General features: G+C 42.4%; 1 protein-coding gene and 1 long non-coding RNA gene across 2 annotated transcripts; one reads left to right on the top strand and one right to left on the bottom strand.

The window, feature by feature from the left end:
* Positions 1 to 36,480: 36,480 nt before the first annotated feature.
* On the top strand, positions 36,481 to 39,598 carry LOC133386627 (uncharacterized). Its single transcript, XR_009763220.1, has 4 exons — positions 36,481 to 36,579; positions 36,900 to 37,086; positions 38,045 to 38,220; positions 38,967 to 39,598. It is a non-coding gene; the product is annotated as an uncharacterized LOC133386627 (long non-coding RNA).
* A 27,163-nt stretch (positions 39,599 to 66,761) lies between these two features.
* NECAB3 (N-terminal EF-hand calcium binding protein 3) lies at positions 66,762 to 218,770 on the bottom strand. The gene is made up of 13 exons (XM_061630329.1): positions 218,507 to 218,770; positions 172,470 to 172,494; positions 169,316 to 169,424; positions 138,487 to 138,512; positions 137,849 to 137,946; positions 85,848 to 85,984; positions 84,335 to 84,456; positions 82,104 to 82,183; positions 78,679 to 78,732; positions 74,674 to 74,786; positions 71,657 to 71,734; positions 68,777 to 68,868; positions 66,762 to 67,211 (listed from the first exon to the last, which is right to left on the bottom strand). Exons 1-13 carry the CDS (start codon positions 218,621 to 218,623, stop codon positions 67,183 to 67,185), a joined length of 1,080 nt encoding a protein of 359 aa, XP_061486313.1. The 5' UTR covers positions 218,624 to 218,770; the 3' UTR covers positions 66,762 to 67,182.
* Between the last annotated feature and the right edge of the window lie 24,468 nt (positions 218,771 to 243,238).

The following is a 243,238-nucleotide window of genomic DNA, read 5'->3' as shown; positions in this document are numbered from 1 at the left end:
CTCCCATGATCCCTTGAGCAGTGCTCTAGGCTTTTAACACACTGTGGAATGGAGTGGGTGGGCAATTATTTGTGACTTTCTCAAGCAGAACTGCATCAAGTGAAATAAGATATAAACAAGCTTGGTTGTTCTATTTCCATTCCTCCTATCTAAGGCTATTGATTGGGGGGTTTTCCTTTCCACTTTCTCCACTTCTCTCATTTTGGACACATGGGGAAAGGGGGAGGCACAAAGATGCTATTTTTGTTTGGTAAAGAGAGGATCTGAAACTACATCATATAATGACTCACTCGCCATCCCAGTTAACTCATGTTAATTCCTTACAGTTATGAAGCAAGCTGCTTATGAATCTGTCTATGGGCCACAATAGATTAAAATGTTTCATCCAAAGATTTTTGTAAAACCTCATGCTACTTTTTCCTCAGATCACATTGGTTGGTCTTCTTATCCTAAGGCGTTATATACACAAATATGCAAGTTGTTGGCTTTAAATGTTATCTGAGATTCAATGATGTATAAATCAACAGAGATACACTACATGTGGCTTTATTCCAACAGATCATTTGTAGCCTAGTACAGGGGGAGTCATCCTTTCTGGACCAATGGGCACATCTCATTTTGAGAGAGTGCTGAGGGCACTAGTCATAATGGCTGCCATGGTGGGCTTAGCATTATGCAAAATGGCTGCCATGGGGTCATGGCATAACATAAAATTAGAGAGTACAATAATTCTCTCCCCCCACCCGGCCAACTTCATGTTTACCATGGGCCTGCTCATGGTGGAGGTACAACTATTAAAGGCACTAGAACCCTGTTTTTTCTAAATACCAATCCTAACCCAAACTCTAGACTGCCGTCCTGTACCCACTTACCTGGGAGTAAGTCCCATTAAAAACAAAGACTTACTTCTGAAGTAGACATGTATACCATTGTACTGTAAGTTAACTATACAGTGAATTCTTAATTGAGTACCTGGATACAAGCTCCTATACAGCAGGAGACATGCCTAAGCCTCTTCACAAAGTTTCACATTTTGCATTTGTCATTTGGGGAGAGGATTCTTTATCATCCACCTGCACTTATTGCATACTAATATTTGCAGAAAATAACCTCTGGGAGTACCTGATCTCAGATGAAACCATCAGACGAAAGATTGGTTTCTAGGAAAAAGGGAAGGGCAAACTGGATATTCCAAGGACTACTAGAAAATAAGACAGAAGCTAAAGTGGAGGGAAAACAAGGGGTTGCCTGGTGTCCAAAGAACACACTTACCAATCACATTACATCACATTAATGACTTCATTAATTGGCTAACAACACTGACAGGCAGGAGCAGCCAGGCCGGTTCATTTCACAGAAATCACTCAGAAGGGTACCTGGGCAATTTGCTCCATAACTTTCTAGGAAGGATAAGAGATTGACTTTTTATAAAAATGGAAGCTCAGAGTCTTGGGCCCCTGCCTGAGTGTGCATTTGGCTAAGTTCCTATGAGTTGTGAGAACTACTAGTTGTATCTTTAGCAAATTGCTTCTGTTTGTTTCCTTTCAGCATTTTAATGCATGTCCCTGGGAGGACACTTGAGAAGAATTTAAATCCACTAAGAGCACAGTCTGAACCCAAGATCCGCTGGGATGGATGAGTTTGCAATAGGAGGATCTTGGGCTGTCCCAGCTGAACTAGCATAAGTCCCGCACCCCAGCTCAGCTGAGGATATGCTGGAGCTAGGACTATGGTGGTTCAGTTGGTGGAACTTGTGCTGGTGCAAGTCCCCAAAAAGGGGTGTGGTGGGGGCATGGCAAGGAGAGGCTTAGACCCATTCCAAACCTCTTTCAGCTCAATTACATGACCTGGCAGTCTGGTTGAATATATGCCAGCAAAACAGGTGGTGTAACAAGCCCTCTATTTTAAGGGCTTGTTTTCTCTCTGCCAAGCTTGTGTCAGCACAGCCAGCAATAGCCCGACTGCTGAACAGAGTTTGGAATAGAGGTAAATTATGCCACCATCCGTTCCATCCAGTTTCTTTACTTAGGATTGGTCTGTTAGTTGTGATGCTGCATAGCAAACCAGGGGTGTAGTCGTCCAGGGTCTTGGGGGACTTAGATCCCTTACTTTTTTGGGAGCAGGGTCCCTATGTCTCCAGCATCCTATGAGCCAATCAGCATGAAAGCAGAGTGTGTAGGCCACTGAGAAGAGTTTTCTAACATGCTTCCTTGTCCTTTCCTGCTGATTGGAACCAATCAGAGTGAAAGGAGGTGAGTCAGCCACTGAGAAGACTCTTCTCAGTAACTAACACTATCCCTTTTCATGCTGACTGGCTCCTGGGGATATATTTGTTGTGGGAGAAGGCATTAACAAGGATCTCATTCTCAAAAGGGAGGGCATGGCTGTGACTAACATGAAGGGACCCTTCACTACTGTAGCAAACATGCCACGCTAACCATTAATTACGTGGTTGGACATGAAGACTTACTAAGGTTAATAATTGCAGCCACCTGGAAAGCCACATGTCTGTAGCCTTATTATACAATTTCCTGAAGAGATTTGCATTGGGAAAAGGCTTAAACACACCTCCAAAATAAGCCACATTTTGTTTGGCCCTTAGAGGAGTGACTATGTAAGGGTTTTGTGTTTGAAATATTATTCTGGTATGGTTGCCATTGGATTAATTCAGATGTATACCACGTGAACTAACCCTGTGCTCTGACTTGCAGTCTCACTTGAGGCTTAGGGGCAAAACCATGCTTTGCCTCATTTGAATGTAAGAACAAGTTATGTTTGCTACTAAATCTGGTGTGTGTGAGGAAATTGAGAGTGCAAAAGAAGGAGCACAAAAGTGCAGGCCTTGTTCACATAGTGCCAAAATATGGTGGTGTACTCCACAGTGTCTCTCCTTTGACCCAACCCACCCCCTTGAGATTCCGTAAAATACCAGGCCACTCTTGCTTGGGAGTCGACCTGATGAGCCCTTTGTCCTCAGAATTCAGGAGCCCAGTTCATCACAGGACCCTTCTTATGGGCTTCTCCCCCTTTGGGCTAGGCTCCTCCTTGTACACAGGCAGTGCTGCTGTTGCTTCAGCACCCCAGTAACCTTCCCTTTGGCTCCTGCCGCACTCCTGCTTAGCCTGTTGGTGTTGCGTTGCATGAAGCTATCCACTTCCGTGCCTGTCCATACCTCACTGTTTTGCTGTTGTAAGCATCAAACATTGGGGCTTTTCCTGTAGCCTTACCGTCTGCTGTCCTCTTCCCCGCAAGCCTCCCTCTCAATGTTTATCTCATCTCTGTTTGCTGAGAGGATGTGTGTCCTTCAGCCTGTGCTTGGTTGCCAAGGCAACTTCCTGCTAATGCTTACAACTCATCAACTGGTGACAGGTGTCTCCTAACATATGGCTTAACATTATTTCTGAACTAACACATTGTAGTCAACTTTTCAGGTAATATTTGATCTTATAAAGTACTGCTTTGGAGCTGCTGTGATTTTGCTAATTCGCATGTGACGTGCCTCCCATGAGTTCACATATCCAGGCACCTAGCTGCCTGGGGGATGCAGGGGAAGCCAAAAATTCCACATGCAATCCATCACTTGGTGAAGGATTGCCAAAGAGGGAAATCTTAAATTTGTATCGATTAGGGAAGAAGATCAAGGTTTTAAAGCTATCTGTGTTCTGATTTTAATGGCCACCTCAGTTGGATGCAGAATTTCCCCTGCCAAATAGAAAAAAAAATTGAGTGTTAGAAGAAGCGACCCTGTTAATCACAAACTTTTCAGGCACTGAAAGAAACTACCAAGACTGGTCGCAATTTGGAATATTTGGTTTTGCAGAAAATATTGAGATAATTAAAGCTGCAGTGTTAAATTACTTATTGTCTTATAAATCCCATTTGCCACCTAATATTCTGAACAGGGATGTGTGTGAGAGAGAGAGGGCCAGAGAGGGCATTGTGAAATAGTGTGTAAATAGACAGTCTTCCATACCTTTTCATGCAACTACAATGGCTATGTATTAAGAGAGAAACACATTAACTCCAATGTACATAAATGAATACCAGTCATGATTTTAAAACAATTTTTGAAAATGGATGTGAAAGATATAAAATTCTACTATGGGAAGACCATTTGGATTATGTTTTCTATATATTTTTTGTCAATTGATTCTATACTAGGAATTTTTGTTACCTATTTCATGTGCATAACTTATTTAATGTACTGTATAAAGGAACCCAAACTGTTACAGATGTATTTCTACTCACTGTAGTCAATAAAGACTATATTCACCTTACAATCATTTGCTTTGTTGTATAGAATACAATTCTGTTTAAACAATGACAGCTAATTTATAGAATGCACAAAGGGTCCATAGGTGATTAGAATTCTAGGATGGTGAAACAATGTACCCATTTCAGAATTCAGTCACCATGACACATGTGATCTTACATCTAGAACATTCAAATGGAGCCAAGTGAATCCATGACATTAAACAACTGCACAGTTCAATACCAGGAACATAAAATTACCAGCCAGATTTGTAAGTTGTACCCATTCCACAGCAGTGCAAAAAAAGGCATGGAATATGGCACTTCTTACTTCTACTTTAACTTCTGGTTAGGTTATTATAACAATATTTTACTCTTGTGTTCTGCTGTGCATGTGACATTATTAGCTATTCTATGGTCTCTTTGGGAGGAAGGGTGGGTTAGAAGTATGAGGAAATAAATGTTGACCTCAGAGGAAAGCAGTGGGCAACTTGAGAAAATTTAAGCCAAGCATAGGGAACCTTTTTCAGCCTGAGAGTCCACCTTTGAGGGAAGGTGAGGTGGTTAATCCTCCCCAGTTGCGCTCTCCATAAAGATCCCTAGCCCTTCAAGCAGTGAGGCTTGAAAACAGTCTCTATTAGCACCTAACAGAAGTCTGTTTTTCAAGCCTAATTTTCACACAGGAAGTGATTCTTTTTTCAGCAAGGGAAGGTTGCAATATATGGGGAGGGTTAACCCTTCCCATCTGTGACACTTCCCGCCCCCCCCAAAAAACCCCAACCCTCCTCCCTGCACCAAAATCCATAAAATCAGAAAAGGTACACTGGCTCCAATATGAGACTTTTTCCCAAGCCTAATTGCTGTGCACAAGCCAGAGCAAGGAAAGGATGCTGCAATCCTCTTGAGGCACTCACAGGGGCTGCTGGTTCCCACCTCTGATTTTTAAGTGAAACAACATTTGCATATACTGTATCTTAATGACATACGCTATTTGTTCTACATTCATATGTAGAAAATTTTGAACAATCTATTAAAGTTTAAAATCTGCCTAGAGAAATGCTGTATGTGGTTTCCATTCATGAGTGCCATGCTTTACTTAAACGTCAATAAAATGTGTTACATTGCATATTTCCATTGGCTGTTTTTAAAGATCTAAAATAATTTATATACTGTAATACGTATTATATATTGGGCACAAATAGGAGAAGTAGCATGCTATTTGCTCAATTTATTAGATTTTTGCAGTTTGTGTTATCAGCAAGTTTTTGGAGATAGCACAGAAACACTGGTACATGGTAGTACATCCCATGATTACTTTGAGGGTGGGGGGGGGGGTTGCCTCAATGACTAAAGCAAGAATTGCAAAGGAATTAAACTCCAAAGCTTTCATGTTTGATAATCAATTTACTTCAAGAATGTAGCTGAAGTTCGCGGGTGAAGATGTGATGTAAGCTTACATTGAACTTGTTGCTCTCAGTGGTTAGAGAGGCTGCAGTTTGCCTGAAGCAGAGGAGTAGGTAAAAGTTCAGTTTGTAGGTCAGGATAAAAACCAGTGCTGTTGTACCAGAATTAACAGCATCATTAATTTCTACCCTAAGGCAAAGATGGGAAGGCAGAAAATGTCTCTCACATGTGAGGCTAAATAAACAAATGTCCTAAACTAAGGTTAGGAATCTGTTATGGGTGGTATTCAGCTAAGCCCTACTCAGAGTAGACCCATTGAAATTAATGAACCCAAGTTAGTCATGTCTAATTTAAATGGACCTACTCTGAGTAGGCTTTAATTGAATGCCACCGATAACACAAATTTTTGACCTTAGTGTACAATATTTGTTTGTTTAGAGCTCAGGTGTGTGTGCACGTGTGTGTGAGAGAGACATTTTCTACGCTTTGGAAAATCTTTGCCTTGGGGTAGAAGCTATCCCACCAGCTGCTAGCAAGTATATGGATTATTCCTCGCCCAGCTGCAGCTTGCTGACCTGCCCACTGCTACCCACTAATATTGCCATGGAGGGTCTGCTGTTATTTACCATTCTCACCATATTTTATTATATGCAAGATCCCTGCCGCATACATAATATACTAAAAGTACTTGCTTTTCCTAGTTTATCTTCCCACATTAAATATTCAAACAAATAATTTTTTGTACACCCTTTCTCCCATATAGTAGCTGGATATAGACATGGGCAGACTGACCAGGAAATTAAGGTTTGAAAGTCAAAACATTTATTAAAGCTAAAATTTAAAATGTTTATTTACTGCTCAATTATATAGCAATCCTTTCCTTATACGTATTACTGTTGCTGTTTAGATATTACATTTACATAAATGAAGATACATTTATTTTAATGCTGTTACTGTTTTAAAGAGGTACTTGTTTGAGTTCCTATCCCTACATGAAACGTGGCAAATTTCTTCAGCATCATTATCCTATCAACAGCCTCTTCGCAGACTGTCCCCGAACCCCAATCCAATGCATCTCTCTGGCTTCAGCTAGGAGTACAAGACCATCTTGCCTTCACACAGCTATTTATAATTTGAACAGTGTTTAAAACCGCTACATTTTTGCATTTAATTTTCTCCTCAGAAGTATACAGTTTCTCCACACTGCTAAGCGCTTTGAAGCTGTAGATGTATCAAATGAGGAGGAATGTCAGGTACTTTGCAGAACACAGCCAAATACCATTTTTATAGAAGTAACATCCGGGGGGGGAGGATGAGCACCTCTAGAAGAACACTTCTTTTCTGCAAATTATTTATTTGCAATTTGTTCTTGCTTAAGATTTGCTATTGCCTGGAACCTGTAGAGGAAGGAGTTAACACAGAACAGTGTTTCAATTTGTACCTTGTCAATGTTAACCAGTAACTAAGAAAACAATTTCTCCATTTTTAACTGAATACAATTGCATGCATAATTAGTAAATGGGCTCCTGGGTAAAAGAGCAGGATATAAATTCAATGAATAAATAATGTATATGCATGCAAATTTATAAATAAGTATTCTAATTTAAATAAACACAAATTCATCTTGCTATTACAGGAAATACTGTGAGCAGGCACCTGCTCAGTGTGCTGTCCAGGTGCTAACTGCTGGTGGGCAATTTCAAGGCCCCTCTGCTCTCCCTTCTTAAGGTCCTTTATCTTTAAAACAAACTTGGGCTGGACAGCTCTTCAAATAGAGGACACATGGCTACCCTACAACTGGCTTGTTTTGTTGTTTACGTGCCTTCAAGTCGATTACGACTTATGGCGACCATATGAATCGGTGACCTCCAAGAGCATCTGTCATGTACCACTCGGTTCAGATTTTGTAAATTCAGGTCTGTGGCTTCCTTTATGGAATCAATCCATGTCTTGTTTGGTCTTCCTCTTTTTCTACTCCCTTCTGTTTTTCCCAGCATTAGTATCTTTTCTAGTGAATCATGTCCTCTCATGGTATGTCCAAAGTATGATAACCTTAGTTTCATCATTTGAGCTTCTAATGATAGTTCTGGTTTAATTTGTTCTAACATCCAATTATTGGTCTTTTTCACAGGTATGCTCAAAGCTCTCCTCCAACACCACATTTCAAATGAGTTGATTTTTCTCTTATCCACTTTTTCCACTGTCCAACTTTCACATACATACCATGGTCTGAATACCATGGTCTGAATGATCCTGACTTTCGTGTTCAGTGATACTTCTTTGCATTTGAGGACCTTTTCTAGTTCTCTCATAGCTGCCCTTAGATGGCTTTACATTCATGTAGAATAGTCTATTAACTGATTTTCTCCAGTTAGTGTGTCTGCTTTAGCTAATTTTCCTTTGCAGGTTTCTATTTTCTGATACTTAAAGGATAATTTGTTTAACTGTTAGGTTTTACAATGTGAACATTTCTTTGTAGTTGATCTTTTTTGTGTATATTTTTATTTTGATGTTAAAAAGGATGCTTTGTTTAGTTGCGACTTAAAGAATATGGAAATTGTTTTTAGTTTAAAATAAATTTAATCTATGTTGTAAATAGCTTGGATATTTGTTTAAATGTAAGCAGTATATAAATTATCCAAATAAATAAACTGCTATAAGTGATAAGGTTAATGGTATCTATAGAGGCAGCATGTCTCTACGAGATGCTAGGAGAAAAATCAATGAAGAAAGCTTGTGAGCTTCCTGAAAGAATGTGGCTAGCCAGTGTTAAAAATGGGGTCCTAGGCTAGCTCTACCCTTCACCTGATGTGACTCGTGTGTTATTAAGAAACATAATCCTATGATCTTGGCAGACTACAGGGAAATGCCATATAGTTTCCCTATAACAGACACATGAGCTGAGGGAAAGATGTTGGGATTTTCAGCATCATCTGAATACAGTTTGCATTTATTACACAATAAAATTTAGAAAGACCCTGATTTTTAACTTGAACCACAATAAAACAGGAACCTTCTGCTGAACTATAGGACTTGTTTTCATTCCAGTTTATGTAAGCTATGGACTTTAAAATGGCTTGTGCCAGAGATAAATGCAAGAAAATACACAATTTTAAAGAACAGTTTTGTTCATCTGGAATTCACAAACATATACCCCAGTTCTACCACAGTGTGGCGCCTTTGGCCTGTCTTTGTAGAACCACAAGCCTTTGGCTAGGTTACATTAACTGCTGTAATCTCTAGATGATTCAGATTAAACTGAAAAATAAATTGAGGGTTCAGATAAGGCAATAACTGAGCAACTAGCAAAATTCCTGAACTTGGCCATCCAGATTAGACCCTGTATGATTGTTAACGGTAACTAAATAATTTGAGTTGTTTATATAACCCAGTTTGTTGTTCATTGTACCCCGTGTTACTATGTAGTCTTATTTTATAACTCCCAGTATTACGTTTTATATTTGTGGTCAGTTGACTGTAAATAAAGATGATGATGATGAAAAATAAATTTTGCAAGCAAAAGGACACACACTCTACAATCCTGCAAATTTCCAAATCTGAAGCTTGCTTTATGAGATGTACATTTCTATATGCAATAGACTGTGGTTATTTGACTGAAAATGGGTGTGTTCTCTGAATTATCCCAACACTAGGAAGAATTTGTCAGCTCTACACTGCATCAGCAGTGCCAGGGGGGGGGGCTGGAAATTCCTGGGTCTTTGGCAGGGAAGGAAAGTCCTTAGCCAGCAGTCGGGCTGTAAATCTGCCAGGCCTATCCGAAGCGTACTTGCCGAGTCAGAAGTCCAGAAGCGAGGTCAGTGGAGGTCCGGGATCAATTGCCAAGGAGGTCAGTCAAAGAGATGCTGCAGGGAAACTAGGTCTACACAAAGCCACGCCTGACATTGCAGTTAGCAACAAGCTGCAGCCAAGGTGTGCCTTATAAAGAGCAGGATGGACAGCAGGTGTGAGCCCTCAGCATTTGGGCCTTAAGGAGACAGGCCTGCCTCTTCTGCCTGACCTTCTGCTGTCTACGTTCTGCAGGTGAGGGGGGAGTATCCTGTTCACTGTCTGTGTCTGGCTGCAGGGCCTCCCTGGGGTGCTCTGCAGCTGAGGGGCAGAAGGAGCTGGATTCTCAAGAGGCTCCTCCGTGTCTCCTGCTGCTCCTGGGTCTGCTGCTGTTACTCCTGAGTCATCCTCATCTGAGGAGTCCTCTGACGGGGCCATGACAGAATTGCCCTTAAGACTGCACACTATTTAATTTTTTAAATTACTTTGCCCCTTAATATCACAGTGGTTAATAGAGCCCTTACTGCAGCCAATTAGATGAATGAAGGTGTGGCTTAAGTAATGGCCTGCATCAGATTCTAGTGAACAGACATTCAAAACAAGGATTTAGATTAGTTTAGCCCCCAGGGAATTGACGTTTTTGTTAGGGGAGTGGACAGTGGGTGGTAATTAGTTGGGGATTAAGATGAGAATGCATAAACAGGAATAAACTGAAATGAGCCTTGGGCTGGGACACCTTCTTACCTTCCTTTCCTTCTCCCACATGGGCAGAAGGAGGCGTTTTGAAGCTTCTGCATGTGAGAGCCAGTGTGGTGTAGTGGTTAAAGTGTTGGACTACGACCTGGAAGACCAGGGTTTGAATCCCCACATAGCCATGAAGCTCACTGGGTGACCTTGGGCCAGTCACTGCCTCTCAGCCTCATGAAAACCCTATTTATAGGGTCGCCATAAGTCAGAATAGATTTGAAGGCAGTGCATTTACATTTATTTCCGCATGCGCCTGCCCTGGGTTTTGCATACTGTGGACAAGAGATCCTCAGTGGACCCCCTCTTCCTCGCTTCACTTCCCACTGCCTATTCACTTGGTCCTCTCCCTCTGGGCCTAATCTGTACACCCATCTATCTCCTCACTGCTTGTATGATCAAGGAGAGCAGGCAAGGCAAACAGAGTGACAGTAAGGAGGAGGAACAGAGGCAGGAGGTTCCAGGCATTGATAGTGGGTCTTCTGCAGGGGTGTGGGCTTTGGCAATTGCCCAATGATATTTACTCCTGGTGCTGGCCCTGGTTTCCACTTTAAGTTAACCATAGGTTGTCATATTGCTTGGAGCAACAAACTGATTGTTTTGTTTTAAAACAAGCCAACTTCAAACCATGGTTTCAGAAGCTGCCTTATTTAAACTAACAATAGTTAATGTTGACCACAGTGCTGGGTTTGGATGCCACAGGAAGCTGTTCTTCAATGAAAGTAGAAGTGACAGCTTCCAGACTCCTTGTCTTGGCTGTGCAGGATGAGAAGTGGGGAGTAGGTGAGCCTGAGGCTCACTGCAAATCATTTTGGCTATGCACAGTGTGCTAAACCATGGCGTAGTGTAGGGATAGCCAATGTGGCATCCTCCAGATATTGTTGAACTCAAACTTCCATCAGCCCTAGTTAGCAAGGCCAATGGCACTCCTGGTGCAGTGTGACATCAGGCATGACCAATGTCTTAAATCAGCCTGCGTCTGTGATATATAGACATATGCAAGTTAGCCCCATTGAAACTGGGGTTGTGGAGGAGATGTATATGAATCTAGGCCTCTAAGAGCCGTGCATTTTGTTTGGTATTTATAAAACACATTCAGAAGGGGTTGAAATAGCAATAAAAAATTGGCTGGCTGGCTGTAGCAGTTTTCAGAGAGAAGCCCATTTATTTGGAGGCTAGCAGTAATAGGACTTTAGCCACCCCAGCCCTTCTTTACTGCACCTGATTCTGTTCCTACACCTGGAGACCTGCAGCCTGACAAGGAACCAGAAGATTGAGCCAGCTAGCCAGGCCTTGGAGAGCAACTGTAAGAACTTTGCCACAGCTGTAGCTGTTTTCAGGGAAAAGCGTGTTCTGTGGGCAAATGTTTTATAGATGGCAGTTGTATTGTGGTAAGAGCATAAATGCAATTCATGAATGTATAATGTGATTTATGGTGTGGCTGGGTATTTGCTATATTATCTTTTTATTGATGTATTGCACTTTTATATTTGAATTTACTGTAGTTTTTGGGGTTTTTCTTTTGTATTAATTTGTTCACCACTATGGGGGCCTTGGCCCAACAGGGGTACAGAAATAAACTTACGATGGTGGTATTTTCCAAAAACTAAAGCATCCAATCAGCATAAAATACTGCATTAAAAAAAAAACACCAGGCCTTTTTCCAAACAAAGCAGGCAGCCTAATTAAAGTACCAGGCAGGATGCAGTCTTTGATACCTGCATTATCATTTTTAAAAGCACTTATTGCAATCTGAGATTTTTCAGGAAATTTGCTTGATAATAAATACAGAGGATTAACAAATTGCACTAGCCTCATTTCTTCTATGCACAACACCATTAAGTATGTATTTGCTAGTTACTAAATATTCATTATTGAATTTCTGTAGAGCCTGGAGGCCACAGAAGAAATCAAGGCTCAACATAGGATTATAAATGCAATTTTAAAAAAAAGAGTGGGGGGGCTCCATCTTTGAATGAATCATGAGTCAACCTATCTTTATGACGGTCCCTTATTAAGTGCTTTAATAGGACAGTGCTTAAAAAACAACAGTTAAGGAGTGGTCCTTTATTGTTTTCTTCAAGGGATATTTGACATAGGAGATCGTGGAGGGGTTAATGATATCATGAGCTGGAGGGGTTAATGATACCATAGTATTATGTTTAAAAGATTAAGCTTCTGTCTTATCAAACCCATCCAGTAGCTCTTACAAAAGTAAGAAGATGGTACCAAACCTGCCCTATCAGTCACAGAGTGACTGGAGATCCTGGACCTTGATGTATCTGTTTAAAAAACTAATTTACTGTGGGAGACAGATGCTCCTGTTGTCAGTGATGGACCTGATGCTCAGTACCTAATGATGCACTGTTCATCCTAAATACATGTTGTATAAGAATATTAACTGTATTTGCAGAAATGTGCACATACAATACCATTTAATATTTTGTGCTCTAGTATTGAATGGTTATTCATGGAGTTTGCATTTATTATTTATTTATTTATTGAATGTATATCCCACCTTTCCTCCCGAAGGATCCCAGGGTGGCAAACATTAACAAAGCTATTTAACAAGAAAAAGAAAAATGTATTAAAACAATTAAAAACAATTCCAGAACACAATTGAATATATTCTAAAACACAGTTAAAATATTCTGAAACACAGTTAAAACATTATTTCCTCAGTGATTTCATTTCCCATGTTCTTATACCTCTGATGCATTAATGCAGAGATAGCCAATGTGGTACTCTGGATGTTGCTAGACTACAACTCCAGCTATCCCTGACCATTGGCTATGCTAGCTGGGGCTGATGGGAACTGTAGTCCAAACTGGAGGGCACCACATTGGCTCCCCCTGCATTAATACATGTGAACATCACAGCTTAATTTCAGGAGATTTTCACCTGGAAATCTTACTTTCCTTTATTCCCAGTATGGGGCTTCAACACCCAAGGGAGCGCTGCCAGTAAGTGAAGCTTAATTTGCCTCCTGCCATGCCTACCCAGCATTGCAGCAGCTCAGCTTACATGCTCAGTGGTAGAGCAGGTGCTTTGCATCCCAAGAGTCCTAAGTTCAGTCTCTGGCATCTCCAGTTAAATGAACTTGGATGGTAGACAACTATTGCTAGTCACAGCCAACCATAGAGCAAGTATGGGTAATCTCAGGCCTAGGAGTGAAATGTGGCCCTCCAGGCCTCTTGGTTTGGCCCTTGGGACTCTCCCCAGGCCACACCCCTCACTGGCCTTTCTTCACACGCTAGGTGCTTTTGCCTAGGTGGAATGTGTCCTTGAAGCCTGAAAATGCCTCTTGCTTGTCTGAATGGAGGACAGCGTGTGTGTGTGTGTAGAAATTAGCCTTCTGTACAGTTTACATTCATTGCTCCACCCGCCAACACTGTCATGTGGCCCTTGGAAGGCTGCCCAGAAGGGAATGTGGCCCCTGGGCTGAACAAGGTTCCCCACCCTTGGGCTAGATAGACTTACCTAGTATAGTCTGACCTAGTAAAAGACACCTTCATATGTTCTCTTGGAAAAATATAAAATAAAGGCTGTTTTAAATACTATATACAGGAAGCTTGCAGAATCCCTTTCTGAAGGTTGTGGTTTTGTGTTCACTATTGCCTGAAGACTCCACAGATGACAGGGCTTCTGTGGTTTTACTAGTCTACTAGTATAGAGAAGGTAAACCTTTGGTAAGTGCAACTTCTGTGGTAGCATTGAATTTGGTGGAAGAAGTTGGATATGTGGAAATTCTCTCATTTGTGTAACTGGTGAAGATACGGGAGCCTATGTGGAACCTGAAGATGTACTTAACAGATCCAGCAAGGGAGGGTGTGTCACTTATATTCTGCAGGACTGGAGCTGAACGCTTTTGGTGTGATATTGTAGCATCGATTGCTGCAAAACATTATAGGGTGAGCTTTAAAACTCCATCTGTCCAAGAGTGTTCGAACCACTTCTTTCTGGTCCTCATCATGTTTCACTTCATTAACTACTTCAAAATTCCATGGTAACCACCTCATCATAATTCAGCCCGTTCCTCCTGCCTGGCACTCTCTGTTTGCTGCACAACTGCCATTTCTTATACTACTGGTCAAACAGACTCGCTAAGCTGAAGTCACCTGCTTTCCTGTTTCCCCACTTCCCCCAGCACACATATAGTAGCAAATGAACGTTTTGCTCGCTAATAGAGCTGTAAACTCAAGCACCTTTTATTGGCACCCAGCTTTTGTGGGTCTGGGAAAACTTTTAAATGCTCCAACTATATGAGTGGGGGTCCTTCACTTTGGTCTTTCCCATGGAACTGGGCACTTCTTTGAGTAGGAAAGGCCCACATGATTGGGTTCATTGAAACAAACTCCTAATGGCAAATTTAAACATGCTCAGCAGCTGCTCACAGATTAGAGTGTGGATAAGTAGCTTCCACATAGCTAGCAGGGGTCAGAGTGGGCTGGGACCATCAAGGGACAAACTTTTCCACCGGCCTTGCCTCTCACCTTTGCTCTTTCTGATATCTTTCTGGGGATTGCCCTTTGCCAGGAAGATGAATGTATTTGGCTTTCTGTTATTGTTGCTTTTTAAAAAATATTAAGATGTCTTAAATTTTTGTAAATGGTATCGTTCTTTTCTTACTTGTATTTTGTATTTGTGTGTGTTCTTTGTAAGCCGCCTTGGGGGTCTTCTTGGGCCAAAAGGCAGCATAGAAAGAAATAAACCGTAACATGACATAAATGGCACCCGTGTCTACTCAGAAACTGAGGACAAACAATTCAGTCTTTGTGTCATTTAGAACCTACAAGCATACCATTTTTTTTTTTAAAAAAAAATGAAGATTAGCCAACAGCCCCCAGCATTGACAGTTCCTGATCCAAGCCTTCATTACAAAGAGTGGAGTATTTGTGGTGACTAGTACAATTAGCAGGATAGTAAACAACAATATATAAGACAGATAAAAAGATGCTATCTTACTTTATCCACCTATTTTGCCAATTTTGTCAGGCCCGAATGGCAATCGCTCACCGTGCTTTCTCAGTCCCAGTCCTTGTGACTGTCTAACTAGAGATGCCAGATGGATTAAATTTATTTGTGCTCTGCCACTGTGAGCTATGGCCTGATGTGTGTGGCTTTTCCCCCACATGACAATAATCAAAACAGAGGTGTTTGTTTTGATTAAATGCAATATTAAATATTTCAATAGGTAAAAGGTCACTCTAGGCCACTGATCATTTGTTACTTCGACAAAATTCTTCTTACTGTCTTACTATTTGCATTTGCCCCTTTCAAAGTGTGGGGTGAGACCCAAATAACTCATTGTCAAGTGGGTGTGCACTGCAAATCCGAAAACGTTCTGAGCATTGTACCTGGATGGGAGACCTCTTGGGACTCCATATGTACAGCATCTTGGGTTCCATGACAGAAGAAAGGTAGGATAGAACTGTGGGAAAACATACAAAAAATAAAATTAGGTTCCTAGTCTTGGTGAGTCACCACATAGGAAAGCAGTGCAAAAAACAATGAGTCCGTAGCTCTAGCCCAAGAGTAGAGAACCTCAGGCCCAGGGCCTGAATGTAGCCCTCAAGTTTTGTTTATCTGGCCCGTGGAACTCTTCCCAGGCCATACCTCTCACTGACCCTGCTTTGGCCTGTGTCTTTGAACTCTGATCATGCCTTTGGCTTGCCTGGTGGGAGGATGGAGAGGGGTGTGGCTAGAAACTATCTTACTATACGCAGGTAAAAATGTACACCTGTTGCTCCCCTCACTTTTGTCTCTGGCCAAACCAACCACTGGCATGTGGCCCTCAGAAAGTTGCCCTGAAAAGAATGCAGCCCTTGGGCTGAAAAGTATCTCTAAATAGGTAGGCACATTGTGCCTTTCCCTGCCCTGCATATCCTGCAGTCTTGGAGTAGGGTTGCCAGGTCTCTGGGTTTTACCTAGAGGTTCTTTTTTTTAGGGGGGGTACTCTCCAGGTCTCTGGGTCAGTCACATCTCTGGACTCCTAGCTTTCATTTAAAAAAATTAACTTCCTAGATGGTCTGGTTCAAGAGATATACACCAAAATGTCAGCACCCCCTGCATCTTCTGTTAAATCAGCTAATAGCCAGCTGCTTGAATCCCCACTCTTTCATGTTTTTAGCCAGTAAGTGAAGTCAAAGTTATCATTGATGAGGGTTTGTTGACCTTCAGGCAATAGCTAGAACCCATTGCCAGTCTGAAAACACCTTCCTTTTCTTGCTTATCTGCACACCATGAGTTGAATAAGTTTATAGTTTTCAGCAGCAGCAAAACTGCCTTTTTTCTGTATGCATATACTGCACAATAATTGAGTGGGAGTTCTAAAAGAAGTTCACAGCAGGATCTTGGTAGGCATGCATAGTAAACAATTTCAGTTATGATTATAATAAAAGTGTACATACTTTTTCAATTACTTGCAAAAATACCATATGCATTTTATCTTTCAAATAAGTTTTGAACAGAAATTTTAAAGAAGTGTACATGCATTTTATGATGCTATTACAAGGTGTTATACTTTTCTAATTAAGTCAAACAAGTTTACATTTTCCTGAGCTGTTGAAGAGAGTTTGTTGTTGTTGTTGTTATGAGCCTTAAGGTTGATTATGACTTATGGTGACCCTATGAATCAGTGACCTCCAAGAGCATCTGTCGTGAACCGCCCTGTTCAGATCTTGTAAGTTCAGGTCTGTGGCTTCCTTTATGGAATCAATCCATCTCTTGTTTGGCCTTCCTCTTTTTCTACTCCCTTCTGTTTTTCCCAGCATTATTGTCTTTTCTAGTGAATCATTGAAGAGAGTAGTTTATCTAATTCATAGCCTGTTTTGAAAACCATCCCAATATGAAGCTTTAATCCTATATTCAATTTTCTGGGAGTAAAGCTACAATGCTCATCCCACATACCTGGGATTAGCTCCATTCATCTTTCTCTTCCCTTCCAATCCTATTTTTCAAAGTACTTAGGCAGGGTTTGTTTAGGTGTCACTGCTTTTATTTGGTAGAAAACTAATACTGATTTTTTTAAAAACCAAAAAGTTCTGCAATGATCAACTGGTTTTAACAATAAACTATTAAATGGGGTGTATGTATTTTTACATCTTCAGTGTGTGTGTGTGCAGTCTTTACAACAATGCTGGGAGATAGGGTTGCCAACTGGAAACCAAGGCAGGACACAACAAGAAATAAATCCATTTAAAATCAAATAACCATAAAACAAGTATAAAACAGTTGCAAAACAGCTTAAAGTGCCATAGTTCTGAATTTTGGGTTGGTTAAGTGAAGTTTCAGTTGCAGTCCTATGCACACTTTGAGTAAGCCCTACTACATACATTGGGACTTGCTTCTGAGTAAACATACATAGGAATGTATTATAAATATCTTTACAGATTGTGTAAATAATAAACATCTTTGACAGTCATGCTTATATAAATATTTCTTCATACTATGTCTTGATAAGTATCTGATTTCACACTGTGGTTGTACATTATTATTTCCTCTACATTTTAAGTGTGCCCTTCTTACTTGGTGTGGTCATGGTCCTCCTCTGTTGTTTTTACCCTGAGGGAAAGATTACGCTGAGAGATGATGAGTAGCCCATGGTCACCCAGTAAACTTGGTAGCTGATTTCCATTTTTTAAAAAAACTCCCTTTTGCTACCAGGCCAAGTTCAAGGTTCTAGTTTTGGTGTACAAAGCCCTATACAGCTCGGGACCAGGATACCTGAAAGATCGTCTAACCCATTATATAACCAGCCGATCACTGCGCTCTGCAGGTGAGGGCCTCCTGCAGATACCATCTTATCAGGAGGTTCGTTCTGTACAATATAGGAAATGGACCTTTAGTGTGGTGGCACCTACCCTGTGGAATTCCCTCCCCTTAAATATTAGGCAGGCGCCATCTCTCCTATCTTTTCGGCGCCTTTTGAAGACTTTCCTCTTCCAACAAGCCTTTTGAGACCTATCCCAGTCTGCGTCTGTGTTAGAATTGCTTTTAATATGTCTTTTAATTTCTTTAACCCCTTTTTAAAAAGATGTTTTTAAAGGTTTTTTTTAAATGTTTTTAAAGTTGTTTTGTTTTAATGTATTTTAAGGTCTTTTTATGATGTTTTAAAGTGTTTTTAGTGTTTCTGTTTGCCGCCCTGGGCTCGTGCTGGAAGGAAGGGTGGGGTATAAATAAAATAAATAAATAAATAAAGTAAAATTATTTATATGCAGGCAAAGCTTATGAGGTATTGCAGATCCACACAATACATTTAAAGCATGTCCAACTCACATTTAAAGCACTTGACTTCCCACAAAGAATCCTGGGAAATGTTTCCCCCTCACAGTGGTGGGGTTCGGTGGTAGGATTCATGTGATTCAAATGTGTGTTGAATGTGCTTTAAATGTGTGGTGCGGATCTGCCCTTGGTATGCTGTGCATTCATTAGTGAACTGAGAAGAACAATTTTAAAATATACTTTTTAAACAGGGGAAGGGCTGTAGCTCAGTGGTGGGGCACATGTTTTTCATGCAAGGGTCCAAAATCCAATCTCTGGAAAAGACTATTGCCTGGAATCCTGGAGAGCCAATGCTAGTCCATGTCATCAGTGCTGACCTAGATGGTGCCAAATGGCCTGTGTCATATAAGGCAGATTCCTTTGTTCCTAAAAGAAGGAGGAGACCCAAGGGCCACAGTGACTCTGGAATTTATTTATTTACTTACAACATTTGTATACCGCTTTATTGTAAAAACAAAAAAAACCTCAAAGTGGTTTATAGATGGAATCAAAACAATAAAATTATTGGCAAAAACAGTTAAAGACAGATATTTAAAAACATTCAAAATAATAAAACGAGCAATGAGTTAAAAACAAATAAAAAGCATAATAGCTTCTGCATGCCTGGATTAGCTTGCCTACACAAAAATGTTTTTAGCAGGTGTTGAAAGGGTATAATTAAGGCGCCTGCCTAATGTCAATAGGCATGGAATTCCAAAGCATAGCTGCTGCCACAAGTAAAGGACTGATTTCTTACAAGAGCAGAACAAGTACTATGTGGCGCCTGTAACTATGTGGAAAGCATACCTTGATGTTGGCCTGGTAGCAAATCGACAACCAGTGCTGATTTCAGAGCAGAGTTATGATGTGCTGATAGGGTCTCACTCATGTCAGCAATCATGCAGCAGTATTCTGCACTAACTGCAGTCCGTGGGTCAGGTTGTGCTACATGAGGATTTCTGTGACCTTGGCTGACTGGCTGCCAGGTTTCTTTTAGTTTTGGCTTTGGCTTTGGTTAGGAACCCTGGCTGGTTGTGGGACACTCAGCTTTCTGCCTTACTCATAGGAATTTTGTTGGTAGTGCATTTTATGTACGTCGCCTAGAGTGGCCGTTAACTCGGCCAGATAGGCGACTCAAAAATAAAATTGTATTATTTATTTATTATCATTACTGTCTTTTCTTTTTCTAGTTGCATTTTTTCCCTCCGACTTCATTTCCTTACATCCATAGAAGCAATAACAGTGGTACTATGCGCTTACCTCAACCTGCTTAAACAAATTCACATATTGTGCAATGTTATTCCCACGCTACTGCCTCTGAAGGTGGGGCAAACCATGTGGTTTTTCTCTCTGTCCATTGTTACTCACTGGAATTGGGTTGGCTGTCAAAGTGAGTTTATAGCAGCCCACAGGATAGGCAGGAAAGGGTAGAGAATCTTCTTACTCATTTCTCCAAACTCTTTTTGCAGCAAAGGGTCAGTCTGTAAAGAAAATTGGAGCAGCCACATTAAAAGTCTGAGGCAGGACATTCCAGGCAAGGTGTTGCCAACCCTGTTTGGATATGAATATCTTTGCAGAGGATCCCTAGTCAAGCCTTACCAACAGCACAATTCTAACCATATCTACTCGGAAGTAAGTCCTATTGAGTTCTATGGGCTTAGTACCCTTTTTTTCCATTCTGATTCTTAAGGAAGAATGCATAAAGAAAATACCGCTAGTTAAAAAGAGAGAAAGAACTCAATGGATGACCGATCAAACTCTTAAAATGGTTAAAGACAGAAGGAAAGCAAAAGGAGAGAGAAACACAGTTAGAAACCTAAATGCAACAATACAGCGACTAGTACATAGGGGCAAAAAGAACTATTACAATAGTTATTGTATAGAAATAGGACAACAAATGGGGTAGAACAAGAGCGCTATTCCAAAAGATTAAAGGAATTAAAGGGAAATTTAAACCAAGAGTAGGGATGTTGAACACACACTGACTGACCGAGATGAAATAAAAGGAAGATGGAAGCAATACACTGAAGAAATCTATAAAAGAGATGCAAGGATGACAGATTCATTCATGGAGGAACCGTATGATGAAGAACCAGAAATTTTAGATGTGAGGTGAAAGCTACTCTTAAAATACTTGGAAGAAACAAATCAGCAGGAACAGATGGCATAACAATACAGTTGGTACAAGCTACTGGGACTGAATCTGTTCAAATTTTGACAAAAATTTATCAGCAAATATGGAAAATAAAACAATAGCCGACAGACTGGAAGCATTCAATATATATCCCAATTCCAAAGAAAGGGGATCCCAGGGAGTGCAGTAATTATTAAACTATTGCCTTAATTTCCCATGCAAGTAAAGTAATGTTCAAGATTCTACAACAAAGGCTCTTACCATATATGGAGCAAGAAATGCCAGATATCCAAGCTGGATTTAGAAAGGGAAGAGGCACCAGAGATCATATCGCAAACATATGTTGGATAATGGAACAGACCAAGGAATTTCAGACAAAAATCACCCTGTGCTTTATAGATTACAGCAAAGCCTTTGGTTGTGCAGATCCTGAAAAACTATGGAATGCTTTAAAAGAAATGGGGGTGCCACAGAATCTGATTGTCCTAATGTCCAACCTATACTCTGGACAAGAAGCTACTGTAAGGACAGAATATGGAGAAACCGATTGGTTCCCCATTGGAAAGAGTGTGAGACAGGTGTATTTTATCACCCTATTTATTTCATCTATATGCAGAACATATCATACGGAAAGCGGGATTGGACCAAGATGAAGTGTTAAAATTGGAAGGAGAAATATTAATAATTTAAGATATGCAGACGATACCATACTCTTAGCAGAAACCAGTCATGATTTGAAATGAATGCTGATGAAAGTTAAAGAGGAAAGCACAAAAGCAGGACTTCAGATGAACGTCAAGCAGACTAAAGTAATGACAACAGGTGGTTTGTGTAACTTTAAAGTTGACAATGAGGACATTGAACTTGTCAAGGATTATCAATAGCTTGGCACAGTCATTAACCAAAATTTATTTTATTTATTTATTTTATTAAATTTCTATACCGCCCCATAGCCGAAGCTCTCTGGGCGTTGCACAAACTAAAACTTCCATCTACAATTAAAACACATATTTAAACAATTTTAAAACTACATCCAAATTTCAAAATTGTAAACATTTTAAGACAGACGAAAGCACATATTAAAATACTAAGTACTAAAATACTAAAATGCTAAAATGCCTGGGAGAAGAGTAAAGTTTTAACCCGGCACCGAAAGGATAGTAATGTTGGCGCCAGGCGTGCCTCGTCAGGAAGATCATTCCACAATTCGGGGGCCACCACTGAGAAGGCCCTTTTTCTTGTTATCCTCTGAGCCTCCCTCTGAGGAGGCACCCGGAGGAGGGCCTTCGATGTTGAGCGCAGTGTACGGGTAGGTTCATATCGGGAGAGGCGTTCCATCAGGTAGTGTGGTCCCAAGCCGTGTAAGGCTTTATAGGTTAAAACCAGCACTTTGATGGAGACAATAGTCAAGAAATCAGAAGAAGCCTAGGACTGGGGAAGGCAGCTATAAGAGAGGTAGAAAAGGTCCTCAAATGCAAAGAAGTATCACTGAACAGCAAAGTCAGGATCATTCAGACCATGGTATTCCCGATCTCTATGTATGGATGTGAAAGTTGGACAGTGAAAAAAGCGGATAAGAGAAAAATCAACTCATTTGAAATGTGTTGGAGGAGAGCTTTGCGCATACCATGGACCATGAAAAAGACCAATAATTGGATGTTAGAACAAATTAAACCAGAACTATCCCTAGAAGCTAAAATGATGAAACTGAGGTTGTCATACTTTGGACACATCATGAGAAGACATGATTCACAGAAAAGACCATAATGCTTGGAAAAACAGAAGGAAGTAGAAAAAGAGGAAGGCCAAACAAGAGATGGATTGATTCCATAAAGGAAGCCACAGACCTGAACTTACAAGATCTGAACAGGGTGGTTCATGACAGATGCTATTGGAGGTCACTGACTCATAGGGCCGCCATAAGTCATAACCAACTTGAAGGCACATAACAACAACAGTACTTTAATAAGTATGTTTAGAATTGCAGCCTTCAGGAGCATCCATCTTTACTCCTGAGTTCTCCCATCTAACATCTCCACAACATTAGGCTCCTTTCTTCCTACAATAGCCTTGTGGTGACTGGCCAGGCCTGAGGGGACTTGAACCCTTCTTGCCAGAAGTAAGTAGGCTAGATTATATGTTCCAGGTTCCCTAAGCAGGTGAGTAGAATGATCCCACCACTTCAGCTGGACCTGGCAACACCCTGTTTTAGCTAAGTTTCTCTCTTAAGTTCCAATCAGAGAATTCTTTTTGTTTGAACGGTATGTTCCATGCAGCTGTGGTTGATGCTTAATGTACCATGCTTAGGGCCCGCCCCCTTGACATCACTAGGGCCCGCCCTGTGACATCACTAGGACCTGCAATGCTTCTGACCTGGCAACGCTATCTTGGATAATACTTTTCATATCATTTATGAGTCAGCCAGGCCTTGCGTTGCCTTTCACTATCTCTTTCAAGTATTTGCTATGGTTCTTCCTGTTGTGATAAAAATAATTTCTGATCATCCTTTAGTCAAGCCAGGGGATATTTCTTTTCAAAGACTAAAAATGAGAGGCAAAATCTCAATGACATATTTTTGCTTTGCCTAATCCCTTCTCTGCTCTTGATACCTTTGAAAATCTTCCCCCTAGAGCAATTCCTTTCCTGCTGCTTTGCTTCTATACCTTGTGAGCCTATGTGCTTACATGGAGAAAAATATGAAAAGTGTGTGAACAATATATATAATCTTTCTTTGAGTGAGACCATACCGATGTCTGGCAGACAGCAGTCTCATAAAATTATGAATCTTGATTTTCCACACAGACACACACACACCCCATATATTTTTCTCCTTGTTTCTTGCATGGTCTGATGCTTTAAGCGAATAGTGTCCCTCCCTAGCTGAGGTGCTTAGAGATGGTAACTCTCATAATAAGAGCCATTAATTATATAGCAGAAAGAGAAGGCAATAACCAAACTGGAACATCTCATTTTGAAATCCAGTATCAAGTGTTGGGACAAGCACGAGAAAACAATACAGAAATGCACAATGATTTTCAGTGAATGGAGCAAAAAGCATTAGTGGTGTGCATCTTGCATTTTCATTGTGAATGGAGCTCTAAGGAAAAGGCCTAACTCCTCCTCACCCCACCACTATGGTCCTGATCCAACCCACCTCCTCCCTGTTGTGGCTGCTTGTTGCTAAAGTTTAAAGAGACCAGCAATCCCATCCTTATGGATCTCCATTATACTATCTAGTTAGGCCTGTAGCATGGGATTAGATCTACTGGTGTTTCTGAGACCAAGAACTGGATCATGCCAGTGACATAATTATTGCTGTCTTTTAAATGGGTTGTTGTCTTTTAAGGCGGGGGCAAGATAAAAATGGACATATAGGGTCTCAGTCTGAAAATGTTGAAGGCCAGTGATCTAGAGACTAATCCCCATGGTGCTGACAACTGAGGAGCTTCAGACTGCACTGCTACCTGCTTGTCCACATGGCTGATGAGGAGGAGAACTGTATGTGAAGTCAGCATGGAGTCCACTGGATGCAGGGAACTGATTTGTAATGACAAAAGTTATATACTTTTTACCAGGACACTCCCTGAACTCCAGGTTCTATGCAGCAGGATCGTAGGCAGCCATTGGATGCAGGAAGTTCATAATAGCATTGTTGCAGTATCGATTCACAGGCTGATGGGAACGATACGTTTCAGAATGAGTGTTAAGGTAGGGAATTTTCTATTCAAGATCCATTCAAATTGCACAGAAATCTTGCACTGCAGAGAAAGCAGGTGGCAAAAACAATACATATTATTAATGTGGGGTTTTTTTGAAGCATACCCCAGAGAGTCAGTTCACATCATTTTCATTGCATTAGCTGTAGATCTGCATTTTCACTTCTGGCATAAGGGTTGCACTGAATCTGACAACACAGTACAAAAACTTTCTGATCTCAGCCACTGCTTTTAAATGCTACAGCGACACATGCCACAGAGTGAAGAGTTGAGGCAGTATTCAACTAGAAAGTGCTAGTGCTAGCACAACGGGATACCCCCTCCTTCCCCACCATGTCATCCCCAAATCCACTCTGTAGGGTTGGGGAATACCCCAGAACAGATTTAAGGGGTGTGCAGGAGGAGAAGAAGGGAAGGTTGTTCCGTTGCACTAACAATCTGCTTAGCGCTACATTGAACAACCCTTGATCTAATGCCCTATGCCAATTTTCACAGCTTTGTATTAAAACAGCAGACAGTTTCTGTCAGACAGAGGAAGCAAATTCTGCTATAGAAACGTAAGTGATGTGATAGCTTATTAGAGAAGAAGAATCGTAATAGTGACCTAAAGAGGAGCCACCAGATGATCAGACACGAGTAAAACATAACCGTGCCTATTGTGTGGCGGTGAGGGTGTCAAAGAAGGCTCCCTTCTCTGTCTCCATCGCATCATCAAGTAGCCGTCCAGTGGAGCTTTTTCATATTGTCAGGGGTCTGTTGACATCAGCTCCAGAAAATGGAGTTTTAGGCCCTTCGGAGGCCCACTGTGAATTGTTTGCAAGGCACTTTGAGGGTCAAGTTGCTCACCTCCATAGCAATCTTGATGCCCCATCCACATCTACTGTAGTCCCCAATGAGGTGTCCAGTGCAACATCTGCTGCATCTTCTGGGGATTGGTTTCAGTTGATGCAGCCGGAAGACATGGACAAGGTGCTTTTTGACGATGCGACCAGCAACAAGTTCTCTCGACCTTTGTCCTTCTTGGCTTATTAAAACTTGCCAAGGGGGTTTGACCGAGTGGTCCAGGGTACAGTCAATGCATCTTTGCAGGAGGAAATGATCCCAGCCACCTTGAAAGAGGCAGTGATCTGACCACTCCTGAAAAAGCTCACCCTGGATCCATTGGTTTCGGACAACTACAACCCAGTCGCAAATGCCTTCTTTTTATGGAAGGTGATTGAGAGGGTCGTGGTGCAGCAATTGCAAGTACTCAACAACAACAGATTTATTTACAGTCAAAGACCCATATTACAAGTAAAATACAAGGGAAAAATAAAATACATGGTTAAAAATTTAATACAGGATTCAAAGTAATTAAAAAGCTAAACAGGCTATAGCTTCTGGATTGGCCTTTGGAGAACAGAGTTTGCTCGCTTGGTTTGAGCTGCATATATGAATTTGGCCACTGATAACGTAAGGTTCCTATTTAATCCATTCAATAGCTGTTCCAACAGCCTCGCAGGAGGACTGTAGGGAAACCGTTTGGTAAAAGGATAAAGGAATTTAGCTCGTTCAGAAGAGTATATCGGACATGCGAATAGTACATGAGATAGTGATTCTATCACTCCCAAACTACAAGGGCATAACCTCTGAGCTTGCGGGGTACCTCGGTATCTTCCTTCCAGTACAGCTGAGTTTAGGCAATTAAATCTTGCCTTAGTGAAGGCATAACTGAATTTAGGTATATTTAGGAAGTCTAAGTATTGAGCGTGAGAATTTGTATCAAAAAATTGCAAGTACTCTTGGATGAAACAGATTATCTTGACCCATTCCAATCTAGGTTCAGGCCTGGTTATGGGACTGAATTGGACTTGGTCGCCCTTTATCAGGAGAAGGACAGGGAGCGTAACCTGGTTATTCTTACTTAATTTCTCAGTGGCTTTTGATGCTATTGACCATGGTATCCTTCCGAGCCGACTTAGTGAGATGGGTATCGGAGGCACTGTTTTGTCTTTCAGCCCCCTGGTTGTTGTGCTGTGGGGTGCTTCAGGGTACCATCTTGTCCCCAGTGCTGTTTAACATCTATATGAAGCCCTTGGGAGTGGTCATCAAGAGATTTTGAGCAAGGTATCAGCAGTACACAAATTATACCCAGCTCTATTTCTGTGTAACATCTGAATCGGGAGAGGCTGTGCAAGCCCTGAACCACTGCCTGGACTTGGTGGTGAGCTGGATGAGGGCCAATATACTGAGTCTGAATCCTAGTAAGATGGAGGTGCTGGGGGCTGGTAGTTCCTGAGTTTAGATAATTGGTCAACTGCCTGCTTTGGATAGGGTCATGCTCCCTCTGAAAGAGCAGGTTCCTAGTCTGGGGATGCTCTGGGATCCATCTTTGTTGCTAGAGGCCCAGGTGACCTCAGTGGCTAGAAGTGCCTTTTACCAGCTTCAGCTGGTAAGACAGCTGCGGCTGTTTCTGGAGTAGAATAGCACGGCCTTTGTTGTCCATGCACTGGTAACCTCCAGGTTGGATTACTGTAATGTGCTTTATGTGGGGCTGCCCTTGAGGTTGGTCCGGAAGCCAGAGCTGGTGCAAAATGAGGTGGCGAGACTGCTCACTGGGGCAAGGTATCGCCAACATGTCCCTCCCCCCGCTGAAAGAACTGCACTGGTTGCCCATTAGCTACCAGGCCAAGCCAAGTTCAAGGTTCTAAATTTGGTGTACAAAACCAAAGCCAAAGTTACAAAGTACATGGAAATACATATCATAATACACCACCCATCAGATGTCATGGATGGAATAGATGGATGATTCTCCTGCTTTCTTCAACCCCCCACTCCAGTAGAGCTGAGGGGTCTTGAGTACTATGAAACCTGGCTTTTTATACACTTTCTTATCAAAGAGGTGTGTTCCCATGGCTTTATCAATTGCTGCCTTCTCCTTGCCATCTCTTCCTGCCTTCTCCTAAAGACAGCAAGTATGACTAGTGTTAGCAACTAGTTGGCTTAACGTTACCATAAAAGGAACTTCCTCTTAAACAGCCAGAGTGCTGGCTGACTGCCTAGATGTCTTATCTTATGTTGTACATTAACATTCTAATGCAAAACACTACTTTGTTGAGAAGGGAGGGCGAAGCTTATTTTCAAAAAGTAACATTTTCCCTCTATGCCACTTATGCAGTACTAACCCATAAACTAAGCCATTTTAAACAAATATTCACTAATAGGCAAAAAACCTTGCAGTTTAAGAATGTACCTATAGCCAACCTATAGATATTTCTATCAAACTTTAAAAAGCAGTGAAATTGGGCAGCTCTAGTGAATGCACCAGGGGAGCAGAAGACCTGACCTCCTCTTTGAGATATTGTATTGCCCTACAAATTTGTAAAAATGCAAACACCATTTGGGTTGTTCTTTTAGAGTCCAATCCACTTCCTGTAAAGAATTTGGGGATTCGAACCCTGGTCTCCCAGGTCATAGTCCTAGGATAGGTAAAACTGACCATGGGGAGGAGGGGGGAGGGCAGAGGGGAGGGGAAGGGAAGAGGGAAGGAGGGGATTGGAAAGGGGAGGGGGAAGGAGGGGATTAGAAGGGGAAGGGAGGGGAAGGGAAGGGGAAAGGAGGGGATTGGAAAGGGGAGGGGGAAGGAGGGGATTAGAAGGGGAAGGGGGAGGAGGGGATTGGAAGGGGATGGGGAGCGGATAGGAGGGAGGAGGAGGAGGGGAGGGCAGGTTTGATCATTTACACATGCTTTTTCAGTTCAGTGGGATTTACTCCTGTACAATCATGCTTAGGATAGGTGAAACTGACCGGTGGGCAGGAAGGGGAGGAGGAGGGCAGGAAGGGAAAGGGGAGGGAGGAAGGGGGAGGTGGAGAGGAGGAGATTGGATGAATGGGCACTAGGCAGAGGGGAAGCCCCTTTCCTTTCCGAAAGGAAAACATTGTGAACAGTATTATTCTTTTTCAGGGGTTCCCCCACCTTTTTATTCTACAGCAGGCACATGTAGGCTCCCACACAAATTTAAACAAAAGCTGTCACTGGCCACATCCACACCCAACTATTATTTCATTTTAGGCAGTCATGGCTTCTCCCAAGGAATCCTGGGAAGTGTAGTTAGTGCAGGATGCTGAAAGTTGCTAGGAGATGCTCTGTTCCCCTCAGAGAGCTTCAATCAGAGTGGCTGACTGTTAAACCAGTCTGGCCACTGGAGCTCTGTCAGGGGAATAGGAGTCTCATTTCAGCACCCTACACAAATGACACTTCCTAGGATTCTTTGGGGGAAGCCATGACTGTCTAAAGTGAAATAAAGGTCTGGTGTGGGTGTGGCCCCTGATTTGCCAAGCCCAGAAGCTGTGAGTCTGTGAGGTCATGTCAGGTAAGAGGAACTAGGGAGAGATGCATAATATCTGTCCCCTGTTCCGGGCCTGTCCAGAGCCAACAGACAGCTGGGGGATGCTTGACTCCACACTCTGGCCTTCAACTGCTGCTGTGCAATGCCAGGTCTGTTGCCCAAAAAACAAGGTGAGACGGCTAGAGCGCCGGTGGCAGAAATCTCGCTCTGACGACGATCGGACACATGTTAGAGTGGCTGCGGCAGCCTATCATGTGGCAATAAGGGCAGCAAAAAAAGATTTTTATGCTGCCTCTATTGCATCTGCAGAGTGTTGTCCCAAGAGACTGTTCCAAGTGGTCCGGAGCCTAGTCGGTCCAGTTGCTCCGGAACCAATGGAACATGCTAAGGCCTCCTGTGACGAGTTTGCTAAACACTTTGCGGAGAAAATTGATCGTATTAAGAGTGCTATTCCGTGCGCTGTGGACACAGTGAGCGAGCCAGAGGTGACCAGTGGTGCTCTGGTGGTGTGGGATCGGTTCCAGCTTCTTCCATCTGATGAAGTGGACAAGGTGCTTTCAACCTTAAAGCCAACCACTTGCTTACTCGATCCTTGCCCATCGTGGCTCATTATGAGCTGCAAAGATAGACTGGGTGAGGGGATCAAGATGGTGGTAAATACATCTCTCGAAGAGGGAGTAATGCCATCATTGCTCAAGGAGGCAGTAATAAAACCAATCTTAAAGAAGCCCTCCTTGGATCCCCAAGATCTGAACAACTTTCACCCAGTCTCAAATTTGCCATTCTTAGGCAAGGCGATTGAGCGGGTGGTGGCTAAACAGTTGCAAGCGCACTTGGAGGAAGCGGATTATCTGGATCCATTTCAATCGGGCTTCAGGCCTGGACATGGGACTGAAACAGCCTTGGTCGCCTTGGTAGATGATATGAGGAGGGCGTGGGATAGGGGCGAATGCACCTTCCTTGTCCTCCTTGATCTCTCAGCAGCTTTCGATGCGGTTGACCACGTTATCCTCCTGGACCGCCTGAAGAGGTTAGGCATGGGGGGCACTGTATTGCAGTGGTTCCATTCCTTCCTCTCTGGTAGGTACCAAAGAGTGGCATTGGAGGATGAGGTTTCGGATCCTTGGCCTGTCACTTGTGGGGTGCCACAGGGTTCCATCCTCTCCCCGATGCTGTTCAGCATCTATATAAAGCCGCTGGGGGCAATCATCAGGAGATTTGGGCTGCAATGTCATCAGTATGCGGATGACACGCAGCTCTATCTCTCATTTAAATCTTCACCGAGGTTGGCTGTAGAAACCCTGTCCAAGTGCCTGGAGTCGGTGAGTGGCTGGATGGGAAGGAATAAGCTGAAGCTGAACCCTGACAAAACCGAGGTACTGTTTGTGGGAGACAAGGGAAGGCTGGGGGATGTGGACCTGGTGCTCAGTGGGGTACGTTTGCCCCTGAAAGACCAGGTCCGCAGCCTGGGGGTCATTCTTGACTCCCAGCTGACCATGGAGGCTCAAGTCTCGGCTGTGAGCCAGGCGGCGCTGTATCAACTCCATCTGATACGGAGGCTGCGCCCCTACCTTCCCAAGCATCTGCTCCCACCGGTGGTACATGCCCTGGTCACCTCTCGCCTAGACTACTGTAATGCGCTCTACGTGGGGTTACCCTTGAAAACGGTCCGGAAGCTGCAACTGGTACAGAATGCGGCGGCTCGTCTGATTAAAGGCAGCCACCGGCAAGATCACATCACTCCAGTGCTGAAGGAGTTGCACTGGCTACCGGTTGTTTACCGGGCCCAATTCAAGGTGTTGGTTTTGACCTTTAAAACCCTATACGGTTTTAGCCCAGTCTATCTGAAGGAGCGCCTCCAGCATCGTCAGGGATGCCGCTCAACAAGATCAGCCTCAGAAGACCTTCTCTCGATCCCACCGGTTAAAACAGCTAGACTGGTGAGGACTAGAGAGAGGGCTTTTTCAATAGTGGCCCCCACCCTGTGGAACTCTCTCCCAAATGATCTCTGCCATGCCCCTTCTATGATGAGCTTCCGCCGGGCCTTGAAGACCTGGCTCTTCAGGCAGGCTTTTGGGGTGGGTTAGGTTTCTTACTGTTATGGTTTTAAATTTTAATGTTTTAATGTATTGTTTTATCTTGTACGTCGCCCAGAGTGGCTGGACAACCAGCCAGATGGGCGACTAATAAATTAAATAAATAATAAATAATAATAATAAATTTTAGAACACTGACAGTTGGTTCTTATCATTGAGTTCAATGCTAAATTTCTTAAATTAATTAAAAATCAGCAAGGCATTTTTTAAAAACTTTTAAAATGCAGATGATGAAGGTCAGAGTATGGGACAAGGTCAGTAATAAGATTACAGGTACTCTGTGAACATGGCTAATTTGTAATGAATTTCAACAGATTATGAGAACTCTGACAGAAAAAAGTCCAACAGGGGTCTGGTTTTTCTCTCTTTACACTTTGAACTCCTGAGGGTTGTTAAGCAAGTGTTTCTGAGTTCAGGAGTATAAGTTTTGTTAGGTTTTGTTTTGAAATGAGGTTATGGGAAGGATCAGAACGTCATGGGGGGTATTTTAAATTTAATGTTGCAGAATGCAAAAAATCCATGCTGAGTATAGTATACAGCCACTCTTGTGGCTGTATAATAAATGATTTTAGCACATTTTATGCATATTTTAAGCCAATATGTGGACTGGCCCATTACAGGTGGAATATAAATGTTGTTGTTGTTGTTGTTGTTACTACTACTACTACTACTACTAATATTATTATTATTATTATTATTATTATTATTAACAACAACAATAACAATAAAAATAATGGGAGCTTTGAATAAAGATGTATACTCTCTTCTTTTTTTCTTCCTTATCCACTGCAGTGAAAACATCCTGTGGCAGAATAAAAACATAAGAAGAGCCCTGCTGGATCAGACTAATGGCTCAACTAGTCCAGCATTCTGTTCTTACAGTGGCCAGTCAGATGCCTATAGGAAGCCCAAAGGCAGGACCTGGGCTCAACTGCACTCTGCCCACTTGCGATTCTGGCTACTGGCATTCAGAGATGTACTGCCTCCAATAGTAGAAAGAGAATATGTGCATTACCAGCACATTATTATATGGCATTAAGTGTAAGGCAAGTGGGCATGGCTTTGGCAAAATGGCCTCACAGGCCAAATGGGGAGGCCTGGTGGGCCTAATGAGGCCCATGGGCTGGAGGTTGCCCACTGCTGAAATTTGTGGAATCTTCCAAATGGCTTTTGAAACAGAAAGTGTTCCCCCCTCCAAACTCTTTAATTTTTCATATGCTAAATTTGTATTAATATAAGAGAGAGAAAAAATCCCCTGTGGACATATTTAAAACCAAATAATGTGGATTAGTTATTGATAACACCTGCTGAATCAGCCAAGTCCACAGCCAATGCTCATGGTTCATGCTAGCTAAATCCAGCAAATCTCTCAAGCATTGGCTGTGTGGAGACTTACTGTCAGGCAGATATATTCGAAAACAACAGGAAGGGGACAGCCAAAGAATAACATTATTAAAAGAAATACTAATTAACCTTAAGGAGGCTTAAGACTAATTCCTTGTAAAAATGACAAATAAAAATAAAAGAAATATCTGACTCCAGAGAATGATGCAACAAAAAACCAGATTAATTCATATAGGTATAGCAATTCATTATAGGTGATTTCATTTTCTGAGTTCTTAAAGACAACACAGTACTTATTCCAGACAGAATTGGAAGCATACTCATGAGTAAACTAACAAGATACTGGAAAGAAGCCAACTAACAAAACAAAAGCAGAAGAATTTTATGTTCTCATTTTTTTTGTTAGTAGTGGCTGCTTCCTCAGTTTTTGCATCTTTTAATATCCATTGGTTTGGTTATAAACACCAGAGTTCAAAAGAACCGAGTAACTAAGTTGGCTCTAAGTCTATAGCCAAAAATGATACTTTCTGCTCACAGTCAGAATATTGTATTTTCCCCAGTTATTTACCTTGGAAGGTTAATAGGAGCATAGGTTTGCGTCCCACAAACAATTATCTTGGCGCATAACTCTTTCATTAAGTTATTGTGCAATCTATATATAACAGTGAGAGCAGGTGATAGAGTGACCCATACTAGGTAAAAGCTACCTGCCAAGTCATCTACTTCTGGTAAGAACAGGACAAGAGGTACATAATCATGGATCTGTCTTAGAAATGGACTACTTGGGGACTGGATATTTAGGAGCAGATTTCTTAAGAATGTGAAGTATACTATAGTTGGGTTTTCCATTTTCCATTGAGCAGAAAACAATGTGGAAATTGACAACTGTCCTTGAGAATATTGGTATTCAGCTGGTGAATCAGGACCCAATACTGGGTTGCAGCTTAACCTAAAGTGAGTTGCAACACCAATACAGTCACCATATAAATATATGATTAAAAAAATTAAGTGGGTCCCCAAATGCAGGCAGTGTTACATCCCACTTATACTAGAAAGCAGCAAGTGACACTAGACTAGAGCACAACTCTAGTCTACTTTCACAGGGTGCCTCCAGACTGTCAATATTTTTTGGGAGGGATTCAAGCATCCACAAGAACATTAGATCTGTGCATTTAAGGGGTTTGCTTTGATTAAAGTGTTCTGTTGCCCCAGTGCAACAAATCCACCTTTTTTTAAAAGGGTCTTTCTGTGATTTAGAAAGTGACAGAGAAATGCATTGGAAAGTGACATGGGATGAAGGAATGACTAATGGGAAGATGTGTAAGCATCCCACAAGCAAATCAGGATGAATGCTTATTGAAGACTGGGTATCATCTGACTTCTGCATAGGTTTTGTGCAAGCAAATCAGGTAATTTGGAGGTTCCTTAGACCGCTACTTCCTTATGGATCTGCCAGAACTTCACTTTTATGCCAGATTGTAACTTTTAGAATCTTCTGATACAAAAAAACAGCAGAAATACAAAACCTTCAGCACGCTCATAAGTAATTATGGCATTTGGTATACTGAGGGGGAGGTCCACTGGCCCAGAGTTCATTGGGTTTGACTAATTCTATGTCTGTTAATGGAGCAAATCACAGTCTTTCCATAAAGAGTAAACTGGACTTGGTAAGATGATGTAATATCTTCTTGCCAAGCACAGCTCCTCCTCCTTGCTGCCATTCTGCCTTAAGGCACCCTTCTAAACATTTTTTCTTACTGCTCACATGTTCTTTGCTTGCCACTTTGATGCATGATGCCTAAAGTGTGCTGGTTATGTCAGACTGGTTTTGTTAAGTGAAGGAATGGCTTCCCATTCGAATAGACTCTACCCACAATCTGTGAAGGCAGATCTTTTGTCTTTTTGTATTTATAATTATTGGATTTCTAAGGCACTGGAAACATTAGTAGTGGTAGCAGCAGCAGCAGCAGCATTTGGTCACTGTGTCTTTTTTTGCTTCCCTTTTTGCAAAGGTGTTCCCCACATGTCAGGACCAAGGATGCAAAGACTTTGGTATATGGTTCTGATCTTCTTTTACTGCAAAATCAGAGCCAGTATAATTGATCCAACTTGTGGGAAAGGAGGGGAAGAACATCTATTTGGAAATGCAAGCTGTTTACTAGATAGTCAAACAGTAAGATCCATCAGAGCTGTGAGAAGTCAGTTCATTTACAAACAGAGCAGAATATGCCTCTTTCACTGCAGGCATCAGTGACACCGCATTTAATGACTTTCAGTAAACCACATGGTATATTATCATTGTATGTACTACACTAACGACCAGAAATTAACTATCCCATCAGACAAAACTGAGTGAAAAAAGGAACAAGGCGTTGCTGGGGCAGTTATTGTTTCTGACATTTCCCTCCATCACATAACCCTCTATTTAAAGCAGGGGTGGGGAACCTCATGCTTGTGGACCCCATGCAGCCTTCCAGGCCTCTCTGTTTGACCTGCAGAATTCTCCCCAGGCCACAGCCCTCACTGGTCCTGCTCTTGCCCCAAAGTTTTTTGCCTGGCTGAAATGTGCCCTTGAGCTCTTGCTTGTCTGGATGAAGGATAGAGAGGGATGTGCAAGTATTGAATGTAGCCTACTGTACACAGGTAAAATTCACATTCGTTGCTCTGCCCACTTTTACCTATGGCTTCACCCACTGCTGGCATGTGGCCCTTAGAAGGTTGCCCAGAAGGGAATATGGCCTCTAACCTGAAAAAAGTTTCCCCATTTGTGATTTAAAGCTCCCGTTTGCCAAGTGTACATATATAATGATGGGAACATACAAATTGCCTTAGTGGATTGGACCAGGTACTCATTTAGCACAACATTATGCTATGAACAGTGGTCAGCCAAATGGACCTCTGGGTGCGCATAGACAGGGCATGAAGGAGATGGATCTGTCTCTGTTGTTTTCCTAAGCAACTGGTATTCAGAGGCATGCTGCTTTTGTACATGAAAGTTCCATTTAATAGTGTTGGTAGACCTACCTACTCTCCTGGATTCTGAATCGGGACACTGAGATAATTTATGTGAATATTTAAGTGAATACATTTTAAATACTTTGCTAAAGCACTATATAAAATGCTATTCATTATAATTATTGTTAGCCATGCCTGACAGCAGATTCAGTGACTAGACTAGATCATAACTACAGATTCTCCCAGATTTTTTTAAAGTCATCTAAGCTGGTATTGTGTGAAGAAGTACTACCCTTTATAACAAACACCAGCATATCTTAGCTGAAGACTTTGGGCTCTTTTAATCAAAGGCTTGGACCTTGTTACCACCACTCATCTGCTTGGTTATACATCTATCACCACATATCTGTTTGTTTATTCTGCAGGGATGTTCATGCTGAACACACGTAGAAGCTATCTCTACACATGTACATGTGTTGTAAACTGCCCAGAGAGCTTCAGCTATGGGGTGGTATACAAATGTAATTTAATAATAATAACAATAATAATAACAATAATAATAACAATAATAATAACAACAATAACAACAATAATAATAATGTACAGGTGTTTGTGTGAAAGAGAGTATATTTGTTCATGCTATTGTGTACAAAGGTATACAGACTGTGCACTCAAAGAACATTACATGTTAATCACAGTAATAGTGTGCTGCTCAACTGTTTTTGTACACAGATTGTACACTTGTTGCATGTAATGTGTGGACACCCCTTACATATTTTATTTTATTTTATTTTTAAAATATGTATATCCTACTTTCCCACCACTTAGGTCTTCAAAGCAGCTCTCAAGAATATTTGAACAAAGTTATTTTCAGTTCTCAACAAGGGCAAGTTTCCACATGTAAATATTTCACCATAGACTCCTCGTTCAAATCTGGGTGACTCCTTCCATTGGATAAAACAGACTTCTTCACTCTATGTCTGATGCCCATGCTGGGAGGCCAGTACAGAGGATTACAAAGCAAATTTGGGGTTGTATCCAAGCAAGCGTTAGCAGGATTCCATTGGCACAGTGACACTTCCATTTCCTCTACTCCACATGCCCACCACATCTTCTCCAGAGGTTCCCACAACCTACTGGAGCTGCTTTTGATAGCGCTCGGGAGATAGGTGGTGAAAGTTCCATTCTGCTGGAACAAGTCTCTTGTGCCAGCAGAACAGGAGCATTGGATACCACCCTTTGCTTCTTTTAATGAGATATTTCATAGCCCAAGAAATCCTGCAAAGAACAATAAATTGCTGCTGATGTATGCTTCCCTTGAGTGTGCTTTAAGGCTGCAATCCTGAACACTTATAGCAGGGATGACAGCAAGTCCCACTGAATGTGGTAGGATTGATTGCACTGTCTCTCTGTGTAGTTTCACTACAATTTTCCTCCTCCCAAGGCTGTCAGTGGCTGCTAGTCACGGTGGCTGTACTCTGCTTCCATGGTCGGAGGCAGTATGCTTCTGAACACCAGTTGCTGGAAACAACAGGAGGGAAGAGTGCTCTTCTGCACAGGTAAGAAAAAGTATCTGCCTTCTATTGCAATCTAAAAGTCTGTAGGTGAATCCAGCATTCACAGGCAGAAGAGAATGTCATGTACAAAAGCTCCTCCCCTCCCACTTTACCTCCCTGCTTTCCAAAGATTCTCAATTTAATATAAAGTAATAGAAGCCTTAAATCATGGTCAGGCATTTCTTTGGAAATCTGACAGATTATTAACGAACTGTGATGGACCATTGTGATACCCAAGCCCTTGGATGTAGTGATCTTCCATGTTCTCAGACTCCCTTAAGGTTGGTATGTGAAGAAGTCAGTGTACCATTTCCCATTTTCAGATATCCAAGGCTTACTGTCAGAAGTGATTAAGCAATTGTTGCCACTGGACACAAGAAAGACATTGCCTAAGACGATCAAAGATGGAAGTGATCTTTTAAAAGGCAGAGAAGATACAAAACTAATTGGAATCTTGAGTAACAAAACTGACAAAAGTGATATACTCAAAGTGATACAAAGTATGACACAGTAAGTATATCACTGTTATAATGAGGCAGCTCTCATGAATGGCATGCATCGCCCAGACTAGCATCAGTATCCCTACAGGTGCTGAATTAGGGACCATGCTTCACCACCAAACTTGTTTTTGTTCTGTTCTGGTGCCTTTACAAGGAGGGAGGGGGGAGGAACCTATGGCCTCCCAGATGTTGATGGTCTCCACTTCCCATCAGCCTCAACCAGCATGATCAGGCGTTATGGGAGCTGTAGTCCAGCAACATGTAGAGGACCACAGGTCCCCCAGTCCTGCTCTAGAACAACGTACCAATTGACTGTGTAGAATAATATTTGCTTGATGCAATGCCATCTAGCCTCACAAACAGATCAGAATGAATGTTCAATAAAAAGCCGATATTGATCTGATCTCCCCATAGACTAACTGGGATGAATGCTTGATAAGTGTGTCATCTGGAAGATGGCTATTTTTGTTTTATACAAGGAGCACCAAGGCACCTTCCCTCACAAGACTTGTGATTGCAAGAAAGCTAGTTACAGATGAAGGCAGCTGCTAGGCACAACAAAGGGGCATTGTTTGAGTTTCAATCTCTGAAGGAATCGAGTGATTCTTGCACTTCTCACCAGAAAATGAGAGAATCTGGCAGGGGTGTGTGTGTGTGTGCTTGCAATAAAATATCTGCTTGCCTCCCTGTTCTCACCACCTTTCCTGTTTTTGTCTGTTTGCTGACCCATTGTAAACATTCTCATACTTCCAACTTTGATGAAGTTTTCATCTAGCAACAAAATCCACCTTCCTCTCCCAATTGAAATTGGCATAACAGGTGAAAGGTAACTGTCCAAAGAGATTTGATTGAGAGCTAGTAAAGCACCAAGTACACTTTCACATTTCTAACAGTTGGCTTGAGCTGCAACACTCAGCCGTCAGAAGTTGGATCTGACGTCAGGTCTTTGGTACTACTAATCTCTACAGAGGTCCATTCCCAAAACTACACTGTGGCTGATGTTGAGAGAGCTCTTGCCTGAATCTTGAGAAGAGGAAGCCGAAGAGCTCCAGTGTAACTTGCTCCCAGTAACTCACTCCCTTCTCCATGTGAACTACTGTGTCCTGAGGCCAGTTAAAGCTTCTGAACAAAAATTCGCCTCAGGGTAAGTGCTTTGATTTCCAAAAGATTAATAGAATTATAGACCTGCAGGTGACTTTAGAGGTCATGTAGTCCATTGTGGAATAGTGGTTAGATTGTCAATCTAGGATTTAGGAAACCAAGTTTCAAATACCCACTCAGCCACAGAGCTCACTTGGGTGACTTTGGGTCAGTCGCAAGCTCTCAGCCTAACCTACCTCACAGGGTTGTTGTGTGAGGATAAAATGGGGAGGGGGAGAACTATGTATGTCACATTGAGTTCTTTGGGGAATAGGTGGAATATAAATATAATAAGCACAATGGTATAGCACAGTGGGGAGGAGAGCCTGGCTGGGAGTCCAGAGTCTGTGAGTTCAAATCCCGGCTCGTGTCTTCTGGTGTAAAGGGTCAGCTAAAGATCACCCCCATAGTGAGTGGCTCAGGGATTATGTGCCCTGCCACCTGTGCAGCCGTGGGCAAGCTGCATAGTCCCATGGAGCTCAGTTGCCCCCTAGCTGTCAGTTGCGGGCAAGGAAGGGGCTGGCTTCTGCAGCTGTGGCAAGCTGAGCAGGCCCTAGCCAGCTGGGGAGGACTAGCCTCAGAGGGAGGCAATGGTAAACCCCCTCTGAATACTGCTAAACCCTATTCATAGGGTCGCCATAAGTCGGGATCGACTTGAAGGCAGTCCATTTCCATTTTCAAATATAATAAATAATACAAAAATGCACAAATAAATAAAAATAGTCCAGCCTTCTGCTGTATGCATTGCAGGATACAAGTATAGCATTCCTGACAGAGTGAACTGCACCAGTGAAGAAGAGCTCAACACCTCCCAAGGACGTCACTTCCACTGTTGAACCGCTTTTACCATTGGGAATTTTCTCTCAATGCTTAGCCAAAATCTCCTTCCTTGCAATTTCCACCCATTGGGTCTAGTCCTGCCTTTGAAGCAGCAGTGAAATATTCCATTGTGACTTCACCTTATTAACAGTGCAAGCCTAAGTATATTTACTGAGATGTAAATCTTCCAGAGCTAAATGGGACTAACCTTTTGGTGAGGATTGTTTAGGATTGCAGCCTATGACGTAAGATTGGCCCATCCCTTTGAAATGGCTAGCTACCATTTGATAAATTATAGAGGGCTCGCAGATTGTCCATAGAAATGCTTGAGCAGTTTAATCTTTATGAATTCCTATTCGAAGTGTGATCAGCACCTGTTGAATGAATATATGAATTGGTACTTAACTGGCTTAGTTTTATGTTGATTTTGTGTGCTGCTGGAATTGTTTAAGTATGTTGCAAATTTTATGTTAATATTCCGATAGCATGTTGGGGTTTAATTTGAGGGTTGTTTTGTTTTTATTGTTTTATTATTGATTTGTTAGCTGCCTTGAGTCTCTTTGGACAATTAGGGAAGAGACAACTTTTTTTAAAAAAAACAAAGAAATAGCTGTCCAATAAATTTTGCACTGCTCCAAATGATGTGACATTGTTTCCTAGCAGTTAAAGCATATCAAAACACACATTTAAAGATGTATTTTTGTAAGAAAATAACCATTTGCATACATAATTTGAAAGAAAATGTACATTTCAATATGTATTTTGAGAGTATTTTTATTTCTTTAAAATAATACAGAAATGGAACAGAACTATGGTTAAAACATAAGGTGACAGACCAAGATATAAGGTTAGTTGATCCTTCATGTCCATAGACTTCGCTATGGCTCAAACCTGATTACACTGGGAATTGCAGTTAAATGAAATTCTAAGGAACAAGTATCATATTAATGCCATGATTAAATAGCTATGGTTTTCATATGAATGCAGATGTACTCATTAAAATATCATGTTCTGCCAACATCCAAAGCCCCTGCAAAAATAGTATAAAAATGCTTTCTTCTCATTCTTGGAGTTTAGCACCAAGAGTGGTGTCTTAAGTTCTGCAGTGAATGTTAAGACTGATGTAGCCAAGCTACTCTGGGATCCCTCCAAGAATCAGATATTCATCATTGAAGCTTCAAGAATCTTTGTCAATGATATTCAAGTCAAACAGCAAAACAGGTGAGCAGGGAAGAGCATTCATATTCTGTTGACAGAAGAAGGCCATGAGCAGAGACAGATCCACTCAGGGATATGTGCTGAGATCAGCATCCAGATGAGATGTTTACATGAGAGAATGAGAGTAGTGTTTGAAATATAGAGAAAGTGCAAGGGAGGGAAAGGACCCCTGCTTTTTGTTATGGGTATTCAGCTGCAGTTTTTAGAATGCTAAAGGGGAACACAGTTTGGCTAGATATGTCTTTATGTTTTAGTGGGATTGTTTTAATGTGTATTTATTTTAATTATGTTAATTTATTTTGCTCAGTATGGCTGGCCCAGCTGAGACCAACATGCAATCTGTGCTCTGGACAATTTTGATTGATGTGGTAAACTGGGCAACTATGTATATTGTTTTCACTAAGATATGTATTTTGTGCTCACTTTTCCCTAATATATTGCATTTTTGTATCCAATTGTTTTGCCTGAAGAGCTGCATCATAAAATTTGGAGATGTGTAAATTTCAAAGGATAACTGCATATTTCAGCTGGCACATTGGTTTGAGAAGTGTGAATTAGGTAGGTTCATGTGAACCACAAGAATTTCTCCCCTATCCCTAGGCCAGAATGTGCCGCTCACAGTGGGATATGTTATATTTTTCCCATTTGGGAACTAAAAGACTTCTTCTTTGCTTTGGATTTACTAATATAGGAGACCCAGAAGTTTCCATGTTGCAAATGCACAGAATGGTTCAAAACAACCTGTTTATTGAGTATTTATCTGGATTTGTTTGCAGGGAGATTAGATGACATTGGCTGTTTAATGAGCATTAATTCTGATTTGTTGCAGAAAGATTAAATGAAGTTTAATCTTGAAGACCTGACTCTTCAAACCGGCTTTTGGGGTGGGTTAGGTTTTATTATTATTGGTTGAGATTTTAATATTTTAATGTTACTATATGCTTTAATTTTGTACGTCGCCCAGAGTGGCTGGATTGCCAGCCAGATGGGTGACCAATAAATTTAATAAATAAATAGTTGCATCAAAGCAAGTGCTATCCCACACTCTCCATTGCATTTTGCCATCACTTTCCTTATCACAGAAAGTCCCATTTTGGGGGGAAGTGGATTTGTTAACCTCCCAATCAACTATAATTGTGCTACCTGAATTTGCTAGTATCTCATTTAATCCTACCCAAAAATAGCTATAATCTGGATGTGCCCACAGATATTCAGCACTGATCTGAGCAAAATTCAGAAGCTACTTTGATTTCATTCATACATACATACATTTGTTACACTTCTACCATGCCTTTCCTTAAGAAATTCCCAGGACAGCTAATTTATTTTGTAGCTTTTCACCAAAATTTGGTCCTGCTGGGAGGAAGGGCGGGATGTAAATCAAATAATAAATCAAATAAATAAATAAAATTTGCATTTAGATTATTTTTCCTTCCTGACTTTGTGTGTTTGATTCTTCATTGTGTGGTCTGTGTTCACTCTGTATTGCAGATCAATAAATGCATCCAACTGGTGGCCGACATCCTTAATGTGTCACTTCTAAGTACACTAGCTTGTAAATTGCTGATAACATCCTCTTAACCCAACAGCCTTTAGTTCTGCTTGGGAATCATTGTGAGACAGCCTAGCAGAGGCTAACAGATAACCTTGCCAGGAATGGAAGATAAGAAATCAGCTGGTAATGCCCCAAGTGTTCTATGCCCCAAATTAGGTATGGTTAGTTCACAGTGATTCTCCAAGGCTTTATTAAGGCAACCCGTCAATGGAAGTGGTCTGTATTAAGGATCATCTACTTGGTTCCAGGAATTACTGCCACTTAACTCTTTGAGGATCACTGACAGTAGTAACAAGCAACAATTTGCCGTTGTCTTACAGCATGTCATCTTTCTAAGGCTCAAGGCAAATGGTTGAACTTAATGTACCTTTCAAGTCCATACCAACCTGACACTTAAAGGGAGCAGTGTGAAAGCGGTGGTTAAAGTCCCATTAACCACATGCAGTTTCATGTGATTAATGTAATTCAGTAATCTTGTTGTATTTTTCTGCAGCTGCAGTTCCGCTTGGAACATTTGGGACCTTCCATTATGATCTCATAGGTTCCCCTAAAGTAATGGATAGGTATTTCCTGATTCCTTGCCAGGCAAGTATTATTCTTCGCTTTTGGGGAAGCACGTGACAAAGCTCCTTTGGGACAATATTGTTGCACACCTCCCCAAACTCCGAGTGTTGAGATTTCCAGGGGTCCCTGTGCTCGCCCAGGGTTTGGTTTCCTTGGGAAGAGGTCAGCAGAGACTATGGTGTCTTTATGAAATATGGCTTATATATTTACACACATTCCAACCTGAGTTTAGGATGGGGGGTTTCAAGGCATCAGCAGTCCAACATCCAGCTTTTCCATCAGGGTTACAGAGGCACCCCAAAGCCATGGTGCAGAGAGCCAGTCTCTCTGCCTGCCTCCAGTTCCCAGCCTTTCTCAGACACACCTAAAACACAAGTCTCCTCTGCCCCAGGAAGGGGGGGACGCTCTCCTGTAGAGTTTAAATGACAAAAGGATCTCCCTGGCCCATTCACCAGTTGATTCACCTGATAGACCCATTAACCGACCTGGCCACTCTGTTAGATTAACAAAAGAAACTCATCTGACCAGCAGAGCTGGTTTCTCACCCCCAGGCGCAAGTCTCCAAATCAGAGGCTAGAAGGGGACTCATAGAAATTATCCATCTCAACCCCAAACCCATAACAATATCATTTCAGAATGCAGGCAGGGGATTGCATGACTGAGTGACAGCCAATGTCATAAATTCCGAGCACACAGAAAATGAGCAGGCTGATGGCAAAAGGGAGACTAGAAGTAAGTGTGTGTATGTGTTTATGGGAGGATGGTCAGCTCAGTCCTAGCTGAAATCCTCCACCTGAGTCCCCAATCTTAAGTCCAATGACTTCAGCGGGACTAAAGAGCACAGAGCTTCACTGGGGGTTAGCGTATTTATTTATTTGATTGATTGATTGTTTGTTTGTTTAGAGTGTAACCTGCCCATCGTTACAAGGTTCTGGGAAGGGTTACAACAATAAAATATATAATTATAAAACAAAACAGTTACAACCATAAAACAAGGATAAAAATAATTCAAAACAGTACTATATATAAAACAATTTTTTAAAATTCCATATATAAAAACTTAAAAATAGTTCCAATACGGCTGTAGACTGGGACAAGATCTCCATTTAAAAGGCTTGTTGAAAGAGGAAGGTCTTCAGCAGGTGCTGAAAAGGAAACAGAGTTGGCACCTGTCTAATATGTAACAGGAGAGAATTCCAAAGGCTAGGTGCCACAGCCTTCAAGGGTCAATTCCCATAGTGTACAGAATGGACTTCCCGACGATAGTGAATTGATCAGTTGGGAATATAAGGTTTTTTTTGAAATGCAACATTCTCAAACCAGCCAACAGAGTTCCTGAAAAATGTTGGGAAGGGAAATAGTAGCCTTAAGTCTGACTTGCTGCCTTTAAAGGATTAATGAAGACTCCTACATTTTTCCTTGGATCTCCCATCAGGCTACATTTCAGGTTTCTCTGCCAGTAAGCCCACTCAGCATCACACTCTTCCAAGTAACTCCACAGTCTGGCAGCAACTTCCACTTGGCCCTGAGCAAGGATTTCATCAGCAATGGGGTCGCTGCTCTGACCGGAGGACACAGTGCCAACCTTACCAAAGGATCAGGGGTAAAATGACTAACACTTGGGTTTCTGTGCTTCCATATGACATAGACAGTCACAGGACTGGCATGATACATTCTGTGGTTGTAAATATTGCTAACTTGATATGCTCCTACACATACTGTACATGTGAACCGGCTGAGTCCTTGCAACTCTACCTGCCACCCTCAGATTTTAGGGACAGTGTGCCTTTAATACCAGTTGCTGGAAAGTACTAGTGGCATCTGGTTGGCCACTGTGGAAAAGATGGATCTTTGAACAGCAAGGCTGTTCCGTTATCATGCCTTTTTGTCCCCTTACCTCCATTATGGCCCCCAGTCCTTTTCTGGATCCACTGTCTTCCTCATGAAAGGAGTCCCTTTCCATACTAAAATCTGATCTTCACCTAGGATTGCCAGTTTTGTAACTGGCCTCTGTAACTGTACTTTTAACAGTATCTTCATATATATAAGTACCAGACAAAGCTTGTACCAGCCTAAAGATAAATATCAACAGCCAATTTGTACATTCCCTTGCCTAGGGCGGGGATGGGCAAATTTTGTTTTTTCTTAGCATTTCATTTTTCTCAGCAGCAATTCTGCAGTAATTTGCAATTTTTAAAAAGAAATAAATCCCCCTGAAAATTCACCAGCATTTTAGTGCTAAATTCTCCTGATAAACACATTTTTGTATGCAGTTTTTACAAATATACACATTTTTGCAAGCACTTTCATGTAATGCATTTTTGTACACTTTATTTTGTTGGGAAACTGCATTGCAAAATTTGGAGAAGTCATATTTCAAAAGGTAACTGTGTTTCAGTTCACATATTGGTTTGAGGAGTGTGAATTAGGTAGTTTCTCATTACAATGCCAACAAAACTGAATTTGTCCCCCATCAGATCCCTCACCTCCTCTAGTCTGTGGGTCCAGCAACTTTCTTTAAATCTGTCTTTTGAATCCCATTTTTGGGATTCCTCACATATTTTTATTAATTTCTTTTCTTTCTTTTTTACAAAAAGCAGCAACAACTCTCATTGTGGAAGGGGGAAGGGGAAATTAACCCCCCAGCTGCTTTTTGGCCCTGGAGCTACTAATAGCAGCTTGGGGGCAATTTTCAGCAGGGAATCACTTTGGTTGCAAAGGTGTTTCCAGCAAGTGCTTTGACTATTTACTTCCTTTGTCATTTAAAAGCCTAATGTGAAGCTCCTGGCTTAGTACTAAGAAAAGATGAAACTGTAGGCTGCAACTATCTTATCAATGAGACAGCACCTACATAATCTGTAGAACAGGAGTGGGAAACCTGTGGGCCTCCAGATATTGCTGGACTGTAACTCCCATCCCCTTGATGATTGCCCGTGCTGGCTGGGGCAGATGAGGGCTGGAGTCCAACAACTTCTGAAAGGCCACAGGTTCCCCATCCTTGCAATGGAGGATTGTTCCGAGATTATTCTTGTAGGACAGGATGAACGGACATTTCCTGTTTTCGAGGATTGTTTCTATTTCTAGAACATCACAGTCTCATAGAACATAAAAGGTCATCCTCAATCCAGCTGATGTATAATTGGGTGTGCATCTACCTCCTTCTATTGTGTCTTTACCAGATCATTTTCAAGTACCATTTTGCTAAAAATAGCATGATGAATGGAAGTGTCTTGCACCTCATTCCATGTCCTGTCACTGATTGTACCTAATTAGCTTTCTGATTCCTGGCTTCTCTTTGTGAAAGTCTCTATCTCATTAAGGAAGTAATATTGTTTCTGTGATCAGTTTGAATGCATGTCTTGCAATGCCCCTTATCACTACCCTAATCTTTCATTGTCAGAGGTGGCTGCTGCAGCATGTTTTAACAAAATTGCTTTTGCACACATTCACTACAGGCACCTTTTCTTTTGCCAACTTTATTTGGGAGAGAGGGAGTTAGGTTTTGAGACTGCAAAAGAGCCTGGCCAAGTTTCTTCTCCCCATGCTTTATGGATGAAAGTGGGATTTTTATTTTTATTTTTGTAAAATGCTACGAGGCTTTATTACCATCAAGCAGCATATCAACTTTGTTAAATACATAAAATAAAATAAAGTTTAGTGCCAGGCTATCAAGAAATGTATGAAGCAGGGAAATTCTGCTTCATGAGAGAAAGTCTGGATACAGACAAATCAATGAGAACAGTGGTGGCTGATGACCACTGGGAGTGGTTGGGCAAAGGACAGGTCAGAGGGTAGGGCAGCTAACAGCAGGTGGAGCTAGAATCAAAATAGGAAGGGCACAGCTGACTTTGGCTGCTTTCACACTGCACTTTATTCCATTATTCTGACTATTTCTGGTAATTTCTGCTTTATATTTTATCTTTCACATGATGTACAAGCTAGTTCTAGAATCCTAGCAGAATATAGTGCAAATTTAGTGCTAATTTTCATGATGAATAATATCAGAAATAAACCGCTTGCACGCTTGGGAACCCAGAAGATTGTGTGAGTTTTTCACTAGCTGCAGCCGCTCACATGACAGGCATCCCACCATGCAGTGCATTCCTGTCCTTTAGGTGCATGGGGTTTTTTGCCTGACGAAAATTGTACTGGTATTCCAGCATAAGTGCAGATAGCAGCAGTGTTTCCCACACACCCCTGTGTCTATACAACTAAAAAAAAAGTCAGATGCTAAAGGGAGAGTGGTTGCGTGGTGACAGGACGAGCTCTTAGACCTCTTACACAGTAGGGAACTACAGTGCGGATGTGTATAATGGATAAGGAATTAAAACAAGACACTCATTGCAGCCGTGTGAAATTCATTTGCGTGAAATGCAGGCATATTGGCTGAAAAAGCTACTGTTCCTTAACACAACAGGTACTGTAGTTTGAAAGGAGTTTTAGAAATCGTGACAGAAGTGCTACCATTTTAATCTGTTAAACTAACACAATAAGCTCCATGTCTAAAAGCAGCCACAGAGAGACACTTGAGACTGAGGGCTCATCTACACGGTGGTTTAGTGTGTGTTTGTTACTACTCACATCCCCTTTTAATTTGCATGGTTCACACGATGTTACTGGGAAACAGAAGCTATCACACAGTTTTCCCCCTGTATATCTGTACTAACCCAATCCTCTGATAATATGAAAAGGGAAGGAAAAAATTCCTTCACTCTAACTCTAGTGCTTGCAGATGCTGTGCTCCAATGCTTTTAGGTGGGTGTGTCAATCATTCTCCTCTCCATGCCCACTCCCTCCTCCCTTCTTTCATCTCATTTCCTGTGGACTGAAGAGCCACTGCCGGCTGCTCTCTCCCATTCTGCTGGCATTTTTATATTGCTGCAACAGTGTCTTTATTTTCTATTCCCCCTAACTTGTGTGCAAAAGCATAACACTGCTCAAACAAAGATTTGTATTTCAGCTGTATTGTACCAGTGAAAATACAAATAATCACACTTCCAGGTTGTTGTTGTTTAAATGAAACTAACTAGTAGAACAAACTGAGCATGCTCGGTTACCAGGTAACCATAGGGGGTGGAAATGTTAAATTAGAGGGTGTGGTCATTAGGAAACTGCATGATTGCTCCTTCCCCTCAGTGTGAATAGAAAACACTGTGTTTGCAAGTGGCATTGAGCCCTTACTATGGACGGCGCAAAGAGAAAACCGAGTAAAAACAGCATCTTTAGTACTAAGTAATGCTCTCATGTGGATAAACCCAGACAGACAGACTCAGGTTTAACTGGTGGTGATGTGGAGAAAAAGCAAGGCAAGGAGCACAGAGAGGCTAAGCAAGAATGTCCGCAAAAATATTTCTAGCGGGGGTGGGGCAAAGTCAGAGCATCGGCAACCCACTCCACCTACCACTACATTTAGAATTTGGAATGTGGGGGAAACACCTCTGCGGGGACACTCTGGAGGCTTAGTGGTCATGAGAGCTTTTCTGTGCTGCACTGCACGATATAAAGTTCTTTTCTCATAAGCCCAGGACAGGACAACAACAAAATGATCTTGTCATGGGCCCCATCTGCACTATACACTCAAAGCAGTATCATACCACTTTAAACAGCCCTGGCTTCCCCCAGAGTATCCTGGCAACTGTAGTTTAAGGGTGCTGAGAGCTGTTAGGAGACCCCTAGACACCCCACAGAGCTATTACTCCCAGAGTTCCCTGGGAAGAGAAACTGATTGTTAGACCACTCTTCAACCATTCTAGTCGAGCACCCTGTTCTCAAAGTCCCTATGGGAAGCACTCTAACCTTCTGTAGTTTTGCAGCAGCTGGTATTCAGAAGCACACTGCCTCTGACCATGGCCAGCAACCCTTGAATAATCCAGAAATTAATTAGAGATGTTCTAGACTGAATCACTTTGCTATTCCCTTTGTCAGCAGAATCAGCTCATGACAACTGACCTGGCAAGCGCAATTACAATTAGTATGTTTTTGTTTTATACTCTTCTTATAATACACTGTTTGTATCAAACATTTATTCTTCTCCTTGTAGATATACATCTTTTAAAGATATACTGTGAGTCAGAGCTTGGAAAAGTTACTTTTTTGAACTACAACTCCCAGCAGCCCCAGCCAGCATGGCCACTAGATTGGACTGATGGGAGTTGTAGTTCAAAAAAGTAACTTTTCCAAGCTCTGCTGTGAGTCATTAAGGCTTCAGTCTCATTGAACTCAATGAGGCTGGCTTCTGAGTAGACATGTATGGGACTGTGCTGTTATGAAGCAGAGCGACACCAAGCCCTGTGACCTGAGGTTTTCTTGCTTCAGAAAGAAGTGTCTCGTGCAAATTTGCATGAATAAAGCCAGCAGGCAATTACTGTTGTTGCATGCAAAGTCTAGCTAATTAGCTACCTAGATGCACTGATATATTTGCCTCGATATTAGTATGTTGTATGCCTGCAAATGTTTGTTAAACTTGGATTCTGCTGAATATAGATATGTGTTAATAACCCTTTTGATGGCAGAACCTGAATACTGTGTCTGCAGTCTAAAGCTCATTGTCTCATGAGAAAATCCTTTAGGATAATATCTCAAGAAACAGTGGCTTGTCCTAATGGGAATCCAGGTCTGTAAAAGTAGCAGCCATACACACAGCTTCCAGTAGACTGTGGCACCCTTGTTTTCTCTTGCAGATTTCTGAGCACTTCCCTGCTCCACAGCCTTTGGTGGCAGAGGTAAGAGGTTCAAATTTTCCAGTTTCCATGGATAGTCAGAGTGCTATGGTGAAACAGGCTCTTTTCACTGATCTGCTTGTACATGGCCAGTCTGTCCTGTGCTTGGAAGCTGTAAGTGAACCACCTTAGGGTGACCACTATTTTGTTTGTTAATTTATATCCTGCCCTTCTTTCCATCAAAAACAGGGATGGGGAACCTGTGGCCTACCAGATGCTGTTGGACTTCATCTCCTCTAATCTCTGTCCATTGGTAATTCTGGTAGAGCTGACGGGAGTTGGGAAGTACAGCAACAATTGGGGGACCACACGTTCTCCAATTCACACACAACTGATAAAATACAGTTTAAGAAATAAACATTACAAAATGCAAGACAAGAAGCTAAATCGCTCAACCACACTGGCCATGGAACTAATTACATTTTGCCAATGGTGAAGTACACCTTAAGTAATGCTCCTTTTCACATACAATATTATCATTATAATCATCATCATCATCATTTATTGTCCCCAAAGGTCCCAGGGCGCTTACAACAATTTTAAAATATAGCACTAAAAACAATTAAAAGCAACCTAAAATCACAAAATAGGGTGAGTCCTAAAAATATACGTCTCAGGTGTCAAAGACTAGGGTAAAGAGGGGTGTCTTCAGACTCTCGTCTGTGATGACACAATGCATTCCTGCCACAGGAACCTTTGTTGTTTTTACAGCTAAGACTGTAATTGAGACCTGACAGTCCAACCTTTTGCAATGACACATATATTTTTTGTTGCAGATCATCATCTTCAAAGCAAAGCTCTCAGCTTCTAGTGGCAAGCTATTAATCTTGTTGTCACAAAGGAGGTATTGGCATTTGTCCTACTGGTTGTGTTTTCAATTAGTATTAGGGACATCTGTTGGGGAGTAGTAAGAGATTATGAGCAGCTAGTAGTAATAAGGAATATAACCAGAATGTGATATTTACAATCCATCAGTGATTCAAGCATTCATTCATGTTACTTTGGAAATACTAAGAAAAAAGACTTTCTGTTTCATAACTATTCCCTCATCCCTGGTTCAGCAGCATGAGTTAGCTTAGAAGGTAGTGCACACTTGTCATGCAAGAGTGATTTTAACAACATTGGGTTGGAAAAGCAGGAGACAATTAAGTATTTGAATTTGTCAGAATAATAATCAGAGTTGAGGACAATTTGGTCTGCAGCAGCAGGGATATTTCTATTATATCTTGTATAACAGTCACTTAGCACAAAACAATTTCCCTTAACATGCCATTTCCACATGAGAAAAAAACATGTTCATACTGGTATAATATCACATGTGAATAATGCAAACATGGATGGTGATGGCAACGATTTTCTTTATATATGATAGTTGTTTATGCAATGAAGTCATATCAGAGGAGGAAAAATATGTGCCTCTAAGTTTACAAGGTTCTTGGGTTCTATACAGCTCATTCTTGACTCTACCTGCCATATATTCAATCAGGGGTAGGGCACCTCAGCCCTGGGGGCCAAATGTGTCCCCCCATTTGGCCGTCTTTATCTGGCCCTCTGTCAGTGGTGGCTCATGGCTCCAGGTCAGCGGGACAGTGGACTCTGCTCCAGGTTTTAGTCTGAGCATTCAAGGAGCTGTCCAAGGTGCTTCGGACTAACACACGGAGCAGATTCCACTGTCCCGCTGACGTGGAGCCACCAGCCACCACTGCCCCTCAGTCCTCTTCCTACACCGCACACCCTCCCCAGCCACACACCCTCGCCTCAGGCTATGGCCCTCCCCTGCTTCACACCCTCCTTGAGTGTTTCCAGCTGGCTGGAATGTGTCCTTAAACTCTGATAATGCTTTTTTCTTGCCTGGATAGAGAGGGGTGTGTGTATGAGTGTGTGTATGTGTGTTAGGGATGGGTGAGAATTTTGATACAGTTTGCATTTTAAGCAGAATTTATCAAATTCGCACTTTCTGAATCAGTATGAGAACCAAAACACAGCCATCCTTAGAAATTCACATTTATTAGAATTTTGTGATACAATTCACCAACTAAACAATGTTCACAAAAATGCATATATGAGGGGAAAGTGTGCACAAAAAGAATAGATGAGTGAAAATAACATGCAAAATGCACTAGATAAGATTAGATAGATTAGAGAAGTGGCTTGCAAAAAGTGGGTACCTTTGTTAAAATGGCTTACAAAAATGTGTTTATTAGGAGAAATTTGCACTAAAATGTTGGGAAATTTTCATGAGGATTTCTTTTAAAAATGCAAATTGATGCAGCAAAGGTGAGAACTGAATTTAAGATTGGAAAGGTAAGAAACTGAGAGAACTGAAATTGACAGATCTTTCCATCCCTGGTGGGTGGGTGGGTGTTTATGTGTAGAAACTAGTCTACTGTACAAAGGTAGAATTTGCGTGTTATCTCTGGCCTCACCCACCAGTGGAATGTTGCTCCTGGAAGGCAGTGCAGCCTCAGGGCTGAAAAGGTTTCTTCATCCCTGCAGGACATTTTAAGTAGAAAAGATTACCATTATAGAGTTGGCCACACTGTCCTGTTGTGAGACAGAACGGCGGGTTTGGGGATTTGTTCAACCTCCAACACTGCTCTCTCTCTCTCTCCTCCTCCCAATTCTTCTTTTTCAACGGAGTCATAGTTTGCATTTGTCCCCTAACCTGATTGGTTTCTTTCCCTGTAGCTTTGATGTTATTCAGGCATCTTCATCTGTTGGTTCTACCAGTGTAAGTTTTCTCTTGAAGTCCTGAAATATGCCATAGGCAAATCAATCTATTTTGCATGAAACCTTATCCATGACCCAATACAGTATGCTGCACAGCTAGATCCGTCAATGCACCATCTGATCTAAGAGGGCTGGGCACACTGACTGCAACTTTTCTGGTTAGATGGATACCCTAGAAGGAGAAGGGCATAAAGCTCTCCACTGCCCCTGAGTATGTGCCTTCTTACTCCATTCTGCACAAGCTTATTTACCTGTCTTAGGAACAGCTTTGTGATTTTGGATCTGAGAACTAAAGATACATACACCCTAGCCATCAGGCAAATGGCTGATGAAGCTGTTTGCACATAGATTTCAATAGGTCACCTGAATCCACTTTCTGTTGTAGACCTTAAAGGGAGCCCAGTCCTCAAAAAAAGAAGGTCCTATAACGCACATGGGATTGTATCCAAAATAGCACTAAGTCAGGCTCCTATCAGGACAAGGATATCTGCTTGCACAATGGGACACCTCCTCTCCCCCTATGCACACCTTAAATCTGTTCCAGCCTGGGGTTCCCCAAACTCTCTGGAGCAGATTTGGGGAGGGTGCTGGGCATGCATGGGGAGAGAAGAGTGGGAGAAAGTCTCATTGCACAAGCACAAATCCTTGCACTGATGGATACTGCCCATAGTGAATGAATATATTTATACACAAGCACACAAACACACACACACGGATTAAAAATGTGTGCTTCCCCCAAATGTGGGACTCAGGCCTGTCTCTGAAGCGCCATGAGTACGTCAATGGCATTCACGCAAACAGCTTCCTACCAACCATGAATGGTAAGGGCAGGTAGATGCCTCATAGAAAACTGGGGGCTTCAGCTATTACCGTAAATCCTGATGAAAGTCCAAAATTATTTCTGACTGCACAGTGCTTGGGAATGTAGTCATCTCTGTATGCCCAGCCTACACCTGCACCTCTGCCACCCGGAGGCGACGTCTCTGAGACTGAGGGTGTTTCCAGACTGTGTCAGTGGTTTCAGGTTGGGATTCAATTGCATACTGGCAAACAGAGGCTGTGCAATTAAAATGGATTTGGAGCTCTTGTGCAACAAACCTGCTCCCTCTTCCTATTGGACTTTTTGAGATAAGGAAAGTGATGGGGAAATGCACTATAAAATGTGGGATAACATTTGCTTGATGCAACATCATCTAACTTCCCTGCAAGCAAATCAAAACGAGTGCTCAATAAACATGTCCTTTGGAAGTGATCTAAGAGACTGTTCTTCAGTCTGTTCCAACTATGTTACATGGTTCAAGTTCTTAGGAAGGCAAAATAGACCAGGCAAAATATATGAATAGGCCAACTGTCTAGCCCACTGAGAAACAGAGAAAAGCCAGTGGACAGCAAGTGGAATAAAGAGCATTGTGGAAAAGAACAAATGTAAAGAAGGTGTACAGGTATGTATTCGACTTTGATTTTTGGGAAGTTTGGACTGAGAGCAGTGTGTTCATTCTCCAAGGCTCCTCACTGGGTGGGCACAAATGCATCCTGAGTAGCTAGTGATGGGTCTTTTTGATCAGGCCAACTATTTAGCATGTTTAGGGCTGCTCAGTAAGTAACTGATACAAAGACTGGACCATTCTGAGAAGTGGCTGTTCTCTGTTCTAGGCTTGCTCAGCAGAGGAATTACATTGCCTTCTGTGCTCAATGTCAACTGGAACAAAGTTAACACTGCCTTTTCCCAGGTACAGCAAGGTCACAGAAACTCATACTGATAGCTGCCATCTCCCAGCAATGGGAAGGTTGCCATCCTTCTAGCACTCTCTTGGTTTGCAGAAGGGGCACAATTAATTTCTAGGGGCTGAAAGTAGCTGGCTGAACACCCTACGCTATTCATTAAAGCCTAAGCACATGTGTCATGCTTAGCTCAGATTATTTGGTTTCCCATATATCCTGTTCCACTGGGACTTGGAGCTTATAAGGGAAGCGGAAGCAAGGAATGGGTTCAGGTCAAGATAGCCTAGTACAGGGGTGGGGAACATTTTGGTCCTCTAGATGTTGTTGAACTACAACTCCTATAATCCCTAGCCATCAGCATGTTTGCTAGGGCTGATGGGAGTTACAGTTCAGCAACATCTGGAGGGCCAAAGGTTCCCCACACCTGACCCAGCAGGTCAAGGCAGGTCTCTTTAGCAGCTCCCAGTGGTCCTGCTGGCTGAGTTTTGAAAGGTGTTGTGTTTGTAAACAGCTAGAACCATGTAAGGTCTTATATAGGCTAGCAAGGCCTATACTGCAGTTGGCCCTGCCTTTTTGAGGATCTGGCTGTGCTGACTTTCAGGGCTGTTATCTGATCCTGCAGGCATTGACTTCTACTCTGTGGAAATGTTACTGGACCCTCATCCTCTGAGTCTGAGGAAGGCAGAAGAGCAATGTCCTCAGGCTAGAAGGCCCAGGTAGAGGTACTGAGGGGGCTCCATTGAGTGGAGCAGCCTATTGTGTCTTCCTCAGAGTAGTGTGAGGGGTCACATACTTCATCTATTGGTATCCCAAAGGAATGATTTGAACACCTATAACTTCTTTCTCCTTAGGATGCCCTGGTGATTTCAATGTGATCAACCAAACCAGCAGCACCTTAAAGTGGCAGAACATTAAAAGAGGTCCTCAAAGTTTTGTTTAAACCAATCAGATTCTACCTCCTAATGCTCTGGGATTTGTCATCTTTCAAGTGCTAATCTTCAGAGTTATGGTTCTTAGTTCAGTTTGTTGTGGGCACCACATTTCCTGTATAACCTCTAATAAAGGACTAATATTTATTTATTTATTTATTATTTGATTGATGTCCCGCCCTTCCTCCCAGCAAGGAGCCCAGGGCGGCAAACAAAAGCACTAAAAACACTTTAAAACATCATAAAAACATACATTAAAATACATTAAAGCAAAACAACTTAAAAACATTTTTTAAAAAGCTTTGAAGATTTTTAATTTTTTTTAAAGGTTAAAAAACATATTGTTTATTTGATTTATATCTCCCAGTAGGAGCCCAGGGCAGCAAAAGCAGTAAAAACACTTTAAAACATCATAAAAACAGACTTTAACATATATTAAAACACAACAACCATTAAAAATGTACTAAAACAAAACATCTTTAAAAACATTTTTAAAAAGAAGGTAATATGACCCCTAAGTGCGCAAATGCTGAGAGCATCACCTTTTGGTACGAAAGACAACTTTAAGCATGAGATGGTTAGTTGCCCATCTCATATTGTGCCAGAGGCTTTTTATGGAACCTATTAAAAATCCAAGTAGGCAGTGTACAACCAACAGTTCATTAAACCACATTAATACCACCAGATGTAAATTGGTGTGCTATGAATCAGCCATACTCAGAATGCTCTTTGGACTCTGCTCATTAAAAGCAACACCAACAATAACAACTCCACAATAGCCAGGAAAGCTTCCATGTTGTGACAAATAGTTATTTCAATTGTTCACTGTGAATAGAAGCTCAAATTCTGCACATGAAGTGGGTGAGATGTTCTGCCCACCGTCCTCCTTTCTATCTATACAGATTGTGGGAATGATAAACCAAGGCTCATCCAGCCTCTTCCTGCAAGGTTTGTCACCATACTCACTACATCACCTGTACCTCTCTTTTCATTTCTGTGATTGCACCCATCCAAAGGCTGCATTTGTCCAGCAGTCAACAGCTCCTGCCTCAAAGTGTTGTTATACTTGACCATGAACACTGTGATCCTGTAGGGTCTTGCTGACCATCCCTCTGGCAAGTCATGTTGAGTTGCCCTGAGCACAGCAGCTTTCTTCCCTTATTAAGCATGCCAGACACCTTTCCCTACAGCTCCTGTGTTGGCATCTTGCCCTTTATGCTCACAGATGGAGGGAGGGGGAAGAAGAGAGGCTTCTTGTTGCCACTCCCAGATGGAAAGTCTGGTTCATTTATTATTCAGGAGACATAACAGGACAGTGCTGTTAGAGAGATGATGAGCGTCAAGCACACAGCAGGGAGGAACCCTGGGGCTTTTTGCTATTTTGCCTTCCTCGACTTGACTCTTGACTCAAATTCTCACTCTTCCAGCTGTGACAAGCACCTGTGCAGGCTTGACTAGGCCTTGTTGCTCTAGGCTGGGGCTAAAATGTGTACATTTATGCAGGTGTCGCGCCAGCAGTCACAAGGAAGGAGCCTTCTCAAAGATGGAAAGGGAATAACTAAAGCAATAGGGTGACTATGTGTCTGATTTTATAGGGGTCAGCCTTCTAAAATGAAAGGCAGTCTGGTCAAAGTCCATTTTAAATATAAAGAACCATACGAAGAAAGGGCAAGGGACTTGAAAAAGGGAGAACAGGAACTTTGAAGTTCAGACCCATCAACAGCACAGGATGGCAAACTGACCTGGCACATAAGGCATCTGGTCACTGTCTTTCCCACTACGGTATATTGTATTTCTATTTAAGTTAGAGCAATTGTTTTTACATTTCAGTCTATGTACATACATTAGAATATGCAAGTTTTATGCAAATAAGTGTCCTCTTTTGCCTTCTTTTTGCTGATGCATTTCTTTTGAGGGTGGGCAGTGTGCAGGTGTCTTCCCTATAAAGCAGGAGAAGTCTGGCATATAAAACCCATGAACACCAAAGAATACAGATGCCAGACGTAACTGATGGTCACACTGTTCAATAGGGAATGCTCTACAAGACTGGCTTTCAAATAGTGTTCTAAGGAACATCGCTAAGAGAATCTTCTGTTCTGAGGAAGTGTATCAGGAATATCTCAGGAGTGGGAAAGCAGTAATGCTGGATGCATTTCTACAAAAGTCAGCTTGGCCACCATTATCAGTTTTTGTCCCATGATGAGTTGGATGCACTGTGAGGCACATGGAGCAACAGTAGCCCTCTTCAGGAGTTAATTTCAAGTGCTTATTAACACATAATATTGGGGTGGGGCAGTGGGGATGAACTCCTAGGGTTGCCAGGTCAGAAGCATCCCAGACACTGAGATTTCAGGGGTGGGCCCTAGTGATGTCATGGAGCTGGGCCCTAGTGATGTCATGAGGTGGAGCCCTAGTGATTTCATTAAGTATGATATGTTAAGCATCAACCACAGTTCCTTGGAGCATACCATTTAAACAAAGAAAATTCTCTGACTGGAAATTAAGATAGAAATCTTAGCTAAATGACAGTGGTCCAGGTCCAGCTGAAGTGACACGATCATTCTTTCTCACCTGTTTAGGGAGTCTGGATAGGCTGCAATTCTAAACATATTTACTAAGGGACTAAGCCCCATAGAACTCAATGGGACTTACTTCTGAGTAGATATGGTTAGGATTGTGCTGTTGGTAAGGCTTGACTAGGGATCTGCAAAGATATTCATATCAAAGCAGGGTGGGCAACCCCTGCCTGTAATGCCCTGCCTGCCTTTTAATTTGGCTGTTCCAAACCTCTTTACAGACATAACCCTTCACTGCATAGAGAGGTTTGGGAAATGAGTAAGAGTAAACATGCTTCTGAATAAACATGCAGAGGATTACACTATATATATCTTTACAGGTTGTGTAAATAATAAACATCTTTGACAGTCATGCTTATATAAATATTTCTTCATACTGTCTCTAAGTATCTGATTTCATACTATGTTGGTACGTTATTATTTCCTCTACATTTTAAGTGTGCTCTTCTTGCTTGGAGAGATCATAGTCCCCCTCTATTGTTTTCACCCAGAGGGGCAGATTAGGCTGGGATGGTGAGTAATCAAGTAAACTTTGTAGCTGATTTCCATTTTAAAAAATAATTAAAATAATTTATATGCAGGCAAATTTTATGAAGTAATGCAGATCCACATAATACATTTAAAGCAGAACCACTCACATTTAAGTACATGACTTCCCTCAAAGAATCTGGGGAAGTGTGGTTTCCCCCTCAGTTATAGCTCCCACCACACTACAGTTCCCATGATTCTGGGGTGGAATTCATGTGCTTCAAATATATGTTGAATGTGCTTTAAATGCATAGCGTGGATTTGCCCTAGGTATGCTGTGCATTCATTAGTGAATTGAAAAGAGCAATTTTAAAAGATAATTTTTAAACAGGGGAAGGGCTGTAGCTCAGTGGTAGGGCACATGCTTTTCATGCAAAGGTCCAAAATCCAATCTCTGGAAAAGACGATTGCCTGGAATCCTGGAGACCCAATGCTAATCTATGTCATCAGTACTGAGCTAGATAGTACCAAATGGCTTGTGTCAGTATAAGGCAGATTCCTTTGTTCCTAAAAGAGGAAAGAGACCCAAGGGTCAGTGACTCTGAAATTTATTTATTTATTATTTGATTTATATCCTGCCCTTCCTCCCAGCAGGAGTATGTATTTTACATACAACATTTATATACCACTTTATTGTAAAAAAATCTCAAAGCAGTTTATAGAAGGAATTAAAACAATAAAATTATTGGCAAAAACAGTTAAAGACAGGTATTTAAAAACATTCAAAATAATAAAACCAGCAATGAGTTAAAAACAGATTAAAAACATAATAATTTCTACATGCCTGGGTAGGCTTGCCTAAACAAAAACATTTTTAGCAGGTGCTGAAAAGAGTGCAATGAAGGCATCAGCCTAATGTCAATAGGCAGAGAGTTCCAAAGCATAGGTGCTGCCACATTAAAGGATTATTTTCTTACAAGAGCAGAAGTAGTACTATGGGGATCCTGTAACATGGAAAGCACATGTTGAACTTGGCCTGGTAGCAAATCAGTAACCAGTGCAGATTTCAGAGCAGAGGTATGATGTGCTGATAAGGTCTCACTCATGTCAACAGTTGTGCACAGCATTCTGCACTAACTGCAGCCCCGGGTCAGGTTGTGCTGCGTGGGGAGTTCTGTGACCTTGGCTGACTGGCTGCCAGGATTTTTTTAGGTTTGGTTTTTTGTTAGGAATCCTGACTGGTTGTGGGATGCTGAGTTTTCTGCCTTACTCATAGGAATCTTGTTGTGGTTAGTATGGTATTGTATTTAGGAAATTATCACTGTCTTTTCTTTTTCTATTTGAATTTCATTTACCTTTAACCTCACTCCCTTACATCCATAAAAGCAACAACAGTGGTTCCATGTGCTCAGCTCAACCCTCTTAAACCCACTGATGATGCACCTTATTGGTTGCATGATGGTTTGTTTCTTGCCCCGTAGTGGTAAAAGAGAATTCCCATACTGGGAAGTGTGGCTACAATTGCTATTGTTCCCTAGCTACTGGCAGTGGAGGTGGACCAAACCATGTGTATTTTCTTTCTGTCAGTTATTACTCACTGGAATTGGATTGGCAGTCAAAGTGAGTTTATAGCAGCCCACAGAGTAAGCAGGAAAGAGTAGAGAATCTTCTTAACTCTTACACATTTCTCAAACCTCTCTCTGCAGTGAAATTTGGTGCAGCCACATTAAAAGGCAGGCAGGGCATTCCAGGCAGGGGGTTGCCAACCCTGCTTGGATATGGATATTGTTGCAGAAGATCCCTAGCCAAGCCTTACCAACAGCACAATCCTAACAATATCTACTCAGAAGTAAGCCCTGTTGAATTTTATGTGGCTTAGTCCCTAAGTGTGTTTAGAATTACAGCCTTCAGGGGCATCCATCTTTAGTCCTGAGTGCACCCATCTAACATCTCCATAACTATAAGCTTTCTCCCTACAATTGCCTTCTGGTGACTGGCCTACCCTAAGGGCACTTAAACCCTTCTTGCCAGAAGCAAGTAGGCTAGATTAAATGTTCCTTAACTAGGCTTGCTAAACAGGTGAGAAGGAATGATCCCATCACTTCAGCTTGACCTGGAAACACCCTCGTTTAGCTAAAATTTCTATGGTGATTTCCCATCAGATAATTTTTTTGTTTGAGTGGTGTGCTCCAAGCAACTGTGGTTGATGCTTAATGTCATCTCTAAAGCCCACCCCTATGACATCACTAGGGCTTCCCCCTATAATATCACTAGGGCATGCCTATGACATCACTAGGATCCGCCCCTGAAATCTCAGGGTTGACCTGGCAACTCCAGTTAGCAGAATTCCCCTACCACACTGAATTCAATGAAACCTTCTCCCACATGTGGGATTAGTTTTGCAGCCGAATTCTCATTGGGCATTCCAGCTGGGGCAGTAGTGTGAATGAGTTATGGGGAAAGGGAATTCTGCTTACCAGAGTAAAGTAACATTGGTTTGAAGTTAAACAGGATATTGCTGTAAAATGATAAAATTATGAACCAAATTTGAGTTCCTGCGTGCAATGTTAGCATAAAATCACTTATGAGAAATCATAAATGCTCTCCGTCTTTAGGTCTCTAATGGTTTGTAATTGTAGATGGGGCTTGTTGCAGCAATTTCACAAATGAAAATGTGGCCTGTTATGATTTCCTTTGAAAAAGAAAGAAAAAAACCCCACATGATCCCTCTTGTGCTGCAGACGAAAAGAGCACTGGAGAAATGGTTGTGATTGCTGGACAGTCCTCCTATTGACCCTGAATAGTACATTAAAGGTTGAAGCATCAAGATTCACTCAGCTGCCTTATCTCATGAAGAACAATTGCATAAATGTTATCAAGCCTGGTCAAATAAGACAGGTGATGGATGTGAACAGCTATTAATTTTTCTGCCTTCCTTGGAACTAGGACACAAAACACCACATGTCTTCTGAGAAAAAAAAACAGCTTTCAGATGAAGGTGTGTTGCAAACAATAGCATTGAGAAGTTGTAGAACAAGTGATACCTTGTGGCTGAAAGGGAAACCATGAGTCTGTCACGAAACTATGTTCTAGTGCCAATGGAGGAAGCATAATTTTGTAAGCTCACTAGTCTGTATTTGGATCCTGCCATTTCTAAAGGTCCCCCTCCCCCCCAAAATATATTTAGCATAGCATAAAGTTTCACTAGTCAGACAAACCAACAGAGCTGCTTCTCTGGGCTAAATGTTACAATTTGTAAAATCAGCTCCAAGAGGAAGATGGTTGTTGTAGACTAATAGGCAGATGGATAAAATAGTTTCTGACCATTACAGTGCAAAATGGGCCAGTATGCATGTTACAGCTGCTACGTGGAAGATGCTTGAAGCTGTCTCTGCTTGGCAACTACTCCATATGGTGGCTGTAATGTGCAGAGCAGTTGGCCATGTGGATAACGCTGATCGTATGCAGCGTTTCAGTGACCCAATTGGCCTCCATGACTAAAAATGCCCAATGGCGGCATGTGGTGACTCTCTCAAATACAGGTGGTTACACCCAGCAAGCTGTTCAAAACTTTTAAGGCTGTCATGTAGAGGCTATTTCAAGCGGCCTCCATCTGATGCCTGAATTATGTAGGGCAGCATAAAGTAGGAGGGTGATTTATGCTACAAACTCCAAATAAGAAAGCACTCAAAGGTCCTGAAAATATCCATAATGCAAAATTTCCTTTAAAATCAAATTCATTTCATGCCCACAGGGAAACTCACAAAAATGTGCAAAACAATTTTTCAACTATACAAAATCCCATTACATATATATTTCATTACTTAAAACAAATACGTACTTCACATTGATTAAAAGTGTGTGGATGTACTGTAGAGAAAAGGTTCCAACATAAGTGGTGAATGCTTAATGCTAAAATTGTGAGTAATATGTTTGTGCACTGTGCACTGTATTTTTACCATATTTTTATATGAATGAATAGTAAGAAGACTTCTAAGATTAAAACTAGGGGCTGTTTGATTTGCAAAACTTTTAATCCAGCTGTTCTGATAGGATTAAGTTGTCATCTATAAACACATTTGGGACTGTTTTGACTAGCAGAACCTTACTTTAAAGATTGTAGGTGTGGGGGAAGCAGTCGTCTTATTAAATAGGTCTTATTAACTTTGTTATATATTTGTATTAAAGTGAGTGGATTAGAATAAATGTGTAATTTCAGATCAACCTTTAATAAGCACTACATTGAGTTTTTAAATTGTATTTTCATTTTGAAGAGTGTTTGTTGTGTTCTCTCTTTTGATCAACACAGTGCCTTCTTTATTCCTTATACTGGTTGAGTTTGAGCTTTATGTTAAAACTATGATCCAAAATAGGGTGGGGAGCCTTTTGAATATTGAAGCTCACATTCCCTTTGGGGTAGTCTGTCAGGGGTCATATGCTCATGGTAGGTGGAACCAGAGTCAAAGTGAGCATACTCAGAGCTGAATGGGTGGAATGCTGAAACTAGGCCAAGGGCCTCATGAAATTAGACTGGGGTCATGTATGGTCTTTGGGACACAGATTCCCCTCTCCTAGTTTATATAGGAATGTAGGAAGTTGTCTTATATGGAGTCAGACGGCTGGTCCATCTAGTTCAGCACTGTATACACCAGGGTGTATACGATGCTGGAGCACATATACACACACATTTAGCAGAGTGGGGGCAGGGGAGAGACAAGCAGCTTACATATGTCCATACTTAGAAGAGTGTAGACTCCACACTGAGAGCTGTGTATTTTCAGACCAGGGACACTCCTAGCCCTGTCTGGAGATGCTGGAGATTGAACCAGACTCCTTCTGCATCCAAAGCAGATGCTCTGGCACTGAGTGCAGCCCTTCTCCTTTAACATAAGCCAACTTCAAACTATGGCTTCTGAAAGTGGCTTGTTTAAAATATCCATAGTTAATGTCAGAGCTGGTGCCAGCCATGCCTGGGCCCTTGAGCACCAGCCTGCTCTGGGCCTGCGGCTCTGTAGCCCAAGCTCTCCATACAGGTAGCGCAGGGTTAATAAATCTGCCTATGCATCCCACCAACCTCGATCATCCCTGTAAACAACATGTGCGCTGTGCGCACATGCCTCCATCAACCAAGATGGCAAAGGGGGCGTCATCTTAGTGCATGTCATTCAGAGGGATGAGAGAGGTAGGTGGGGCTTGTGTGCAGGTTTATTGAAGCTTACCTTGACTCTATTGGGGGGGCGGTGCCTGGGAGCTCCCTCTCCACAATCCGAGGCAGTGTTGGGAGTTGACACTGCTGTGAATCACAGAACGGGAAGGCTACCCTCCTGCCCTAAGGAGGGGCCTGACCCTTAGGAGGACCCTAAAGAGGGGGGCCCTGGCTCCAGCCCTGATTAATATTAACCACAGTTCCAGTGGAGGCTGGTGGGGCAATGGAGTCTGCTCTGGGTTTTAGTGTGAACTTTCAAGGAGCTGTCCAAGGTGCTGAAGCAACTTAAAAATTCAGACTAAAACCTGGAGCAGATTCCACTGCCCCATTGACAGATACCACTGCACAGTTATGAGTGGAAGCAGCAGCTTTTGCACTCCTCTTGGCCACATAGGAGGAGGAGAGGGAAAAACACAACCCTAGGCAGAATCATAGTTTAGCATGATGTCCAAAGACCACAACTCAGCAGCCAATAGCAGTGTTGGTACTTGTAAAGGTACTATCATTAGAGGTCTCAAATGTTTTGCGTACTAGAGCTAATAATTTCATTTGCTTGTGTGCAGAAGTGTAGTGGCAAATTTAGAAGTGCAGGGTCCCTTCATGATAGTCACAGCCAACCCCCCTCCCCTTTTTTGCTGCTGGGTTGAGAATGAGATCCTTGTTAATGCCTTCTCCCACAACAATAGACGTCTCTAGGAGCCAATAATCTTGAAAGGGGAGAGTGTTAGTTACTGAAAAGAGTCTACTCACTGGCTGACTCACCTCCTTTCACTCTGTTGGCTCCAATCAGCAGGAAAGGACAAGGAAGCAAGTTAGAAGACTCTTCTCAGTGGCTAATACATTCCCCTTTCATGCTGATTAGCTCATAGGATGCTGGAGACATAGGAACCCTCTAGAACCCTGATCACCAAAAAGTAAGGGTTCTAAGACCCCCCGAGACCTCAGACGATTACACTTTGCCTCTGTATTACTCAAGATCCACTTACATCTGCCCCAATAGGCCCCCATGTCCATTACTGGCAACCCACAAGCTATGTCTCACAATCTATTGAAGTAATCCATGGTATCATTTAAGAATTAGCATCCTATCCTGTAGTGAATATCCATCTTCTATAGTTACTAATTCCACTAATAAATTAAAGAACACTACCCTGTGTTCTCTCCCCAAATGTTCAAATAAACAACACATTTTCAAGTGAAGCTGTTTTTTTTAAAAAATCCTTGAACACCCAGGCAAAGGCATTACATTTATAGTGAATACACAGATGGCAAAGTATTAAAGTGCCACTTCAGAGAAATCAATGTCTTGTTTTTTAAAAAAGCTTGCAATTTTCTGATTTTCTTGTTTTTAAGGCTCATTTTATTTATAACAGAATAAGTGTTTCTGAGATGCATTATTCTGAAGCATTTCCATTAAAGAAACTGCAGTGTTTGGTTCTGATTATTTACCCAAAAACATTTTGGAAAATTCATCAGAAGACAGAGACTAAAACTTAACCAGTCCAGTCCAGTCGTGTGGAATTCTTTATTAAGAGATATGGAAAACTGGAGACCACAGCCATGTGTTGGGTATTGAATACAGGCACAGCCTTGCATGTACACAGAATGAATACTAAATAACCAGGCATTAGCAAAATAAATAAAGCTGCTTTTCTCTCCTCGGGCTGATATTTTGTTCTCACTCCCAAATTAGTCACAGTACATAGAACAGATGGCAAAGTGCCACTTCAGAGAAATCAGTGTCTTCTTTTTAAAAAGTGAGCCATTTTCTGTTCTTTGTTGTTGTTAAGGTCCATTTTTTTAAGAACAGAAAAGTGTTGCTGAGCTGCATGTTGGCAGAGATCTACCATCTAGGGTCACAGGGCAACACCTGCCCACCTTCTTACTTACAATCGGCCCAGGAGACAACGCTGGCTGTCAGCTTCCCCCTCCTCCGTCTCAAATACGCTCAGCAGGGAGGAGGCTAGGCATAAAATGAGAATTAGTTGGCTCTGCCTGTCTCTGGCTCCACCTACCTTTGGCCTCCCTGCCTTCCACCTTCCCAGTCCCAACGGGCACTAGAAAGCACTGGCTCCCACGTTTCTCTAGAAACCAGTTTTAAATCTGTGGCATGTATTTGTCCAGAGGGGCATTCAACCATTCCCCCCGCCCCTTAGGACAAATCACACATCATAGTGCAGCCGTATCTAACATAGTTCTAGCAGTCCCTTTTCCTAGGAAGGGGCACTTTGAAGCAAAGAAGGAGTAGAAACGATGGAACCTTTCAGCCGTGATGTGCTGTTTCACTCCACAGATTATAATCATACAATGGGTGAAGATGGATGTGTCAGGCTGAGTTTCAAATGCTAACATCTTAAAAATGTTTGAGCTGATTCTGTGCTGCTTTTAATTGTTGCTTTATCATGGGGGGGGTTTCTTTTCTTTCTTTGCAATGTGTTCTATATTTATTTGCAGTTTTATAAATCATCCTGAAAACTGATGTGGAAGGGCAGCATTCAATGTTTTATATAGGGATCTTTTGATGGAGGCTAATTTAGTGGTTCAAAGCCCTAGGTTTTTATTCAGCACTGCTGTATTTTTAGATGAAATGTTGCTTTTATTATTTATTATTTTTATTATTCACTGTGTGTGTGGAGGGCACACACAGTGTATGAAGGGCAGTCTAGAAATTCAGTAAATAAAAAATAATAAAATGCATACAAATCAAGATGCACTGTTTTCAGCAAGAGTTCAGTATTTAAGGGAATAATTAAAATTCTATTAATGATGCTCAATTAATTCCCGGTGTTTCTTTCAGAATATTCTAACAAGGATTTAAGGCTAGTTTTTGATCAAGCTAGCCAACATGGTGCCCTCCAGATGACGTGGACTAAAGCTCTGATCATCTCTGACCACTGGCCATGCTATCTGGGATTATGAGAGTTGTAGTCCACAACATTTGGAGGGCACCATGTTGGCTATCCCTGTTTAAGATTAAGAATGTAATCCAACACATGTTTACTAACAAGGAAGCTCTATTGGGGCTTACTCCCAGGGAAGTATGCATAGGATTACAGCCTAACAATGCAATCCTATTCATGCCTACTCAGAAGCAAGTCCTGTTAAGTTCAGTGGGACTTACTCCCAGATAACTGTATGTAGGATCACAGCTGCTTAAGCTATACTCCTTCCTTATCTATATATCTGCCTATTGATGATGAAATGTCTATCCTGAAACAAAGACAACAAGAGGGTAAAACTGTCTCTCTCAGCTATTAGTTGTACTATGATGCTATAGGTAAATAACATCTTGTCTGATCTGGCTCTGATGGTAATTATGCCCTATCTAAGGGAATTTTCTGAGCCTGCCTCTCAGATATTTCATCTTTAGCACCAGGGAGCTGGATCACCTTTTTAAAAAGCTTGTTAGTAAGGGACATACTGTCAAGGGTACTACATATACTTCAATAAATTAAGGAAGTGATACTCAGAAGGTCACATTAACAAGCAAGGTGGATTTGGAAAAGGGCAGGGGCTGCCATTTAACATGAACTGAACATATTGGCTATGGCACTTAGTTCTCAGAATTCAAACGGAGCTGTATGTATATATGGTTGTTTTGTACTTCTGCAAGGTCATAGCCCCAATACAAAACACAGAACCTTACTAGAGACTCTGGCATCTTCTCATTGTACCCACATTAGTTGAAGTTTCCTAAGCACCCTGCAATGACCAGAGGCACACAAACAGCAGGAAAGAGGTGGTTATAGCTGACCTCAAAAATATCCGGTTTCATTCATCCATCTTCAGAGTTTTGTAGGAATGGCAATATATAGCTCCTATATAGAGACAATATATATGGTCCTGAATCTCAGAGCTACAACCTCAAATCTCCGTATGAACTATGCTACCTTTGTGCACCATCATAAGAACATAAGAAGAGCTTTGCTGGATCAGGCCAAGGGCACATCTAGTCCAGCATTCTGTTCTCACAGTGGCCAACCAGATGCCTATGAGGAGCCCACAAGCAGGACCTGAGTGCAATAGCACTCTCCCCATCTGTATTTCCCAGCAACTGGTATTCATAAGCTTACTGCCTCCAACCGTGGAGGTATATCACATTATGCTGGATGGCCAAACTGACTGTTGTATTGCCAACAGTCCACAATGAAAGTCTGTTCTTATCGTAAAGTCTGGCAAGGCTATGGCATTGTTCTGAATGGATGTTCTGTGTCAAAATGATAGGCGGTTGCAGGAAGGAAATGTTCAGGAAGGATTGCAAGGTGCATTCAAAAGTGCTGCCCCATTTCCAAAGCTGCAGAAGAAAGTAAGATAAAAGCATTCCGCATGAATAGAGATGAGAAAAGCAACACTGAAGGGGGTGAGATGAGGAAGGACAACCCTGGGAGAAAGGCTATCTTTGAAAGAGAGTGCTTGATCCATCCACATGCTGGTTGCCTTGAGGGGACACCATGGGGAGATCAGTTGTTGTTCATGATCCACCAGGAAGCTGAAGAAACAAAGGCAAGGAGTTCACAAAACTCAAAGAGACAATCTGAACTACAGTTTATTCTAACAATGTTTATCTTATTGCTTTTGCAAGAGGTACTACAATTTATTCTAAGACACCAGCCAGCTTCAGACATAACTGATTTGAACCAGGGTATGGTGTGAAGACATACAAGGCCACCACCTTGTTGAAGCTAAGCAGGTCTGTATCTGGTTAGTGCCTGAATGGGTGACTGCCTGGGAACCACAGGTATACTGCCTTGGGTTCCACGATGAAAGAAAGGCTGGATATAAGTAAGTAAGTAAGTAAGTAAATAAAATGACAGGAATGGTCTAGTACACTATGGGTTATTAGACTAGAAAGAAACCTTGTGCACATGCACTCTGTCCATGCCCCCCCCTTTGTGTTCCTGGCTGCAGCACTTCTATTGTGATTTATTAATCCATAGTTTCCCATTACACCTGAACCAAGAAACGATGGTCTAACAAACCAAGAGAGATATAAATATGACTGATGACAGAAGTATTCTTGCCTCTATCTGTGTTTTTGGATATGTCAACCAACTATTGCAGGACTTTGATCCAGATATCCTGTCTTTCTTTCCCAATGGAACTGAAGGAAGTGTACAAAAGACTCTCAGGCAATTTCCTACTGATCTGAACTAAACTCAGAACTGCTCAGCTTCTGCAAGGCTGTTGCATCAGGTGCCTTCTGATCATGCTCTGGGACTTTGTGTTGATTAAAAAATAAATATGGATGGCTAACACCCAGCCCAAGGGCCTAATTTAGCCCCCCAAGCAAACTTTGTGCCCCCGAAGATCCCACCAATTTTAGTGGTGACAAAAATAAAAACAGACATGGCACTGGGGTAGATGGAGAAGTTTAAACTTCTCAGCCCAATTCAGCCCAATACCCTGATGGGGACACAAACTGCCTCCTATCCAGTCATCAAACAATAATCTGATGAGTGGGGAGGGGAGGAATAAGCCCATTTTGGAAGAGGGCCACATATCTGTGTGTGTGTGCAAGAATGTGTATGTAACAATGTAGAGTGGCCACACCCATTGCTAGCATGCAGCCTCTGTAGGGTTGGCCAAGGGGTGAATATGGCCTTCAGCCCAAAAAGGCTTAGCCACTCCTGAGATAAAGGAAAAGAGCATTCTAGCCTATGCATATGTATTTGTTGTCTCCTCATGATCATAAGAATAATGAAGACATTATATCTCTGTCTTACATACTGCCTTACGCATTTGGATTTCTTTACACATTTTATCTAATTCACTACTCTTGCCTTTCTAATGATTTCTACTTCCTACCTTTTAAAACTTAGGCTGTGATTCTATGCACACTTAAATTTGGTAGTAAGCACCACTCATAAACAGGTAAAAGTTCAACAGGCTAAGACTGCATGGAAGCTAACTCTGAAATTCCCAACAAAATTTAGATCAGAACAGATTCACACTATGACCTGTTTCTGACATAATGTTAAGAAGTCTGTCAGACCTTTAGAAAACCTATAAAAAGGTAGAAGCAAAATTACAAAGCTATACTGAACAATACTCCACCTGGAAACAGCATGGTGGTCAAAAGTTCTGGAGAGACCAGTAAGTCATTGATAGCACGTTGAAACTTCTTACTGTAGTTTGATTGCAGGTGGCTGCAAAGCAATGGGGAGAGTTGGGACAGGATATATTTGTGTCCTTCTAAGGGAAAGAAGATGTGGGTCCTTTGCAACCCCATCTTGCATGGATAACTTCATAGACCAGGGGTAGGCAATGTGGTGTCATCCAGAGTCCATCTGTTGCTGAACTAAAACTTCTATCATCCCAGACCATTGGCCATGCTGGCTGGGGCTGATTGGAGTTGTGGTCCTCAACATCTAGAGGGCACCATGTTAGCTAGCCCTGCCCTATTCTTTGCTTAGCATGAATCCCTTGCTCCAGAGGAAATCTGGTCCAAATTTTACTCACCTGATAAATTTGGAACAGCTTCACCCTTTTGTCTGTCATCCAACCTTTCTATGACCCAGCAAAACTTTCTGATATCCTGAGGAACAGAATTGCTGCTCTGCTCCTGCTTGTCCCCACACACTTAGGAAATGCTGATGAAACTGAGACTTGATAAGCCACCTATTAAGAGACTGTCCATTTTCTCCCTTAACACACTTTACTCCAGTTTAACCTTCAGTACATTCCTTCTGTGTCACAATGTTGTTAATGCTTCCTGCTTCAACAGGCAAAATACTTTACGGGTATTCCCAAAGCACTGAATGGAGACTGGACTACCAGACTAAGGGGGATGGGAGGGGGCCTGTTTTCACAACCACGTCTGTGCCTATGGGCATCTTAAAAAGTCTGCCCATATAATTTTCAAGACCCTGACAGTCTGTGGCAGGAAAGGGTAGGGTTCAGTTTCCAGAGCTGGGCCAATGCAATGAGGACATCCTTTTACCACTGATTTCCAGTGAATGCTGGAAGCTGAATCCTGTACATGACTGCAAATGATACAGGCAGATTGCAACAGAATGAGGCTGCTGTATGTTGACATGGCCATGAAAATATGCCCTCAGAATTCTCCCGACTGACTGGGAATACTTGACTGCTGGATCAATATTCTCAACTGATTTCAGGTTCTGTGTGAGGTTTGTATCAAACATCAGGACCAAGCTAGCAGTTAAATACATTGTAGGTGCCAATGGGAGATTTCATCCCACTGCAAACAGCAAGTTCCACCAGAGTGATTTTTCTCAGGACCAGAGCAAGGAAGGAAAAAGTTAAAGTCTCCCCACCTGCTGAAATCCTGATTATTATCATTTATATATTTATTACATTTCTACCTCACCCTTCCCTCCAAAGGAGCCCAGGGTTGCAAACAACAAAATATTAAAAACAATGCAATTTAAAATACAATAAAATAAATCACAGTTAAAACATTTTAAAACAAGAGCATCTAAAAACATTTAAAAGCATTAGTCATGTTAATTTAAAAACAAAACAAAACACCAAACCCACCACATACTCTCACAACGAATAACTTCAAGGCTTCCAGGAACAATATCTTTCAACCATGAAATATCTTCATGAACGGGAATGTTTTTAAATCTCTCCTGAACGTTAATAGTGAAGGAAACAGATGCACCTCACCAAGGTAGGTATTCCACAAACTGGATTGTGCCACCGAGAAGGCTCTGTTATGGGCCAACAGCAAGTAGGCTGCCCCCTCATTGCTTTTTTGCATTTTTTTTTTAAAAAAAAACATGTATGTTAAATACAAAGATGCATTTAACATCATGTCCAGTCTTGCTTGGTCCACAGATTCTGACAATAGCATTTACTAGTGCAGAAATAGCCGACATCTTGCCGTCCAGATGTTTTGGGACTACAATTCTCATCATCCCTGACCGTTGGCCATGCTGGCTGGGGCTGATGGGAGTTGGAGTCCAACAGCATCTGGAGTGCACCAAGTTGGCTAACCCTGCAGTAGCATATAGCTGCACAGGTTCTGAGGACTTTTGTCATCCTTGAATTACCAAGAGTAGATGGTGCACTTAAAAGGCATCCAAATATCTATTTATGATGCTCAATGACAGAATTACCTTAAGGACAAACAGCTGTACAGGCCATCAGCATTAATCTGCAACTTCCTCCTTGCCCTTCCGCACTGAATGTAGCCGGCTCTGAGGTTGAGGTGTGTGACAAGGGGCATATATACCTTACCTGGGGAGATTTAGGCCCATGGCTATAACCCTCCCCCCCAGCTTTGAAGTATAGATTCAAGAAGCAGAGATCCTTTTCTCATCCACATTTTAAAAAGAGAAAATAACTGTATGTTGCCTACAAACCCTGCTTTGTAATCACTCAGCCCACATCTTGCCTTGGATCCCTAGTGGAGCAAATACTCTGCATTCAAAGCATTGTCAGGTAGGTCTGGGAAAGACCCCTGCTTGAAACCCTGGAGAGCCACTGCCAGTCAGTGCAGATAATACTGAGGTAGATGCTCTGACTTGGTATGAGACAGCTTCCTAAGTTTATTTGTGTATGTGTGTGTGTGTGTATTCAAAAATGGTTCCATGAGTCAGCTTAAGGTCGTCCCCCCCACAGCCTCTGTACAAATATTGAATGAATTATAAGGAGTCACCATAATATTGTCAGATCTCCGGGTTTCACCTGGAGACTGTTTTTTTTTTTGGTCCTCCCCAGGTCTGTGGGCGAGGTATCCCAATCTCTGGTTACTGGTCAGCCGGGGAGATATACACCCATTGACGCAACCCCCAGCTTCGGAGCTGGCTGCATTCAATCAGGGTGCGGGGAGGAGGAGGAAGTTCCTCCTTGTCCCCCCGACTGGGATGCAGCCAGCTCCAGGGCCCACCCTGTGACATCGCTAGAGCCTGCCCCTGAAATCTCAGGGTTTAGGATGCTTCTGACCTGGCAACCCTAGCCACCAACCTTCTCCATGAAGCCACATCTTGCCAAAATTCGTACAGGATGAAGCAGTCTTCATTTGTCATTTTGTGGGCAGACACACTACAGGAAAAGAAGACAGGCCATGGGAAAAAATGTTATTGTACATGTCAGGCAGCACATAGTTTATATAAATGGGACTCCAACATCCACAGCCAGCCTAGTTGTTGAACCATAATTACTTATCTCCAGTGACTTACATATGGGTTTTTGTTTTTGCTTTCCTAGAAAAGATAATCATCTTCATCTGGATATTAAAGATATGTCAGTGCTTTTTAACAAATTATTTGTCCTGTTGTGATGGCCCCATTAACTGCACACTCTGCTTTGGGAAGACTGGCAGACATCAAATATTTTATCTAATGGTTTGACTTTAATGAAATTACTGGACAGGATGATATTCTTTGCTCACAGGAATCGATGCTAGCCTCAAACTCCACTGAGCACGACCTATTTACACAACCATTTCTGGGTGGAACTGGATGTTTTGCTTGACATTGGAGTGCTGACAAAAATGGTAGCCCCACGTTAGGGATGAATGGATCTGTCAATTCCCTCCATTTCTCTTTTTTTCCCCAGTCTTAAATTCAGTTCTCCACATTTCTATAGTAATTTGCATTTTTTTAAAAAAAGAATCCTCATTGAAATTCTTCAGCATTTTAGTGCAATTTCTCCTAATAAACACATTTTTGTATACAGTTTTGACTAATGTACCTATTTTTGCAAGCAATTTCTCCTAATATAAATGCATAAATTTCTGTATGTTATTTTCATGAATATATACATACATACATACATACATATATATATATATGCACATTTCCTTCTAATATATGCATTTTTGTAAACATTCTTTGCTTGGAGAACTGCATCGCAAAATTTGGTTAAATGTGAACTTTGAAGGATGGCTGTGCTTCGTTTGGTTCTTGTATTGTTTCAGAAAGTGCAAATTCAACAGATTCAGCTTGAAATGTGAACTGAATTGAATTTCTCCCCACCCCTACCCCATGTTAAGCTTCCTTCCACCCTCCTGTGAGACTTACTTACCCATATACTTACCCATATTGTTTTCCTGTCAGTGGAAGCCAATGATTTGGAATGTGGATGGAAAAACACATGATGTGATGAGGTCAAGACATAGATAAATGTGCCTAAATGTTATGGGGAGTGGTGGTGATGAACCCAATGCCAAGATACTGTTTTCTATGGCAGCTTCATGTTGAATGTCACATGCAATTTTGCCCTTAGATTGTAGCATCTGTGATTTTCAGTTAGCTGTACTGGTCTCTAGTTGTGCTGCCAGAGATTAAACATACATTGAATGTAAGTTCCTGGCCTGGGAAATGTTTCATGGATAACCCATAACAATGTACTTTCTTCACATATATTACACCAGAGGTTGCCAACCTTTTGGGGCCAGTGGGCACATTTGTAATTCTTAGAAAGTGTCGTGAGTGGCAGTCACAAAATGGCTGCTGTGGCTTTGTGGAATAACACAAAATAGCAACTCTGGAATGTGACATAACACAAAATGGCTGCTCTATCTAAAAGAGAGGAAAAGAGACAGGGCCACAAAATAGTGAGGGCATGCCCCCTGCATCAATGGGAAAAAGGCACCACTGCATTCACTCACAGAGAAACTCTTTACACCTCTTCTCTGTTCAGAATGCTTGGGAAGGCAGGTGTCCAATCCTGACATCCAATTAAATGTGGACATGTTCAAGGGGACATGCTCAGTTTAGGGGAGGCTGAGCCAGTGCATACAGGAACTGAGCAGAAAGATCAGTCTCTCATGCATTGCAGATTTTTGAGGGGGTATTTACTGGGGATATTTATTTACCCTTCATGGGTGCCATTGGAGATACTGGTGGGCATACACACAGCCCAACACTTTCAGTGAACAAAAGCTAGTTCAAATGGAATTCAGTGTGCACACAACGTCATTGTCCACACAACTATAGTAACCAATACAGTGAGAAATCAGCAGAGGGTGCCTGAAAAATATGACTGTGCCTGCCACATAAAGGTTTGTAAGAGCAGCCCGTCAGCCACCCCAGACACAAATTTTGTATTTGTAATTGTTAATAGCGGATGGACCATTGTAAAGTTTTAAAAGTACCAGTTTCTTCATTGGAGGATAGAATCTGCCATTTTTTAAATTTAATTCACTTAAGATTTTATGAAAAAAATCAACATTAGAAAATAAATCAGCAATTTTAATTATTTGTTATTTATGTCTTACATTTATATCTTGCCTTTCTTCCACCATGGAAATCAAGGCAGCATAGGTGTGGTTTCTAAGCCATCACCCATCCAGGCACTGACTGGACCCAAACTTGGTTAGCAGCAGCAAGGTCTAGTTTCATGTGCCTTAAAGAGCATCCAATGTCTGGCCTATTCCAGTAAACAATAAAAGTGTGTCAATATTCCAATGATGACAATTGGTTAATGTTAGCACATCCCCGTATGATGATGATGATGATGATGATGATTACTTTAGCAACATAATATGATGAATCTTCCTTTCTCACTGTTTCAGTGACGGTAGAGTAAGCAAAATACAGGCAGTTATTATTTATATGTTTCCAATTACCAAATGCATTTTCCAAAAACAAATATAATTATAGAATTAGGAAGAGGGGATGGCAGTCCAAATTCACAATAATCTTAATACACATTTTGCTTTCTTTGCTTCTGTTGTTTTGCCATCTGTACAGAAAAGGAGTAATAATATTTCTCTGTAATGAGTCTGTCTCTTGTAGCACAGTATTTATTTACTTTATGGGGCTGTTAGGTGGACAGCTTAGTTTGTGGGTGTTTTTCAGGCTTAGAGTATAAAACTACGCTGGTTATACTCTGTGCTATAAATAACACCACCTAGCTGTTGGGTGAGTGAAGATTCATACCCCAAAGATGGAAAGTTCAACAGAAGCCACGGTTGCTGTTCTTAAACACATTTCTCATCCAAACAACCTATAAAAATCAAACTCTGGAAGACTTACTGTAGGCAGCTGCTTTGTTCAGCTGTGATTTCTGTGTAGGATTGGAGAGCTTGGCAGAATGCCTCTAATCCACTTTCTGCCACTGAGATCTGTGTCTGTGCCACAAGGATGTGCTGCAGAAAACCAGGACAGGAAGAAAAATGGTGAGGGGTGAGAGCGTCAGTTCTAGTACACTACATGCAATATCTGCGTGATCAAAGGCACTCCTCTGTATCTAAGTAATGTATTCTGCTGTTAAAAATCATCCACAAGCAGGTTCTGCAACATCCATTTTATACTGATATGGCAACCTTATGGAAGAAGCCAGAGACAAAAAGAGACTTCCACTATTCCGGAAGAACAGTGTACTGACACTGCTGAAGGCTGCCTTCCCCGTTCTGGCACCCTCCAGATGTTTTGGACAAGAACTCCCATCACTCCTGACCATTGGTCATGCTGCCTGAAGGGAGTTATACAGACTAGGATAATGCAGAGTCAGTATTCCTTCTGATGCTGCTTGATTAGTTGTCAAATGAGAGATCATGGGAAAAGAAGGGGAGTTAAAGCAAAATACGGAAATTTGCTATAGGCACTGGAGACATCTTGCTGGAGAAGTGAACAGATGTGCTTGGCACCAATGTCCAGTTAGGACTTATTATTTACATAGTGTACATCAGGAATGGGGAACTTGTGGCCCTCCAGATGTTGTTAGATTCCAATTCCCATCAGCTCCAGCCAGCATGGCCAGTGGTCAGGGATGATGGGAGCTGAAGTCTAACAACATCGGAGGAGCACAAGTTCCCCATCCCATGGTGTACATAGTGCTTTGTAGAATAACATAACTAAGTTCAGGTCCCTGTACTAAGGAGCTTACACTCTAAATTTAGAGAGTGGGGAGTAGAAACAACTGAGTGAGGTAAGGAAGGGAGATACAAATGGACACAACATTGCTTGCCCCTTGATGGACAGCATAGGAAGAGCCCTGTTAGAATACAAGACTAGCTGGACCTTGGTCTGATCTATTTCTGACAGTAGCCACCCATAAGTCTCTGGAGCACTCACAAACAGGGCACAAAAGCACTTGCCCTCTCCAATCATTGCAAATGATATTCAGTGGCATACAACCCCTGAATCTGGGAGGTGCACATAGCCACTGTGACTAGCAGCCATTGATAGACTTATCTTGTGAATGACACCTATGACCAAGGTTTATAGTGGTTGCCCTTGAGATGGACCTCCAAAACAGAGCTGAAGAAGAGAAGCAGTAGTTATCTGAATTATGAATCATCATGTGTGTTGGGAGTAGCAAGAAAGGAAGCAAAGATCAAGCAGGTCCTTCAGACACAAGTGTCCTTAATTGCTATATAATTTGTGTGAACTAAACTCCACCTATGAGCAACCACAGTATACAAACCACATGGTGTGTTGATCAAGAGATCACAAAAGCATCGACACTGACCCACAGTGCTCCCTGACATATGCAGCACACCTCTGACTGGCACAGCACACTTTCGGGCATGCATTTATCTCCTCCCCCTTTCTCTTGTTTTTGCCGCAGCTATGGCAGATGTTTTGTGTAAATGGTCCTTCCTGAGATCATACATTGATTAAGCTGCAAGGACGAAATATGATGAAGTGAGAAGTGTGGGCAAAGTTTTAGGAGCAAAACAGAAACTTATGTTTCCTGGCAGGTGACTAGCCCACAGAATATTTGAGGGCATATCTAGATATATTTTTTGTTCAAACCTAGACCATTTTTTCCTCATTTGAAAGACTGGGCATGAAAAGTGTGATGGCTTATGCCCCTTTCTTTGGGCTCCTCCAGACAACCTATGTATTGAGTATTCGCCCTGGTTTGCTTGCACACAACTTACACAGAGGTTAGATTGTTTTTGTCTTTACTGAACATTCGTTCTGATGTCCTGCATACATACTGATTTGCTTGTGCGGTGTTTATACATCTTCCCATAAATTACTCATTCATTCCACACTTTTTGATGCATTTCCCCATTTCTTTTCTAACTTTAAAAATTCCATTTATTTCCCAGTATGTGCTGGAATCATCCTGCAAAATACTGATAGTCTGGAGGTGCCCTTTGTAATTGCATACATTTTCACCAAAATTGTCAGCTGTACAAACATCAGTTTTGACCAAATTTCTGCAGATACTGCCATATAATCAAATACTAAAACATGTCAGTCACCACAAGCTGGAACTAGCAGGTTCCCTAGCAGAGTGATCACAAACACTAGAGGACAGGACTGCTATACCATTGATCAGGAGTAGGGGGATCTTGGGCCCTCCACATGTTGTTGAATGACAATTCTCATCAGCCCTAGCAAGCATTGCCAATGGCATGGAAAGATGGGAGCTGTAGTTTAGCACAGTGGCACCTGGTGCCCTCTAAAACTGATGGGGCTGTTATGAGGTCACAAGGGTGTGGCCAATGAGTCACAGGGGTGTGGCCAATGAGGTCACAGGGGTGTGGCCAAGATCTGGTCTTCCTCTCATCCTCTTGCACAGAAAGATTCTGTGGATGCTGAAACATTGCAGTTTTACAGAGAAACTGAACAGTTTGGTTTAGAAGGGGTCCACAAAAGACAATAAAATTGACAATGTTATAAATTATTGTATTTATATATGTATAAACTCAATCGTTAGAGGATTGAACTAGGATCTGGAAGATCTCCACTCAGCCATGAACAACACTAGAAATTATTTTAAATAACTTTCTCCTTCTGCCTGCCTACACACACACACACACACACACACACCCCACAGTGGCCACTCTTTTCTTTCAAGCTACATCTGGTTAGATGCAAAACATCAGTCACACCCACCGACCCACTGAGAGATCCATTTGGGTCCTGCTTTTCCTTCCTCCTCTCCCTTCCCCTTCAATAGTCAGCAAAAGGTCCATGAGGTCCAAGGCCTACCCTGTATCACTGCCATCCTCCTCCTCTCCCTGCAATGTTCTGCAAAAGGCCCATCAGGTCCAAAGCATACCTCCTCGCACCACTCTGCATTTTTCCCTTGCTCCCATGCAGCAAGATACACCCACCTACCTACTCTGCTCAATCAAATACTTAACTGAACTCATATAGAAATTTTGCTGCTGCTTTCAAAGGCTGGCTGCAGGGAAAGATTCATGTTTCCTGCTGCTTTAGCCTGCTGCTTGCAAAAGCGAGGGAATAGCAACGCAAACTCAGAGAGGAGCCAATGCAGATTGCAAATGCATGCATCTGATTGGCTCAGACTGGCTCAGATTGAAATACATTGGGGAGGCTCTTCAGAGTCCTGCCCTAATGCTATGGAACTTCCAATGCATTTCTGAGGGGCTCCTCCTGATTGGTTAGAGCTTATTCTATGGGTAAATCAAAATGAATATAATTTTATGAATAAAGTCAAAATGGAGGTCCTGGAAGTGATGAGGGGACACTTGCCCTCCCTAAGCCACTCCTAGTAGAATTTTACCCAGGGAGACAGGGTGGGACCATGGCAATGGTTGTGATTGGCTGTACTATCCATAGATGATTGGCCAGAACAGCAGATGGACAGAAACAAGCCCAGAGTGTCACTAATGTGAGGTACTGTGTTGAATATGAATGTAAGGAACAGAGAAGGGACTGGGCTATAGATTTGGAGGTTTAGGGTGGTTAAGGTGGGCAGTGCCCCACCTGCCCTTAATGCTGGGCCTCCACTGGTTTAGCAGCATCTGGAGGACCAAAGGTTCCTCACACCTGCAACTGACCATCATGGGCATAAGAGGAAGCTTTGATGGATACAACTTTTCTCACCCTTGCAGCTTTATGATGTAAAAAGCTGCTCCTTCTAAAATGCCCTCTTCTACACAGCTATCAATGGTATAGGAGCCCTGGCCGTTACTCCATCTGGTCATTAAATCCTCTTCTTTCGTAGCCACCAATATATTAACTGCACTGCTCTCCCAACCACATTGTTTAAGGGATTTGCTCATTTTGGGTATCACCATTACTGGCAAACAAACAGAGGGGTCACAAACTTACAGAATCACTTCCTTTGCAGACCATGTCATCTTTCAGAGGTTCCAGCCTTGGACTCTGTGTAGACAGAAATGCAGAATTATTGCAGATGGGGAAACAAGGTGAAATGTATAATTGTCTTAATGACCATCTTTTTCACCAGGCATTCACAGTGGCTACAAACCAAGACTAGACTGCCATGGAAGTATGTGAGAGCAAAAACTCTGGCAACGTGGTCTGAGAAGAAGCATGATAGACTCAGAATAGGGTTCTTCAAAACTGGACCCCTATTGCCATTTGGGTCCAGCCCATCTGCATTTGAATTTTTTCTAGAAGCAATGCCAGAAATTTTAAATAATACCCAGACATAAACCAGTGGTAGTTTTAGCAGTTATTTGATCTCTCTCAAAATGAGTTATGGGTGAATTAAAAATGTGAAACCACTACTTAATGGTGGTAACATCAAATGGCATCTCATATATATGAAAGACACATTATAGGCACCCCAGACACCATTATTTTCAACACAGTTCACACATTCAACTGCAAACGACATGCAGGGACATATAAATCAGCTCTGAGATAACGAGGATGATCTTATTATCTCATTAGTATCTCATCTTCTTTCATAGATGGGATGAAAGAGAGACCTGAGGAGGTGAGTCAAATGATATTGACGAATCTATGCCATAGGAGAGAGCCAGTGTGGTGTAGTGGTTAAGGTGTTGGACTACGACCTGGGAGACCAGGGTTCGAATCCGCAAACAGCCATGAAGCACACTGGGCGACCTTGGGCCAGTCACTGCCTCTCAGCCTCATGAAAACCCTATTCATAGGGTCGCCATAAGTCGGAATTGACTTGAAGGCAGTACATTTACATTTTATGCCATAGGAACATAGGAGGACACTTTATACTGAGCCAGACCATTGGACTAACTAGTTCAGTATTGTCTGCAATGACTGACAGTGACTCTTCAGGATTTTAGGCAGGGGTCTTTACCAGCCCTACCTGGAGATGGTGGGGACTGAACCTTGGACCTTCTGCATGCAAAGCGGATGCTCTGCCACTGAGCTATGGCCCTTCCCCAGAAAGAATGCCAAATAGGAAGAACAAAGAGTCTGATGCCACCTTGAAGATGAACAAAGGCAGGCACCATCTGTGTTATCTTTTCGGCGCCTTTTGAAGACTTTCCTCTTTCAACAAGCCTTTTAAATTGAGACCTATCCCAGTCTGTGTATGTGTTTTTAAAGATGTTTTTAAAGCTTTTTTAAAAAATGTTTTTAAAGTTGTTTTGTTTTTGTGTATTTTAAGGTCTGTTTTTATGACGTTTTGATGTGTTTTTAGTGCTTTTTTTTTGCCGTCCTGGGCTCCTGCTGGGAGAAAGGGCGGGATATAAATCAATCAATCAGTCAGTCAGTCAACAAATGTATCATGTTGTGTGGCTTTTGTGAGCTACAGTCCATTTCATCAAGCTTATGCCATAACAAATTTATCTTTAACATACCACTGTGTGTCTGTGTGCGTGTGTGCACGTGCTGCAACAGGTTAGCATGGCCACACCTCTGGAATATCTCAAGGTAAACACCCTCAAGAGGTAGTCCTCAGTGCCTCTTTTATTCTAGAACTTTAGCTAATTTCAGTATGAAAGAATATAGACCTTAGTATAAGTTGTGCAAATGCTTCCTCTCATTCTCGCCCTTGAGTATAAAGCATTCTTTATACAAGGAGACAAGGACCTCCAGGCACCATAAACAATTCTATAGTTGTAAGGCTTATACTCTTTCTTCACTTTGGGAATATCCTAGAAAGAGCAGAAGAAACCATTTTGTTTCAGGACAGAACTTTGTTTAGGATTTCACTGCCACTTTGTTTTGAAATCTGTAATGCTGTACATTGAACAGACTCTTGGTTGGATCCAGACTACAGCTTCTGCAGGCAGAAAAGCTCATTCTGTCCATAAAAGTATTTTGATATAGCAAAGAGATCCTGCTGGCGAGTGGAGTGAGGCAACATTTGCCAATTAGCCGAGCCCTCCAGCTGTCACTCAACTTTCTGGAACAGTGTGGGAGGCGGTATTGGGGGCTACAAGGGAATGGTCAAAAGTCACCTCTCCTTTTCCATCGGTGGGAGCAAAGTCTGGATCTCTAACCCAAAATATATTAGACAGGCATTGTATGTACATATCTTTGGCATATGTCAGATTCATGAAACATCTCATGTAAGCCACCCATATACATTTCAGATCTGGTTGGTTAATATTTGTTGTTTGCTAGTGCAATCAGTCTTAAAAGATCTTGGCTTCTGTGCCCTCCTCCACCTTATTATAACTTATAACTACATTTCCCAAGGTTCCTTAATTGGGAACTGTGACTGTTTTAACTGGCTTAAAGATGGGTTTAAATCATAGTCTACACATGGGTTCCTGCTGCGAGGAAGGGTGGGATATAAATCAATCAAACAAACAAAAAACAAACAAGCAAGCAAGCAAGCAAACAAACAAATATTAAGAAAAGGCACAACGTTTTTTAAACAATCAAATTTCCCAACCCTTTATAAGGAGTATAACTTGCTGGTAGGCAAGTTGACTTTGGGAGGCTGGGAAAGGGATGCCAGTGTGTGGTCTAATGATAGGATTTTATGATCAAAAACTTCCTGAATCAAAGCATGGAGGATTCAGTTAGATATATCGAGAGCCAAAACTGGCAAAACTGACATGAGTGATATCTAGGAATGGGGGAGAAATTCAATTCAGTTTGCATTTAAAGTCAAATTTATCACATTTCACACTTTCCAAAAAAATATGAGAAATGAAACACAGCTATCCTTAAAAATTTGCACTTATCTGACAGTTGTGATGCAGTTCTCTGATCTGTTTTAAAAATGTATATATTACAGGAAAATGTGTATAAAATGAATATATTCGTGAAAATAACATGCAAAAATGCATTATATTAAGAGAAATTTGAAAATGCTGAAGAATTTTCATGAGGATTTTTTTTAAAAGCTGCAAATTACTGTAGAAATGCAGAGAATGGAATTTCAAATTGGAAAAAAGAGAAACTGAGAGAGCTGAAATTGAGAGATTCTTCCATCCTTAGTGGTATCCAACTAACCCATCCTGTCAGCACAAGAATTACCACTAGTGCAATAGAACTTTCTCCTTCTCCTCCCCCATATATGCCCCACACACACCCTAAATATGCCAGAGGGTTGGGGGAACCCTTAGAACAGATTTAGGGGGCACGCAGGGGGAGGAAGTCCCATTGCACCAGTGGTAATCCTTGCACTGATGGGATCCTGACTTAGTGCTATGTTGGATACATACAACCCAAAGTTAATGCAAGCTAAATTGTATTTTGGCTAGATCCAAATGTCCTGAACAGCAACCAGAACCTTGGGGGAAATGCATCTCCATTCTATGTATTACCAGTTTCAACTGCTGGCCCACCTTACATTCCAGTTTGTCAATGAGCTGCTGTAGTTGGTCGATCTCGGTTGTCCACTGGCTGTCAGTTTCCACACAAACACCTAGATGCAACATGAAAAGAGAGAAGCTTGAGCTGAAATCATAGAAAGGCTGCGTATGGCGGCAGTTCCATGGATAGAGAGTACTTCAGTAGTGTCAACAGCCAGACAGATGGCATGGCAAACCTTCACTCTTTCATATTAGCATAAATTGGACTGATCTCATTTTTTTTCTCCTTGACTCCATGGCATTGTCCACAAAGGAAGCCAATTCTCCATTCTCTCTCTCTACACAACATTTTCCTTGTAGAGTGCAAACATTTGATAAATAATGTGCTCTGTGCTGCAAGACAGACAGGCACTCTATCTGGAAAGCAGCCATGGCTACTTCTAATGTTACATTTTCATTTGTGGGTGTACTTCCTTATGGCACTGCTGTGATGAAAACTGTAAAATGGGAATGCCTTGGCCTGTTGTCGACTCACAGATCAGAAATGCCATTTCAAGCTATTTCAAGGATTGTTGTTATAACTATGCATAAGGACCTAACGAGGCATTATGGGGGATGAATAGCTGCCATTGATTGCCCCATGTGTCTCCCTCGTAAAAGACTTGTGACATCATCCAGCATTTCCCTGTCCCTAAACACAGTAGCCAATGATTTGGAGAAGGAGGGGCAGAGTATGCTGAAAGTGATGATGTCATTTCATATGTTTCTTTTACTTGACATTACTTGGGAGATGTGGGTCAGAGGCAGTCATGTGTCCTCTGTAAGGTAAGGGTGAGGAACTAGATCTGGTCAGAGGGAAGGATCCAGAACTGGCTCCATGATCCATTTTGACTGGTAGATGGGGCCGCCCACTGGTCAGACACCAGACTGCACAGTGCTAAGATCAGAGATATGTTCTGCTGCTACCTTTTACTGTCAATGAGCAAGCAGAAGCTTATGTCTGTGGTGCTTAGTGCTAAGATTGGAGATAAGCCTCTGCCTGTTCTTTGATAATTACAGGCAGCAACAAAGACCCATCTCTGATCTTAGTGCTGTAGTACAGTGTAGGTGTATTGAGGCCCTGATTTGCAGCAATTCACTAGAAAGAAAGGCATAATGCTTGCAATTAAGGCATTGGGTGCTCGACCCTTTTGGTATCCCTCCTGTATCCCTATTGCACACTATTTACAAATTGGGTATAAAGTGATGTATACATTATTAAAACAAATAAATAATAAATATTGCATGTTCATCACCTGCTGACTTCAGCATCAAGTGTTGACTTGCATGAATAAGCCATCCTATAGTAAACTCCGCACACAGAATTTCCATTTATTTATTTATTTATTTTATTGCATTTGTATACCACCCCACAGCCAAAGCTCCCTGGGCAGTTTACAACAATTAAAAACATTAAAAACAAATATACAAATTTAAAAACACATTTTTAAAAAGCAATTTAAAAACACATGCTAAAATGCCTGGGAGAAGAGGAAAGTCTTGACCTGGCGCCAAAAAGAAAACAGTGTTGGCACCAGGCGCACCTATAACCTTTCATGACAAATGTTTTTCAAAACTCACTGCACACCAAGTCATCAAAACTGGCCATATTCATGCTTTCTCACATGCAGAGCACTCATCTGCAGCAATAGGAGTGGGGTCATACTTCTGATCCTGCTCTTGATGCGTGGAGCAGGGGTGGCTGGTGGCTCCATGTCAATGGGGTACTGGAATCCACTCTAGCTCAGCATGTTGGATAGCTCCTTGAAAGCTCAGACTAAAACCCCAAGCAGATTCCACTGGCCCACTAACATGGAGCCACCAGTTGTCACTGGTGTGGAGTCCCTGTGTGTGAGTGATCAGGTGTTCCATTTGCATGGGTGTGTGTGTCCTATTATATGTGCAAGCAGCTGCTTGAATTAAGGGTTACATTTTCATGCCTCTGCGCTCAATACTCTAAAGGGATAGCAAGATGCTCTTGCTAGCCATGGATGCCCTACCTGTGAGGAAACATGTGAACAGGGCTCAAGAAATTAGGTGATGCCTATGGTTGTGTAAAACTGGTCATTCTTGATTGTGGCCAGGGTATCTGTACAAGACTTTATATCACTACATTCAGACATTTCTGTCCCCTTTTTTACAAAAGCCACCCCTCTGCTTCTGGCAGCAAAGAAGCCTCATACCAATACAACGTCTGACAACAGGGATGGGGTGCCTGTCAGTACCTGTGGTCAACATCCCTGAATAAGGATCAGTAGGAGACAGGCAGATGTTCTTCTGAGCTCTACGACCACATCTTTTGAGAGTGCGTGGGCCAACAAAAGCTTCTGATTTGGTAACATCATTCCTAAAAAGCACAAAATCAGCATCATTGCTGCTGCTGCTGCGGGTATGTGAGTTTCTGCATGCAAGTCCTCTCATTCTTCATGACAACAGCACAAAGCCAAAAACTAAAGACATATTCTAAGCACATGTTTGGTCTTAAATGAGTGGGTGTGTTTTTAAAAAAATCAATAGCAACTCTGGAAACTTCAAGACTAGGAAATGTGGTGTCCTCTTTGGTACATCGTATCTAATAAGAATGAAATATTAGTGGCTATGCCAAAATAGAAAGCCGGATGCAGACCACATAACCCATACCAGTCTTGCCATTGTCCCTATCAACTTTGTGGGCAGATAAAGGACATTAGGGGAACATTCAGACTGGTGTTTTATGGCAGGTGTATTCTGCAACATGTTCTTGACACAATAATAACTCATTAGTGGTGTATTTATTCTGCTTCAGTCTGTTCTGCGATGCTTCCCCAATGCTACCACGCTATTGCTGTCTGGAGGGGCTGTAGTGCAACAAAAGTGGGACAAAAGAAATCAGAACACTTGTGATATAAAAAATTAGGGAATTTCAGCAGGAAGTTTTGGGATATGCACTGACTGGAAATGAAGCTGTGTCACTGCCCCAAAACTTTTGCAGGCACAAACAGAATTGAAAGTGGGATCATGTATGACCACCCCAATAGCATCATGAGCACAAATCATCATGAATGAGCAATAAAAAGGATGTCTGGAGGATTCCGAAGTCCCATGTGTGGCAGGATCTACCCCACTGGATTTAGATGGAAGGCAAGAAAAGGATGGGAATAGTCTGAGGCCATTACTATCTGGAGCAGCTTGCCCAGGAAGCACTTCCCTGAATAGTTTGGCTTTTTAATTTATTATTATTTATTTATTTATTAGGCTTATATCCCACCCTTCCTCCCAATAGGAGCCCAGGGTGGCAAACAAAAGTATTAAAACACTCTAAAATATAATAAAAACAGACTTTAAAATATATTAAAACAAAACATCTTTTTTAACAAACTTTAAAAACATCTTAAAAGCAATTCCAACACAGATGCAGACTGGGATAAGGTCTCTACTTAAAAGGCTTGTTGAAAGAGGAAGGTCTTCAGTAGGTGCCAAAAAGATAACAGAAATGGCAGCTGTCTAATATTCAAGGAGAAGGAATTCCAAAGAGCAGGTGCCACTACATTAAAAGTTCGCTTCCTATGTTGTGCGGAACAGCCCTCCTGGTAAGATGATATCTGCAGGCCCTCACCTGCAGAGCACAGTGATCAACTGGGTATATAAGGGGTAAGATGATCTTTCAGGTCTCCTGGTCTCAAGGTGTATAGAGCTTTATACTCCAAAACCAGAACCTTTCCTTTTATACCTCTTACCCACCCTAGTCACTTCTTGTACCTTTCTCGGCCACCCTGTTCTTCAATGGTGTCTGCAGCACACTCCAGTGAGACCTGCAAGGACTGTAGCTGGTTCATTGTCTCCCTCAGTAGGAAGCGGGTCACAAACTGTTCCAGCTTGGAGGAGCTCTCATATACCTGCAGGAGTAAGGACATGGAAGTGAAGGGCACACACAGGCAGAAAGCTGAATACCGGTAGACATTGCTACTGTACAGTAGAATTGCTACAATTGTTCTTGTTCTGATCAATGCTCCGTGAAAAACCTTCCACTGTCCAACTATTTCAGCAAGGAGACCACACTGGAGAAGACACTCTAGTTTTGATATAAGTTCAGAGCTTTGAGCAGAAGACTCAAGTCAGTATCATGCAGCTGCACTCTAACTCCTTTTATCCAAGGAATTCTAAGTGCATAGCCATAAAATGGAGTTTTTAATATGCTCAATAACTAGGAGAAACAATGCACTGAGGTAAGTATTAACTACTGGGCTACTTCCATAAATGAGGAAAGTGGAACACACTGCAGAAGCTTTGCACTGTTGTGCAAGGATATCGCCTTCAGATTTCTGCAAAGTTTCTGGAGGATAGATGTGAAAAAACAAATGTTTTTCCTTGAGAATGGAGAACTGTTTGCAAGCCTGAAAAAAGATCTCAGGAGCCTTGATTTAGAGTTTCAACCAATCTCTAGATCTACAGAATTTGGAACAACTGAGTATTGATTCTGGATTCTATCCAAGATTTTTTGCTGCACAATAAATGCCTAGTCAGGGTCAGCCCTACAAGTAGGCAAAGTGAGGCAACTGCCTCAGGCAGCAGAGGCTGGGGGCAGCAGTGATGGTAGCTCCCCAGCTGTTCTTCCTAACCTCCCCCCAGTCTCTTAAGAGTTCAAAGATCATGGGCCATGCAGCCTGTTCATTGCCTGCTGCCATTGAATATACTGCAGGTTGCTACCCCATTGGCCCAACTGAAGCAAGATTCAACTGCCAGTCCAGTTGGTTTCCATGGATGGCCCAAATGTTAGGCAGAGTGAGGCAGCCACCTCCTGTAGCAGATGCTAAGTGGTAGTGGTGGCAAGGTGTTGGAGAACAGGGCTGTATGTGCCATGTGGCTTACCCTGTACTGCCTAAGCTAGCCTTTATTTGTTGGTTGTTAAGTGTATATCCTGTCTTTCCATAAAAATGGTGCTGGCTAAAGAATAATAAAAGAGGACTAACAACAATAAAATCCACAGGAAAAATAGCCATTCCACAAGATATCAATAACATGATATAACTCTCTCTCTCTCTCTCTCTCTCTCTCTCCATATATATATATACAGGTAACCGCAGATTTTAATAATGGCAGGAAGTTAAAAATATAATAAATGTATAATACAGAATAAAACACAGAGCAAAAGTGCAGAGCAAATCAGTACAGTTGCGACCTTTTCCCTCCGCAAGGGTGGGGGACCTATTAAATTGGTCCGCCCCCGGAGACTAATGAATCCTGAAGGTTTTCAAAGGGCTCTGGGGGATTTTCCGGCTGATAGGACCGGCGCTCCTGTTGAAGCCCTGGTTAATCTGTGGAATGCGGAGATGGCCCGGGCTGTCGACACGATCACTCCTGCGCGCCCTCTCCTTTGCAGAGCTCATTCAGCTCCTTGGTATACTCCAGAGTTGAGGGCGATGAAGCAAGATAGGAGGCGGCTTGAGCGGAGATGGAGACGAACTCCTGATGAATGCAACTATACGCTGGTTTGTGCTTTCACCAAGCGGTATATAGGAGCGGTGAGGGCGGCGCAAAAACAATATTTCGCCGCCACTATTAAGGCATCTTTCGCCGCCACTATTAAGGCATCTCTCTCCCACCCAGCGGAGCTTTTTAGAGTTGTCCGAGGGCTACTCCATCTAGGCCTTCAGGACACTGTAGATACTTCGGTGGCCCGCTGCAATGAGTTTGCTGAGCACTTCCAGCATAAGATCTTACGCATTCGTCGGGACCTAGACTCTCATTTTATAGCAGTTAACCCTAGTGAGGTGTCTGGTGCACAGTCTTATCATGTTTTGTTGGATGAGTTTCAGTCGGTTCAGTTCGAGGACGTGGACAAGGTGCTTGGACAGGTACGTGCAACCACTTCGGTACTAGATCCTTGCCCCTCTTGGCTAATAAAAACTGGCAAGGAGGGAACAGTTGGCTGGGCCAGGGAAGTGATAAATGCCTCCTTGCGAGAGGGAGTGGTCCCTGGCTGTCTGAAGGAGGCAGCAGTGAGACCACTCCTGAAAAAGCCTTCCCTGGACCCAGAGGATTTCAGCAGCTACAGACCAGTGGCAAATGTTCCATATCTCGGCAAGATCTTGGAACGAGTGGTTGCTGACCAGCTCCAGGCGCTATTGGATGAAACCGATTATCTAGATCCATTTCAATTGGGTTTCAGGCCCGGTTTCGGCACTGAGACGGCCTTGGTCGCCCTGTTTGATGATCTATGTCGGGAGAGAGACAGAGGGAGTGTAACTCTGTTGATTCTCCTTGATCTCTCAGCGGCTTTTGATACCATCGACCATGGTATCCTTCTGGAGAGGCTTGCGGAGTTGGGAGTTGGAGGCACTGCGTGGCAGTGGTTCTGCTCCTACTTGGCGGGCTGTCTCCAGAAGATAGTGCTTGGGGAACATTGCTCGACACCGTGGGTACTCCAATGTGGGGTCCCGCAGGGTTCGGTTTTGTCTCCCATGCTTTTTAACATCTATATGAAGCCGTTGGGTGCAGTCATCAGGAGTTCTGGAGTGCGTTGTCACCAGTACGCTGATGACACGCAGCTCTACTTATCCTTTTCATCTTCCTCAGGTGAGGTGGTCAATGTGCTGAACCATTGCCTGGACGCGACAATGGACTGGATGAGAACTAACAAACTGAGACTCAATCCTGATAAGACTGAGATGCTGTTGGTGGACGGTTTTTCCAATCAGATGGTGGATACATATCCTGTCCTGGATGGGGTTACACTCCCCCTAAAGGAACAGGTTTGTAGTCTGGGAGTCGTTCTAGACTCTTCCCTGTCACTTGAGGCTCATGTAGCCTCTGTGGCACGGAATGCGTTCTACCAACTTCGATTGGTAGCCCAGCTACGTCCCTACCTGAGTAAGGAGGATCTTACATCAGTAGTACATGCTGTGGTAACTTCACGTTTGGATTACTGTAATGCGCTCTACGTAGGGCTACCTCTGAAGACGGTTCGGAAGCTACAGCTGGTGCAAAATGCGGCGGCCAGACTGCTAAGAAGAACGAAGCGGTCTGACCATATAACACCTGTTTTGGCCCGCTTGCACTGGCTTCCAATACGCTTCCGGGCCAAATTCAAAGTGTTGGTATTAACCTATAAAGCCTTATACGGCGCGGGACCTCAATATCTGTCGGAACGCCTCTTCCGCTATGAACTGGCTCGTACACTATGGTCTGCTACGAAGGCCCTCCTCCGGGTCCCGACTCATAGGGAGGCCCGGAGGGCAGTGACAAGATCAAGGGCCTTCTCAGTGGTGGCCCCCGAACTATGGAATAGCCTCCCCGAGGAGGTTCGCCTGGCGCCGACACTATCATCCTTTTGGTGCCAGGTTAAAACCTTTCTCTACTCCGAGGCATTTTAATTTTTTGTTAATGATTGTAATGTTTGTAATTTGATTTTAGCCTTTGCTGTTTTTAGACTGTGAAATTTGATTTTAGACTGATGTTTTGTATTATATTGTACTTTATTGTATCTATGTTCACCGCCCAGAGAGCTATTGCTAGTCGGGCGGTATGTAAGTGTTAAAAATAAATAATAAAAATAAATAAATGCCTGTTTAAATTAAAAAAGGCTTTGCTTGCTGGCAGAAGTCCAACACTGAGGGGACCAGACAAACCTCTCTTGCTGGGCAGTTCCAAGGCACAGTTTTCCCCATAGAATCCTGGGAACTGTAGTTTATCCCTCACAGAGCGACAATTCCCAGCACCCTTAATAAAAGACAGTTCCCAAGATTCTTTGGTTTAAATGTATGGTGGTTTAAGTGCATGGTGTGGATATGACCTAACTCTTGGCAGTGAGGCCTGGATATAGGGACCAAAATAACTTATCTTATTCTATATGCAGATGCCACAGCCACTCTCTCCTCTTTTTTCTTAAGCCATATTTATTTATTTGATTTATATCCTGCCCTTCCTCCCAGTAGGAGCCCAGGGCGGCAAACAAAAGAACTCAACACACTTTAAAAAATCATTAAAACAGACTTTAAAATATATTAAAAATAAAACATTTTTAAAGACATATTAAAACAAAACATCTTTAAAAATATTTTTTTAAAGCTTTAAAAACATATTTTTTTTAAAAAAAAATCTTTAAAAACATATTAACAAGCAATTCCAACACAGATGCAGACTGGGATATGGTCTCTACTTAACAGGTTTGTTGAAAGAGGAAGGCCTTCAGTAGGTGCTGAAAAGATAACACAGGTCTAATATTTAAGGGGAGGAAATTCCGAAGGGTAGGTGCCACTACACTAAAGGTCCATTTCCTATGTTGTGCGGAATGAACCTCCTGATTAGATGGTATCTGCAGGAGGCCCTCACCTGCAGAGCACAGTGAATGTGAGGGTATTTAAGGGGTAAGACTGTCTTTCAGGTATCCTGGTCCCAAGCTGTATAGGGCTTTGTATAGGGCAATTCTTTCAGGAGCAAGGTGATCTGTTGGCAATACCCTGCCCCAGTGAACAGTCACGCCACTGCGTTCTGCACCAGCTGCAGCTTCAGGACCAATCTCAAGGTTAGCTCCATATAAGTAACCCAGACTGGACGTTACAAGTGCATGGATAACAGTGGTCAGGCTATCCCAGTCCAGTAATGGATGCAGCTGTCTTACCAGCTGAAGCTGGTAAAAGGCACTTTTAGCCACTGAGGTCACCTGGGCCTCTAGCAACAAAGATGGATCCAGGAGCACCCCCAGACTACAAACCTGCTCTTTCAGAGGGAGTACGACCCCATCCAAAGCAGGCAACTGATCAATTATCCGAACTCAGGAACCACCAACCCACAGTGTCTCTGTCTTGCTAGGATTCAGACTCAGTTTATCGGCCAACATCCAGCCCATCACCAAGTCCAGGCAGTGGTCCAGGGCTTACATGGCCTCTCCTGATTCAGATGTTACAGAGAAATAGAGCTGGGTATCATCAGTGTACTGCTGATACCTTACCCCAAATCTCCTGATGACTGCTCCCAAGGGCTTCATATAGATGTTAAACAGCATTGGGGACAAGATGGTACCCTGCGGCACCCCACAGCACAACTGTTAGGGGGCCAAAAGGCAATCACTCAATCCTATTCTCTGAAAACAACCCTGGAGATAGGATCGGAACCACTGTAAAACAGTGCCTCCGATACCCATCTCACGAAGATGGCCCAGTTGTCACAAACAAATGGGTCCAGGACTGGCTTTTTCAGGAGCGGCCAGATCACTGCCTCTTTCAGGGAAGCTGGAACCATTCCCTTCCGCAATGATGCATTGACCACACCCTGGATCCACTCGGTCAAATCCCCTTGACAAGTTTTAATAAGCCAAGAAGGGCAAGGGTCAAGAGGACATGTTGCTGGCTGGATTGTCGCAAGCACCTTGTCCACATCATCACGCCACATAAACTGAAACCATTCCCAAAATGTTACAGCAGAGGTTGCACTGGACACCTCACTGGGGACTACAGTAGATGTGGTTGGGGCATCAAAATTGCTATGGAGACAAGCAACTTTACCCTCAAAGTGCCTTGCAAACAATTCACAGTGGGCCTCTGAAAGGTCTAAAGCTCCGTTTCCTGGAGTTTATGTCAACAGACCCCAGACAATATGGAAAAGCTCCACTGGATGGCTACTTCAGGATGTGATGGTAGCAGAGAAGTGGGCCTTCTTCACCACCCTCACCGCTACACAGTAAGCATGGTTATGTTTTACTTGTGCCCGATCAGCTTCACAGCACATCTTTCACCACTTGCGCTCTAGCTGTTATCCAGCCTGTTTAATTGGCTTTACCTCACTGGTGTACAAGGGGTAAACCAGGCTCCACAATGCCAGAGAAGGTACTCAGGGGCCTCGCTGTTCCACAGCATGACAAAGGCTTCAACAGGGTCACCTGCTCTTTCTGCTGGGAACTCCCCCAGGGCATGCAGGAATCCTGTGGATTCCATTAGTCTCTGGGGGTGGACCATCTTAATCTGTCCACACCTCTCAGCCACAAGTCTAAACTTCACCAGGAAGTGGTCTGACCATGACAATGGGGTGAAATCCACCCCGCTATCTCCAGACCACCCTTCCTCCATCTGGAGCAAAACCCAAGTTGAGTGTGTGCCCTGCCCTATGTGTCAAACCAGTGACGACTTGTGACAGCCCCATAGTCATTATGGAGGCCATGAAGTCCTGAGCCAGAACACTAGAGGCAGCCTCAGCATGGACATTGAAATTACCCAGGACTATCGTTCTGGGCTCCTCCAATACCACAGCTGAGATGGCCTCCACCAGCTCAGTCAGAGAAGCTGCCGGGCAGCAGTGTGGACAGTACACCAGCAGCAACCCTAGTTTACTGTCTCCTTGGCCCAACACCAGGTGCAGGCCCTCACAGCCAGCTCCAACACAGAGTGGTTTCCTGGGGACAGAGATGGAAGTTCTGTAGACCACAGCAACTCTTCTATCCCATTGCTGCAGCCTGTGCTGGTGTTGCACCAAGTATGCAGGTGGGCAAAGTTGGGTCAGATCAACTCCTCCCAGCAAACCACACATGTCTCAGTAATGCACACCAAATCGGCACCTTCATCCATGATCAGATCATGGATGTGGTCTTATTGTGTACCAATCTGGCATTAAACAACACACACAGACCAGTGGGTGCAGCAGATGAGCAACAAGGAACCCATCCATAAGAGGAGTGGGAGCAAGGAACTAGGCTTAGATAGCCTTGCCCTCATCTTCTATGGTAGTTCACCACCTCCCCATGGCTATACCTTTCTCTACCCATGATCACTGAAATTGAGGTGGCATCACCCATGTTCCTCCTTACTAAGACTCCTCATAAACACCTGATATGGACACAACAAGAGCCCACCAGGGTACATTTTCCCCCCTGTCTCTCACCCAGGCCAGATGTCTGCCAGTTGCAGACTCTCACTCTGAAGGCATCTTGCACCTTTCTCCTATCACTCAGTTCTCACCCTGTGCAGGAACTAGACATGCGCCATACACTCTCCCCACTACTAATCTTCTCTAGATTGGTTTTAAAAAAGTAGAAGAGGGTAGCGCCCTTGCCCTCAGGACTCCCTAAGGGGCTCATCAAGGGCAGCTGGACTTTTATGCCCTCAGACCAAGCCAGAAGCTGATGGCTGCAAGATTAACTGCAGCTTCTCTCTTGAGTCAGGGTCAGGCAGGGGGTCCTAGTGCTTGTAGCACTTACCAGGGACTTCAGCTGTCTCAAGGGACAGCAACTCAGAGGAGCAAGCAAGCAGGCACCCAGATGCTCAGTTACTCACTCCAAGGACAGGTCTTCTCCAGTCCCCCAGTGCTGCTCCCCATATGGAGATGTTGGATATATTTGTCCATGGTGAGTGATTAACTTTGCACCATGTTCACCTAGGGTTGTCAGAAGCACCCCAAACCCTGAGATTTCAGGTACGGATGTCACAGGGGCAGCCCCCTAGTGATGTCATGGGGGTGGCCCCTAGTGATGTCACAAGGGAGGTTTTAGTGATGTCATTAAGCACGATGTATTAAGCATCAATCACAGTTGCTTGGAGCATACCATTCAAACAAAAAAAATTCTCTGATTGGCAATTAAGATAGAAATCTTGGCTAAAAGATGGTGTTCCCAGGTCCAGCTGAAGTGATGGGATCATTCCTTCTCACCTGTTTAGAGAGCCTGGGTAGGGAACATTTAATCTAGCCTACTTGCTTCTGACAAGTAGGGTTTAAGTGCCCTCAGTCCAGGCCAGTCACCAGAAGGCCACTGTAAGAAGAAAGGAGCCAAGTGGAGCACTCAGGAGAAAAGATGTACGCTCCTAAAGGCTGCAATTCTAAACACAACAACAGTAATTGGGATCAACAGTAATTGCAGCCACACTTCCCAGTATGTGAATTCTCTTTTACCACTATTGGGCAAGAAACAAACCATCATGCAAATAACAAGGTGCATCATCAGTGAGTTTAAGGGGGTTGAGCTGAGTGCATGGAACCATCATTGTTGCTTCTATACATGTGAGGGAATGAGGTCAGAGGTAAATGGAATGCAAATTGAAAAATAAAAACAAAAGACAGTGATGATTTCCTAAATGCAATACCATGCCAACCACAACAAGATTCTTATGAGTAAGGCAGAAAACTCAGCATCCCACAACCAGTCAGGGTTCCTAACCAAAAGCAAAACTAAAAGAATCTTGGCAGCCAGTCAGCCAAGGTCAAATAAATCTCCACGCAGTACAATCTGACCCAGGGGCTGCAATTAATGCAGAATGTAGTGGCTCAATTCCTGATGTGCATGAGCACATAATACCTCTGCTCTGCAATCTGCACTGGTTATCGATTTGCTACCAAGCCAAATTCACGGTGTCCTTTCCATGTTACAGATGCCACATAGTACTTGTTCTGCTCTTGTAAGAAATCAGTGATTTAATGTGGCAGCACCTAAGCTTTGGAACTCCCTGCCTACTGACATTAGGCAGGCACCTTGATTGTACTCTTTTTGGGACCTGCTAAAACATCTTTGTTTAGGCAAGCCTACCCAGCCATGTAGAAGCTATTATGTTTTTTATCTGTTTTTAACTCATTGTTGGTTTTATTATTTTGAAATTTTTTAAATTCTTGTCTTTAACTGTTTTTGCCAATAATTGCATTAATTCCTTCTGTAAACCACTTTGAGGGTTGTTGGTTTTTTTACTATAAACCAGTATATAAATGTTGTAAATAACATACATGAATAAATTTCAGAGTCACTGGGACCTTGGGTCTCTTTCCTCTTTTAGGTACAAAGGAATCTGCCTCATACCAACTCAAGCCATTTTGATACCATCTAGCTCAGTACTGATAACATGGACTAGCATGAAAAAGTTACTCAACTTGTGATGTTCAGACAAGCAGGAAAAGGCAGCTATTTTCAAGACTTGCAATGGGTTTCAGCTGTTGCCTGGAGGTCAACAAATCCCTTGTCAATCACTATCCTGACTTCACCTATTGGCTTAAAACCTGAAAGGGCGGGGATTAGAGAATCTGGCTGCTAGCTCATTTAACAAAAGTTGTGGGGTTGGGTGTATGACATTTTATTTTTATTTATTTATTTATTTAAAATATTTCTATCCCGCCCTTCTACCCTGTAATAGAGCACTCAGGGCGGCTTACAAAAATAAAATCAAACACATAAATAATAAAATTATAAACAATAAAATCACAAAAACATTAAAATAAATTAAAATACATAAGATCCAATTAAAATACATAAAATACAATACACACACACACATACATATATATAGGGAGTGCTACTAAAGGGGACTACAAGGGTAAAATTTAACATAGAAGGCATAAAATCATAAAATCAGTGTCAGGCTCTACCTTCAGTCCCTCCCAAAGGCTCTCCAGAACAAGATCGTTTTCAAAAGTCTCCGGAAAACCATCAGGGAGGGAGCAGAGTGGACTTCTTGGGGTAGGGTGTTCCAAAGCTTGGGGGCCACAGCTGAAAAAGCTCTCTCCTGCGTGCCTGTCAGTCTAATGTCTTTCACTCCAGGCACGCAGAGGAGACCAGAGGCAGATGATCTTAAATCCCAGGTAGGTACATATGGGTGTAAGCGGTCCCTCAGGTATATTGGTCCAAGGCCGTTTAGGGCTTTAAAGGTCAGAACCAGCACTTTGAATTGGGCCTGGAAGCAAATTGGGAGCCGGTGGAGTCAATAAAGCATAGGGGTGATATTCTCCCTGCATCGTGCTGTTGGACTACAACTCCCATCATACCTGGCCATTGGCCAAGCTGGCCAGGGATGATGGGAGTTGTAGTCCAACAACTTCTGGGGACCCAACGTTCAAGAACACTGGTCTACACTGACTAGCAATGGCTCTCCAGTGTTTCAGACAGGGTGTCCTCCCCTGAGATGCCAGGGACTAAACCTGGGACCTTCTGCATGCAAAGGAGATGCTCCACCACTGAGCTATGTCCCTTCTCCATACTGCTCATTCACAGTAAGCCATGGTTTATTGCTCACTGTGGCTCACCATGACATGTGAAGCAGCTCAGCATCCATACATTGCCTATCCAACTGATACCTGATGTGGGATGGGGGCTCCTGGAAGGCAGGGAGGCAGAATAATCTAAGCCCCCAGTCCACCGTGCAGAAGGGAGTTTGGACAGGGTGAAAATGCTGTCAGCAGGGGAGCTCCAAGAGCAAGCAGAATTTCAATGCAAGAGCCCAAACACAAGCGACTGCTGGTGACTTCCCTGCTAGCAAAAATCCTTGGAATGTGGCATTTCAGGAGCAGGGGCAGACTAACACAGGATCAAAATGCAAACCAAAATTGTCAATCCTGTGTTGATCCTGCTGCTTTGGGTTCTATGATGAAAGAAAGGTGGGGTATGTGTGTATGTATGAATAAATAAATGACAACTGGCCTGATCGATACCAGCCTGGGTATAGATCTTCACAATACCAGCCTGGGAGGTATTGGTCCCTCCCTTCCCTCACTTTCTGTCCTAGCTGGCCCAAGCAGCAGTGCTGTGGGAGCAGAAGCAGCTATGCCACTCCATCAAGCCCTGCCACTGCCAGCCCGGGGGTTGCACTGATCCCCAAGTTTGTAAGGATGATTCAGATTGAAAATGTGTGAGAACAGTGGCATAGAGCAATTGCACTGTGCCAAACTGACTGAAAGAAATATTAATAAAACAGTGGGTTTCATATCTTCTGCATAAACTGATGAGAAACCCGAGCAGAAGAGAAACCCCCATTGTTTTATGAATGTTGTTTTTTAAAATCAGTTTGGCACAGTGCAATTATCCCACCCACACCCTCAAAAGGCGTGGTGGTGGAAATCACAGTTTTTACATACCTTCATTTTGGTGTACATCTATTGAACCAGACCACCTAGGAACTTAATTTTTTAAAAAAAATCTAAGAGTCTGGAGATTGAGGGAGGTGTGCATGCTCCTTGCCTAGCAAACACCCAAGTGCTGCTACTGAGTGTGCTGTTTGTTTTTTTATCAACAAGAGAGGGTGTCCAGTCTAACCTCAAAGGGGGGGGGGAGAGAGAGTTGGGGAAATGAAGGGGCAGATTAGTGGTCAGAACAGCAGCGGTGGCAGCGGCATGTCGGTGGCAGCAGCCTGGATAGGAACATCACCCTCCCGCCAGACAAGATCTCCCGCAGTCTGGAGAATGCCAAGCGGTTCGCCATGGATATAGAGTTTCTCAATGTTTGAAGGTGGTTTAATTCCCAGGTTTTCCAGGTGGCCCCTCCCTTCATCATAACCTATCTCGTTTATTCCTGGGGGACCAAAGAATTTGAATGTCTGAAAAGGAAGAACCCAGCTGACTGTGGAAATGAGAGTAATTTGACTGATAACAAAGAAAACAGTTGCCAGCGTTATTCTTCTTGGCTTGTGGACATGTATATACAATTATTTAAAGTAACACTCAATAATTTGCTTTAATAATGTTATCTGTTATCTAAAATTTGAGAATTGTTATTTAATTTTGAGAATTGTATTATTTTATTGATGTATTATGTTCTATTGATGTATTGTTATGTTCGTTTTCTTTTGTAAGCTGCCTTGGGGGCCTTTTGGCCATAAGGCGGGGTATAAATTAAATAAATAAATAAATAAATTAGGGTGACTCACCCAGAGATTTGGGGAGAACCCCCCAAAAATGGAATCTCCAGGTAAAAGACAGAGACCTGGCAATCTTATGCTCACCCCATCGCCCTGAGGCAGAACCGCTCTTTCAAATCTTTTAATGCCCTGCCTGCTCATTCCTTTAACTCTGTTCTCCAAAGTAAAATCTCTGCCTTCACTCCCCTGTCCTTTAGCTACTGATTCAGCCGTAGACTCTGAATTCTGTTAATAACAAAGTTGCTGTGTTTGCTTTATCTAATTTTGGACAAGGGTAGCTAAGGGAGCTAGAATTTATATTTGTGAAGTTGCGTGTGGCGGAACTGGAGTATCTTGCTGTATAAGGGACTGCATTTAACAACCTTTTCTTAGCTGATTCTGTCATTCGATAAAAATACTGTTGCTTATCCAATGCTTTTGACACAAGCAGGGGAAGTAAAGTATAAGGAACAGAGCAATTCTATGTGTATGTGTGGGAGCAGATATCTCTGGTGGAACCAACACCACACCCAGAACCTTGCCAACTCATTCTCACCATAGAAGGTATTGGGGGGACACCTTTTTCCTCTCTCCAACTTTTTTTTTAAAAAGTCCACTCTCATTGACAGCAATGTGAGGAAAACCCCTACATCAGCTCCAGCTTCTATAGGTTGGGGCCCTGATCCATGGGGATGGGGGGGGTGGATCTAGTAGATTCAAGGCTGCCCCAAAATGGCCCTGGCTTTCAGTCCCTATCACCAGTGGGAACACCATCACTGGTAGATCTCTGCCGTCTGAGCTTTCTGTAGGCATGGAGAGAGTCTCCAGGATGAACATGCTGCCCCACAAGCAGAACTCCTCTCTGCTCCTTCTGCCCCATCCAAGCCCCTCCTAGCTGGCCTTCAGCAGAGGTTAGGATTGTTCTGGAAATCACTATAGAATCATAGAATAGTAGAGTTGGAAGGGGCCTACAAGGCCATCAAGTCCAACCCCCTGCTCAATAGTTTAACTTTAGGACATATTACAGTCAAATGCATACAATACAAATAATAAACAGCTGCAAAATGGTTGTCTTGATAACCCTATACTCTATTTGATGTTTAAGGTCTGTAGACCAAATAAACTGAACTGAATACCTGAAATAAATAAAAGTGAATTGATGAAACTGAGGTTATCATACTTTGGACACATAATGAGAAGACATGATTCACTAGAAAGACAATAATGCTAGGAAAAACAGAAGGGAGTAGAAAAAGAGGAAGACCAAACAAGAGATGGATTGATTCCATAAAGGAAGCCACAGACCTGAACTTACAAGATCTGAACAGGGTGGTTTATAACAGATGCTCTTGGAGGTCGCTGATTCATCAGGTCACCATATGTTACAAATCGACTTGAAGGCACATAATAACAACAACATAATTACAAACCATCCCCATTGCCAGAACCACCTACATCTGTTTTCAAATGGACAACCTACAGGATAATGCAGAATCAATCTGCAATGTGCTTGTATTTTCAGAATGAAACCACTTTCTTAAGAAGCACTTTTCAGAGGCAAAAAATATGCAATAAATCTAGATTGCATGTGCACTATGTAGAAAAAACAAGTACTCCATTGATTCTAGAGTAAAATGCTGTGTGTACTGAGCCTATACATTGTGGGGGGAAACTGAGTGAGTGTGTGAGAGAGAGAGAGAAAGAGAGAACTGTCAGCAGGACTTGGCACATTTATTACTTAGTTTCATTTAAGGTATTATCTTCTCCACGGCAATCAAGTTCAATTTTTTTTTTATACCACTGGGCTTTGTTTCACAATAATGAAAATGAATAAATATAACGTACTTTATCCACTGAGCTGTGCTACAAGCAAAGAGCCTTCACTTTCACACACAATGGAACTAAGGGATAATTCTTTTTAGCCATGCAGCAGGGCACAGGTACTAATGTAATATTGTGAAGATTTTGTCCTCCACTTTTCTGCATAATGAATCAACGACAGAGATGGTATAAAATGGCTACTTCATCCATTCAGATAAATTACTATTGTGAGCACAAACCATTTAGGCTTGACCTGATTATGTAATTGTGGATTCAGTCATCTAGTAGAAAAGTTTCTATCGAGAGACTGCAGTTTTAAAGCAACTGAAGGTAGGTCTAGTTAAATGTAACAGTCGTACCATCCTTGGGTTATTATAACACAGTGGGCAGTGCTTTGTACGTCGCTTAGAGTGGCTGACAATTCAGCCAGATAAGCGACTAATAAGTCGAATATTAAATTAAAAAAAAAGTGCAATTTAAAGCAGAGAAATGATGTCAGGGGAGGGGGTGCTGAATCCTCCCCCCATCTGAATTTCCCCCCCAAATGGCCTCCTTACAACTGCTCGCACCTTGGGAGAAAATCCGCCTGGGGGAGGGGGTGTTGCGGGGAGGAATGTACTGGCAGGGGTAGTGTTCACCATCACTCACACACAGAGTTGGTTTGAACAATCATATCTTCGCTTAGTAAGTAAGATATGGATGAGAGTTTTGCCTACACATGCAGCCCCTTTGCTCCTCTCTTTTCAGTGCAAGGAGTTAAGCCAAGAAGCTTCTAGTTTGTTGGAATAAGCAACGGTCTTTAATTACTGTCCTGGGCTCCTACTGGAAGGAAGGGTGGGATATAAATCAAATAACAAATAACACAACACAATTAACACCCACTGTACTGAGAGGAAAAAGCATATCTAGCAACAGAAAGCTGAGTGTCCTTCCTGAGTTGTCTGTTTTAGTTTCTCTTTTAATCTTTCCTTCTTGCTTTGGCTGATGAAATTAAGTAAAAGATCCAGCTTAAAGTTTACAACTATGCCTGTCTTCAGTATGGTGAGACAAAACCTACTCTGCTATGTAATTAACCATGGTTTCCCATTTCATCCAAACCAAGAAACTATGGTTAGCAGTTTTGGAATAAGCCAAGATATTTAGCCAACTTTAAACATAGGGTAGAGACACACTTACTGTTCTGCCAGTTCCAGTCCCCACCTCTCTTTTCTGAAAATGGGGACACACAACGTTAGTCAAACCCTGCCCTTTTTTACTCTAAAACCTGGTGGGATCAGCTCAAGTGTTTTTTTTAATTCAGCTTCAAACAGATTTCGCAACTGATCAGCAGATCAATCTGTTGCCCCTCCAGGTATGGCCAATGAAAATTTTTGCTGTAGGCAACTAGCGTTCTCATAGTCTTAGTTTATTATCCTGGCTTGTTCTGAAGTTGGTAACCATAGTTTCTCAGTTCAGATGAAGTGGGAAGCTATGGATAATTAGAGGCTTCCTTGTTTGCTTTCATGCCAGGAAGTGAGGAGTGAAAGGGCTGTGTGCATTGGCAAAGGGCATGTTCATAATTCAGCTTATTAAGCAAAAATATGATCATCAAAATGCACACTATATACCTGTTCAGCAGTGATCCATGTTCTAAAAAGAAATTTAGCTTCTATGTCAGCCTGCAATCCTTTTGTTAAGTTTGATGAAGAAAATCAAACATTATTTAATCATCCAATTAAATAATTGTATGTGATTACTTATCTTTTAAAATCAATTACTTGATAATTTCATTTTACCAAAACCTCAAAATAAACATCTTTTTTACATACTAAAGGACATGTGAAACAAATCACTGTTTAATGAACAAAAGCTACATTCATTATTAGAAAGAAAGGGCATGTGGAGCATTTATTTGCTGTAAAAAGATCAGAACTAAAATATAGTCTCCAAGTCCAAAAATAAACAAATGCTCTTTTAACTCACAGACTCACCACTAAAATTTGGCCATTAATTAAAATTGACCACAACCGATTGATCACCTAAATTTTAGATGGTTCATCTAAGCTGCATCCAGGGATGGGTAAATCTGACGGTTTTGGTTTCCGTCGGTTTCTTTTTTCCTGAGTTCATTTCTCCACATTAGTTTGCCCATTTTTTCTTTAAAAAAAAACTCCCCATGAAAATTCATCAGCATTATAGTGCAAATTTTCACATTTTACAAATTCATATACACATGGGTAATATGCACATAATATGCACACACACATAAACACACACATATAATATACACGTTTTTGAATGCAATTTTTCCTAATATGCATATTTTTGCAAAGCAATTTCCCAAATATACTGGATGTTTGTATGTTATGTTCACTAATGTATGCATTTTTATGCAAGTTGTACTCCAGTATTTGCATTTTTGTACACATTACTTGGCTGGAGAACAGCATCACAAAATTTGGAGAAATGCAAATTTCAAAGGATATGTTTCAGTTCATGTATTGTTTTAGCATATGAGAATTAGGTAGAAATATGAACTGAATCTAATTTCTACATTATCCCTAGGTGCATCCCTAAATTAGATGTTAGTTGTATTTACAGATCTTTTCACTAGTTTTCTTTCTTCATTGTCTCATTCATGTAGTGAGCATTATCATTAATAATACTCAGTACTACCAAAGTGGCAAAACAACCAAGAATAAATACAAATGAATGTAGTGCTTTGTTCATTTAATCAGAAAATAAAGTTTATGTTATTATCTCAATTTATTGGGGGGGAAAGAGAGAAAGAGACAGTATGAGTTTTAAATTCTAGTTAAATAGAATCAGTACTATGTTTATTTGGCATTTCTTACATGAATGAAAATTGCCACCTGGCTCTGAATTCTAAACAGAAGTGCATTGTACTGACGATGGCAAACACCCATAAATTACAGGATGGATTTTCAACAAGACAGTCAATCCATCTATAGAAGACATGAATGCATTAATTTATTAGTGCAATTAGTTGATCAATTCATATGGAGGTTTAGATGGATGTTAAGGGGATCTGTCCTCTGTGAAAGGGTACTCAGATGATGAGTGCTGTAACTCAGTAGGTAAAGAAGGAGACTTTAATCCAGGAGACCTAAACTCTGGCTCTGCTATAGTGTGGTCTTGGTCAAGTCTAACTAGATGAGACTTTGTTCCCCACTTGTAATGCAGTCAGGTCCCGTGTGGAGGTTTGTTCTGTATCTTCCAACACAACATGGAAGCTGAAGAAGAACAGGAATGTGTGCACTTAGCAGCTGATCCAACGAAGCAGAAGGAGAAGAAATTCAGGGAAGCTAACTGTAATTACAACAGCAGCATTTCAAAATGTTCAAACTCTTTCATGACTACCTGTAAAAGTAGTTTGGTATTATTATTCCTAGGGCCAGCACCAGAGGGCTGCCAGGTTGGGCCCTGGCTGAGGGCCCCTGTCCCAAGGGACCCCTGAAGGGCCCCTCCTTAGGGTGGGTGGGTGGGTAGTGGTAGCTTCCGCAATCTGCACTGCAGATCGCGGGAGGGAGTTCTGAGGCACCCCCCCACACTGCCACACAGACCTGTGACGACTACCTACAACATGCTCTGACTACCTCTCAAAGTAAATGCTGGTCACCAGGGCAGCATCAGGCATGCCGAGGCCCATTGCGCTGCAGATGCAAGTCTGCCATCAACCAAGATGGCGGGCAAAGTTTCCCTAAAGGCCTGATGGCTCCCTCGCCATCTTGGTTGATGGCAGGGATGCGTGTGCATGGCATCACATAATGACCATCTGGGATGCAATGAGTCATAGATTGTACCTCTGTAGAGGCCTCAAATGGTTTTAAAAATGGGAATAATAGTTGCTGTGGCTGATGTAAGGCTGAGCACAATAAAGGGGAACTTGTGGCCCTCCAGATGTGGCTGAACTATAACTTTCATCATCCTTGATCACTGACCATGCCGTGGGAACAAACCGTGGTTTGATAAAGCCTGTTTGGCCAAAAAGAAACAGGTTTGTTATCAAACCCGTTTTACTAGATTACATTATTCGGAATCAGCCATAGTCAAACTTTATTCTCTCAAAAAAGAATATAATAACCTACTAAAATATAAAAGATCATCCTATATCACTTCATTTTGGCAACGGCTTGGGGCCGCGGCTCTCAATTCCAATCAGGAGATCTTCTGGAGATTGGTTCGTAATTCTCAGTCCGATAACTCTCAGATCTCAATTCCTCCAATCCTTCCTGAGTCTTGGATTTCCCATTTTCAGGCAATTTTTGATGACCCATTTCTCTTGGATCAATCCCCTCTTGCCATCCCCATAGACTGCCCACAATGGCCCCCAGTAAATGGAACTGATATAGATAACTTGATTACGCAATTGCGCTCCAGGAAAGCCCCAGGCCAAGACTTCTTACCAGCTGAACTGTATCAATCTTTCCCTATATGGTGGCGCCCTATTCTTGCCACCTTATTTACTAAAATCAACGAAACAGGTCATATCCCTCATAGTTGGAAAACGAGCATCGTAGTGCCAATATTTAAAAAAGGCGATCCTACTAAACCATCAAACTTTAGACCCATAAGTCTTCTGGATGTTGCGGCAAAACTGTATGGGCGTTTTCTTTTAAATAAACTCCTCGACTGGGACAAGGAGCAAGCCATTATATCAGACGCCCAAGCAGGGTTTAGGGAAGGGGCTTCAACACTACACCAACTGTTTATTCTTCAACATCTTATCACGCAAGTAAAGATGAACTCACAGCGCTCTTTATATCTAGCGTTTATTGATTTCTCGGCCGCCTTTGATTCTGTTAATCGTCATATACTTTGGAGTAAACTTGAAAAGGCTGGCATTAATAAAAGATTGCTCTGGCTTCTCCAATCCTTACACCAAGACACTGTCTTAAGAATTCGCTTAGGTCACAACGGTCTCCTATCGCAAAACATTCCAATGAGGAGAGGAGTTAAGCAGGGCTGCATATTGGCCCCCTTCTTGTTTAACTTCTTTATTAATGATATTGTTCCGGCAATGTCCTCCTCGACTTTTTTTCCACCTTCAATCAAAGATAGAAAAATTCCGGTCCTTTTATATGCGGATGACTTACTCCTACTCTCCCAAAATAGGCTAGGCTTTAAACGAATGCTCTCACATTTCCAGACATACTGTGCTGCTCAATGTCTTCAAGTTAACTATACAAAAACTAAAATAATGATATGTGGAAAGTATAACAAAGTCAAATCCACCTGGCGCCTAAATGGACATATAATAGAACAGGTTCAAACTTTCAAATATTTAGGAATTTACATTAACAACAAATTGTCATGGGCTCAACAGTTGGCACACATCAAACTGTTAGCTCTTAAGGCCCTTGGTCTGTTGAAGAATTTTTTTTATTCCAAGGGTGGCCAACTATTGAGGCCCATGTCCAAACTTTACATGTCAAAAATTCTTCCAAAAATCATGTACGGGTGTGAGATCTGGGGCCCTTCCCTTCGGACAGCCCTAGAACCAATTCAAAACACCTTTTTTAAACAAATCCTAGGCTTACCCAAAGGTACCCCAGCGGCTTTTATGAGAATAGAACTTAACTCCCCCTCCCTAATGGCCAGAGCCGACCTAGCGTTTTTACGCTTATGGAAGAAATTCTTGGAGGCCAATTCACCTTCACTGGTCAAACTTTGTTGGGAGGTACAACTAGAAAAAGGGGGTTGGGCTAAAAATTTTTATGCCCTGGGTATTCAGTATCTTTTGACCCCTTCTCTGCTTGCCAGTCTCAACCCAAAGGCCCTGTCTAACCAAATTTATGATGGTGACGTACAACAAGACATCGCAGTGATCACCACCTCCCATTTTTCCAAATGGTTTATTCACATCAATCCTAATTATATATGGCCTCCCTATTTAGATGTTCTAACAAGTGCGCCCCTCAGAAGGGCCTATACTGAATTACGTTTCCAGGTGATGCCTTCGAATTATCTGTATGGCCGATACCTAGGTATCCCACATGCTGAAAGGTTATGCATAGCAGGATGCAGAGTGCCAGAAGATCTAATCCATTATATGCTCGATTGTCCTCTGTTTTCTTCCCTACGAACAAAATTTTTAGCACCGTTGATCTCAATGAATAATAATGATAATAAGTCCCAGACTTTGATTTTCTTATTATCTGCTATCCAGCCACATATGATAATTTCTATTGCAAATTTTGCTCTAGCGGCAAAGAAACTGAGAGCTTCTTATTCTGGGAATAGTTGTTAAAATCAATTTATTTGAAATTTTAAATTAATTTAGGATGATTATTTTATATTGTATGAATGTATACAGTTCTCTTGTTGTAACAGCCTATGGCTATAAACAATTTATCAATAATATATATATATATATACCAGCAATATAAATAAACCTAGCAATGTGTCAATTCCACAATCAAAACAAACTTTTTAAAAAGTTCACCATAGCAATCAAACCTGTACTGACCATGCTGGCTTGGGCTGATGAGATTTGTAGTTCAGCAACATCTGGAGGGCCACAATTTTTTCATCTCTGGTTTAAAGGCCTCTGTACATTAAATGTGTTGCTTAAAGGTCAAGTGGTACTGTAATGTGATGGAAGGGTTGCCATCACTCATTAAAGTCCACTGACAAATATCCCTTTCTTCTCATCCATGGCAAGCAACCCTAATGAGAAAAGGAGTCCAAGATGGGTGGGAGTTTCTAAAAAAGAACCTTCTGAAGGCACAATGGCAAACAATTCCATCAAGGAAAAAAGGGGGAAGACAGCAGAAGAAGCCAATGTGGCTTCACAAAAAGCTTAGAGATGACCTGAAAACAAAAACAGATACATATAGGAAGTGGAAGGAAGGATAGGCCACCAAGGAAGAGTATAGACAGGTAGCACAGAATTGCAGGAATGGTGTCAGGAATGCTAAAGCTGAGAATGAGCTGAGGTTAGCGAGAGATGGCAAAAGCAACAAAAAGCCTTTCTCCAGGTACATCCATAGTGAAAGACAGAGAAAAGAAATGGTGGTACAGCTACTCAATGAGGATGGCAAAGTGATAATGATGACAAAGAAAAGGCAGAAGTGCTCAGTTTCTACTTTGGATCAGTCTTCTCCCAAAAGTGGATCTATGATCCTCCTAGGAAATATGAAGTTGAACGTGTAGCTTGAAATTGATAGACAAATGGTCAAGGAATACCTAATCCAGCCTTTCCCAACCAGTGTACCTCCAGATGTTGTTGGACCCCAATTCCCATCTTTCCTGACCATTGGCAATGCTGGCTGAAGCTGATGGGAGTTGTGGTCCAACAACATCTGGAGGCACACTGGTTGGGAAAGGCTGACCTAATCACTTTGAACAAGATCAAACCTGCAGGGCCCAATGAACTGCATCCTAAAGTATTGAAGTAACTGGCTGAAGAACTCTCAGAACCACTGTTTATTATCTTTGCAAAATCATGGAGGATGGGTGAAATGCCAGTTGACTGGAGGAGAGCTAATGTTGTCCTATCTGCAAAAAGGGAGAAACCTGATAACTATAGAGCAGTCAGCCTGACATCGGTCCCTGGGAAAGTTCTGGAGCAGATTATAAAGCAGTCAGTCTGTAAGCACCTTGAAAACAATGCAGTGATTATTAGAAGCAAACATGGATTTGTCAAGAACAAATCCTGCCATACTAATCTTATCTCATTTTTTTATTGGGTAATCTCCCTGGTAGACGGTGGGAATGCTGTGGACATAATATTATCTTGACTTCAGCAAAGCTTTTGACAAAATGCCCCATGATATTCTGATTAGCAAGCTAGCTAAATGTGGGCTGGATGGAACAACTATCAGGTGGATCCACAGTTGGCTACAGAATCATACTCAAAGAGTGCTTATCAAGGGTTCCTTTGGGGGGAGGTAACAAGCAGGGTACTGCAGGGTCCAGTCCTGGGTCCAGTGCTCTCCAACATTTTTATTAATGACTTGAAATGAGGAGGTGCAGGGAATGCTTATCAGATTTGCAGATGATACATAATTGGGATACATGATACATAAAATGGAGGGGGATCAAGCAGTTGTTGTCACCTGCAACGTGTGCGCTATGTTCATCTTCTTAATGGAAACCAGACGCGATTACACTTGCAGCAAGTGCAGATTGGTGGCGCTCCTAGAAAAAAAGGTTAGGGGGCTGCAGCAACACATAGACACCCTGCGACTTATCAGAGAAGATGAGGACTTCCTCGATAGAACACAAGAGGAATTAAGGGAGCGACACAAAGTACAGGAAGAAAGTGACAAGGAAGAACAGGACTGCAACAGCAACAAATCCCCGTGGAGGACTGTCACTGTAAGGGCAAGGGAAAACAGGAGGGATTCAGAACTGATGCAACTAACAAATCGCTTTCAGTGTCTCTCAGCAGACAGCACCTCTGAAGAGCCTCAACAAACTCACCAGCATCAAGAGACACTGACTGCAAAGGAAGACTCCACACCCCGGAAGAAGGAAGCTGATGCAACCACTGCTCGCGGCAAAAAGAGGAGGGTGCTGGTGGTTGGAGACTCGTTGCTCAGGGGGGTAGAGGCACCGGTATGCCAGCCGGACAAAATGAATTGGGAAGTCTGTTGTCTCCCTGGGGCATGCATCCGGGACATCGCTGACAACCTGCCGAGGCTCACTGGGAAACAAAATAGGTACCCCTTTCTCCTCATCCATGTGGGCATGAACGACACGGCCAGAAACACCTTGGAACAGATCACCTCGGACTATGAGGCTCTGGGCACAGGTGGTCTTCTCGTCAATTCTTCCCGTGAAGGATAGAGGACTACAAAGGGAAAGGAAGATACTGCAGGTCAATGACTGGTTACGCAGATGGTGTCGACGGGAAAGGTTTGGATTCTGGGACCATGGTCTAAGCTTCTTGGAGGGGGGACTGTTGGCAAGAGATGGGCTGCACCTCACGAGGACTGGGAAGAATCTCTTTGGCAGAAGTATGGCAAAACTCATCAAGAGGGCTTTAAACTAAAGCCTCTGGGGGATGGAGATGATAGCTTAAAGACCGATCCAAAGACAGCAGGTTGTAAACGCAAGGATTTGAAGGGTACAGGAGACACTGGGAGAGAGAAAGGGATGCACGGCAAAGCTCATGGTATATTAACGGAGGAATCCAATCGGGACAAAAGAGACTTCTGCTGTCTATATACCAACGCGCGGAGCTTGGGAAACAAGCAAGGGGAGCTTGAAGTCTTAGTGCATCAAGGCAAATATGACTTCATAGGGATAACAGAAACTTGGTGGGATGACTCCCATGATTGGAATATAGCCATTCAAGGATATAAACTCTACAGAAAGAATAGAAGCAACAGAAAAGGAGGGGGAGTAGCGTTATACGTCAAAGACAAATACACCTCTATGGAAATCCAAGAGATTGAACAAAGTGGTCCGGTAGAGACCATTTGGGTAAAAATAAATGGAGAAACAAATAAAACCGATATGGCAGTAGGTGTCTACTACAGACCCCCTGGCCAAGAAGAGGTGGTAGACGAGGCCTTTCTCAAACAAATCTCTGAAATCTCAAGGAGGCAAGAAGTAGTAGTGATGGGGGACTTCAACTACCCGGATATCTGCTGGGAGACAAACTCTGCGAAGCACAAAGCCTCCAACAAATTCCTGATGGGCCTTGCTGATAATTTCCTCTTTCAAAAAGTAGAAGAAGGAACAAGGGGATCGGCAATTCTGGACCTGATCTTAACTAACAGGGACGAATTGGTCACGGGAATTAAAGCAGTCGGTACCTTAGGGGAAAGTGACCACGTAATGCTGGAATTCGGGATTCTGGGGAAAGCCAAAGAAGAATATAGTCAAACATGGACCTTGGATTTCAGGAAAGCCAATTTTAGCAAGCTCAGGGAAATGATGGGTAGGATCCTGTGGCTAGATAGACTAAAGAAAAAAGGAGCCCAAGAAGCGTGGGAGTTCATGAAGAACGTATTACAAAAAGCGCAATCGCTAACAATTCCAAAGAGGAAGAAAAATGGAAGACATCAGAAAAAGCCAATGTGGCTACACGGAAGACTGGTGGAGGAGGTAAAAGTAAAAAAGAGCATGTATAAAGAATGGAAGGAAGGACGCATCACCAAGGAAGAGTACCGACGAGCGGCTCGGGCTTGCAGGAATAGCGTAAGGAAAGCTAAAACCCAGAATGAGCTGAGGCTGGCGAGGGAAGCGAGGAACAACAAAAAGGGGTTTTTCAGATATGTTCAAAGCAAGAGAAAGACCAAGGAAACGGTGGGACTGCTGCTCAATGAAGATGGCAAAATGTTGACAGATAACAAGGAAAAAGCAGAACTGCTCAACACCTATTTTGCCTCCGTTTTCTCCCAAAAAGGGAACAGTGTGCAACCTTGCATCGGTAGCAATCTCAGTAAGGGGTCGGGACTGCAGTTCGAGATTGATAAGGAGATAGTCAGGAAATACCTAGTTAACCTAAATGAGTTCATATCTCCAGGGCCTGATGAACTGCATCCCAGAGTATTGAAGGAACTTGCGGATGTACTCTCGGAACCTCTTGCCATCATCTTTGAGAAATCCTGGAGAACGGGAGAGGTGCCGGAGGATTGGAGACGAGCAAACGTCGTCCCGCTCTTTAAAAAGGGTAAAAAAGAAGATCTGGGGAATTACAGGCCGGTCAGTCTGACTTCAATACCGGGAAAGATATTAGAACGGATAATAAAAGAGTCCATTGGCAACTATCTAGATGACAATGCTATGATTAGAAGGAGCCAGCATGGGTTTGTCAAGAAAAAATCCTGTCAAACTAATCTCATCTCTTTTTTTGATCGGGTCACTAGCTTAGTAGATGGTGGAAATGCTGTAGTTGTCATCTATCTAGATTTCAGCAAAGCGTTTGACAAAGTCCCCCACGACCTTTTGATTAGCAAACTAGTCAAATGCGGACTACATGGAAATACTGTCAGGTGGATTCACAACTGGTTGGAAAACCGTACTCAAAGAGTGGTCGTCGGTGGCTCTGCTTCGGACTGGAAGGAGGTCTCGAGTGGAGTGCCACAGGGTTCTGTCCTGGGGCCGATACTCTTCAACATTTTTATCAATGACTTAGATGGGGTGGAGGGAAGCCTTATGAAGTTTGTGGATGATACAAAACTGGGAGGGATAGCTAACACAATGGAAGACAGGAATAAAATCCAAAGGGACCTGGATAGACTAGAAAATTGGGCTGAAATTAATAAAATGACATTCAATAAAGACAAATGCAGGATTCTGCATTAAGGCCACAAAAACAAAATGCACGGGTACAGGATGGGAAATACCCGGCTTAGCAGTAGTGCGTGTGAGAAGGACCTTGGAATTGTAGTGGATCGTAAGTTGAACATGACCCAGCAGTGTGATGCTGCGGCAAAAAAGGCAAACGCGGTTTTGGGCTCCATAAACAGAGCTATAGTTTCCAGGTTGAGGAAAGTAATAGTCCCACTATATTCTGCATTGGTCAGGCCTCATCTGGAATACTGCGTTCAGTTCTGGGCGCCTCATTTTAAGAAAAATATAGACAACTTAGAGCGGGTTCAGAAGAGGGCGACGAGGATGATAGCCGGTATGGAGAACAAGTCTTATGAGGAAAGGTTGAAGGAACTTGGCATGTTCAGTCTGGTGAAGAGAAGGCTGAGGGGTGACATGATTGCACTCTTTAAGTACCTGAAGGGCTGTCACATAGAGGAGGGTACAGATTTGTTCTCTGCTGCCCCAGAGGGTAGGACTAGGTCTAATGGTTTTAAGTTGCAGGAGCGTAAATTCAGATTGGACATTAGAAGGAACTTCTTGACAGTAAGGGCAGTTCGGCAATGGAACCGACTGCCTAGGGAGGTGGTGGGATCCCCTTTGCTGGATGTCTTCAAGCAGAGGCTGGACAGCTATCTGCGGGAGATGCTCTAGCTGTGGATTTCCTGCTGTGAGCAGGGGGTTGGACTCGATGGCCTACAAGGCCCCTTCCAACTCTATGATTCTATGGGAGGGATAACTAATACCCTGGAGGACAGTAACAAAATTCAAAGAGATCTTGATAGGCTGGAGCATTGGGCTGAAAACAACAGAATGATATTTAACAGGGATAAATGCAAAGTTCTACACCTAGGAAAAAGAAACCAAATGCACAGTTATAAGAGTACTTGGCTCATCAATACTATCTATAAAAAGGATCATGGGATTGCTGTTGATCACAAGCTGAATATGAGCAATGTGACTGCAAAAAAGGCAAATGATATTTTAGGCTGCATTAACAGAAGTATAACTTCCAAATCATGTGAAGTATTGGTTCCTCTCTATTCAGCAGTGCTTAGGCCTCATCTTGAGTACTGCATCCAGTTCTGGACACTGCACTTTAAGAAGGATGCAGAGAACCCAGAACCAGTTCAGAGGAGGGCAACAAGGATGATCAGAGGATTGGAGACAAAGTCCTATGAGGAGAGACTAAAAGAACTGGGCATGTTTAGCCTTGAGAAGAGAAGACTGAGGGGAGATATGATAGCACTTGAAAGGTTGTCACACAGAGGAGGGCCAGGAGCTCTTCTCACTCTCAGAGTTCAGGACATGGAATAATAGGCTCAAGGTGTAGGAAGCCAGACTGAACATCAGGAAAAATTTCCTAATTGTTAGAGTGGTACAACAATAGAACCAATTGCATAGGGAAGTGGTGGGCTCTTCAACACTGGAGGCATTCAAGAGGCAGCTAGACAGGCACCTGCTGGGTATGCTTTAATTTGGATTCTTGCATTGAGCAGGGAGTTGGACTTAATGGCCTTATAGGACCCTTCCAATTCTACGATTCTAAGGTTCTATGATAATGACAGCATTAATTATAACCCATCTATGTACATGTCTTGAAACAGACAATGATGTTAAGTATTCCCTAAAAGACGCCTAACTGAGGTGCTAGAATTTTCAGTTGATTGATTGCCTGACTAAAAGCAAGACCGTTGTCTAAAACCAAACCTAAAATATTCTACTGTTTGTCTATCATCCTTAATCCAGCTATGCACTGAAAAAAAGTTTGATTACAGGAGCCATTATGAAGTTCAAATGCAGACAGAACCATTTCTGCATAGGAGATAAATTACTGAATAACACAAGGAGGCAATGAATAATTAGATACCAAAAGAGGGCTCATAAATTAAAGAACGGGGAAGATGCCAGAGCTGCTCACAATAAGTTGATAGAAGAAAGTGAGGAGACCTTTCACCAAGGCAAGTATCACCCCAGTGCAGTTTCTATGAGATACTTCATCAACTGATAGCATCTGTCTGGTTACTGCTCTAAACAGTGCCCTTCCTTTTCCACTGAAAGGGAGGGAGGGAAGGAGAGGGATTTTTAATTCATTAGGAGCCAGCACACTGCAGATTAGCAAAGGCTAACTCCAGTGTACCATCCTCTCTGGCCACAGGAGCTTCCCCCTCCTGTTCTTTTTAGCTTCATAAATATGCTAATTTCCCCTTTCTTCTGCATTCTGTCTTCTTTCAAAATTCCATTTGTTGGAGACATGATAAATCTACTTTCCTCTTATCTCTGCATTGCAAAGTAATCTTGGAGAAACAATCATGTAATGGCATGGAGATGCTGCATCTTTGGGTGCTTCAAGACGGGCTTAATAGTGTAAACAGCTCATTTAGATATTGGGTCCCTGGGAACAGTTGTTTTTTTAAAAAACATCAGATTTTTATCAGAAAGGGTAAATCCAGATTAAATGGCCAAGGGTGAAGAGCGGAATACAGGCTGGCATTTTGATGCCAACAGTGTCATGTGGATGCTGTCACCCATCCCACCTGTCTAGAAGCACCCCTTTACTCGTGAATGGTGGTAAAGAATTAAAGAAGAGCCAGATGAAAACTAGGAAACACAGCATGGTTAGGTTGGGTTTATTCAATGTATACAATACATCACCTCCCACTATAAAAAGTTCAAAAGTGATTTACAACCAATTTTTAAAAAATAAAAATAAAAATCACATAAACATTATTTAAAAAATAGTTTTAACAGTACAATATCATATCAGTGGTGCTGCCCTAATGTCTGGGAAAACAGAAATGTCTTTGCCTGGCGCCCAAACGGTGACAAGGTTGGTGCCAGGTGGGCTTTCCTGGGGAAAATATGGCATAAACAGAGGGCTATTACAGAGAAGACCCATTCTCCCATTGCCACCCTCTGGCCTTCCCTTGGGGGTGGCATACAGAGAAGGGCCTCAGAATCTTATCTTAGGGTCTGGGCAGGTTCATATGAGGAAAAGCAGTTATTTAAGTATAGTGGTCCTGAGCTGTATAAAGCTTTAAAGGTCAAAACCAGCCCTTTAAATTGAGCCCAGAAACAAATTGGCAGCCACAGCAGGCAGGCCGGAACCAGTGTGATACATTCACAACTTCCTGATCCAGTTAACAAGCTGCTGCATTCTGCACTAACTGTAGTTTCTGAATCATCTTCAAAGGCAGCTGCGAGCACAATGCATTGCAGTAGTCTATATTCTGGAGTGTATACAGAAGCATATATGCATGCACATGTGTGTCCTGAAAGCAGTATCTTATTACTTGATGTTGGTATACCATCTTCCATATAATGATGCATAGAACAGCACCTTGCAAAAAGAACTGGAAGCAAGAGGAGGGTGAGTGGGAAGTGATCACTACCCTTTTCAAATATTGATTCCAGGCCCTGACTCCCAGTCTCCGTGGGGCAATCCCTGAAACCATTGTCCCTATTTCATCCCTACATTTGCCTTTTGGAGATGCCTTGTTAAAAATTTGTGCATACAATTTGCTAAACTGTCAATCTTCTGCGTTCAACTCAGTGTTCAAATGACCAGGTGGTGGCGGCAAGAGGCGGCTAACCCCCATATCTCTTGTGACAGCCCCCACAGCTAATGTTTTTAGAAGGCTATATTTTGGCTAAAAGTGTCTATGAGGAAGAAGCTAAGCGTGGAGTTCTGGATTTCATTAAGGGCCTCCTAGCTTGGCCCCATAATCTGAAAAATAGTTCACTCTCTTATTTGGTTCTACAACAAACGCTCTTACCGTATATGGAGGAAGCAATGCCCGATGTCCAAGCTGGATTTAGAAAGGGATTTAGAAGGGGGTGCCAGAGTATTTGATTGTTCTGATGTGCAACCTATACTCTGGACAAGAGGCTACTATAAGTACAGAATATAGAGAAACTGATTGGTTCCCCATCGGGAAGGGTGTGAGATGGGTGTATTTTATCACCCTATTTGTTTAATCTATATGCAGAACATATCATACGGAAAGCAGATTTGAATCAAGATGAAGGAGGTGTGAAAATTGGAGGGAGAATATCAATAATTTAAGATATGCAGACGATACTATACTACTAGCAGAAACCAGTAATGATCTGAAATGAATGCTGATGAAAGTTAAAGAAGTAAGTACAAAAGCAGGACTACAGCTGAATGTCAAGAAGACTAAAGTAATGACAACAGAAGATTTACGTAACTTTAAAGCAATGACATTTAAAGCAATGAGGACATTGAACTTGTCAAGGATTATCAATTAATGCAGACAATAGTCAAGAAATCAGAAGAAGGCTAGGACTGGGGACGGCAGCTATGAGAGAACTAGAAAAGATCCTCAAATGCAAAGATGTATCACTGGACACCAAAGTCAGGATCATTCAGACCATGGTATTCCCAATCTCTTTGTACGGATGTAAAAGTTGGACAGTGAAAAAACTGGAAAAGAGAACAATCAACTCATTTGAAACGTGGTGTTGGAGGAGAACGTTGAACATACCATGGACCGCGAAAAAGGCAAATAATTGGAAGTTAGAACAAATTAAACCAGAACTATCACTAGAAGCTAAAATGATGAAACTAATGTTATCATACTCTGGACATATAATGAGAAGACATGATTCACTAGAAAAAGCAGTATTGCTGGGAAAAACAGAAGGGAGCAGAAAAAGAGGAAGATCAAACAAGAAATGGATTGATTCCATAAAGGAAGCCACAGGCCTGAAATTACAAGGTCTTAATAGGGTTGTTCATAACAAATTTTATTGGAGGTTGCTGATTCATAGGGTTGCCATAAACCGAAGTCAACTTGAAGGCGTGCGCACACGCACGCACGCATGCACACACATTATTTGGGATCTCCAGAAGTTAGATCTCTGTGTGGGAGGTGGGTACATCTTATTTCCATTGCACATGCATATCTATGCATATGCATGGATGCTTAGGCACTATGGCATGCATAGCCTGATATTTCATAACTGAAGCTGCTGTAGCGTAGGACAGGTATGTTTTCTAGCATATATTTAATAAATAAATACTACTGTATTTGGGTTTTAAATCAACGAGGGCAAGCAACTACAGAGTAAGACTACTTCCAGACTGTTGCTATTTTGTGGGTGGGTTTTAGTTGCCTACTGGCAAATTCAGGTTGCACAATTAGAGTGTATTTGAGCTCTTTCACAACAAATCTGCTGGCAAAAGAACCTTGGAAAGCCATGGGGAAATGTGCTGGAAAGTGTGGGATAAATATTGTTTGATGTGATGTCATATGACCTCCCTGCAAATAAATCAGGATGAATGCTGAGTAAACAGTGGACAGCATATAAAGTCTCCACAAAGTTGGTGCAAAGACATAAGGACTTTGCTCAACAAACAGGTCGTTTGGATGCAACCTAAATGAATCCAGCATAAAAGAAAGAGAACTTTCAGCAATTGAGGGAGTGGTGAAGGCGGCTAGGGCAGTGATCCTTGATATGATAATAAGAGTGCTATAGGCCTGTGTGTATTTTAATTTGTAAAATGTTGTGGGGCCCGACATTAACCTTCTAAACCAGGGGAAACCAATGTGGTGCTATTCAGATGTTGTTGGACTGCAATTTTTATAAGCTGATATCATTGACCATGCTAGCTGGGACTGATAGTAATTGTATTTCAACAGGTTGGCTACCCTGCTCTAATATATTCCTGTTTGCTGCGCCTCTGTGACAAGGAAGAATGTCTGGAAGAAGAAAGATCCCAGCCACTAGTAGCAGCCCCGTAGGAGTCAGCTGAATATCCTTCAACCATTGTAAGATCGCCCTATGAACCTGGATGACATCACAATAGCACCTTATGTTAATTCCTCAGCCTCAGGAGGGGCAACATTACTGTACCTGCTTCCAGAGGAGAGCCACTACTTTGGTGGCATGATGGGAAATAACATCTCCCACAGAAAAATTAAGAAAACAAAGTCTGATAAGTCTGCAGACCAGGACAAGGAGAAAAGGGGAATTTTAATCTGCTTGAAAAAAGACAAGGCCACTGTAAGTACTAGCCCAATAGTTGCTCCCCCATACCCTCTCCACACATACCACGTATCGAGGGTTTATCCTGCATGCTCTTTCTGCAGTCTTGTACAACCAGGTAGAATACATCCTCCACCTGCACAAGGTTTCTCTCCTGTTAACCTATTTCTACATGCAGAGGCTATGCCATAATGCTGACTACACTAGGGGCAGCAATGTGGTGCCCTCCAAATGTAATTGGACCACAACTCCCATCATTCTTAACTGTTGGCCATGCTGGCTGGGGGTGATGGGAGTTATAGCCCAACAACATTTGGAGGGCACCAAGTTGGCTACCCCTGGACTAGACACAGGGAACATAGGGCAACCACCATCCAAAGAGAGTCAGATGAATAGCAGGGAGACAGCTTCCTCACCAATGACATCCCAGAGAGGTCCACCTGGTGCTTACTTCATTGTCCTTTCCGGAGCCTGGTCGGTCCAGTTGCTCTGAAACCAATGGGACATGGAAAGGTCTCCTGTGACGAGTTTGCTAAACACTTTGCGGAGAAAATTGATCGTATTAAGAGTGCTATTCCGTACGCTGTGGACACAGTGAGTGAGTCAGAGGTGACCAATGGTGCTCTGGTGGTGTGGGATCGGTTCCAGCCTCTTCCATCCGATGAAGTGGACAAGGTGCTTTCAACTCTAAACCCAACCACCTGCCTACTTGACCCGTGCCCATCATGGCTCATTATGAGCTGTAAAGATAGACTGAGTGAGGGGATCAAGATGGTGGTAAATACATCGCTCAAAGAGGGAGCAATGCCATCAACTCTCAAGGAGACAATAATTAAACCAATCTTAAAGAAGTCCTCCTTGGATCCCCAAGATTGAACAACTACCGCCCAGTCTCAAATCTGCCATTCTTAAGCAAGGCGGTAGAACGGGTGGTGGCTAAACAGTTGCAGGCGCACTTGGAGGAAGCGGATTATCTGGATCCATTTCAATCGGGCTTCAGGCCTGGACATGGGACTGAAACAGCCTTGGTTGCCTTGGTAGATGAGATGAGGAGGGCGTGGGATAGGGGCGAATGCACCTTCCTTGTCCTCCTCGACCTCTCTGCGGCTTTTGATACCGTTGACCACGTTATCCTCTTGGACCGCCTGAGGGGGTTGGGTATCGGGGGCACTGTATGGCAGTGGTTCCGTTCATTCCTCTCCAGTAGGTACCAAAGAATAGCATTGGAGGAGGAGGTTTCGGATCCCTGGCCTCTCACTTGTGGGGTGCCACAGGGTTCCATCCTCTCCCCGATGCTGATTAACATCTATATAAAGCCGCTGGGGGCAATCATCAGGAGATTTGGGCTGCAGTGTCATCAATATGCGGATGACATGCAGCTCTATCTCTCATTTAAATCTTCACCAAGGTTGGCTGTTGAAACCATGTCCAAATGTCTGGAGGCGGTGAGTGGCTGGATGGAAAGGAATAGGCTGAAGCTGAACCCAGACAAGACCAAGGTATTGTTTGTGGGTGACAAGGGAAGGTTGGGGGATGTGGACCTTGTGCTTAATGGGGTACGGTTGCCCCTGAAAGACCAGGTCCGCAGCCTGGGGGTCATTCTTGACTCCCAGCTGTCCATGGAGCCTCAAGTCTCGGCTGTAAGCTGGACGGCGCTGTATCAACTCCATCTGATACGGAGGCTGCGCCCCTACCTCCCCAATCATCTGCTCCCACCAGTAGTACATGCCTTGGTCACCTCTCGCCTAGACTACTGTAATGCGCTCTACGTGGGGTTACCCTTGAAAACGGTCCGGAAGTTGCAGCTGGTACAGAATGCGGCAGCTCGTCTGATTAAAGGTAGCCACCGACAAGATCACATCACTCCTGTATTAAAGGAGCTGCACTGGCTACCGGTTGCTTACCGAACCCAATTCAAGGTGTTGGCTCTGACCTTTAAAACCCTATACGGTTTTGGACCAATCTATCTGAAGGAGCGCCTCCAGCATCGTCAAGATCAGCCTCAGAAGACCTTCTCTAGATCCCACCGGTTAAAATGGCCAGACTGGTGAGGACCAGAGAGAGGGCTTTTTCAATAGTGGCCCCCACCCTTTGGAATTCTCTCCCAAATGATCTCCGTCATGCCCCTTCTCTGATGAGCTTCCGTCAGACCCTGAAGACATGGCTCTTCAGGAAGGCTTTTGGGATGGCCTAGGCTTTTACTGTTGTTTTTAAATTTTAATGTTTAATGTATTGTTTTTATTCTGTACGTCGCCCAGAGTGGCTGGTGAACCAGCCAGATGGGCGACTAATAAATTCAATAATAATAATAATAATAATAATAATAATAATAATAACACCAGGCAAAGACTTTTAAAAAAAAGTTTCTAGGCCTTTTGAGATATGCTTATTGCTTTTACCTAGCTTTTTAAAGATATTGTTGCCTTTAGGTCTTTCTGTTTTTATGATTGTGATCTGCATTTTAACTGTGTGTTTGTTTGTTTGTTTGTTAAGACCATCTCGGGAATTTCAATTGAAGGGTGGTATATAAATGTCCATACTAAATAAATATATAATATAAGGCTTTTGTTTCTGCTGCCCTGCAGTTAAGGCTGGCCCAGGACAATTTGCAACCCCGTGCATCTGCACTGCATAAATCAAGAGGTGCACCCCAGGATCCCTTGCAATGGCCATGATTCTCAGACCACATGCAGCTTAATCGGTGCCCCCAAAATATTGCAAATGAGTTGATTGTGCGATTAGGCTGGCCTTGATGGTAGCACGGGTTCCTTCTCCCAGCAGAATAAGCTCCTTCCATCAGAGGGTGTTGCTCCAAATCCTACCCACTGCAATTGTCATAATGTATTTTCCAATATCATGATTAGGATGGGCCCACCACATTAGAGACTGTACAATACTGATCTGTGCTGCCTACTCCCCTGAGACGTTTTCGGAATAGAGCTACCTGGGTTTAGCTGAAGGGGCACTGGGGCCTTTGCTATTGCTTCATTTACAAATATGCAAGTAGAGCATGTGGAGACAAACAGCAGATCCTTCTGCAATGCAGCATATATTCCACAGCTCCTCAGAGAGAAGCCCATCACCTTCATCGTGTCTTCAGCTACCTTTCTGCTCTGTCTCTGCCTGTGTCTCTTCCAAAACTTCAGAAGTGCGGTTTCTTCATTCTCTCTCACACATACACCCTAACCCCCCCTCCATTTACATTGACGGTGTCACCTTCTCCAAGTGGATGGCTTTAAAAGAGGATTGGACAAATTTATGGAGGATAAGGCTGTCAATGGCTACTAGCTATGCTGGCTGGCTTCTGCCTCCAGGAACTGAGTATAGTATAGGAAGGTGAAGCGGTAACTGTTCAGAAGATGATTGGTAGTTAAAAGGTCTTTGAGAAGGGATTTAAAAGGTGAATTGGTTTGAAAAACTGAAAGCAAACACTTCTTGATACTGTATCTAATGAAGATTAGCTGTCTCTGGGTTATAGAGATTGACTACCAGTGAGATCCAGAGGTTCCTTTGCATTCACAGATATGTGCCATCTCATCTAATGAAGTGTACATACCAGGGATGGAAAGACCTGTCAGTTTCAGTTCTCTCAGTTTCTCATTTTTCAGTCTTAAATTCAGTTCTCCACATTTTGCAATTTTTTAAAAAACAAAATCCTCATGAAAATTCTCTAGCATTTTAGTGCAAATTTCTCTAATAAACACATTTTTGTATGCAGTTTTGGCTATGTACACATTTTTGCAAACTATTTTCCTTCATATAATATATTTTTGCACACTATTTTCACTAAGATACTCATTTTTATGCACACTATCCCCTAATATATGCACTTTTGTAAACATGCTTTATGAGATATATGAGAGAGAGAGAGAGAGAGAGAGAGAGAGAGAGAGGCAGGTGTAGGAATGTGGGATCAGATAGGGCCTCCCATCCCATCCAAATTCTCTGATGGTAATAACACAATTCATTCAGTTTGTAGTCTATCTCATTCAGCATCTCTTTTGCTTTGTCCTTGCCGTTCCTGCAACTCTTTCTTCATGTGGTGGGACATTTCCTTGACACATTTCCCAGGCACTCCTTTTCTCACCCCAAGTCTCCCTCCTTTCCCAGTCTTTGGATGAAATCAGTCTTCAGAGGGAATTTTGTAAAGAACTGAAACTAAGCTTCCTCAGTTAAAATTCAGCAGCTCTGAACACAACATAGCCATATACATAAGCAAATGGCACTCACAAATAAGGTCCTAGGGCACAAACTGAAGGTATGTGATGCTTCAATCATCCTGAAGCTTAGCAGGTCTGGGTTTGGTCAATGCCTCAATACCCTCTGTATGCTGCCTTGAGTTCCATCATGGAAGAAAACACCTTTGGTCATGAAAACAGCCCACCTACTAACTGTAGTCACCCTAGATCAAGGTGTGGGCAGGTTTCAGTCATTATATCACTAAATCATACACAAAAGAGTGAAATACATACAGATTAGTATAAAAAACTGAATTTACAATTAAAAATATTTTAAAAAATACATAGTGGCTAAAATAAAATATTAAACCAAGATCCATTACCATTTTCCTACACTTGATAGCTGCTGCACAAAATCTGGCTACATTGCTAGTGACCCATGGGATTTTATCTGCTAACATAAAGGAGGGATAATCAGATTCCGAAACCAGAGGGAATGCTTGTAAGATTGGGGTGATGAAAGCAAGGCGGATGTCCCTGTAAAAGGAACAATGTAAGAGGACATGTCCAATTGACTCCACCTCCCTGTTATCACATGGGCAGACTCGATCACCAAGGGGGACTCCATTGTATCTTCCCTCCAGGAGAGCAGAAGGCAGGAGGGACACAGAGAAAGGCCTTCTGACCTTATGGAGATGGCAAGTTGGCATGGGAGGAGGTGATTCCTCAGGTATCCTGGGCTCAAGACATTTAGGGCTTTAAATGTAATCACCACCACTATAAATTGTGCCAGGAAACAAATGGGCAGCTGCAGGATAGATCTACATCATACATTTAAAACAATATTACACCACTTTAAACAGAGTGGTTTAACAGCCAATCCCTCTTCCCTTGGAACTGTAGCTCTGTGAGGAGAATAGAGGTCTCTCAACAACTCTCAGCAACCTTAACAAACTACAGTTCCCAGGATTCTTTGAGGGAAGCCATATCGTATCATAGTGCTTTAAATGTTCCCACTGAGCACCCACTAACAACCTTGCTGCAGCATTCTGGACCAGCTGCAGCATCTGAAGACTCTTCAAAGGCAGCCACTGCAGTAATCACATGAGGGGAAGCCTTCAGTGTTTAAATGTCTGTCAGGAAGATAATGGGTGTGACTGTAAGGTCCAAGAAAGTGCTTGGCTCAGGCTACAGAAATGGATTAGGGAGAATTCTTGTGTTTGAGGAAGGAAAGTTGCCATTTATTAGGAAGATTCTGTTTTGCTTACAGGTCAAGGTAGTGCTGCTGCCTCCTCTTGGAAAACTGTCTCATGGCTCAAAAGTCCTCCCCCTCTTCACTCTCCCTCTGGGAAGCAGGTTAAATGTTTGTGGCCGGCAAGAGCCAAGGGGCTACTGTGGAGACAATCCCAGCCCCTCTTTGCCGTTTCCTTCAGCAGCACGACGAGGAGGAGGTGACGGAGCAAACCAGCTGCGGAGGATCCTTACATTGTTTTTCTTGGTTGAGGCAGAGAAATCAACGGGAACAAATGCCGATGGCGACTCAACGGTTGCCAAGAATAAAAGCAAGCATTGGTACACCATACATCCAATAGGCATAAGGGGACAACCTGGCCTGTGATCAGCACGCATTGCCAAATCAAGGGGCTGGAAACAAAAACCTCCAGGACATGGCAAGGCAATAAACCAACTTGAGCATCTCAAAAAGGCTGCTCACCTTTTGTGTGTGCTTGAAAGTGAATGTGGGTCTATTCTCACATGCTTAGGCCCTTGCTAATCACGAGGGCAAAGTGAGGTTAATTAATAATGGTCATGGAAAAGATGATGACGATGATGATGATGATTGTAAGGGAAAGGAGGGGAACGATCCAAATGAATAAAAATAGCCAATGTTAGTTGGATCTGACATCAAGGCAGAGCTCACTTCCTTTGAAAGCTTTTGAAGCAGGGGAGGGGGGGACAATGAAGGTGGAAGTAGGGAACCTGTGACCTTCCAGACTATTGGCTGGGCCTGATGGGAGCTGAAATCCAACAGCCTCTGGAGGGCCACAGGTTACCCTCCCCTGTATTGCACCCTCCTTGCCCTGGAACTGCACATAACAGAACCTGATGAAGTCACAAGAGAATGAAAGTCCTTGTTGGGAAGACAAAGCACATTTGGTTCTAAGAATTTCCAGCAAAGCTGGACTTTTCCTTCTGTCAGTCACCTAATTCAGAATCTCCCTAATGTCTTGCCAAAAGTTTCTGATATCCAGAGGGAATAGCTAAAGGTAAACAGGAGGAGACGTGATGAGGTGTAGGACAGATTCCATCAACCATCAATGGTTAATGTCAGGCAGAGTTATTAGTTGTCTGTTGTGGCACCACAGGAGGCCATGCGAGTTTAATTTTAACTTCTTCGGCAAATGGATGATGTTTTATATGTGTTTTAATTGTTACCTGCCCTTAGGATAAATGATGGGTTATAGCTATTTTAATCAATCAATCACAAAAATGCTACTCTCAAGAAGGTACTGCTTTTTCATGGAAACTCCCCCAAAACCAGCACAAGGATTCTTTTGGAGATCCACCAAAAGTGCCACTAACAAGACTGCTGGTGCCCAGTGTCCGGTGGGAATATTAGGATGCAAGATACGCAAGCAGGGTGGAATGCACATTGGGCAAATAGGAAGCAGCACACAAATCTAGACAAGTGGTTTATTATCATTGTTATCCTGTTTTGTTGTTGTTATGTGCCTCCAAGTCGACTACGACTTATGGAGACCTTATGAATCAGTGACCTCCAAGAGCATCTGTCATGAACCACCCTGTTCTGATCTTGTAAGTTCAGGTCTGTGGTTTCCTTTATGGAATCAATCCATCTCTTGTTTGGCCTTCCTCTTTTTCTACTCCCTTCTGTTTTTCCAAGCATTATTATCTTTTCTAATGAATCGTGTGTTCTCATTATGTTTCCAAAGTATGATAACCTCAGTTTCATCATTTTAGCTTCTAGTGATAGTTCTGGTTTGATTTGTTCTAACATCCAATTATTTGTCTTTTTTGCAGTCCATGGTATCCGCAAAGCTCTTCTCCAACACCACATTTCAAATGCGTTGATTTTTCTCTTATCAGCTTTTTTCACTGTCCAACTTTCACATCCATACATAGATGTTATTCTAGTGCAGTTATCATGTCACTTTTCTAATTGCCAGGAAGTCCAATAAGAAAAGTGAAAGAAAATCGCATTGGAAAGTATGGGAAAACAATCACTAGCTGGCAATGTCATATAACCTATACACAAACATATCAGGATGAATGCTCAGTAAACAGTCAGTATGGAAGCTCCCCTATATAATCCATGTAAAATGCATTGCAGAGGTCTCTGTGATATAGTAGCTTTTGGTGGTATGGTCTATAAATACGAAATGGGAGGACGCACTCACAGGGCTCTTACATAGTCACAGAAGCCTCTGTGATTATTGTTTCACTCACCTAGCTCAAACAATGTTTCACTGACTTATAAAAACAATGGATTGTATTCAACATAGCACTAAGGCTTAGGTTCTGTCAGCACAAGGATTTCTCATTGTGCAATGGAACAATCTCCTCCTCTTCTGCCCATGTGTGCCCCCTAAATTTGTTCTGGGATTCCCCCAACCCCCTGGAGCAGATTTGGGGATGGTGTGAGGCACACATGAGGGAAGGAGGGGCGGGAAATCCTGTTACATTGGCGCTAATCCTTCTGCTAGCACAAAAAGTGAGTTGAAGACCACCAAATGTCTTTACCTCTACAACACATTCCTATGTAAGCACACTTGGAGATTTATAAGAAGCAATGTATTTTGAAGCAGACATGGTACCATCATGTGTCTTTCTTTTGGACTCATCCAATGTAATGTAAACCAAGGTTTATAAACCAATTACAAACCTTGGTTACCACAAAGTTAATAAACTATAGTTAAGCTGTGGTGCAGATAAAGAAGTTTAACTACAGCTAACTAAGCCATGGTTTCCTATGGCATACTGTTGTGTGTGAACCAGGCTATGTTTCTACTACTGAGTGCACATGTGCACATACTAGCACATCTATGTCCTCAAAATGTATTCAGCCATATTTGTGCAACATCAAGGATTCAGAGTTAATTCAGAAGTGCCAGTGTGTAAAATTATAACACAATACTTTTTTTTGTTATCAGCAGTATTCAAGCAGCAGCCAGAACTGAAGCAGTCACTTCACCTATTATTTCTTTTGAGTCCAAGAAGACTTAACATTTTGCATAAAAACGTTTTCATGTAATTATATGGGGTATTGTAACATCATGTTTTATCCGATTACTATGGACAGCCACAACCAAAAGAGCTCCCTACAGGGAATTAATTCCTGTAAGCAACAATTCTTTGTTGTGACTGAGCATCACTCCTGTAAGACTGCTCAGATATCCTGACTCCGATGTTCAACTGGAATATTTCATGTGCAGCAATGTTTGACTACCAAAGGAATTCAGAGTCTCATTGCTTCTTTCCTTATGCTTTTGGGTTTTTTGGCAGGGTGACAGAGCTTTTATCCTTTTTCTGTTCTGCCTACACAATTCATCTTCTACAAAGCCAAAAGAGGGCACCAGGAAAGGTGTAACACTATGGGGACAGTTGCGATAGTAGTAGACAATGGTAGCGCCTTCAGTCGATCAGGCTTTGCAGGAGAGGAGAAGCCAAGAATTGTCATGAAAACAACATACGTGCCCCCTGTCCACCCAGGGTCAGTTCAGGACAAACAACTATATCTTGCCTTGGTCTGTGGTGAGGGCAGCATCAGGAAATCCCAGAATCATCCACTCAGGCATGGCATCATAGTGGACTGGGAAGCCATGGAGAATCTATGGAGCCATCTTTTCTACTGTGGATTGAAAGTGCCAGTTGAGGAGCATCCCATTCTGATGACTGACTCTCCCTCCTGTCCTACCACAAACAGAGAGAAGATGGCAGAGGTGCTTTTTGAGGGCTTTGGTGCCCCAGCTTTACATGTGGCCAACACAGGATTCCTCTCCCTCTGCTCCTATGGTAGGGTCACTGGATTGGCCGTGGAGGCAGGGGCAGGGGTTTCCCATGTTGCTCCGATTTACTCTGGGCAAACGTGTATGGAAGGCACCCACCGACTGGACGTGGCTGGGAGGGCTCTCTGTAAGCACATGCACACCATGCTGCTGAACAGCTCCAACGATCCAGAGGTTCTTGGGACCTTGGATAAAAAGATGGTGAGCTGGCTTAAGAAACAGTATTGCTATGTGTCCATGGACTATGAAAGGGATTTCCAAGGTAAGGTTTGCCAGGACCCTGTGAGCATTCAGATTCCTGATGGGCATCTGTTAATGTTATACAAACAACGTTTTTGCTGCCCGGAGCCTCTCTTCAGCCCACATCTGCTGAGCCAGAACTCCCCAGGACTTCATCTGTTGGCTTTCCAAAGTCTCCAAAAAGTTCCAGCTGAGTTCCAAGGGGAGGTCATGAATAATGTTGTATTATCAGGAGGCTCCTCATTGTTCCCTGGGTTCCCAGAGAGGATGTGCAAGGAACTGGGTGCTTTGCTTCATGACAGAGGGTACCCTATAAAAATTCTGGCTTCCCCAGAAAGAGGTACAGGAGCTTGGCTTGGGGGTTCTTTGGTGGCTTCACTCAGCTCTTTCCAGGACTTTTGGATGAGAAAAGAAGACTACCAAGAGCACGGGGCAGCTTATGTGCATGAGAAATTCAAGTAGGCAAAGAAAATGCTTCAGCTGGAAGTAATCCACAATCCCATTCATTAAAACAGAGCTAATGAAAGTGCATAATGGGGAAGAGAGAGAGAGAGAGAAAAAAGGCACAGTGGCTTTCCACCTGTGGTTATATTTTACATCCAGCTAAAATTCAATGCTTTGTGTTCTATTGATTTCTGCTCTCAACTCTTTCTTCTTGAAATCAATGAGAGTTAAGTACAGTATTTAACTATGGTCTGATTGTGCCTAAACTCTTTACTGAAAAAGGCTTTTCTTAAGCAAATGTAAATGCAAATATGAAAAGAGTAAAATGCATGGTTACATGTCATTCCTACATTCAGAGGGAGATTCAAAGAAGCATAATTCATTGTAACATTGCTAGTTTTACATATTATGCATCCAACTAATTCTTCATTAAATTTGAGCACCTGTTGCCAATTTTCTAAAAGCAAGGGAAAAACCAAAAACATCAGAACAAACAGTGAACCTTTAACACAAAGGCCATCTAAATATGCTCCTTTTTTGCAATACAGTAGTAGAGAAAGTCTAAGCACCTTAAATTCTCTCTCTCTCTCTCTCTCTCTCTCTCTCTCTGGATGGGGACTGTGCTGCAGAATCAGAGTCTTTCCTGTCAGCTGCAGAAAAAAGGGTCTAAAATAGTAAGACAGTAAGAACGAGGTTGCTGCTGCATTGCCCCAGCATTGGCTACTTGAGGCAGTTGCCTCACTTTGCCTAATGGCAGGGCCAGCCCTGGTAACAAAGTTTGGACTTTCAAACTCTACTGTATTAAAGAAATACTCAACCTAAGGCCCTCCCTTTAAACTAAATAGTTGTATGGATATTGGAGACAGAATGTTAACTATCGGGCACTGAGTTAAGATGTGTGCAAATGACCTCTTCAAATTTACCACCCTACTTGTAAGCAGAGAAACTGCAGCAGGGGGAGGCATTTAGTCTAATTTCTCCAGAGAAGGGAGAAATTATCCAACAATTTATTGGGGTTGGAACTAGGGTTGCCAGGTTCAGGGCCTGAGACTGATCCTGTATCTTTAGGAGAAGAGAAAGTCAGCCACGTGCCGGTGTTCTTGCAACACTGTAATGGGAAAAACCACAAGGTGGACTTCTCCCCCCTGCACAACATTTAAAGATACAGAAGACCTCTTGGTTGCCAGGCCTGGCTTCCAAGAGGTCTTCTGTATCTTTAAAATTAGTACAGGGGAAAGGGAGAATTCCACCTTGTGGTTTTTCCCATTACAGTCTTGCAAGAACACTTGGCTGACTTGGCTGACTTTCTCTTCTCCTAAAGATACAGGATCAGTCTCAGGCTCTGAACCTGGCAACCCTAGTTAGAACTCACCATTAGCAATGGCAGTAGCACTGAGAAATTTCAGCTCAGCTCTAGCTCTGAGCCATCCCCCCTCTTGTGCCTTAACTCCCAGAAGACAGTTGCTCTGGCAGTTTTCCAGTTCCAATAATGGAAGTGAGCTAGGAATGGAGAAAAATGGCTGGAGCAGTGGACTGAAGAGAGATTAGGCATGAGCAGGAGACCATTCAACACCCTTCCTACAAATGCTAAAACAGGTGGAAAACCTTTGGTCCAGCCAGGACACCGTTCAATAATGGTTGAACACAGATTACCCACTCCTGATTTATGCCACCTATATCCGGGTCCCAGTATCACCCCAAGGACATCTTCCAAAGCTCAGCCAGCAAGGCCCAGTGGGAGCCGACCAGGGTCTTGATTTGCCTTGTGTGGCATAACTGCTACAATTTCCCTAGCAAGCCCCAGCAGAACAGGATAACTGCCTGCCATCTACTTTACATGTGAATGGGGTAGACATCTGAAAAGAAGCAGGCTTCTGTGACCATCTCATCTCGTTTGCCTCTAATATATACCAGATTTTCTTCCTTATTGGCCTACAGTCATTTCTGTCTTTCAGCTCCACATCTATTTTCAAGTCTATCCAAAACTTCTGTCATCATAAAATCAGATTAGAGTTGGGCCTACTTTGTGCCCATATGCTTTAATCAAGTCAGAGAAGTAGTTGTCCCATTCAAACAGCAGGCTCCCTGCTTAGATGTGACCTTTGGGTCATGCCTATTACTGTAGGGGAATTGAATCACAGGAAACAGCAGAAATCTATCACGCTCCCCTCCTACTGAGCATGCTGAATTATTTCTCCAACACATTTGTGTCCAAAATAGAACCCAGTGATACTACTTTCATTATTAAGCTTGAATGCTTTCAGTTCCTATGGAGAGAAACTGTGATCTTGGGAACAGAGATGAAGGTTTGTTAAATGGTTAAGGCCCTGAAGTGTCAACACTAGAAAGCCATTTTTGTATGTGTTTTTTCCTCCTGCCATAGAGATGTGATGATTGTACACGGCTTCAGGGCCTTCTTTGTGTTAGACCCACCAGCTATGGAACTTCCTCCCCATGGAACTGTGTTTGTCCCCCACTGGCATCTTTTCACCAACAGATAAAAACACACTTCTTTGTTCAAGCCTTTGGGAGAAGGGTGGTTGGGGCAGATGTTTTTATCTCTGCTTGCTGAAAGGTATTGTTTTACTACAGCTTTTACATAAGGCTTTTAATACTTTATTTTGTTATTATGCTGGATTATATATACGTCCCCCCGGTCTCTCTTTGGAAGGAAGGGCAGGGTAGCAATGTAACAAACAATTAATTGCGGACCAAAATTCCACATGATGTGGATCTCCCAATGCCTTTTTCCGAAACTAAAAACAGCCACATGGGTCAAATTAGATTGGAGTCATGGTGCATTGGATTCTAAGCCTTTCCTTACATCATTTTCTTAATCAAAATCCCCACTGGAAGGGAGGAAAAAGACAGGTTCCTGATACTGTACCCATCCTTCCCCCACCCCCCACCATATCTCCAGCAAGGCTATTCGCTTAGGCCATTTTGTCAGGGAAAATGGCTGAGGTTAAAGCCCCTCTTCCTCAGCAACATGACTCTGTTCCAGTTCAGACAGACATTTTGTTCAGGCTTCAATAAAGACATTGGAAGAGCCAATCATGGATCTCCTGTGTCTCATCAAGTTTGGCCTTCGGTTTCCCATAACAAAGTATGTCTGGATGTTATTGCTCTAAATCAGCCTTGGCCAACTTGGTGCCCTCCAGATGTTCTGGACTACAACTCATATTTGGGAGTTATGGTTCAAAACATCTGGAGGGCACCAGGCTGGCAAAGGTTGCTTTAAACCCCAGGAACATGGCAATCAATATAGCCTCCTGCTGAGCAATCGATGCTGCACCAGTGCTGTATTACACAACAGATTGTCATGAAGACAAGCAGTCCCATGTAAATCAATAAAGAACTATTAGATGTTAACATTATTTTGCTCAACGTTCCCTGAGTAGTGTGGAAGTTCAATGTAGCCTTTGATGGTTCTGTTTCCTCCAGAGAAGGCAGCACAGGAGATTTAGGATGCTTCTTATTTAGAGGAGTGTATTCTACATCACAGCACTGCAGGAATGAGAAAAGCTACAAGTATTTATTTATTTATTACTTGATTTATATCCTACCCCTCCTCCCAGCAGGAGCCCAGGGCAGCAAAGTAATTAAGTCCTCTTCTCTAAAGGTAAAGGTGTCCCCGCACTTGTAGTGCGAGTCGTTTCCGACTCTTAGGGTGATGTCTTGCGACGTTTACTAGGCAGACCGTATATATGGGGTGGGATTGCCAGTTCCTTCCCCAGCCTTTCTTTACCCCCCAGCATATGCCGGGTACTCATTTTACCGACCACGGATGAATGGAAGGCTGAGTGGACCTCGACCCCTTTTACCGGAGATTTGACTTCCTCCTTCCGTTGGAATCGAACTCCGGCCATGAGCACAGCTTCAGCTGCGTTACTGCCGCTTACCACTCTGCGCCACGGAGGATCTACGCAGCTATTAAAATGCAGAAATCTTCTCCACGATTGTATGCAGTACCACTAGAAAAGTAGTCCTTAATTTTTCCAGCCCCAGGACTCACCTTTAAGACAAACATGCATTTGGGGACCCATTTCTTAATTTTTTTTACTCTATTTTTGGTGGTAAAACTGGTTTAAATCTCATGGTATGGTGGTAATACTGCTGTTGTAATCCACCTTAGATCAGGTCAACACACTGCAGTTCATCCTGACCCACCAGTTGAAGACCAATGCCTAGAGGAGCTTGGCATAGGTGTCACAAAAGGCACATGCAACAGAGGTTTGTGCCTCACTTGGACAGAACCAGGAGGTCTTGTAAGTCTACCTGTGGCATAAAATGAGATCTACACTCCTGCCCCCACCTCTCTCATTGTATGCTACTGCTTGCTTCCTGGCTCAGGAGAGAAGAGATGAAACCACACCAGGGCTTAGCAGGTTGCATAAAACTGGCATGTACAAGAGTGGCTCTATCACATACTTTAAACTTGTCTTGTTTGCCAAGAAGGTTGGCTACCGCTGCCCTAGAGGTGCCTGAGGTGACTGGACCTCCTGGCCCCCAATGGCTGTAAGTAAAGTCCAGGTGCAGAGATGAATTGAACCTAGTCCTGAAGGAAAGATGGATTATTCTGGGATTGGAGAAAGAGATATTTGATGAATGCATAAGAAGCAGGACTCCACAAAATTGGAGCTTTCCCAATGCTGCACCCCTCTGAGGATTTGGGTCCCATTCATGCAAAACTGTATTTTTCACTCACTGACTAAGATCTGGAAACAGACCCTCAATGCTCACACATTAGAATGCTAGGATAAATAGAGTAAAACCACAGCCAGAATTAATTAACTGGAGTCTTATATCTGTTAGCTCATAGTGATGTACAAAAACATAAAATAAATGCAAATTATGAGACAAAATAAGAAAACAATCAGGCTAATGGCTGCTATACAACCAGTTAGAATCCTTACTACTACTACTACTAAAGTCTAGAAATTCCAGGAAGCATAGCAATTGCAGGGATCCCTGAGACATTGACATGCTCCATTTTCAACAAAAAGTAATAATGCGAAGAGTCTAGAAATTCAAAGGATCTCTGAGGCATTGACTTGTTCCATGTTGCACAAACACCTGAGATTCATCAGACATTGGAAGGAACACGCTTACAGTAAGGATAGGGATGGAAAGGCCTGTAAATTTTGGTTCTCTGTTTTTCATTTTTCCAATTTTATATTCAGTTCTCCACATTTCTGCAGCAATTTGTGTTTTTTTTTTTAAATCCTCATGAAAATTTTAGTGTAAAATTCTCCTAATAAACACATTTTTGTAGGGACTTTTGACTAATATACACATTTTTGCAAGCTTTCTTCATATAATCCATTTTGTTATGTTCACTCATATATTCATTTTTATGCACACTTTCCCTTAATATGTGCATTTTTGTAAACATTGGTTGGCAAACTGCACTGCAAAATAAGTGAGAATTTTGAAGGATGGCTGCATTTCAGTTTTCATATTGTTTGGGAAAGTGCAAATTGGATAAATTCAGCTTGAAATGTGAACTGAATAGAAATTCTCATCCATCTGTAGGTATGGAGAAAGGTTTTGGTTTGACTCCCTTTGGTTTGCTCTACATTCCCAATGCATTTTGGTCTTCTCGATTTAGCTCTGTTTTCGCAAACAGAAAGGAACTCATGTGAAAGCCCTCCAAGTTGCTTCACAGCTGCTTTTACACTGCACTTTATCCCATTATTCTGATGATTTCTTACCTGGTAATTTGTGCATTATTTGTGCATTATCTTTCACACAACATACAAGCTAGTTCTGGAATTCTAGTGGAATATAGTGCAATTTTAGTGCTAATATTATGATAAATAATACCAGAAATAATCCGTTTGCAAGCTGGGAAATCACAAGTTTTTGCTAGTTGCAATCACTCACATAACAGGCATCCCAGCATGCAGTGCGTTCTCACCCTTTAGGCGCACATTTTTTTTGCCTGACAAAAACTGTATCAGTATTCTGGCTTGGCGCGGGTAGCAGCAAAATTTCTCACACACACACCTGTGTCTATACAACTAATACTGTATATGCCAGATGCTAAAGGGAGAGGGTTGCATGGTGATGGGATGAGATCTTAGACCTCCTACACAGTGGGGAACTACGGTGTGCATGTGTATAATGGGTGAGGGACAAAAACAAGACATTGTTCATTGCAGTCATGTGAAATACATTTGCGCGAAATGTTGGTATATCGGCTGAAAAAACTACTGTTCTTAATGCAAGAGGTACTGCAATGTGAAAGGAATTTTGGAAATCAGGATAGATGTGCTACCATTTTAATCCATTAAAGTAATGCAATAAGCCCCATGTCTGAAAGCATCCCACATCCAAAAATTCTAGGACCATCTGCAGAAGGAAACCAGTAGCAGCCTAATATAATAGCTCTCCATTTGGGACGTTCAGCAGCATGCATTATTTATACCCTGCTGCATTGCTGAGTCCATGTCATTTTATCTCTGGGATGGAATCTTTCCAGGATCCAAATGTCTCTGTTTCCTTCTCCATCAGCACTGGGAGTTTTTCACATTGAGCAACCTTTGCAACTGTACAGACTGGTGTAATGAGATGAATTTTCTCATCTTCCTCTGCCTACTGAGACTCCTGCTGAGGCAAGCAGAAGCTGATGCTGCCTTAGCCTATTATACTTTTCCAGATAAAGCACCTCCATACTGGGACAGCTGCACCTGTTGAATTTTTGCTCCTCCTCCTGCTGTTCAACAAACTCTTCCAGAAGAAAAGTCAGCAGCCCTAATTTGAATCTTTCACTTAATTGGTGACCTTCCAGTCTAGAACATTGGGACTTTTTTATAGTAAAAATGGAACTTTCTCCTAATTTTCTGTGATGATTTAATTTTTGACATCCATGTCCTTAAAGAATATAGCATATATATTGACTTGGATCATAACTGAAGGAAGACCAGTGGAAGGAAGCTTTCCTGACTCCTCCACCCCTCTGAAACCATCTTGACCCTCCAAAAAGGCTTTCTAGAGTCAGGGGGACTCCAGCTGAACAGTGTGGGATGGGGCACAGGGGACTGCAGCAGGGGAGGAATGAGATGGGAAATATCCTGTCCATTAATTTCCTTAAGTTAACAAATCTCAGGATCCAAGTCATTATGGTTTCTCCCCAGACATTTTATCAAGGTTTACGCTGAGTTGAGTTAAGTGGCAAGAATGAACCCCAGGCATGTGTTATAAGAGAGTGTATTTAACCATGTGCAAAGAGTTTCCTCCTTGAAACTAAATCACCACAAATGGTTTCCATTAGAATGAGGTGAACGGGTGGGGACTGTTTTCAGAAAAATGTAAGGCAGCAGTGAAACATGTCCCCCCCATTTGCCAGGTTATCAGGAGGCACTGTGCAAAGAGGCAAAGGGCTCACTCATTCAGAGAGAGGATAATGCTGACCCAGAAATTGATCTAAATTGGCTTCAGATCTAATTAGCTGCATAGCATCATGATATCATCATGATCCTTTATTAGATGGGTTCATGTTCTTGGGGAGATCCTAAGAATCCTGTGCACCCATCCATCTCCCCATGTTGAAATATCTGCAAGCAGTGGACCAGGCAGTGAATGGATAGTGAACAGATTTTAACAAGGTGTGAGTGTATGTGTGTGTGGAGCGTTTTGGGTTGAGTGGCCACTCACACAGCGCCAAAAAAGAGGAAAACATCATCAAAAAGGACAAAAAAAGAAAAATTTGCATAAAATTTGCATATGCTTATTTATATGTATAGATGCAACTTTAGAAATAATTACTACAATTTAAATAGAAATACAGTACATTTCACCAGAGTGGGGAAGACTGACTAGGTGACCTGTGTACCTGCTCAGTCTGCTGCCCAGGTGCTAACTATTGATGGGACCCTTCAAGGCCCTTGCTCTCTCCCTACTTACGGTTCTTCAAACTGTACTCAGACCAGGCAGCTCTTCAAAGAGAGGACTCCTCTAAATAGAAGACTGTGCCTCTGACAGCCCTTCAAATAAAGGAGTGCCCTCTGTAAAGTAGGACATGTGGCGACCCTAGATTTAGGACATATTTCAGGGCTACTTAAAGTCTCCCTTTCACCCAGAAAAGTGAAACTGGCAAACATTTGTTGCTGTCCTAGTTCTTATACATATTGAGACAGTGCTTAATGGTGGGGAGTAGGGATAGGTGTGGAATGTCATATGGATCTCCTGCAACTGGTGTGGGGAACCTGTGACCCTCCAGATGTTGCTGAACTACAACTCCCATCATCTCTGTTCATTGGCCATGCTTCCTGGTGATGATGGGAGTTGTAGTTCAGAAACAACCAGAGGGCCAAATGTTCTCCACACCTGCTGTAGCAGATCCATGTGAAATCTCCCACCCATCGCTATTTCTCACCATTAAGCGTTGTCTCAGTTGTATAAGAACTGGGACAGCAATAAATGTTTGCCAATTTCATTTTCTGTGGGGGCAAGGGAGGCTTTAAGCAGCGGCGGTTGGTGGCTTCATGTCAGTGGGGCAGTGAAATCTGTTCTGGGTTTTAGCCTGAACTTTCAAGGAGGTGTCCAAGGTTGTATAGGTTCAGCACCTTGGACAGCTCCCTGAAAGTTCAGGCTAAGACCCAGAGCAGATTCCACTGCCCTACTGACATGGAGTCACCAGCTGTCACTGGCTTTAAGTAGCCCTGAAATATGTCCTGAATCTAGGGTGACCATGTGTCCTACTTTACAGAGGGCAGTCCTCTATTTGAAGGCCAATATGTTCTACAACCACCAAATATTGGCCTACAAAGGACCCCTCCTTTCATTTTTCCATACATACATAGACACACGCACAGACACCTTGTTTTCTGCTGAACCTGACATTTCATCTGAATGGCAGTTTCCCTCATTCTAAATGGAATCAGCATCTAAGCACAGAAGGGAAGTTGTTTCACACATTTAAGATAAAAACTGTTCCCAAGAAGATTTTTCATTACTAAGGATTTCTCACAGACATCGGGTTTAACATGGAGGTCACTCAACTGCAAACATAATACAGTGGCAGAACATTTTAAGAGGGTTCACAATGTTAAGCTTTGGTTAGAAGTATAACATTTGTCTTTTAGCGACAGAACAGGAGCTTGCAAAGGGAAAAGAATGCTGTACGGGGAACACAGTTAGCTCAGTGATTCATTCTTTTCTAGAAGCACATTCAGTTAAATAAATGCTCATCTTGCATTCAGAGATTATCCCGGAGAAACTGACTCTCAACTCAAACAGATTTGTTATTCTGAATGAATTAGTGGCTTTTCTTCCGCAATATCACTTTGGATTTGTGGATTCTGGCTACAGTATTTTCCCAGCAGAAACCAACTTCTGAATTCATTGCATGCAGAGCTACAACAATCAAAATTGTTATTATTAATAATGACAACTTGGAAAAAATGAATGGTACAATCAGAAAAATAATGGGATGTCACCTACAAGTGAATCCAGTTACAATGCTTCTGGGATATGTATAATATAAAAACAAGAAAAGACTGCATGTCTTAGTATCACAGATGTTAACAGCTACATGGATTACGGTCACCAAGACTTGGAGGTGGTATACTGTTGCAACAATTTATCAATGGCTAAGGAAGATATGAGATATAATGGTGATGAATAAAATCACCAGCTATAAACAGTTGTGGAAGTGGAGAAAATCAGATGATTTAATAAAACTAGGCACCATTTATTCTGTACTGGAATCAATGTAAGACTGATGAAATGGCTACTATGGGCATGTTAAGCTTGATATAATGTTGTAAATAGATTGAAGCAAACATAAATGTAAACATCCATCCCAATTAAAAATAAAAACAACTAGCAACACAATCATAATACATCATGTTGGCCATCATTTTGAAACTCTGATTCCGTCCTATTTTTCAGCTAATGATGGACAGCATCAGTGTCTGAACTGTCCTAGCATTGCCAGCACTGAATAAGAGAACTTGGACCACTTGGGGCTCCCCAAAAGATGCACCTTAGAGATGTTGCCCAGGTACCTTTGAACATACCAAGCTTGAACTTTCCTGCTGCAAAGCCAAATTGGAGGGAGGAATGATGGATGAACAGGCTTGGAGAAACTGTGATTGCACTGGGTCTGTTGCAGTGTATTCCTATGTATATGACCTCAGAAACAAGCCAAATTGTGTTCAATGGGGTTACTCCCAAGTAAGAGTGTTTAAGACTGTGGCCACAGACTTGGAATTCTAAAGGAGTGTGCAAACTGTTCAGGTTGCAAACTGGCACTTCTATCCACATACAGTCTATCAAGCCTAAAAAGCTGTCCTATTGGATATGAGACAAAGTGGATATAAGACGTTGGGCATCAGAGGCAGTGTGTAGAGCAGTAACCCAAAACTACTCTCTCTGAAAAGCCTTATTCCAGCTTGGGGAAAAAATGAAATAAAATCAATACATAATAAACATAAACATAATAAACATACACGTCAAGCTTTCCCCTGAGTACCATGAGAACTATTACATATCTATAATATAATATTTTTGTAACCCATCATGCTGTCACACAGCGTATACGACGGCATTATGTGGGGGGTGGCGGTGGCGCACAACAGCTAGATGTAGCAGGTGTGAGGCAAGTGAAACGAGGGATGGAGTGAAGTAAGGATGATAGTGTGTCAGGTGCGGGTGGGGAAATGGGCAGGTGTGGGGCGACTAAGGTGGGACAAGTGGGGTGAGTCAGGTAGCAGGTATGGGGCCAGCGAGGCGAGTGAGTGTGGGGTGGGTGGGTGTGGAGGAAATGAAGCAGGCCAGTGTGCAGCCTAGGTGCACTGCATTACAAGAGTGTTTGTCCAGGGTGGTACAGGGGCAGTGGCGCAGGGTGGCAGCAGCAGAGGAATAGGTAAACAAGCAGGTTGGCGAGGGGAATGGGGATGCCTGAAGGGGTGGGGGTTGGCGAGTGGAGTGAACAGGGAGGCAGAGCCCTCCTAGTATGTATATATGTATATACACACACATACAGAGAGAGAGAGAGAGAGATAATTGCACTATACCTCATTGGCTGGATGTCCATTCATTTTGCCATGAATATTCATACACAAACTAACATTCCATTATTAAGAGTTGGATGCGAATTGTGATTTGAGGCCAGTTTAAAGCTGCCTGTGTCAAAGCATATATTCTTGGCTCCATTCATTCCCATATTGGAATGAATGCACGCTTACCAGTTTGGTTTTATCCATGGCTGACAGGACAGCAGTGTTGAGTTGCTCCAGAGCAGACAGGACATGTCTGTATTCTCCAAGATGTTCTGAGAAATAATCTGTAGTAGGAGAAAAAGCTTGTGATAATTTCAAAGTGGCATATGCTTTGTCCTACATCTGCTTGTTTTTTTTAGCCAATTATTATTAATTTAATTTATATCCTGCCCTTCGTCCCAAAGGAGCCGAGGACAGCACACACACCAACAAAACAATTTAAGAACAAAAATAAAAGCATTCTAAAAACAGTTAAGACACATTCTAAAAAATAGTTACCAAGAAAAATATTCTAAAATCAGTTATAGTGAAAAACATTCTTTCAACTGGTGATCTCTGGGTTGCGAGGAAGAGTCTCCTTCAGCCATCAAATGCCTGCAATAGAAATGTAGCCTCTGCCAATGTTTGCATCTGTGTTGTTATTGTGAAAAGTGGCCAGTGGCAGAGTAGAACAGAGTATCATCAGGACCTTCTTTTGTCCAGTGTCCTATCTTGGAAAAAAACCCTTTAACAGAGGGTAAGAAGCCACATGCCTTGTGGACATTTATGGAACAAAAGGCCTAGAAGCACATTTTTCATAGTAAGGAAGTAAATGGTCTACTCACCGCATAACTTCTCCGTCTCTAAATTGCTGCAAGACACAGAGAGAAAAATTAAGTCATATGAGATGATGGGTCTAAACCAGCCTTTCCCAACTAATGGGCCACCAGATGTTGTTGGACCACAACTCCCATCAGCCTCAGCCAGCATTGCTAATGGTTAGGAAAGATGGGAATTGTGGTCCAACAACATCTGGTGGCCCACTAGTTGGGAAATGCTGGTCTAAACTCTAGCAGAACTAGAAGAAATCTTCATTTCAAACCTTCCTGGAACTGGCATATATTAAGATTTTTAAAAAAAAATGGCATACAGATACTGGAAATTGATTGCATTCTGTAATGGGTTTACAATGCAATATAATACACAGCTATTCCCAGGTAAGCCCCATTGAATTTTATTTTTAACACAATTTATACTGCTTGATTATAGCAAAAGCTCTAAGCAGTTTGCAAGAAATATTAAAATTATCAATAAAACAGTTAAAAACAGGTTATTAAAATCATTTAAAAGACAATTAAAATCTGCAGTAACTAAACAGAGATTAAAACACATCAACATCTATGTGTCTGGATAGACTTGCCTAAACAGAAATGTTTTAAGGATGCACCAAAGAGTACAGCGAAGGCACCTGCCTGATAGACATTCAATAGGAATTCAAGAAGACATACTCCCAACTAAGTGGGTATAATAGGAGTGTAATCTTAGTGATAGCTACTACAGTGTTGTTTTGTAGAGGTTGGCATATTTCTTCACATCTGCACTTGGGAGTGCTCTTTCTTACCACTGAGAGATGCTCCCACCCCTCCATATCTTACTAGTTTTGTTTATATAAGCAACAGTCATTTTATGTCTCTACTAATTTCTTGTGTTCTGTCTTGGAGATATAATTTATTGGAGCTCTAGTTTCAATCTTAATTTTTTTATATCCTATATGAATGGTGACAAATTTGTTCCCAAATCCTTGTTATATATTGTGGCTAAGACTAGCATTGCATTTGAGTGCCTAGTCCAGTTGAAACAGAACACTAAAATATTGTTTAGTGTTATGTGCATAAAGCTCTGGTATGGCCACAGGAGGAAATTGGAAGCATCACCATTTTAAACTAAACAATATTTCCCATTATGTCTGATTAGTTTACACCAGCGTTCACCAATCTGGCTGGGGCTGATGGGAACTGAAGTCTAAAGCATCTGGAGGGCACAAATTTGGTAAAGGCTGGTTTACACTATGGTTAGTGAAGACACCAGGAAATGAGGCATGTCAAATGAGTGTCTAGGCATGTCCGAGGTGGTCAAGGTTCCCCCAACCACCACCACAAAGGAGCCCTCAACTACACCAGCCCTGGAGCTGGCACAGTTAACTCCCTCACATTGGCTCCGTTCGCATGTAATGCTAAGCCAATGCATGGCCAATGGGTAGTCATTTATTTATTTATTTATTTATTTATTAAATTTATATACCGCCCGACTAGCAATAGCTCTCTGGGCGGTGAACATAAAACAGCATAAAAATACAATAAATAACAAAACAATACTAAAATACAAGCAACAATCCAACACAATAAACATTTTTAAAATTAAATCAGTGTAACTTAAAATGCTTCAGAGAATAGGAAGGTTTTGACCTGGCGCCGGAAGGAGAGCAGAGTCGGCGCCAGGCGTACTTCCTCAGGGAGACTGTTCCATAGTTCGGGGGCCACCACTGAGAAGGCCCTAGATCTTGTCATCACCCTCCGGGCCTCCCTGTGAGTTGGAACCCGGAGGAGGGCCTTCGTAGCAGAACGTAGTGCACGGGCCGGTTCATATCGGAAGAGGCGTTCCGCAAGGTATCGTGGTCCCGCACCGTATAAGGCTTTATAGGTTAATACCAACAGTTTGAATCTAGCCCGGAAACATATTGGCAACCAGTGCAAGCTGGCCAGAACAGGTGTTATATGCTCGGACCGCTTGGTCCTTGTCAGCAATCTGGCCGCCGCATTTTGCACTAGTTGTAGCTTCCGAACTGTCTTCAAAGGTAGCCCTACGTAAAGCGCATTACAGTAATCCAAACGTGAGGTTACCAGAGCATGTACCACTGATGTAAGGTCCTCTTTACTCAAATAGGGACGTAGCTGGGCTACCAACCGAAGTTGGTAAAACGCATTCCTAACCACCGAGGCTACTTGAGCCTCAAGTGAGAGGGAAGAGTCTAAAAAGACTCCCAGACTACGAACCCGGTCCTTTAGGGGGAGTGTAACCCCGTCCAGGACAGGGTATATATCCACCATCCGATCAGAGAACCCGTCCACCAACAGCATCTCAGTCTTGTCTGGATTGAGCTTCAGTTTGTTAACTCTCATCCAGTCCATTGTCGAGGCCAGGCAACGGTTCAGCAAATCGACAGCCTCACCTGAAGAAGATGAAAAGGAGAAGTAGAGCTGCGTGTCATCAGCATACTGATGACAACGCACTCCAAAACTCCTGATGACCTCTCCCAACGGCTTCATGTAGATATTAAAAAGCAGGGGGGACAAAACTGACCCCTGCGGGACCCCATATTGGAGAGCCCGCGGTGTCGAGCAATGTTCCCCAAGCACTACCTTCTGGAGACGACCCGCCAAGTAGGAGCGGAACCACTGCCAAGCAGTACCTCCAACTCCCAACTCCGCGAGCCTCTCCAGAAGGATACCATGGTCGATGGTATCAAAAGCCGCTGAGAGATCAAGGAGAATCAACAGAGTTACACTCCCTCTGTCTTTTTCCCGACATAGGTCATCGTACAGGGCGACCAAGGCTGTCTCAGTGCCAAAACCGGGCCTAAAACCCGATTGAAATGGATCTAGATAATCAGTTTCATCCAATAGCGCCTGGGTCTCAGGGGTTTTTAGACCCCTTACTTTTTTGGAAGCCAGATCCCAACAGCATCCCTATGTCTCCAGCGTCCTATGAGCCAATCAGCACGAAAGGGAAGTGTGTTAGCTACTGACAACGGTATTCTAACTTGCTTCCTGTCCTTTGCTGCTGATTAGAGCCAATCAGAGTGAAAGGAGTTCCTAATAGTTCCTACTTCAAAATGTCAAGTTGTGGAGAGTGAGAATTCTGTAAGTACAGAAAAAGAGACATTGAATTCTGACGATAGCATCCCATCTATGTCATGAAACAGTTTGGCAGCAGCAGGGGTAAAACATGTAAACACTGAATTCAGTAGTTCAAGCAATATCTCTGACAGTGAGAAAGGAAAGTCAAATGGTAAAAGTGAAAGAGAAGCAAAAAGCAGTATTCAGTCCTGGCTAAATTATTCAATAATTTTAGAAGGTTCCATAATCTTAGAAGGGGGTGTGGCTGTGAGGGGGCATGGCTGTGACTATTATGAAGGGACCCTGCACTTCTGAATTTGCCACTACACTACTGCCCATGGCTTAGCACCAATGTGCAGGCTTCCAGAAAGGAGTTCACAGCTGCTTTGCTCCTCTTCTGGACCTGTTGCCCTGCTGTGGGCTCAGCTATGGTTTGGTTTAGCATGTCATTTAATCTGGGTTCATGGTTTCTCTCCTTCAGACAAACACAAACTGTAAACCAAGAACAAACTTTGGTTACAGCCCACAGTTTGTCCAGAGTGAGACAAACCATGAGCCTGAATTCAGGTGACAAGTTGAGCAAAACAGCAGCATAGCAGCAGTAGCAGGACCAGAAGAAGAGCAAAGAGGCTGTGTTCTCCTCTCCAGGAGTCCACTTGTTCACACATTTGCACTAAGGCTTAGCACTATGTGCAAACTGGGTTTTTCACTGCAATGGGAGGGGGGAAAGAATGACAAAAAAGTAGGGGGGAAATCACACCCTACCTACTTTCCTGAAAAGCTGAGGAGAGGGTGTAGTTCCATCATAGAGTCTCTCCACCATCTCCACAAGATTGTTTTGTAAAGGGTAAGACTTTTGTAGCTTTCATATGTCATGCAAGGTGGCTGATCTCCCCATCCCCATCTGAACTTCCAGGACCAACAGATGTTACATTTTTCACAGTGCAGCTTTCAGCTTTCTGTCTCAGTAATGGCACTGTGCCATTTTTTCTAATGAAAATAGATGCCTCACTTAGGCTTGTAATTTTTTTTTAAAGAAAAGACACATTACAGAGGAATGCTATTACACAGCCAGCAGCAAAGGAGTAATAACAATAATGATAATAACAATGACATGCAGCCCTTATGTAACAGACACTAAAAAGACACTGAGCATAGGCTAAAGATTCAGTCCTGTGCACATTTACCTGGGAGGAAGGTCCGCTGAATACAGCGGGAACTTACTTGTGAAAAAATATAGAAAGGATTGTGCTGTTAAGTTTAGTTTCAGTTAATGCATCAGAATGTAGAACACAACTTTCCTCCCTAGTAATGCACATATGATATTCCCTAGATTCTACTATACATCAGACATCCTATGACTAAGACAGATTACTGCTTTAGAGTACGGGCGGGCAGAAGTTAGAGTGGAATATGCTGGTACGTCTCTCAGTTTGCAGTAGATCAGCAAGGAATTCTGACAGTGTTTATTGTGGGATGGGAGCTCCTAACACCTGCAATTTCTTTTTGCAGTGTCCACATGAGGAAGGGCAGGATATCATCATCATCATCATCATCATTATTGTTATTATATGCCAGCCTGTATTTTCCCCCTATTTAATCTAAATTTAATATTTCTGGGGGAAAACCGATACTAAAATCTGTTACCAGTGACACATTTGCAATATCTCCTCAACTCATTTACATTATTATTATTATTATTATTATTATTATTATTATTATTATTATTATTATTATTATTATTATTATCATCATCATTATTATCATTATTATCATTATTATTATTATATACCACCTTATAGCCGAAGCTCCCTGGGTGGTTTACAGCAATTAAAAACATTAAAAACAAGTATACAAATTTAAACCATACCAAATTAAAACCCATAAAAAACTGTCTGCAAGCACACTTAAGGCTGCTGACAGGAAGAGTGTTTGGGGGGAACGCCAGGAGTGGATTTGTGTGTGAAAGGACCACGAGCTCAGTTCTGGTTCTGATAAATTCCTGGGCTCAGCATGTGCTCAGAGTCACCTTGTTCCTTCATTCTAATCATATCTCATTCCCAGCGCTAACATCAGGGATCAGCATTGCTGGGCACCTGCCGAGTCCCATGACCAGTGTGGTGTACTGGTTAGTTTCGGACCAGGATCTGGGAGATCAGGGTCACATCTACAACATACATTTAAAGCACATGACTTCCCCCAAAGAATCCTGGGAACTGTAGTTTTTCCCTGCAAAGCTACATTTCCAGCACCCTTAAACTACAGTTCCCAGGATTCTTGGGGGGAAGCCATGTAACCCAATGATTGAAATCCCCACTCTTCCATGAAGCTCACTGGACCAGTCACTATTTCTCAACCTAACCCATCCCACAGAGCTGTTGTGAGGATAAAATGGAAAGCGGGAGAACAATGTGTGCTCCATGGAACTTATTGTAAGAAATGTGGGATGTACATGTAACAACAGCAATAGTAAGGGCTCTCTTTCCAGTCCCTAGAGTCTCCTAGCCCTGCTTCTCCCTTCTCCTTGCTACCAATGCCCTATTCAGCTGCTCTCTCCAAGTGAGCTAGCAGTAACAGGAGCGAAGAGAAAAAGTAGTAACCTCTGCACTCCTTGTCCTCCCATCTGGTAGGTGGTATGGGCTGGCTCAGAGGAATAGTCCTGGGCTTCTTCTTGGAGGAAGGGCAGGCTATAAATAAATAAATAAATAATGGGCAAGTAAATGGGTAGTGGCAACTGTGACAAGGAGGAAAAGGGTGCTGCACTCAAAGAGGGGGACCCATTGATTGCATCTCAATTCAAGGGCCCTGAAATCTGGAACTTGCACTGAGCCACTCTTTTGCACCCAGCTTCAGTTTCTTTAAGGTTCTAGTAAAAAACAAAGAAGATCCCAAACATCTATGTTCTCATAGTTGAGATGTATTTGCATATAGCACATACTGCTTTCTAGCAAATGCACAGTGTTTTACTATATTGCCGTTTCGTTTTTAATCTATGCTACAATTGTTTGATTAGTGGAATATGCCCGCTCTCCCGGTTTGATAATTTTGGATACAAAACTTTCACAAGGCTGCATTCCAGAGTCACACAATTCTCTTGAAAAGGGGAAAGCTCATGCATCCATAGGGAAATCTACTGATGGGCCTTAGCAAAAAAAGGGGCATATACAACATACACACATCAGTCCACTATCTTTTTAGGAGACACACGGAAAGGCTTGGAACTGAGAAAGGGCATCATTCACACAATTAGTGTTTGCATGGCATTAAAAAAGTAAAAGAGCAGATGCAGGGGGAGGGCATGAATTTGCACTGTAGCACGGGGGAGGGAGCTTTAATCCTACTCCCCACCCCACCCGCTGAAGTCCGTAGCCAGATTGAGACACCATATCTGTTATTTGCATTGAAAAGAATGTTTCCATTTACCAGCACTGTAGTAGCCAGCCACCCAGTTGATGCCTTGGCAGTTCCTCTTCCCAATACTGTATCCTTTTGGGCATTCCCGTTTGGACAGAATTCATTATTTATTTATTTATTACATTTATATACCGCCCCATAGCCAAAGCTCTCTGGGCGGTTTACAGCAATTACCACTTACTCCACAGATTATTTATTTTTTCTCCACATTGTCATGCATTGCTGGAGCCATTCTTTAACTACAATATCCTACATCTACTGAAAACACTGTGTGTTATTATTTAACCTTAGACTTTCAGCTTTGAAGATTTTGAAAGGCATTCTCCAAAATTGTGTTTGGTGGTGTCCATCCAGTTGATAATAGAACACGGGAGCAATCCCCCCACATATTAAAAACTGAACACTCCTGATAAGAAGGCTTTCTGGTCCCCAGTTCCCTAAGGGAGCCAACTGCACTCGGTACTTATCAGGCCCTTTTCATCTTCTGAATTTGTAACAAACATTAACCAATTAATAATTAAAACACTGAATAATTTAACACAAAGGCAAATCTCAAGGAAAACCAGGCAGAGAGGTCTTTGCCCAGCACTCTAAAATAGAATGGCATCTAAACAGAAATATTGTTTGCATTTCATATTGACTTCCATTTATATTCTCAGTGCTAATGCTATCTTTTTTAAGTAGCTTTGAGACTTTTTCTTTTGCATAAATTAACTAACAAATGTAAATAATAATGTCTATAACATTTTAAATGTACGGATATGAACTGCTTTACCGTTTGTTTATATTATTGTTATCATTTATTACCCGCCCATCACCCAGAGATCGCAAGGTAGGTTACATAATTTTAAAATATGCATTGAAAACAATTAAAAACAACCTAAAATCACAAAATAGGGTGTGTCCTAAAAATACACATCTCAGGTGTCAAAGGCCAGGGTAAAGAGGTATGTCTTTAGCATTTGCCTAAAACCATACAGTGAAGTTGCCAGGCAGCTATATGCACTTCTTAGGGGCTGCCACAGAGAATGCCCTCTCCTGGGCCACCAACCCTTGAGCTTCTGAGGGTGGTGGAACTACCAAAAAAGCCCCCTCTGCTGATCTCATCACCCAAGAGGATTTGTAGGGAAGGAGGAGGTCTTTCAGATATTTTGGAGTTAAGTCATTTATGGCTTTAAATACAAGCTTCAGCACCTTAAAATGGATCTGAAAATGAACTGACAACCAATGCAGCTGTTTTAAAACAGGGGTTGTATAAAATCTAAAGGGAACCCCAGCCAGTAATCTGGCTGCTGCATTTTGGACCACTTGACGTTTCAGAGTCATCTTCAAGATCATTCCCACGCAGAGTGCATTGCATATTATTATTATTATTATTATTATTATTATTATTATTATTATTATTATTGTTGTTGTTGTTGTTGTTGTTGTTGTTGTTGTTGTTGTTGTTATTGATGTTGTTGTTGTTGTTGTTGTTATTATTATTATTAAGATTTCTTAATTGCCTTTCACCATGAAGCCACAGGATGGATTACAACAATTTAAAAATATAATGTTAAAATCAATTAAAACAAATTACAGAGTGGTTTAACAGTCAATCCTTCTTCCCAAGGAACTCAGAGAATTGTAGCTCTGTGAGGGAAACAGAGGTCTCCTTGGAACTCTCAGCACCCTTAACAAACTGCAGTTAGCAGGATCCTGTGAGGGAAGCCAAGTGGTATGCAGGGCCAGCAGGGCCACTTGAAGGTGGTGGTGACATGGCGGCAATGCCACCAGCAGGGGTTTAAGTAGGCCTGGCTGTGTCAGAAGATTAGTGCACTGTGCGTGCACACCTGCCATCACCCAAAATGGCGGGGGGCATCTTTCCCTCATAGAGCTACAATTTTGAGAGCTTTCTGGGAAGAGGGATTGATTTATAAATCACTCTGGGAATTTTAGCTCTGCAAGGTGAATAGGGGACTCCTAACAACTCTCAGCACCCTTAATAAACTACCCTTCCCAGGACCCTTTGGGGGAAGCCTAAACTTTTTAAAGTGGAATAAGAGTGACATAAATTATATAGTGTGAATGTGGCCTATATCTAAATATCAGCAAATGCATTTTTCCCTGAGCTAATCTGCTAGTGAAAATGGTATGATTCATATTCCAAGCCAAAGGGAGATCCATCTCTTTTCTTATTTTTCATTGGCACCAAATAAATCATACAGATGCAAAGCTCCTTCTATTAGAGGAACACTGTGAGGGCAGAATTAATACTCAGATGCAAGATAAAAATGGCTAAAAACCATCTCCAAAACTAGTGGGGCTTGGTTGGTTCTTAGATTTTAGGCTGCGATCCTAAACACACTTCAAGGGCATTAGCCCCACTGAATGCAGTGGAATGTTGAAAGAAATATGCACAGGATGAAACTGTTAATTATGTGTTGCCAGGACTACCTACAGTGAAGGCAAGCACACACAAGCAATACATTGTTCCATTAAAAGGTAAGGTTGTTCCAAAATATTTTGCCACCACATGTCCTCAGAGATGCACCCCAGCAACCTCTATAATAACTGCAGTGGATCCTTAAGGCATACCTCTCAGACAGGAAGCAAATACTCGGATAGATTGTACAGTTAAACTAGACATGGTCCAAACAGTTGTCTGTAATCATCACACACATTTCTGCCCAGATTTTTCAGCTGAAGTGACTTTTCACACATTTTCTTGTCTAAAGTGGCAGTGGCCCCAGGTGTATACAATTATGCATGGAATGGAAACAATAGATAAAAGTTTTCCCCCTTCTCTCATAACACTAGAACTCATGGACATTCAATGAAGCGAATGTTGGAAGATTCAGGACAGACAAAAGAAAGCACTTCTTCATGCAGCACATAGTTAAACTGTGGAATTCACTCCCACAAGAGGAGGTAATGGCCACCAACTTGAATGGCTTTAAAAGAGGATTAGACAACTTAATGGATGATAAGGCTAACAATGGCTATTCGCCATGATGGCTGTGTTCTGCCACCATAGTCAGAGGCAGTATGCTTCTGAAAACCAGGTGCTGATAGCCGCAGGAGGGGAGAGTGTTCTTGCACTCAGGTCCTGCTTGTGGGCTTCCCATGAGCATCTGGCTGGCCACTGTGAGAACAGGCTGCTGGACTAGATGGGCCATTGGCCTGATCCAGCAGGCTTTTCTTATGTTCTTATGGCCAACATTTTCACCAAGAATTATACAAATCCAATCCAAAGGGCAAGCACTGCTACTAAGTGTGCTACATGCCAGATATGCAGTCTGCTGTGCCTTAGAACAGCCTTGTCTCTAGGATAAGCAGCTGAAGAAGAGATAGCTCAGCGGTGCTGAGGAGAAGTGCAGAGGGCATGCTAGATTATGTGGCACACTTGAGAGTGCCACAAACTGCTAAAGCCAATGTGGCAACCCTGCCATAAGTTGGACATTCATATTTTGTAGATGCCACAATGGCTTCCACAAGTAATCCCTATTTCCAAAAAAATTAAGCAGTCTGAAGCATAGGCATTCAGATTACGGGCCCCTCTAGACTGGGAGTTTTGTGTGGGTGTATTCTGCAACACATAATTGATGCAATAATATTTTATTTATTTATTTATATTCCATGTTTTCCCAAAGAGCTCAAGGTGGTATACACCATTCTCCCCCTCCCTATTTTATCCTCACAACAACCCTGTGAGGTAGGTTAGGCTGAGAGCCTGTGACTGGCCTAAGGTCATCCACTGAACTTCTTGGCTGAGTGGGGATTTGAACACTGGACTTCCAGGCCCAGTGGATTAGAGATGGATTTATACTGGAACATCCTCACATTCTTTCACTTGATTAGTTGTTCTGCAATGCTTCCTCAGTGTTATTGCATTATTACCATTTGAAGGGGTGCTCTTGCAAGATAGAACAAAAAGTGGAACAAAAATTAAAGTGGAACATTTGTGGTATATAAAGTTACAGAATTTCAGCAGGAAGTTATGGAAATTGGAAGATTGGAAATGAGGCAGTATGCCCTGAAACTTTTGTAGGCGCATACTGTACTGAAAGTGGGACCGCGTATAACCACCCCAATACCATAATGAGCATACATCATCATGAATGCACCATAAAAAGGGTGTCTGGAGGGGCCTTACAATATTTGAATATTTCTGGTCAATTGTGGTGAGAACAATCAATAAAATGCTAAATATTATTATATCTATGGATCCAACTTCTGAATTACACATGTTATACTTGCAGAGTTTCAAAAGATCATATTCTATCTTCTAAGAACAATGCATCTGGTGTTTCATAAGCATTGGAAGGATGATTCCATAGCTACTAAAAGAGACAGAGTGGTCAAAAGTATGGGAGGCTATGAAATTAGTCACACTAACAGTTCAATCCTATGCATGTTGACCCAGAAGTACCATTGTGCTCAATGATACTTATTCCCAGGAAAGTGTGCACAGGATTACAGCTTGTTTTAATGAAATTTGTTTATAAACCACAATCAGCCATGATAGCTGATGTTGCAATCTTTTATAAAGGTATATGAGCTGGAGGATAAGTTCATTCTATGGTCACGTTTGTTGTAATTTCTCTAAGAGAACTCCACTCTGATACAGGGTATATGTGTGATGTTGGAAATATCCAGCAAAATAAAATAAAATATAGTTAAACATTCTTCCAAATACAGATTGGCTTGCAAAACCAATCGGACAAAAAAGGGGGGGAAAGAGGGGAAGACATTGCTACGCCAGTGTTTTTATAGCTGTTTTCCCTCTTGTTTTATTGATGTGCCTGCATGTGATGATTTGCTTTTCCCTGCATTGTCTTTTTATTGTAATTTTATTGCTTTTTGTATTAATTATTATTTTTTTTCATTTATTTATTTTTAAAATGTACAAATTGCCCTTCATCCAAAAATGGATTTAAGCACAGTATTGTGACACTGAAGTTTGCTTATATAGTTAAATATGAATATTGCTCATTTTGGGAATTGTGGTATAGTAAATTTACAGTTAATTTACTTGTGTGTGTGTGTAAAAAGAAATGCTAATTTGCTGCCTGGTGTTGTTTGTATAAAGCTGTGTTTGCAAAATAACTGGGAAAATTAGGTCTTGTTGCAATGTCCAGCTGTGCTGAAGAAGAAAGTATCAAACTTTGTTGCAACGTTCAAGGTGAAAATGGGAAAAACAAGTGTGAATAACAACTCCAAATATGGAGCTAGGAAGAGAGGGGAAGGTACTAGTGGGCATGGTTAAAGTGATGTAGTTATGATGCTAATGATGCTAATGTAATTAACATAACAAGCTGATAAAAAGGCCAGCAAGGCTTGGTTTTGCCAGAACTAGCTTTGGCTGCTTCTCCACGTGCACGTGTTAGTAATAAATATACTCCTTCTCCATCATTGTTTCATCATTTTCTGAACTCTTTTGGGGTGAGTATTGGGAGCAAACTCAAGCCATTAGGACCCCTAAAAGGGGCTAAGGCGTTTTGTTTGTAACAATTTGGCGACTCCGCCGGGATTCATTTTTCTGGCGTTCCTCTTTGCCTCGGGCATGGTCCACAGGAGGTTGGGGAAAGAGCGCTCCAGGCTATCTTCAGCCTGCCCAAGCCTGTGAGAGCGGATCGGGGCGATAAGGTATCACCATAATGACTCCCTTTTATAACTGAAACAAGGTTGGAGTGGAGCAGGGGATTGAACGTTCCAACGTCTTTGGCTGGCAGTGGTAAGGAGCCCAGTGGGCTTAAGTGTGAAGAGAGTGGTGTGTGGAAGTGTGTGAATGAGACAGGGCGTATCCCCAGGTGGTTTACCCTGAAGTGAGTGCGGACCGTGAGTAGCGTGTTTCCCTACCTCCGCGAGGAGAAGGGCCGCGAAAACCGGGAAGCGAGTGTTGTACGTCATCTGTCCGTTGTTTTGTCTCAGACACCCCCAGGTTAGATGGAGAGGCTACCAGAAAATGGGGCAGGGTGCTTCAAAACAGGAGGGGACAGAGGGGACAGAGGGGACAGGACACAGGGAAGTTAAGAAAGGGTCTAGAAAGAGTCAAAAGAAGAAAGGCGATTGGAAAATGACCCCCCTTGAATGTGTTTTGCAAAATTTTCCTAGATTTAAGAAAAATTTTATTTCTTCTGGAGGGCCAGTCCCGAACGAAGAACAATTGTCAATGTTTTGTGATGAAGAGTGGGTGGAGCTGGGTATTGATTGGCCGCTGGGTGGGACGTTCAACCTCACTAAGGCTCGGCAGTTGGAAGCCACCCTCTTTAACATGCTGCCAGACGAGACAACCTCGTGGTGGTATGCACGGGGTTGGAGAGCCATCTGCCTAGACCCACCACAAGAATGTGCGCTGACTATGGCGCTGGCTCAATGTAAAATTAATGAGGGGAAGAAATTGAAAATTAAGCCCCCAGTCCTCCAGGCAGAAGAAGAAGAATGTTTAGTTTCACCTACGGCCCCACCCGTGATCCCTTTACCGCCGCCTCAGGGTCCGGTGATTCCCCTACCAGCACCAGCACCACCAGTGCTACCACAGGTGGTCCAACAGCCACCAGCCCAAATTCAGCCACCAGCCCAAATTCAGCCACCAGCCCAGACACCACCATCTCAAAATCAGCCCCCAACGTATCAACAGTTGACTACCTTGCAGACCCAGTCCACTAGTTTTGGAACTCCGTCTGGAACTGTAGCAATGTTCCAGGATTTAAGTCAATCTTTAGGGCGGCAGAGTCAAGAATATGATATTTTGGATCGTTATACCCACTCTGTATTACAAAGTCAGGGTTTGGGAGCTTCGCCTCAAACGATACCTCCACGCCTCCAGATGATTGAGGAAGTTAGGAGAGAGAATCAAGGAGTGAGTGGACATACCTTGCGGAGTGGAAGGACATATAGTTCCACTCCCATAGGCAATGACGTAGGTAGAAATAACCCTGAACTGGAAGATAATTTGGCTGATCGCACCTTTATGGGACCAATGCGGCAAATGCTTGATGGTCATGGACAGATTGCTTATGTGCATGTGCCTTTTACTACATCTGATTTGTTTAATTGGAAAAACCAGATGCCAGGTTTGAGAGAAGACCAAGATAAGCATTGTCAATTGTGGGAGACTATTTTTGCCAGCCACCATCCCACTTGGGCAGATATACAGACATTAATTAATACCCTTCTTAGCCCAGAGAAGTCATTGGTACTTTCCCAAGCCAATGCTCTTGCATTAGAAGAACAGAGACAAGGTGGCAATGCGCCCGGTTTAGCCCCAGATCGTGTTCTACCAACAGCAGATCCTCAGAGGTGGGTTCAAACCCCAGGAGCAGCGGCCCCCGAAATCACCACGTATAAATGGTTGATTTTATATGGACTTAAGCATGCCATTCCTAAACCAATGAATGTGGCAAAATTATATGAAATTCATCAGGAAAAAGAGGAAACTCCCTCTGCTTTCCTTAATCGCCTTACTACAGCTATGCGGAGATTTACTACCCTTAATCCCGAGGGTGTTGGAAATCAAAGGCTCCTAATTTCTTTGTTTATTGGCCAAAGTTCTACAGACATTTGAAAGAAATTGCAGAAGGTGGAAGGAGTGATGGGTATGGGACTTGGACAGATAATAGACATAGCGTTCAAGGTCTATGTAAATAGGGATGAAGCAAGTAAGAGGGAAGAAGGAAAGTTGATGAAAAAGCAATACAGTATGATTGAGAAGCAATGTGACATGATTGCGGCAGTGGTTGGTGTGAATCAAAGAGACAGAGAAAGAGGGCCAAGGAGGAGATTAGAGAAGGACCAGTGCGCTAAGTGTTTGAAGAAAGGCCATTGGGCGAAGGACTGTAGAAATGAGAAGGTACCTAGGCCCCGCCAAGATAGGCGAGGAGGCCCGTATGGCTATAAAGAGGTTCCTGGCTCTCGGGACGACTACAGGGAACCCAGGACAGTTTCAAGCTCTGATCCGAACCCACCTTATATTCGGATGGCGGCTGCCAGAGGGCAACAGGAGGAATCAGAATGAAGGTGGATGGGATATGAGGGCGGCTCGCGGGAAGAACCATATGTGTCCCTTACCCTGGATAATTCGGCAGTCCAAGGACTAGTGGATACAGGAGCGGCCTTCTCTATGATCCCACGAGCAATGTTCCGTCTACCCCTGACCCTCAGTAAAGAAACCAAGGATGTAATGGGAATAGAAGGACAGCGTCGTCGCAGCCCTTTGTCCCAACCCATACAGGTACACCTTCCAGGAAGACAAGATAAACAACAATATTTTACACATCAGTTTTTGGTTTCGGATGGTTGCCCCATTGCAATATTTGGAAGGGATCTTCTAGCAAAGCTCCAGGCCCAAATCACATTTAGAGGAAATACCTTAGAAGTAAGGATACCAAAGCAACAAGAATGCGCTTTCCAAATGATCTTAAGGGGGGAGCCGGAAGCTAAAGGGAGACAACAGTGGGAGCCTCCAGAAGGAATTCATCCCGATGTTTGGGCCAGAAAGAATAATCCTGCTCGTGCGGTCAATGCTGAACCAGTGAAGGTCAGATTGAAGCCTGGGGTAGGCCCGACCCCAGTACGCCAATTTCCTTTGAAGCCAGAGGTACGCCGAAGTTTGAAGGAACTGGTGATGGACTTCATCCAATACCAATGGTTACACCAGACTACTAGCCCACATAACACCCCCATATTTGGAGTTCTCAAGGAAGGCCGCCCAGGACAATATAGATTGGTGCAAGATTTGCGAACTATTAATGAAAAGGTTCTGGAAGATGTTCCAGTAGTGCCAAACCCACATACTTTGTTGGCTCACGTACCTGGCAATACTGCTCGATTTACTGTCATCGATCTAAAAGATGCATTCTTTTCAATACCCCTTCATGAAGATAGCCAAGACCTTTTTGCATTTCAATGGGAGGATCCGATTGACCTCCGACAGTGTCAGCTGACCTGGTCCGTGTTGCCTCAAGGGTTTATCAGCTCCCCATCTGAATTTACTAAGGCATTACAGAAAGACTTGGGACCTTGGTACAAACGACAACCAACGTCAGCATTGCTGGTCTATGTGGATGATCTTCTGATCTGTAGCCCAGATGAAAAGAGTAATGAACAAGACGCTGTGAGCCTTCTGAACCATTTGCATGCCTGTGGATATCGAGTGTCCAAGGATAAGGTGCAATGGAATCAGGAGAAAGTGACTTATCTTGGATACCAACTGTCACGGGAAGGACGAATGTTGTCAACTGAAAGGCGGACAGCGATCTGTGGTTTACCACCACCAACGAATGTTAGGGAGCTACGATCATTTTTGGGTTTGGCCGGCTTCTGTCGACAATGGATACCAAATTATAGCAGTTATGCCACTTTCCTGTAGGAGTTGTTGAAGAAGGAAACTGATTGGAAATGGACTAAAGAATGTCATCAAGCTTTTGTAAACATTAAGCGAGCTTTACAAGAGGCACCAGCCTTGGCTCTCCCAGATGGACTCAAACCATACAGATTATATGTTTCAGAAAACAAGGGAACTGCCAGCGGAGTCTTGACACAGAAATGGGGTCCTGATCATTTACCTGTGGGTTATTACTCCTCCCAATTGGACCCTGTAGCAAAAGGATGGCCAGCATGCCTCCGAATTGTGGCAGCTACAGGAATTCTTTTGAAGAAAGCTGAAAAGATCATGATGGGAGCCCCTGTAGAAGTATTGGGACCCCATGATTTGAAAAGGATCCTGGGAGAAAAGGCAGCTAAGGTTCTCAGTCCAAGTAGGCTTACCCAGTATGAACAGCAGCAGCTGGGACGACAAGGCTTACACCTGAGAGCTTGTAATACCCTGAATCCAGCGACGCTACTGCCTCAACCGGGAGTTAGTACATGATTGTATCCAGACACTGGAATGCTCATTGAAACCCCGAGTAGACTTGACCGATCAACCAATAGAAGGGCGACATTTATATGTGGATGGAAGCTCGAAGGTGATAAATGGACAGCGGTATGCAGGTTATGCTGTGTGTGAGGACCTGAAGGCCATAAAGAGTATCAAGTTGCCGGCCACCTATTCAGCCCAGATGGCGGAACTGGCTGCAGCCATAGAGGCCCTGAAAGAATTGGATCAACAAGAGGGAAATATATACACTGATTCTAAGTATGTATTCCAGACTGCACATGCTTTCGCTATGTTGTGGAAGGAAAGAGGTTTTATTAAAAGTGATGGACACAGGATTGAGCATCAACAGATGATAAAGGAATTCCTGGAATGTGCCCAACTACCAAGGAAAGTAGCTATTATTCATGTGATGGCCCATTGGAGTGAAATGGATCCAGTTCGGCGAAAGGGAAATCATCAAGCAGATGAGGCAGCAAAGGAAGCAGCGCTGAGTGGATTACCATTGGAGAAGAATTTAATGAACATTATGATTCCATGGAAGGAGTTGACTCCTCAATATTCTAAGAAAGAGGAAGATGTTGCAGTACAATATGGGGCTCAGAAATTACCTAGTGGTTGGTGGCAGTTACCTACAGGATTAATTTTTGTTCCAAGGGCAGTGCTTCGAGCCCTTGTAATGGAGACTCATAAACAAACTCATCTTGGAGGCAACGCTTTGGGGGATCTTCTAATTAGACAAGTGGTTGCACCTGGATTATATGAAGAAACAAAGCGAGCGGTATATGGATGTACTATCTGCGCAGCAACTAATCCTGCACCGAAGCCACCGCCAGCAATGGGAGGAAGACCATGGGCCTACTATCCTTTCCAGCGATTACAAATAGACTTTGCAGAATTGCCAAGATGTGCGGGGTACAAGTACTTGCTTGTCATAATAGACCAATTGACAGGATGGATAGAGGCTTTCCCCACGTGGGCAGCAACAGCTGTTACAGTAGCAAAAATACTGTTGAAGGAAATCTTTCCAAGATATTCCATGCCAGAGACATTTGAGTCAGACCAAGGCCCGCACTTTGTGAGTAAGATAATCTGTACTGTAAGTGCGGCCTTGAGGTTCAAATGGAACCTTCATACTCCTTGGAGACCACAATCATCTGGTCAAGTTGAACGTGCCAACCGGATGGTTAAGACTTTGTTGACCAAATTGTGCCAAGAGACTAAGTTGAATTGGGTGACAGCACTGCCATTGGCTTTGACCATCATGAGAAACACTCCAAAGGGAAAAACAAAATTGACTCCTTTTGAGTCACTGTTTGGCAGACCTCCCATTGAGCCTGGGCCCCAGACAGAGATTAATGGGGAATTAGGGAACAGACAGTTATTGGAGTATGTTACTGCCTTGCAGGGTGTTTTGTCTTCTATTCACAGGCACAATTGTGAGTTTCAGAGGTTACCCCTGGATGTGGCGATCCATCAATACCAACCTGGTGATTGGGTACGAGTTCGGAAGTGGAAGCAAGAGCCTTTACAGCCCACGTGGGGACCACCGGAGCAGATCATTCTAATTACGGAGTCTGCCATGAAGCTCATAGGCCATAAGCGATGGGTCCATGCTAGCCGGATAAAGAAAGCAGAGCCTGTGATTACCCAGGAACCTGAGCAGGTAGTAGCCAAGGACTCCCCAACTGGAGAGGCGAAGGATCAGACGCCTGAAGCAAAGTGGTTGTCGGAAACCGTACCGGGTTTCAGCCTGAAGCTTAAGCTCAAGAAACAATAAATTTGAATGGGAGGCTCTGTACAACCTTTACCTTTGAAAACAGCTGTACGAGAGTTTCCAGGAGATAGCCGACCAGCGGTAGATGTGATAGTATTGTACGCTCGACCTAGGTTAAATCAGAAGGGCTACGTACGAACAAGATACCGTTGGAAAGTACTGACTTGGGGCTTGTTAACATTTTGGAGATTAGGGTTAGAAGATATTAATATAGAATTAGATTATAATTAGTTATACTTTATGTTAAAATGGGTCGAACCCATGCAAGTACCAACTCCTTTGGCTTTAAGTCTATGCTTGGTACTATCTTGTGTCTTGCTTCTCTATATATGGTATATGTCTACTTCTCAGCTTCTTTTCCCGCGCAAGAAACAAGAGTATGCAGTCGTCAAAGGCGCTCATTCCAGGAGAAAAGGGAAAATGTGTTTGTCAAACTTGCCCAGGAAGTAGCTAAAGGATTTAACCTCACAAATTGTTGGATTTGTGGAAGTCCAAAAGGATTTTTAAAATGGCCGTGGACTGGATTTCCTCTTGCACTCCGATGGCTTTTGAGTAATGTAAGTGAGGTACATGTTAATTTAAGCACCTGGACAGAGCCTCATACGTGGGATTTGTATAGATCAAGTCTTGGTAAATATTGTCTCCAACAGAACATTTCTAGAGGCAAATATGTTGGAGCCAGTAAATGTAATTGGACGCTGGGATGGCGTGAGTATTGTTCTATTAATGGTTGTCCAGTCACAAATTGTACTACATTCGCCTCTCAATGGAATAACTCACATGTCCAACTTATAAATGGAACATGGTGTTCATGTGTCCCTGATGCACGTAACCAGAGTTCGTGTAGATCCAAGTGTGAACCTACAGATATTCAATTGAATGAGTGCCAAGAAAGAAACCTAACGGTTCCTATGGTCTTGAAAGATCAAGGTTGGCTATGGAAACACCTTAATGGGACTGTCATTTTGGGATTTCAGAATTATTGGGCAGTATGGAACCAAACCAGTAATGATACTAAATGTACTTACAGGAATGAATCCCGATTATGGAAATGTAATTTTGTTCAGGGACAAGGATACCGCATTGTTACAGGCCCTCTTGGCTCAAAGGACACCTATTATATTCCTTATAATAAAGATTCCCCAATTTTACATAATGCTACCATGCCTGCGCTAAAAGGACATTATTGGATTTGTGGTCAAAAGGCTTATGCAATTCTACCCTTAAATTGGACTGGTATTTGCTATGTTGGAATCATACAGCCAATGTATACCATAAAAGGTGGAGACCTAAACCCTTTAATTCCAGTATTTGATATAGAACAGTCTGACAGAAAGAAGCGGGCCATTGATACCTCTTTGACTAAAGGTCAAGGGAATGATTGGGAGGACACTTGGCCTCCGGAACGGATCATTGCAACTTATGATCCTGCCTCATGGGCACATGATGGTTCAGTGGGATACCGTGGCCCAATATATATCTTGAATCGCCTCATTAGACTTCAGGCGGTACTGGAGGTAATAACCAATCAAACAGCTAAAGCCTTAACATTGCTTGCTGATCAGTCAACTCAAATGAGAGAAGGAATACTCGAAAACAGGCTGGCCTTGGACTATTTATTAGCCAAAGAAGGAGGGGTCTGTGGACTCCTCAACTTAACAGAATGTTGTTTGAAAATTGATGATAATGGTAAAGTAATAAAAGAAATTGCTAACAAAATTAAAACGTTTGCCCATGTCCCAGTGCAAATTTGGAAAGGAATAAATCTTGGAAGCTGGGGAGGTTGGTTCAATTGGTTTGGAGAAATGAAAACAATGATTGTATTGTTTGTTCTGATTTTATTGGGATGTATGCTTTTGCCTTGCTTATTGCCTATAATCATGAATGGTATTCGCAGTATAGCAGATAATGCAGCTAAAAGTAGTATGCAAATGTATGGTAAAATTATGTACCAACAAGTTATTCAGAATGAAGAAGCTATATGATATAAATATCAGAAAGCTTCTAAGGGGGGAATTGTGACACTGAAGTTTGCTTATATAGTTAAATATGAATATTGCTCATTTTGGGAATTGTAGTATAGTAAATTTACAGTTAATTTACTTGTGTGTGTGTGTAAAAAGAAATGCTAATTTGCTGCCTGGTGTTGTTTGTATAAAGCTGTGTTTGCAAAATAACTGGGAAAATTAGGTCTTGTTGCAATGTCCAGCTGTGCTGAAGAAGAAAGTATCAAACTTTGTTGCAACGTTCAAGGTGAAAATGGGAAAAACAAGTGTGAATAACAACTCCAAATATGGAGCTAGGAAGAGAGGGGAAGGTACTAGTGGGCATGGTTAAAGTGATGTAGTTATGATGCTAATGATGCTAATGTAATTAACATAACAAGCTGATAAAAAGGCCAGCAAGGCTTGGTTTTGCCAGAACTAGCTTTGGCTGCTTCTCCATGTGCACGTGTTAGTAATAAATATACTCCTTCTCCATCATTGTTTTGTCGTTTTCTGAACTCTATTGGGGTGAGTATCGGGAGCGAACTCAAGCCATTAGGACCCCTAAAAGGGGCTAAGGTGTTTTGTTTGTAACAGTATGCAAAATTTAAAATCTACAAATACAGTATACACTATCGGCAGCACTACAATAAATTTAAGAGGAATAAAACCAATTCAGCCAGCTAAAGAATACCATATTCTAAAACACCTGAACAAATAAAAAAGTTTTAACCTGGTGCCAGAAAGAATACAGTGCTGGTGCTAGGCCTACCTTCCTTGAGAGCATGGTTAGCACCATCCTTTGAGGCAGGGGTGCCAACAGGATTTCCTGGGCCCCGTACACTATATGTAGATTGGGGCCCCTACATTCCCACCCACCCCTCACCTCCTGGAAATCTATTGGCAAGAACCACTGATTATGTACATATATTATCAATATGAGCAGTTATTTAGAGTCCAGTCTTGATTTAAGACACAGGTTCCCAAACTGTGGTCTGCAGACCACCAGTGGTCTGCAAGCTTCATTCAGATGTTTTGCAAGTTAATGAGTGGCCAGAATTAAGGAGGTTAATCTTTATAATATTTTTGCTTTTAATGGCAGCAATATGTCTTTTTATTGCTTTTTTTACTTCTTACATTTTATTGTATTACAATTTGAATTCTATGGAAAATACGAGAAATAAAAGAAGCGATAAAAATACAATTAAAAATCATATAGCATCTAGCACAGCACGTTACAAATTGCTACAACAAGCTTAAAAAACATTAGGAGCCTCAGCAATTTTCAAGTGGTCTGTGGGGAAATTTTTTGGGGAACTACTGATTTAAGATGTGTTAATTTAACAGTTTTTTAACCCTCCTTTCAGAGTTCCTGCCCTCACAGGGCATTTTACAACAGTTATAATAGTTCAAAAACTAATATAATTATTAAAATTATATTTAAACATTAAAATAACATTAAAAAGAAAGGAATAGCTGAAACAAACTTGTGCAGCTTGGCTGAACCAACTCTCAGCCTAACCTAACTCACAGTGTTGTTGCAAAGATCAAAGGGGGAGGAAGAACTGAAGAAAAAAAGCGAGGTGCAGATATATCATGCCATATTCACAAACAATGCAGGGAGGGGAAAAACATGCACAAAGGCAGCCCCCCCCATTGCTTTAGGGACAACATTTCACATCCCTGATATTTTACAGCGAATTACCCCCCCAAAAAAACAACTTGCCACCACACGCAGTCAAGCTGCACGTGCTTAGAGACAGTCTAAGCATGTGCACCTTGACTGATCCAACTCTCAGCCTAACCTTCCTCACAGGGTTATTGGAAAGACCCCATTACACATAAATGGAAATGGACTGCCTTCAAGTTGATCCCGACGTATGTCAACCCCATGTATAGGGATTTCATGGTAAGTGGTATTCAGAGGGGGTTTACCATTGCCTCCCTCTAGGGCTGGTCCTCCCCAGCTGGCTAGGGCCTGCTCAGCTTGCCACAGCTGCACAAGCCAGCCCCTTCCTTGTCCGCAACTTCCAGCTGGGGGGCAACTGGGCTCCTTGGGACTATGCAGCTTCCCCACAGCTGCACAGGTGGCAGGGCACGTAACCCCTGAGCCACTCACTGTGGGGGTGATCTTTACTGGAGATTTAAAAATACATATTCCGCATATAATTGTTTATTGTCAAAACCAACTGGTCATTGCAGAACATTTTTTTTAAAACAATCAGTATTAGTTTTCTGCCAAATAACAGCAGTGACACCTAAGTAAGCCCTGCCTAATTGCTTTAAAATAAGATTGGAGAGGGAGAGGGGGGAGAGAGAAGGGTTAACAGCACAATCCTATGCTATGTCTACTCAAAAGTTTCATTGCTTTACAGTACAATCTAACCATGTCTACTCAAAAGTAAGTCCTATTGAATTCAATGGGGTTTACTCCCAGGTATGTAGGATTAGGATTGCATCTTTACTCCCTGAAAAGTGAATATAGGATTAAAGCCTCATGTTGGGAAGCTTTTTTAAAACAGGCTATGAATTAGACAAATAAACTACCCTGTTCAGCAGCCCAGGAAAATTTAAACGTGTATATTCCTTATATTTAGAAAACTATAACACATTTAATAGCATCATAAACTGCATGTACACTTTTTCATTTCTGATCAAAAATTATTTGATAGATAAAATGTATAACATGCTTTTTTTTGCAAATAATTAAAAATTATGATGCATGATTGTACACTTTTATTACAATCACTGAAATTGTTTGCTGTGCATGCCTAAACAGATCCTACTGTGTTGTGTGTGCTTCTTTGATCTTCTGGATCTCGTGCTGAATGTGCACACAGGGAGAAAACTAGGCAGGCAGGCAGACAGACAGACATGCTGCTGCTGAAAGGTATACATTTACTCAACTCGTGTGATGTGCACACATATACCATTAACTAATATGCAGAGATAAGCAGGAAAAGGCAGCTCTTTTCAGCACTTGCAAGAGTTTCTAGCTATTGTCTGGAGCCTAACAAATCCCTCATCAATCACAGCTCTGGCTTCACTCCTTGGCTAAAAACCTGAAAGGGCAGAGACTGGAGCAGCCGGTTAGTTCATTTCATAGAAATTGCAGGAGCAGGGGGCGGTTTACATTTCGATGTATAACTCTTTTTCTAGAGCATTTAGAAATGCACTTTTTTAAAAAAAATGAAAGCTAAGAGTATGAGCCCCTACTGGCCCCGGGGCCCAGTAGATACGGACCCTTTCTACCCATCTGTCAAGAGGCCTGTTTCAAGAGGCCCTCAGCATGGTCCTGCTGATTATTTATTCATTCAGTCTGTATCCCACCCTTTCTCCCAAAGGAGCCCAGAGCCCCAGTCCCCCAACTCTCACACCCAACATCACCAAAATGTAGCCACACAGTATTTTTTTCCTGTTGTTGCTGCCATGGCACCAGTAATACCACTCCCCACCTTCCCCACTAGCCCCCCAGAGAATGTTTTAAAAGAAGGTGGGTGACTATGCCACTTTTGAGCTCGCATTCATGGTGGCCATCCACCATTTTAATTTACCCCAAATGCAATGTCCTGGTATAGATCTAGAGTTCATAGGGCCTGGCATGGAGGATGAGGAGTGATACACAGCCAGACTGTGCCAGTAAGGGGCCCTTCTGAGCCTCTGGGGCCCTCAGCAAGTGCCCAAACTATCTGACTACCAGTGCCAGGCCTACTTGGGAGGATTGTTCTAACCCTTAACTGATGTTTTAACTATTGCTGTTATCTGCCTTGTAAATGTTAAGGTTGAAATATGAGTTTTTTATGTAAGCAAACAGAGGCAGCCCTAAGTATAATTGCAGATGTGTAATAATGAGCTTTTGTGATCACAGTCTAAAAGCCATAATCACACACAAAAACCCTGGTGTGAATCAGTACTAATTATATAAGGTGAAATCCAACAATCTCTGTGTGCTAGTGGAATGGACACCATTGGCAGAATAGATTCCTTCTTTCCCTACAGCCCCTGTGCACCCCTAAAATATGCTCCAGAGTGTTGTGGTGGGCAGGGAGTAGGCGAGAAAGTGGAAGTCCCATCACCTGAGCAGAAGTCCACTCAGGTGACACTGGATGTTGGCCATAGATTTTATATCCCACTTCAGGACATATCACACCACCTGGCGGTGCAAGCACTTGAAGAAGGAGATTATGGTCCAATCCAACCATGTTTACCGGGTTCAGTGAGACTTACTCCCAAATAAGTATGCATATAGTTGCAGCCTTATCTAAAAGATCACAGATTCTGATATTATTTTCTCTTATTGGCTATTTCTAGTGTTATAATGTTGTTGCTTTTGTAAGCTGTCATTGCTTTTTAGGACTCCTCCTCCCTGCCTCTGCCTGCTTTCTTTGTGTATATTTGGTAAATTACAGACATGACAGAAATGCCACACATCCATCACATGGGGAAGTGGGAAGCTTAAAGAAATAGGCCTGAACTCTGAGGAAATGCATGCACATTCACTGAAAGATTTCTGAGGAGGAACAAACAGGCCAGAAACTCTGAATGGGGCTCTGTAGGCTGTGCAATTTCTGAGAGTATAAAAAGTTTCCATCTTTTCTCTGTTCTTTGCTTTCTTGGAGAAATTAATCTCAGAAATGTGTGTAACCAAGATGACAGACACAGGAGATAAAAAAAAATCTCCCCACATCTGACCAAATCAATTCCCTTGGTCAATCTAATTGTGAAGATTGCAGGTCTTACAGTGTCAGCATGAAATAGTTTATCTATAACAGATGCTTTTTATTCTCATTTGCCCAGCCCTTTCTTCACATCAGGCAAGAGCTCAAATACCCTAGCTTTCCTTTCTAGGAAATCAGCAGCCTGCCAGCTCAAGAAACTCATTAGGAATGCTCTTCATTGCACAAATACAATGTCATGCTCTCTTCTTCCTTGGATCTCCTTCAGCAACTGCCTCTGGGGCCAACCATCTCGCAACACCTCCGTATTCTTCATGCACCTTCAGTTACTTTTCAGAGTAACTTTTGTTGCTTGAGAGTAGTCTAGGTTAATTTAATCACTTTGGGAAAATTGCTCCAGGCCAGGGTTAAGGCATCATTAAGGGAGGCAGTGCCACCAGTGCCCAAGGTGTGATATTTCAGAAGATAAAGCACATTGTTTTCATGGCTATTGGCACCATTGACAGGGGGGGAAAAAAAGACCAGCTAGCTCTCAAATATGCATGGAACATAATGTGCTATTTCCATCTCCCCATCTCTGTGAGCTCTTAGAGGATGAACCATTAGAAATGCATGCTTCCTCCTCCTATTCATTTACAAAAGCGCCATCCCAGGTACTGATATTCTAACTAAATTTAGATGTGTATTGTGACAGGCACTCTGTTTCTTCAAGTGCACAGTGTCTTTTGCATTCTCTGGGACCATGATAGTCCCGTCTGGAGGGCTACAAAATGTACAAGGAATCATCCATGCCCTCTTCCAGGGTACTCCATTCAAACCAAACAGCCCAATAAGAACAGAACAAGAGGGGAGAGGGAATGGGAAACCATTCCCCTCTGCATAGGAGAGAATAAGGAATGCAGGACATGTCTGCATTATATAATGTCTAAGTATGCTTTCCCCCCATTGTCTTGCTTGTTCCCCTCAGAGATGCATCTGGCAGCTTCGCTATACAGTTTTTGGCAAATGCTAAAGACACATCTCTTTACCCTGGCCTTCCGCTCCTGAGATGTATGTTTTCAGAACCCACCCTAATCTTGTAACTAAAATGTGTTTTAATTATTTTTAATATTGTATTTTAGATTTTGCGGCCTGTCCTGGGACCTATTAGTGAAGGGCATGCAATTCATTGGCGATCACTCGTGGCCAAGGAAGATTGTCTTCCAAGATAAGGTATTTAACAGTGGGTCCATAAGTGACTGTGGAGGCCAATTCTGAATCCACACAGCCTCCCACAGTTGCAGCCCCAAGAATGACTGTTTTGACTTCAAATCACCCAGCCTAGGAATGAATTGGATGTTCAGCTTGCTGCTTGGATTCCCCTCCTCTCCAGAGGTGATGGATCAGTTCAGGTTTCAAAAGAGGAGGGACACATTAGTTGCAAAGCATTCAAAAGGAATGAAGAATTGTGCCCTTTCACTCTCTCTCTCTCTTAAAAAAAGAGGCTTTAGAAGTTTGTGAGATCTTCCTGCCTTCTCCCCCCTCCGATTCCCTTCCCCACATGCATCTGAAAGTATTCCTGACGCAAAGCATTATAACTTGCAAACACAGAAGGAAAACAGTTGGGTGCTTCTTGCTTCGGTTTGTTATATGAGCAAAGCAACGTCTTCCCTTCTCTGTCAAACTGTCCAGACAAAGTTCTCTCTCTCTCTCTCTCTCTCTCTCTCTCTCTCTCTCTCTCTCTCTCTCTCTCTCTCTCTCTCTCTCTCTCTCTCGTTAACAAATTTAGGCTGCAATCCAATACACATTTCCCTGGGAGTAAGTCCCATTGATCCCAATGGAGCTTACTTCTGAGTAGACATGTACTGGATTGCAGCCTTAATCTGCTCCCTGTGGGGAATGGATGCTGCTGCTGTGGGAGGAGTGAACAAGGAAGCAATTTTCTCAGCTAGGAAGGCAGCAACACCAGCACGTTAAAGTTAACTTGGTTCATTGACAACAGTGGGGCTTGCTTATGAGTAAACATGCAAACGATTGGGTTGCATGGCACTATAGCAGAATTATCTTGATAAAATAGGTTGTTAATTTATTTCTTTGGCTGGATTGTGTAACAAAATTAGAGATAAGAATGATAAATAATTCATGTGAGTTAAGGTCATTTTATTATTCTAGGTAAACAACTTTGGGGTGGAGAAGGCATAGAAGGATCTTTCAATAAATGAGCTTCTAAAACCACAGTATGCTTTTTAAAAAATTCCTTGATGAAAATAGGCTTTAAATGGGAAAGGGCTGTATCTCAGTGGCACAGCCTCTGCTTTCTGTGCAGAAGATCCCAGGTTGAATTCCTGGCATCTCTGGTATGGCTGGGACAGACTCTTGCCTGAAACCCTGGATTGCTGCTGCCAGTCAGTGTAGACAATACTGAGCAAGATGGACTCAGCATAAGGCAGTTTCCCATCTTCCTGTTTCCTAGACTTGCTTAACGTCTTTCTTTAATATACTGAGAGTTGTCTCAAAAAAGCCTGTTTCTTCTAGCCTTGTCAGATAAACAATTTCTGGGAGATATGAATTTGGTTTAAGAAAAGCATCACTGCACCTGGTGTGTATACACATTCCATTTTTGCCCTTGGTTAACAAGGATTGCAGGCTTTTCAAAAACCTAAAAAACCTGTTTGACCAAAGGCAGCAAAAAGTATATGCATCTGCAGTTTGCAACGGGGTGAGGCATTTAGGATGAGAGAGAGAAAACAGGTCCTCTAAAGATGCAAAAAACCCACAACTCATTAAGTCTAATGCATTTTAATTGCATTCCGTCAGGGCCATTGTAAAAAAAAAAGAATATAACCTTTTAAATAATGTCACTAATAAAACATATTTTAAAATCTCAGAAGTATCAGAAATATTGTTACCAACAACACAAACTATGGAAAGGGACCAAAACAAACAAAACAAGGAAAAGAACGAAAGGAAGATGCCTGCACTTTTCCATAAATTGTATTTGTTGCTGGCAGTATTTGACATTTTAAACTCTGTTCTGATTCAGTTCTCCAAGATCACTAAGAACTTTTATAACAAAACAAAACCAAAATCTGACCCTATTTTGCTCGGTGTTTCCTATTGTCACATATATTATTTATATAGGCTTGAAATTAGTTTGCCTGGGAAAGACAATATGCAACATGGGGAATAATAATACTGACTTACCTTACAGGGTTGTTGTAAGGATTATAACCAGATGTATGTGAAGCATTCTGACCACTTGGAAATGCTATGCCAATATTAAGTATTAGGATGCTTACAGAGACAGTTTGCATTTCTAGCTGTTTTCCTTGGGAATGCTGTTTCTTGCCTGGATGCTGTCCATTCAAGACAAGCTGAGAGGGGCCAAGCTCAGACAGTAGAAAGGCTAACTCTCTTATATTCTAATTAAAGTTATGCTGCAATGGACAAAACTGCACTATAGTGCTTAAAGGCAAAAATAAATTAAAAATCTTGCTTGCCTATTTCATAAGAGAGTTTACATGTCATTTTATTCTGCATTTGGACAAAAATAGCAAAGCAGATTTTGATCCATGCAATTCAAGCATACCGCTGTGAAGTTAACATGCTATCTTAATTATGATCAGAGTCTTGACTATTTTTAAAACGGCTTTAATTCCCAGGCTTATCAAGCTGCATATTCAAGCTCTGTGATGCTCTCATACTGGCTTAAAGCACCCTTATGTAGCTCATAGACAAAGTATCCTACAGTTTCACTGAATAATATCCTTATCAATTTGGACAATGCCTGAAGGTCATCTAGTCCAGCCTTCTCCAACCTGGTGCCCTCCATATGTATTGGACTACAACTCCATTCAGTCCCAGCCATCATATGAAGGGAAGCAGGTTAAGTAAGATTGATCTATCCTGATCCCCAAAACATAAGGCAGGATCTTCTATATATTCCAGTCAATGTGGGGCTGCCTTTGAAGATGGTTCGGAAACTGCAGCTTGTGCAAAATGCAGCGGCCAGATTGGTAACAGGGACCAGAGGGTTCGAACATATAAAACCAATTCTGGCCTGCTTGCATTGGCTACCTGTATGTTTCTGAGCTCGATTCAAGGTGCTGGTTTTAACCTATAAAACCTTACATGGCTTGGGACCACAATACCTGATGGAACGCCTCTCCCAACACGAATCCACCCATACACTACGCTCAACATCCAAGGCCCTCCTCCAGGTGCCTACTCGGAGGGAAGCTGGGAGTCTGGCAACAAGGGAGAGGGCCTTCTCAGTGGTGGTGCCCAAATTATGGAACGATTTTGCTGATGAGGTGCACCTGGCACCAACACTGTTATCTTTTGGGCGCTAAGTCAAGACTTTCCTCTTCTCCCAGGGATTTTAAATTGCATTTTAAAATTGTTTTTAATGTTTTCAATTGTTGTAAATCACCCAGAGAGCTTCGGCTATGGGGTGGTATATAATAATAATAATAATAATAATAATAATAATAATAATAATAATGTATACTTCAAAACTCAAAATACAACTTGATGGACTAGATCTAAATCAATATAAGTAGAATGACATCCCATGTGAAACCATGGTGTCACATGTAATGCTAAACCAAAGTATATTTAACTTTAGCACAAACATGTCAACATGCAGGTCCCTGGAGAGAAGATCATAGTCACTTTGCCTTCCCCCTGGTCTTGCTGCTGCTGCACTTTTGTGCTATGCCATGAAAGGCCGGTGCCAGAGGGTGGCCAGGTTGGGCCCTGGCTGAGGGCCCCTGCAGCCCAGAGAGGCCCCTGAAGGGCTTCTCCTTAGGGAAGGGAGTAGCACTCCCCTTCTGTGATCCACAGCAGCGTCAACTCCTGCCCCTGCCACAGATCACAGAGAGGGAGCTCCCAACACCCCCATACAGACTGCACAGTCCCGTGATGCTCATCTGCACAGCCTGCTTACCTCTCCCTTGCACGTGCACACCTGCCATCAACCAAGATGGTGGGGAAGCTTCTCTGATGCCCCTACTGCCATCTTGGTTGATGGCAGGCATGTGCACGCAAATAGCATAGCTCACATGTGTGCCATCAACCAAGATGGTGGGGGGGGCATCAGCCCATTAGAGAAGCCTCCACCACCATCTTGGTTGATGGTAGCTCTGTGCACGCAGTGCACAGGACATCCTTCCTAAGGACTGACGTAGAGGTAGGTGGGGCATGTGGGCGGGCAGGTGCCGTGGGCCCGGGGCAGGCTGGTGCCGAAGGGCCCAGTCATGCCTGGTGCCAACCCTGAAGCCATGGCTTATCATGCTATCTAAACACAAGCTCATGGTTTGTGTCCGCCAGAGAAACCATGAACTTTAAACCAATAACAAACCTTTGCTACAACTCATGGTTTGTAACACAAACCATGTGCTCAGGTTCAGGTGACCAAATCATGACTAAGCTCCCAGCAGTGCAGCACCTGAAAAACCAGAGGAGGAACAAAGCAGCCACAATCACCTCTCCAGGGATCATGAGTTCATGCTAAACCATGGTTTGGCTTAGCATTACATGGGAACCAGGCCACATTATGCAATACCATCTAGTTAGGCATATTGCTGATCCCCTTGTGGCATGCATACATCCCCTGTATTGCAAACACAGAAGTTTAAGTTACATATCAATTAAGACTAATTTAATTAAGGGTTCTTTTATTTATGAGAACAAAACAAGCTGAACAGGAACTGCTTCCAAAAACTTCAGTTCCATCCTTCTCTATATCCTCCCTCTCAGTACGCTGGCAGTGGCTCTTCAGGGTTTCAAATAGGGCTCCTTCCCAGCCCTACCCAGGGATGCCAGGGATTGAACATGAGATCTTGGGCACACAAAGCATATGCTCTGCCTCTGAGCAACAGCCCTTCCCTAGCAAATGTCTTCATCCCATATCAAATAATTCCTATATCTCCATCTCTGTCTCTATCTCATCTTTGGTATTAGTGTAATGCACCAATTTGTTTTAAGAGCATGCTAAACTGATATAGGCCAATGGGGTGGAGGTGGGTGGGAGGGGGAATTGAGATGAGTCTGCTTGAAATCTGGTGGGTAACAGATTCCTTCTTACCCTGAGTGACACCTGTCAATGCCACTGAACAACTCCCGCAGTTCTTCAGAGCTGAGGATGCCATCAGCACAACAGTTCTTAAATTCTTCAAATGACAACTTCCCATCATCTACATTTGTGTGAAAGAAGAGGAATAATTATACTTTTGCAGAGAGAAGAGCAACATGAGCCCCTGTATGCTATATTGACTAATTCCGCATCCTCTGTACTTGAAGTACATTATGGTATAATATGGGAGCTAGGAATTCATATGAAACAACAAGGAACCTTATGGCACCTTAAAGACTAACAATTTTATTATGGCAGTGTTTACGAAGGTGCCATGAGACTCTTTGTTGTTGTGCAACAGACTAACAGGGCTACTCCTCAAGGAATTCATCGGCTTCTGCTGAGCAACCTTAGCAGTGTTGAAGATACATGTTGTCACTCTGGAGGTGCTGCAGATGAGATCCATGGCCTCCCGGATCACACAGTACACTTTTCATGCATAGAAAAGGCTCCCATGAGCAGCTGTAGCACATGCAGAGACTGAAGATAAAAGAGTTTTGCATGCTTATTGACCACCACTGCAGAATAACAACTTAGGAGGGAGTGTAGGAGCTGTAGTGAAGTAAGAGTTATGATTTTGAATCTGCACAGAGGCATCTAGAATCATATGCCGGTATGAACCAGTGTTATCAATGGTCTGTGCAGAATACTAGAGGCCTGTCTGCTCTGCATGCACATTGTTGCCAGATCCATATTATCTCCTCCTTAGTTGCATCTTGGGGCCCATCCACACCTAACCACAAAATCCACGTTTTTCATATTTGGTTGGTGGCCTCAAGATCCATACATGTCCTGTTTGTGGTCAGTTTACTGTGAAAACCCAATTATCAAGCATCCATATGTGTGGGCGCTTTTTTTCCTTCTAAATTGCTTTAGCGTTGGCTACTCCTCTAAGTTCACCTGTTTTCAGTGATTGGTCCATAAGAGTTGTTTGCTTTTCTCACAAAATTTTTGGAAGAGTGCAGAAACGTATATCTTTTTTTTCAATTCCCACGCATGTGCAGGTTTGTGGATGTGCTATTGGGTGGGAAGGAGACAAAGGGCTTGGCATATGACAGAGGAACGTCCATGGACTGCCTGTTGCAGGAAAGTCCACAGCATTGTGTCTGAGTGCACAGATGTTAATGCGATTAATTATTGGTTTAGGAAAGCATATTGGTTCTTCGGTGCTATTTCTAATGCGGATTTGTGAACGTGAAAATCTGTACTAGCTTGCAGCAGCATCTGGACAATTGTGAATTAATGAGGACCAAAGCTATAACACTGCAGATTATACAGTTGCAGGACAGGCCCTTTGCAATGGGTTATTGTGCAGACCTTCTGTTTCCCTTCAGGGTTGCAATTTCCTATGCACAAAGGTGCCCAAAGTATAGACATATGGTTTAAAACCCAGCCATGGGCACAATTCAAGTGAGCCAATACAGACTGGACTCAGTGGACTCAGTTAGCCATCTGTAAATTGGGGATAAAATGACCAGTACTGTGAGACACTGAGAAAACAAATGCAAAATACCCTAAAAAATGGAACAAAAATGGAATGTCAAATGTTCAAGTGTGCAAAATGAAACTTTAAAAAAGGTCTTCATAAAATTCAGATCTGTTTCCTGAGAGTGACAGGAGCATGAACACAGTAGCCATGGGGGATTTAAAGGTCAGAGCAGAAAGCAGAACGGCAATGAAAGGTCAGCATTAATAGGTGGAACTGGCCTAAGTAGAAGGAATGATTGACATGTAGCTTTGCATGACAAGGGTGACGATTTATGAATATGGAAAACGATAGACAGCAATTGTCATAGTGATAGACATCAATGGGCATAGGCATGTGGGAAATATCTAGGGATTAAAAGTGAATAATGAGCTACAGACAAGGTCAGCAAGGCTATAGATAAGCCTGGATGTACCCCTGCACCTATGATGCTTGGAGTTTGCTTATATGGTAAAGCATTTGGAAACCAGACTATCTTGGTTTCTAGCCCTTATGGTTGCAGAGAAAACTTTGGAAATTGCGAAAGTCAGAATGGTAGAATACTGGAGTAGGACTGGGGAGACCCAGGTTCAAGCTTCCATTCATCCATCTCCCTAGTTGGTTTTCACACATTAGAAGCAGGAAACTAGCTAGAGTTGTGGTTGGACCTCTGGAGAACAAGGGTGCTAAAGGAGAATAGGAGAATGAAAGAAACCGAATGAATTCCTTGTAACTGTCTTTACTGTAGAACATGTAGGGCAGATCCCTGTATCTGAACTAACTTTCTTGGGAACAGAGTCTGAGGAAATGAGGCAAATAGTGGTGACAAGAGTCAAAATTCTAGGCCTGATTGACAAAATAGTCTCTGACAAAACACCAGGTCTGGAATAGATGGCATCCACCTGAGAGTTCTCAAGAACCCAAATGTAAAATGGCGGATCTTCTAACGAAAAAAAATGTAATTTGTGCCTAAGATCAGTCTCCATATCTGAGGAATGGAAAGTGGTTGATGTAACATCAGTTTTTAAAAAGAGATCCAGTAAGGATTTGGGAAACAGCTGGTGGTCACCTTAATATCTGTTCTGGGACACTAGTGGGAAGCATAAAATTACAAACCATACAGAAGAACAAGTCTTGTTGAAGCAGAACCAGCAAGGCTTCCACAAAGGGAAGACATGTCCAACTAACCTGTTAAAGTTCTTTGAGAGTGTCAACAATCATATGGATAGGGACAATCCAGTAGATATTGTATAAATGTAAATGTACTGCCTTCAAGCCGATTCCGACTTATGGCGACCCTATGAATAGGATTTTCATGAGGCTGAGAAGCAGTGACTGGCCCAAGGTCCCACAGTGAGCTTCATGGCTATGTGGGGATTCGAACCCTGGTCTCCCAGGTCATAGTCCAACACCTTAATCACTACACCACACTGGCTCTCCAGATATTGTATACCTGGACTTTAAAATAATGTTCAGTAAAGTCCCTCACCAAAGACTCCTGAGCAAGCTTAGCAGTTGTGGGATGAGAGGACTTGGTTGCCCATCTCTAGTCTCTGAGATGGAGGAAGGCAATAGATTTAAATTTTAAGGCATAAATAAAAATAAAGAAGTACAAGGAAATCATATAGGAAGGTCACTTACCATTCTTGTCAGCTCGCCGAAAAATCTGAAAAGAAAAGAAAATGCATTCAACACAACTTTGGTGGGTGATTCTTCCTTTTATATGCATATGTGTATACACAAAAGTAGTAGATACTGCATAGTAAATCAGCTAAATCAATGAACCAAGCCCTAACAAGGTCAACCTTAGTTTTTGGGTATCTCCAGACAGTAGCCTCCTTCTTGGTTTGTCACTGTAGCAAATAAGAGGGAATGAACAAAGTGCCCCTGGAAGAGGCAGATTCCTCTTCCTTTGGTACATTTGCACTAATGGACAAGCAAAGCTATTAGTGGATATTGCATATCTCATTCTTTCCTTGCAATTGTCCCTCTCAACCACATGGACAGATTGGGTGGACCTTGGATGATAGTTGCTTACACATTGCCTAAAAAGTGGAAATTGTCACCAATAAAGGGGACAAAAGAGAACACAGGTTTGCAAGATAAACAGATAAATAAAAATGCATATGCTAATTTTACACATATAGTTGCAAATTTAGAAATAATTACTATAATTTAAATAGAAACATTTCACCATATTGTGGAAGACTGTGTACCTGCTCAGCCTGCTGTCCAGGTGCTGACTGTTGATGGACAACTTCTGCTCTCTCTTCTTATGGTTCTTTTATCTTTCAATGGGACGTAGATTGGACAACTCTTCAAACAGAGGACTCCTTCAAATAGAGGACTATCCTCCAACAGCTGACCAGAGTTCTGCCCTCAGTAAAGCAGGACACATGGGCACACTGGATGCTGATCCAGTACAGATGGAACAGACAGTGCTCTGGACACCTCCATTGGACTTGCTCTAACCAGAGTTGGGTGCAACGGTTCTGAGCAATTTTGTCCCTAAAGTACCTCAAAAAGTTTTTACAGTAGGCCTCTGAGGGTATCAGAGCAACTCTCTCTTGGCCAGATGGCAAAATCCCATTCACCACTTGGAAAACCTCTGCCAGACGGCTCCTTGCGTGCTCAACAGTATTGAACAGAAACTCAGCATGCCTGCATTTACCAATGTAAGGTGTGGCAATTACCCTTCCCTCTTCTCTTCCTAGAGCCAGCTGTTGGAGCAGCCTTTCCCAACCGGTGTGCCTCCAGATGTTGTTGGACCACAATTCCCATCAGCCTCAGCCATGCTGGCTGAGGCTGATGGGAGTTGTGGTCCAACAACATCTGGAGGCACACTGGTTGGGAAAGGCTGTGTTGGAGCATGCTTAATATGTAGCATTTCAGCGTGCGCTGAGTGCTTTCCAAAGATGCCAGCAGTCCAGCCTGGCCCAGGAACAGAAAACAGCTTCAGAGGGGTTGGGAAAGCCTGCAGAGTTTGCTAACTTACAGGCCAGCTTTTGACAATTTGCAGGCATGTGCTGGAACCAAAGTATTAATTCAGGGAGCCCTTTTTAAGATAGCAGAAGAAAATTATTTGTTTTAGGAATAGGTAGCTGCTTTGATTGAATATAAATAGGCTTTAACGGTGAAGCCATATTATTGTAAAATGTATTTTATTAATAAGTAATGTCAGATATATTTGAATTGTATATGTTAAGAGTAAGAAGATTATAGCAGTCGAGCCAGGCCCAGGAAGAAAGAAGCTGCCCCAGAGGGATTAGGAAGGCCTACAGACTTATACTTACAGGCCTTTTTTTACTATTTGCAGGACTCAAACAGGAAGGAAAGAAGATTCTACCTCCATCAAAGGACACCATCAAGTCTAAAGGATTATGAGCCATTTCAGCTAGACTGGGCTGGGCTCATTCAATCATAAATGCTGTCAGTTCAGACTGAGCCTGCCCACTCCTCCTGTAGATATAGGTGTGACAGAGGGTTACACTAGCACAAATGTTGCACACCAGGGCTGGTGTGTGCCACAATAAAAATCTTGAGGAATATTTAATTTCGTTAGAAGCAGCTGATTATGAGGAGTAAAGGAATGGGCAACAAAACTTAAACTAATGGGCAACATTTATGGACCCTTTTTGCCAGCATAAGTTTCACTGGGTTGCCAGGTCATGTGACTGAGCTGAAAGAGGTTTCAAATATGTAAGTCTCTCCTTGCCTCATCTGGCCTCCACCATGTCTCTGGAATGCCCCCTTTTGGGGACTTGTACTGGTGTAAGCTCTGCCAGCTAAAGTTCTGTCACCTGAGCCCTGGCTAACCAGATACTGGCTCAGCTGGACTGAGGGACTGTTATGCTGGTGTATTCCTGGCTGAGCCAGAATGAGGGTGTTACAGCCCTGGCTTAGCACTAGCTCTGATGGGACAGCCCAAGATCCGCCTGTTCAAACTCACTCTTCCTAGTGGATCTTGGGTTTGGATTGTGCTGTTAGAGGCTAACAATTCTATTACGGCATAAACTTTCATGGACTACAGCTGGCTTCATCAGAAACAAAAGCGATACCCTCAGCTGGTAAGTAGAGATATGCGTACGCACGTGCACACACATGCACACACATGCACACACTTTATTCAATTATAATTTTTTCATGTTGTAGTATTGTAATGATCTGATTGGTTAAACAATAAAATCCCTCACAGTATATATCATTCACATAATACTACCCTTTGTCACACTTTGCACCTGCCTCCCAGAACTTCTGCACAATGCCTTTTCTTTTATTTAGTTCAAACTGCTCTGGCCTCAGTGCATATTAGGCTGAGAGTCTATCCAATCAGCTAAACTATATATATCAGGGATGAGGACCCTGTAACTCTCCAGATGTTGTTGAACTACAACTCCCATCAGCCCCAGCAAGAAGGGCCAATGGCCTGGGATGATGAGAGCTGTGGTTCAACAATATCTGGAGGGTTACAGGTTTCCTATCCATGACGCAAATCAGTGTTCAGCTTTATTAATAACTTAAGCACAATTTGAATAGCAAACAACCTGTAAATGCAGATGATCAAACGTTTAGCTGTAGACTGGATGATTGAATGAGATTTTTAAAAAATAGATGGTATGGATGGGGTGAAAAGACAATGCAACACCCTCCAGGCTGCAACCCAAGACATATTCAGGTGTCTGCCTGAACACATGAATGCTCAAATATGGAAGGTAGCATAGGCATGCACACAATTCCTGTCCCCAACACCTTCATGCATGTCACTTCCCCCCCCATCTCCAAATTTCCCAGGGTTAAGCAGGGAAAGTCTTCAAGGGTCTTTTGCTTACATTCACTTGAATGGAACATCTCACACAATCAAGGACCCTTTTTAAGCTATGCAGAGTCCAAATACAGACCAGATAAGAGCAGAACGACTCTTTCACAAACAGTAGTCACTGGAGATAATATATCTTTCCAGCTATGCTCTGTTAAATTAACACTTTAATTGGAAAAAGGATCCTAATTCCATCTAAGTCTACACTGAATGGAACCGAATTTGATGATAGCATTTATTTCTACACTTTCACACAGGAATTATCTCCCTCTGAAGTTTTTTATGTGAAACGCAATGACTTTCAGGTCCTATACCTGATAATCCATTAAACTGGGAAAGTGAAAGAGGAAGGGGGGAATCTGTGGAATCTTCCCAAACATGCCACTTCATCACAAATTCACTTTGTCTGATATTCCACTTTCAGCTGGGGGAGGCAGCAGGAAGACCCAAACCAACACTACAAGTTGCTTAAGACACACTAAATTAAAATTCACCTTTGTGCAGCCCTCCTACAAATCTATCCAGCTGAGACAAGCTCCCTTTCATTGGCAACTCTCATTCCCCCCCATCCTTGGGAGGTCATACTAATATTTGAATTTGTTCCAGTTGCCAGAGGTATCTTCATAAAATTGTTTTTAAAATGGTAAAACATTCAACGAGGGAAGCCAATTCTCTGGGGATATGAGGTCATGGAGGAACCCAGTTCTGCATTTTGTGCATGATATACGCCATAATCTATAATGATGTCTTGTGTGACTGTCAGAAGAAAATGAATTATTAGAAGCAGGAATTGGAAAATAATTTTGTTTTCTGGCTCTCTACCCTCACTTTCACATCTTCAAAGCAGATGGACCTCACTACCCTCATCTCTCCACTTGCTGGCACAGATTGATATAATCGGAACACACTCGGCTGACTTCAGTTGCATCGAGAAGATTATAATGTATCATCTTCATTTCTAAAAAGCTGACACAGACACTGCAGCATTATAATGGACTAAGCTTCCAGGTTGTTTTACTGCAGTGCATTCAAGGGGCCCAGTTTGCTGCTCGGTAGGACTTTTAGCCTATCGTGGCCAACTAAAAGGGAAGATATAACTGTGTATTCATGATTTTCAGATACTAAAAGTCACACAAATGGGGTATGTGTGTGTGTTCTGTAGCAGATTACCAATCAAACAGGCTTCTCTTCTCTTTATTCATTTATTTATATATTGCTCGTAAAAACAAGATCAGTTTCACAACTCCATTTCCATGCAAGATGAAACCCTTGACATAACAAAAGAATCCCATGCATATTGGCAAAAGTGTTGCGTTATGTGGAAATGGGAAGCATGATGATGACGATAGTTCCATTTATAGACCGCTTACTATCTGACAAATCTCAACGATGATGCAATACATTTGTTGGTTTCTTGCCCATAGATGGTTCCTACAACGTACAGGAGAGGTCCATGATGGCAGAGCAACTGCTTTGTATGCAGAAGGCTTCAGGTTCAATCCCTGGCATATCCAGGAAGGGCTGGGAGAGACCCCCATCCAAAATTCTGGAGAGTCACTGCCAGTAAGTGTAGATTAGAGCTTCCCAAACTGCGGTCCAGGGACCACCAGTGGCCAGCAAGCCTCATTCAGGTGGCCCACAGCATGTCGACATTAAATATTCATGTTGATTTTTAATTGTATTTTTATTCCTTCTTTTATTTCTTCTTTTGTATTTTATTGTGTTGCAGTTTGCATTCTATGGAATTAGAATTGTACTGCAATAAAATACAATATATAATGAATAAAAGCAATCAAAATACCATTTAAAAATCATATCGCATCTGGCCAAGTGCATTACAGTTGCTACAACAGGCAGAAAAAATCATTAAGGGGTCTGCCAAGACCATCAGCAGTTTTCAAATGGTCCATAGGGGGAAAGGGTTAGGAGCCATTGGCATAGAGAATGCTGAGCTAGATAGACCAATGGTCTGACTCAGTATAAGGCAGCTTCCTATCTTCCTGACTGAGGATAAAGCTTACCAATAGGTCTGTTAACAACATCCAACACCTTCACATCCCAATGTAGCCCCAAAGCTGATGACACTGCCAGTCAGTACAGACAAGAAAGAGCTAGATGGAGCATTGGCCTGGCTCATATAAAGGCAGCTTCTTATTGTCCTAATCTTAAATGCTCCATGGCATTGAGGCTGCAGTTACTTCTCCTCCTACTCTGTGCCTCCACTAGTTCCTGCCACCCTCCTACCGCCCTGATCTCTGCCACTTGTCATGTGCCAGAATAAAAGTCTTGCCATCCACAGTAGGTTAGAGTCTAACACAACTTGTAGATGAGCAAGGCAGGAGAGACAACAGCTACAGCCTCATCCAGGCTGCAATCCTGTCCACACTTACTTGGGGATAAGTCCCATTGAACTCTATGGAAGCTGAACTCAAGAATGACAAAATTTGTTTTTGCATTTAACATGCTTTTTTAAAATAAAAGTCGTGGGGGGGGGCTGATAATTATTAGGATCTCAGCAGGTGCAGGAGGAAGAATTTAACCTTCTCCTTCCCTGTAGGGATCTTGAGAGAAATCCCTCCTCTGAAGCTGGTTGAAATCTCGCATAGGTGGAAGGGCAGGAAAAGTGTTAAATTTTTCCACTCACCACCTGGTAAGATAATTATCAGCCCCCCCCCCCGAAGACTTCTAACTGCATTTTTTTTTTAAAATGTGCATGTTAATTACAAGAACATATTTAATGTCACAATTAGTTTGGCGCTTTAGGCTAGCAAAATACTCTCACGGCATTCCCAAGAGGCATACAGAAAAGGGTGGGGGTGGGGAGATAAGAACAATGATTTGCCAGGAACATTCCAGATAATATGTGCTGTTCCTGCTACATAGGCCAATACAACATTGCACAGGTTTCTTTTAGATTGATCTAGGGAATCTGAACTTCTCTCAGCTTTATTAATTTATTATTTCAATTTACTCACTGCACTTACAACACAGAACAAATAATAGCCCACTACAAAATATAAGCACAAGCATAATAGAGATGAGGTTAAAATGGATTTAGTTACAAAATCAAGACAAGGAGAAGCATAGCATCAACTTTAAAAAAAAAATCTTATCACTATTGTGAATGTGAGGTTAAGATGTTAAAATGTTAACCAATTTATAACAGCTCTTAAAAAGTCTGGGAAAGTAAAATCTTCACCTGGCACAGGAGAGATAGAAAGATGTACCTCTTTTTGATGTGGAGGGCATTCTGTAACAGTAGGGGCCAACACCAAAAGACTGTCCCGTTCATGGCACCCTCCATTAGCTCAGACTGAGGGGGCACTTGGAGGACCTCAGTGGATGGGCTCAGATGAAGAGGTGAGAGCTATTTCACTAAGGGCGGTATATAAATTGAAATAATAAATAAATAAAAATAAAATAAATCCTGCAGGCAGCAAGGCCCCTACTTGTGCCGAGCATTATAGGTCAAAACCAGCACTTTGAACTGATCAAAAGCCAATGAAGGCATAAAGTATTCATGTAACATGTTTGCAATGCCCAGTTACAGTTAGAACTCTTCTCACTATATTCTGCATTAAAGGAACCGTCTAGACCAGGGGCTCCCAAACTGTGGTCTGTGGACCACTAGTGGTCTGGGAGCATAATTCAGGTGGTCTGCAAGTTAATGGCAGACTAGAATTAAGCTTTAATCTTGATAATATATTTGCCATTAATGGTGGCAACATGTGTTTTTATTGTTTCTTGTATTTCTTATTTTGTACTTTATTATGTTACCAGGGGGGCTCAGCCCCTCTGCTTGCTCCGTTTGCCAACCCCCACCCCCACTGTGTCACAAGTTGGTTTTGTGTGAGAAGGGATGGAAGGAAGGGTGTTTAGACATTAGATGCTTGTGGATGGGGAGACAGGAAAGAAACTGCTGGCACCCAATTGTTTAGGGTAGAGACGCTGGGGTGGAATAACCTCCAGCATTGGCTTCACTAACCTAATGCCCTTCAGATGTTGTTTAATGGCCAGGTGGGCAATTCCCACCTGGTTGCGACTACCATTCTGGCCGGCTATCACAACCCGGTTCCTGTTTTAAATTGGTGTATGTATGGATGTATAGTTGTATGAATGTGTGTGTGTGTATGAATGTGAATTGGACTGAATTGTATTGATTTAGTTGAATTGTATTGATTTAGTTAATTAACTTAATTTGATGTAATTTAATTAGTTTAATTAATTAATTAATTGGTTTAATTAATTTATTTTAAATTGGTAAATACTGCTGCTATAGGGTATGGAGGCGGGTCTCCGGACGAATTTTATTAGGGTGGGTGGCCTGCTGATAAGCAGATAGGGATAGAGGCATGTGCAAGCCGGAGAGGGAGGTGGGGGGCCAAGTTATAGGAAGCTTGGGTGGCAGGCGTTGGAAGGGTGCTGCTAGCAGACCACGCTGGAATAGGGGAACACGGGATAGATGCATTATATCCATCCCATGTTCCGGGTCTGCTCAGAACCAGACGAAAACTGGGGGACGCAAGGTTCCTACCCACCTTCGACTGCTGTTATGTAATGCCAGGTCTGTGGTTCAGAAAACCTCGCTCATCCATGATATGATCTTGGATGGGCGTGCAGACCTGGCATGTATTACGGAAACTTGGCTGGACAAAGCCTCTGCTCCAATTCTTGAGGCCATGTGTCCGCCAGGTTTCCGTTACACACAGCAGCCGAGGGTGGGAAGGCGGGGAGGGGGTGTGGCAGTCATCTATCGAGAGTCCTTGGTTTTTGCCAGACCTCCCCTCCATAGGACTCAATTTGTTGATTGTATGTACTGGAGGTTGGGCCCGAAGGGCAGTTTAGGGATCTTGCTGGTGTACCGCCCACCCCGTTGCACGGCAGATTCCTTGGCCGAGGTGCTGGAGGTGGTCTCGGCTGTACGGGCATTGTCCCCAGAGCTGTTAGTTCTGGGTGACTTTAACGTGCATGCTGAGGCCACTCTCATAGGAGCCCCTCGGGATTTCCTGGAAACCATGGCTTCCTGGGAACTGTACCAAAGTAATACTGGGCCCACCTATGTAGCCGGTCATGCTCTCGACCTAGTATTTGTCCTGGGAGAGGAGAAAAGTGGTCTGAAGTTGGGAGTGATTCTTGCCACTCCTGTGTCATGGTCAGACCACTACCTGTAAATATGGACCTCTCGTTGCCATGCCCCCTCCGCAGGGGTGAAGGACCTATTAAAATGGTCCGCCCCAGACGCCTGATGGATCCGGATGGATTCCTGACTGCGCTTGGGGAATTGGAACCTGCTGAAGGTCGCCCGGTCGAAACCCTGGTGAAGGAGTGGAACGTGGGGATCACCAGGGCATTAGACCGGGTGGCTCCGAAACGTCCTCTCCCCCTGAATAGAACTCAGCTAGCACCATGGTACACACCACGGTTGCGTAGTCTGAGACAGGAGGTGAGACGACTAGAGCGCCGGTGGTGGAAATCCCGCTTCGAAGATGTCCGGACACAGGTTAGAGCAGCAGTAGCTGCCTACCAAGTGGCAATAAGGGTAGGAAAGAAGGCTTTCTTTGCTGCCTCTATTGCGTCTGCGGAGTGCTGTCCCAGGAGGCTGTTCCAGGTGGTCCGAAGCCTGGTCGGTCCAGTTGCTCAGGAACCCTTGGAACAGTCAAAGGCCTCCTGTGACTTATTAGCAAAACACTTCGCCGATAAAATCGAACACTTACGGAGCTCGATCCCGTGCGCCGTGGACACAGTGGATGAACCAGAGTTGGCCAGTTGCATGCCGGTAAATTGGGATCGGTTTCGGCTTCTCCCTTCTGAGGAAGTGGACAAGGTGCTTTCATCTGTGAAGCCAACCACTTGTCTTACTGATCCTTGCCCTTCGTGGCTCCTTGTGAGCTGCAGAGAGAAATTGGGCGAGGGGATCAAAGCGGTGGTAAACGCATCCTTGAAAGAGGGTGTGATGCCATCAGCCTTCAAGGAGGCATTTGTAAAGCCCATCTTAAAGAAGCCCTCCTTGGATCCCCAAGTATTTGATAACTTCCGCCCAATTTCGAATCTGCCATTTCTGGGCAAGGTCACTGAGCGAGTGGTGGCCAACCAGTTGTCAGCACACTTGGATGAAACGGATTATTTGGATCCATACCAATCGGGTTTCAGGACTGGTCATGGAACTGAAACAGCCTTGGTCGCTCTGGTAGATGATTTGAGGAGGGCATTAGATAGGGGAGAATCCACCTTTCTTGTCCTCCTCGATCTCTCAGAGGCTTTTGATACTGTCGACCATAGTATCCTTCTGCTTCGCCTGGAGGGATTGGGAATTGGAGGCACTGTATTACAGTGGTTCCATTCCTTTCTCTCCGATAGGTACCAACAGGTAGCGTTGGGGGAGGAGGTATCAGACCCTTGGCCTCTCAATTGTGGTGTGCCACAGGGTTCTATCCTCTCTCCCATGCTATTTAACATCTATATGAAGCCGCTGGGGGCAATCATCAGGAGATTTGGGCTGCAGTGTCATCAATATGCGGATGACACTCAGCTCTATCTCTCGTTTAAATCTTCACCAGAGTTGGCTGTGGAGACCTTGTCCAAGTGCCTGAAATCCGTGAGTGGATGGATGGGAAGGAACAAGCTGAAGTTGAACCCTGATAAGACCGAGGTACTACTTGTGGGGGACAAGAGAAGGTTGGGCGACATTGACCTGAAGTTCAACGGGGTGAGTTTACCCCTAAAGGACCAGGTCCGCAGCCTTGGGGTTGTGCTTGATTCCAGGCTGTCCATGGAGGCTCAGATTTCGGCAGTGAGCCGGGCAGCCTGGTACCAACTACACCTCATACGAAGGCTGCAACCCTACCTTCCTGTTCATCAGCTCCCACTAGTGGTACACGCCCTGGTCACCTCTCGTTTGGACTACTGTAATGCGCTCTACGTGGGGTTACCCTTGAAAACGGTCCAGAAATTACAACTGATACAAAATGCGGCGGCTCGACTACTTACGAATAGTCGCCGCCGAGATCACATCACACCAGTGTTGTTCGACCTACACTGGCTACCAGTTGTTTTCCGGGCCCAATTCAAGGTGTTGGTATTGACCTTTAAATCCCTACACGGTTCCGGCCCAGTTTATCTTACGGAGCGCCTTCAACGCCACCAATTATGCCGCCCGACAAGATCGGCCACACAGGGCCTTCTCTCAATCCCGCCAACAAAAACAGCCAGATTGGCGGGTACAAGAGAGAGGGCGTTCTCAGTGGCGGCCCCCACTCTTTGGAACTCCCTCCCACAAGATCTCCGGCACGCCTCTTCCCTAAATGTGTTTCAGAAAGCCTTAAAGACCTGGCTCTTTCAGCAGGCCTTCGGGGTATCCGGGGAGGGTTAATTGTTATAACTGAAATGCCTCCTGCCCAGTTTTAATATTGTTGCTGCAGATGTGTTATTTTTTATGTTGTATTACTGTATTTTATCAATTGTATTTTAACAATTTTGTAAGTCGCCTAGAGTGGCCATTGGCCAGATAGGCCACGAAAAAAATTTATTATTATTATTATTATTTCTGCTTCATTTTATTTATCAAGCATTAAGGAAGTGACTTCATTTAACAGTTAGGTGTTGGGGGGGGAGTGGGGAAGAATCCTTAAGGATAATATTGCAAAGAATTGTCTTTTAATATGATTTCCTTTACCTTTCATCAGTGGGAGCCAGGGAGAAGAAATTGCCAAATGCATGTTATTAACATAGACATCAATACTTACTTTTGAAGTCCTTCTTTGGGGTGTTTTTGGTATTTGTTTTTAAAAGCCAGCAAGTTAGGTCATGGAGCTTCTCTTAAAACAATGCGTGGGAGTTGACTATCTCCGGAACTTGATATTCCCCAAATAGAGAGGTTTTGTCTGTTTTAAACCATCACATATAAACATGTAGCTCAATAACAATACTGTGCCAAATGCGCACCACAATCCTCTATGCCTCTCTACTCAAAAGTAAGCCCCCTGTTTTCAATAGAGCTTGAAAATGGACTGCCTTCAAGTTGATCCCGACTTATGGCGACCCTACAAATAAGGTTTTCATGGTAAGTGGTATTCAGAGGGGGTTTACCATTGCCTCCCTCTGAGGCTGAGAGGCAGTGACTGGCCCAAGGTCACCCAGTGAGCTTCATGGCTGTGTGGGGATTCGAACCCTGGTCTCCCAGGTCGTAGTCCAGCACCTTAACCACTACACCACACTGGCTCTCACTCAATAGAGCTTACGCCCAGATAATTCTAATAGGAAACTACTCCTTCGCAGTACTAATCCTCCACTCTCTTTTTGGGGGGGTGGGAGGGGGAAGCCAGCATATAGAAGAACAATAATTCACCTTTCATTCAACTTTGGTCATATGATTTCAAAAAATGCTGACCCTGTTTTTTCTCTCCTCCTGTGCTGACCTACTCATATTTTTTTCAGCATTTTGAAGGTGGCTATCCCCCTTCAAGTCCAACCTTATAAGATGATGCAGCAGTGCTTAAAAGCACGTCTTTACAATGATTTGCCCTGCTTACAAGAATAATTTGTTCCATTCATATCCGAATCCCATTGCAGCTGCTTATCTTGAATATTCAGAGCCTTGCTGTCTGCTGCCTTTTGAATTGCCTAGGCCAGGCACTGAGACCTACCTGGAGGAAGGACAGGTATTTTGCATGTTGAGCAGGCTTGCAATGCCCACACTTTTCAATGGCAGGTGGCTACTGTGCATAGCATTTTTTTCCCATTCAGGCACTGCAAGGCAGCCAACTGGTTTAATGTGCTAAATGCCTCTTCTCCCTTCAGACAGATATTTGCCAGATAAAAATCTCTGTGTCAGTAGGGAGAGAGGACAGGAGAAGAGAGGAAAAGAAAGAAAGAAAGAAAGAACTGTTCCTCCCCTCTGTGCTCGCCCCAAGTGCTATTTCCCCTGTTGCACATTTCTGAGCAGGGGTGTAGTTGTCCAGGGTCCTGGGGGGTGTCTTAGTCCCCCTATGTTTTTGGGAGCAGGATTCCTATGTCTCCAGAATCCTACAAACTAATCAGCATTAAAAGGAAGTGTTAGTCACTAAGAGTCTTCTAACACGCTTCCTTGTCCTTTCCTGCTGATTGGAGCAGATCAGAGTGAAAGGGGGTGAGTCATCCACTGAGAATACTCTTTTCTGTAGCTAACACTTCCCCCTTTCATGCTGATTGGCTCCTAGAGATGCCTGTGGGAGAAGGCATTAGCAAGGATCTCATTCTCAACCCAGGAGCAAAAAAGGGTGTGTGGGCTATGACTATCATGAAGGGGCCCTGAACCTCTGAATGTGCCACTACACTACTGGTTTTGATAGATATATATTGCAGTGGAGTGAAGAAATAGCTCATCTGATAAGATTGGTAGTTGAAAGAATAAACTTAAGGTTTATTACTACAAAGAGGTAGTCATACATGCTGAAGCGACTGTGCAGCCTGCACTCAGAAAGTAATTATTAACTAAGAACAAAGATAGGAAGAGAAGTGAGGAAGGGGAAGAGCAAAGCCTGCAAGAACAACCAACACTTCAGAGGAGGAATTAGCAGAGGGAAGAACAGATTTGCCTTTCTGTCTATCGCCCCCACTGGTTCAGGTCACTTGTAACATGCATGGGTGCTTTACTCCCAACATTAGCAGCAAGCTTAAAAAGCTACAGTTCCCAGGATGCTTTGGGGAAGCCATGACTGTTAAAGTGATATAAGAATGTTTTCAATGTATGGTGTGGATGTGGTCTCAGTCCAGCCTGCCCAATCAATACTGAGAATAATTATGGGGGCTGGTGCACTGTAACATACATTGTATACATGAAAGCTCTGCCACATAGAACAATTTAAAGAGGTCTCCACTTGGCAGCTATTGATCTCCTGGTTCCAGAAAAATTACAGGTATTGACGGAATAGATTACAGCCATAGAAAGGGAAGTTTCTTGCAACCCAACTGAAGCACTGAAACCTGATTACCTGCATTGTCAGAGGGTTGGACAAGATGGCATTTGAACACCATTCCAACTCCTATGGTTCTTTATAGTATTATAAAATTATATTTTATTTGTTTGTTTGTTTATTATTAAACTTCTGTTCTGCCCTTCCTTCTAGGGCGGCAAACGAACCAAACATTAAAAACATCTTAAAATATCTCAAAAACAAAACAACTTAAAAATATTTTAAAATAAAACATCTTAAAAACCTGTTTTAAAAAAATCTTTTAAAACATCTTACAAAGCCATTCCAAAACAGACACAAACTGGGATAATCTCTACTTAAAAGGCTTGTTGAAAGAGGAAGGTCTTCAGTAGGCACTGAGAAGATAACAGAGATGGCATCTGTCTAATAAGGGGAGGGAATTCCAAAGGGTATGTGTGACTACATGAACGGTCCATTTCCTATGTTGTGCAGAATGGACTTCATTATAAGACGGTATCTGCAAGAGGCCCTCACCTGCAATCAACTGGGTACTTAAGGGATAAGATGGTATTTCAGGTACTCTGGTCCCAAGCTGTATAGGGCGTTGTACATCAAAACCAACACCTTGAACTTGGCCTGACAAGTTATTATAGAGTTGGAAGGGTTCTTGAAGGCCATCTAGTCTCACCCCACCACTCAATTTAGGAACTGCAATACAGGATGTATTTATAGCATTCCTGATAGTTCAGTCCTCTGCTTAAATAACTCCAACTGTCCTTACTTACCAGGAACAGTATGCATTTTCTATCCCTATCCCTGGTAAATCACTGTCTCTGTTTTTGCTTTGGGGGGTGTCTTTGTTAATGTCAGTTGCTAGATAGGCCATTCTTCAGGGTTCTCAGCCATCTCACCCTGACCTGTACAAGTTAAATCTCTTGCATTTGGGGGCAAAGGGTGGGAAAATGCACCTTGACTCTAACGCACATACATTTGAATGCACATGCATCGATACTCAGGTTCCAAGTAGCATTTAACCCAGTTTTTGTATGTTTGTATGTTTGTCAGCAGCAGATTAGCTTTCTTGTGGTGTGTCTTTTTTGTGTTAATATGTGAGGAGTGGCTGCAGGGACAAGAGCATGAGCTCTACCTAGGGATGGGCGGATCTGTCCATTTTGGTTTCTCCCTGTTTCTCATTTTTCCAATCTCAGTTCCCCACATTTCCACATCAGTTTGTGAATTCTTTTCTTTTTACATCCTCATGGAAATCACCAGCATGTTAGTGCAAATTCCTCTAAATATACCCATTTCTGTATGCAATTTTGCCTAATATACACATTTTTATAAAGCAGGTTCTCCGAATACAACTTTTTAATGTTTTGTTCACTAATATATACCTTTTAATACAGACTCTTGATCTAGCATATGCATTTTTGTACACATTACTTGCTTGGAGAACTGCATGGCAAAATTCAGAGAAATGAGAATTTCAAAGGACATCTGCGTTTCAGTCTGCATACTGTTTCAGGAAGTGCAAATTAGGTAGATTTGCTTTCAAATGCACATTGAATCAAATTTCTCCCCCATCTGCTTCACCTCTCTTTTCCATTCCTGTCACCCTCCAAGAGGGCAAATGTCTGAAGTGGGGAGCCTTCTGTACTTGTGGAGGCTCGCTGTGAATTGTAGAACCCTGGAAAATCAGTTTTCTTAAACAGCCTCCAGAGGTACTGGAGACTCCCTGCTTCTGAAGTTCCCCTTCTAACTTGTGGAGGGTGGTGGGAATGGCAAGATAGAGTGGAACTAGTATGCCCATTACTATGGATGAGATCCGCTGACCGATGCCGGTTCAAAGGCAATCTAACAGACTGGTATGATTCCAGTTTGTCTGCTGGCCGCTGCTTTTACCAATCTGTTTCCCCACTCCCTCAGAAAAAATATGGATATTAATATCAATTTTTTAAAAGGAAATGTTAATAAATTAAATGAAACATCAATAAATTGATGGAAATAAAATATTGATATTAATAACAATATCTTTTTTTAAAAAAAAAAACAACTGTTTCCATAAACAGCTACAGAATACCTCTACATAAAAACCTGGTCCACAACTATAGCAAATAAGAGAATTATTGGAAAATTTGGTACCAAATCTGAATTGGGCGACATTCTAGCACTCCCTACACATCGCCACCCCCACCCCCCATGTGTTAACACCAAATAATTCCTTAAGAGGGCTATTGTACTACAACACAATAAGGACCATAGCTCAGGGATAGAACCTTTGCTTTGCAGTCAGTCCCCAGGTTCAATTCCTGGTATATCCAGGTAGGTCTGGGAGGGTACCCTGTCTGAAACCCTGCGGAGCCGCTGCCAGTTAGTGTTGACAATACTGAGCCAAATGGACTAACAGTCTGACTCAGTATAAGGCAGCTCCCCCCCCTCTCTGTGTGTATGTGTGTAGCTTCAGCATTATTGCTTGGTAAGAGAATAGAGGAGTTAGATGCAGGTCACATTTTCATTTGTGAAGTGTTATAGGGTATGTGACCAGCGGTGGTAGGTATGTGCCTTGTGGTGCACAGTTCACGGGCCAGTCTGGGCAGTCAATTTCATTCCGCAGCTGAAATTGTTAAGTGAGTGTGAGTGGTGTGCATGCACCACCTGCAGGGCCAGACCTACCATTAGGAAGAGTCAGGCAGCTGCTTTTGAGTGTCAAAAAGGGGCAGCAAATTATTCATGGTTTAATTTATCATTATTAAATTTTAATTTCAGGGAAAGGAAGAGGGGCCTGTGGGATTTTCTGTCTTGGGTGCCAGAATAATTTATCTGGCCAGGCGTACTTCACACCTTTCTGTGGGGGTGGCACTTGCTCCTGTGCCTCAGGCGGCAAAATGTTTTTTGCCAGCCATCTCCTTTGTGTGTGTTTATAAGAGGGTCTGCACAAAATGGTTCTGTCCCCGTTTTGAGGGCTTGTAACCAGCTCATTTGAAATGTGGTATTGGAGGAGAGCTTTGCGCATACCATGGACTGCGAAGATGACAAATAATTGGGTGTTAGAACAAATTAAACCAGAACTATCATTAGAAGCTAAAATGATGAAACTGAGGATATCATACTTTGGACACGTAATGAGAAGACACGATTCACTAGAAAAGACAATCATGCTGGGAAAAACAGAAGGGAGTAGAAAAAGAGGAAGACCAAATAAGAGATGGATTGATTCCATAAAGGAAGCCACAGACCTGAGCTTACAAAATCTGAACAGAGTGGTTTATAACAGATGCTCTTGGAGATCACTGATTCATAGGGTCGCCATAAGTTGTAATTGACTTGAAGGCACATAACAACAACAAACCTACAGTTGCTGACTAGTGGATACCTCAATGGGGTTAAATCCTTTTGCATTGGCAACTAACCTTGATTAATTGGATAAGCCCAGAAGCAATATTAAGAATACACAAAAGCTCTACGAGCAGAGACCAGTAACAGTCCAATGGAAGGTATTGCTCTCTTTCTTATGTTCGTTTCTGCTCTGTTCAACAAAGCTCCAAATCTGCTGATGTGATATCTGCAAGATTGGTTTCTTGCCAGTAATTATTACTCAGCACATCCCATTACCTGATAGTGTATTTTGCAGCCATTTGTGTGTTGGGGTTTAAATGATAAACGCAAAGTTTCAGGAAATTGCTCAGAGAGGCCACAACTGTTTATTACTAAATGCGATATGACTGCAGGATATTTTCCCTGTCCTGAGTCTGAGGTGAATTGAAAGAGTAGCTTTAATCTTACGAAATGTAGTTGCAAAATGGGGGGGGGTAAAGAAAAGGCACACAAACCACAGCACACGGCTGTCCTGTCCTCCCATTTGATATTTTCAAAGGTCCTTTTCCCCTTTTGTAAAGAACTATTCAAAGGACTTAGTGGGACATCAGCCACTGTGATGTACTTAGCTGGGGGAGGGGAGTGCTAATAAGTGGGTCATTGCAGTTTCTACAGTTCTGAAAGCTTTAATGAGTTATGGATTGGTTGGGGATTCCTCATGGGGGATCAAATGTTTTTGTTTCATTCTCCCCTTGCCCCCTTGTGCTTGTAGTCCAGATTGGTTTCTGTTGTTTTTGGCATATATATGTGCTCACTGAAAACATCTGGGGTTTTAAAACCCCTAAACCTATTAGGTAGCACTGCTATTGAACTATTAACAAAGCCCAACTTGGATTGCAGAATGACTTAACAGTAGAGGTCCATAGCTTGAAACACTTTTATTTGCGAGTGGCACATTTCAGATGTACTAGTGGCAGGTAGCAGCAATTGGCGTTTGGTGATATTCCTTTAATGGTGCCTTTTCTTTATTTTTAAAATGGCAGAAACCTTTGGAGATCCAAAAAGGCACATAAGGCTCTCAATATATAATGGGGATGGAGAAAAATAGAGGTCACAGGAGGGTTAAAAATAATATAAGGCCATATTATGAAGCTGTTCTGCTAAATTGGTTAATTCAGTGGTTTTATCAAGAGAATGCTAAAGGAAGGTGCTGCTTAGAGCAAGAATAGATTTTAATACTACCGAGAGTATTATCATGGGTCTATGAAAAAGCAGCTCAAATTACTGGGTAGGAAACTGGTTCCTACACAAATTCTAATGTCCTGGAATTAATATCAGGAGCCTTTTACGCTTAATATCTCATAACTGGAGTCAGTTGTTTAGAAACCCGCATTTAATTTGAATAATAAATTGGGCAATTTCGTGGAAAAGTAAGAAGATGGACTGTTTTAGAACCTTTCAGAGAACATTACCTCTCTCCCTTCTTTTTCAATGGTTATCTGCAATATTTGCATTTTTCTTATATGAAATACCAAAAAAATTAAGAGCTCTAACTCTGACAGAGGAAAGAACTGAGGACAAAAAGCATAATTGCAAATGCTTGTTGTCAAAAACATATTAGCTTCTTATGGATGGGACTCAGAAATAAGCTTTATATGTGTGTGTGTGTATGAAATTTGGATAGGAAGATTGCTAAAAAGAAGGGGAAATGGGTGTACCAATCTTATATTTCTGTGTTGGCCATTGTTCTTTGGAACGTCTTTCCACAGGAGGTTCAGCAGGCTGTCCTGCCTCACTTTTTTGGAGTGAAAACGTGAAGGACTGCCTGCTCCCACATGAACCAGCCTGGACAGTAAGGTCAGGGACAATCCTACCAATAGGCAAAGTGAGGCAATGATGGGGGGGGCAGCAGTGGCAGCCTCTTGGCTTTCCCCCTGTTGAAGGAAAGTGCTGGGTATATTAAGCTATTCCATCACCAGTGCTAAAAGAAGATTCTACTGCCAGTTCAGTTGGCTTCTATACAGTAGTGTAGTGGCAAATTCAGAAGTGCAGGTTAGATCCTTGGTGATGCCTTCTCCCACAACAACAAACGTCCCTAGGAGCCAATAAGCATGAAAGAGGAGAGTGTGAGCTACTGAAAAAGAGTCTTCTAAGTGGCCGACTCACCTCCTTTCACTCTCATTGGCTCCAATCAGCAGGAAAGGGCAAGGAAGCATGTTAGAAGACTCTTCTCAGTGGCTAACACACTCTCTTTTCACGCTGATTGGCTCCCAGGATGCTGGAGACATAGGGACCCTGCTGGGACCCTACTCCCAAAAAAGGGGTGTAAGACCCCTTGAGACCCTGTACAACTACATGACTGCTTCTATAGATGGAATAGGGAAAAGACACTATCTTGCCCTTTGCTTCGAGCAGCAAAATGTCTTGGGCCAGCCATTACTAAGGTCATCTTCGGAGGTCCTTCTCTGGGTTATCCCTGCCTCCTGCAATTAGCATGGTGGTATCCAGAGAGAGGGTCTCCTTGGTTGTGGAGACTCATTTCTGGGTTGCCATCAAAAAGCTTGGCTGCCACCTCTTCAGTTGTCTTTTTGTCACCAAGCAAATACTTTATTTTTTATTTTCTCAGAACTGTCAAAATTGCTTTTCTCCTACTGCTACCCTGCTTTTTATTGTTTTTGCTTTTTCATTCATTTTAAATTGGTATTAACTGTTTGTGATTGTTTTAATATGTGAGCCACCCTGGGAAGTAAATAATAAAAAAGCTATCATTTTTTCACTGTGCTGTCATTAGATTCAGCATGTTATTTTTTTATCTTGTTTTGCTGTGTAGCTTTTTTTCTGACATTCAGCTTTAATTGTCCTGCTGTTAGTGCTGTTTGGTTAGTCATTTTGCCTGTTGGCCTTTAGATTTTTTTTTACAACTTGCTTCAATTGTGAATAGGTTTTATTTGTTAAATATATATATATATATATGAAAAACCACCTCAGGAGTAGTTATGGCTGCCATTCACTCATTCAGCTTGCAGTCCTATACCTACTTTCCTGAAAGTAAGCCCCACTGAAATCAATGGAAGTTACTTCTGAATAGACATGCATCAGATTACACTATTGGGATGCATCTTAATCCCCACCACCACTGCTAAAGGGGCTTTGTGGAGTGGTGGGGGCCTCACAGCATCTACAGCTCTGCTGCTCAAGGCATTCACAGCTGAAGGTGTTTTTGGTTTTGTTTTGGTGTGGGGGGGGACAATCAGGCCAGCTCTGAGCTTCATTGCTGCACCAGATCCAGGGTTGCACAGCTATCAGGTCTGATGCCATCATGTGACAGCAGTGTAGCTGGCTTGGGATCCAGTGGATCCCAGGCTGGCTTAGCCTTGCCCCTCTACCCTGCCCTTGGAATGCCCATCCACCTGTACTTTCAGCAGCTGGCAGGGTGCTGCCTTAGCCAGGAGAAGTGGATGGACACTTCTGCCTCATCCAATGCACACCCCCAACCCAGCATAAGGGGAGTTTGGATTTTTTTTTTTTTTGCCTATCTATCTTTAAATATAAAAGTGTTCTAATATAAACTTTTGTGCAGACGATGATAGATGTGCTGCAAAAAATAACAGAATGCACTGAACCAACCAAATTAATAATTAATTTTTGGAAGTGCGAAATACGGTAGCAGTGTGCATTTGTAATGGATTTTAGAGGGAAATTATGCATATTATCTCTGCAATATGCTAAGTTTGGATTCCTTTTATAATTTTTTAAAAAAACTGGCATAAATAAGTATGCAGTTCTTATTGAAAGCTTGATAGAAGCTGCAAATCTTGTAACTGTAAAACGCTGGAAAACGAAACGTTTGTGTTGGAATGATTGGAAAGAACATTGTTAGTAGCAGATATTGATAACTTAACATAATCCTATTCATATTTACTCAGCAGTAAATGACATTGAATTCGATGGGACTTACTCCCAACTAAGTATGCATAGGATTACAACCGGGCAAAGCAATCCAACTCAGGGAAGCCGGCAGAAGGGATGCCAGTGGAGGAGCAGCCAGCTGGAAGCTCCATGGCATCCATCTGCCATTTGGGAGCTGTCGGGCCGCCAGAATATTGGCTCAACTGGGAGTTGCACGTATGAAGTGAAAAGAAAAGGCCGGCTCTCACAAATACTCCTACTGGTGAGTAAATACCCCCCATTGACTTCTGTTATAATTATTTCCTTAGACTAATCTTCTTCTCGGCATAACTTTGGTCCACATTGGGATCTGCAGAGTGCTCTGAATGAGAGTTGGATGTTGTATAAGTAACCCACGGGCCCCTCCTCCTTTTCGGAACATCCCCTTTTTGGGCCTTACATCAGCTTCTACTGGGCTGGACTTCTCAGGCGACCCTCAGCTGAGCTGTCAGGGTCCCGGCTCTGCCGTGGCTGAGCTGGGGCAAAGGGCTTCTGCTGACAGAGCCCAGTGGAGCAAGGCAGAGCTGAGTCCCTGCTGGCTCAGCTGGTGGTCCGCCACATCTAACTCCCCTCTGCCTGGCATGAATATGACTTGGATTGCACCCTAACTGGTCTAACACATCTCCAGAATGTAAATGGAAATTGTGATTTTAAAATGTGCTGAATAAAGCTCTTTTAGTTATTGTGATTACATTTATTTACAGGTAAATATCTTTTCTTTTTAGTCATGTATATTTATAACATATTTACTAATAAAAGTGTTTGAAAATACAAACTACTATACAAAACGTGTTTTCTTTTCATTATAACTTCTGCCATCAAAGGAGTTTTTTTCTTTCTTTTTTTGCATTTTGCTTCCTGTGATAGTTGTGTTTTTTTAAATCTTTGCTGCATAATCAGTTGATTATAAATCTGATTACTTAAAGCATATCTCCAATACAGACTTAAAATGAACTTGTCCAATGAAACCTGGGAATTTTGGTTGAGTTGCAGAGGAGTGGGACAGACACCTCTAAAAGAGGCTTCTCAGCATTTTCTACCAAACCAGAATCCTCAGGATTAAGCTGAAAACAAAGTGTTGTATAACTGATACGTTTATAGTACAGATATGCTTTTATAGCCCAATCTGCGGGATGCCTATTCAGAAATGTCCCTAGAGTTTACTGGAACTTCCAGTGAAATATAATCATGTCTACTCAGAAGTAAGTCCTACAGAATTCAGTGGGACTTCCTGATAAGAAGTCTTAGGATTTCAGCCTTACTCCCTAGTAAGCGTGCACAGGACTGCAGCCTCCAAATATGAACCTTTGAGAATGCTTTGAACAGAGCCTTGTGCTGCAGGGATCTCACCAATTTCTGCTTCCCCATTTCTCTGGCACTTTCATACAAGGTCAAAAGCTGCCAGGGCTGAAGTTACCAGTCTTTGGTGCAATGCAATTATCTCTTGAAGAACTCTTTACAAAGATGTCTCCTAGCATGGAAGCTCATTGATTGAAAATAACAGTGATTCAACGTTCATTCCGGGTAACCGAAAATGTCATGCAATCTCATGTGACAGAGGGAAGGCAAATGTGCAAAAAGGGGGAGGGGGAGAAATTGTCCTCCAGCAAGCGTGTGTAATGCACTGAATTTGTTTTCTTCTAGTGTGCAATTACTGCTCATCAGTTGTATTTTGCAAGAGCAGCTGTTGGTAGGGCAATAATAGTATCTTGCAGTGTGTTGGCATTTCATATTCCCTGTGTGGGTACAGGTAGGGTGCAGTCTGCAGGTGGGATGTATTATCCCTCCTTTGCTAATAAAAACCCTCGCTATTGTCCACTGTCTGGCTAGCTGAAATGTCTAAGATGCACAAAAAAAGGAAGCACTTACAGCTGTACATGGCAGGGAGATGGCATTTCCTTACAAACTCCCATTTGTCCTTTACATTCACAGCATGTATCCTCTTATTAAATATAAATTGGCCTGACAGCTGCTTTTTCTTTTGATTCACAATATTTCAAATAGTGAGGCTACTAGTCAAGGTTGCTGTGCTAAGTGCCTGAGGGTCTTGTAGGAAAGGGCCCTCTGACCTACCAGTGCTGTATGTTCTTGAGGGACTACCATCTACCAACCTACAGACTGTTTAGAGGTTAAGGTGGTCTGACATGAGGAAGTCCATATAAAAAAGGTATGTATATGTTCATATATTGCACAGAACTGGAGAGAGAACAAGTATGAGGGATCAAAGGCCTTCCATGCCTGTTTCTAATGTATGAAGAAGGTCTCTAGAGCAAGGCTGGTGATGACTTCTACATGTTTTGGATGACAATTCCCATCAGCCCCAGCCAGCACAGCCAATGGTCAGGGATGGTGGGAGCTGTCATCCAAAACTACATTGACTATCCCTGCTCTAGGTAGTCCCTTGTCCTTTCTTTCTCTCTTTTTTTCCTTGAGACAACACCAAATTCTGTGGATAAAATGGCCACAAAATTTTGTCAATCAGGAGCCTTCATGAGGCCTGTGAAGGGTCATCTGGGTTTACCTGGAGGACATTACTGAAAAGTACCTCATGAAAATGCTTTAGCATTTCAGTTCAGATTTCTCCTAATTAGTACATTTTAATGCAGTTTTGACTAATGCACTTATTTTTTGCAAGCAATTTATCCTAATATAATGCATTGTTGTAAATATTGCTTGGTTGAAGAACTGCATCACAAAGTCCAGATGAGAGTGAATTTCCAAGGATAGGTGTGTTTTGTTCTCATATTGTTTTGTGAATTTGATATATTCACTTTTAAATGTGAACTGAATTGAATTTTCCCCTCATCCCTAACCATGAAGGAAAAACCCTATATTTAAGAAAAGTTGCTGTTGCATTATCTTAGTTTCCCCAGGAAATGTTTGTTTGTGTGAATGACACAGGCTATTGTGCATTGATTTATATGTGTTTGTCGCATTTGCATCCTGTCCCTCTTGTAAGAGATTCACGGCTACCATTTTTTGAAGGGGGGGTATATTATTTAACATTAAGACAACACCATGAGGTTGGAAAGACTTTGAGATGATAATTTGTCAAAGGCCACCAAATGACATTAAACCTGGGATTCCCAAAGCCAGACTCAGCATTCTATATACCATGATTGCAATTTTGCCCAGTTCTGCTCTACCACCTCTCCATCCTGCTTGGTTGAACAGACTGCAATAGGTAGACTTAATCTTGTAGATCCCAAGTGCTACTTGAACCATGAATACCTAGTGTATGAATGTGCTTGCCTACTCAACCTCATAAATCTACAAGAGATGCATTGTGTACTGCTGTGTGTAGCAGGGGTGGTGGTTGAATGTGACTTTGTCAAATTTGGCAGAAGACACCTTTTTATGATGTGCCATGTGTTTGAAGGACTGTACCTATTAGACAATTGGGAAAAAGCTCCTCCTCCTAATTCACCACCCTTCCCCAATTCTTTACCATTTTCCCTCTGTCTGATTGACAGTTGTGTTAGATTGCAGACTGGGTGTCACAAGGAGGGGTAACGATTCAACAAGAAGGAAGCTGTCACTGGTTGAGTTACTGCAGGCATAAATTCTGACATCTGAAATGATAACCTGCCATCCCATCTAATCTAGATTCCGTAGAACAAAGCATACTAATAATAGTAATCACAATTAGCACCATCTTGATGTCTAAGAATGGACAACTGAATGACAGCTGGAAACCTCTCTACAGCAGCCAACAGCAGCCCCCTGGCTACACAGTTAAATATTTGCATATAGTTGCAATACATTAGTTTTTAGTGTGACGATAAGAACCAGGCTTTTACAGGTTTTTTAAAAATGCACCAAGTTGCTAAATATTTTCCTAAAAATCAACTTTTGTTCTCATTTGCTGAGCTACCAGTCATAGGATAGGATTACTTTAATCCCATCACCAACTAGGGATGGGGGAAGAAATTCAGTTTAGTTCACATTTTAAAGTGAACCTTGCTCATTTGTAACTGAAATACAACTATTCTTCCCAATTCATATGTCCCCAAATTTTGTGACGCATTTCTCCAGACAAATAATGTATACCAAAATGTATACAGCAAGTGTGTGCATAAAATGGCATATATTAGTGACAATAACATACAAAAAAGCATTATGTTAGGGAAAATTGCTTGCAAAAAAAGCTAATTAGGCAACGCTGCATATAAAAATGTGTATTTTAGGGGAAAAGTACACTCAAATGCTGACGAATTTTCATAAAGACTTGGGGGGGGGAATCAAGCAGTGGCAGCTTCCTTCTTGGTGAATCCCCCCCCTCGCTTGTGACACGCAGTCTGTAATCTAGCACAACTGGCAATCAGTCAGAGGGCAAATGATAAAGAAGAGGGGATTAGAAGGAGAAAGGTGTTTTTCCTCAAAAAGCTGTCTTTTGTAAAATTTGACAATATCACATTGTACCTCTACCACTGTTGTGTAAATGCAGAGAACTGAATTTAATATTCACAAAATGAGAACCTGACAGATTCACCCATCCCTGTCTTCAGCAAAGAGACAGATAAAAGCTCTGGTAGCTGCTTCTTGCCCTTGTCACTGTACATGTATTTATTTAAGTCATTTCTCTACCACTTTACATTTTTGCGGGTAAAACATCTCAAAGCAGTTTACAACCTAAATTAAAGCATCAAACAAAATATTGCAAAATATTAAAAGAAAACATTACAGCTAAAGGTCAAATGTAAAAGGCACATTCCAAGCAGCATAATTAACAGAAAAATAAAGTATTCTGTTAAACATAAACATTACAGATAAAAATCAAATACAAAAATACAATAAACTCCACAAAACAGCAGTTAGTAATTAAAAATAACTGAGGCAGAAACTGCACCCCATACACACACAGTAACCTTTCCCAAATATGTCCTTAGCTGTCCTCTAACCAAAGCCGCCCTCACCTAAACAATGTGAACGTGGCTACCTTTTGATCAACTATGGCTAAAACGAAGCTGTAAATATTTTGGTGTTATGTGCCTTCAAGTCGATTACGACTTATGGCGACCCTATGAATCAGTGACCTCCAATAGCATCTGTCATGAACCACCCTGTTCAGATCTTGTGAGTTCAGGTCTGTGGCTTCCTTTATGGAATCAATCCATCTCTTGTTTGGCCTTCCTCTTTTTCTACTCCCTTCTGTTTTTCCCAGCATGATTGTCTTTTCTAGTGAATCAGGTCTTCTCGTTATGTGTTCAAAGTATGATAATCTGAGTTTCATTATTTTAGCTTCTAGTGACAGTTCTGGTTTAATTTGTTCTAACACCCAATTATTGGTCTTTTTCGCAGTCCATGGTATGTGCAAAACTCTCCTCCAACACCACATTTCAAACGAGTTGATTTTTCTCTTATCCGCTTTTTTCACTGTCCAATTTTCACATCCAGCTTTCTTTTGATGCCCTCCATTAAACATTATTCTGTGGGACTTGGTGTATGCATAGGAGCAATGGATGGTAGCACAAGAATACATCAACCATAACATGTAAGAGCAGGAGTGAGATCTGTGTAGCTCCTACCCACTTGCCAAGAACAGGACTGGAAGTTTGCCATGGCAATTAAAGTTAATCTATAAGACCGAAAGGTTATTACTAGTTGCAAAACAACCTTAAGGCTTGTTGTACAGATGATCAAATTGGGGGGGGGGATGTTAAAAGAAACTTCCCCCTTAGCACTTGGGTAGTGTGCTTGTATATACAGTATACTTTTGAAAAACTATAGGCCATACAAAAAAATGCACATATAAAACAAGTTGTGCAATACTTATGTCATCTAAAGGAGAACTCTATTTTTAGGGGAACAACATAGTTCAGGGATATAACACATGCTTTGCAGGTAAATGGTCCCAGGTTCAATACCTGACATCTGCAAGTAGTGGAAGAAAAGATTCCTTGTCTGAAAGTCTGAAGAGCTGCTGCCTGTCAGACAACTAGACAAATAATGAAGGTAACAGAAGGTGGTCCGACTTGGTATATGATTGCTTCCTGTGTTCCTATTAAAAATGTAATAGATGAATATGGGGGGAAACCAATTAAAACAAAAACATACATTTTCTTTCCCATGGAGACCCAGTACCAGAACGTGGCATCCTCAGGCAAGTGACAGGGCCTTAAAAGAGCCCACTGACACTCTTGCCCAGGCTTCTGCCCCTCCCCTTTATTCATTCATTCATTGATTTCTATAGTAGTTCTGACAAGTACACTGAGCCTGCACAATTGGATGTGCCAGCAGCAGCACCTGCACCATTTTCATTCTTGCACAATGTAATGCTCACAATATGTACATCATTCCTACTGTGATGTGGATAATTGTAAGTGGCATTGGTGCCTGCACGTCCAGTCACTCAACTCTTCTTGTCGGTGCTTCTGCCCTGTGGTGATGACATAGCAGCAGTGCTGACTGTGTAGTGCTGGGCTTGTATGGCCAGAGTCACCAGCATCGGTGCCCTTTCAATTTCCCCACAATGAAATGCCCATGACATATGCACCACTGGCATTGCCATGTGGGGTGTTCTAAATGGCACTGCTGCGGAAGAGTTTGGCCAGATGCGCTTGGTGTTCCAAGTCAGCATTGCTGTCCAGCTGCTATCTGCATATTCCCTTTCGTCTGGTATTTTGAGGCTGCCAGCCATCTACAACCTTTTCTGACCCAGAGTATCTTGCTGCTGGTCCTTATATAGGAAGAAAAAGTGGCCCACTCATAAATGCAATGCCTGTTCTAGTCACTAGTGAGCTTGCCAGCCCATGGTTTTATTCAACGTAATGCTAAGTCAAACGTTCCATCAGTGCAAGGATTTTTCATTGCACAACAGAATGTTTTCCCCCTTTCCTCCTTCTGGGTGCTCCCCAACCCCCCAGAGCAAATTTGGTGATGGTGTAGAGGGCATGAGGGAGGAGGACAGCAGGGAGAAATCCCTTTGCACGAGTTGAACTCATTCCGCTGGCACAAGTTTTTAGCTGCTCATATAGTTATTAAAAAATCTCTGTCAAAAAGAGCTCAACCTGAATGCCAGTATTAGAATTCTCTCTGTACATTTTAGGCAGCATCCAGTCACCCCCATTGTGTAGAAGCCAGCACTTCAAAACCTTTATATGACTTTGCGTCACTGACATCTATGAGGTCTGTGATGGCCCACACAGGCGCAATATGCTTCTTAACAGGCCCAAACCAGAAGCCAGATTTGGGAGGGCAAGGAAGGAAAGAGGCTTGCTTCACTCAGTAGTAAGTCCCACTGAGATCAATTTAGGCTTATTTCCTAGTATGTGCACATGGGATTTCAGTCATGAGTAACCTGAGTCACATTTTATATTAATGGAACCTAATTATGACCTTTGGCCCAGAAATTTAAGAACATAAGCTTTAAAATAATTGCAACTGTTTTAAACAACTTAAGGAAGAGGCAATAAGTTAATTTGGTTGGCCCTGCTGTAGAAAATAGTTGCTTTTCTCTAATTTTTCACAATATGCTTATCACATTTTCACAAAGCAAGAAGAAATGTTCGTTCTTGAACAACTTGAATTATTTCCAGAAGCATCCAGGCCATTTCCAGTAATTTGGCAGGAATAATCCTTTCCTCTTGCTCATCAATGTTGATGGGCTCTTAGTACTAATAAAAGAGGCAAATTCATGTCACATAAAAACACATTTAACAGTGCCTTGAAAGGCAGCTGTTGGAGAGGGCTTTTTTGAACTAGGAATGGGTGAGAAATTTGATTCAGTTTGCATTTCAGCCAAATATACTAAATTTTGAAGGATGGCTGTGTTTGGTTCCAAAACAATATGCGCTCCAAAACACTTTCCAAAACAATATGAGAACAAAACACAGCCATCCTTTGAAATTTGGACTTATTTGAATTTTGCAAGGCAGTTCACCAACCAAACAATGTTTACAAAAATGCATATGTTAGGGAAAAGTGTGCTGATGTTCCTGGAGGGAGGGATAGTAAACGCCTGAGGAAATTTGTTTGAATAGTCTCTAAGGACAAAACAGTTTCCTTGTCCCAACCCCAAATTGATGCGCCGTATAAGACCTGAGGAATTACTTTAGATTGGAAGATTTTTAGAGCCGGAGGAATTAAGTTACCTCCTACAGAGCGATAGAACTTTAGAATTGCTCCTGCAGTTTTTATGGCTGTTAATTTTATGTGTTGCTGGTGTCTTTTCCAAGAAAGAGTGTCCGCAAAGTATATTCCCAGATATTTATATAACCGACATTGCTCCAACTGATGGTCTGCCATTGACCAACGATGTCCTTCAAATCTCTTACCAAAAACTAAAACTTTCGTTTTTTGGTAATTGATTTCTAGCTTTTCCTTTGTACAGAGTGCCTGTAAGTTTCTCATTAATTTTCTTAAGCCAATTGGGACTAAAGACAGGAGGACCATGTCGTCCGCATAAAACAACACGGACACCTTCCTGTGGCCGATAGATGGTGGAAAGTATTGTGGACCGGAGAGGTCAGATATGATGTTATTAATAAATAGATTGAAGAGAAGGGGGGCTAAGAGGCAGCCTTGTTTAACGCCCCTCCCTATTACTATCGGGCTCGTCATGTCTCCACTTTGGCTTACTCTAACCATAGCATTAGTATTAGTGTATAGGGCCCTGATGAGATAGAGAAGACGGCGATCTATGTTTAGATTATAAAGTTTTAACCAAAGAGCATTCCTATTGACAGAGTCGAAGGCTGCTGCCAAATCAACGAATGCAGCATATAGATGTTGTGTGGGTCCAATTATACTCTTTTTTGCCAGGAAGTACAGGGTTAGACAATGGTCAATCGGAGAAGATCCTTTTCTGAAGCCCACCTGTTCGGGATGTATGAGCTGGTTAGTCTCCACCCATTCTTCCAACTTTTGGAGTAAGAATTTACTATAAAGCTTGGAAGCCACATTTAGTAGGCTGATCTTGCGATAGTTGGAGGGTTTAGAGGGATCATTGTTTTTATAAATTGGTACGATAATATTGCGCCTCCACCCATCAAGAATAATGCCAGAGTCATTAATCCTAGAGAAAAGGCTTGCCAAGAATGGGGTCCACCAGTCCGGGAATTGCTTGAATAATTCGGGGGGGAGAAAATCTTCTCCTGGGGATTTACCATTCTTCAAAGAATCAATGAGGATACTGATTTCTTCTGGAGTGACTGGGGGCCACGGAGGCGCTTTTGAAATATCGACATCCAATGAATGGTCATTGGAGGCTATCGCTGGGCAATAAAGCCTTTGGAAACAGGCATGCCAGGCTGGTGTCGGAATTCGATGTACATCTTGGGGGTTTAACGCACCCATCCCAGATTTAACTAAATTCCAAAACAGCCGCACATGTCTGTCAGAGGCCGCGCGGGCTAGCCGCTGCCAGTGGGCTTCGGCAAAGTCGGCTTTCTTTTGAATTAAGAGGGCTCTATAAGAGATCTTCATAGATTTGAAAAGAGCTTGGGACTGGTCACTTGGGTGTATAAGAGTCAATCTTAATTGGGCCTTCAACTTTCTTTTCCTTAGTCTACACTCGCGATCGAACCATGTATAAGGGCCATGTGTCCTAGTGGTGCCATTGCTCTTTTGAGCCAGGCATGGTCTCAGTAGGGTTAAGATAGTTTGAAAGGCCTGAATGGGATCGAGGGTTTCATTCAGTACTCCCTGACGTATTGTTTGATATAAATTACTCCCCAACTGGGCTGCGACACGGTCCCTAGTCTTCTCGGACCAATGGATTTTTTTCTCAGTCTGTGCTAGTCCCAAACATGATGTGGAAGGGACGGTACTCTTATTAATCCTAAGACATAGTTGGAGAGGAAGGTGGTCACTCTCTATCCTACATTCGACCTTAAAGTCGATAATGTCCGAAAACAGAGATTGTGATACTAAGATGTAGTCAATTGTACTAGCACCTTGGGAGGACCGGTAGGTAAAGGAACCTCGAGAAGAGTCCACTGTAGACCCGTTTAGGATTTCGAGTGAGTGCAGTGAGGCTAATTCCAACAAGTAGGGAACCTGTTTATTTGACTTTTGATCTTTTAGTACCCTGTATTGAGTAACGGCCTGATATAAGGGGTCCCAATTGGAGGAAACCGTGTTAGATGGCCAGAGGTCACCTATTCTAGCGTTGAAATCTCCGCAAAGTAAAAGACTGTCATTAGGGTACTGCATTTCATATTGTGTGAGAGTCTCTTCAAGCTTATCCCATACATTAATGGGAATTGTAGTAATGTCGTATAAGGGAGGAACATCAGCAGCCATCTTACGTGCTGAGACTGGCCTCCTCCCCTGGGAGCGCATATTCATCTTGCCCTTTTGAAGTTCTCAAAACTAGCTGGAAGGTCGCCGGGCAAGGAACTATTGAATTTGTGCCTAAACCACCCCTTCTCCTCTAATCTTTGGGGTCCTAAATTAGAAGAACTATTATCTAGTTATCATATAACTCCTCAGGTTTTTATATCATTACCACCTAATCAAAAATTATGTGAGATTGTTTTCCGCCGCTCTGAGTATTTGGATAACTTAACACTAACTAACTCTAGAGTGGCCCCATGGTATGGGAAGTTTAAGACCGGTCATTATCTCTCCCCATACCTCACGTATCCTTTTCCCAAAAGCCTCAGGCACGCGCTCACTGCACTACGCTTCTTCTCCCTCCCTAATGCAGACAGAGAGGGACGAATCCTCGGAATTCCAAAAGATCAAAGACGATGTCCCTGTGGATATAATAAGGAGGAGGACATTCCTCATATACTGCTTCATTGCACAATTTATCAGGACCCCAGAACTAAGTTCCTCAAGAAGCTTTTAGATGAATCTGAATCTCTTACAGAAGAAGGGAAAGTAATTTCCTTAATGTCTGATTCAAATTTGGACGTGACACATAAGGTATCCCTGTTTGTGTTAGCAGCTTTGAAACTACGAGCTAATTTTATTCTGAATCTTAATAACAGCTGCCGTTCAAGTCTGTCTTAGTTTTAAATTTTAGACGCTGTACAATCAGCATAGATTCTCATTGCCTTATGAAGTTTTAAATTTTCCTTTATAGAATTTATTTTAAACTCAATTATAAATTTTAACATGGTAAGTTTGTTGTACATGATATATTAATTAATTTTGTATTGGCCTTTGGCCCTGCAATTTAAATAAACTATGAGAACTATGAGAAAAGTGTGCATAAAAATGAATGTATTAGTGAAAATAAGATAGAAAAATGCATTATATGACAAGAAAGTGCTTGCAAAAATGTGTATGTTATTCAAAACTGCCCACAAAAATGTGTTTATTAGGAGAAATTTGCGCTAAAATGCTAGAAAATTTTCATGAGGCTTTTTTAAAATGAAAAATTTGCAGATTGCTGCAGAAATGTGGAGAACTGAATTTCAGACTGGAAAAATTAGAAATGGAGAGAAATGAAACTGACAGATCTGTCCAGCTGTATTTTGAACACAGAAGTAGCAAGGGTGGGGGAAAGTGCTTAACCCTACCTGCTGTGTTTCTCCTCCAAGTTGAACTCAAAGTTGTTTTTCCCCATTCAAGATTTCAAATTACAGAATTTCCTTGCAAACATCTATCTGGAACCCTGCAGCTGGGGAAAGGTGGCAATTTTGAGCACAAAACAGTTGGAGGGAAGGGTTAATCACCCCTCCCCCTGTTGCTTCTCTGTTAAAAAAAGCCTCCCTCATTTAGCAACATCCTGATACGGTTAAGAAAAATAGCTGTGTGAAGGGGCTATTTTGATTAGAGAAGCAACTAGGGAAGGGGTGATTAACCCTTTCCCCTCCCACTGTTTTGTTTTGTTACTTTGTCCATAAGACTGAGAGTTTCTCTTTTGATAGTGCTCATTCAGTTGCCCCCTTGGTTAAGAAAACAGGCATTGCCAAAATATTATTTGAAAAGTGATTTTTCCTTGTATAAGTGAGGTCAGATATTCTTATTTCATGCTCCTCTCTCCTGTTTTTTCCCCCTAAGGTGCCAACATGTCTCTGGGATGATGATCTGGATTCAGCTCAGGCACCTTCATCATCAGTATAGTTGCTCCAAAGTCAGAATTATTGTTACAGATAATAGTGGATGAGCCAGTGAGAATCCAGCATGACTCTGTTCTTAGGCTGATTTTGCCAAGTTAACAGCAAGGGAAAATCTTTAAGTTGTACCCTGGGACAACACCATACAGCAACCGAGCTGGAAACAGTGTTATGAGTGTGAGACATGGCACAGCAGAGGCTTGAAATGTGAAAGAACAAACGGAAGGAAGGATGGAAGAAAGACTATTTGGAGAAATTGTCATCCATTCATTTCCTTTTACAGACTAAAACCTGTTTTCAAAACTACTCTAAATATGGGGAGGGGGAGAGAGAGGAAGTGTGACTGGACATGATCCAATAAATTCTATGCATGCTTACCTGGGCTGGGGAGTAAGCTCCTTTGGAAGCTATGATATGTGCTTCTGAACAGAAATGCAGAGGATTGCTCTCAAGTGACCAAGACAATCACACTAAAATGAATATATGTCTATTTTAGGAATGCTACATGAACCTACAAACAATGTGTACACCAAGGACAAGGGTAGTTCTACAGTGTCACCCCCAATGAAAAGCTATTATTGGTACCCAGCTGAAAACAGCATGTGCTGGCTGGGGCTGGTAGGAGTTGTAGTCCAAAACGTCCAAATCTGTAGTCCAAATCTGGAGGGCAGCAATTTGACAAAGGCTGGCCTAAAATCTATCTTGAGACACAACATGGTTCTCCAGTTACAATGGAACAGATCTGGGTGAGTATGGGTACTCTGGAACTTGGTTGTTTGCACAAGGGCCGGCTGGTTCATTTCCTCGGTGACTTACATGTTAAGTCCCATGATCGTAGGGCCTTTATGGGCTTTGATTTGGCAACATTAAATGCTGGGGTGGAAGGAAAAGGGATTGTTATCTACTTTTTAATAAAACTTTAATTGACACTCAAACAGGGCCTTTAATAAGATTACAGAAAATATGGGAGGGCATTTTCAAACTAAACTTTGATGAGACAAAATGGAATAATGTGTGGTCTACCTAATTTGGTGTTGGCAAATTTTAGGGGAACTAATCTTAAGATATTACATAGGTGATACTAAACACCAACTGAACTATCTTACATGACATCCTCAATTAGTACATTATTGTAGTGTATATGTACCTATAAGGGCACGTACTACCACCTTTGGTGGGCCTTCCCCTATGTACAGAACTTCTGGACAGATCCACCAAGAACTTGTTAGAATAATGGGAGAAGCTATTGCTTTAATTCTGGAATTGTTTTTGCTATCAATATTGGAGGTGGTAAATCATGACATTAAACGTAAAGACCGGCCAGGTTCTTTCGCCTATGAGAATGAAAAACAGTAGCGTCTCTTCTGGTTGCTAAAGTCTATGCATGTGAATGACAGCAGGATTCATGGAAATTACCAGACAGCTTCATAGACTTCAAGGGATGATGAAAGCAGGCCTGTAGTTAGAATCTGGTCCATCTGCCTAAGCTGGAGGCAATTCCTCCATCATATATTTGAGTGCTGTCCATCCACAAAGAAGATGGTCCAGTTAGAAGAAAGTGCTATATTTCCCTTCAACAACTTCCTGCCCTGGCTTGCATCAAGATAATCAGATTTCAAGTTCTTCATGAACCTTTCTTGATTTTCATCTTCTTAAATCTTCACTGCAAAACCTTTTCAAACATTAAAAAAAATCATTGAATGTGCATGAGGGATGGGAATGAGCCACCAGCTCTGTCCCACCCTACATTCATTGACATTTCTTTTGGGATGCACCAGGGCTATTCATTTTCATAGCCCTGGCACTCGCTTTGCTATATTTGAACTCTGAAGGAAGGACGTTGTTGGGAGTGGGTCATGCTAAATTAAGCAAATGTACACATAAATAAATGGGGAAAGGAACCAGGCACCTGGATATCATTTTTCTCTCTACAAATCACTTTATAGTTGCACAGTTTCTGCACATATATTTGCCAGGTATCATAAATTATCTTGGACACACAGTGCAGAACATCTAGTAATGTGAGAATTCCTGTTTCAGCATTTGGCCTGTAATAGGTTATTACCTTAATGAGTTCCCGGTTGAGCAAAACAAGAATATTTTCCAAAGCCAAATATGATATAGGGCTGCCGCTTGGCTTGCTTTAAGCAAGGCTCACCAGTTTTTCTATCACCAGGCTGAGTTCTCGTTTCTTAAGTGACCTTTAATGTTATATTTAAATGAAAGTTGAACACATCCATATAAGCAGTAGCCACAGTTCTGGGGAGGGTGGGGGTCACCCTAACACCCTAACCTTAGAGGCAAGGCTTTACTCAATCTATACTAAAAGGAAGAAACAAATAAATGTAAATAAAATGCCAAGAGAAGCCGAATACTGAGATCTGTATCAATTATGCAAATCAAGAAAATGTTAATATATTTATACTGAATAACTGATTTTCTGCTAGATATTGATGAGCTAGGCATTGCCTGCAACTTTCAAAGCTTCTGGGGGGAAAACGATGAAAGTTGAGATTTTTAGGATACAGAATTCTGTGATCAATAACAATTTCTTTGCTTGCACAGCACAATTGCAGAACATGCACATAAGAGCTCTTTATACAGAAACCTATTTTCCCCCACTTTTATTTTTCATGTTCTACAGGACAACCTTTTACATCTGTTCCATTCTCTGTTGTTGCAAGATCCTTCTCTGCACCATTATTCTCAGTCTTGTCAGCTCAAATGTACCGAACACCTTTTTTTAAAAACCAACAACCTGAAAGCATTCAAAGAGAGCAGCAGAAATATGCACCTTTCACATTTTCCTTGTAAAGGTGCATGTTTCTTAGAACTACAAAGCAAACACTGGGGCCATCTAAAAAGGCTGACCTTAAGATGTAGCAATGATCAGAACAGAGATTTGATAAAGACACATCCTTACACCCACACATTTGTTCTCATCGCCTCTGTGGTGTATCTGCTTAGTGTACTAACAAAAATCATCCTGAACAGAGGGAACACTCTAGAGCAGCCTTTTCCAACCAGTGTGCCTCCAGATGTTGTTGGACCACAACTTCCATCAGCCTCAGCCAGCATTGCAAATGGGAGGCTGATGGGAGTTGTGGTCCAACAACATCTGGAGGCACACTGGTTGGGAAAGGCTGCTCTAGAGCTAACCAAAAGGCTCCACACTGAGTATAGATATTCCCAGAGGCTCATTCACACCAGGGCAGGTTAATGAGGCAGTAGATTTTCAAAAGACATCAGCATCTAAATATGCATTGGAAACTGGTTTTTATTTTACTTGTTTGGCATCAGGCTCCATTATGCTAACTCTTGGGCACACTGCAACTATTTAATGGCATACAGTATAAGAAAGATGTTCAGCTTCCTTGTTTTTTTAAAAAAGTTAGCTAATGCACTTATACTGTTATTTAGCATTCATAATATACTTTTCCTAGGTGCTCTTATATTGTCTTAATATATTGTCTCTATAATCCTTTCAACTCTCCTGATAGATAAGCCCCATACTGCAGAATGGGTGAATAGAAGGCTAAGTCCAAGAGATCCTGGTTTGCCTACCCAATAAGATCATGGTTGAGCTGAGATTCTGAAAAAGATATTTCCAGATCATAGCTTGTGCTCTTAACCACTAATGGTATAATCCTAACCCTCATATAAACCAGCTGGGAGAGGTTAGGATATACCTCCCAACTCCCCCCTGCCCCCAATATAGCTGAGTTGGCCTTCAGCTGGGATGAATGACGTACCCTGGTATATCTACATATGGCAAGTGAGGGAAAACCCTGCTGGCAGAAGTTACATCAGTGTAGATGGCAAAAAGGGGGTTGTCAAGAGCAGGGTATGGGCATGTTGGAGGCAGGAAGTTATATATCCTAACCCCCTTCAATCACTGGTCCTGCCCACAGAGCTCGGTGTAACTTGCACCACCAAAAATGCAGCCATAACTAAAATCACCCCATAGGAGTCAGTGGTGTTGGAAGTACAATAGCAGGAATAATTCAGGCTGTAACCAAAGGGTTAATTCTGTTACATTAAAGTCAACTAGTCAAGAGGGGCTGGGTGGAGGTGTTGCTTAGCAACTAGGCACAGTGGTATGATCTTCACTGAGGTGGGACGTCCTCTGATTGGCTGTGTAGTTCTGAGGGAGTTTCTGCCTGTATGTCTTAGTTGTTGAATATCTCCCTGCTCTCAACCAGGCAAACTGGACTATTTATTTCTCCTCAAGTTATACCTTGTTCCCATTCAGTTTTCCCCAGTAAAGTATTATCGGGATTTATTTTTCTCTCTGAACCTGTTCTGCTTTATTTAAGTCACCTGCTAACAAATGGAAGGGCAGAAACAATCCTGGCCACACAACCCTTGGCCAGAAGGGGTTAGGATGCAACTTAACGTAGAGAAGAGAAGGCATATTTGCCTGGTTAAGATGGCTTCGTAAGTCAGGGCAGGGAACCTGTGGCCCTCCTGATTCTGCTTAGCTGCAGTGCCCACCATCTCTGACCACTGGCTATGCTGCTGCAGCTGATAAAAGTTGCTGTCCAACAATAGGTGGAGGGCCACAGGTCCCCCGTCTTTGCACTAAGAAATACAGTTGGATCGGTTTACGAGCAGAAAGATGGTCTAGGTGTGGCTTCTAGAAAACGATTATTTCCAGCTGTAAAAAGTCGATAGCCATATCTAGGGATGGGATCCATTGGCCAGTGCATTCCGTCGACCTAACAGGCTGGCATCAATGCAAGTTTGTTCAATATCCTCTGATTTTACCAATATGGGTTTTTTTCGCTTGGAAGGAAAATCAATATTAATATTAATATTTTTAAAATAAATATTGATACATAGTCATTCTTACAATCAATGTTTTAGAGGCGGATTTTTTTTAAAAAAGTCCATTTTCAGAAATAGCCATGGAAATTTGCTACATTAAAATCCGATCCTCAGCTGTTGAGAATTAATGGAAAATTTGGTACCAAATCCAAATTGGGCGGAATTCTAGCACATCCCTAGCCCTATCTCAGTTTCACACACAAAAAAGGAAAACTTCTGTTGTGTACTGCTTATACTCAAACAACATTTATTAAGTTTTGAGTTTTATTCTGCTCTGCCGCCAGGGAGCCCATGCACTGTTCTCTCCCCACCATTACCCATTTTATCATCAAAATAGCTTTGTGAAGCTGCAAAACAGTAACAGGCCCAAGGTCAGTGGAAATCTGTATCCTTTTCCCCCCATTCTGGCCTAACACTATAACCACGACAGAGCACAACACAACACTGCTTCTATGGGATAAGCAGGACCACACCACCACATAGTGCTCTAAGGTAGCAATACTCTGGCCTCTTATGCTAAGGTTATATTTCTGTGATCCTACAAGGAATAACCAGTTTGGAAACTGTCACTTGGAATTAGAACCAAACCTCCACGCTAAACCAATGTAAAGTTGTCAGATTAAATGCATGCCTTTAATGCATCTTTAAACATTTGCCTGCTGGCTGCAGGTGACAAGGAATTGCATACATGTCAGTGAATGGTCTGGGGGAGAAAGGTCAGAGCACTTTCACCCTTCTTCTGCATTCAGCATAGAAACCAAGTGGACTCAGAGGAGGATCAAGGTCCTCCATCCTTCCTCTGCCAGCCCCCAGCAGGCTAGTACTTTTTCTTCTTCTTTTTTCAGGCTAGTAACATTTGTCGGCTGTTCACAAGGCTGCTTTAATACCTATGTAAAAAGGCCTTTGACAGGCCTGATTTTTTCTGACATTGTACCATAATGGTAGAAATCACAGCTATCCCCTCCCCCCAAAAATTCCCTCCTGCATAACAGAGGCTCTAACCCATATTCAGCCTGGGATCCCATTCCACTCATTGAACCTGTAACACTGGCATAAAAGAGTGTAAAAAGCATCATGTTCTTCTTGATCAATAATGGTGGAGCTACAAGCACAAGGTAGATCAGATTTAAATAATACAGACGTCTCTGCCATTGCCTTTGTCCCTTGGCAACTCTGCTACTTCCAGTCTACACCTTCCTGCTGCTTAGTAATAACACCTGCTACCAGCTCTAAGGCTGCTTTTGTTTGCCATATAGAAAATGTTTTCTGCAAAGAAGCATAAATGCATCAAGGGATGACAAGCAGATGCTTCTGGGCATAAGGAGCACCATGTCCACAATTACGGTAAAGTGCAGAAGAGGTTGCCATGGAGGTGGCAACGTCAAGAAGGGTCAAGAAGGCAGCAACTGCTAAGGAAAAAAACCAGGGTGCGTTATCTTATAGGTGAGACTTTCAGCCTATTATATTGCCTGCCTCTAGAATTGCTGGCTCCAGACTCTGAAAGGGCTCTTGTGCCTTTAAATACTGTATAGAGAATTTTACAGTGTAACTTTTCCCACCATGCAGAAGTACAATGGTCAGAGAATCCACACCTGGTGGAATTCTGTATTCCCTGCAGGTCTTAAAGAAACAGGAGGCTTCTCAGGATTAGGAGCCGGCAGGTTTTCTTAGCTCAGTAAATGATAAAAGCCTGAAGATGATAAAAGCAGATGATGGACCAAGTTGTCATTTGCATCCTGTTGACCCCAAACCTACTGTTTTGCAATGTTATCAGCAGCTACTATCTATTTAACCCTTTGACCCTATAACAATACCATGATATAATTGCTATCCATGTTGGCCTATTAGGAAAAAAACCCCCAAAGCTGCAGTAGGGCAATATCTTTACTGGGATCAAACAAAATGTTACAAAATAGTGAGCAAGCTTTTGAGTGTTCCAGAACTCCTCTTCAGGCTGGATGTTAAGCAGAAAGGGGTGTGGGGCAAGAGATGGGCATGATGTTGAAGACTGAAAGTATTGAGTTTGTAACAGTCTTCAGAGAGAGTGCTGGAGGTGTCAGACAGATTTAGATTAGATCCCGCTAGGTGCAAAGCATATTTAACTCTGCACCTAGGTTTGCTGGGACAAAGAAACAATATTGGCTATTCCCCATGTTAAAAATAAAATGTGCGCAATTATTCAGATCCATCTCCAGAGCTAAGAGGAGCGTATGGGTTCCTCCTTGTGAGGCAGAGAGCTGAAGTTAAGAGAAATGTGGTGGCCTTTATATTAGCAAAGCTGTAGATTAATTATAGACAGTGCCCTAGGTTAAAAAAAGTGATTAATATCCAGATTGGATAGTGTTACCTAGTGCATATCCAATGGCTTGCAGCACCACCTATACACTCATGATGCCCAGCTGTACCTGAGAATTTTGGCCCTTCATCCATTTCTACATCTTCAAGTGCCTGTCTGATATTTCTGCTTGAATACCTTGTCATTGTTTCAAACTGAATATGTCCCTGCCCAGAGAGCTTTGCCTATGGGGTGGTATACAAATGCAATAAATAAATAAATAAATGTTTGTCCCTTGGCTAGAGTACTGAAGTTCTCTAAACTTGGAGAACTGACATTGTCATGCACTGTCAACGTTTGGTGGTCAAAACAAAAAAAGTTGCATTACTTTTGGATCCTTATTCAGTACTTACTGACTTTGATGTTGGACATATGTGTTGAACCTTGCAAATTAACTATTTATTAAACATTGTTTCTAAGTTCTGTCACACTTATAATGCCCTTTACACATGAAAATCTTCATCTCTGTCTTCTTAAACATGTGTATATATATATATATATATATATATATATATATATATATTATACACATATGCACATATGCTCGCTCAATATCAACATTTAGTCCCAAATATCAACTTTACTCTCCTTGAATCTCTAACTTCGAAAGTAGCAAATATAATTTGCATTATGGCAGGGATGTTAGCCAAAATTCAAGATGTTCAGAGCTAATTAGCAACATAATTCTGTAGACTGATTAATTGTGACAAAGCAAAGTGCTTTCATTGTACAGGCTTCATTAACTATATCTGAACTAAGCTGATGAGCTGTGGTGCAATCTAATGGCTCGAGAATTTATTCTTCCTGTCAAATCTTCCCTTCTCCCACCCGTATCCCAGCCACGGTGGGCATGCCAAAGCGCTGCAGCATGTGCTGAAATATGGGCAGTCCATTCCCTTCAAACCAAGGCCCTCCTACACCTCACCCAGAAGCATAGAACAGCCTCTCAGTCCCCATATCAGGGTGGTTAGGTGTCCTACTTGTACAATGGATAGCCTTCTGTTTGAAGGGCTGTTTGATCCTAGTCCAGTTTAAAGAACCATAAGAAGTGAGAGCAGGAGGGGCCTCGAAGTTGCCCATCACGTTACCATCTGCACAGCAGACTGAACAGGCACATAGGTCACCTGATCAGTTTTCTTCACTACTGTGAGATGTATTTTTGTTCAGTGTGTGTGTGTGTGTGTGTGTGTGTGTGTGTGTGTGTGTGTGTGTGACAAAGAGAGAGAGAGAGTCATTGGGGAGGGAGGGAGGGGGGGATGGATTGGAGTATCTAGAAAGGTGGGCTGGCTAGCTGGAATCCTGAACAATAACATTCCACAGTGCAGCATTATCTTCCACATGGAGATATGTATTTATGGTTACCACGTCAGGAAAAAGGTTTGAGAAAGAATTGGCTATCTGATATGGTTTCTCCTTTAAATCTTTGTTGTAACAGTTTGTATCAGAGCAAGGGCTAGTATCTAACATCAGGAGCAGCATCTCTCATCCCTTCGGGGCATATTTATAAATCATAAGGCTAGAACAAATGTTATACATGTCATGGAGATGCCACAGAAAATGGCATTCCTCAGGAAGGTTACTACTCTATACCCCAGCCACACTATTTGCCCAAACTCACCACTTGAGTCATCCCTATCACACTAGGTAGGTCTATGCTCCACCTCCAGTGTCAGCAATACATGTCAAGTGGACAAATATAGATAATTCTTGCCAATGCATCATTTCAGTGAAGAGCTCTCTAGCTTCACAAGTGCCCCCCCAAATTAAAATAATGTATTGCTCGTCATAAGAATGGCTATTTGAACCTATCAAATGCCTTCTTGCCTCATCAGTAAAGAACTAAGAGTTATGTCTGTTTTGCCAATTATATTCAACAATGTTTCTGGTCATTCCCTTTTCCTTATAAAGCCTGTGTGCTTGTTATTGATTATTTAGGCAAATATTTTTGTCTCATGTCAGTATCCTTGTTAAAAATTTAGAATCTTAATTGAATAAATAAACTGGTCAATATGATGGCTTTTGCTGGCTCTTTGTCTTTTTAGCCAAATTGTGGCATGGTTGGTGGGGAAGTACGCCACACCCTTTGGGGAGAGGAGGATTAATTCTTCCCTCTACGCTGTGACACCACCCCCTCTGGGAAGAGCCCTTCTGACCTTCATTCTACTATTAGACTTGTGGGAAAAGTCTTCCATTGGTTCCAGTCATAGGTCCCCCCTCCAGCCTAACTGAAGTGAGGTAAGGGGGCAATAATAGCGGTTATCCATCTCTGCCTCAGAAATTACAGATTTCCACACACAGATTACTTGCATATATTTTGGAAATGTTGCAAAATTAGAGGTTTTAAAATAATATTAAACAAATTACTGGTTATGAAATTCCTGAAAACCCATTAAATGTTCTTTTAAATTATTTGGAAGGATGTGTACAGATGTAGAAATGGTTACTATTTTATTAACAGCAACTAGAATATTAATCTCAACCCATTTATATGTATTTGCCCCCTTATCTGAATGGTTTTTAGGGTATGGGAGGTAGCTAAAATGTATAAATATATTATGCCCAGTCAAGAGAAAATGATTTTTTTAACACACACACACATTTATAGAAAAATTGGCAATTTTCATTTGCTTCTGAAATGAGAACCAGACCATATTCATTATTTTCTTTGAAACAGAGTCATCATTTATTGGGGCCAAATTTCTTTAAATATCTTATAGTATTCTGTTATGCATTGATATAATCTGTATTTCTGCTCAAAATTATTCCATTACTTCCTGAAATTTAATCAGGGCATTTACTTCTTTTAACAACTTTTTTTAAAATCTGCCTTAAGATGTCTAGAATTTGAAGTTTCTCAGTAAAGGCTATGATATGTTCCCCCAAAGGAAAATGTAGGTAATATAAATAGTTAAATTTTGTTTTGTTTTTGTAAAACATTCTCTTTTACTTAAATGGCTATAAGCCTTTTATCTGGGCTGCTTAGAAGCCTATTTTAGTATTAAGTAGTAAATAATAGTAATAGAAATAGTAAATTTGTTAGCCTTTTAACAAATCATAAACAAAATGTATTTCTCCACATTTTAATACGTAATATTTTAGGGCAAATTCTAATTCTTTGTGGACTTACTTTGAATTATTATTTTTTCAATCCAGCAATTTATTATGTCATTTTCAGTAGACACTACTAAGATTTATGGCCATTGTCATAAATTAAAGGGTTAATTATTAGATGATTTTATCCTCTCTGTTTACTTATATGGAATAAGCATTCCATCCAGTTTCCATGAAAAAAGTCCTGTATTTAATTTTCCCCAGCCCAGACATTGTTTACAAAGGAACATGCTTCTGATAGCATCTTTGCAGCCATTGGTATTTCAGTGGTTCATTTAATTATGATTAAGGGTGCAATACATACCTGGAAGTAAGCCCTACTGAACTGGGGGCTTACTTCTGAGTAGACATCTATAACAGTGTGCTATAAGGATTTCCAAAGGCATTCTATCCTGGAATAAGATTGGTGTTTCATTACAGCACAGACACAACTAGGCTGAAATATCTGACTCTAAAATTTTATGAGCTTTGCTTTTGTATAGATAGACAGTTACAGGACTAAGATAGTGTCTGTACTGTAGAAATAAACTCAGGAGATCAGAGTATCAAATACAAAAGACAGATTTGGTTGCTTAAACTCCTTAAAATCAGAAGGCTTCTTCTCTGTGCCCACAAGTGGAGGAAGTGCTCATAAATGCTGTGAGCTATCTGAATAATTCAATTCTTGTGATTCTTGCAATGCAGTCCTGCGCACATTTGTTTGAAAGTAAATCCCACTGCATTCAATAGGGCATCTTCCAAGGTAAGTGTGCACAAAATTGCAGCCTTACAGCCATCATTTAAGAACTGTTTCCATTTCTTGAGTTTATGAGACTTACTGTCTGTATCATGGTTGGATAATGCTTGCAAATCAGTGATAAATTTTATATACTGGAAAGCAAATATGGTTTCAAATATTTCCCATCTGGCAGTCACTGTTTTAAATATAACTGCTGGGGAATAGTTGCATTTTATAATTCATTGTAAGTCTACCATTTCTATCTCATTTTGTTAATAACTTAAAACATTTACAGCCTAGCAGTTAAATTTTTCCAGTCATAATTTCCAACAGATATAACTTGCCACTTGCCAAATGCCCATCCTCATCATTCTCACTGATGATTTATATAGAAATGAGCTTTTTATGATTGCATTTCAGGACAGTTTGTCTCAGATAAGCAAGTTAGAACTACTTTGCAACACTGAAAAATAAAATGGCCATGCTACATTGTCAAACAGCAAGTTTATCAAATGAATAAAATTCATTTTTTTAAAAAACCCAGCCTAGATAAAGTATACTGAACCCACCTCCAGCCCCCCCAATGTTCATATTAGTATCAACTTAGCATTCAAACGCGTGCATTTTAGGGACCCCATTGGAAGAAAGGGATTCAGTATAATCAAGTATATACTTTCAGATCTGTCCCACTATTACTATGTTCAGTAGTTTTTAGATGTTTGGTTTATGTTTCTTTTTTATGATAAATTACTTTAAGCCTTTTTTTTACCTGAAATGCAGCATGCAAATACTATAAATAAATAAACTATCAATGGTATCAAACATAGTGCTTTGAACATTTTCTAAGTGCCATACCGTTTTCATTGCATTTGCTGTCACAGCAACCCTGTGAAGGAGGCTTTTGTTAGAGCTGGGCTAACCATGTGCCCTACTTTACAGAGGACAGTCCTCAGCTTGAAGGAGTTCCCTGTTTTGAGGGCTGTCCAGTCCAAGATTGGTTAAAAGATAAAGAACCCTAAGAAGGAAGAGCAGAAGGGGCTTTGAAACTGCCTAATAAGCCTTAGCACCCAGGCAGGTGGCTGAGCAGGCACACTGGTCACCTGGTCAGATTCTTCTCCACAATGGTGAGATGTATTGTAGCTCTATTTAAATTACAGTCATCCCCTTCTAAATTTACATCTATACATATAAATTGGTAAATGCAATTTAATGCAAACCACTGTCAGCTTTTGTCTTTTTTGGTGATGTGTTTCCTCTTTTTTGGTGATGTATAATGTAAACCCAATGTATATTTTATCATTAGCTGCTTCTTTGTGCATGAAAAGGCTCATGCAGGCAATCAGTTTGCTGGAAAAGTATGGCCACTGAGATGGGAACTCATGGGGCAGCATGAGCTATCACCGGACATCAACTTCCAGGAATGAGTGAACTTGAAAATATACCTTGCTTTTCATAGGCTTGGAGTTACATTACATTAACTCTTCCTTGATAATTTACACATTCTCAGGTAATATATCATTTTCCCCATAGGATGCCCCCAGACCAACAGTAGTTTCCTCTGGAAAAAAAATTAATATTTTCTTGGTCATTTTCAACTGCTCATTTCTTTTTAGAAACGATACCTGGGTATTTCATGACCCTGCATCATGGTACTCTCAATTGGGTGAACTCATAGAGATCAGGGCTCAACTTCCCATTTTTCTCAAAGAATAACTTGTCCCTCATTAAGGATATACAAACTATTATGCTGAAGTGGCCTCTAGTCCACAAAAGTTCGTGCCATAATAAATGTTGCTAGTTTTTAAAGTGCCAGGCTCTTAGTTTTTTTGTGCTGCAATAGACTAATGATGCTGTGAAAACTATTGTGATTTCTCTAGGCAGAAATCTCATGCTCTTTGTCTTATCTCTTCTCCTGCATTATTTGATCCTTTAACAGGTATGCTATATCCTATATATATTCACATGGATATTTCGGTCAATTTCAACTGCTAATTTCTTTAGTAGAAACTACACCTGGGTATTTCATGACCCTGTATCATGATTCTCCCATTTTTATATATCCCATCTAATCTATTGGTGAGAGTATGTGTGTGCAGGTGAAAATTCATTGCTTCAACTTTAATAATTAATAAACTAAACCCATAATCCCAAAAGGAAGTAAGTACCAGGATTGTGGAGGGCAAAATACTTCAAAAATATTGACCTAGTAGATGCAGTACACTCTTATTCCCATTTTAGAGTTAGGTAACCTTCTGATCAACCACAATTTTGCTAAAGATCATATAAAACATTTGAAGAGGTAGGGCAAAAGCCCAACTCTTTCTAACCTTATTCTGAAATTCTATGATGAAACAAATTTCTCTCCTCTACATCTCTGGCTTTCAGGCTATATACACAGTTAAACACATATACACATTACTCTGTAAGAGTGTAGCATGAAACTAAAAGCAATTGCCTTTGTTGCTGGGACTTGGTAAGTTTTGAAAAATCATACCTCTGTGTGCAACAAGGCAGGGGGGATGCACATAGCGAATCATGAAACTCAGAAACCTTGAAATAGGAACCCCCAGAGAGGTGGGAAGGAAACAGTGTGTAATTCCAGTGCTCATGTTACTTCTCTTTGGACTACTCTGAACCACTCTCCATTTACAATAATAGGGAAAACATGCACCATGTAGCTACTTACATCGTGGAAGATTGCTAGTCCCTTGTCATAGTGCTGCAGGCTTTCTGTGGATTTGGGGCTGTAAGCATGCTTGGCAGAGAGCAAGCACATTGTCAGCATCTCTGTACATGCCATCATCTTCTCATTAAAGGTTGCTGGTTCTTCTTTCACAGACACTGGAAGGCTGGTCCCTCAGATACTCTAACCCTCCCCAATTGCCTGTTACACTGGATGCCCTGGATTCAGTGATTGTTAGCAAGCAAGGCTGCTCTCCGGTAGTTGGAACAGCAGCTACTGTACACTGAGAGATGCTCTTGCCAGCCTCTAGGCAACTTTCAGTGTGTGTATGTCTAAATCCCCTCCCCTAGGCTGCAGCAATTGGTCAGGATCTTTAACTGGCAGGATGTTCTTAGAATCTCGTCATCACCCTAGAGAGGCATACTCAGCAAGAGATTCCTCTTCAGAGAGGAGGATTACTTCAAGGATTGCAGGGTGTGCTTTTGTAAGCAGGAGTGCACAAATCCTTCACTCCAGCCAGTAAGCTGGGTCAAAGTCTGAAGGGTATTGATTGACTGACAGACAGGAAAAAATTCAGACAAGAACTACTGACATGATAAATGCCTAGAAGGTAAGCCACCTGAAGGAAGACTGAAAGAATAATAGAAATGTAGAGTTGGAAGAGGCCTATAAGGCCATCGAGTCCAACACACTGCTCAATGCAGGAATCCAACTTAAAGCATACCTGACAGGTGCCTATCCAGCTGCCTGTTGAATGCCTCCAGTGTTAGAGAGCCCACCACATCCCTAGGAAATTGGTTCCATTGTTGTACCGCTCCAACAGTTAGGATGTTTTTCCTGATGTTGAGTTGTAATCTGGCTGCCTGTAACTTGAGCCCATTATTCCGTGTCTTGCACTCTGGGACAATCGAGAAGAGATCCTGGACCTCCTCTGTGTGACAACTCTTCAAGTACCTGAAGAGTGCTATCATATTTCCCCTCAGTCTTCTCTTCTCAAGGCTAAACATGCCCAGTTCTTTCAGTCTTTCTTCATAGGGCTTTGTTTCCAGTCCCCTGATCATCCTCGTTGACCTTATCTGAACTCGTTCCAGTTTGTCTGCATCTTTCTTAAAGTGTGGTGTTCAGAACTGGACGCAGTACTCAAGATGAGGCCTAACCAGTGCTGAATAGAGGGGAACCAATATTTTACATGATTTTGAAACTATACTTCTGTTAATGCAGACTAATATAGCATTTGCCTTTTTTGCAGCCACAGCACACTGTTGGGTCATATTCAGCTTGTGATCAACGACAATTCCAAGATCCTTCTCACATCTTGTATTGCTGAGCCAAATATCCCCCATCTTATAACTGTGCATTTGGTTCCTTTTTCCTAAGTGTAGAACTTTGCATTTATCCCTGTTGAATTTCATTCTGTTGTTTCCAGCCCAATGCTCCAGCCAATCAAGGTCCCTTTGAATTTTGTTTCTATCTTCCACAGTATTAGCTGTGCTCCCCAATTTTGTATCATCTGCAAATTTGATATGCATGCTCTGTACCTCCTCATCCAAATCATTAATAAAAATGTTGAAGAGTTCAACATTTAGAAAGGATGCAGATGGAAGATGGGGGGTGGGCAGGCAGGAAAAACAAATGTCCAACCAAGTAGGAACATAGGAAAGTGCCTTATACTGAGTCAGACCATCAGTCCATCTAGTTCAGTGTTGTTTACACTGACTGGCAGCAGCTCTCCAGGATTTCAGAGAGGGGTTTCTCCCAGGCATTCCTGGAGATGCTGTGGATTGAACCTAGGACCTACAACTCGAGCAGATGCGCTACCACTGAGCTGCAGCCCTTCCCAAACTTGTTGAGATGTGTGGATGGCCTTGGATTGATATTTTCAGTCAGGGTTATTTGTGATTTGTGGAGGGTAGGCGCCTCCACAATGATGCTGTCGGGGCAGGAGTCTGGGACAGATGTCCAGAAGTACGCTCAGCAGAACAAGCAGGAAGACCCTCCAAACTCATCAGGGGTGGCTTACCATATTTTAAAGAAAGTGAAGTAATATGCATTGCCATCTAAATGATGTGTGCATGTAAGGCAATTAAATCCAGAGACTAAAAATACCAAATTGCCCCACTGTCAACTTATGCTGCTGGATGGCTGTTGCTATACCTTCCATGCACTGTTGGCTGGAGACAGGATAGACTGCTGAGTCAAGATTGCAAACAGCAACTTGCTCTGGTTCAGATCTTGAGCATAAATACACTTTGATAAACTCTTCATTTCTCTCTGGTATTCTGTACAAAATGTTCTCAGAGAATGGACAAGCTCTTTGTTTCCCAGCATCTCACAGTAGAAGAAGAATGGTTCCTCAGCAAAGACAGACAGGCTGTAACAGACATTCCTGCAAAAGTAGCATTAACAGGACAGCTATTTCTCAAATCAGATTGGCACTATTCTTTAAGGCAGCCTTCCCCAGCTTGGTGCCCTCCAGATGTTTTGGACTACAGTTTCCATCAGTGTCTGCAACTACAGCCACCTGGCAAGTGCTGATGGAAGATATAGTCCAAAACATCTGAAAGGCACCGGGTTGGGGAAGGCTGCTTTAGGGCATGTTGTCATGACCAATCGACATGGTATGTATTAGGGTTGTGGTATCAGATTTAGGTTAATCTTGACACAAACTGGAATGCCTTGGAAAAATTCTGAGCTTCTCAGATATGAAGTGGGATCTATACAAGATGGCACTAGTCAAAGTGGGGACCTCTGAAATGCTTTGTGGCACCCCAGTGATTCAGATGTAAAAAATAATAATTGCTACAGACAAATGTCTGTTAAAAGTGAAGCTAAGTGTCTCTAAGCTGACCATTTAAGGCTGAGATGGAGAGCCTGCGGCCCTCCAGATGTTGCTAGAGTACAGCTTTCATAATAATTTTGCTTGGTAAAAGGTAATTTGACAGCCAAAGTCTAGAGGGCCAGATCTCTCCAAAATGCTTGGAAGTTGTTTAAAAACACAGTATTAGAAGCTCAGTGGGAGTGTATACTGCAGATCAGGAAAGGTACCACAAGGGCCAAGAGGATGCCAGTGTGATTAGCAAGCAGAGCCACAGACACTATGAGAGGCAGGAAGGCTTCCTTCAAAAATGGAAGTCTTGTCCAAAAGGGAACTTTGGCAAAAGAAAGAGCATGTTGTTAAAAACACAAAGACCAACAACAAAAATATATTTAAATATGTTAGTAGCAGGAGACTGGCTAGGAAGGCAGCTGGACCCTTGGATGGCAAGGGAGTCAAAGGTTTGCTAAAGGAGGTTGCAGAGAAGCTGATGAATTCTTTCAATCTGTCTGCACAGTGGAAGATATAGGGCAGATCCGTATGTCTGAACTAATGTTTGCAGGAAGGGAGTCTGAGGAACTGAGGCAAGTAATGGTGACATGGGACAAAGTTCTAAGTTTTACTGACAAAATAAAAACTGACATATTGGTGGGTCCAGATGGCATCCACCCAAGAGTTCTCAAAGAATTCAAATATGAAATTGCTGATACGTTAACAAAAACTTATACCTAAGATCAGCCTCCACACCTGTGAACTGGAAAGTGGCCAGTGTAACCAATATCTAAAAAGAGATTGGGGGCATTCTCAAAATTACAGGCCAGTTAACTTGATATCTGTAATTTGAAGATAAAATAACTAAGCATATAGAACAAGCCTTGCTGAAGCAGAACTTGCATGGCTTTTGCAAGGATAAATCCTGTCTCATTAACCTATTAGAATTCTTTGAGAGTGTCAACAAGCATATAGATAGGGATGATTGCGTTGACACAGAGTACGTGGACTTTCAAAAAGCTGTCACCTAAGTGTAAGCTTAGCAGTCGTTGCAAAATTGGAGAGGTCCTCTTTTGGATCAGGAACTGGTTAAGCAACAGGAAGCAGAGAAGATGAATACGTGGACAATTCTTCCAATGGAAGGATGTAGAAAGTGGAATTCCCCAAAGAATCTGTATTGAGATCTGTGCTTTTAAACTTGCTCCTAGAATTAGGAGTGAGTAGTGTAGTGGTCAAGTTTACTGATGATATCAAATTGTCCAGGATGGTTGAAACAGAAAGAGATTATGAAGGGCTCCAAAAGGACCTTTCCAAACTAGTGGATGGGTGGTAAAATGGCAAATGCAATTCAGTGTAAAAAAGTGTAAAATGATGCATATCAGGGCAAAAAAATCTTAATTTCACTTACATGCTCATGGGGTCTGAACTGGCGGTGACTGACCAGGAACAAGACCTTGGGGGTCATAGTGGACAGCTCACCTAAGATGTTGACCCAGTGTACATACAACCTAAAACCAATTAAAACAACAGTACAAAAGCATATTGCTGTTGTTATGTGCCTTCAAGTAGATTACAACTTATGGAGACTCTATGAATTAGCAACCTCCAACAGTATCTGTCGTGAACCACCCTGTTCAGATCTTGTAAGTTTAGGTCTGTGGCTTCCTTTATGGAATCAATCTATCTCTTGTTTGGCCTTCCTCTTTTTCTACTCCCTTCTGTTTTCCCCAGCATTATTATCTTTTCTAATGAATCATGTTTTCTCATTATATGTCCAAAGTATGATAACCTCAGTTTCATCATTTTAGCTTCTAGTGATAGTTCTAGTTTAATTTGTTCTAACACCCAATTATTTGTCTTTTTTACATAAAAGCACATAAAAGCAAATAAAACAGGAAATTAGGAGATTCAAACACATATAACAGGTCCTGTCTAATGGGTCAAGGAAAGCCTGGGCAAATTAAATTTGGAATGTTGCTAAGATCAGTACCATAGGCACGTTTCACCATGAGGTCCTTCAAATGCACTCGGAAGCAATGGGGATCCTTTCACCATGTGTTGTGTACCCCTGGAAAGGAGGTGTTGCAAAAATTCAACACTTGTTATCCAACACAAGTAAGAATAGTAAGACAAAACCTGGGCTCTCTGACAAATTGTTTCCATGTAGCATGGGGCCTTAACTAACACTTAACATTGTTCACAGCTCTCTTTCCAGCTGTCCTTGCAATAACAAACATATGGACTGGTTACAGGAAACGATGGAGGCTGTTTCCCTAATGTGTGTGGCTGTTTTTCCCCTTCCAAATATAAGCACTTGTTTTTGTTATGACAATAGCAGAAACTACAGGGACTCATGCACCCAGTGCTATTCCCTCCAGACTACTGAATCCTCGAGTGGTTAGGGCATATCAATTAACATGAAATGACCACTGAAAAAGTTCAAACCCTGTAGCAATAGAAATAAGGCTACTTCCAGCAATAATCTCAGCAGCAAACGAACCTCAAGCACTGTGGCACATGCAGATAACAAAACCTTGACTATGGTATACACACTCTTGCTTTTTGCCAAGATGCTTTGCTTAGCAGTATTGGCTGGCTGGGACACATTGTTTTGAAAGTACCTATTAGGAGATGACTGTTTCCGAAATACTGTCAAACTAACCTTTTGTCAGAGAAATGTTTATGTGAGAGAATGGCACTTTCTTCTTAATTTACCACAGAGACTGCCAATAAAACACAAAGCAAAATATGACATGGCATCTCTCAAAGGACATAATTTCGTGCTTTTCAAAAACCAGATTTGCTGCTAGGATGAATGCCTGATTTTGCTCTCACTGTAGTAGCCCAATCCTGAGTTCAGCCAGACTTCTCATGTGGACATGGGACTGCATTTCAAATTAGCAAATTAACCAAATATCTGTGCAACTTCTAGCCCCCAGTCCATACCATTGGAGGGAGTTAGGATAAAGTGGAGGTGACCTTCCACTGTGCTCTGTCGGCCTCCATGGGCAGAGAGGTTCCTCCACTGAACCCAGCGTGGCAGGAAGCTATTGCCACCAGTAGCAGCTAGAGATGGAAAGATGTGTCAGTTTCACTTCTCTCCCTTTCTCTTTATTCCAGTCTTAAATTCAGTTCTCCACATTTCTGCAGCAATCTGTGGATTTTTTTTAATCTTCATGAAAATTCTCCAGCATTTTAATGTGAATTTCTCCTAATAAGCATACTTTTTGTAAGGAGTATTAACTAATGTACACATTTTTGCAAGCCATTTCTCATCATGTAATGCATTTTGCATGTTATTTTCACTTACTCATTTTTATGCACACTTTCTCCTAATATATACATTTTTGTAAACATTGGTTGACTGGTGAACTGCACCACAACATCTGAGTAAATGCAAATTTCGAAGGATTGCTGTGTTTTGGTTCTCATTGTTTTGGAAAGTGCGAATTTGATAAATTCAGCTTGAAATGCAAACTGAATCAAAATTCTTACCCATCCCTGGTGATAGCTTATGGGAAATCCCCAAACCAGGGCCCTTAGTGTCAGGGCAGGGCCCTGGTGGTTTTGGCTCTGTTGGATGCAAAGCTCTGTGGATCCTGTAAGGGGGCTGGTCTTCGGGCTCTTCAACTGCACCCGACTGAAACTGGGTCAGGAAAAAGGAAATGCACCCCCTACTTCTGCCTTGGCAGTGCTTGAGATACAGCTGTCACTCTGCTCCACCCCACTGATCCTGAAACACAGTGGTTTAGGATTGCTGTGTAAGGCTGCAATCCTATACACACCCAGGAGCCAGTCCCATTGAACTTAATGGGGCTTTCTTCTGAAGAAATGTGTATAGGATAGTAGTGTAGAACTTTATTTGCAGGTTAAGTACTATCTCCAGTTAATCAGTTTAGGATAGAAGAAAGGCTTGGGGGTTCTTGAAACATAAACTGCCATGGAGACTGCAAAAAGACCCAGACTCCCTTCTCTCAGTGCCAAATGTGAAGAGAAGGAATAATTAAAGGTAGTCTCTCTTTCCAGTTTGTATCCAAAGTAAATATCAGGGCTGCAGTATTGGTTGGATTAAACCAGGATGGCCATTATCTGCTTTATTATTCATTTTAGCATTAGAGCCCTTGGCAATTAAGATAAGGGAAAGTGAGCAATTATACAGGGAAAAATATTATTGTACTGAGTGTCCCAAGCCCCAAAAAATCTTTGAGAGAGATTGGGAACTTGATTATGGATCTCCATGAGCGAGGGAGGGGTGCCATCTTGTATTTCATTGTACGTAACAGAATCTCATGCAGTAGACCCAACTCAGAGGTCTGCCACACAGCTCAGCTAGTTCATTGCACCTTTGTCAGCCTAGTTGGTAGGTGATGCAGATGCCAGCAATAACAGTTTAGAGGAGAGAAAGAGAGGAGAGCCTGAACATGCACACAGACATGCACATGCACACATACACGTGCACACACATACGCAGTTCACATGCCCTCAACCATTGTGAGATTTTTATGGTCCAGGTCAAGAAAAAGCCCTACATCCACCTAGGGATGGGGGAGAAATCCCATTCAGTCCACGTTTAAAGGCGAACCTACCTAATTCACACTTTCCAAAACAATAAGCAAACGGAAACCACAGCCATCTTTCAAAATTTGCAGTTCTCCAAGTTTTGTGATGCAGTGCTTCAGGCAAGCAAATGTGTACAAAGATGCATATACTTGGGTAAAGTATGCATTAAAATCCATATATTAGTGAAAATTATATACACAATGATGATACTAGGGAAACTTGCTTTTCAAAAATGTGTATATTAAGAGAAATGCACAGCAAAATGCTGGTGAATTTTCATGAGAACCTCTTTTTTAAAATAAACATATGAAATTTGATGTGGAAATGTGGAAAACTGTACTTAAGACTGGAAGAATCAGAAACAAAGAAACCAAAACTGACATATTTGCCCATAATAAGGCCCAAACCTTTGCTCTTTTTCTGGCAGTGCTGTCATTGCATATTTGTTTTGGTCATTCAAATGGAAAGGCAATTTTCAGTGACATTTCTGTGAGGAACAGGATGAATTATCTGTGTTTGCTTAGTTGGACTGTATGCCATGCTGCTTCCACCATCACACTCCCTTCAGCCCACAGATGTCTCACCTATGGTGAAACAAATCCCCATTCATCCCTGAAGGTCATTGGGTAATCTTAGACCCATCACTATTTCTCAGCCCAACCTACTTCATAGGGTTGTTGTGAGCATAAAATGGAGAGGCAAAAACAGTATAAGCCATCTTGAGCTCCTTGGAGAAAAGGTGGGATACATTATTATTATAGTTGTGGTTATTGTTATTATTATTTAAAAATTGCCACCCTTCCACCAAAGGTCCTGGGCAAGTTACAACAGTTTTAAAATAAATGATTAAAAAACAGTTAAAAACAACTTAAAATCACAACATCACAAAATATTTGGGTGGGTCCTAAAAATATACATCTCAGGTGTCAAAGGCCAAGGTCTTCAGCATATGATAAAAGTTATACAGTGAAGGTGCCAAATGCACCACTGTGGGAAGGAAATTCACACAGTACTTGCCACAGTATGACCTCTCCCAGTCCACCACCATCTGAATTTCTGAGGGCAATGGAACTACCAAGAGGGCCCCTTCTGCTGATCTTAATATCTGAGAGGGTCTATAGGGAAGGTGGCAGTCTTTCAGATATTTGTGGTCTAAGTCATTTAGGGCTTTAAACACTAACATGATCCCTTGAATTAGGCCTGAAAATGAACTGGCAACTAATGCAGCTGTTTTAAAACAGTTCTAAAGGGAACCCCAGCCAGTAATCTGGCTGTTGTGTTTTGGACCAGCTGAAGTTTTTGAATAATCTTCAAGAGCAGTTCCATGTAGAACACATTACAATAATCCAATCTAGAAGTTACCAGAGCATGAAGTAACAGAGCATGTGGCCAAAGCATCTCTGTCCAAAAGGAGCTGAAACTGGCAAACCAGCCAGAACTGGAAAAAGGCACTCTTAGCCACTGAGGCCACCTGAGCCTCCAATGACAATGTTGGATCCTGCTTCTTCCAGGGGAGAGCAACCCCATCCAGAACAGGCTGTCTCCCCACTTCTGGACATAAGAACTATGGACATGTAACACCTCTGTCTTTTCAGGATTCAGCCTCAATTTATTGGCCCACATCCAGCCCATCACCACCTCCAGGCACAGGTCCAACACCTCAGCTGCCTCTCCTGATTCAGATGGAATAGAGAGGTAGAACTGGGTGTCATCTGCATATTGATGGCACCTCACTCCAAATCTTCTGATGACAGCTCCTAGTGGCTTCATATAGATGTTAAATAGCATAGAGGACAAGATGGGACTCTGTGAAACACCACATGAGAGTTCCTGTGGTGCTGAACAATAGCCTCCCATAACTACTTTTGGAAGCAGCTCTGGAGGTATGAGCAGTCCTACTGAAACACAGTGCTCCCAACCCCCACCTCCCTGAGACAGTCCAGTATTGAAAGCAGCTGAGAGATCAAAGAGAACAAGCAGGGTCACATTCCCCCATCGCTCTCCTGACAGAAGTCATCAACTAGAGCAACGGAGGCAGTTTCACTACCATGGCCAGGTCTGAAGCCAGACTGAAACAGATCCAAGTAATCAGTTTCTTCCAAGCAGGCTTGAAGCTAGACCACCACCACCTTCTCGAGCACCTTGCCCCAAAAGGGTAATAGTTGTTTAACATTTCTGGATCCAGGGAGGTTTTTAAGGATGGGGTGCACCACTGCCTCCTTCAAGGCAGATGGTACTTCCCTGTGCTCCAGTGAAGCATTAATCATTCCCTGGACCTAGTCTGTCCCCTACGGCTAGTTCTAAGAAGTCAAGATGGGCAAAGGTCAAGGGGGTATCTGGTCATCCGCACTTTTCAAGCAACTTGTCCATGTCCTCAGGCTGCAATAAACTGATCCAGTACAGATGGAACAAACAGTGCTCTGGACACCTCCATTGGACTTGTTCTAAGTGTGGCAACCAACTTTGTCAGAATAAAGGTTTTTAACCTGTTTTTTTTAAAGATGTCTTGAAAGGTTTTTAAAAATCTTTTTAAAGATGTTTTGTTTTAATGTATTTTAAAGTCTGCTTTTATGATGTTTTAAAGTGTTTTCAGTGCTTTTGTTTGCTGTTCTGTGCTCCTGCTGGGAGGAAGGGCAGGATAGAAATCAAATAATAAATAAATAAATAAATCTCAGCAATTTTGCCTCTAAAGTGCCTTGCAATGTTGTTACAGCAGGCCTCTGAGGGTGTCAGAGCAACACTCTCTTGGCCAAATGACAAAAAACTCCTTTACCACTCTGAAAAGCTCTGCTGGACAACTACTTGCAGATGCAATGGTTGCTAGTGTTACGTAGTAGGCACAACGGTGCATCTTTACCCGTGTTCGGTCAAGTTCAGACCTAGATCTATGCCACCTGCGTTTCAGCCACCAACCCTTATGTTTCATCACACACAGATCACTGGAGTACCAAGGTGACCTACATACTCCACAGTGATGGCAAGGACACTCAGGAGTGATCATAGCGATGGGTCATCTCATCACTCCACAGTGAGACAAGAGCCTTGACAGAAATGCCAGCCATGTCAGCCAGAAAATCTCTCAGAGCTTTCAGGTATCCATCAGATTCCTGGACCATCTCAATGGATCCCTCACTCTTGCAGAATGGAGTAGCTACATTCAGCCCAAACCTTACCAGGGAATGGTCCATCCATGACAATGGACTCATAGCGATGAATCAATGGAATATTACCAGTGTGCTCTGTGGCAAAGACCAGGTTGAGGGTATATCAAGCCACATGTGTTGGGCCATTGACATACTGAGACAGCCCATTCGGATAATAGATGCTTTGTTTTGGGCAGACTTGGCATTTAACAACACCACAAGGCCAAGGGGTCAGTTAACTGTCATCCTAAATTCTGAAACACAACAGGCGAAACAGAGAGGGCAAGGGCTTTAACTAGCCCTCCTCCTCCTCCCTGTATACCTTTGCCCACCACCATACCTCCTCCTTCCTGCCATCACAGGAATGGCAGTCCCTCCCCATCCCTTCCCTGTCCCTGGCCAAGATACATACTCCCTGGCCCACCTCTAGTAAAACAAAGGAATGCAGTTAGTGGCAGGGAACATCAAACTAGGAGACAGTCAAATAAAGAAAACAATAGGATGCGACTCACACCCCAGGTCTCTCCTGGGATATAAGGGTAGCAAGTGAATAATTAAGTAGTCCAGGTACCCAAAGTGGTTAACTACCCAATTTACTTGGAACATCATGGCAGTAGAGTCTTAAAACAATATCAGAAGGCAATTTCTCTCTTCCCACTCATATTGGGTGGGTCTGACACAAGTTATCCTTGAAGCAAACAGATCTATGGCTACAATCTTGGAATAATTTGCAGACTGCAATATCAGACTTGAGATATCTAGCCATAATAGCTGGATGGACTCTATGTTCAGAGATGGAATTTTTTTCTCTAATAACAACCTCAGGTGCCTGAGTTCCTATTGGATTAGAAGTGAAACAGGACCACCCCAACAAAAGAGAGTGTTTTCTACATATCTGCTATCTCTGGGTACATAATTTGAACCTTGTCTTCATTTCCTCAGTGACTTATAAACCAGTGAAATGGTTAATAGCAGCACTGATATATCTCTCTAATAATTCATTTTCAAGATGAAATATGAGGGAAGGGAAGAGAAAAAGCACTCACTTCTTTCAGAACTATTGCTTCAGGGTATAGAAATCACAACACCCAGTTTTCATTTGTTGCGAATGTAACAAATGTAAGCTAAAGGAAAAGGCTTAAAATAAATATTATGTATAGTCAATTGGACAGGAATAAATAATTCCTACTGCATCTAATGTTTAACAATGAGTCTGGCGGTTTACCTACTACTTTTTCACACATTTACCTTAGGGAAATGCCCATAATAACAAATTCAGTTTATTGATGAGGCCCAGTGTTGTATACTTTGTGTGGAGACTTGCATTCAAATATTCACTAAGCAAATGGCCAATGATTATCCCTCAGCCTAACCTACCTCACAGGATTGTTGTGAGGATAAAACTTTGAGGATGGGGAAAATGTCCAGCACCCTGGACTCCCTGAAGGAATATATATATAGAGAGAAAAAATCTCTGTATTTTAAATTCAAAGGAGTTGTTCATTCATTTATTCATTCATTCATTCTGCTGTATGCCACTCCAAGTATACAGAGAGATGGGATAAAAATGTAAGAAGCACAGGATAAAGATGCAATAAACAGATAACACAGCTTAGTAAATAAGCCTACAAAAATTACTAGCCTGCACTTTTGTTTAAAGAAGTAGCCTGCTATGAGGCTCATAGCCTGCGTTTCCATGCTGGAGATGGAGGAAGTTTAGGGGAAGGGCTGCAGCTCAGAGAGGAAGGGCTATAGCTTACTGGTAGAGTATCTGCCATGTGTGCAGAAGGTCCCAAGTTCAATCCCCAGCATCTCCAGGTAGGGCTAGGAGAGACTTCTACCTGAAACCCTGGAGAGCCACTACCAGTCAGCATAGACGATGCTGAGCTTGCTAGATGGACCAATGGTCTGACTCAGTATAAGGCAGCATCCTGTGTTCCTATGAAGTGAAAACCCTACTCCACTGCAAGCAAGAAATCAAGTGAGCTGGTAAGGAGGGACAGATTGCACCATCCCACCTCCACCAGCCCCTTCAACACCAGGCAAGGCCCCTTCTCCATACCCAGCACAGAAATGCAGAAGCCTGGGGAAGGAGGGATGGCACAATCATAGGAAGATACATAGGAGGCTGCATTATACCAAGTCAGATCACTGGTCCACCTAGCTTAGTACTGTCTACATTGACTAGCAGTGGGTTTCAGAAAGGGAGTCTTTTCTAATCCCAACATAGAAATGCTGGGGATTTAACCTGGGATCTTCTGCATGCAAAGCACATGGCCCTTTCCCGTCTTTTGTCTGCCAGTCCACTCATTCACCTGCATGTAATTCCCTACGTAATCCCTTCTCGCCTATGGCTACCATGCGCTGAAATAACAACACATTTACTTTGCATCTATGCTGATTCCCAGGTCCTGTCAGTACAGATGGGCTTCCAAGCAGCAGATGGGCTTCTCAGGAGGCAACTAGTGGCCACTGTGAAAACAGAATGCTGGGCTGGATAGGCCTTTGGTCTTCTCTTCTGTTCAAGTCAGGTGCACATTGCCGATGCCTTAAATCAGCACTGATGCATGGCCCATGCTAAGGCAAAGGATCTGTCTTAACAGTCTTATTCTTTTTATTGCTGTCATCCCCAAGGAGCCAGAAGTCTCTTCATAACCTTAGCAATGCTTTTAACGTTATACAAAAGGATTGGTCATTTATCACTAGTATGGAAAGTGAAGATGACGGATGATGGGGAAGGCGACAAAGCCAATTCATCCCCAGTAAGCAGCGGCCAATAGTTAAGGGTTGCTTTTGTTTTTTTGCAGAATGTTTTGTCAAGTGGCATGAGGAGCCCAGGGAAAAAGGAGAAAGAAAACATTATCTGGGGGAAAGTCCTGAGGGAGAGTAGAGAACACAGGCAGGATTCCCAAGGGCCATTTCTTCAGGTGTTCTATCATATGCACGGAGGGAGCCTGTTCTTCTCCTCCCTGCCAAGCACTTTGGCAGGAGAGCAAAGTGTGTGTGCAACTTCTACTGAGTGGTGGGCAGTGATGCAGTAGTGGTAAATTATGAAGTGCGAGGCCTCATCAGACTCTATAGCCATGGCCTTGAGGAGAGAGCAAGGATGCAGGGAGCTGTGTTGATTCATTCTATAAAAGCACCACTTGACACAGAACAGTAAACAAGCCTCATTCTCAGACTTCATCTATGTTAATAAAGTTGCAAGCCATAGTAAAACTTGAAAGCTTCGTTATCACCTCATTTATTTGCCAGAGCAATTACTCTGATGATCCAGCAAGTTATTGTTCTCACTCTGAAAAAAGTCCTGGAACTGCATTCACCCACATCCCTCTTCCACTACACAACTGGGGGGGGGGGACTTTCTCCAAAGGCCAGTCTTTATGACTGTCAGAGTGAATGTCTGTCATATGAAAAGGGGCTGCATAATACCACCAAGGCCAAGAGGATACCAGTGTGGTCAATGAGCAGAGTCAAGAAAGCTATTAGAGGCAATAAGGCTTTATTCAGAAAATGGAAGTCTTGTCCAAAGGAGGAGAACAGAAAGCTTGGTGAAAGAAATGCAAGTAGATAAAAGGGGTAGATAAGAAAGAAAGAAAAGAAAATAATTAGAGGAGTTTATCACTAAAAACATTAGGACTAACAGTAAAAAATGGTTAAAGAACAGGAAGCAGAGAGAAGGAATAAATCAACAGTTTTCACAAAGGAAGGATTGCAGTGTGGTTCCCCAAGGATCAGTATTGGAACTAGTGCTTTTTTACTTGTTCATATATTATCTGGTGAGCAATGAGGTGTCCAAGTTTGCTGACAAAACCAAATTGTTTAGGGTGGAAAACAAAAAGGGATTGCAAAGTGCCCAACAGGATCTCTCCAAACTGAGTAAATGGGTATTAAAATAGCAACTACAATTCAACGTGATGCACATTGGGCCAAAAAATGCTAACTTCACATGTACACTAATGGGGGTCTGAACTGGTGGTGGCTGAGCAGGAAAGAGATCTTCGGGTTGTGATGGATAGCTCAAAGATCCAAATGTTTGATAGCTCAAAATGTTGAAGCAGAGTTCAGCAGCTGTGAAGAAGGAAAACCCCATGTTGGGAATCATTTGGAAAGGGATTTAAATTAAAACTTTTAATATAATGGTGTTATATGATGCAACCATATTTAGAATACTGCCTGCAGTGGGCTTTTCTTAGGTATCTGCCTGGCCACTGTGAGAAGCTGGACTGGCTGGCCCGTCGGTCTGATCCAGACGGGCACTTCTTATGTTCTTAGTGACCCTTTGCAGGTTCTGAGGCAGGGGAGGGTCTTTTAATTGCTCAGACCAAAAAACAACATGTGATCCTGAAGTTCTTTCAGAAGGCAGGATTGTTCTTTTGTCATCTGCACCACCAATTACCTTTATTGACAGAGGCCAGTCCCTGCTAATTCATTCCCTCTGTTCCTCTCCAGTTTTCAGTCACTAGGCATGGCATGCCTTGTTAAACTGTTTAGTGTGAGTTGTTAGAATGACTATGGATTCCCCTCCCAGAGTCTCAAGGCCAAATTAGACAAGATAGTACTCATATAATGAGCAATTGTGTTAATTATTTTTTTAGAGTACATAGTAGGTGGGAGGGAAATCTCAATCAGGACAGGCGATAGAGGGATTTAGCCAAGTCCCCTGCTGTTATTCTGATCCAGGCCAGGGGTTCGAGCACGTGCTATTTGCATTGGAGGAAAACCTTCCATTGGTGGAACTGGGTGCTTTTCTTCCAATGAAAATAGTAGCTACAGAGCCCAAACCCAATTGGGCCATGTGGCAGCCACACCCAGCCACTCTGGGTCCCTATCTGCCTGGGGAAGGGAGATCCAGCCACAAGAGAGTATACCCTTCCCTTGCACTCCCCATCTGAGGTTCTCCCCACAACCAGATAAGGAATTAAACAGTTTAAGAAGGCTGCCCCTTATCAAACAGCCTCCAAATTTCCCTGGGGTCCCTCTGAAGCCTTTTGAGGTAGCGAAGTATCGTGGCTTCAGATGTGGGCAGTGAAAATACAAAGAGACCACACCAGGATTATAAAACAAATAAAACGTTTACTAAAACAGAAAGAAAAATATGAGACTTGAGGAAAGATATGCAATACAGAGAAAATTACAGGAAATCAGAAGATTCCCCTTTGGAGCAAAAACAAATTAAAATTGGTTCCATGCAATCCACTTTCCCTAGTCTGAACAGTCCTTCAATTCACCATGCTCTCAGGACAAGCTTACCCTTACTCTTTCCTCTTGGTTTCTGCTTATTACCCAGTTTACCCATATCACACAGAGATCCACCTTGGGCTAAAGGCTTGTTATCTCAGGAGTTGTGCCTTGAACTAAAAAACTCCAGGATGGCTACTCCTTGATACTCTCCTTATCACTTATATGCCCCACCCCAGTAGGTCACAGGAAGTCATGAATGATCCCGACTGGGATGTGACTTTCCACACATATGCAATGACGGTTACACTGCCTTGATCATTGTGCCCCCATGCCAGGTCATGTAATCAGCCAGACCAGGTGATTTGGGCAGGTTAACCCTATAATTCCCAATGAACAAACAAGTAAAAACACACATTCTCATATGATACCCAGTATTCAATAAAAAGGTATAGTCCATTGTAACAGTCTAGGACAGCAAAATCTAATTCCTTTTCAAGCCCCCTGGGCCTGTGATTAGAGAAGCCATTCACACAATTGCTAATTGTGTGAATGGCACATCATCTATGCCTTCTGAGATGATGGGGGAGTGGGTGCATATACCATCTTTAATACCAACACATGCACATAAAACTACTATTGCCACTATCCTGTCCACACTTACTTAGGCATAAGTTCCATTGAACTCAGGTGGACTTTCTTATGAGTACACAGGCACAAATTCATTCTGTGTGACACCATGCAATGTAGAGCACAGCCTGCCATTTCACACACTGCAGCTGCTGTTTTGGCTGACTGATAACCTGTTTTAGGATAATAATATTTATATAGTGTATCTTTAGTAACAAGAAACATCCTTCTGGACTGTCAATCATGGAAAGGCCAGCTATACCTAAATACAGGAACACAGAATACATCAGGTGTTATTCATATAACAGTGCACTGCGGGTTTGTTTGAGGAACAGTCTTTGGTATTGACTCTGTGTGTCAGAACAGCGTTTCCATTTTCTCATCTGTGAAACACTGGAAGCTGTGTGCAGTTTGTCACAGAACGTGCTCCAGCATATCCAGTGTCTGCATAGCTCCTGTGAGTCCAGCTGGTCTTCCTTGTGTCCTCTCCTCCCTGAGACCCCTGGTTTGCCCCAGCAGTCCTGGAGGAAGTGACTCTCATGTGAAGCTGGGGAAGTCACACTTCATGATATTCAGGTGCTACAAAAGTTCAGAACAAAAGGAATGGTGGGATCCTCCTCACCTTCTCTTGCTGGCTTGCCCGGGGCTCTGCTGACACATTTTCCCATAGGACTACTTACCTGGGGAAAAGGGCAGCCCTGAGGAACTGTGCTTAAGTGTCATCACTTTTTAATAAAATGCCCTCATTCTGAACTGCTAAATGATGAATGTCAGAAGAAGCAAAACTCATCCCTGACAAAAAATTCCCCTTGGGAGGGTGATTAGAGCCCTCCAAATCCCGATCATTTATGCTGAGCCTGTCTTCTTCAACAGCCAGTTGCTCTGTGCTAGTCAAGTGATGCCCCATTCCACTTCCAAGTTGCTGCAATGAATTTTATTAACACATATAAATCTTTTCTGGGTTACCTGGACGGCTAAAGAGCTTGCTTTCAGTGGTTGCTCTGAAACTCAGTCTCGGGGCTAAGCAGCTCATCCTGCAAACCCCGCAACTGAAAGGGCAATTGCACTTTTGTCTCACCTTCCTGGTCCCAGTCCTGTACAGAGAGTTGCCCACTCAGGAAGAAATCCCCATAGGAAGATGACTTATACCTGTGCCATTGGTTCATCCAGCTGAGTATCATACCCGGAAATGTATCACTGAGCTACACCTCTCTCCCCACCGCCAAATCCTACCTGTAATGAAAGGGGACCACTTTCTGCACTTGCCTCTTCCCACTGGTAGCAATCCTTGCCCTAATGTCTCCCATGCCGCACTCATGCATACTCTCTCGCTCAAACATGCAGAGCATTCCAGTCCTTCCTACTCTAGTGCTGGAGTGGGGAGGGCTGGAAAAGCTTCTTTTACTCGGCAGTAGGGACACAGAGAAATTCAATTCAGTTCACATTTATAGGTGAAACCACCAAATGTGCACTTTCCAAAACAATACACAAACCAAAACACAGCCATGCTTCAGAATTCCTACTTCTCTTAATTTTGCAGTGCAGTTCTCCAGGCAATGTGTACAAAAATGTATATACTAGGGTAAAGTATGCCTAAAAATGCATATATTAGTGACAATGGCATGCAAAAATGCATTATGTAAGGGGAAATTGCTGATTGATTGATTGATTGATTGATTGATTGATTGATTGATTGTACTTATATACCGTCCTATAGCCGAAGCTCTCTGGGTGGTTTACAGTAACTAAAAACATTAAAACAGATATACAAATTTAAAAACACGTCTTTTAAAAACAATTTAAAACACAATTTAAAAATTTAAAACAATTTAAAACACATGCTAAAATGCCTGGGAGAAGAGGAAAGTCTTGACCTGGCGCCAAAAAGATAACAGTGTTGGCGCCAGGCGCACCTCATCAGACACATCATTCCATAATTTGGGGGCCACCACTGAGAAGGCCCTCTCCCTTGTTGCCAGACTCCCAGCTTCCCTCCGAGTAGGCACCGGAGGAGGGCCTTTGATCTTGAACGTAGTGTACATTAGGCAAAATGTGCATACAAAGAAATCTATCCTAAAATGCTGCTGAATTTTCATGAGGACTTTAAAAAAAAAATCACAAACTGATCTTGAGGTGTGGAGAACTGAACATAAGAGTGGGGCTATGGGGCGGTATACAAGTGTAATAAATAAATAAACTGAGCAAAGCCAAAACTGACACAGATTCATCCACCCACAAGACAGAATTTCACCTATCCCCACTACAGCACTAGGGGTGGCCGGGGGGTGGGGAAGACGACACCCTCCCATTACATCTCTCCATCCGGGCAAGCAAGAGGTGTCAGTGCAATTCGGGGACACATTCCAGCCAAGCAAAAGTACTGGAGGAGGGTGTGGAACAGGGTCAGTGGGGAGTGTGGCCTGGAAAGAGTCCTGAGAGCCAGAGAGAAAGACCTGAAGGGATACCTGGAGCCTGAGGCCCCCTCTAGTTGTGTAAGGGCACAAGATACAATGCAGGAGATCTGTGATTAGGCTATTCCACAGTTTTAAAATAGCTGATGCAGGGAGGGGGGCTGGAATGGAAACACTGCACTGGAGAAAAAGGATTTTAACTTTTGTCTTCCCAGTTAATCAGCATATATTTGTGAAAATAACATGCAAAAATGCATTACATTAGGGAAAATTGCTTTGCAAAAATGTGTATGTGAGGGAACATGGCATATAAAAATATGTATATTAGGAGAACTTTGTATTAAAATGTTGATGATTGTTTTTAATCAGCCAGTCAGTTACAAACTGATGTGGAAATGTGGGGAATGGAACTTAAGAGTGAAAAAATGAGAAACCAAAATTGACAGGTTTGCCCATACTTACTAGTGGCTCAGATGCAACCTGCATGCCTGACTGGGGCCTAGAGAAATCAGTTTCAACAAATTGCCAGGGAGCAAGCAAAGGACACAGGAGTCTGACTCAGGACCCATGTGACACCTTTCCAAAGAGGTAAGTGACTGCATTTCTCTCTTTCACATTTTCACAAGTAGCTGCCTCTCAGGGGAGAAATCGGGACCATGGCATGCAATGGGAGTAACTGACCTTTGTTTTTACTGTATTTTAAAATGCCTTTTACTATAAAGTTTTAATTTGTTGTAAACCTCTTTGTTGTTGTTTTTTAAATGAAATAGTGGTATGCAAATATGCTTATAGATAAAATAAATAAATAAAGGGATATGCAAATTTGGGGTTTTTTATTCTTTGGTTCATATTAATGGCTCAAGGCATAGGAGTCTAGCTATGGGGAACTCTGAGGTAAAGCCCTCACAATGGCCTGAACTAAAGGATGGCCTGAACTGGTTACCTGACCTCAGGAAGACACTTTGATTAGTTAGTGAATAATAAGGAAGGTGAATATTAAGGAAGGCTATGCTGTCTGGGGCTGATGCGAGTTTGCGGTCCAAAGCATCTGGAAGGCACGAGGTTAGCAAAGGCTGGTCTAGCACATGAACTGTTACCTCATAGCAGACACTGATGCTGCTATATTCACCCTTACTTAGGAAGGCCCCTTTTCCTCTACAGGAAAGCAGATTCAGGTTGCATATTGGAAGAAGCTTCCGAAGTATAAAGACTGTTCACCAGGAGGAGAATGTACAACTTCCTTCCTTGGGGCCTTTCAAGAGAAGTCTGGTCAGAATTCTGCTGGCTATGACTATCTACCTGTCTGGCTGTCTGTCAGTGAAAGAAGAACTACATGTGAGGCCAACATTTGGGGAAGGGCCATGGCTCAGTAGTAGAATGCAGAAGGTCCCAGGTTTAATCCCTGGCCAGCCCAGGTCAGGTTGGGGTCTCCTATCTTAAAACCTGGAGAGATACTGCCAGTCAACAGTACTGACCTAGATGGACTACTGGTCTGACTCAGCATAAGGATTCCTATGTTCACGCATACCTTGTGCCCAGAGCTTGGAAAAGTTACTTTTTTGAACTACAACTTCCAGTGGCCATGCTGGCTGGGGTGATGGGAGTTGTAGTTCAAAAAAAGTAACTTTTCCAAGCTCTGCTTGTGCCCAAACACATGCCTTTTGCTAATGTGAAGGAAGGGGAGGGCATCTATAGTGAAGAATTGGCAGTCTCCCTTGCAAATGCCTCTCGAAGGTACTTTCCCCTACAGCTGGGCATCTTGCAGCCTGGCTAGGAAGAAAAATATTTTTAAGAAATTGCTAGGGGGAATTGGTGGTATGGGAAGAATTAAGCAACATACATACAAAAAATTATTCCCTGAAAATGCCAACCCATGCCTGCATTAGCACTGAGAAGGCAAAATGGAGTTGCTTCATAGCACATAGTTTCACCATGCAGTGCAAGACATTTCATATGCAGTGCTGATCAGTTCTGCTTTCATTATTTAATTGAATTAAAACAGCTCAGAGTAATAAATAATAAGGGCAGCCTAGGGTCACCGTGAGCTAGGAGCCAAATCCTGAAAGAACCTGTATCTTAGGAGACAGATCCTAGGGGTAGGAAGCCTATAGAAAGCTAGTTTTCAACACCACCCTAGCAGGGAAGCTTCAGGGGACACTGTAAACAAGGCTAAATTCCAGTTGGAGAGAAGGGGGAAAAGGAACCTCCACCAATACAGACAGGGAGAGAGTCAGCTCAGTCTTTGCTAAAAAGGGCAGCTTTAGCCTTCCTTAAACACAACCACAAGATCTGTTTCCCTAGGTTAAACAAAGGTCAGGCTATTCTAGGTGGGAAAACAAAAAACAAAAAAGGCTTGCCTGGAAGTCTCAGCCCCCTGCTTAGATTAAAAGCAGCCAAAAGCTAGTCTAGTTTGTCCAGGCCAGAGTGCAAGGCACCACTTAAAACTACAGGGGAACTTGCACTGATAAAAGTGGTTCTTGTCAACAAATAAAATAAAAATAGAGTAAAAGCTAGTTAACCTTTCATAGTACCACTAGTCAAAGTCCTTAAACAGCCCCCCCTCTCTAAGGAAGGAAGTCTGCCTTTCTGCCTTCAAAGGAAGGAAGCCTGAGATAAACCTAAGGAGTTAAACCCCATCTAACAGTTGAGCCATCAGCCTCAATTAACACATCATTGGCTGACAGCAGTAGCTGGGAGGGACCAGCCACACATATAAATTCAGGGCACCCTAGCGAGGGAGCCTGCTCCACGAGCTAGAGGGACCCCCCAGCTGACAAAGTCAAGGTGAGTTAAGCAGCAGAGCGAGTTCGGCAGCAGGGCGAGGAGACCAGGACCCCCACTCTGCCCGTCTGTTTCCTGACCTCAACTAAACCGCAGTTTCCAACCCATTAACTTAATAAACCTTAAACAAAACTATGCAGGTAAGAAGTCAGCAGGGGTGTGGGGGCTTTCCAGTGTTTTGCACAGCCTGCAACATGTGCGACAATCTGCCTGTTGGACAGAAGTCATGGGTGTGCTCTCCGGGAACGACTTCATTTCCTTGAGGCCAAGGTGGCTGACCTGGAAAAGCTGAGAGAGGCAGAGAGGTGTGTGGAGGAGGCCTTCAGGGACACTATAGCTGTATCCCACTCCAAGGATGATAGCTCTCCTGCTATCATGGAGAACAATGGTCTCAGGGAAGGAGAGCATCCAGCCGAGGAAGAGGGAAACAATCCCTTAGAAGGGACCCATTCCTTGGGGGATGAGCAGCTATCCTCTCGTGCCGAGGATATATCTCCGGGGGGTGGAGGGATCCTTGTAGTGGAAGATTTGATCATTAGGAACATAGACAGTGGGGTGTGTGATGGGCGTGCAGACCAGTGCAGCCGTGAGGTCCTGGAAGCAAAATTGAGGTTGCTAGGTAGGATGCTGAAAGCCAGGACCTCCAAGGTGGCTTTCTCTGAAATTCTACCAGTTCCACGCACAGGACCAGCCAGACAGGCACAGCTTTGTAGTCTCAATGCATGGATGAGACAATGGTGTTGGGAGGTGGGGTTTGGATTTGTTAGGCACTGGGGAACATTTTGGGACAAGCCGGGCCTGTACAAAAGGGATGGGCTCCACTTGAACCAGAATGGAACCAGACTGCTGGCACTTAAAATTAAAAAGGTGGCACAGCAGCTTTTAAACTAACTGAGGGGGAAAACCCAACAGGAGCTGAGGAAGGTCTGGTTCGGAATAAACCTCCCCCCTGGGATAAAGACCAAAGAAATGATGAAATTTTAAAAGGGGTAGGCCTAGAAGTAGGCATTGTGAGAGCAGAGGCACAGTATATCAATTCAGAAGGACAAAATTACCACAGGCCAAACCACAAGTGCCAAAGACACTTGAAGAGAGACACTGCTTACAAGTGTCTGTACGCTAATGCTAGAAGCCTCCGAACCAAAATGGGAGAACTGGAGTGCTTGGTCTTAGAGGACAGCATTGATATAGTGAGCATAACGGAGACCTGGTGGAATGGAGACAACCAGTGGGATACGATTATCCCTGGATATAAACTATATTGGAAGGACAGGGAAGGACGTATTGGTGGCGGTGTCACTCTATACGTGAAAGAAGGCATTGAATCCAGCAAGCTCGAAACCCCAAAAGAGGCGGACTCCTCCACAGAATTGTTGTGGGTGGTGATACCATGCCCCAGGAGTGATTTAATACTGGGAACGATCTATCGTCCCCCTGATCAAAATTCTCAGGGAGACCTTGAGATGAGATATGAAATTGAGGAAGCATCCAAACTAGGAAATGTGGTAGTAATGGGTGACTTCAACTACCTGGACATAGACTGGCTGCATATGTGTTCCAGTCACGACAAAGAAGCAAAATTTCTAGATATTCTAAATGACTATGCCCTAGACCAGTTGGTCATGGAACCAACCAGAGGGATGGCAATCCTGGACTTAATCCTCAGTGGGGACCTGGACCTGGTGCAAGATATAAGTGTTGTCAAACTGATTGGGAGCAGTGACCATAGCGCTATTAAATTAAACATACATGTAAATGGCCAAGAAAATCCAACATGGTCACATTTGACTTCAAAAGAGGAAACTTCACAAAAATGAGGGGATTGGTAAAAAGAAAGCTGAAAAACAAAGTCCAGAGGGTGACATCACTCAAAAATGCTTGGAAGTTGTTTAAAAACACTATATTAGAAGCTCAACTGGAGTGCATACCGCAGATCAGAAAAGGTACCACCAGGGCCAAGAAGATGCCAGTGTGGTTAACGAGCAAAGTCAAGGAAGCTCTTAGAGGCAAAAAGTCTTCTTTCAGAAAATGGAAGTCTTGTCCAAATGAAGAAAATAAAAAGGAACACAAACTCTGGCAAAAGAAATGCAAGAAGACAATAAGGAATGCTAAAAAAGAATTTGAGGAGCACATTGCTAAGAACATAAAAACCAACAACAAAAAATTCTATAAATACATTCAAAGCAGGAGACCATCTAGGGAGGCGATTGGACCCTTGGATGATAAGGGAGTCAAAGGTGTACTAAAGAACAATAAGGAGATTGCAGAGAAGCTAAATGAATTCTTTGCATCTGTCTTCACAGTGGAAGATATAGGGCAGATCCCTGAACCTGAACTAACATTTGCAGGAAGGGATTCTGAGGAACTGAGACAAATAGTGGTAACGAGAGAAGAAGTTTTAGGCTTAATGGACAATATAAAAACTGACAAATCACTGGGCCCGGATGGCATCCACCCGAGAGTTCTCAAAGAACTCAAATGTGAAATTGCTGATCTGCTAACTAAAATATGTAACTTGTCCCTCGGGTCCTCTTCCGTGCCTGAGGACTGGAAAGTAGCAAATGTAACGCTACTTCAAAAAGGGATCCAGAGGGGATCCTGGAAATTACAGGCCAGTTAGCTTAACTTCTGTCCCTGGAAAACTGGTAGAAAGTATTATTAAAGCTAGATTAACTAAGCACATAGAAGAACAAGCCTTGCTGAAGCAGAGCCAGCATGGCTTCTGCAAGGGAAAGTCCTGTCTCAGTAACCTATTAGAATTCTTTGAGAGTGTCAACAAGCATATAGATAGAGGTGATCCATTGGACATAGTATACTTAGACTTTCAAAAAACTTTTGACTAGGTACCTCACCAAAGACTTCTGAGGAAGCTTAGCAGTCATGGAATAAGAGGAGAGGTCCTGTTGTGGATAAGGAATTGGTTAAGAAGCAGAAAGCAGAGAGTAGGAATAAATGGACAGTTCTCCCAATGGAGGGCTGTAGAAAGTGGAGTCCCTCAAGGATCGGTATTGGGACCTGTACTTTTCAACTTGTTCATTAATGACCTAGAATTAGGAGTGAGCAGTGAAGTGGCCAAGTTTGCTGACGACACTAAATTGTTCAGGGTTGTTAAAACAAAAAGGGACTGCGAAGAGTCCCAAAAAGCCCTCTCCAAACTGAGTGAATGGGCGGGAAATGGCAAATGCAATTCAATATAAACAAGTGTAAAATTATGCATATTGGA

Source organism: Rhineura floridana, chromosome 6 (genome assembly GCF_030035675.1).
Source record: "Rhineura floridana isolate rRhiFlo1 chromosome 6, rRhiFlo1.hap2, whole genome shotgun sequence".
NCBI classification, from domain to species: Eukaryota; Metazoa; Chordata; class Lepidosauria; order Squamata; family Rhineuridae; genus Rhineura; species Rhineura floridana.
The sequence above is the reverse complement of the archived record's forward strand: the minus strand, read 5'-3'. Positions and strand labels throughout refer to the sequence as shown.

Coding starts and splice junctions, on each gene's coding strand:
- NECAB3 (XM_061630329.1), bottom strand. CDS start 218,623: ATGATGGCATGTACAGAGATGCTGACAATGTGCTTGCTCTCTGCCAAG. Junction 85,985..137,848: donor CCATGGATAAAACCAAACTG/GTAAGCGTGCAT, acceptor TTACTCCTGCAG/GTATATGAGAGCTCCTCCAA. Junction 68,869..71,656: donor GATGTGGCTTCATGGAGAAG/GTTGGTGGCTAG, acceptor ATTGCTTTGCAG/CCACCTGCAATCAAACTACA.